Genomic DNA, 288,358 nt, shown 5'->3' on the forward strand with positions numbered 1-288,358 from the left:
ATGATGTCAGATGAAATTAATCTAAGATGCTCTATATTTAATGATTTGGATTAAATGAAATCATTAAAATGAAACAAAGAATGATCCCTTCTACTGAATACGGATTATATTAATTTTTAACTTGATAAATACGATACCAAAACAGCATGGGCTTAAAGGAATCTAAAACCAAATCATTAAATAATTTAAATATTATGAGTAATCATTCGTTGAAATTAGGTATGCGTTTTCTTACCAAATTATTAATTAACAAACAATTTATTCATAAATTAATTTTTAATGACTTGAGCCGTTTCGTAGGTCCAGATACTGTTAATCGATTTGAATTGTTTCAGTACCAAATTCGCCACTTTTATTCAACTTTATATTAATTTGATGTCGAAGTAATTTACATCTTACTTGCGTTATATGTTCTTGCAATTTGAGTTGTGTTTCTAGAGCTAAATCAATTGGAATATTTTTCAATTGTATTGCAACACATTTGCCAAATATATCAAATTCATCCAGCTCTGGATTCATTTCTTTCCAATTTTCTATTTTTAAATTTTATTAAATATACGATTTTTTTATTTTCAATTTCTTTCGTCAGCTGTCAAAATTTTTGTTAATTTGTCATTATGATAAATAATTTTTATACAGAGTGTCAGCTTTTAAGTAATTTTTGAGATATAATTTCGAGATATTATAGGTAATAATGGTTCATCGTTCCTAATTGTTTTTTTCGATTAGATAATATGGCGACTAATATACCGTGTTGATCTTTTGTGACATCACTTTATTTCCAAAACTTCCGTAGCCAATCGAAAAGTTCGGATTTTAAAGTATAATTTTGGTTAACCATTTTTCCCTTTTATTTAATTTTTAATTGAAGATTAAAAAGCAAATTTAATTTACTAACGCTTTTCCTTGCTCTTTTAAATTACAATTTCCATTGTATTTGTAATTCTCAGTTAAAAGAAATTATATTTTCCTTGTTGTGTTATTTTGAGCTAATAGGTTCTTACACTTGCGCAAATGGCATTTACTGTTTTATCTTTTTTGTGTGCTAAGGCTAGATGATCCGCTCCCGTTCGCAGTTTTCTAGATTTTAATTATTCGAATAAATGTTGTTATAACAGGGAAAATTCATGAAATTTAAATTTGGTTCAAATATTTTTCTTCCGTAACTTTAATGACTGGACATTTCAACTAAACCATTATTTTAGTAATTAATATCTTTTTAATTACTTAAAATTAATTAATAAAAGTACAAATTCAGTGAGGGCATTTAAAAATTTCTTAAACGGAAATTCAAATTTTTATACGGACGTGACATCATAGTACGGGCTTGTCAAATTTGTTGACATACTGTATGATATTAATTACTTGATTTTATATGGTATTTTATTAAATTATACTATTCTACGGCTTTTTATTAGAAAACCTAATAATAACGAGTGTAAATTCTATGTTGTAAATTCATTTTTTTAAAGTGTAAATTATACATTGAACTGTCAAAAATTGACAGATCACGTATTTATACGTCATCAACAGAGAGCGCCAAAAAACTGCGTTTAAATATGTCAAAATTATAATTTATTTTAAATATTTTTTTACATTTAAATACAGCAATTTTAAGCAGTATTTATATTTTTTACTTTGTTATAACGGTGTAAACAATGAATTAAAAATATAAAAAAAATACATGAATATTCCCTATTTTGTATTGTCATAAATAAAGTCCAACATCTGTTGAACTTTATCTCAATCGGAAATTTGAAAATGGTTAAAAATCAAACATATACAAATTATTATTTTTTTACTGGAATTCAATATACATTTGAAATCAAATAAAAACTTTTAAAACAAAATTCATATGAAGACTACCACTTAGTAAACAATATTCTCTCCTCTTATGCAACTCAAACTACGCTCCTGCAACATGATCAAAACAACAGGTGATTTTCAACCTCGAATTTATCAAAATTAGGTTGAGTTTACGTTAACTCATAGAAATCAAATATTCGAATAAATCGATTACCATAATTACTATTTATAATTTAATTTTTGAAAACTTCTATCCACTGTTATTTTTTTAAAATTATTTTTATCAAATATTTATTTTTGTACTAATGAGTCATCGGTGATATTGATTCGTAAAAATTACATGTTTATGCGAAATTATACATTCTAATAAATAAGTTTTAAAAATGTTTAATTTTTTTTCAAAACCTGATCCAAAAGGTCTGTATATTATTTTGTTTAATAAGTATTGCGATTTATTTAATGTTAATTTTACAATTCTAGAACAACAACGACAAGCTGATCGAGCTCTTCGGAAAGCTGGTCGTGACATCGAACGAGATCAACAAAAATTAGAAAATGAAGAGAAAAAGTTGGTAAGCATTAAAAAAAAAGCACTAAAGTAAAATTTTTAAGTTTTAACAACGATAATAGATTTTTCTTTTGCTAGGAATTAGAAATAAAAAGAGCTGCTAAAGAAGGAAACAATGATGCATGTCGAATATTAGCAAAACAATTAATTGAATTACGTAAACAAAAAAATAGAAACCTTGCAGCACGAGGTAAAATCCAAAGTGTTGGTGTACAGAATAAAAATATGGTAGCAAATGCTAAACTAGCTAATATAATGGGAACGACATCAAAAACTATGGGCGACATGAATAAGATAATGAATCCAGAAAAAATTGGTAGAGATTTAAGTACGTTCTCAAGAGAAGCAATGAAAATGGATATGACTGAAGAAATGAGTAAGTGTTTTAGAAATTAAATTAATCAAAATACTTCTCATGAGATAAGAATCTAAACTCTAGTTTATAGGCTACAAAATAGGTCTATAAACTACAAAAATACCACTTAGATTATAATTAAAGTAGGAAGTTTGAAGCGAAAATTATAAAAATAATAAAGACAGATATTTCGGATTAAAGTCTGAGATCCTCCATGTGTAAAAACACTTAATAAGTTTACAGAAATATGTTTCGAACAAAAATTGTACACCCCGTATATATTAAATATATATCAAGGTATACTAATTTGAGTCCCAAGTTTGTAACGCTTAAAAATATTGATGCTACGAACAAAATTTTGGTATAGGTGCTCATAAAATCAACTAATTAGCCCATTCTCGTTTGTCCGTTAGTCCGTAGACACGATAACTCAAAAACGAAAAGAGCTATCAAGTTTAAATTTTTATAGCTTACTCAGGACGTAAAATGTGAGTTTGAGCTCGTAAATGAAATATAGCTATTAATTGGATCTTGGGTCCGTAGGACCCATCTTGTAAACCGTTAGAGGCTGAACAAAAGTTTAAATGTAAAAAATGTTCCTTACAAACAAATAAACAACTTTTGCTTGAAACATTTTTTCGTAAAAATGATTGTTTACCCGTGAGAGCGCAAATTATGACAAAACTTCGGTATTAGGACAAAACTTTGGTGTCTATTTTCTTCAAAACCATAAAAGATAGGAAGTTAAAAATTTGCAGGTAGCTTCAACTAGTGGTCTTGTGAAATATTCTTAAAAAAACAAAACAAATGTTCCTCTTATAAAGACCTGCACAATGAGCCAATTTAAAATAATTTTGAGTGAAATTTTAGTTCAATATTATTTGTTAGTCCATGTTGAAACTGTCTTATATGACAAAATTTTCCCGGTTATTCAAATTTATTTAGATCTATAGAATATATAAATACAATGACTTAAAAAGTTAATTTTTTATTTTTAGTTAATGATACTTTAGATGATATGTTAACCGAATCTGGAGACGAAGAAGAAAGTACTAACATTGTTAGTCAAGTTTTAGATGAAATTGGAATTGAAATTAGTGGAAAGGTAATTATACAAACCATTTTAAACGATAGATTGGTTAATTTTTGTTCTAAAAACTGGGCCAAATTCGCTACCCGGTGAAAGAATGAGATTGAATAGCACGATGGGACGCGGCTTTTGGCCCACATAGTATATTATTCAGATTTGATTGTTTATTTTTAAAAAAAAGACGAAGATTAATGAAAGACGTTTGTAATAAAAGGTCTAAAAAGTATTTTAGGTTCCTTGGAAAATTATCAGTGATAACACAATTACAAACATGTGTCTTCTTCCGACTTATAGCTAGCAATCGCCATTTTTAAATACTTATTAGAGCAATTTTATCTATTAAATACGACTATTAGTGCAATATTATTATTAATATGTAATTTTTTTATAGATGAAAGATGCACCTACGCCAAGTGGTAAAATTGGTGCAACAGATTCACAAATCGAAGCGCAGCTTGCTAAATTAAAAATGCCAGAATAGCGAATATATTTTTTAAACGTATATTAATATATTTTGTATAGATTATATTTTTTCTTTATTCAATTTCATAATCATTTTATTTATTTAATATACCTAATAGAATTCCATTCCTGTTTTAATTCAATTAATTTTATAAGCATTACGAATTTAAGAAAAATAATAGGTGTATATGAATAGCACTAAATGAGAAATGACACCCTTCCTGTTAGAATTGGTAAGTATCAGTTGGAAAATAGGTAAGTTAAATTTCACTTGGATGAGTAATCGCTTGGGAAAATTGTCCCAAAACGTTGTCCTTCAAAACGTCATACCGAAAAAAATTTTGATATCACGTTCATCTCCCTCTCCCACATACTTAGTCATTAATTTCGGTTTTAACACTGCTTTATTGCTAACATTTTACAATAAATTGTTTTCGTTTTTAACCCCCGGCCAAAAAAGGGGTGTTATAAGTTTGACCGCTATGTGTGTGTCTGTCTGTCTGTCTGTCTGTGGCCTCGTAGCGCCTAAACGGATGAACCGATTTTGATTTTTTTTTGTTTCGTTTGAAAGGTAATTTAATGGAGAGTGTTCCTACATACGTTTCAAGTGCATTTGTCGGAGGTTTTATAAATTTGGTAAATTTCATTTGTGTAAGGAAATTTTTAGTTTTTGTTATACAATAACTTAAAAGAGTTTATTGCGCTTTATGTTTGAATTTTTGGTTTATGCTTGAAATTATCAGCTGATAAAAGATATACCATAAGTATTGCCGATTGTTTAGAATTCCCGGCCACAGACTTTATCCATTAAATTTGTTACAAAACACGTAATATGCAATTATTTTTCTCCAATATAATTCCAAACATGTTTATTAAAGTTAAATCATTATTTGAAATTAGCTTAGTACAGAATTATTATCTTTTACGATTAATTGTTGTTCGGTATAATAATGAGCATTCCTTTTTTTCGAACTCCAAAAAAAAAAATCGTTGCCGTGTTCTATTAATTTTCCATCCGTTATATACTCTTCCTATAATTAGTAAAAGAGATATTAATAATAAATATAATCACCTAAGAGCACCTAATAAAATAAGCACCTAAAAGAAAAACATATTCGTTCTAAAATCATATCAAATCATATGTAATAATTATCGGATGTGCAAGGTGCAACATACGCACATATATATTTTTTTTGTCTCAGTGCCGTACACTGAGTGTGAGTATAAAAGGATGGTGCCTTAAGCCTTTACAGTATAATAATACTGTCCTTTTTTACTTACACTTAACATAAATAGTGTATTCAGTATAGTACAAAAAAATATACATTTTTGTATTTACACTTTACACGAAACGTTCAAAAATACACGCTAGCTCATGACCAGCTTTATTTGATCATAAGCGTAGTTTAAGGGGGCTTACAAAGTTATTCAAATTTTAAAAACGTAATAATTCTATTTTTTCAACTTTTATCAATTGTTGTCTCGAAAATTAAGAAAATTACAAAACTACTTTTTTGTTTAAAATTGATCAGAAAATACAAAAATTTAAATCATTTAGCAAAATTGGGTGCAATTGTTGAGTATTTTTTGAGTTTTTCGTTCACAACAATTATAATGAAACTAGAACAAATTTCTATCCCAAAAATTCTCGTTCAGGTTGAAATATGTATATGCAGTTTCTTTTACTAAGTCACTCGTAGTATCTTGTATATTTTAAATTGAGCACCTCAAACAACTACGATAGCCATGTAAAAGTGTCTCGGGAATAAAATTATATACCACTTTAAAGTACATTCGCTAATAAAAGTAATATAATATCCCCTAAAAAGAATTTTGTATGAAAAATTTTATTATATTCTCTATTTCGTATAATCTCCCATCAACTTTTAAGAAATTTAGTTCCTCTTCTCTGTAATATACGCCTGTGAAATTAATGACAATGAATTTAGTTATGAATAAAGCATGGAAATACAATAAAAGAAAATAAACTTTTATTTATTTTGTTTCAACATAAAACGCTTTTAAGAATGTAATCAGATTTACAATAAACATTTTATTTGTACACTTTTCTTTGCTGTATGTTTGAAACTTTCAAAATAACACTTTTTGTTTTTTATTCTAGAATATTTCCATAGTAATTATTGCTACATTCAAGCAATTACCAGAAAGTTCTTCGTCATTCACCGTTGTATTATGCGAATGACCGAAGTTCACCGAAGTTAATACGTCTTTTAATCGGATCAGTTTGTCTTCAACTCTTCAAGCAACTCTACAAATCATATATCCTGTGCTATAACCGCATTGCGCGATTCAATTGATACTAATAAAGCGATTTTTAAATAAAACTATTGATTATTCTAGATAAAAAAAACGTGGTTATATTTAATAATTTTGTGTGAAAATGGCTGCTATGTCTGTGATTGGAATTGATTTTGGTAATGAATCTTGCTATGTTGCGGTCGCCAAATCCGGCGGTATCGAAACTATTGCTAACGATTATAGTTTACGAGCAACACCGTAAGTACATGATTTGTTCAATGTTTTTATTAAAATTTAATCAATATATTATTTCCTTAGTCATTAGGCCAATATATTTCAAAAAATATTTTTATCGTAAAAGTACATAACCTTTTAGTTATTACACCCACTAATGAATTGATGTATCAAATCTAACTTTACCTTATTCGGTAATATAATGATGTAATTTTATTATTTACTATAATGCCGAATTACCTAATTAGCCAATTTTAATTCATATTTGATCTAAATTCTTTCGCAGTTAACCAATTGTCTCACAATACAGCTCCACTACACATGTAACATTAGTTATATTTACGAAACTATTGGCATGTGACTTCGAAGGCTTGGATTTTTTAACTAATCAAATAAGTTTGTGGATTAACTAATGCTTAAGTGAAACATTTTTGGGTTACCCATTTTTGTGAGACAATGAGTTTTTCTAGATGTAATACACCCGCCTCTATAAAATACGTATAAACGATTTTTTTTTTCGAAACTAATTTTCTACCAACTTTATCTAAAATTGATCTGTTCTGCGAAAAATTAAAAGAAATAATCCTTTGAATGACTTGCATAACGATTTGCATCTATAATTGAAGTTCTCTTGCTTGTGGTAGACATAAAGCGCCAAAGATGAAAGTTACATATTTTTTCTTTTTATTTATCTAATACAATTATGTAAATATTATGAAAAAATAAAGATTATTGATCCCTCTAAGCCAAATTAAAATCGTTATAACAGGAGCTTAATGTACGAGCAAAAATTTTACGAATGACCAAAACGATATTTGTGTCTGTTATACTCCATCTGTTCCTATTTATTACCATCAATTACTGTCTAAACTATTCGGCTTGCAAAAAAATGTTTTAAACAAAAATGTTTGCCAGTTATGAATCAAAATTAGGTTTTAATTGAAAACCGGAAAACTTAGATTGAATTTAATGTCCGTATATGATAAGTACCTTTGAAATTAACATTTTTCGTTTGAATCATTTTCCTCGCTTAAACTTTTTTTTTTCTAGTTTCGCATATATGTCAAGTTTAAAAAGACACTCTGTATTTTAGAGTATGTAATAAGTTTAGTATTAAGTTTGTAATTCTTAGAAATAATTGAAAGTAGAAATAAAATTTTGGTACAGGTGTGCATCAAATGATCTTATTAGTTTATTTTCACATATTCGCTTGGTGGCCCGTGTGCGGGATAACTCAAAAAGACAAGAGATAGGGTGCTAAATTTTCTACAGGCCTTTCGCACCCCCACAAGCATTAGGAACTCATTCTTAAATTGCATTATCATGGTGGCCACTGTTTTTTCAAAATGATATTCCCTGACTTTTCTATGTTTCAAATTGCCCTGATCAAATTAATACTTTTACATTGCTATGAAAGAAAGTGGAACGAGAATTTTATAAAACACGAGGATGAAAAATTTACCACGGGAACTAAAATTAATGCTTGCCGGTTTTCAATTAACTTCATTTAGGTACTGACAACATGCTCAAATAGTTTTAGCAGTTTCGGAGCACCAAGTGCAGACCGTGCACCAAATTAGCAACGAGTGACGTACACAATAAGAGTAATTACGATTAGCTAATTCATACTGATGATGACTACTTGATAGTCGAAATACGTATTTATATAATACAAAAATTGATCTAGGAAATTGGCGCAAAAATCGAAAGTTATTTAACATTCAGTATCTTTAAACAATTATTCTAGCTGTACTTGGCCACCACTAGTTATGTCTCATGGTGAATTCACATAGGGACGAGCGACACGCGATTAACAACTGCACTACATGAAATTATTGTTAAGCATTGAATCAAAAGTCGAAAAATTCTGTTTCTAATCGTGTGTCGATCATAGCCCGTCGTCTTATTGCTTAAAAAGCACCAATCAGCAAAACTAACGTTTCCCTATTTAATTTATAGCTTCTTCAGGCGCTATACAAAAAATATACGTATAAATTATTGAAAACACTAATTATTGTTTTTTTGAATTAGTGCTTTTAATAATTTATATGTATATTTTTGTACAGAGCCTGAAGAAGCTATATATTAAATATGGAAACGTTGTAATTAAAGGTTTGCCGATTGGTGCTTATTCTTTGATCCAGAATATCTCTTATTCTGATAGAAGTATTTAAGATTATTGTGGAACATTTTCATGCAACACATTGTATTTCCCGAACACACCCGTCTATTCTATGAAGTTTGACATAAAATTGAAATTACTAATTTGAGCTTTCTTTAAATTTCCAGAACATATGTTGCGTTCGCTCAAAAAAATCGTATACTTGGTGTGGCTGCCAAAAATCAACAAGTTACAAATATGAAAAACACCGTATATAATTTCAAACGGTTATTAGGTCGTTTCTACAATGATCCAGATGCTCAGCGAGAGTTAAAACTGTTACCTTATCGATCAGTACAAACAGATAATGGAAAAATTGGTATCAAGGTAAGATTTTTTAAGTTCATTTTTTCTCAAAATGGATTATTCTTCTAAGAGCCGGTATAAGGTCGATCTTCATTCACCTGATAACCAAATGAGACCCATTTTTTATGAAGTTTTATCTATCGAAAAACAAGTTCTTGATTATTTTTAATTAAATTAATTTTAATCAATTTTACCATGAACGGTTTTTTTCAGGCTAACATTTCGATTGGATCTACGCCGATTTGTTAATCAATCGAAATTGGTATCACAAGAAACATAATTTAATTACGAAAGTAACGATATAGGCTTGCCAGCAAAAAATCGTTCATGGAAAAAATTGATTAAAATTAATTTGATTACAAAATAGCCATGAATACTTTTCGATAGCGTAATCGGAAAAAATGAAACAGAAAATTTTATAGATCCGGAGTATTGTTGTAAGTACGAGTTGAGTTTGTCGACTATAGAGGAATTGGTTCAATTCTGAAGTTTTTAACCCTTGCGTTCAAAAATGGGATACTATTACAGAAATTTTTTTCGGTCCATTTTTTCTTAAATCCGGATCATAGGCGTGTTTATAAATCAATAAAATTTCATTAAAATATGTTTCATTTGGTTATAAGATGGGTGAAATTCGACCATATTACATTTCCTGTACTATGCATTTAAAATTTTCTAAAATCATTATTATTTTTTTTAACTCGATGTATTTTATTAAGAAAATAAGTTTGGGGATACCGTAAACTCGATAGGTTGAGTTGTTAAATAATATTTTTTGTAACAACAACCGTAATAATTTTACTAAAAATAAATTTAAAAGGTCACATCAATTTTATTGAGAAATTGGTTTATAAGTGTTTCGTAACCTTTTCGGTTCGCATATATGCTTAGAATATATATATATACAGAGCGTACAATAAGTATCAGATTGATTTCTCGATAGGGACCAGGAATAAAAAAATTCCCTCTACAAAAATTAGATAATAAAAGAGTTAATAACTAAAAAGATAATTTATTTTTCTGTTAATTAAAAAAACTGAACATATTTAAAAAATTCATATAGGGGAGGAATTTTTACTCTTCCATAGAGATTTTGTAGTTAAGTGATAAAATAATAAACAAACGAAAATCAATAACCTTAAAAAATTCCAGATCAAGATAAAGTAGTTTAACAAAATCGAAAATTCAATACAAAAACCATTGCCTCCATGAATTCCGGTTTCAAACCCCGCTTGAGTCGAATTCTTTTTCCAATATTATTTTTCTTTTAGTAGAAACGAAGTGTCTCGTTGTGTACAATTAGCTTTTTATTTTATTTTAAACAAGTGAGCGGTAGAAATTTCTTTTTTAATAAAATAAGATTTTGAAAAAAAGTAGCTTTATTTTTGAAGCTTTATTAAGGCAAATTCTAATAATATTTATTAGTACTGAAGAAAACATGAATAAGATTTTCAGTAAAAACAAAATTCTTAGGAATTATATAACTTTTTTTTTTTTTTATATAATTGTTAAAATATTGATTATACTCATGTATGTAAATGGAAAGTGGCCATAAAAAATTATTCTCATTATCGTTACCTGAGAACGTCGATTATCTAACTAGATTCAAAGTCAGCCTGGGCATGAAAACTGATTAGTCAGGATAATAATAACTGATAATATATCAAGGTATACTTTTAGTTTATATATATATTGTATATTAAGTTTTGTCTCAAGTTTGTAACGCTTAAAAATATTGATGCCTACGAACAAAATAGGTTTTCATTATGACTGTACAAAATTTCAAATCAATATTCCTTATAAATAACGAAAATATGAGATTTTGAGGAGGGCTTTTTTACTTTTTTTAGGATTTTATTGTAACCCTTATTGTACACCGTAGGAAACTACTTTACTAGTTTCTATTTTATAGCTTCTTTACTATGCACTCACTTATCGTTTTACCTGAATAAAGTCGACTACTAAGTTCTCGCATAATTACTATAACCGTGTGAACTTACCTTTATAGTTATTGATATGATAGTTTTTTATTGGCCTCCAATAACCTTCAATAATGTATATTTTATAGTATTTATTAAAATTATTATATTGTTTATATTACCTATACAACCGATAACTTTACGTTTGTGGAAATTAACGAGTAACGAACATTTTTATTATTAGAACACTAAACAACCTGTTGTAGCGTTTTATTAGAAAAACAATAGAGCAACAATAAACGCTAAGTCCACTTTGTATACTATGTGGTGGATTTAGGAGTTATACTGCTCTAAGCTGATATGATAGCTATGTAGTTCTAGAAACACAAATATTTTCTAAAAAGGTTTCTAATTCTTTGAAAGTTTTTAATATTATACAAAACTGACCAAATTTTTAAAGTCTTCTCCGTTCACTGTCCTTATTCAATACCACTTAATCTTTTTCGACCTCTTTTCTAGGTCAAAAATTTGTAAATCATGCCATTTCCTCGGTTTATTATTCAAACAACATGGACTATGCTCATTAATTATATAATTTTGATTACTAATAATAAGGGTGAAATGTGATTCTTTAGACGACAGGAGACTGTTGGCTTAAACAATCAAAAAATTTATTAAACAGTTCGAAAAATTTAATTGAAAATTTTTAATTAATAGGTTATTTTAGATTATGTGTAATTTTCCGCATAATCTAAATAGCTCACTTAACCTATGTCTAAATCCGCCACTGCGTGTATTTAACGTGAGAATAATTTTCATTTCATATTGATTATTCACAAATATAAAACATTAATTAGCAAATCTTGTAGCGATAAATAAAAATGTGAATCATTTACATTCGACAAAAAATTTTTTATCTATCGACCTTGAGATAAATATTATACAATCATTTTAGGGTGAATGAATCTGATTCAGGATTTAATTCATTTGCTTGTATTATTTAAAATTAAATTGAATCAGTATTTCAATTCTAATTCTTTTTATACCAGATATCCCAAAACATTTACAAACTTTTCTTTAAGATAAGTATTTCGTTTAATATAAAATTTAGTAAATTGTAGTAAACTGCCGATCAGATCGGAAGCTAAAAACTTATCCTATCGATTAAGTATTGTGAACCATTATCGAATAAGAGATTTAAAAATTTCTTTTTGTATGAAATATGTTAAATTTTAGAGGTGTTCGAGTTACTGGACAGTTTCTTTCTTTGACCTAGAAAAATCATAATTCGATAGTACTAATCGATCTTGTGTAGAATTGTGATAGCAATAATTTTTATAGAAAATTGGTCCTGTTTTTGAAATGCCAAAATATCTAAACATATATCTTTCACCATCTTACTTAATCTTTTCAGGTGAATTACCTTGGTGAAGAGCATACATTCTCGCCAGAACAGTGTACAGCAATGTTATTAACAAAATTAAAAGATGTATCGGCGACTGCATTACAAACTCAAGTAAACGATTGTGTCATTTCTGTACCATCATACTTCACAAATGCCGAGCGTAAAGCATTACTGGATGCTGCGTCAATTGCTGGTAAGTTTTTGAAAATAATTATTTTTTTCTTTTATGTCTAACAAACCGTGAATCCTCTTCTGAAGTATCTTATTTCAATGTTTTATATTATTTTATTTTAATCAGTGATAATATTTGCATCTATAGAATTATTCTAGTAGGGTATCTTGTAACCGCAGACGGATGTCTAGTCCCCAAAAAGGTCATTGACTACGACTTATATGCCAACCAAATCAAATTTCTCTTCTCTTCAAACCGCAATTTCTTTTAACCTAAGAGAAGAGATCGTGTTATGTTTGACTGGGGGGTCTAAGCCATACGTTGTATCGGGTTTAAATTATATGTTATATCATACTTTTCATCTAAGCGGCGAAGAGCTTTCGGGATGCGCTTTTGTCTATACTATGCAAATACACAAGTGCGAAGATATAAAAACATTCTATTAATCCCCGTTTTTTTTAAAGATAGTTTCAACAATATACAATACGATGGGGATTCATAATATTAAAAAGTTTTCTCGTCAAAGATGCAATCCTGGCGGAAGAAAATTATCTACCGTTCGTAATTTTGTACAGACCACTGAACCCTAAGATTATGTATATAAGACGTGGACTTTCCCCATTTTTCTAAAAAAACGCTCATTAAAATGTTTTGAATTTGTGCCACTTTACATCCTATGAATGTCATTGAGAGGAAACGCGAATTAAATTATGCTAAAAGACCAGTAGAACTGAAGACTTATCGCCTTTTTGATAACTATTTAATAATAAAATGTCCTTTTGCAGGCCTAAACGTACTTCGTTTAATGAACGAAACAACAGCAACAGCGCTAGCATACGGTATTTATAAACAAGATTTGCCAGTACCAGAAGAGAAACCACGTAATGTAATATTTGTGGATTGTGGACATTCATCATTACAAGTATCAGCATGTGCATTCCATCGTGGTAAATTACGTATGCTTGCATCAGCTGCTGATCCAAATTTTGGTGGCCGTGATATAGATTTATATTTAGCTAATTACTTTTGTCAAGATTTTCAACAACGATATAAAATTGATGCAAAATCAAATCCAAGAGCGTTTGTACGTTTATTAGCTGAAGTTGAAAAATTAAAAAAACAAATGTCTGCTAATTCAACAGTATTACCACTAAATATTGAATGCTTTATGGAGGATAAAGATGTTCATGGTGAAATGAAACGGGCAGACATGGAAGCAATGTGTGCTGGTCTGTTTGAGCGTGCTGAACAAACATTAGTACAATGTTTACAACAATCAAGTAAGTTCAACTAATAAATTTTCTTAAACAAAGTGAGTGACCAGGAAATTAAATGTATAATGAGACTTGCTCATCTAAAGTTGAGCTAGCCTCCATCCGAAAGTAAATTTGTAAATCTAAAAGAAAAAAAATTGTATAACAATAATTATGATCTAATTAGATCTAAAGTGATTTCCGAACTCAACATACCTATTCTTTCATAAAAATATTAGCAAAAAAGATTTTATTTATATAATAATTAATGCTAAATTGATGCTATATTTTGAAATTTTGTAATAGTTCGACAGGAAATTTTATTTAAACTGAGCTTAGCATCTCTCCCAAAATTTGTAAAACATAAATGAAAAACTGGGTACATCAAAAATCAAGTGCTCTTAAAAATTGCTGAATGTAAATATTGTGTCATAAAAATTCACACTTAAACGCTGCTTGCGCTATCTTACGTAAGCGAATACTTTAAAGCGCAGTAGAAATAAATTTAGGCGTTAACGTATTATTTTTAATGTAATAAATGCGTTAGTAACGATAACGAAAAGTCAATTAACTAATCATGATTTTTCTTATTTTTAGAATTACGGCCTGATGATATTCATTCCGTGGAAATAGTTGGTGGTTCAACAAGAATTCCAGCATTAAAACAATTAATTGAAAAAGTATTTGGACGAACACCAAGTACAACTTTAAATCAAGATGAAGCTGTTTCACGTGGTTGTGCATTACAATGTGCTATGCTATCGCCAGCTGTACGTGTTCGTGACTTTAGTGTAACTGATGTACAACCATATCCAATTAAATTAAGTTGGGATGCAAGTATGGGTGAAGATGCAGAAGGTGAAATGGAAGTATTTCCAGCTAATCATCCAACACCATTTTCAAAGTTACTCACGTTTTATAGACGTGAGCCATTTGCAATTCGTGCATCTTATTCTGAAAACGTTCCGTATCCAGTACCTGAAATTGGTAAGTAACTACAATTAAAATTTAAAATAAAAAGGATTAGCCGAGCTCTAAAACTTGGAGCGTATTTATTTCCTTTCATTTTTTTTTCTTATTCACCTGAATAATGAATGTAACACTTTCTTGTTTACTTGAGAATTTTCTCACGGGATGGGATAAAAATGTTAAGTCCTCCAAAAAAGCATCATCAATTCGATTAGCCCACTCAAAACATTAAAAACCTCACAAAACTTTAGCGAGATCATAGTGGTGCAAACACGTAAGGTTGATAGGTGTCCTTAAACTTTTAATGATCATAGGAATTCGAAGTCTATAATTTTAGGCGAGCATATTCGATTTTACTTTATAACTATTTTCTTGAGTCAAAAATCAATTGAATCTAATGACTTTTTGGCTTACTGATGTTTAAAATGTTTCTTATCGTCAAACAAATTTTGTTTGTAATTATCTTAATTCCTAAGATATCATTTGGATTAAAATGGATTAAATTAATAGAAAATGTGCCAAACTTCCAAATAGGCAATTCATTTCTAAGAGAGCGTTTCTTCAGAAATGCGAATTTGCATATTATTTCAATCTTTTAAAAGAGTTGAAAAGACTAAAATATTTTTGTTTTTTTCATTTAAAGGTGAATGGATTATAAAAGATGTAAAACCAACATCTGAGGGTGATTCACAAAAAGTTAAAGTAAAAGTTCGTATTAATATTCATGGAATTTTAAGTATCTCAAGTGCATCATTGATGGAACGTAAAGAAACAGAAGAAGCTGATAACGCAGAACAACAGAATCAAAAACAAGATGGTCAACAGCAAAACCAAGAAAACAATGTAGAAAATGGTGAAGTAAATAATGCCGGTGGGAATCAAGATAGTCAAAATATGGAAAATCCCACTGAGGTAGGTGGTGGATCAGGAACGAGTTGGACGCAAAGGATAACCACCTGGTTTAGTAAGCCGGTAGGTGGTTACCCCGAGCGAAAATTACTATACCAAGTAAATCTATAATTAATCATTTTTTATGTTTTAGAATGAAACAACTGATAAAAAGAAACGAAAGCAGATTGTTAAAACAATTGATTTACCAATTGAAGCCCGTACGCATGGCTTCAGTTCTCATGAGTTGAACAACTTAGTTGAGCAAGAATGCAAAATGATTTCAGCTGATCGACAAGAAAAGGAACGGGCCGATGCACGTAACGCCTTAGAAGAATATGTATACGAACTACGTGGAAAATTATCGTCTGATGGAGAATTAAGTGCATTTGTTACAGAAAGTGATCGTGTCAATCTTGTGAATCAATTAGATGCCATGGAAAATTGGTTATACGAAGAAGAAGGTGAAGATTGTAATCGTCAAATATACCATGATAAATTACAATCGTTAAAAACACAAGGTGAACCCATACAAGTACGTCGTTTGGAATATGATTTACGACCTCAAGTAATTGAACAATTAGCTGCATCATTACAAATTTCATCAAAAGCCTTGAACCAAATACGTGCACGTGATCCAAAGTATGCACATTTAAATGACGATGATGTCAATAAAATAGCACAAGCTATCGAAAAAACACATAATTGGCTAGAGGATGTACGTAGCAAATTATCAAATGCACCCAAACATTTACCACCGCCAGTGTATGTCAGTGAAATACGTCAAGAGAAGCAATCATTAGAGAGCACAATCAGTCCTATATTAAATAAACCACCACCAAAACCAGCAACTCCACCAAAGGATGACAAAGAAGGTGGTGATAACAACCAATCAGCGGATCAACAAGCAAATCAAGATCATACGAATAGTCAGAATAATGCAGATGAAAAAATGGATGTAGAATAAGTATCGAGATTTATTTAATAGATCCTATTTTTTATAATTACTTATTATTATATTAAAACTAAACAATTTACTTCTCCTTTTCTCCTGTTATCCCCCTTGCTCACCACACTTATCCTTATTTACCACACCGGAGATAATCCCTTCGAAACTCGCAATTAATGTGATTTTTTGTTTTGTGGTTTTTTTGTTTTTCGATAAATTTCTAGAACGGTTTACAGAACACCAAATATGTGCTGGTACATCAGTGTGTTATTTAAAAATTTGTACAAATTATTTTTTGTTTTTTTTTTTTTCATTTATATTTTGTTTTTATATAAAAGTCGGTATTTTTTTTTTCTTATTTGCTTTTAAAATTTAATTATTAATACTCGTAATAAGCGCCATCAAAATAATGTTTTTACATAAAAAAAAAAGTATATATATATATTGCAATTATATATTAAAAGCTAATTATTGAGATGTATATGAAAAGCCTTGAATTTTTTGTGTCAATCATTTTCGATTTTCAGGAATGTATTGAACAAAATATTAAATATGGATTGTGATAATGAATTTTCTTTCTATTAAAGGATTGTAATATTCGTTGAACGTGATGATGTATATTTTGTGTGTGTGTATGTATATGGGGACATAATTATGCGTATAATACTTGGATTTTTAAAAATTTTATTGAAAATATATTCAACAGATTCATGCGAAATTTGGACGCATTCAGAAGATACTTTGGATGAGCGTATGAACATTCATTATTTTTGAATTAATTTGACACGTTTTTACTATTTTGTCATATTATTTTCGGCTTAGTTTGACGCTTAGATCATCAAGTTTTGACAATATTTGAGATTATAAAACACGATCATTGATTTTATGAACCATTTAGAAGAAAATCATAATTAATTGATCTCGTCTTCCGAATGCACCTTTTGTAATAGTCATAATTGTTACCTAATATTTTTATCGTAATAATGACCAATTGATCAATTAATAACGGATGTAGTACACTGCACTGTAAAAAAATATCGGAAATTATGTGGTAATCACACAATTTATGTTCAGTCATTAATATTAATTATATCGCCATCAAAGTGTTTTCGTGACGGTATTTTTTCCTTTCCCAATCACCTTTTAACATTTTTGTCCCATTTTTTAGCACAACCCATTTTTTGTTAAAAATCGTGACGCACTAAGATAAGACGATTTAGTAGCCAATATAAACAAAATAATTTGCATATCAGGGTGAATTCTTTCTTAGTAATTAAAATCATTGTTATAACTATCAAAATTAATAATTTTCGATATTTTTTTTTTTGTCAGATGATACCTACAAAAAGTTGCACAAGTTCGAAGTTAATTCGCATTAGTCTGTGGAAGTCTCAAAACAAAAGTAGTCGATTAATCAAATTGAAAATGTATAATCTTTAACATAGTTAATTAAATTATCCAGATAAAGACAAGAGAAATAGGAGTTACTCCAGAGTACGATTTATTTGGATAGTAGATGATTATTTATGATTCATTTACAATTTCATAGTGGTGATCATCTTTTGGCTCAATATGTAAATGTTATTTTTAAGATCAAACATATATCATTCTATTCTAGTTCTTATTCGGAGAAACTTCTAGTAGAGAAAAAAAATATTAAAAAATGGCGCATCTTTACCAAATTTTCCGTATTATTATAAATGAATTTCCTTAACATACTTTGATAAACAATATTACTGAGCATTTAATTTAGTTTTCTAAATAAAATTTTGCGAATCAAATCCATCAAGTATTCTCTAGTACTTAAGAATATTTAATTTTTTATAAATTATTTTATGTAGCCTAACGTCACCGTTATTAATTTTTCGTAAGCAAATATTTGCCACAAATCAATCAAACCTATCATGGTGGTTTTTCACTGACAAATTAAAGGAAATTACTACTGTATAATTAATAATATATCCATGTATTGTATCAAAATGGATTTAATATTTCATTATGTCGTCATAATTAGTTAAATTTTTTAATTCTTTTTTATATTCAAATTTTTAGAAAACTACTTTGAATGATTTTTTCTTTATTGAATGTGGCTGTCTACGAAAAATAAAATTTTACATCATAATTGATTTTAGAATTTTTAATTTGTATTTAAGAAGAAAATAAGAGTTAATAAATTAATTTTTACATTATTTTGCAATCATTCTTCAATTTTGCTTATCTAATGACGTAGCGTTGATTTACAATGCTCAGTTTCACAAAAGACTGTTATAACTAAAGTTAATTATTTTTACTCTAACTAATGAGGAACGCAGTAGTGTTTTATATTACTATGCTTGGTTAAAAAGATAAAGAAAATCATATTGAAATAGTCCCGTATTATCAAATCAGAAATTACATTCATAGTTGCTCACTTTCCATTTTTTCAAATATATCCCCATGAAGATAGTGTTAATCGTAATTATTTGCTGCTAATATAAATTTGAAAAATAAATGAATTTTGACAACATAATAAAATTGAGGGTTTAACTAGGGTTCTTTTAACATTAACTTTAGTTGATGAAATTCATTGTTAAAATAAAATGTAAAATGATTTTAATGGATTACATGCTATATAACTAATGTCACCGACGTTATATTTTAGAGGGTTTAAAAAAATTACATTTCTCGTTATTATCTCTTTAATTTATAAAATTCGTAGACTCCAGGGGGTGTATTCAATAAATAATATATGTTGTACTTGTAAAAAATTAAAACACATACGAATTAGAATATACATTATCGCTTGAACTTTTATATCAAGGTTTAATGAATAATTTATTTCTGTTTTAAATACAATTAAAATTCAAATGTATTGTTTTTTTTTTTTTAAAGAAGAGAATGCTATTTTTGTAAAGTACAACATATTAGACTAAGAGGCGGATGTGAAAAAATGGAGCGAATGAAAGTAGGATAGATAGTATTTTTTATGATTATTAAAATTTGTCATAATGACTAAGAAATTGTCTAGGATAGTCAATTCTAATTTTTAAATTGATGTCTTTAATGAAAACAAAAGCTTTTTGCTTCATTTTTTTACCTATTTTCTGGCTCTTAGTCCAAATTGTTAAATAAAAAATTGACTTTAGATGCGCAGGGTGTTTAAATAAATTAATTAAAATTTAGTATATTTTCAATTTACGATATTTCCATCGCATTGATCATGTGTATAAGGTATTATCGTAGCTTAATAAATAACCTTTAAAAGGCTAGTAAAAATCGAGACCGTATCCACAAAGTAAGAGCTGTCAGGGGATATAAAGATTGGCTTACGGTCTACATGTAAATTATTTCCAATTAGCATTGCTCAAAGTAGTTAAGGAAGTATATCGATATGTTATCGGTAAATTTTTTCTAAGAATAAATGCAATTAGAACACAGACTTAAAATAAAGTCAGCGATTAAACATAATTATTGATAATGATAAAATGAAGTTAGTCATTACAGAGTGAAACAGTTCTTACAATATACATTATATGTATGTTATGTCTTTCAAATTCCTTAAATAGTTTCGAGCAGTGTTTTAAAAAAGAACGCTTTGTCTATTTACACGTAAGTATTTAAATAACGTTTTGTTTCTTTCATGCAAATATAGTGTTTTATATAACAGTACATGCTTCAAATTTAAAATGGGAACTGTGTAGTTTTCGCCGAATTAAATCCGCCGAACGCAGAGATTGATTGGATGAAGTGTTGCCAACTTTCAATTCTCAAGCCTACTAAACAGAAGATAGAAAACTACTAAAGGTATCACTAGAAAGCAGTGTTATCAGAATATTTTCCGATTTTTGTCACAAACCTTTTAATAATTATAAAAGCATAAATGATATTAAAATATTAACTTAGCCCACTAAAAATTTAATATTTTAATAAAGGAAAAGTGAAACCTACTAGTTTTAGTAGTATAATTGTTGGCAACACTGATTGGATTTACTTTTACTTAATGCGTTTGAAAAGGTATACTTTAACACAGCTATTAAGCTGGTTGTGCTGTGGCGCTAGGTTTTTCAAAAATTTCAGTTTCGTAATAGTTGAATCTATCCAATGAAATATCGACAATTTGCATGCTCCTCATATCAATCAAAATAGTTAATTACTTTTCAAAATAAAATTCTTGATTTCTGGAATAGTTTCGTAATAAAACTTCCAATCTAAGTTTTATTTTCAAAATATAATTTGCCTAAGGGAAAAGTAAATAATTAGAACGCTAGCATGTAATTAGACAAAGTGTAAAAAAGGTAAACTAATTTATTTTCATTTAATATTCACATTGCTTTTGAAATGTGCACAACATCTCCAAGACATAATTAATTGAAATTTTTGAATATTTATTATAAATAGTTTAATTTCTTTTAAGTTATTGTTTTTTTTTTTTTTTAATTTTACATTTGAGTTTTTTTTTTTGTAATACAACTCTGCTTATATCTCATTCCAATCAGTTGAAAAAAATAAAATTAAAATTTTTTGCTATTCTCATAATTAATTTTTATGTAAATATTCGTTATTTTTTAAAATAATTAATTACAATACAATATGCATTTCACTATTATTGCTGTGTGAATACTACTAGTACATAATAAATGCATTTCCAATAATTACAAATTTGTTGTTTTTTTTTCCTTTTTTGATTTTTTTTGGAAGGGAACAATAATGTATAATCATTCTAAAGTCGACATATTTCATTCACCGAAATAACTTTTCATTGATAATTATTTGTCCAGGCGAAGTTATTAGGTTGTTCAACAATACTAAACAAGGGCGATGTTGAGAGAGCTGCACTACTTGTTTTATTGATTAAAATACCAAAACTTTTGTTCTACAAACTTTTTTAAAGACCCAATGGATTCAATCACCAAGAATATAAAATTGAAGTAAAATTGAGTTCACATGGATTCTCCTGACTCTTTAAAATTCATTTCAAATTCAACACTTAGTCATTTAAAGCACGTTCAGCTTTGTATGGATATAGATTACAAACATGTTTTTAAAAGCTCGAAGAAATTCCGTGAATGAAAATTTTTCGAGTAGTTTAAAATTGTCGAAGGAATCTAAATAATTTATTATTATAGTGATATTCGGAATTTCGACCTGCTTTTCGGGCTAGATACCGGTCTATTATTAGTCTATAAATTTTGATTTTGATTAAAATAATTTACAATTTAAAAAGAATAATAAAATTCAATTGATTCTTTTATTCGACGAAAGAATCAATAAATATACAGAGTGTTTCAGAAAAATTTCGCAAATGTTTTAATTGGTAAGGTTCTTCATATGAACAGTCAGATTTACGTTATTGTTCAATTTTATTATTCTGAAAGAAAATTTATACTAGATGCTTTTGTACGATTTGAGAAAAAAAAGCCTAGAGATTGCTCTAAATCCAAAAATTGTTTCGAAAAACAAGTATATTATTAAGAGCATGGCAAAAAATTTGAAAAAATTAAAAATGTTATTTACAGGTAAGTTTACTTAACACAGGACAAGAAAATCAACTTTAATCTGTATTATTAAAAACTATCTGTGCTGTTAAAAATAAAAGCTTGAGACGACCAGGTTTAAAACGTTCAGGAAATATGTTTTTCTTATATGTGGAAAAACATTATATGGAAATATGTTAAACTAAGTTATTTTAGTAGGAAAAGTAGGATTTATTAAGATGTCCTTATAACAAACAATGTTAAAGTTGAAAAAAAATTTTAATAACTACCTAACTCAATACATATTATGTACTTAAAGCAACTCATTTATTCAAGGCTATATTTACACAACTAAACTACTACCTATAATTATTTAGATTTAATTATTCTTAATTAATTATATCAATGATATAAAAAATTTTTAAGGTATTATTCTTATCCAAGGGCGTATATAACTTATGCCTTAAGAGGGGGAAATTAAGGTACCTGCCCACACTTCTCCCCCCTTGATACACTCATTGTTATTATTTAAAACAAAAAAATAAAAGCCACCCGTGGGACCCGATCTAGCTATTTTGCCGCTTCGGGCAAATATAATGTTCGCCGCCCGCCCTGAACACTCAAATTTTTAGGGGGCTTACATGTACCGCGCACAACGGACGCCATGGTGCCTAAAATTACCTCTACATATAGCAGCATCTATTTCAACATCCATGAGGATCATTTTACCCGAAAAATTTTAGCATGGATTTGTAGTCTATAAGCAAGGTAATTTTAATATTTTCCCTCCAAGAGATAAGACAAAACTTCGTGGGATTGCTCGGCGCTCTCAATTTGCCATTCTGGGTCTATTTGCTCAGCTACACCCCCCTCCCCCTTAGATCAGGTCCTGGATATAGCTCTATTATATATATTGTTAAAAAATCGAAAATTGTGAAAAAGAAGAAAAAAATCAGATCAGTTTATTATTTTAGACATTTTGCCAAGGCTCGTACTCTATGAAATACCAAAATTTTTTTAGTAATTTGCCAAAAACATTTTGATATTCTCTGACATCCATGAATAAGGGATATTTTTATTAATGTATTGTTGTCAGCTGATAAAATTCAAACGCGCGATGGTGTGGCGTGCATGGTGGGGGTCGATCATCAGACAATATTGCAAATGGTGGAGAATACGGATCCACGTTTGACATATCGACGTGAAAGTACACAAATAGTTTAGTTATGTGATAGAAATATTCAAGTAAATAAAAAATAAGTAGTTATTGAAAGAATTATAAAAATAATATTTTTATTAAATTAATTTCCATGTTTAATTTACAAACAGTTCAGTTTAAGAAATGCAGTTATATAAGGAACGTTTGCTAAGTGGTGTTCAATTGAAACGCTTAGCCGATCATAAATATTCTTGTAATTCGCATAGTTTATTAGATCCATTATTACAACCATGGTGGTGTTGGCTGTTATCTAAATTACCATTATGGCTCGCACCGAATCTAATTACCATTATAGGATTAATTATAAATATTGCAACCACTTTGCTTTTAGTGTGGTAAGTATGTTATTTTTTTAGGTTAAGATCCATATATTTTTATATACAAATCGAAATACAAATCATTTTGCTAAAGTTTCATTGAAATATTTGATCAAAAATCATAAATTTTAATTAGCATATTATTCTTGTTGCAAAACTTGTTTACGTTTGCATATTTAAATTTTGGACATTAGAATTTTAGTGAAAGTAGCACCTATCACAGTGAAAGGTTTGAGAAAGTATGTTGCCAAAAATCTGCGGGTTTAATTTTATTTTATAACCTAGATTCATAGTTTTGGGTCCAATTTATTTTGCCTAAGAACGAAAAATGTTCAAAAAAGCCGTTAAATTTTGTAAATTACGTTTGATCGTTCATTCATCTGTATTTGCATATTAAACTAATGTTTATTATTAAATTAATGAATTGTAAATTAAAAATTTTGATATGAAGTCTTTCAAAGTTGAAATAATGTTTACCAACCATTAAAGCTCATAATACACTTGGGGTTGGTATAACAAACAATCTAAAAAATATGTTAGGAGAACGGAAGGGTTAGTTAGGAGTTAATTAATATTTAAAATTGGGAAAAGTGTGATCCCTTTTTAAGAAATGCATAATATGACAGTTATAAATAGGATTTAGTAGTAAGCATTACTGCATCGAAAAAATTACCGTTACCCTTTAGGCTTCGATTCGTATGTTCTTAAAGTGCATTTTTGCAATGCATTGTGTTATTTAGAACTGTTCGCACGAACGTTAATTTTAATGCACGTTACAGCTCTATCTAGAAGTCCATATAATTATAACGAACGTTCGTAAGATACACGTCTATATTGCCGCTCGTGCGAGTAATGCCTTAGCCAGTCGTTTTTTTCTTCAACTAGTATTATGAACATTATTATGCAAATTTTTAGAATAGACCAATTGCTTTTTTAAAATTAGGGCATCTGCTCTTAGAGCGACCATGGGCCACTCAAATGTCAAATTCTGATCATAAGTTGTGTAACGCACCAAAAGTAGACGAAATATTAAAATATTTACTATTATTATTATTATATTTGGATAACGATTCTAAAATCAACTTGAGCCAAATAAGGATTAAAAAATTTTACAGGCAAGTAATACGACTAATTTCACAGATGCCTTAAAAACATGATTATGTGGTATAGAAGAGGGGTGGAAGTGCTGGGATATTAACACCTCCAAAAAGCACATCTTGACGCTAACCCAAAAGTATTACGTAATCAATACAATTTTCGTGTAGGCGCTCATAATATCTAGAATAATTAAATTGTAGGGAATAAAAAGTAAAGTAAAATTCTTATATATGTTATTCAAATAGTGAACTAGTAATTATTTTATATGCTAATATACCTATGATTTAAAAACTAGTATTCAAAATTTGTTCATCATATTAAATGACTGTTAATGTATTATTAAATTATAAATATTTCTTCGTGGTTACGCCAATAGTGGTTAGTGTTTATATAGAAGAGGTTTAATGTGAAGTTCAACCGCGTTAATTCAAAGTTTAGATAAATATCATGTTAATTATAATCAATTATTTTTATTTTGCAGGTTTTCTCCTGATGCTCGAATTGAACCTCCGCGATGGGGTTGTGCTCTTTGCGCTTTAGGATTATTTATTTACCAAAGTTTAGACGCTATAGATGGAAAGCAAGCGCGTCGGACTGGTACATCATCGCCCCTAGGTGAATTATTTGATCATGGATGTGATTCGCTGAGTACAATATTCGTTGCAATTTCAGCATGTATTTCAGTACAATTAGGATATCACCCAACGTGGATGTTTTTCCAGGTTTCTATTTGACTACAGTTTCGAAAGCGGTTAATCTCCAAATAGTCTCAAATTTTGTATATGCATTCTATACTCTGTTAGTAATTTTTTAAAAAGATTTTTAGAGAGTGATCAATTTTCGTGATTTAGTACTATGAAATTTTGAAAAATATGTCTACATGTGGTGTCTGACGCCATATATTATTGACTGTGTTGTTTGAAAAATACAGGGTGGTCTAATTTATAACAGCAGGATTTCATCAAATTCTAATTTTAAAATAATGAAAAATTTCTGAATATACCAAAAACCGGGAAAGCGTCTTTTTCTAAATACAGAGTGTTGAAATTTGGAAGAAAATGGATACTTTTATGAATATTGCCAACGCCTACTTTGGAAAATTAACAATATGAGCTAAGAATTGTGTTGTGCAATTCTTGGGTTTTTGTTTTTCAATTTTTTTAAGCAGCCGTTTTAGTAATATTCACAATAATATCTTTTTTTTCTATAATTTCAACACCCCGAATCTAGAAAAGAATGCTTTTTGTTCTGTTGTTATAACTTGGATCGCCCTGCATATTCCACAGAGTAACATTTTATCTTTATAAAACTTGTCTATATACGATCTGCTAAACGAGAGTGATTCAGAGCAACCGAAACTTTCAACTGATAAAGTAATATGTTCTTCAAAACTTTATTAAAGGATGTTCAAAGATTATTTTAGGATTCTGGTAAGCTTAGAAATTTAATTTTTGTGCATAAGCCACCTTTTTTTTTACGTAAAAATCAAAAGTAGCTTTATTTGGTTCAATAAATTTACATTTGACTGTTTCGAGCTCGAGACGAAAGAGGCGCTCTGCAAACCATCGGAAATATGGATTTCTTCATTCTTTGGGGTCTCTGGAATAAGTATCCAGGCACAAGAAACATTACTGAAATTTTTCATTCGAAAGTCCTTCTAACACCTGTTTTAAGTGCTAGAAGAAGTTTTCAATGTAACATCATAATATAGAAAACAAATACAAAATTGTACACCAATCAGAGATTCACCGCTTTCCAAACTGCAATTATACATTTATTTAAAAAAAAAAAATTAATTAAAAATCTTTTGTTTTAGTGTTTTTCAGCTTTAACATTATTCTATTGTGCCCACTGGCAGGCTTACGTGTCTGGGTCATTGCGTTTCGGACGAGTTGATGTTACCGAAGCTCAATTTACAATAATTGCTATACAATTGATTTCAGCATTTTGTGGACCTTCGATTTGGACTACAAAGGTAGCTAACAATAATATTAAATTATTAAGGAGAAATTAAATTTTTATGGGATCAGAAATTATAAAAGACATAATTTTTTTTAAATGGATAGATTTATTAATATTTTATTTCAGATTATAAATTTTATACAAAATATTTCAATTTTAAAATTAGGTTCTTTTTTTGTCAATTTTCAAATTCTCATTTAGCTCATATACTCATATTGCATCAAATTTTTAGAATTTCGAATCCTTTTTCTTTTACTGTGATTAGAAATTGATCCTTCAAATTTTTCAATATCATAAATTTTTTCTAAATAAGTCAAAAATATTAATTTAGAATAGTATGAAATTGAAAATTTCCACTTCAATATCAAATTGCAGAGAATTATTTTATTTATTGTTATTTAAAATAGTTTTAAATTCTGTAAATATAATCAAATTTCAAATTGTTAAATAAATTGCCAACCTTGTCTTTTATTCGAAGTCGGGTATGTGTAAAATATTCCAGTGGCCTGCTAACTTTTCCCTTCCGCGGCCAATTTATTTTGTTTAAAACTGTATTGCGACTCGTAAAAACCTTATTTTTTTATAAATTTAGTGATTCAAAAAGATCATTGGAAAATATTGTTTATTTAATCGCCCATATCTTTAAATTTTATTGTAAAAAAGAACTGGTTCTTTCTGGAAGTCCGTGGGCTCGTCTGTTAGGACTTTGCCGATTGCTTAATTCTAGGCCTGTGTCTAGGTCTAGGTGAGCTTTTTTCACCGTGTTATATTAAGTATGATTTCTTTTGTTCTGAGTGCTGAGTCACCGACGTCAGTACAGTGTGAGAAATGATTCTGTTCCCGACCGAGACATAATTTTACGTTGTGTTGGGTTAATAATCTTTGGCTCAGTAATGAATCTGTATCTCGGATGAGTACAGAGACATATCGATTGATAATGAATTTTCGGAGAACCTGACGTTTTATCGATGTTACTAACTCGAACAACAAAGTTACTACGAAAAAAAATCGAATCAACAATACTCGAATATATGCTAATGCATCGCCTAATAATCATAGAAACTCCTGGATGTTACTGAAAAATAAATGCTTGCAGTTAAAAAATGTGTTGCAACAAAACTCAGATACCTCTCATTTCTAATAACTGAATACTTTGCGATAAAAAACACTTGATTTTTATACCCCAGCCTGTATTAATGTTACTAAAATTTTTCTAATTTATTATCGATTCAATTGATATTCATTAAATAACGAAACGTTTACACAGAATTTAAAATATTTTAATTACCAATCTGGAATAATTTTCTTTCGATTTAAAATTCATTATATTTATTTTATTTTATTTTTTTATTATTATTATTATTTATTATCTATCTCATTTCATTTCTGTATTGGCCCAAAAATGTGTATAACCTATACACAGATAGCTGGCGATATAAATGTATGTCATTTGATGCCGATTGCTTCTACTGTATGCGGTTCCGTAGCACTCTACAACATGTTCACAGTTATTTTCACGGGGGGTGTAGGAAAAAATGGCTCAACTGTTGCCGTAAGTTCTTCAAAAACAAATCGAAATAATAATTTAATCACTTGTATTAATTAATTAATATAATAATTCCTGTTTTGGATGAAAAGTATATTTTTATTTATTTTTTTTTTTGATATTAACAGACTTATATTAAAAATAATAATGTCGAATTTATTTTAAAATGAAACCAATTTAAAAAAATAATAAATTGCATGCAATTTTCTATTTACACACAATTTTCTTCGCTAATTGTTGCATGCTTTTATGCGTTTTATATATATCAAAGTATATATCATTTATATTGAAAAGTGGGTGGGTGGGAAAGTATTGTATTGTTGTTATGTATATGTTACGAAAAATTTTGGAACAAAAACATGAAACTATTACTTTGGGGGACGTATTCCTTACTGTAATAGTCCAGTAAATCTGATATTGTAATGCGCGACGAGCATGCTAACGCCCACAATTATATTTTTTAATCTTTGGACTTTTTGGACACTTTTTTGCTCTACTTAAATTTTCTGAACATACATTTTTTGAGTAAAAATTCGCCCAATTTCCATTTGATAGTTACAAATGATAAACTTGTAAAAAACTCATAACTCTTTTGTAAAATGAAAACTTTGTTTTATAATATTTACCCCAGTTTTTATTTTTGTGGACAAATAAAATTTTTAAGAATTGAATAACTTAATTACACTGGAATATCTTTTGTACACACAGAACTGTGTTTGAAGAAATCGCAATAGTACTTTTTGTTTAACCTTAGAGAATACAAAATTACTTTTTATTTTTCCCCATCAATTCTTGTAGTTGGGGGGGGGGGTTGTCTTTTGAAGGCCCGTAAAGAATATGAATTAATTTTAAGCTTCTAATTCAATTTAGAATTCCAACAATAGTTTCTCAACTTTTTTCTTTTGTTTTAATGAATTGCGAAAATCTATATTGGTCCTAGAGCTAATAAAATTAAAATATTCCTCTAATTAAAAACCTCCACAGTTTTTCCATTTATTTTTAACCCTTATTTTTAAATAATCAAATTTTGCTCGCGAATTACCAATTTTATTTTATTAAATTTACTGGTCTATAATGCGGGATGTGTGACTGTTAAGTTATAATGTCTTTGTTCTATAATGTCTTAAGTATCTTGTGTTTTATGTTACCAAGGAATGCGTTCTTCATAAATATAACTGATACATCGTGTTTTGATTTATTTTTTCCCAAAACTTGAAAATAATCAGGGTTTACCATATTTGATTACATAAATATTGTTGAATTTGTCAATTTTAATAAAATGGTGAAGGTGGAATTTACGTAGATGGATTATCTCTTTTTAGGTTGGTACCTAAATATCTAGTTTTTATCATCTTATAGGTCTTATAGATTGCTTAAATATTTGCTTCATGATCTTAAATTTTCTTCTTTTCAATCATTTCCAATATTTCTATGAATCGTTTGAAACGCTACGAGTTTTTAGGGTAACAGATTTAGGACGAAATCCGAAACGAAAAACTTAAAAGTTGAGCCATAAAAAATTCTAACATGTTTCCCCGATCATGTAAAACGCAGAATGAAAAAAGAAAAAGAAAAAAAAAATTGATTTTTGTCGACATAATACAAGGCGAAATATGATATGCGTTCGGACAGTTACCTTTGGAAATGCTGCCTAAAATTCGATTATTGTCTACTAGAGATGTTTTTCTGTCAATGGCAAAATTTGTATACAGGGTGGACCATTTTAATGTATAATGGCTAATAGCTCGTTTTGTAATTAACCAATCAAAAATTATAGATTATTACAAATAATGACGTAAATGTTTGGTCGAGACAAACCGTGACTTTTGACGGTTCGAAAAACGTATATAGTCTTGATTTATGTCATAAATGGCTTGGAAGATTTAGTTACTATGGTTTAGAGTTTAGCATCTAATAAAATAGTACTTCTGTTATTGTTTCAACGAAAAGGCATCGGCTCGACTCCTTTATTCGCGAGCTGACTCAATTACTGACCATTTTATTTGAACGCGCAATACAAAAAACTTTTTTGGAAAGGTTAATCGAATTGAAATAGTCAAATCCAATATGATTGATTTTGATTGATCCAATATTATGTCGACAGAAATTAACTCTTTTCAAGAATCTTGATTACAATTCATTTATAAATATCACGCCTCCGGTTAATTGCAAAGCTGTTTCCTTTAATTTCTATGTTCAAATCATTCGCATTTAAAACTCAGCTTTCACTTATTTTAAAAGCGATCGCAATTTACATTTTTTTTAATCATTTTTTTCACTTATTATTCTTTTTATTAATTTATTTTTTAAACTACCGATATAAAAATTGAAATTAAAAAAAAAAAATCATAAAAATTCATCATATTAACAGGTACCTGGTTTGGAGAAGTATACGCTAAGTAATGCGACTTGCGCGTTATTCTACTCGGGTTATATTCAATCATTTATAACGTTCTGTCGAGCGTTCTATCGTGGCGGATGCGGCAAAAACGGTTCAACAGTTGCCGTAAGAAAATATACCACCATTTAGTTCATAACTTTGCTCTGTGCTGCACTCTCATGCAATAATATTTAAATAGATAGCGTCCCGTTACTTTTTTCATTGATTATTTATTTTTTATTTTAAATGTATTGCTTTGTGTTATTAATTTTTTGTAAATATGTACAAATTGTGAGACTTATATAGATTTTGATTGTTTTAATTGTAGTTCAGAAACTAAGAATAGTACGAGAGCCAACTCTGGCTATTACAGGGTGCTGGAAACATTTCCCCAATCATTTGTGATAGACATTTTTCAAATGCACAGAATATTAGAGTCATTTTACTGAGGCGTTAATGAAAATTGCGAGTCTAAGATATCGGTTAACGTAGTCTAAAGATGATCGCGTGAAAATATTGTCACTTGTAATCTTCTGGCATAATTAAATTGATAATTCGAATTATTAACTCGTATTAGATCACAGATATAAGTGAAAAACTGGGCTGAATAACCCACTCTTGACATTCCAGACTGGCCGTGTGCAAAAACTTATAATATGTTAATATGTAGAAGTACGTTTTGAATCAAAATTCAGCTTTGGTCATGATTTTGGGGCCATTAACTTTTTGAGATTTTCAGTAATTGGTGAAAATATTTTCTCCCCTGAGTGCTTAATCGCTAATGTTTTGACGCGATTAGTTTCAAATTTTAGCATACGAGTAATTGCTGAAAATATTTTCTCCCCTAAGTGCTTAGTTGCTAATGTTTTGACGCGATTAGTTTCAAGTTTTAGCATGTGATATATCAAGCTAGCAACCAAATATTATGTTATCCAATGATATATCATGGTTATATTTTCTTAATTTGTCATATAATTAAATTTTTACTTTTAAAAATGATCAAAACTATATAAGTTTTAACATCGTAGAAATTTCCTTTTTGAAAAAATTAAAATAATCAATGAAATGAGCTCAAAAATTATCTGCTTTTTATTCAGTTGTATCAAATGCAAGTTTGCAGCAAGAGGCACGGTGGGTTTGAAAACAACATAATTTTAATTTTTTTTTTATATAGATTTCAATGAAAAAATTCTATTCTAGTCCCCATAAAAATAATTTCTAGCTCTCCACAATTAATATTTTTGCTTTTGAAAGTATTCCTTTTTATTATTTCTTTTTGTTTTCTCTTTTGTTCTTGTAAGCTTCCTGGCATTAATTTGGAATTGAAATTTATTATGCAATTTGTTGCATTGACAATGTCAATATTGCAAGCAAATATCAACATAAAAGTAATTGTCTCTGGGAGGGGAGTCGGAAAAAATGGTTCAACCATTGCTGTAAGACTTTTTTTTCTACATTTAAATTTTATAAATATTTGGTCAAGTTGGTGACATATGTTTTGTGAATTTGGTATTTTTTTCATGTTTCAATGTTTTTATTTATGCATATTTATGCATTCTTTATTATCTGCATTTTATTAAGGGTTTTGTTTCAAGGGTTTTTGGATTTTTCAATACCATGTTCACATGTTTACAAATTCCGTTTGAGATTGAGGTCGAAAATTATAATTATTTAAATTATTCATTCACATTTTGATTTTGGGATTATTATAATCCAAATAAGCAAATATTAGATAAAAAGAACAGTTAGTAATAGATCTAATTCGACCTCTATTTCAATTTCGAAGAATATATATTTTTATTGCATTCACATTACTTAATTCAGAGTATGATTTCATTTTGCGGCATAATCGTGATTTACTCTATTTTGGTGCACCAATAACTCCCATTCATTAAAAGCCTGTGGGCTGAGCGCGTTAATCATGACTGAAAGTGGTTAAGAAAGAGTTTCATGTACTTGACTGTAATCAAATATCAAAGTAAAAAAACATCGTTTAACTTTTCAATTGAAGTCTTATTTGGTACAAAGATTTAAGTTTGGTAACCCTAAATTCCAAGAATAACAAGACCAGTAACTTAATAAACGTCAATTTTATTGTTATCAAAACATTATATAGCAAAACATTTTTTACATTTGTAATATTTTATCATATTTTCAAAATTTGAAAAATACAAAAATAGCCAACTCACACTCTTTTATTGTTTTTTTTTAAGATAATCATTCAACTAGATAATGCTGGGAGTTAATTGTCACGATTGTGTTATTGAATGAAATTTTACCTTAAATCTTGAACAATTGTTTTAATTTCCAATTCGACGCATTAGTTTTAAGGAAGTTTCAGCGTTTTTTTCAGACGAAAATTATTTTGTTTATTAAGTCTCTTCATAAATATCGGTTTTCAAAGCAACTTCAAAAAAGTACCAGATTGTAAAACCATGTTTTTTCAGTACAAAAAAGTGTCTAAATTTAAATCTGCATTTTTGCCTGTAGAATAAATGCTCTTTCTTTAGTTGATTTCGTTGCCTACTGACATTGGACCTTTCTCGAAAAAAAGAAATCTGATGATATCATCGTTTGAATAAGGTGTTTGGTGAATTCTCAGAAACACTCGTCCAATCGTCCAAAAGGAAATAATTTTTATTCAAATTGGACAAATTCCTCAATTTTTTGCCGGGTACGCTTTTTCTACGTGTGTATGCCTATCTATTCTGATAGGCATATCTAGTTGAAAATTTATATCTAGCAGTTTCAATCAATCTAGACTTACATAAAGATTTTTATGGAAATCGAAAGAAGTAAAAAAAAAAAAAAATCATACATCTATAGGAAATCGAACTTAGGGTTCAGTATTACCTAGACATATTCGTTTCCTAACTAAGTACACAAAATTTAATGGTATATTTTGATAAAATTGACATTGAATTGCGGACATATGTCCGCAAACGCTTAGTTCAGTTCTTAATTCTTAGTTCAGTTCTTAGTTCTTAATTTCAGGAAACATTCTGTATTATAAATTGCCATACAAAGACCATTTTTGGAACTTAATACAGCTTTTAAATTAATTATGAAAAGTGTAAAACAGTTTTCAATAAACAAACTGACACGGTGCAACTTCCTTAAAAGCATGAATATGTTCAATATATGAAAAGAATAATAAAAATTCAAAACAATTAAGTAATGGTATAAAATAATTTAGGAGAGACTATTAAGTAATTTTGGGAGTTTATATGTAAAATTGATACGTGTAATGTTGCATCAAAATATTTATGTTGTTGAAACAGTTTTATCTATGATCGCTTGTGCATTTATTACGATGCTTATTAAAATATACAACTTACACACAAATACACACACTTCAAAAACACTAACCGCTTTTAAACATAAATTTTATTTCGATTGTTTGATACTGAAACTGAATAGTAAGGAGTAATTTTTTGATTGTTCAATAATTGTATTTTTTTTTGTTAATATCAAAAAAATTGCTTCTTATATCTTGGTGAAATTTTTATACTAACTCGATGTACAATTAACTTAAGCACTTCTACTCAAATAACCTACTAACTAACTTAAAGCATGTTGAATTTCACCAAGATTTAAAAAATATTTTGAAAAGTATACGTAAGCTGTAAAACTATGTAATTGCTGTATAACTTACAATGGGGAAACGGGAGGACATTATGTGGAAAATTGATTTTGGAATGGGATTGATTGTCATACCCTGTAAGAGTAGTCGATAATATTAAATTCAAAGCGTATTCAGCCTATGGTCTAGAAGCAAGCAAATCAGGAGTTTTTGAGCCTAAGCCTGGGCAAAGTTTTATAAATATCAGAGCATATGCACATAATTAAGTAACTAAATGTATGGGAGTTCAGATTCAGAGTTAGGGAAGCTGCCTGCCCTCAGAAGGACCATGATTAGATAAATAACTCGATCTTAGGGGAAATATTTCCCATAACTTCCTCTTTTAAAATGTACTGGGAGATATAAACGAACTATAACGGTTTCGTTTTAACCATTTGGCAATGACACTAAAAAGTGGAATATATCATTTACTTGCCAAATTTTATGAAAAATATTTTTGTACATGAAATGTATTATTGTGAATTCATGATTAATGAATTCATCTTTTACATTGAGCGTACATTTTACTTGATATTCTCCAGCAAAAGTAATAGTAGTTATCAGTGTTAGAAAGGTCTTGTACATTGCTAGCTCCAAGTAGAATAAATAAATTTAAGCTCCAGGAAGAGTAAACAAATGAGAAGAGCCTAGGGTATAGCTTTGTAAACAAATATTTCAAAATACTTGATATTTTTGTTTTTCTTTACTTAAAAAGAATGGAATATTTCCTGGCAAGCTGTTTGTATGCAGGTATAACCAGTAAAAATGACACTTACTTTAAATTCACTAACTCATAACAGTATGAACTTCAACTTCGAGAACCAAGTTCAATCTATTTAAATAGTTTACAGCTTATGCATATCTTTATTTATTACATACTACAATTTTTATTGTAAACATTTTACTTTGAATGTTTGCATTGTTGAATTTTAATTCTCAGAGCTTCTACTTTTGATATTCAAATAGAGCCCAAATTATTTTAATAAATATATTAAAAGGGATTTAAATTAGTGCAAAAGTATGGAGAATATAATTGAACGTTACTAAATCGCATAATACTATCTAAAAAATATACATTGATTCATTTGTTCTTTTACTTTTAATCATCCCCTTAACCAGCTATACTTTTAAGTTCAAATAAACTGAAATTCGGTTTGTAGAGTTGTTTACTAGGCGGGTCGATTATATAGAAGCAGGGGCTGATTACTTCAGCAATTTGGAAGAAATTCAGAAAAAAACGGCTTTTTCGACGTTTTTAGTCCTTTGAACGTCAGTACAGCTTCCCCAAATCGATAGAGGGTTGAAATCGGTATACATTTGGGTTAGTGTTAAGTAATAATGTGCGTCCTCTTAATTTTTATGTCCATATTTCGTACTTTAACTCAAGAAAGTTGCTAAATATAAAAAAAAAAAACGTACCGAGACTTTTTTTCAAGGATACTTTCATTATCTTTCAATTAAAAATTCCAAAGTTTGGAATTAAGGTTATGAATACGCAATTTGGAGACACTATACTAAGTTTTTACGTGTTCGTAAATATCCCAACTAAGGATAAAAAAGAAATTGCGATTGAAACGTTTTACGAGTGCATCATCTCGAACTTCTCTAAGAATGAAATTGCATTTTATTTATTTCCGAAGATGGAATGAAGTGATATAATAGAACGTTCAATTATTTTCTCACATATAATTATTAATCTTACCAGTTATAATATTAGCATCTAAATTTCATTTTTCAAAATGATTTTCGATGTTGTGCTAACATAACTGATAAGATTTAGTCAATATCATGTTATATAATTATTTTCCGATAATTTAGGGTACAAGTGTGTTGTCTCCAGTGATACCATTTTCCTTGGTAATTGTGCCAGCATTTATAATATGTCGGAAATCCGTTGACCATGTTTACGAGCAAAATCCTGTTTTGTATATATTAGCATTTGGAATGGTTGCTGCAAAAGTGACAAATCGTCTTGTGGTATGAATTTTAATGCACTTATTTAAGTGGTATAATTTTTTTAAATGAATATTTCCTTGTTTAAGGTTGCTCACATGACAAAGAGTGAGATGGAATATATGGATTGGTCAATGTTGGGTCCAGCAATGTTATTTTTAAATCAATATTTTAATACGTTCATTCCTGAATATATTGTGTTATGGCTTTGCTTGGTATGTCAATTTACGAATTTTAGTTAATTTTTTTAACCTTTAAAGATTTATGATAAAATAAAACCATTAGAATATTTTCCGTTATTTTTTTGAAATTAAGAAATACATATAGGTCATAGTAGATTAATTGTGCAAATCCTTATTCAGGAATCTCAGATCCCGTATGTTTTTATGCGTTTAAATATTTTAGTGAAATTCAAATTTTTCAATGTCTAATTCCATTGTCTTTTAATTTGTTGAAAAGATCTCGATACTTTATTTCAGACCGTCGAACCGCAATCCCCTATATTAGTTGTTAATTGTAACGCTTTCAATACAGTAACTTTAACTTCAATACAGTTTCCTGTGAAAATACAAACTAAATGCGTCTTATAATTTTCCTGCTTTTTCAGTATAATATTCTGAAATCATCCTTTTATGATTCGACCAAACAGCGGCGAGTCTATTAGCTCTTTTCTAACTCCTTGTCTTGCCAGTCTGTTGTTTTCACATACATTTTCGTTAACACGATCCTAGCTACCTCAAAAATATATATCTTATTAGTTGTTTTTATAAAATGCACTTTTGCGTAATAATTTAAGAATTAATTAAGTTAAGAATTTTTATTATTGGGAATATTATTCAGTTTCATCACCCGTCCATTAAAAAATTTAATTAATTATGCTATATGTTTTTTTTTTAGGCATGGGTAACGTTTGATTTATTAAGATACAGTGCTCAAATTTGTCGAGAAATATGTGATCATCTTCGAATAAATTTATTTACAATACCTTATGGTGGATATACAAGTAGCAGTACAAATGACACGTCTGGCGGTACGAGTATAGTCACAAATATAACAAGTACAGAACGGAACGGTACGCACTCCAGGCATCATCCCACAAAAATGCGTCCTCGAAAGCACCATTAATAAAACAAACGTCCTATTATTTTTAGACAAAATTTATTAATTATTATTGGTAGTTATAATACCAAATTTCTTATTTTTTTTATAAATATGTACCTTATTTCTTCTCTAGTTCTCTCTGCTTAATTTATTCTTTCTCTTTCTTTTAAAATTTTGCTTATTTCTTTTCAATATTAATGGGGAATTTGCATGAATTCTATTCTTTCAAATATGCCATAATTCTTGTTCTTAATTATATAATTGTTACATTTAACTTGAATGTTTGCATTTTGAAAATTTTTGTATTGTTTATAATTTCAAAATAGGAAACCACAAGCTTAATAATTGAAAACAGGTCGTTTGTATTTAAATATTCCCCCTATTTCCCTATGATATGATTACTCCCCCACGAAACACGCACCCAGTTCATCAACCACAACTGTATTTTCTTTTGAAGATAAACATTCCTAGAAATTTTCATGAAAATTCTCCATTAGTATTGATTTTCAAAATTCAATGTTTTCTGTCTTCAATTCAAGGATTTAAAACAAAACACTGCACAGATAACACTTAAAATATTATAAATTATTTTTTGATAATTTATTATTTATATACAGTGAAAATGTCCAATTATTAAAAATTTTCTTTTATTTATTTTATTTTATCTTGAAGAAATACATATTTTTATTTATTTAATGTTTTTGTTTTTCTTTTATTGAAATTTGAAACAATGGCGATTTGATATAATAGTTTCAATAAAAAATATATATGTAATCTGTGAACGTCCTAAGTCTATTTATTATATAATTAAATTCGTACACGCAATATTAAACGCCAATCGAATACATACGATTTTATTTGTAAAGTAAATAGGGTTTAGAAAAACTAAGAAATATTATAAATTAACATTATTAGTGGTGTTAGTAAATGCTTACTAATATTTGTGCATATTTCTTACTGTGAAAAATTAGTACTTTATTACTGTTGTTCTGTCATCTCAAATAAAACCTCATATTATTAATTCCTTCAAACTAGTTGCCGATATAATGCCGTGTAATCTAAACTTCGAATACATTTTGATACTTAATTTGCGGTATGATCTTGAGAACATTCTTAACAAAACCTACGAAATTTTGTTGTACCGTATCAAACATATATAAGCCTCGAGGAATGACAACTTACAAATTTCTGAGAGGGCATTATAATCATGAAACATTAAATTATTAAAATATATTTTCGAAGTGTTTCCTACTAATTTTTTTTTGAGAAATTAAAGTCTGCCACAGCCAGACTGGCTATTAATAATATGGAAAAATTAAACATGTACGCTGCGCCTATACGTAGCAAATTTAAATGAAGTTGCTCGGATTATTGTAGGTCTCTAGCACCCACAAGGGGGCGTTATCGCCCATTTTGAGAAACACTAATTCTTGCACATTTTAACTAATTTAATGTATATTCGAATATCTTGCTAATTTGAATTTCAAACAATGTAATATTTTTTGAATATAAATATCCCAAGAATGCGACCATAAATGTACAAATATATATCAAAATTTTAAGGTTTGCTTCACACCATGTTATTTAAAATTGAAACGTTATGGTTACGGTTAGCTGATAATACCAGAGGCAAATTTAACGACGATTTTTGAAGGAAAAAATTAAATATGGATATATGAGGTGTTAAATGATTGGAGAAAGCGTCGTTGCTTCAATCACTTGTATCACCAAACCATGATCAATATCTTTGATTGTTCACAGATTACTTATTAAAATATTGAGAACCGTCATTGAAGATCAAACTGTGCAGTAGCAAAAAAAAAAAAACACGACAATTTTGACAAATATTAACAATTATTCTATTAATAGTATTCGGATAGTTTTTTAATAATAATATTTATAATTTTGTTATGAATTAAAAATGAGCCACGTTTCGTTATGTTTTATAAATGTTGTGTATTTTTATTTAATAAAAACAAAGTGTTATCGTCGGTATAATAATTTAACTAATGAAATTAATGATATCATTTGGTGCTGGTTATTAGAAAAAATTAACTCGGATTGAAAAATTAAGAAAAATTCAACAGGGTAATTTTTTAACTGAATAAACTTCAATAACTATTAAAACCTCATAATTTTTACAACACAATACTTTCGGTTTAAAAATAGTCAATTGGATGTAAACATTATGCAAAAAAAAAAATTAATTAAATTTATGCGTTATTTAATTTTTCACAAAAATGACCTTGAAATTGATTTAACAGCATGAACAAGTTGATATATTTTCTATAAGCATCTCTGTAAGGCAAGCGCTCGGACAGCGTCCGTGGTTCGAGTCCCGATTAAATGTTTTTTTTTATACTAAATTAAAAATCATTTGATATGATTGTCTAAATAAGCAATCAAAACTGTTATTACAGAATATTAATTCATATTTAATTACCTAATTGCATAATACCATCCCTCTTCCAATGAAAAAAGTAAATAATTTTTTTATTTGTAAAATTTTGAATGTGGAGATTTTCTTTTCCATAATTATTCTAACTAAATAGATTAAAACGTAATTTTAGTTGCATTTTTTCGAGAATAACCAATTGTAATGCTATGAAAATGACGCGTAGGTTGGTTTTACATTGATGATTAATAAAGATTTTGTATTTGTAATCTTAAGCATTGGTTTTTACTCCTCTACTCTGGGGAATCGAGCATTCGACCAGTTAAAAAATGTATTTAAAATATGTCCATAGTATAAAATATATAGGATTAATACAGTTCCATTGTTTTATACTGTGTCCTTTATTATGACATTACACCCGCTTTATTCGTTAATGTAAAACCTGCCAAAAGTGTGTATTATTGGAATGTTCCAAATTTAATAAGACATTTAAAAATTCCAAAATTTAGATTTAATGATAAACGTGATTCTTAGAATAAATTGGGAGGCAATAGTACTAATTCGTGTTTTATTTTTAAAATCAACAAGAAGTAATTGAAAATTATTTATCAGATCTCGAATTTTTGTTATTTTTGGACCACATAGTATACTCAATAATTTCAAATGGAATACTTGGAATTGAATATTAAAATGAATACATGAAGCTATACTGTTATACTATTGAATACATAAATGTTATATTCGCAATTATTTTCGGAGATAGTGCGTAATTCATTGCATGAATCATTATCCTTAGCCGTCAGGTAAATAAGCGTTTAAGCCGTTCTGAAGCATTCTTTTTCTAATCGTATGCATACGGTTGAATGGGAGTATTTTAATTAGACGGTGGGAGGTGAAAAAGAAAAATTATGTAACCGTTGGGAGTCAATGATATCTCGGCCGTATATGTTCGATTGTAAAAAAATCAACCACAAATTTATTTATAAGACAGTAGATGATAAAGATGCATGCGTTATTGAATGTCGTACTATCTCCTAGGATAAATCTATCAGTGCCAAATTGAACGTATTATAATTAGCATATCAAGTGTAGATGTATAATGACCCCAGCGAACGTTAAGATAACTTTCGTTTACAGTAATTGTTTAATTAGTTGATTTGATTAAAATGGAATCTATTTATGTTATTAATTCCCAATTGTATTTTGTTGTAGTATTTTTTTCATTTTTTTTCAATTGTATATATAGGGGTGGTCTTAAATAAAGTTGTAATTTTTAATTAATAGTTTAGTTCTTGAGTCAATCAATATTGATGAAATAAATACTCCTTACGAAGGGAAGCATAACTCAAGTTTTTACGGAAACTAGCACAACAATTTAACGATTTCTATGAAGCCAATACCTGGAAATATTCTCCAAATTGACATCAATACTTGAAAAAAAAAAAAACCTCCAAAAATTTTTTACTTAAATTTTATGTTTTAAAGTACTGTACGATTCTCAAAATATACGACGAACTCGTAAGAAAGTGAAAATTATGTTTAGATAGAAGAAAAGAAATTAAAAAATTGTAAATCCATGAAAACATTTAAGAAGTCTTCTAGTCTTCATAAGACAATTATGAGCTGTGTCAATCTTATAATAAAATCACGAGTCGTGGTACTCTTTGTAAGGACTTACGAGTTTAGAAACTCAAAGTGAACAGTGGGCGAAATAAGTGTAAAATCCGGTGAGCTAATTCATGCTGATAATGATCACTTTGTCGATAAAATACGTAATTATAATAAAAATTTAGTCTAGCCATTGGATCAGATTTGGAATTTTGCGGTAATTATATGACGAAAGTGAATTTTTTTTCTTAGACTTAATCAAATCAAAGCATGTTATAAAATTTTACTAAAAATGTAGAGGCTCGAACTTTGCAAGGTTAGGTGGAGGTATCAGAAAAAAAACTATATAACGATTTAATTTTAAAATGTATGAAGACTGCTCCTGTATTAACAATAACTATGAAAGACTTAATTAACATTATACTACGCACAGGAAACAACATTATTTTTAAATCTTAGTTGCAAATAAGCTTGTTAGGTGAATGTTTTGTATCAAAGAAAATATATTTTCATAATTCCCCATTAAAAAAGGCATTAAAAATAAATTGTAAATTTCCGCTATTTTGTCTATTGCAATCCTACTAATTTTCAATGTGGAGTCATTTTTTTGTAAGCTATTAAGTGTGAAATTTAGACTGTAACAAAAAAATTGTTATTTGTTGTACAAAAAATAATCTTGTTTATTTTGAACTTCATAAAATTAGGTTTACAAAATTTAAATGAATATTTTTATTAGTACATTTTATAAAGATAGTTCACTTAGTCTATACCCTCACTTCATTTTTTTGATTCATGAAAATGCATATGAATTCGATTCAATTTTAAAAGCAGAAATCGAACGTAGAAAATTACGGAATAAATATTACTGAAATTTTAAACAAAATGTATCTGATATATAGATTGTGTTGCAATTTTATTGTCCACAAGATACATGTAGGTTTATCAACAAAATTCATCAAGTAGAATCTGAAACTGATTGATACTTGATAAATCCTTTCCATCATCTGCCAAAGCATTGTAAAATTTAATTCTACTGCATAATGAATCAATTTCGAGAAGTTATAAATTATGTTTAGGAATTTGAACATTTTCTGAAACTTATGCGTGCGATAACTATTCAGGTCTCCTTTTTTTAAGTTTAATATATTTTACATATATCGAAACACTCGCAAATATAATCTGTTTTAATTAAGTGAGGCATTTTTTGAAAGGATGCAGAAAGAAAATGGCTGACTCGATTGAAATGGGTCATCCTTTATATGCCAGGGAGCGCACAAATTTTGAATTTCAAATATGTTCTCGGCAAGATTTCAACAATAACGATTTCATGTTACTTCGCATGCACTATACATGGCCTTATTAATTTTTTTTCGACTTTGTGATGAGTTTTCTGTTAAATTGTATCGAAATCATGTGACACTTAAAATTTTTTTATTTTGAACCAATTTGTGGAGTAACTTCTTATTCGCCTTAATGGTATATGATTCGTGCAAAAAATATTTACAGACCTTTTAACCTTGCGTTTCTTCGGCTTTTTAATTAATTTATAACTTAATAGTTTTAATGGTGGAGGCAAAGTGATTGTTTTGAGTAAGAATTGTAATTTAATGTAGTTTAAGTACATTGCGCTTTTACTACATAAATATTTTCATAAAGTACAAATTTTTGCTGCTTTGTCGCTAATTAGTTCAGCAAATCTATTATGTTGAGATTTTATGAAAGTTGGTCGAAGTGACAATTTTTTTAATTAAAACAATTCTCAATATTTTTGCACGAGCCTATACGTTAAAAATCCTTGAAAAAATTGCTTAAAAAAAGTAGGTAATAGATTTTATACAGGTGGGATGATTTAAGTATAAATTTTCTTTAATTAGCTTTAACTTAAGAACATTACAATCTGTAATTTGTTCTTAATGAATTAAACTTTATTTTTTCTTGTTTTGTATTTGTTGTCCAATTTGAATTAGAAGCATGGAAAACCCGCATGCTATTAGTGTTTTGTTTTTGCAGTTGTCGATAAGTCATCGTCACAAGAAGATTCTCATTCTGAGCATGAAGATTGCGATCATCTACTTCCAAAAGATGTTCACGATATTTAACATCAATTACAAGCTACTAGGTATCTAACTATCATAATATTGTTTAAGTATTAAATAACAAATTTGAGACATATATGACAGCATGACACTTATACCGAAATTGACAAACAAAGGAATACAAATTATATAAATTTCGGTTTTCCAAATATTAGTCGAAAAATTTTCAAAAATAAAACCCATGAATCTAATTTAGGAACATTTTTACAAATTTTTGTAATATAAATTGAATAATTGAATATTTCTAAAAATAGGATAGTGGGTAGTAAAAGGTTAATAACGATAATAAACGAAAACCTAACTCTAAAGATGCGGCAGATCGAAAAACTTTAGGAGAGCTTTTCGTCTCAGAATTCCATTTAATATTCACTATTTTTTCTGTTGTTCATTATTTTTGGGACATATAAAGATAATAAAAATATGTATATAGCTAAAAGTAAACCGAACTGCCACAGTAATTCGAAAATTTTATTAATTACAAAATTTGTAGGATTAAAAAAGAAAGATATTGTATTGACCACAAATTCTGAGAAATTTATTCAACTTTTTTAAGCAACAACTTTTTTTAAAGTGTTATTATCTTGAATTCGAGTTGAGTTAAATGATCCTGAAAGTTGAGCTCAAATATAAGGACATTTAGCAACTGTGTAAATAACTTTTTTTTTCAAAAATCATTTGTTTCAATTTTTCTGAGATCCAGTCTTTTACAAAATCCCGAAGAATAACAACGAGTTAGTTGCGAATATAAAAAGAATAGCAGTGTCATATATGACTCGGACTTGTTAAAATTCTGTGTACCGTAGGAAAGCCTTGTTAATCAAAAATTAAAATATTTTGAAAGCCTTAAATGAAAATTTTAGCTAGTGCATGATGAATTAAATAACCAGGGTCGGAATTAGAGCGGGACAACAAAAAATCAGAAGATTTTCTATTTTTTTGGTTTGTTCACTTTCTAATTCGACAGAAACAAAATTTTTGAACCAAAAGATTCCATGGCGTGGGTTTTATCTTACATAGAATTGCAAAAATGAAAAAAACTCTAAGAATAATTGCATGTTGTCCAGCTTAAGCTTGTTTATACCTAAATAGTTTAAGGGGCCTCCATCAAATGTTGGCTCCAGAACCTCCGAATTCTAAATTGGACCCAGTTTTACATTCCAAACATAACATCAATTTTTTTTTTTAGGGAACGTGTACTCTTCAGGCCATTAGCGTCCAAGGAAATCGACCAAAGGAATCCAGAATCTAGCTGTTTATCGAAATCTTGGAATTTTCAAAAGCATTGGACTGGATCGCTAATGGGCTGAATTGCCTAAGCGTTCCTTAAATATTTCAATTGGTTCCTGTCAAAATCTGCCTTCGTTAAAGCCATTAGAAGTATAACATGCCTAGAATAGCTTTTCGAATAAAATATGCATTTAATAATTGAACAAATCAACATTCGAATTAAAATATGAAATATATATTTTTACATACAGAAATTTTATAACAGTATTAATTGCATTTGTATTTTTATAATTAGAAATCTTAACATCACAACTTAAGGATGTAAGAGGGAGGTAAAAGTATGTGAAATTTTAATTTGATGAATAATTTCCATCATGTTATAAAAACTAACAAATGTCTCCTTTTTTTTTGAAATTCCATTCAAATTAATTTTAGCTCGCACACCCAAAATAAATTTTAATATACATTTATGAATTTTATATACTCCATGCAATTTTCGCAGATTTAATGGTTTTCTTTTTAAAATTTAAAAGAAAAAACTTGACTCCTTGTATTTTTACAAGGCAACTTCAAATAACTGTAACCATATAAACAATAATTAAAAGCGGCGTATAATGCCATAAGAAATTATTGGTGTTGGTAATTTTATTGTTGAACAGAAACGACTACAATTCGAATATTGTTGGTTAAAGTTAGATAACTAAATTAATAAAGTTTTAAACAACACTCACACAATATATATTGGATGAGAAATAATTGAGTGATACATTAGAGTTAAAAATAACACATTATTTCATCACAATCTTACCGTCCATATAGCCCAAAACATTTTTAAAATGTTGTAGAGAAAAAAACACTTAATCTTGCATTTATATATAATTTTCGGAAGACAGAGTTTGACCACTTTTTCAATTCCCCCTATCTTTTCATGACTTCGCCTCCTATATCTAAAATAACATCTACATGTTTGAAATATCCTAGAGTAAATCGATCGAAATCAAAGAAATATATCCGTTACTTGTTTATTTTTATACCATTATCAAAAAAAAAATATTTATTCTAAAATTGCATAGCTTAACTTTTACCTCCGTTGTAATTACCGTAGATCCTTAATTTAAAAAAACTAGGGTGTGTTAGATTTAAAGAAGCTAAGAAAAAATAAATGTTATTTGTCGCAAGTTTGATGAAAAATTTCAGTAGTGCATGTATGTGTTTTTATTTTTTTAATATAAATTTTTGAGTTTTAATATTAAAATAGCTTCGGCTAGCTTTTAATAAAGTTTAATTTCCATCGAACCTTTATCGAATTTTAATATTTTAAAAGTAAGAAGGATATTGAGATGAGGAAGCAGCTATTTAAAAAATTTGATGGAAATTATGCTTAAAAAGTATTTGTTAATGTATTTTTATAAATTACTGTAAAATTTAAAAATATTAAAAGAAATGGAAAACTGAATAAGTGTTAAACTTAATATCTTACGAAAATGAGGAAGCCCCATAAGAAAAATTACATAGGAATCCTTTCAGTAAAACCGTGCTGAAATTTATTCAGTTTCGATATATTTTCATTAGCCATATAGCAAGAGTAGCAAATGCTACAAAAAGGCCCCCCGCAAAGGCGACCATAAACGACAAAAGGGTGACTGTAGATTCAAAACTACTACCACAAAAAAAGGCTTCATGTTGGTAGAATTTAATACAGTCCCTTCGCTGGCTTAACCCGGCACTGCATATTTTCCGTATTTATATTCAAATGATGATTGTCTAATCATAACGAACGTTGAAAGTTGACAAAAGCAGCTTGTTATCATCCAGAAACTGCACTGGGTCAAAAATGAGGTATTATAGGTCGAAAATAAGGAAATAGAATTTATAAGAAAAATCTTCGGATAGGGTGTGCAATAACAGACTCTTTCAGCACGAATCCAGAAAATTTTTATTTTTATTCTAGAGATATCTTGAAATAAGCTCACATAATCGTACATGAGATGAATTTTTAAGTTTTTGGGGTCCTCCGAGAGAATTGCGCCGGAATATCGCCCTATTTGGATTAGATATCAATACGGAACATTAAACCAATGGATGAAGTTGATGATACCAAAGATAAGTAAGAAACACTATTGTTTTTCTTTAATTTAAATATTAATTAATTCATTAAAAAATTCAATATAATATTTTTAATATATTTTAATAATATATTCTCAAAAAGTATATACGATTCGAATTTTTAAACATCCCACTATTGTTATAAACATGCGCAGAATATATAAAACAAAAGTTTACGCTACACTGTTCTTAACGGTTCCGTTCAATAGAAGTGAGCATACTGGAATTATAAGTTTTTTTTTTAAAACTTAGAACGAAATTTAGAATGTTTTTTATGTTCTAAAAATAATTATAATACATATTTGTAATTTCTTTATTAGCCCAGTCATTAAGTACTAGGGTTTTTATTTTCACTTTAATGTAAATGCCTTAAACAGTTGGAATATTAGAAAGCGGATTTTCAGATAATTCTAAAAAATTGTGTATTTTCTCAGCTCTGGTTGATGTTGAATATTGGAAAATATAGTATCCTTGTCATAAGAGATCTTAACTATAATGTATCCCTAAAATGATATAGATTTGCACCCCTCAATTTTTATTGATAAAAACCAAAGAGTGCCAAAATGCTTTTCGGGTGAATGAAATTATGAATTGAGCAAGTTTGAATGTATAGTTTTTGAGATATACTTTGAAATTTGAAGGATTTGTTGGGGCACCCAATGTTATTCTAAAAAGATGTTTTTACACGATGAAGGATACTTATTTTTGTGATGCTAAAGCTCTGATATAGGTATTCCATCATTAATTGATTCCTTCACATTTGTTGATAATTCATAAAAATTTATTAAGAGACTTATTTTAATTATTTTGAACTAAGAAATTGTATCTGATCCAATGAATAATCAAAACGAGATATTTATTTTGATAAAGAGTTAATTTTTTTTACAGTGTACTTGCGCGTACACTATTCAACATACAAGTTGCCTATAAACATTTGTATTTGCTAGCCGCATTTTGTTTATATATTTGAACGAGTTAAGGTTGATTTGTAAACGTTCCGGAAATATAAACGAATTTTGACATATAAATAAGACTGATTGTGCGATATTATCAATTAAAACGTAATCTTAAATAAATAATAACAAAATAAAAAAACAAACAAATACCTCAGTATAAAAAAAAATTGATTTTGATTATTAAAAGTGTTTTTAATAAAGTGAGGTTATCTTAAATTTAGATAAAGGGTCATTTTTGTTTTATCAGTTTAAAAATTAACAAAAATAGTTTAGTAAAGAATTGAATGAGATAGTAAATGGACATTAAATGCAGTTTTTTGTTAATGATTTTTATAAAAATGTAACAATTGTTTTTAAGTGATTTTACAGAAGTGATTTGTTTTTGTTTTGAATATGTTTAAAGCGACGACGGTGAGATAGATGCAATGTTTATTTCGTTGCAACGAACTCAAAACTCAAAAAGTGTTTGTTTGAATTATTTAAGTGTATTTAATATTTATTCGTTAACAACTTTATCATGGATTGTTTTAAGCAGCTTTATTATTTTATTCCTTCAAATCACGACAGGTGAATACATTTTTTTTTTATATTATCCTTTACCTGCAAATTTTAAAATTGGGACATACGAACATTTAAAAATTACTGATGTATGAGTAACTTAGAACGTCAAATCATTTTCTTCACAATTTTGAACTCAGACTACAACCCGGAAAACTTACTGGTATATCTACATGCCGATAATTTTTTTTATTTTTGACCGAGTCGGAATACTAGGTAGTGAAAATTAATTTGTCTCAAAATAATTGATTATCAGCTGCAGATTTATTGAGAAAATGCATACAAAAATCCAGAAAAATGACTAAATTATAATTAGAAATTAACTTAAACCGGATAAAACTTATTATGAACTTTTGGGTAACATTTACTCGAAAAAGAATTAAAATAAAGTAACATTGTAATTAAGAAAAAAAGGTTAATTCGAATATAAAATAGAAATAATAGTTATTGGGTTGGTCTTTTCAGCAGAGGGTAAATAAAATAGGTGAATATTAAGAAACCATAGTAATTTACAACAATACAGTCTAAATGTCTGGCTCAATAAACAATAACCCATTCTTTTAAAGGCGTGATCATTTCATAGGCGACTACTCTTTTTTATAGATTTAAGTCTGCTATGACTATGACTGAAAATACTTCTCTAACAGGTTATCTTGAGCGCTGGTCACGAATTTTTGAGCCATTTTGCTGCCCGAGGTGTGGAAAAAAAGATATGGTCATTTTAAAGCGCGAAATTTGAATTGAACATGGAAATTTTGGTTTTCTTGAGTCTAGCTTTGAACAGAGGAGTCAGATCAAAGAAGCTTTCAGACAAAAGTTGTAGCTAGAGTACATACGCACAATTTTCCGCCAACTAAAAGTCATTTAAATGTCATGGGGTTCAGATGCTCCTTTGTATATTACACAGTCAATATTATATAAAACTTAAATATTAAAGTTTAAAAATCATTTATATTATTAATTGAAGATTGTAGCCAATCTTGAACAAAATTTCTTAGAGCTTTTAAACTTTCAGCTACGGCTTCGGCCGTAGATAGTGGCGACAGCCCATTAATCCGCTTCGACGTAGTTGGTATATTTACATGGCTTTTTTTCTCAAACATTTGATTTCAATTAACTTTTAACATTTGTTTAAATAATATAACCCTTTTCATTTTGTTAAAATATAAATTCGATAATTAGATGTTCAGGTCTTCAATGTTAAATGAATTCATTAGTTGCAGAGTAGGTTAATGTAGGTTTGCCAAAAATAATGTAAAACAGCTGTATTTAATGAAAACCGCGCCTGTTCATCATCTTTGTGTCTGTCACTCGCTATATTGAAACAATACAGCTCTAAAAAGATGCAAATAAAGATTTGTTTATAGGGTTTTAATCTTTGATCAAAAACAAACTTGAATTTTAGGTTTTTCTCAAAGTTACATTATGTTAAAATATATTTTTCGGCGGCTTTTTTGAATTTTTTATAATAATTAAAACATAACTATGAAAATTCTGTTCATTTGCCAATTGGGGAAATAATTTTTTTGAACTTCTTGAACTCATATTGAGAAATCGCTTTTCCTATAGAATTGTTGACTATATCTCAAAAATTTGGAGCTATATCTCATAAAGACTAACTATATCACATATCCAATCATAAAATGAGTACGATTTGTGTATTTTTTGGGTCAAATTTAACTTATTTATTCAATTTTTAACCCCATAAGTAAAAAGGGATGTTAAGTTTGACCGCTATGTATGTGTGTGTGTGTGTGTGTGTGTGTGTGTGTTTGCCTGTCTGTGGCATCGTAGTGCTAAACGGATGAACCGATTTTAACTTTTTTGGTTTCATTTGAAAGGTAATTTAACGGAGAGAGTTTTTAGTTATGTTTCAAGTGCGAGCTAAGTGTTCCGTATCGGAAAAAACAAAAAAATTGGCGATGATCTTCAAAATCGATTCCGCTTGGAAAGGCATGAGATATAATTTTAGTATATAATTACTATGGAAATGAATGGTCAAATAAACCTGGCTCAATTCATTTCGAAAAGTGAAATGATAAAATAATGAAGTAATTCAATTAAAATATTTCCAAAAATTTGTCCTAAAAAATGATAGCTCTCTAAGTATCCTTTTTATCTCATCTGATTTCCTTGACCATCAATTTGATATTGATTTAAGAAGGAGCGTTATAAGTTTAAAGTGTTTATCTTTGCGTCGGTGTGTTTCTCAGTGGTCTCGCAGCCCCTAAACGGTCGAACCGACTCGATTGAGAACATTTTATAGCTAAGTTTCCAAAATTCGATTTACAAGGAATAAACGTATATGTCGGAGATTTTTTAAATTACCCAATTTGACAAAATCGAAAAAATTAATCTTTTCGAAATTTGATAAACTATGTATAAAGAGAAGTCTTGGGCCAAAAATCAGGTTCATTAGACGATTGGCTATCGCCCAAACATCTATATTAATATTAAGTCCTATTTTGGATAGTAGATCTAATCAACTTAATCTATTACATATTTATGGTTAAATATGATTTATTGAAAGCCATCTATCTTAGTGTCCAGTACGACTGTGTAATATAATTGATAAATAAGAACACTGCATTTATTTACTTTGTTTTCGCATGCGTTTGCTAGTATTTAAAAAAAAAAACTAAACACAAATCATTTTTAAAAACTTTTTGAATATCTTCTATTGAGAAAATTAAAATATATAAATAAATTTCTACACACAAAACTATGTCGCTTATTATTATTTTTTATGAATAAATATATTTTATTCTCAATTGTTATTCTCTTATAATCTATACAAATTATAAGACAAAGAAGCCGCTTATTTGATTCAATACAAGTTTTTTTTTAAATTTTAATAATTGTTTTTAAAATGTCAGATTTAATTAAAACGAAAGCGGAATAGCCAAATGAATTTTAAAAGAAAATACACACATTATGTTTTATAAGAAATAAGTAAAGTTCTAAAATAAAAAACTTGAAAAGATATTGAGAATACTTTTTTTTTATTTATTATTTTTTTATATAAAATAAAAATAGCATAAAGATATTATTTTGTGCATGCAAATTTGACACCTGCTTTAGTTCATGCTTAACACCTTTTGATATATACAAAATAAAAATAAAAAAACAAGTCAAAGCGTTCGTTGTATACGACGTATGTAAGATTTGTCAAAGAAGTTGAATTTATTTCTCCCCTATTTATGATTGCTTTTGTATATTTACTGTATGGTATCAAAAAACGTTGCGTCGCATTTATTAAAATTTTAATATGAAGAGTCCCATTTTAATCTCACCAGCTACATCTCCAACAAAGCGTTTCTGAAAATATAATAGTTTAAAAAAACACGCTTTTGTAACTAGCTGAACTAAAAGGTAGAAAATAATTTCTTTAAATTCAAAAAAATCATTTTATCGTAAAAAATGCGTGGGGTGCTAAATTTCAACTATTGCAAATATTTTATAGACAGATATTGGTAAAAGTAAAGTCATTATAAAATATCTTAAAAAGCACTCCACGATTTTTTAAGATAAAATAATTTTTTTGAATTTAAAGAAATTATTTTCTACCTTTAACTTCAGCTAGTTATAAAAGTGTGTTTTTTAATTTTTTAAAATTATTATTTATTTTGTGTTTTTTAGTTTTGTAAACTATTACTTATTTATTTGTCAAAAATTCTGTATAAATATGGTGGGAGCGCAAATAAATGTACATATTTTCAGATATGGAAATCGTTATTCCTGAAAATCCTTAAATCAGGATAATCAAATAAACTGATTTAATTATTAATTAAATTCTTGTATTATCATCAGTTCTTGATAAGTATGCCAAATTTCGAGTTAATTCGCCGTTTTGAAGGGGTTCAAGATCATGTTCAAAGTTTCCTTTACATACGTATGAAGCTAATAAAAGCGTGTTAAAAATAAAAATTTCTTAATAATTTTTTAGAAGGGTATCCTTAACATGATCTTTTTATTGTAAAACAAAACGAGACATCGTTAACATTTTGGCTGGCGTAAAAAGTTTGCCTACTACATACTGTCAAAATTAGTAGAAGCCTTTTCCTTCGTCTACTACACACACTCCAATATGTATCGTATAAAACGAGACAATTGTGTGTCCCGAAGTTTTCCTGGGGACCACGAGAAGGAGTATCGTAAAAAAGGACAGGCTAAATAAAAGGTATGGATCTTGAATTACCCTTCTTATTAAAAATTCATGAAAATTTTCATCCGCCAAGACGGATTGAATCAAAAGACGATTAGTTCGATTTCTTGTGATGCTATCTAAAACACACAGAATACAATTTTTTAATTCTGTTTAAAAAAATTAGTGTAAAAAAATTGTTCTGTACTGCCCGTATTGACGACGTATGTAGTGACGACGTATTTATTACGAAACACATAGTATTTAGTTATATAAATAAAAAAGAATTTTTAAAGTAAAGCTGCCAAATGAGCTCTCAATTTTTATTTATTTATTATTTGTGGATATTTATTGTAATTAAATATTTTGTATGCATTCACACGGTTTTAAAAGGATTTATTTTCAACTGTCAACTCAAATAAAATATTCTTTTCTTTTTATTCAATTTCGTTTATTTTCTTTTCAACAAAAAATCTAAAGTTTTTAATTTCAAAAATAGATTTTTTTCTTACCTTTATGATTTGCCTTCTCTGATGTCTAAATTTGATATCTAAAAATGATTTTTCCAAATTTTATGTGTTATACTTATACCGGGTGTATCAGAATAAACGGTCAATAATCTAGAGGATGTTAGGAGTATATCAAGATAAAAGTTTAAATGCATGGGACATATGCACGGAATCGCTTCCCTTCAGAGCTACAAGCGTTAGAAATTTGCATTAGAAAAGTTTCGAACTTCTGTCGAATTTGTTGGGTTTTCGAAAAATTTACATCTAGAACTAATTTTGCTATTTCTTTAACAATATTTCTGTATCTCTCACCACAATCTGTTAAAAATAAAGCAAAATTTTATTTGTCAAAAATATTTTTTGTAAACACAACAACAATTTTTCGAAAATCGAACGGATTCGGCAAAAGTTGATGCAAAGTTTCCAATCTCTATCTCTATATATTATAAATGCGAAAGTAAGCATGTTTGTTTGTTTGTTACGCTTTCACGCTAGAACTAGCGAATGGATTTTAATGAAACTGTACAGCAATATAGCTCATACTTCAGAAAAACACATGAGATATAATTTATAACGATATATTAATAAAAAAAAAATTAACTTAATTTGACATTACCATAAATTACAGATTTCTGTAAAAGTAGTCATTTGACAATACCATAAATTACAGATTTCTGTAAAAATAGTCAATATAAAATAATTCACGGCCATTTTTTCTGATATGCTCAATGAATAATTACGACTATTATACATTTAAAAAATAGAAAACCATACATATATTTTACCTGTCTAAAAAAATCCTTACCATTATTTCGAGTGTTGTAGAACGAGGATAAGCAAGAGCAATCTTTACTTTTAAACCCCAGCGAAGTGAGTGGGTGTCACTTTAGTGTCTGTATAATTCCGAAGGCGTGCTTTTCTGGATGTCTGTTCCTGATACCAAAATTTTTGCTCTGTTGCACCTTATCACTTGATAGATTATTGAGAATTTATTCTGATACACCCTGTTTAAAGAACTAGCCCAAAGGTAGGGTATGCTCATTGATTTTCAACGTAAGTTGTTAATCATATGTATTTTAAAAGTTTGTTTATGCTCAGAATGCTTTTTGTGCGATAATATGGGTCGTTGAATAAAATAACAAATATCATGCTTTGATTTAGTTTAATTGGAAAAGGAAATCCGATGGTTATATGAAACATGCAACGGAATCCTAAGTTTATTGCTTGTAAGCCACACTATTTGGTCCAATTTTGCTTAAAATTTCAAACTGGCACCCGAAAATACATTGGAAACATTTAACTAGTGTTTATATTTGTTTTGAGTACTTTGAAATATATTATCAGATCGAAAAAAGGGTTTAATTATTTAGCCAAAATTTTAAATAAATATGTTATACATTAAAAAAAATCAATTAAAATCATGAATGCATTTTTAGATGCCCCAAAATATAAATACGAAGAAAAAAAATTAATCACAAAAAAAAAAAACGAATAGAGATCCATCTTTCTTTTTATTTAAATAATAAACAGGGAACATTGGAGGATGCTGCATAGCTGGAAACATGCATGTTGTCTCCAATAAAATAAAAAAAAATACTCAAATTGTCTGAACATAAACATAACAGAACAACAAATGTTTTTTTTAAAGGAGTTAAATATATAATGCCCTAACAATCTTTCTATGAGTCAACCCAACTGCTTTCTTGCTGTGTATATCATTTAATTCAAGGGTGTACAATATACATTATTATAAGAGAGTAGTAAGAATTACCATAACTCTTTAAAGTGGGTTTTAGGGGTCTAATCACGTTTTTCGTGAATGTTTCCACTTTCTTTGTTGGTCGTAATAATTAGATGAGGTTCCCAATTTTTTGGATTAAAAAAAACTTTTTACAAAAAGAAAACCGGCTTCAAAAGAAAAACTTTTCCAAACAAATTAATATACACCAGGAAGTAAAAAAAAAAAAAAAAAAAATATATAGTCGGTAGTCGGTGTCAGCCAAGGAAACAAACAACTCTGAAAGAACAGTTTGCTACGTTAGCTCGGTTAACACCGACTCTAAAGTTTTTCTTTTGAAGTCGGTTTTCTTTTTGTTAAAAGTTTATTTTGTGATTTTTAGTGAATCTAAAGTACACTAACTAATTTTTCACTAAAAAAAGAATTATCGAAATTGGTTGGCGTAATATTGAGTTATTCGTTCTCTTGCCGTGCATACTTAATGAAAATTTAAGACTTTTATGGTTTTCTAATGGATGCTGTTGTCAGAACTAAACAAAATGAAATAGGACCACACGGGAAGCACCAGCTTTCAAATAGATAAAGAATCATCAAAATCGGTACAGCCAATCGAAAGTTCTGAGGTAACACACATTAAAAAAAAAGTACAGTCGAATTGATAACCATCTCCTTTTTTGTATGAAGTCGGTTAAATATGTTATAACGAAATAGCTATCTTTTTTTTTCGAATCACCAGTAAGAACTACTAGAGGCTTACTATTATAACGAATACTCTAGTCTCCCGGCTAGAGAAGTGATTTTTAAATAAGCCCCTATTTTCAACGGGACATTTTCACCTCAAGTTTTGGCCCCTGCCAACATACGCTATACAAAATTTTGGTCCGTAAATGTAGACAGGTGCAAATTGCAGTATTTGTTACAAAAACGTGGCGGGCCTATTTAAAAAATGGCATATTGGCAAAAAATGGCAAAAATCTGAAATTCGTTTTAATAATAAAACTTTAATTTGACTGGCAAATTACAGTTTGTCAAATTACTATATGTTGCGAAATATATGGCAAAATATATAACCAAAATTTATGTCCATCTATTAAAAAAAAATGCTCTTCCGTGACAATGCTTACACATTGCCGTGACCAGGATTCGAACCTGGGTTACTACGGCCACAACGTAGGGTCCTAACCACTAGACGATCACGGCTAACAAGAGCTGTGCATGATCATACTTTTTATTTATATTTAGATTACTTTCCAATAATTACTCTTTACATGCTTGAGGGATTATTTGAAAGTAATATTAATATAAATAAAAGAGTTATAATCAACAGCTCTTGATAGCCGTGATCGTCTAGTGGTTAGGACCCTACGTTGTGGCCGTAGTAACCCAGGTTCGAATCCTGGTCACGGCAATGTGTAAACATTGTCACGGAAAGAGCTTTTTTTTTTTTAAATTTTCTTCAAAAAGTATCTAATTATTACAGACTGTTTGTAACCCCCCCAACTTAAAAAAAAGAGTGTTATAAATTTTTTATTTACAATTACATTGCTTTCAAATATTTAGCGTATAAAGAGTAATTATTTGAAAGTAATCTGGTAAGAGTAATTATTTGAAAGTAATCAGCTTGAATTTAATCAAAGAATCGAAAAGAATCAAATCTTTTTTCGTGTTTGAGTTATCGTGTGCAGAAGACAAAAATGGATTAGTTAGATGATTCTATGAACACTTATACCAAAATTTTTTTCGTAGCTACAATTTTTTTAAGCGTAACAAAATTGGGACTAAACTTAACATACTATGTATATTTCATATATACATGGTATAAAAACTGAAAATTCCGCTTCACAAGGTTGAAATTCAAATTAATGAATGAAGTACAAAGGATTTTGGACACTCACCAAAATCAAAAGGCACAAAGATATGATAAACTATATATTTAACAAGTATTTGCTGTGTGCTTGGTGGGATATCATCAGATAGTGAATCTTTTTTTTTATGTGGTTGGTAACTTAAATTTATTGTATTCGTATGTTAATTATTTTCTATTTCATTCATGTACAAATCATTCTAATATACATTTATCTTCCTTTATTTTTATGGTTTGTAATGTTGATAATCATGTTCACCCCATGAACTATCCTTTCCTAAGTAATAAGAATATCTCACATCTGTCCGTCTCTATTTAAAAGTTTCACTTAATTCATTGGAGACCATTGAGACCTTGTTAGGATTCCGTTTCTTTATACAAGTTTTGTGCTTTTTTACACTTGTTCAAGGTGTTTGCTGATTTCGTTAATTCTAAGTTGATTGGCAACTAGATTTTGGATATAAATTCAATCGGGCAGAATATAGAAAATGAATGCATAGAAAATTTTCAGCTGGTCGTTGGTACATAAATAACCCTTAAATTTCATCTTCTTTTACATTTTTCAATCCCAAACACTATAAACGAGACTAATTTTGTTACATAAACACGCGATATATAAATAATTACGAAAAGTAAATAATGAATAGTAAAATACCCTAGGACAATATTGTATTCTACGATGTTTGGAAAAAGTACTACAAAATGTTGATTTTCCTAATAAAAATCCACAAAAAAATATATTTCGGCAAAATAAACACGCTTTCTTGCCATAAAATTAAATTAAATTTTAAACCTTTTTTATTCTAGCAAAAACGCTGTCAGCCATTTTGATGACGTAATATTGGTAAAACCAACAGTCGATTATGTAATTATTATATGTATACCTAATTAAAGTTGATGGTAACATAACCTACAATTACTGTGAAAGCCATCAACAAATTAGTAATTAATGCATATTATTTTAGCCTATATGGTGTTATATTATGGTGGCTCGTGTTTTAGTAACATGACGTTACGACATACGAATTACGACTTTTAATTTTAATATAATAAAACAATAATGTGCTTTTATGATTCAAAATCAGAATATTAAAGTATATTTCTACGTAAATTTAAATTTTTATGAAATTTCATAATTTATTTTTCACTACTGGAAATTCCCTATTGTCACATGTTGTGGAGAAGAATGTGCGTTTGCCAGTGTACGAGTGCGAAACACGTTATCTGCAATATTCCGATTTCACCGGACCTCTCTTTCTGCTAATCATAAAATAGCAGTATTATTCAGAATGGACCATTTTAATCTATTATGCTTATAGCTTAATTATAGTTAATCAGTCAAAAAATAGCTTAAAACATCATGTTCTGACATCAGATTCGACCTACTCCGGGTTGTTTTAATAGCCAATTTAGATCCTAAAAATTAAGAAATAGATTAACTTTTTAAATTAGAAAGTTGATCCTCATAAAAAAAACTAACATTTTTTCGAAAATCGGAGGAAATGCGACTTAAAAATATGAACAATGCGACATTACAAGCGTTTTAGAAATATTTTAGAAGTTTTCTGCCAGTTTACCATAAAGTTAGTTAGTTACCATAAAATTTGTGAGCAAGAAATGAAAAATATGCAACAAATTTTTCGATATGTTTTAACCACTTGCAAATTCCCCTCCAAGGTAGGGCGATCTTACAGTTTATTGTTGCAAACGTGATAGGTAAGACTCTCAAATGGGAGGATACCCAGTGTAAAACAATAGAATCGTTTGAATGTATTTATGAATCGATCTCATACTTGACCAATTTTTTATTATACACCATTTATCGTTTTGAATTTTGTAAGTAACTGTCTCTCTCTGTTTACGTTTTAGTTTAGATGAATAACATACGATTGTAGAAGAACGAACACTACTATACTGTAAAGTTTTTTTTTTTTTTGTTTAAAAAATGTTGTGTATTGGACCCTTCGGGTGGTCAAATACTTCATTATTTACAAGAAAATAATATAAAAAATTTTTTGTGAAATTTTAATCATTGTTTATATTGGAACAGTTATCTAATAGACATTTAATTACATTAAACGGTTTATTAGAACATTCAATGATAGAAACTCGGAAGCTTTTAAAGCCGTTCCTAAAAAAATGAATGTATGGAAATATTAGAGACTTACGTTTCAAATTTTGAAGGTGAATTCTTCAAGAACTTGTGAATAGACGAAATCTAAGAGAAAATTTTTTTCGAAATATACTAAATTATATCCAAATATAAATATTGTCAAGATTTAATAAAAAAAATAAAAAAAGCTCTTTCCGTGACAATGTTTACACATTGCCGTGACCAGGATTCGAACCTGGGTTACTACGGCCACAACGTAGGGTCCTAACCACTAGACGATCACGGCTAACAAGAGCTGTTGATCGTCTATCATTTGTTTAAGATTATAATACTTTCAAATATTTAGTGGAGCATAAAATACAAGTATAGTTATACTTTTTTATTTATTTATAAACTTATACTGGACGTTACCCAACTACTTCGCTCCGAAATTGAAACAAATAAAAACACATTATTCGCTTCAGTACTGGCCACGCTCGGTGTAATATTGTGTGGTAATTTTTATTGTATTGAAATATTGTTTTTTATGGAGAAGAAATCCTTCGGCCTAACTTTGGCCTTGCTGATACTCCAATAATTAATCAGTATACTTCAAACAATATAAAACTTAAAGGGCATACGTGAATATGTCCATGGTGGCCAAACTACTGGGAAATCTGGAAAATCAGGAAATTTCAGGGAATTAAAATTTTCCACAAGAAAAGTTAGGATTTCATGGAATTCCGTGAAAAAAGAGAAAAAATTTGGGGAATTCTATTATTTTCGCAAATTTCTAAAACTATACCACCGTCGTGAAGTTGGCCCCCGCATTTTTTGTTCCAGAATATAAACCATATGGTTCGATTGTACTCGCATTAAGATGGATTGTTCCAGAATTTCACCCTTTTGTACCACCCCATTCTCGAGATATTCAATTATATATGCGCGGGGGCCAACTTCACGCTAGCCCCCGCATTTTTTGTACTGAAATTTTAATGCTACCTTTCGGAAGAACAATCAAATTAAAGGATTGTTCCAGAATATAAAGGGAAAAAAATCAAAAATACGGGGTGGGGAGCCAAAAATATACCAACCCACTAATACTAGTTAACAAGTTACCAATTCAGTAGAATAACGCTATAAACATAGATTTCTTACAAAAGACTATAAAATTGATACTATTGTTCATTTTGAGAAATGTATACTGAAAACGGCAGCCATGGGGAGGATATTTATAAGGGTGCAATTACATGATGATGGAAAATTATGTAAATGCTACTTCTTGAGACGTTAGTAATGAGCTACTGTATGTGCCAATTGATAGATATACGTTAAAAAAGGATTTTTCCAGAATATTTAATCAATACAACTTCAAATGGGGCGTGAGGGAGCAAAAATTCACCCCCGATACAAGAGTAAACACATAACGCATTCGTTTGTACTGGGCTATGAATGAAATTTTTAGAAAGAATACATATAGAATAACTTAGTTTTCCATTTTCACCATTTTTAAACTTCGAACGTAGCCACAGGGAGGTGATATATATTCGGGGGAGACCTAACCCTCGCTGTGCTGCTTTCTATGACGTTTGTACTGGGTTACTGTATACGCCAATCGATAGATATACATTAGTAGAGGATTGTTCCAGAATATTAAATCAATTCAACTTCAAATGGGGCATAGGGGAGGAAAATCAACCCCCGATACAAGAGTAAACACATAGCGCATTCGTTTGTACTGGTCTATGAATAGAATTTTTGGAAAGAATACATATAGAATAACTTATTTTTCCATTTTCACCCTTTTTAAACCAGGAACGTAGCCACAGGGAGGTTAGATATATGCGGGGGAAACCTAACCCTCGCTGTGCTGCTTCCTGTGACGTTTGTACTGGGATACTGTATACGCCAGTCTATAGATATACATTAGTAGAGGATTGTTCCAGAATATTAAATCAATACAACTTCAAATGGGGCGTGGGGGAGGAAAATTTACCCCCGATACAAGAGTAAGCACATAGCGCATTCGTTTGTACTGGTTTATGAATAGAATTTTTGGAAAGACCACTTATAGAATAACTTAGTTTTCAATTTTCACTACTTTTAAACCAAGAACGTAGCCACAGGGAGGTGATATATATTCGGGGGAAACCTAACCCTCGCTGTGCTACTTCCTGTGAAATTTGTACTGAGATACTGTATATGCCAATCGATAGATATACATTAGTAGAGGATTGTTCCAGAATATTAAATCAATACAACTTCAAATGGGGCGTGGGGGAGAAAAATTTACCCCCGATACTAGAGTAAACACATAGCGCATTCGTTTGTACTGGTATATGAATGGAATTTTTAGAAAGCCAACTTATAGAATAACTTAGTTTTCAATTTTCACTATTTTTAAACCACGAACGTAGCCACAGGGAGGTTAGATATATGCGGGGGAAACCTAACCCTCGCTGTGCTGCTTCCTGTGACGTTTGTACTGGGATACTGTATACGCCAGTCTATAGATATACATTAGTAGAGGATTGTTCCAGAATATTAAATCAATACAACTTCAAATGGGGCGTGGGGGAGGAAAATTTACCCCCGATACAAGAGTAAGCACATAGCGCATTCGTTTGTACTGGTTTATGAATAGAATTTTTGGAAAGACCACTTATAGAATAACTTAGTTTTCAATTTTCACTACTTTTAAACCAAGAACGTAGCCACAGGGAGGTGATATATATTCGGGGGAAACCTAACCCTCGCTGTGCTACTTCCTGTGAAATTTGTACTGAGATACTGTATATGCCAATCGATAGATATACATTAGTAGAGGATTGTTCCAGAATATTAAATCAATACAACTTCAAATGGGGCGTGGGGGAGAAAAATTTACCCCCGATACTAGAGTAAACACATAGCGCATTCGTTTGTACTGGTATATGAATGGAATTTTTAGAAAGCCAACTTATAGAATAACTTAGTTTTCAATTTTCACTATTTTTAAACCACGAACGTAGCCACAGGGAGGTTAGATATATGCGGGGGAAACCTAACCCTCGCTGTGCTGCTTCCTGTGACGTTTGTACTGGGATACTGTATACGCCAGTCTATAGATATACATTAGTAGAGGATTGTTCCAGAATATTAAATCAATACAACTTCAAATGGGGCGTGGGGGAGGAAAATTTACCCCCGATACAAGAGTAAGCACATAGCGCATTCGTTTGTACTGGTTTATGAATAGAATTTTTGGAAAGACCACTTATAGAATAACTTAGTTTTCAATTTTCACTACTTTTAAACCAAGAACGTAGCCACAGGGAGGTGATATATATTCGGGGGAAACCTAACCCTCGCTGTGCTACTTCCTGTGAAATTTGTACTGAGATACTGTATATGCCAATCGATAGATATACATTAGTAGAGGATTGTTCCAGAATATTAAATCAATACAACTTCAAATGGGGCGTAGGGGAGGAAAATTTACCCCCGATACAAGAGTAAACACATAGCGCATTCGTTTGTACTGGTATATGAATGGAATTTTTAGAAAGCCAACTTATAGAATAACTTAGTTTTCAATTTTCACTATTTTTAAACCACGAACGTAGCCACAGGGAGGTTAGATATATGCGGGGGAAACCTAACCCTCGCTGTGCTGCTTCCTGTGACGTTTGTACTGGGATACTGTATACGCCAGTCTATAGATATACATTAGTAGAGGATTGTTCCAGAATATTAAATCAATACAACTTCAAATGGGGCGTGGGGGAGGAAAATTTACCCCCGATACAAGAGTAAGCACATAGCGCATTCGTTTGTACTGGTTTATGAATAGAATTTTTGGAAAGACCACTTATAGAATAACTTAGTTTTCAATTTTCACTACTTTTAAACCAAGAACGTAGCCACAGGGAGGTGATATATATTCGGGGGAAACCTAACCCTCGCTGTGCTACTTCCTGTGAAATTTGTACTGAGATACTGTATATGCCAATCGATAGATATACATTAGTAGAGGATTGTTCCAGAATATTAAATCAATACAACTTCAAATGGGGCGTGGGGGAGAAAAATTTACCCCCGATACTAGAGTAAACACATAGCGCATTCGTTTGTACTGGTATATGAATGGAATTTTTAGAAAGCCAACTTATAGAATAACTTAGTTTTCAATTTTCACTATTTTTAAACCACGAACGTAGCCACAGGGAGGTTAGATATATGCGGGGGAAACCTAACCCTCGCTGTGCTACTTCCTGTGACGTTTGTACTGGGATACTGTATACGCCAATCGATAGATATACATTAGTAGAGGATTGTTCCAGAATATTAAATCAATACAACTTCAAATGGGGCGTAGGGGAGGAAAATTAACCCCCGATACAAGAGTTAACACATAACGCATTCGTTTGTACTGGGCTATGAATGAAATTTTTGGAAAGAATACTTATAGAATAACTTAGTTTTCCATTTTCACTATTTTTAAACCACTTTTTGTGTTTAGTTTTTGAAAGGAACATTTTTTACATTTAAACTTTTGCTCTATCTCTAAAGGGTTAGAAGATGGGTCCTTCGGACCCAAAACCCAATTGACCTATGTTGCTCATTTACGAACTTGACCTCAAGTTCAAAATAAGCAACATAGGTCAAAAATAAAAGAAAAATAAACAAACAAAAAAATATTTCAATTTATTTTAAATATTTTTTTATGCACAAAAAATAATACATTTTTTGCCAAAAAATGATAAATTTCCCGTTTTTTGCAAAAACATGGATCAAGGAGCCAGTTTACGGGCATGCAACTTATTATAAAATCGATAGTTAATACTAAAACCTACAATTTAAATAAAAATTTAACTTTCTAGAACCCAATGGCTTAAAATGGCAGCCGTTCTGAAAAGATCATTTCTAAAAAGTGATAAATTTTCTGTTTTTTGCAAAAATATGGGTCAAGAAATCATTTTACGGACATGCAACTTCTTATAAAATCGAAAGATAATAAAAAATGCTACAATTTAAAAAAAAATTAACACTCTAGGACCAAATGGCATAAAATGGCAGCCATTTTAAAAAAATCATAAAATTTAAAATTTTGGCCGAATTATTCGGCGAATTTAGTTAAAATTTTAACTGAAAGTTGTACGTGTTATAACCTAGTTTTGGTATAAATTTCATTAAAATCGGTCAAATATTTTTCAAGTTACAGTCAAATGAACTCATTTATCATATACATGTATAATATATATATATGTATAACTTGGGGAGGGAGGTAACAAAAACCCCCCCAAAAAAAATGTGGTGTAGTTTATAACCATTACTACAAACTTACCAAATTTAGATATGCTCCGATATCTCCTCTTTAAAATAAAAAATAAAAAAGATAAAATTTCTGAAAAAAATACCATTTTTGACGCCATTTTGTTTTTTTGACCTGTTGCACCACTCCGAGAAAGTAAAAAATTTCAAAAAATACTTATTTTTAAGTAAAAAGCAAAACCCCAAAGTTTCGTTGCCCGAACTTTTAATCCATACATAAAGCCTATTTTTATTCTACTAATACATGAGTGAGTGAGTTACAGTTGTAGTAGTTACAGTTGTAGTCATTTGAAACAATATGATTAACTTGTAGTTAATTCGCGTAGTGCTTTCCATATGGTACTTTGACTTATTAGGTATACAAAGAATTTTATTTGGATAATTCAACATATAGATTGGTATCTTTCCGTTTAATATAACTTCGAAAATATTATTCTATCGTCGATTTTTATTGTGTCAATTTTTTTGCTTTTTTTCATTTATTATCATTTTTACAATTTTTTGCTTTTATAAGCTTTATTTTTCCTTCATATTTTTGGTGTTTTGATTTATTCGCCGAAAAATAAAATAATTTTTTTTAAATTTTTGATTAATTTTGTTTTTATTATATACATGTATAAATGTATGTATTTTTCGATTTTTGAGTTTTTTTTTTTGGTTTATAATTTTGTTTTATTGTTTGTGCTTTTTTTTTTTTGTTCACTTATTTTTTCGTGTCGGAGTTTATTTTTAATTATTTCGATTTATTTTTGGAATTATTATTTTTTTTAAATTGAACTTGTTTTTGATTTTTTTTAAATTTAAATTTGTTTTATTACAAATTTAAAATGCCGAGAACTTTGAAACTACTCCCGACTGAAATTTTGGATGAGGCTCTTGATTTTAATCTTTATGATGAAATTGGTAAACTCATACCTCCGTCCAGTGGTATATGGAGAGAAATTAGTAAACGCCTTAGTAATCAAATTACTCCAAAACATTTATGGGTAATGTTTCATGGAAATCGATATAAGTTGAAAAATTTGTATTTCGAAGCTAAAGGACTCTTCATTCAAGAAGAAATTATTGAACCGAAGGAAACCGAAATAAACACTGGTAGTGATATAAATAATACGTCTACAGAATCCGTTGCTTGTTCTGATTTATCTTATTCCATCATAGAAAAGAAAGATGTCAAAAGCAAAAACTTTCCTCTTTTGCATACTATTCTTACAATATCTGCGGCTCTTTGGTCTAAAATAATACCTTCCTCTTTAAACTACCAGGATAAACGTGATCACACTCGTGGATATTCTGTTTTAAGAAAAGGGTGGACTGATATAATTTATAATGCAATATGGGAGCAATTACGAATTCCATGTGCGTTTGTCTTTAAACGAGGAATCATATCTGAAAGCCCAGGTTGTCCCTATTTAAAAATATCGGCCTTGTGCCATGAATGCCATTCAAATTTAAGTGCACATTTATTATTTAAGCCAAAAAAGACAGATGAAAATATTATTTTACAAGTCACGGCTTCTGACACCCGAGGTCATGCGCATATTAAAAAACGTCGCCTGGCTGGGCAATCCCGCCGCGAAATCGGAAAGGAATTAACTAGCACACAAGCAGCAAATTGGAGACGTGAAAACGCAAACCGCTGCATGCTATACGGCGAACCACAACCCGCAAATCTTTATAGTCTTGAAGTATTAAGAAAAGCAAAACAGGAGATTCGCGATGAGATTTTGATTGGAGGGAAATGTACCGATTTAGTAGAATCATTTCATAATCTTAATGAGTCTGTCGAATTTGCAGATATTATAAAGGAATTGTGCTTAAATAAATTTCACCTCATATACTGGACCATAAATCAAGCGACAATTTACAAAGAAATGAGCCACCGTGAGAGAATAAGCATTTCTATAGATGCAACTGGATCACTTGTGCAACAGGTACACAAAGGGAACGACTATTCCGGCAGTATTTTCTTATATCAATGTGTAGTTTCCTCAAAAAGTGCAGTGGTTCCAATTGTACAAATGCTATCGGAAAAACATAACGCAAACATGATAGCATATTGGCTTCGCGAATGGCTACGAACAAGACTCCCCATACCTTTTGAAGTTATCACGGATTTTTCACTGGCTTTGATGAATGCTGTTTCTTTGGCATTTAATGGAATGGAGCTATCCAACTATATTGACCTGTGTTTGCAAATTTTAAAAGATGCAAAAGATGACAATGTGCATTTACCCCGAACATTTTTACGCATTGATATAGCCCATCTTATTAATTTGGTATGCCGTTGGAAGTGTTTCCATAGTACACAATTTAAAGTGAAAGATTTCTACGTCCGTTGTGTTGGTATCCTGTCGCAGTGTACTACTTTGGAAGATTTTAGGGAAATTTTGCTTTCCGTTCTAGTCGTTTCACAAAGTAAAAGAAGCGGTCGAGTAAAGGATATGGATTTTTTAACGCCTTGTGAAAATCGGGAGGTCTTTCTCATGAATAGAATTAAAAGCTATAAAATAGAACAATTCGTTAATAAAACAACTAAAACAATTGAAGGGGATACTTTTGTAGACGATGTTGATAAGTACGAAGAGGAAATTTTAGCGGAGGCTTTCGTAAAAGATGCTACTAAGAATAAATTGACAGAGATACAAAAAATTCAAGCAGAAGCACTTCAAGAATGTGGTGTCCAAGGAAGTCGCCTTAATGCATATTACTTACCAAATTTTGCTCAAGATTTGTTAAGAATATGTAAACACTTCGTAATGTGGACAGGAGTTTTATCTTCGAAGTATATGGCGACTGTAACTGCATCGTCATCGTATGTGGAAAGTTACTTCAACGATTTGAAGAATTCTGTTCTCAAGAACGAGAACTTACCTATTCGAGCTGACAAGTTCTTTGTTCACCACGTACGATCTATTGAAGGTACAGTGAAATTGGTTAAATCAACTCTTTTACTGTCAAAGGAGCAACTAAAATTTAAACCAGCACAAAATGTCAATTCTATTTTCATTGATAAAAGTGAAAATATCAGTCAAAATCTTGAAATATGTAATAATAATTTAGGGACCGATCTTGATCATTTAAACGAAGTTGAAAATTGGAAGGGAAAAGCAGCGCAAAAAATCAAAACGAATAAATATTTACAAAAATGTCCTGGAATGACATCAATTGAAGGCAAACCAATAACAATTAGTTCAAAAAAATTGTTATTAAGAAATGGGAGTATTCTACCTTCTTTAGTAATAAATGGCATGAAAATACAGGTAACATATACCTGTCCTTTTGATACTTTGGCCCAAGCATTTTCTGCCGCCTATGTCGATATAAATTCATATAATACATTCGTTGACAAAAGCGGCATTCAGTTTTTTGAATTAGTAAAAAATTTTGTAATGCAAGGGCCTAAGTCTTCTATTTATAAACAAAGGGCCGACCTCTTATTGAAATGGCGTGGGAATTCCCTGAAAAATAATGTATTAGATTGTTCTGGAAACGTAATAGAGCTGGCAGAATATCTCTTTAAAAATGAGCCCAGTGTCATAAATATCCGGAAATGTAAAAAATGTAATTCCGCACGTTCATCTTCTGTTGTTGCATTATGCTTAACTCCCCAATATTTTTATGAAACTGGTTTTGCTGGTGTCGAAGAAAATATAAAAAAATCTCTACGAATCGCTTTAAATCAACAATGCAAATCATGTAAGGAGGATATGGAAACTTCTACTGTTATTGGGAATCATTTAATAATTGACGTAGAATTTACAAACTTTCCGAAACACAATGATCCAGATTGGTCTGGCCAAATAAAATTATCAGATTTGCCTGTAGAGATAAATATTTTCAATGACAATTTTAAGCTTGTCGCTGCCATTACAAATTTACCTCCAAAGGTGGAGAATAGTATTGGGCACTATGTAGCATACTGCCTTCGTGCTTCAAGTAAATGGCAGCTACACGACGGCTTAAAGTCCGAAATAATAACGGTCAATCCAAATAGAATTAAAACAACGGTGTGCGTTTTAATTTTTGTTAGAAAGTAAATAATTTGCACAACACTTACCTAAACAATATTCCTCCCCTTCCTCTAGTACAACATATACAGACTTCATTTACACAAACTTCTCTCATATATATAAACTATATGTAAAATTCTATCACAAGCTGTTTGGACTCGGCGTCAACATATCAATCGGCACATTGTCTTTGTCCCCTCCACATAAATTCCCCCAACCTTCTGATAACAGCCCAGTAAAAACATTTTGCAAATATATTAGCTAAAAACGAGAAAGATATTTGTTGATTGTTGTATCGGTGGGATATAATACCGTTTACGTCCCCAACCTTTGCAGTTTGATTAATTTAATATCATGAAAAATCCTATTCTAAAGTATATCTGTCAATTGCCGTATACAGTATCCCAGTACAAATGTCACAGGAAGTAGCACAGCGAGGGTTAGGTTTCCCCCGAATATATATCACCTCCCTGTGGCTACGTTCTTGGTTTAAAAATAGTGAAAATTGAAAACTAAGTTATTCTATAAGTGGTCTTTCCAAAAATTCTATTCATAAACCAGTACAAACGAATGTGCTATGTGTTTACTCTTGTATCGGGGGTTAATTTTCCTCCCCTACGCCCCATTTGAAGTTGTATTGATTTAATATTCTGGAACAATCCTCTACTAATGTATATCTATCGATTGGCGTATACAGTATCCCAGTACAAACGTCACAGGAAGTAGCACAGCGAGGGTTAGGTTTCCCCCGCATATATCTAACCTCCCTGTGGCTACGTTCGTGGTTTAAAAATAGTGAAAATTGAAAACTAAGTTATTCTATAAGTTGGCTTTCTAAAAATTCCATTCATATACCAGTACAAACGAATGCGCTATGTGTTTACTCTAGTATCGGGGGTAAATTTTTCTCCCCCACGCCCCATTTGAAGTTGTATTGATTTAATATTCTGGAACAATCCTCTACTAATGTATATCTATCGATTGGCATATACAGTATCTCAGTACAAATTTCACAGGAAGTAGCACAGCGAGGGTTAGGTTTCCCCCGAATATATATCACCTCCCTGTGGCTACGTTCTTGGTTTAAAAGTAGTGAAAATTGAAAACTAAGTTATTCTATAAGTGGTCTTTCCAAAAATTCTATTCATAAACCAGTACAAACGAATGCGCTATGTGCTTACTCTTGTATCGGGGGTAAATTTTCCTCCCCCACGCCCCATTTGAAGTTGTATTGATTTAATATTCTGGAACAATCCTCTACTAATGTATATCTATAGACTGGCGTATACAGTATCCCAGTACAAACGTCACAGGAAGCAGCACAGCGAGGGTTAGGTTTCCCCCGCATATATCTAACCTCCCTGTGGCTACGTTCCTGGTTTAAAAAGGGTGAAAATGGAAAAATAAGTTATTCTATATGTATTCTTTCCAAAAATTCTATTCATAGACCAGTACAAACGAATGCGCTATGTGTTTACTCTTGTATCGGGGGTTGATTTTCCTCCCCTATGCCCCATTTGAAGTTGAATTGATTTAATATTCTGGAACAATCCTCTACTAATGTATATCTATCGATTGGCGTATACAGTAACCCAGTACAAACGTCATAGAAAGCAGCACAGCGAGGGTTAGGTCTCCCCCGAATATATATCACCTCCCTGTGGCTACGTTCGAAGTTTAAAAATGGTGAAAATGGAAAACTAAGTTATTCTATATGTATTCTTTCTAAAAATTTCATTCATAGCCCAGTACAAACGAATGCGTTATGTGTTTACTCTTGTATCGGGGGTGAATTTTTGCTCCCTCACGCCCCATTTGAAGTTGTATTGATTAAATATTCTGGAAAAATCCTTTTTTAACGTATATCTATCAATTGGCACATACAGTAGCTCATTACTAACGTCTCAAGAAGTAGCATTTACATAATTTTCCATCATCATGTAATTGCACCCTTATAAATATCCTCCCCATGGCTGCCGTTTTCAGTATACATTTCTCAAAATGAACAATAGTATCAATTTTATAGTCTTTTGTAAGAAATCTATGTTTATAGCGTTATTCTACTGAATTGGTAACTTGTTAACTAGTATTAGTGGGTTGGTATATTTTTGGCTCCCCACCCCGTATTTTTGATTTTTTTCCCTTTATATTCTGGAACAATCCTTTAATTTGATTGTTCTTCCGAAAGGTAGCATTAAAATTTCAGTACAAAAAATGCGGGGGCTAGCGTGAAGTTGGCCCCCGCGCATATATAATTGAATATCTCGAGAATGGGGTGGTACAAAAGGGTGAAATTCTGGAACAATCCATCTTAATGCGAGTACAATCGAACCATATGGTTTATATTCTGGAACAAAAAATGCGGGGGCCAACTTCACGACGGTAACTATACCTTATGATTCAAGTCCAATAATCAATATAACTTAAGATGGTTAATCGTTATTTGGACAAAATTCAACAAATTAACTTATTGTAAAATCTTGCGACGCGACGTTTCGTATTGTTTTAAATACATCATCAGACAACTGAATTAATTACAAAGGTCATTATTAATAATAATAACATACTATTGTAATTATTTCAGTTGCCTGATGATGTATTAATAAAAATACGAACCATCTTAAGATAGTTGAGTTATTTAAGCAAAATCTTAAGAAATCTTCAAAACTTTTAATATAAGTAATTAAAATTAATTTATTTACCGCGACTAAAATGAGATAATTGCAATTAAAATGGAAATCTTTTTAGTTTTTTCCATTCAAGGAGAGTTACCGTTTTGACAAAAAAAAAAAAAAAATAAAATTATTCATCGTTTAGTTTCCTCCAAATATTAAATTAAATATTATATTTATTATAGTATTGTTTTAAAGGAGGGATGTATGTGTGTATTAATAGTATTGTATTTGATTTTATAAGTGTACACTACAGTAAGCAGTAAAAAACTTAGTTGTATGCAGTGTAGTTAAATAGCTATGTATATAAGTATAGAATGGGTAATAAGCTAATAATTTTATATCGGATAGTATGAAAAGAAACACCTTAAGTTCTAAAAGAATTTTTATAATTGTATTTTTCTATTCAAACCTTGAGCCACTTTCTTTCAAAGCAATTTAAAAGCACTAATTTGGTTTGGGAATTTTGAATTATTCAAGTGGAAAAGTCAGGGAATTTCATTTTGGAAAAACAGAGTCCACCTCGGTTTGTCTTAAAAATCTGGTACTGTCAGTATGTTAACAAACAAATATCGATTCTATTGAAGTTGATTCTATTGAACCTAATAAATTAAAAGTGTTTATTCTTGACTAATTAAATCATGCATGCATACACATCAGATTAATCTTATTAAAATTTATAAAGACGACGAATGCTTTATCTAATACCTACAGTACATAATACACATACATTACACATTACACGGTGTGTGTGTAATGTAATTATGTGTTAGTTAATGTGTTTGTTGTGATGTGTGTATAAATAACACAAAATTGATCAAGAAAATCAAAGTGTACGGACAGAGAATGGAATAGATGAAACATCTGTGTTTTATTTTTTATTTTAAAAATTTAATTTTTTTTATTTTTATTCAATTTAAATATTTTATTATTTTATTTTAAGTTGAAAATTCTAAATTAATACTGAATTTGTTTAGCTTAAATTGTGTATTATGGTTGTTGTAATAGGTTCCATAGACGATCAAACAATTTGCGTAACATCATGTTAGCAGAATAATCTATATATATAAAACAAAGTCGTGTTAGTGACACTACTTATAACTAAAGAACGGCTGAACCGATTTAGCTGAAAATTGGCAGGGAGGTAGTTTAGAGCCACGAGAATAACATAGGATACTTTTTATCCCGTTCGACAGCATTCCTGTGGGACTTCATAACTGCACATATATCATTTATTTATTAAACAAGGATAGTTCAAACCTACTTACATTTAAATCTTATATGTCGATCTTTATTTATTAAATGTTATCTGTACTGTATATATCTATTTAATATATGTTTAGAGCTATCTTTGTTTAGAATATTCATTTTATAATTTAGTGTTCTCTTACAATAAATTCTAAATGTTTATTGTATCTACTATCTTTTTTTGATAATTTTTTATTAAACAAGGATAGTTCAAACCTACTTACATTTAAATCTTATATGTCGATCTTTATTTATTAAATGTTATCTGTACTGTATATATCTATTTAATATATGCTTAGAGCTATCTTTGTTTAGAATATTCATTTTATAATTTAGTGTTCTCTTACAATAAATTCTAAATGTTTGTTAAAAAACTAATGTAATAAAATGAATAACAAATATCTTGGGTCTTTGTCCAACTTATTACTGTGTGTCCGAAACAGTAATGAATCGTAATTGAAATGAAAAGGACAATTTCGAAATAATTAGATTCAATGCGGAATAATTTCAGAGACAGAACGGAATGAAAATGTTGGCTCTACAGTCAGATTCATAAAATATATCGAAAATTGCTCATTTAATGGTCAAATAAACACGATTTTTGTAATTTTCGGGTCAAAATTACCTTATAAACTTAGTTTTATCGAAATTGGAAACAAAAAATTTTTTTACACTTTTGCAATTTGTAAAAATAGAAAAAATCATAAAAAATTAAAAAAAAAAAAATTTTTTGTAATTTTTGGTTGGGTTGGGTTAGGTTGGGTTAGGTTGAGTTAGGTTGGGTTAGGCTGGGTTAGGCTGGGTTAGGCTGGGTTAGGTTGGGTTGGGTTGGGATGAGTGTGGGTGTGGGTTGAGTTGGGTTTTTTTTTCAATTTTATTGATCTGTATATATAAAAATAAATTGCTGTGCGTTAGTCTCGCTAAAACTCAAAAACGGCTGGACCGATTTTCAAAATTAAACTAAACTAAATTAAAAAAAACCCAAAAATTAAACTAAAGAAATCAAAATTTATTAATTTTGTATCGGAATCGCTATTGTTACGCTTGATCCTCAAGGTTGCAAGAGTGTTCCAAAATTGTTCAATATATAGAAAGATACGTACAAGTGTACTGCGAAGTTATACTATTTATTTATATTCAGTTTGTAAAACTTAACCAAAAATTTCAAGAAGAAACTCAAGAAGAATGTTTGTCATTACTTTTGTTTTATTTGTGTTTATTCTCATATTGTTTATATTGTGTATGTTTATTAACATACCCGTGCGCATGGCCTTTGCGATGATCATAAACAAATCGCAAAGCCAGTCGTTGGAAGTTTGCGGGATTAATTTAGAATTTCCATGCTTCTCGCATGGACAACTATATGTCGCGTGTTCACGTGTAGGAAAGCCATCGTCTTTATATATTTATGCTCCGAAAAACCAAACTAAAAACGTAGTTTATCAAAAAGCTTTAAATTGAATAGATATATTTATTATGTTTTGTTATGTATTGATTATATTTTGTTGTGTTAATAAAACACATAAAACATGTTAAAATGACCAACAAGTTTCATTTAATAACCTAATACCATTTTAACCGTAGATAATACAACCAGTGTTAATTTTTGACAAAAATAAATTAGAGTCTAAAGGTTGACATAATCACGAACCAAAAGTTGTAAAAAAAAAAGTTGCAGGTGATACGAAGTTCACCGGGTCAGCTAGTAATCTTATATTTTATCTTATCTTATTTCTATTCCTATATCTTATAAATGTGAAAGTAAGGATGTTTGTTTGTTTGTGACGCTTTCACGCAAAAAATACCGAATGGATTTTCATGAAACTGTACAAAATGTCAAAAATAAAGCTCATATATCAGAATAACACATGAGCTATAATTTATAAAGATATTTTTATAAAAAATTAAATTTAATCTGACATTATACTGCTTAATCGATGATCATCATTTTGAACCATAAATTAAAAATTTCTGCAAAAATTTAAAATAATAAATGAATTTAAATAAATGCATGGCCATCTTTCTAATATACTCAATGAATTATGACTATTTTACACTTTAAAAAATTGAAAACTGTGCGTATATTAGATAGAGCAGTAAAATGTCAGCTTAAATTTAATTTTTTTATAAATATATCGTTATAAATTATAGCTCATGTGTTATTCTGATGTATGAACTATATTGTTGTACAGTTTCATTCAAATCCATTCACTAGTTTTTGCGTGAAAGCGTAACAAACAAACATTTATAGGGAAACATATAAAATATATATTGATAGCAATTGGTTCGGATGATTGAAACAACCCGTTAAATTATGTATAGAGGCAATCATAGCCAGTATATAATCGGAATTTTAAGAAAATGGTTCAGAATTTAAAGAAAAAATAGCCGAATTATTGTAACTCTCGAATGTGGCATGTCCTGTATGTCTAAAATATATACCTATGGTTAGCAGTTATAATTAGTTTGATACATTCATTCATCTTCACCAAATTTCACATTTATAACATATCAGCATCAGCATGAGCGACAGATACAAAAATTTAAAAAAAATCAATGAAACAATAAGAACCTATATTTTATGCCTTAGTTGTCTTCTCAAAAAATTCGAATTATATATTTGATCCGATATGATTTGGAATTAATTTTCTGATCCATGGGCTTGACTAAGTTACACACGCGTGTTATACATCTTAAAATGGTATGCATTAACAAAATTGTGGTACAAATTGTTTGATCGTGTATGGGGGATTTAAGATGGTTTAGTTTATCTTAACTTCGTTCGTTCATTGGTAATGCGTAATGCTTTGTATTTGAATGGTGATAATAAACATTAAACAGCTGCATCATTTTTACACAATTTATTATAAACGAACCATGATTATTATATTAAAAAATATTTTTTTAAGTTAATGTTATTGTTTCATTTTATTCATGTAAAATGTTTAAAATTTGTTGAATTTTTTTAAAAGTTATTGGTAATTTTATTGGGTGTGTCAGAATAATGTTTCTCTTATCAGTACAGAATGTTTCTACAAAAATGTCGCCTTAATATGTAGTTCACATTAAATGCACATTCGTTGGCTAGTAAATGGTTCGAATCATCCATCCAATAGTAGTGAAAAATAAAGTATGCAATTTGATAAAAACTAAAATTTATGTAGAAATATACTTTAAATATTCTGATTTTGAGTCATAAAATCACATTATTGTTTTATTATATTAAAATTAAAAGTTGTAATTTTTAATCTGTATATCATGTGACCTAAAACACGAGCCGCCATAATGAGACATCGTATAGGGATAAATAATATGCATTAATTACTTATTTGTGTATGGCTTTCATAGTAATTATAGGTTATGTTACCATCAACTGTTTTTACCAATATTACGTCACCAAAATGGTTGACAACGTTTTTGCGATAATAAAAAAGGTTTAAAATTTAATTTAATTTTATGGCAAGAAAGTGTGCTTTTTTTGCCGAAATATAATTTTTTGTGGTTTTTTATTAGGAAAATCAACATTTTTAAGTACTTTTTCAAACATAGTAGAATACCCTATTGAGTTGCAAGATTCCACCAGAACATTTAAATATATATACCAAATGTGGTGGAAGCTATGAAGTCTTCTCTAGAACCTTCTTCTGAAAGATGAATTACGCGCAAATAATAAATCAAACTTCAAAGTTAAAATTTATTAATCGATCTTTATACAAATTATGTTGTTATGGTAAATGCAAAAATGTAAACTTAACGTGTATGCAAAATTTTAGCTTAATCGATTGACGATTACTATTCAAAATTGAGTTGCAAGATTTACCCGAACAAACATACATATATTGCAAAGTAAATAAAAGCTTGCAAAAAGCCCAATACTTTCAAATTATATTACTTTCCGTTTTTGTGAAAAATTAAATTGTATTTGATTATCGCACTTTTTATACATTTTTTAATTAGAATCCTAAGTAATGTCTTTGGTAGATGTATTTTTAAAGTGAATTATTTCATGCCGTAGATAATGAAACACTACGCCTTTTGTGATAAATGATCAAATTAAATTTATTTCGTAATTGGAAGACACAATTCACACCTCAAATGTCAAAGTTACATCCAACACCTAATAACTAAATTTATAACGAACAAATATTTCAATTCGAACAAAAATAAATCGTATATGTTTCTATAAATAACTATAAATCCATGGAATGATGGAAATCTTTTTAAAATAAGTCTTTGTAATGACATTTCTATACAATTAAAATAAAATAAGTCCTGTTGTAGAATATGTATGACTTGACTCGCCTCGCGTGACTTATTAGTTAGATAGAAGTCTCTGTTGTACATTTGTAATTGTTTGATAGCAACAGGACCGAAGCTAGAGTCTTTGGATGCTAGACCTTCTGGCTTTTTTCAATTTTTTTGGAACATTCTTCGACTTTCGCCTACATATTATGTATATTAAATTTTGTTACATGCTTCTCAATCCGTTTTAATTTTCTTTATTTTCGAAAAACACCGTTTTTATACCATGTATAATAGAAATATATCAAGGTATACTAAGGTTAGTTCCAATTTTGTAACGCTTAAAAATAATCGGTAAAAATATCGGTGTTCATAAAATCACCTAATCAGTTCATTTCCGGTTGTCTGCTTGTCTGCCCGTCTGTTAACACGAGAACTCAAAAAAGAAAAGACATATCCAGAAATTTTTATAGCATGCTCAGGACGTATAAAGTGAGGTCAAGTGTGTAAATGAGTAACCTAGGTCAATTGAGTCTTGAGTCCGTAGGACCCATCTTGTAAACCGTTAGAGATAGAACAATAGTTTAATTGTAAAAAATGTGCCTTATAAAAAAATAAAGATCTTTTGTTTGAAACATTTTTTCGGTAACATCACTCTTTACCCGTGAGCACCCAAATTGGGTGCAAATTATATAGTATGTATTATATGTGTAGTTATGTAAGAGTGGCTATCTTTCTTTCCTTACATGACGTAAAAGTACAAACGATTGTGTAATCAACACTTTCTATACATGGTATTTCAACAATTAACTCAGCCAAATGTTTGTTTCCACTTGTTCATCATAATTTTTAATTTATTAAGATCCATAAATTTTCATAGTTTTGCAAAACTAGTAGAAATTACGTGCCTTTTTATTTATGTTCCAATGTATCCCACAGTTTATTTTTATCCTGCACTATTTTAACAATTTTTAGCCGTAAAGTGAGTTACCGAAAATGAAAGTAAATTGAAGTAAAGGAAAGCAAAAGTTTTTTTTTCTTGCGGCAAAAACAAGAATTAGCGACAAAAAATATGTAGTTCCACTTAAAATAACAAAGTTACCCCTTTTTGCTCACGAAGATGCCCCCGTATAAAAAAACTACTGTATTTTCATTTTAATGAACCGGTACATATTTTCGCTTTTTTTTTTTTGGTATAGTGTGAAGTTGCTAAACTTGCTAGCTATGGCATCATCATTTATAAATGTTTTGACAGGTGAGTATTTGAAAAATTTTGAAACTTTTGACCAAACTGATAGAAGGATTTATGTTGGGGGTAGGGCCCCACACTTCCGTTGACACCGTTGCTTAATCCGGTGCTGCATATCAACTAAAAATAAATTATTCAGGAGCTACTTAAAAAAATATAGAAGAAACAGTGAAGTATCATTCTCTTATTATTGGATTATTTTATACAATGTCTGTGTAATATTAGACCGAGAAAATTAAGAATTTATTTTGTTAAATGTTGAAACGAGCAGATTCTCATCATAAATTGTAGGTTTTTAATTTTTAAGTAGGATTTTTGGGACTGACAGTTGTGAAAGTTTTAGAATTTTGATGTACATATATCTTAAGTAACGAATACAGACTTAAATTATGGAAAAAAAATACATATATGTAGTTTTAGTTAAAGTATTAAAGTATTACTACTAGAAATTACAACTAGAAATTTTGTATACACAAGAATTTTAAGCGACTTAAAAAATGGAGGAGGTTATCAATTCGTCGGTACATATTTTTATCATTTTCTTTTCATAATATATTTTTGTTTTCGATGTTTAAGATATATGGAAATCGTAAAAATTCAGCGAAAATCAAGTCATATATGTCCTGTCGCAGGTGTCAGGTTCAAAAAAATTAAAAATCTACAACTTGACGTACGCTGAGAAACTTTTCTTTTCAGAATTTAACGAAAATCAACTAATAATAAATAACTAATTTGCTCGGTCTATATTTTATGTTATGAAATAAAACATTGTTCTCCATAGCCATAGACACTCCACCATATACTCGTGAGTCGTGTGTCGACTCGAGTATGTGTTACTTAAAACTTTTTTTTAAATATTTAATGAAAATTTGTCACACAATATAATGTGAAATCTTTTACAATAATTTACAGTTTAATTTTGATGAGACATTTTATAATTAGCTTCTACATTCGACAGCCAGAAATAACTAATTATTTTACTTTAAAGTAATCATTCTAATATAATTGTCTTGAATGTCCGTTGTATATTATACTTTGGTAGATGGGGCACTGCACATTTTTCCTTCATGTGGTCCCTAACCGAATCTTTAATTTACGGAAACCTTTCATTTCGTCAATCGAGCCAATCTTTAAACTACGGGGACTTTTTTTAGGCCCATATTTGTTTCACAAAATTTTTTTTACACTCAATCTTCGAATAGGCGGATGGAAGATCCCTTCAGACCACTTCGAAAAAATACAAAATTTATTTTTTTTATATGTAACAAGAAATTGATTTGGAAGGAACATATTTAGTTTACGTTTAATTTCTACCATTTTCACTCTGTTTCTTGGTTGTTTTTTTAGTCGATTATTTTGTACATATACATAAAAGAAAAGTTTTATTAAGATAAATGTGCATGTTTTGTTTTCAATTTTTTTGTTAAAATAATTTGAACATATTTTAATCGTTTAGTTCTTTTAAATTGTGTTAATGAAATGAAACAAATTGTAATTTTTACACACAATTAAACAACTCCCATAATATTATTTTATTATTATTAATGATTCAAAAATTATTTTCATGAAGTGTATACAGTTTGGCAACCATCTCGTTAGCCATTTAAAATATATGTAGTAAGAAGAGTTTATATGGACGTTCTAACTGACGTAACTCTCCCACTTTCTATCTTCACTAACTTATACCTCCCTCTCAACTTGATCACACTTTTCGTAATAAGCTTGATCTCTTTTTATCTTCACTAATTTATATCGTCCTCTCAACTTGATCACACTTTTCGTAACAAGCTTAATCACACATTTGCGTAACATTCGGATCATACATTCTTCAGTTTACTTCTCCAAGTCATGCGTGGCTAAAGAAGTTTGCAAGCATGCTGGTCTGTTTTTAAAATATGATTTAAGTAAAACTGTTCCATGCATACTACATTTCTTTGAGATTAATCTTACGTGGCTATTTACCACAGCAACGACTTAAAGGTCATTTTCCTCACTCAGACGTCTGAAAACCTATCTATGGAGTAAAATGGGAGAGGATAGGCAAGCAGTATTGGCTTTGATGGTTATTGAAAGACAAAAGACAGCTGAGGTGATGTCAGATTTAGGACTCGATATGTTGGTCGAAAAATTTGCTATGCATGTTAGAAGAATTGGTTTACATTAAGATGGGAAGATTTTTTATTATTGTTATTGTTATAATTTAAAAAAGGCTGTATTTTTTTATTCTTCTTATTAATATTATAATTTTAATGAAAGACTAATTTTTTAAAGAAAAGGCTGTTTTTTATAATTTTTGTTACAAAACGATCCTTTTTACCTACTGTTGGTGCCCTCCGAATAATTTGATCCTAGGAACGCCTATGACCGTGCATATACTCCAAAACATTTTTACAATATTATAAAGCGACGATAGACTTGATCTCAATGGCTATCCAAAATGAACACAGACTGTATACTATTATAACTAACTCCCATTAAATCATTGAATGTATGGAACCCTCGAGACACATACGTCCGAATTTATTTGACTCGACTACAAAATGTTTGTTATTTAAATGTCGCCAGACATACTTAGTTGTAGAATACTTGTACACATGTTTACAAAAAAAAACAAAACAAAAAGTCATATATTATTATTTATTAATTTAATGTTTATACTAAAACACAATAGACTTGTATTTTTATATTACGTTTAAAAAAATGTTATTATTTTTTTTTTAAATATTGATTTTATCTATGAAAAAATTATTATTTAGAAATAATAATTTCAGTGTCTTTAAGGTCATTTATCATCGTATTACAACCAACCACTTTTGGAAACTAGTTTTTCTTATTTTTGTATTTTATCTGATATGATATTCATTTTAAGAAACCTTCGTTATAAAACAAATTTAAATACATACAAAGATTTAATATTCATAAAATTTTGTTTAGTGTTTATGAAATCTTTCTGTAACGAGTAAAAAAAATTGTATTTTCATTATAATATTTCCCCTCTGATTTATTCGCACCGTGCGTGAGTTTTTTTGGAGGCGTTTCCATAGTAACGATTCACTACCTTAATTGTAGAATTGTATGGATGCATATATAATTGTATGGATTGCATTTATTACTTACATTAAAAATTTAATATTATTGTATCACAAATTTAAATAAATAATAATTATGATAATTTACATTTGAAAAATAATATTTGTGCAATTTGATTTCTTATTTGTGTAATTTGATTTCACAATTTTTAATGCATTAAGTTTAATTAATTAGTGTTTTTCAATAAATTTAATTTGACATATTCTATAACATTAACATGTAAAGAATTGCAAATTAGTCATAACAGCCTCCTTTAACGCTAAAATTTTTCACTGGAAGCGCTGGTATTTATTTTATTGTCCCCACCATGACTACGCACACAACGAATACGCTGTAAATATCAAATATATATCAATGTATTCTAATTTAAGTCTCAAGTTTATAACGCTTAGAAATATTGATAATACGAACATGGAGTATCTAGATTTCACAAAAACAATAGGGAACAATTCTGATGTCGAATTGGCCATATTACCCATAAAAATGTAAAACAAGATTTGCTACTATCAAAGGTTGCCCATCTCCTTTTAGCAAAACAAAGTTTTATATGTAATCTCTATGACGATACCTACTTATGACGTCACTAGTGGTTATCTTCCTCTTTGTTTAATTAGGAATTTTAAACGTTCATATCTTGCATACTAGTAAAGATTTTTAAAAACCAACTTCACTTTTCTGCACGTCCAGTCAAAATTCCGATCCCCTATTACACAAAATAGCAACTTTGATACGAAAAAACAATTTTAGGTAAAACTTTTCAGTTCGTTTTTGCCTAAACTGCACGGTTTGCGGAAAATGGTTTCGAATAAAAATTGTTACTTTTTTAATCAAAACTTTTAAATTGAAAGCGTTCATCTATCTATTATCAGTTATGGAGTAAAGTGAGCTTTTATTTGAGCCTGAAAACCTAGGTACAGTTTAATGCCAGCGTAAGATGTTCGTCCAGACATCCAACATTTTTTTCTTGAAGCTATTTTTATCGATAACACTTATTTTTTTAGTTTCTTGCATATGTCAACTAAAAAATAAACAGCCGGTATATCTATTTAGTGCATTTTTTCACAATTCAAAATAGAAAATCTGGTCATCTAGGAATGGTTGAAAATAAAACGCAATATCTAAAGAAAAAATTATTCTTAATTTAAGTTATAGGTAGTGTCCGATCGTAGGTCGATTTCCGACCGAAGACGAAGCCGATTAATCGTCTATCGCCACAACGAATGCCGAAGTTTTCCTCTTCGGTTGGACACTAGTTACAGATAAGTTTGTTTTACTGAAGTGCGACGTAACCTTTAAATTTTAAACCAAGTTTATCGTTCCAGAAATATTCAAGTTCCCCTCGAAATTCTCCAGATGGCATATTATCCGGTATTGGAGGTATATAATCGAAAAATGTATAATCTCCCTGCAAAACACAGATAAAACAATCAATAGAACAAGTAAAAAATGATACTATGAAGTTTACAATCTTTTTTCCCAATTTTTAAGAATAAATTTAAGCATTGTGAAAAATGTTTTCAATGCTAGTGAACTGGACTGCAATGAAAATCAAGCAAAATTATATTTTATTATTTGAACTTCATTACTTACCGGTAAATGATTGCAATTATTCGGTAGGTTAGAATGGTTGAACAGGTCTTCAAAATATGATTTTTGCATTACAGTATTATTTAAAATTTCACAATAGTCATTTTTCCTTAGGTCCAGCAAAGACATTGGAATATATCCATTTCCTAATTTTTTAGCTATTCTGAAGTTGACCTAAGAGTAATAAAAATCAATAATACAAATAAATATATATAAACATTTAATTATTATTTAATACTAGTCGATATCCTCGATTTCGCATTTTTTTACTTTTGTCGTGGTTAACAGACTTTACTGCTTACTTTCCGAGGTTTTATTTTAATAAATTAAGAATTCTAAATAAATGAATTATTACAAAGGCTATAAAAAAACGCCAACCTAATAGCTTTAACCACTTTCCAGTGATGTGCTTAGATAGTAAAAAAAGCTGTATATGATTTTATATAATAATAAAGCTTAAGGTATAATGCGAACTATAGTTTCATCATCTGTGAGTGAATTAAACAAAGCTATTTGAATGAACATCTATGAAATCTTAGTCGAATTAAATCAAAATAATTATTTTATTTACAATAAGATAGTTTTTTGAAAAAAGATTTTAATTTTTTCTTTATGATAAAAGCAAAACAGTTTTGAAATTATTCCATTTAGTAGTTATGTAAGATTAAAAAGGACTCAACTATTTTCACATTAATTTTTAGGAAGCCCAAACGCAAAATTGTTTTTTCCTTTGAGGCATGTATATTAAATATCATTCTTGAAAATGCCGTGAAAAACTTATAAAATTTATTTCTAATGCAATATATCTTAATATAACGGTATCAATTTTTCCAAACGAAAAGAAGTTTAGAGAGTTTAGTAATTATTTTATTTTTTCCAGTTTGGCTGTGTTCATTAATTTTTAGAACGACAGATTATCTCATTGTTCGACCAAATATTCAGACTTTTGTTGTTATCAAAGTATCTTTCAAATGAAGGGGCCACAATCGTGGCAATAAGCTTAAATTATAGGACATTTCCATGCAGTGGCATATTTTTAACATGTTACAAGTGAAATTTACACAATTTAAAAAACCCCCGAAAAATTTTCGAGTACGGAACCTTAAACTCGCATTTGAAACATATAAGAACACTCTCCATTAAATTGCCTTTATCCTTAAAACCTTTTCCAAACTGAACGATGATCTTCCCGATTCGAAAAATCATCGCTAAATTTTAGTTTTTTCGGGTACAGAATTCTGAATTTGAACTTGAAACATAACTAAGAACACTTTCCATTAAATTACCCTTCAAACAAAACAAAAACAAAAAAAATTGGTTCATCCGTTTAGCCGCTACGATGCCACAGACAGACAGATACACACACACATAGTGGTCATACCATTAAAGTAACTCTTCTGTTAATTTCATAACCAGTTCTAGTAAATAAAAATTACCTTCACATTTATAAATGGTTTGAAAATCTTGAATTTTCCAGACAAAACGAATGATGTTTTATTGTATTTAGTTAATTTTATTCCACTAAAATTTGCGTATTCCATCAGACTCTCATCTTGTTCCAAAGGTTTTATTTTTGCTTTTAAACTCACAACCTTCAAGCAATTATTCAAATTTAAAATAGCAATGTTTGAAAATCATTTCACAAAAAAGCATCTCAAAAACATTGTAAGGAATAAAAGTTATTAATATAGGCTTTAGAATTCAAGAAAAGAGAAAACAAACAATTGACAGAGTTAATTGTTGAAATACCATGTATAGACAGTGTTGATTACTCTTATCACATTACACATACATACATGTCACACATACATAACTGATAATCCCATATTAATACATACTATAAAATTTGCATTTATTGTGTGCCCTCGTCAGTAAACAGTAATGTTTACAAAAAAATGTGTCAAGACCCAATTGACCTGTGTTGCTCATTTATGAACTCGACCTCACTTTTAACGTCCTGAGTACGTTGTAAAAATTTCAGCTTGATATTTTTTTTTCGTTATCGAGTTGACAGACGGACGGATGAACGGACAACAGAAAATGGACTAATAAGATGATTCTATGAACACAAATACCAAAAATTTTTTCGTGGCATCAATATTTTTAAGCGTTACAAACTTGGGACTAAACTTAATATACTATCTTACCTTATCTTATATATTTAAACGAGCAATTCTTTTATATATATATATATATATATATATATATATATATATATATATATATATATATCAACGATCTTGGAAATGGCTCCAACGATTTTCATGAAAATGAGTATGTAGGGGTTTTTTGGGGCGATAAGTCGATCTAGCTAGGTTTCATTTATCAGAAATGTCGTTTTATCCGTCTTTTCATGAAAAATTCATCAGACATCTATTGGTGTATAACGTAGTTAATGAAATACAATGCAAATTATAACATAACAAAAAGGAGGCGTTTGAGTAGTCTAAAGTGAAAAATATGACTCTTGCTGACATCTATTGGCGAATAACCGAGCGAAGCTCGGTCATCCAGATATTGTATATTTTATATATACATGGTATACAAATTTTTCGCATGCTGTTATGTTAGTAGCTTTGATAGATAGAAAAACATGGATAGAATTTAAAAGTGAGTCTAAAAAAATAATGTAAAAATAGAAATATGATCCTACGACTTATAGAATTCTAAATATAATTCGATTAAGTTATTTTTTCTAACCAAATAATGTTTTTGAAATTATTTTCTTGAATATTTTGACCGCTTCGTTTGAACGAATGTGCGCCATTCTAAATCACTTACACAAATATTTTGATTTATCAAATAATATACACTTATTAATATTAAAATGCACTTCATTCTAAAAATTTATTCAACAATTAATAGATGATATAAATGATCATTGATACAAATGATTTCCCATGCTTGGATGTTCGCGTGCCGATAACATTTGTTAGAATGCCGATTTCCTGGATTGGATTTCCTAGATTTATGAAGTTCACAGGAAATGTTTTTTTGGTGGTTATTGAAAAATTATCACTATATTAGTCACGCTATGTAAAATCTGAAAAGCTTGGCTGGCTATACCCCGTGATTTAAATAACGGTATCATTTTTTCTAAAATTATATTCACTTTTGGGATGGAGAAGAAGTTAATTAAGAAACAACTGAGATAGTTTTGGGATGGAGAAAAAGCACTGAACTCGCGTGAACGTCACCTTAAACGTTCGAAAATAAACGCTAAAAATTTAGATATTAACCTGCATGGTGGATCAGGGGTATCGTTGCTGAACTGTCATTTAAAAACCATCGCTCGAAGCCCAACCTAGTTCAAATATTTTTTATTTCAATTATAATAATAATCAACGTTAATAACTTCAATTTATAATTTATGAAATTTTAATTATTCGTACTATAAATGATACAGCTACACCAAAATTTTAAGTTTTCACTTCTGTCGACAGTTAAACAAAGTTTCTATTATAAACAAAAACCGATAATTTTTGAAATTTTCACGGGTCATCTCGTAAATATAGCGTTCAATTTTGGCCTTGAATGCTAGGGTGGTTGTGTTGATGGTTTTATTGTCGTATGCCTGTTATTTCAGAAAATGTCACAGGAAAAGCAGTAAGAGTGAAATTACAATAATCAATCCATGTTTGATTGGCTTTTATGTATAGAAAAAATACAATCCTAATAATTAATGGATCCTTTCGGTTCATCCTAAGTGTTAACAAAATAGACAATAAGATAATATAGAAGTCTCTTATTTAAGATCATTATGGCACCCAATGCCTTTTTAATTAGTAGCAACATACATGTCTGTGTTTATTAACTATTTGCTGTTAAAAAAATTTCTCATTTAAATAATTTTTTATTTTTAAATTAGGCTTTATATAACACTAAATGGAAAAATAAGAATATGTGTAAAAATATCTGTTCAATTAAAAGTTTATTAAGCTTTATCCGATTTTGACCTCTCTCACACCATGGACTTCTTGGATATCCATTGTCTATGTCCTTCACCCCAAAATTTGAACTTGAATAACTAATAAAAGTAAAACTTATTTGAAATTTTTAGCTATAGTTATTATTTTTTATGTTTAATTAAATTTAATTATAAATTTCCTGATTCAATGTTTAATATCCTCTTTTTTAAGAGCACAAATATGAAATTTTTTAATTGGTCTATTAAATGACGCCATAAAAAATGTTAATTTAAAATAATTTTTGTCACAATAATTTCTGTTGATATAAAAAAAATGTTAAAGGAGGAATAATTGAAGCATTATTATGCTTTTTGAACTTTGAGTACTCTTTACAAAAGAATTTTTTTCTCTTAAAATGCTAAAACTCGGAATAGAGTTTCTCATTGCAGTAAACCGAAATCTGGATTTAAAAATTCTAAAATTTCATCACATGATGGTCAAATTTTTGAAAATTACAAGTTATTACAGTTACAACAAGTTAAAGCAATCAGTGGACAATACTTTGTCAACTGTCATGCCCTTACGGGATTTCAATGCTTTCTTGTGTATTTTTCAGAGCTTGAAGTATTGATAACTGGGAGTTGCAACCCCACTGGCGATACTTATTCGTACTAATTAAAACAGGAAGTGGACCCATTATCATTAGTTCCAATTTAAACTTCCAGGCGGCAATACTTGCACTTTTAAAGGCCAATAAAAATATTCAAATTCAAATTAGATAATCTTCGCCAACTGGCGATAATAATTCGTACCGATTAAAAAAGGAAGTGGATCCGTTTTCAGTAGTTTCAGTTTAGCCTGCCAGGTTGCTTACTATTTGTCAAGTTACGCGTGAGTACCATCGGGAGCTAAGCAAGCGTTTGTGATGCAATTTTAATTCAGCTGAGATTTATTAAAATGCACATTTTAAAAAAAATGCAATTGAAAAAACATCTATGGAAGAAGACGTATGTAGGTATCAGGTAAAGACTGTCAAAATTTCCTTATCTGTTTTTATTCATCTTACACAATTAAATTTTATATCAATATGGGAGGTTTTTTATTTACGAAAAAATAATAACAAAAAAAATATAAAATTATAAAATAATTTGAATATTACAGAAAAAAATAAAATAATTTTAAGTATGTTTGCTTAAACAATTTTTTAAACTTGTTTTGTTACGGTGTGATTTGGGCTATGTAACAAGGTCTGTTATCCATCGTTGGTTGATGTTTGGAGAAAAGCACAGGTGGTCAATGGTATATATTATATTTTATGTATAAAGTATATACCTGCTCTCTTATGACTCACACAAAACAGTGCCAGATATACAATCCGCGTGCTCCACCAAGTCATATATAATAACTTTAAATAGGTAGGTAGTAGAATAGAATACTTATACTATGTAACGAGCCATCAAAGCAGCAACCACTAGCACATGGGTTCTCTGGTTTCCAATCATCCAGACAAAGGTTAAGTGTAAATAATGTTAGTCCTTTTACTGACTTATTGCAATACTCCATTCAGAAAATAACATTGAAGCTGAAGGTATGATTAAGGGGTTTAGGGATGCAACGTATATCATGTCATCTTATTTTAAAAATAATTGACTTTCACTTCCGTTTTTATACCATGTATGTAATATGATATATTATATCAAGGTATACTAAGTTTAGGCTTAAGTTTGTAACGCTTAAAAATATTGATGCTACGAACAAAATTTTGGTATAGGTGTTCATAAAATCACCTAATTAGTCCATTTCCAGTTGTCCGTCCGTTCGTCTGTGGACACGATAACTCAAAAACGAAAAAATATATCAAGCTGAAATTTTTACAGCGTACTCAGGACGCATTGGTCAACATAAGTCAATTGGGTCTTTGTCCGTAGGATTCATCTTGTAAACCGTTAGAGATAGAATAAAAGTTTAAACGTAAAAAATATACCTTATAAAAAAATAAACAACTTTTGTTTGAAACATTTTTTCGTAAACATCACTGTTTATCCGTGAGGGCACAAATTAGGCGCAAATTGTAGTATGTATTATATGGGAATATCAGTTATGTATGTGTGACATGTATAAATGTGTAATGTGACAGTGTAATCAACACTATCTATGTATGGTATTTCAACAATTAATTCAGTCAATTGTTTGTTTTCACTTATTTATGAAACAAACATGGTACACGTCATTGTTTTTACCCGACTGCCGAGAAGTGGTTATGTTTTTTGCCCGTATGTCAATTTATTACCTCGTATTTTTTAAACGGCTCAATGAATTTCGAGGGTTAAAGTACCGTTATATTCGTCTTAATAACCCAAAGGTGTAAAAAGGTTTTTGGAAATGGCGGATATTTGGTGCGAAATAGTAATACGTTAATTTAAAAAAATTAACCAAACTTATCGAGTATGGTACCAAAATAAAGGAAATTAAAAGGGGGATTACAAAAATATTAATAAGTTATATGTTTACATTTAATTAGGAATATTAAATTAATTTTAAAGTTTTAATATAGTATAATTAGAGATTTTTTTAGTGCCGGGACACTAAAAAGTCTAAAATAAAATAAATAAATAAATAAAAACCCCGATTGAAATTAAATATTGCACTAAAAAGACCGATACAAGATTTTGAATAAAAAACAAAATTAAAATAAACTATAAACAAAGTAAACTCTACTTCGGTTTAACTGTGCTGAAAGTTAAATATCCGCATTAAGTTTAGTAGCGGGATTCGTTAATTTGCTTTCGGTATATAATTTGCAATTGGGTCCCGTCAGCTACTAAACTGAAAAAAATAATTTGACGTTTCTAAAAACGCGATAAAGTAGAATTCAAAAATACAAAAAAAATTCTAACATTGTAAATGATATGATATGATATGTCAAAAGCAAATTAAAAAGGCTTCAAACTGGTGCATTTCATGATAGCCCGATCCCTCGCCTTTGTCGCAGCGATAGGCAGAGATGCCTTTGTAATTTATTTTTCGTTTTATGATTGCCTTATTTTACAGTTTTTGGTACAATTTGACTGTAGTATAATATTGTACTTTTATCAAACAATAGAAAAAATATATATCTACAAAAAAATATACATCTTAAGTTTGTTGTAAGGTGCAGGAGAAGACGAAGGTACATTATTATGCATTAGAAGAACTTAAATAACGAGTGAGGAAGGATACATAAGATATGTGTATGGAAGATAAAGATATAATATTTTCATATAGAAACCTTAAAACTGAATCGTGGTTATATTCAACAATACTTCAATTATCTTCCAATTAACCAGAAGCTGATGATTTTTAAATTATTATTCTCATTTTTTATATTTTCTGTCTTTTAGTATATTTAACTAGCCTTAATCATTACTTCCACATGTTATAAATATATATAAATATATATATTTTTTTTGGAAGAAAAAATATTTGTTGAACTCATTGGGAATGTCTTTTTGTTTAAGGTAGTTTACTTGTTATACTCAAGCCCATAAAAATATGCTCTTATATTCGCTCATTTTCTTCGGAAATTTGCTAATAAAGTAATTTTTTGATTAAACTCGACTAAGATTTTTAATAACTTCGCTTAATTCACTCACAGGTGGTTGAACTATAGTTCGCAATATACCTTAAGCTATATTGTTATACTAGCCTGATACCCGCCCCTTTCACTGGGGTTAAAAGTAAACACCGCTTTATAGCCTCCACCTATCTTGATGAGCACAGTTTTCAATTTTGTTAAATGTAAAATAGTCATAATTCATTGAGTATATCAGAAAAGTTGGCCATGAATGGTTTGACATTTACTATTTTAATTTTTTTACAGAATACTTCAACTTATGGTTCAAAATAATCATCATTTTGAACCATAGATTACAGATTTCTGTAAAAATTTAAAATAGTAAATGTCTGATTAAATTTTTTTTTTAAATTTATCTTTATAAATTATAGCTCATGTGTTATTCTGAAGTATGAGCTATATTGCTGTACAGCTTCATTAAAAACCATTCGCTAGTTTTAGCGTGAAAGCGTAACAAACAAACATCCTTACTTGCGCATTTATAATATATAGAGATAAAATCATATTTTTTTACTATGTAAGCACATCACTGGAAAGTGGCTATTAGGTTGGCGTTTTTTTTTATGGTCTTTGTAATAATTCATTGATTTAAAATTCTTAATTTATTAAAATAAAACCTCGGAAAGTAAGCAGTAAAGTCTGTTAATCGCGACAAAAGTAAAAAATTTCCTACTTTTTTATTAAATTCAGAATACTTTTGTTAATCTTATATTTCAATTTTATTGAATTCGTAAGAAAAGCCATTTTATGATTGAACTTCCTTAAAAAACTAAAAATAATATTTTGAAGTACAATTAAATATTTAAAAAGAAATTATTGCTCTTTTATATTTAAAAGAAATTCCAACATCTTTATTTTTTTTAAAGAATAATTAAGGAAGATTGTACAAACTACAATTTTAAGAGCGGCAACCAAACTTCCTGTTCAGTGCAGTAACCATATTTAGGAATTAAGTTATACAAAGAGCCAAGTCTACCAAATTTTGATGTGCGTTGGACGTCTTCAATTTGTACTTAACTGCAAACAATGACTTTGACAGTTATGTCATCCTTCATATAATCAAAGCCAATCGTTTCAAGAATTTCTTGACTGTTTTATTTATCCAGTTTTCTTGAACTCTGAATTTTTATATTATTGAAGGAAACTAATGAAATTAGAATCCCAAGAATTTCATAACTGGTAGAAAACAAACATAATTTTAAACTATTATAAAATTCTTCTTCGGAAGAATATCATTTAAATATTGTAAGAATAATATTTTTTACGTTATTTATTTTTTTGTTTTAGGTACGCATATTCCAGTATATTCACGGTGTAGATTTTCGGTTCTGTGAGTAAAATATGTGAGTTTGATTTTAACATGTTTTTGGTGATTTTCCTGTTTTAAAACCCACTGCCACCAAAAGCAGAATCCTATTTATTCTCATATCTCTATTAGACTCTATTATACCGTCAGATCTGTATTAGCCAAGGTAATAGTACTAGAGAAGGTATAAGATAGAACTTTGATTTTTAAATATTCCAATCATAGCTTTTCTATCGAAAAGTGTTCATGGCTATTTTTAATAAAATTTTAATCATTTTTTTCCAATAGCGGTTCTTTGCACGCAAGCCTATACCATTATTTTCGTAATTAAATTATCTTTCTTCTGATACCAATTTCAATTGGTTAACAGATCGGTGTAGATCTGTTCAGACCATATGAACAATCAAGTCAATATAGGTAACTACACTAATCTGTAAACTAACCGAAAATGGTATCAGAAGAAATATAATTTAATTGCGAAAATGAAGGTATAGGTTTGCCTGGAAAAACCTTTCAATTGAATTAAAAATAGTAATAAAAATTTTTTGATAGAAAAACTAGGATAGGAGTATTTAAAAATAAAAATTTCATAAAAAAAATGGCTCATCTGATTATCAAATGGGTAAAGTTCGGTTTTATATCGTTTCTTACACCATTAGTTTATTACTTAAGAAAAACGAATTATCATTCGTGGCTCCTGTGTTGAATTTATATTAATCAAAATTTTTATTTTCTTGCTTTCAATTTCAATTTGCACACTTTGACTTTTTTTGTCTGTTGTTTATGGCAAAAATTTCATTAACAACATAATAGGTGCAAACAAATTGCAGGAAGTTTAAAACTCGAAAAATTGTAATTCATTTTTCAAACTCTTCCGAAATTTTGCCATTTGTTTCTGCGTATTGTGAAATCAATGACTTATATATAATATTATTAAGACACGCATACAAATTGATTGAATCATTGACAAAAATCGAAACTTCATTTAATTAAATTTCCATTTTTCTGTTATTATCAACAAATTTTCCATTATCAATCCTCCAAATTTCAGATAAAAAGAAGCATAGAAGTGTTAATTCATTATGAGTTTATGGTCAATAATGTACGATTGAATACTGACGTTTAATGGAAGTAAATCTGATTTTTTTTGCGCATTATAAGTAAAAAAACTCAAGCTTGGATCAAAATATTTTCCCATAATAATAAATAAACTTCTGGTAATAATTTTATTCTAAAATGACGAATGATCTTTGAATGTTTTATTTGAATATTTGATAGAACATGGAATAATATAATACTTATGTGATTATTTAATTTTTATTACTATTGGACTAATAAAAAGTTTATTTTATAATCCTAAATTAAATGAATTATTTTATTTAAAGATAATTAAATTTTTTATTAAACCGTGCATGGAATTAATTTTGAAAGATCATTTGATCTCTATTCACTGTTTGTTGTAAAAAGCACGTTCACATTACTATCGAAATTATGAAGGGTGCGTCCACACAATTAATATTTTCTTTTAGGATGGTTTTTATGGAATCATGCGTAAGAGATATTGAAATGTTATATTTTTTTAAGCAGGCAGTAATCTTTCAGTAAATATATAGAAGCGAATAACAAAGAAAATTTGTAAATGGTATTAAAACTTCATCCCATACAAATTCTACTGAATTTAGAAGAATTTTTCGAATATTATTTACAGTCTCACCATATAGCGGCAGAGGCTTGATAGGAGTCTTACAATTAAGTTAATGTTTAGGAAGTGCCTTTTGGTAATGTTGGTTAACGGCCTTGCCGTCTGTTTTCAAAAGTTCAAAAATATGAAAAAACAAAAATCTATTATATATTTTTTTATCTTCGTTGGTCGTCATAGCTTATTATATTATACCTATTATTATTTTCTTTAGTTCGGACTTCGCTACAATTTTCTCTTTTCCGTTTAAATTTTGTATCAGAGTTATATTTCATCCTGGTTTTATCCCGGATCTACAGAGACAAACAGTTTATACATGATCTAGATCTTGGATTCTGTGAGTAAAATATATGACTTTGATCTTGACTTGTTTTTGGTGATTTTCCTGTTTTAAAACTTGCCACCAAAAGCAGAATCCCATTTATTATTAGATTTTCATTAAGCCGTGATAGACAAGGTTAGTTAAATGTTAAATTTCTCTTTCCCGTTTAAACTTTTTATCAAAGTTATATTTCATCCTGGTTTCATCCCGGATCTACAGAGACAAACGTTTCAGTTTAGAAAGCATCCATAAACGACATGGTCCGGCCAAAAAGAGGAGATTACTTTAAAAGCTACGTCACAGGAGGGTGGAAATGAAGTTATGGTGCGTGAGTTTCTTGATTTTTTTTTTCGGTAAATGCGGACTTTGGAATTTAAGTTTCGGTTTATGGAATTTCAAACATTGAGTATTTTTACATTTTATGAACGCCATATTCTTACAATGCCAGTACTTCATGATTTTTATTTGAATAAAAAGTACAAAATGTCTTCTTGACTCTTGATAATAGAATAATTTTACGTTCCATTCGAGGAAAGTTTCGTAGAAAAGGCTTCGGTAGGCTATCTGAAAGGAGGAGGAGTTCCAAAGAGGCTGAAATTGAGCCGTTGTTTAAAGACGCTCCCTTACCCCATCACATCGTGGCTACGTGGGCTTGTCTCTTTCCCACACACTTTCGACACATTTATTGTATCCCATAAACTTTTTATGTTTCTGATTCAATTTTATTGAAAATTTGAGTAAAAATGAATTAAATTATTTTGTTATATAATATTTGCAGAACGTTTTACGCCATTTATGTATGTAGTGTAGTCGAGTTTTTTTCAATATTTATGTAGCGCATAATAAAATAAAATGTGTGATTTACGAGAATGAATGTAATAAATTTCAATATACTTGATTGCATTTTAACAAAGTTAATGCTTTTCTTGTCTCGATAGAATTTATTCCTCGTATTGATGCATACAGAAAGAATTTTAACTTGTTCAATATTTATAAGTTTGTTCTAAATGTCTTAATACGCCATTAAAGCGATAATTTCACCTTGAACTTAGACTGACTTAACATTAAGTACAAGTCAGAGTACTTTCTCATTTTAATTATAAGTTCTATTTGTGGCTAAACAAACTTATACTCGAAGAAATGACTTCACTACTTTGGTACATTAATTGACATTTAATATGAAATGGAATTTCCGAAGTGACATTATAACGAAATAATCAGTGTTACCAAAAATCACTCAATTTTGTTTAACAACCCACTGACTTTTTCTCTAGTTAATTTAATCTAGCTAAAATTAATTTAATTAATGGTTGTGCTGGGTTGGTGTAGTGCATGCAAGATGTAGGTGCATTCAGCCTCTCAAAATATTTGAGAATCTACTAAGTAAAATTAAGGACAGAAACATTTTGCCAGTTACTCTGATTTCTCTCATTAGGCCGTACTAGTCTCTTGTTCTTATTTATTATTTTTTAGTTCTCAAAAGTCACATTTTCTTATAAACTACGACAATAACGTTCAATTCGTCTTAAGACTTACGTATTGCAAGATATTACGGGGTCAAAAGACGTGCCAATTTATCATCAAAGGCTTATATTTTTCTGGAATTAGTTCTTGAATTGAGCCCTTGTTTTGCTTTTAATTTTATGGAAAGTATGGACTGGTTCTAAGTACAAAGTACCTACCTTATTAACTTTATTTTACAAGCTTTTATTTCACTTGCAATATTTGTTCAAATCGTGTCAAATTTTGAATTTTAAAGCAGTTTTCGTTAGACGATTGAGCTGAAATTTTACATACACGTTTAGTTTGGATGACAATGCATGTTTAACTAAGTGACATAATTTTAAATCCAATATGACGGGCTAGTTATTTTTTTAACTCCCGTGATATAGGTATCAAATGAAAGGGTTTGCTGGGAAGAGCACGACTAACATATGTTAATTGGATGACAATGAATTTTTATTCGTTGTGTGCGTAGTCATGGTAAGGACAATAAAATCGATGCCAGCGCTTTAGGTGAAAAATTTTGGAGTTAAAAGGGGCTGTTATGACTAATTTGCAATTCTTTACATGTTAATGTAATAGAAATGTCAAATTAAAATTATTGAAAAACACGAATTAATTAAACTTAATGCATTAAAAATTGTGAAAATAAGAAATTAAATTGAACAAATATTATTTTTCAAATGTAAATTATCATAATTATTTATTTAAATTTGTGAGACAAGAATATTAAATTTTAAATGTAAGTCTTAAATGCAATCCATACAATTATATATGCATCCATACAATTCTATAATTAAAGTAGTGTATCGTTACCATGGAAACGAAACTTACGCACGGAGCGGATACTAAAAAATAAAACATAATTATTTCTGTGAGTCACTCATACATGATTATTTTTAAAAGCCTGTGGTGCTTAAAATCATCCTTGATATTTTAAAATTTAGATTTTACAAATAGTCATGTATGACACATTTTAGTACAATAAAATCTTGTCTTCTAATAAAATGTAGAGTTCGAACAAAACAAAGTGGCACTGAACAAGAGAGAGTGTAGATACGAGTGCACATACATATACATCATACACTCTCTCTTGCTCGGTACCACTTTGTTTTGTACGAACTCTAATTTTAAAGACATTTCACCATCCAATACAACCATTCGTTAAAAGTGGAATAGAACAAACTTAAATTTAAGAAATAAGTGAATGTTAACGATATATTATTTGTTGTCAACTATAACTAACTTTGTATTAAATACAAAAGCAAACAAAACGAATGAACAACAACAACAACAACGCTGTTTCGAATATATAATTACTGGTTTTTTTTTATGATTCTCAATCGTTCGTTGGTTGTCGTAAAATAATTTTGTTTTATTTTTTATCACAATTTTATTTTCTTTTTATACTCACTCACATGTATAGAGTTATAAAAACAAAATTTATGTTCCTTATATTATTATTTAAATGAATAAAAAAAAAACGTTTTTGTTTGATGACAAAACTGGGTGTGAATCTTAATAAAAATGAAGACGGAACACGCATGGTGTAGAATTTTGATTGAAATCAAGACAGTTGTATTGGTTGTTATAACTAGTTCGAAAAATATTAAATAACAAGTCATAAAGTGGTTTGGCCGTAAGCTCACTTTTCTTAAGAATTTGATGAAATCAAAATGGAATGTTAATCTAGTAAGGTGAATTTATTTTGTAAATGAAAATGCAATTTTTCAATTGATTGTGAATCGAAATTTTTATAATTAAAGTGTACATAATTAATATACAACTGATAAAGTATGTAAAACGATGTAGTTTCGCGTATATCGTTTAAACGACAAAATCGTTAAAAACCGTTTTAAGATATACACGCAAATTTAGAAATGAATTTTTTTTTTAATCGATTCAATTTTTTGAAAAACGTTTGCTTTCGGAGGAGTGTGACTTAAAACTTTGTTATATTTGCATTTAATCGAAAGAAAATACTTAAAGTTTATCGATAATTGTAGGTCAAAGTTATTAACACAGGCGAATGTCCTTTCTTGTCTTTGACAACTTTTGGCTAAAGCATTTTTCCGTAGCTAACGTGTTTTTTTCGATTATATTCAATAATGACATATTTTTATGTCGCATTTCCTCCGAAAGCTGACGATTTTCGAAAAAATGATTTGAATGGAAAATGTTAGTTTTTTTATTAGAATCATCTTTCTAATTTAAAGTGTGATTCTATCTCTTTCCGTTTAGTATCTAAATAAGATATTAAGGAAATCAGAAGAACCAAGTCCAATCTGATGTTAGAACATAATGTTCCCCCTCCAATTGATTGGTTAGCTACAAAACGAAATATTTTTGTGTGTATATTAAAACGGTCCACTTTATTTTCTATGACTAATGTTCGGCCGACCGATCTACCTTCATCAATCTCAACAATAAAAATTTTTGATCGATTTATTGTATTTTTCAATTTTTTTTGTCTTCGATTTGAGTGAAAATAACGATCGAACTAAAAACTTATTCGAGGGTTGATTCACTCGATATCTTAGAAACTGCTCGCATCGCAAACCCAACCAAATTTGGTATTTTATTGAAGTAAACCAGCATAAAGAAATGAAAATATAATTTCAGCTTTCTTCAAAAGCGTTGCCACTCGCAACGTTACAAGTGATGAGGCTCTAAGGTAAAATAAGAATCGCCGTAGTTTTACCACTAAAAATAATTTTAAATATTTTTGCAACATTTCGATTAATTGAAACTGTAATAAAATAAATAATAAAAACAATAAAAATTAACAACATATGTGAGAAATTAAATATGCATAGTGAAAAAAAAATTTAAATTATTATATACCATATCATAAATTAATTAAATAAATTACAATAAAAACATTTTTGATGAAATAAATAAAATTAAAAAAAAAGAATTAAATAAAATTTATATGCTGACTACACGCTTGATTTACATCAAATATTCGATAATTGGCATCGAAGTATAATTGTAAATACCGCCACCTTATTATTTATGTGTTATTTATATGGCTATAACATATCTTCATGTGTATGTGTATGGTATATGTGTATGACTATTAGCACAGGCAATAAAGATTTCGAGTCCAAAATTTGGTTATACGTACCTTAAAAGTTGTAAAATGATCATTTTAATTACCCTGTATCATGGAAAGTCGGAAAAATTTGAAAATTAAAATTTGTTATATGCGAAACCACAAAATTTCATAGATTTTCGCGAAAAACTCAAGCAAACCGTGCAATCAAGAAGAAAAAAAAAGAAAATATCGAACCACTGACGTCTACTACAGTTCATTTTTATTTCCTTCCTGTTTAAGAACTATAAAAAAGGTTAATGTGCTTTTGCCATGCATAAAATTCAATTTTTCATTTATTAAAACGTTGAATGATTCGACTTGAGTTGTCAAGGCATCCAATGTGATATTTAATGAGCCATATTTCGAAAACTATTATTTTTACGGAATCGAAGCCTGTTAATCGAATCTCTTTGATCTTTTATCAGCTTTATAGTGATATCACACTTTTTTCGATTGAATATAAACTAAAGTTAAATGTTGTTGTTGAAATATGTATTTATAAAATATATCAAGGTATATTAAGTTTCGTCCCAAATTTGTAACGTTTAAAAATATTGATGCTACCAACAAAATTTTGGTATAGGTGTTCATAAAATCACCTAATTAGTCCATTTTCAGTTGGCTGCCCATCTGTCTGTCAACAGGATAACTTAAAAATCAAAAACAATATATCGAGCCGAAATTTTTATAGCGTGCTCAGGACCTAAAAAGTGAGTTTGAGTTTGAGTTCTTCAATGCGCAACATAGGTCAATAGGGTCTTGGGTCCGTAGGGTCCATCTTGTAAACCGATAGAGATAGAACTAAAGTTTAATGTCCTTATCAGAAATAAACAACTTTCGTTTGAAACATTTTTTCGTAAACATAACTGTCTCAGTCAATTTTTCCGGTACACTATGATACTGAGTCATAGAAATTATTATTTAACATCTTATCAGCTATCTTATAATCAAATGTTCTTGTTCTTAAATCTTAATTTTAGAACTCATGGTACATATTTGACTCTATTGTCTGTACTATGTGTACTGTATAGTGCTTAATTTAAATAATAACAACAAATTTCAATTTACATTTTTTATATTTTTTATATTACAGAATGTACAAGGGATATTAACACATATCTGAATTAAACTTAAAATATAAACTATTAACACTAATGAATATCTGGTTAAACTATCTAGTCTTGCGAGATTAAAATTAACTCGAATGTTTGTACTGCTTAGAATTAACAAGCAAAATAAATTTTTTCAATGTTGAGGGATGATATCTCGAAAAAAGTTTAATTTAAGAAAATTCCTTCTCAGAAATCAGATTAAAAATGGTGTTTTTGCAACTTCCAAAAAGGGGCGTGAAAATCTTGACGATGAAAATAATCGAAATTTCTTGTCAACTCCTACTGGGCCACAGAATCCTTGCTAGCGATTGTAGTAATATACTAGAAAACAAAAAATTGATATAACCATAAATTAATAAAATTAAATAACGAAAATACAATACGAATCTCTTTATTCATTTGGTGTGACCAAAATGAGATAGATGAAAAATACATCACTCTATACATATAAGGGAGAGTGTCGTACCTAGAAACTCAAATGGGCATTAACATGTTTTCGTAAAATAATAATGGAAATACTCAATTCTCATAGCACCATTATTACTAACCATTACGTATTTTCTTTGGAAATTTAAATATTAATCATATTTAGATAAAAACAATATTGATATTATACTAGCAGATATCCGCCTGCTTCTCTAAGCAGTTTTAACTTAGAAAACAAAGACTATCACGTTATAATAATCAATTATTCTCCCTTTTGTTCACAATTTTATGGTTGAAATAATTTTTAAAATCGCTTAAGTAGTTAATTCAAAAATGATAAATTTTCATACACCATTCTCTCTCCCTTTTCACCACCAAAACGACAGATTTTCAAACAAATTTTCATCTCCTAATTTACACCCTTAAAAATGAATTTTTTTAAAAAGTGATAAATTAACTGTTGTCTCAAATCATGAGCTCATATATCAATTTTTACACCTGTGATTTCAAAAATGATAAAGTTCTTTCTATCCTTTTTTAACTCCTTTAGTCGATGAGTTTCAATAAGATACGAAACTTCTCTTTCATCATATATGTTAAAAAGTGTTTAGACAAAATTTGAAGTAGATTGGACCAAGGAATCACGCTTTCCCCTACATACTTTTCCCCACTTTTCATCACCTTAGGAGTAGAATTTCGGAAAATCCTTTTTTATCGGATGCCTCTATCGCCTGTGCGTTGATCAATCAGTCAGTCAGTCAGGATATTGCATTTTATATGTATAGATGAATATGTGATTAATGGTATACAATTGTAATGTACCATTAACCAAACTCCACTGTACCTTGATTTCCTCCTCTGTTTATCCTTTTACAGTTCACTAGGGAAATCAACATAGAAATTAGTCTTTTTATGGTTGCTGTCTCAGAGATAGCAATGTTCTTAAAGAAACTGGACAGTTATAGCTGGTAGTCGCCGAGGTATTACAGTTTATCCTATAGTTAAATAAACAACCATATCCATAGCATAACGAACGTTATGAGCATCGCAACGTAGTGAATATTCAAACATCTTATTATTAATAAATAAATTAGCTTATAACAAGAAACTGGTTTCAACAGAACAGACCAGAAAGTATCATCTAAGTACTTCGTACTTCGCGTCTATAATATATTAAACATTATAATATAAGTGTACTGAATACTCACTCAGTTCATATGTAATATTTTATTAGCTTTACTTTAATTTATTAAGTATATGGCTCTATGGCTGCTGTGTTATTATTGTAGAGTGTAGACGAACAGTCAAACATTGGACTTCATGTAATTTAATAATCATTGTTGTATGTATGAAATTGTAATGCTTAAATATTTAAATGGGGATAATTGAGATGGTAGCGAATTTATTGCTAATGATTCAGTCACAGTATTGACCTATCTACATAGTCATTGAAACTTGGACTTGGTATTCTGAGATTATGCAAAAGTTTCAATTAATTGACAGTTAATTTTATTTAGTTTTTACCAAGAAAATGGTTGTATAGAAAAATATATTGTCAGCAATTTTAGATTTTTTGCTTCAAAACTGAAATTCTTGGTGAATTATATAAATTTTTATACAATTTGTAAACCATATCATTAGCCATTTATATTATTTGAAGTAAGAAGAGTTCTTACGGACGGTCTTATGTATAAAACAAAGAGGCTGTGCTCATGTATACACATATACTTATTGTATATGTGTATACATGAACACAGCCTAGCCGGTCAGGATCATCATTTGAAGTTGTACACATACGATATCAATCACACACACTACACACCCTCTCTTAGTTTTATACATAAGAACGTCCATAAAAATTTTTCTTACTTCATATTTTTTATATGGCTAAGGAAAAAGCTTTCAATCGGTATATCTTTTTACGAAGGTATTCGAAAAATTGAATTCACAGCCACCTGTGGAAATCGTAGCTTCTATATTCTTTTTTCAATATTTATGTTATCTCTATATACCTATTATTTCTCGAAGGTTTTTTTTTCTGCTCCCATAATTTATCAATTATTAACACAGTTTCATTTTTAAGATAATTTTCACTACTACAAAAGAAAAATATTAGAAAATTCGAAAATTATCCAAGGAAAATGTTAAGGTATTACGAGGCAAGTTTAGCCTTGTGGTTGAAATAATTTGTACCTTATTTTCAACTTTGATTATGAATTTTGTTATAACTTCATTAATGTAGACGAAATGAATGTTGCTTTGATTTTTGACATATCGAAAGCTAAATAATTAAACAAAATTTTCAATTTTCGATATTTTGAAAATTACCTCAGATATCGAAAAATTGTATTCTTACTTTTCGTCTTATATTGTCAAGTTATAACATAATTCAACAAAATTGAAAAAATATATATATTTTAAATTGGTGCCCACACTACCGTGCTCATACTTCCTTAATTAGTCGGGCACAACGAGTTTTTTTAGTTTTCAATAATTTATTCAGGTTTTAACTTTTTTTTAATTTCCACCCATAACCAGTGTTAAATATGCCTACTTTTGAAGTCATTTATTTATTGAAATAATTGGGCAACCCTCCTAAAAAAATTTTCAGAATTGATTTAAACTTATTCCAACTTCATATAAAAAGAATCAAGCCTTTTATATAAAATTGCCCTGGCGTCCGTACAGTATACGTACAGTATAAATAGCTACAATAATTAGCGTTATTACCATAGTTAAGAAACTTAAAATTTTGCTGTTCATGCGATTAGTATAAGAGCGAATACCAAAAGCAAACAATGTAAAGTTTTATCCAAAATTTATGAAATAGCCATTGCCTCCTTTATAATGTTTGATGTGTATGTATTTACGCTTTGAGTTTCCTCTGTAGCACCATTTGTATGTTGGTAACAACACCTCCCTCTTGGCTATAAAGCACGCAACACTTTTTTCATTTGTTGTTTTTTTTCTTTTCAATATGTCATGTCGATAATATCACCACAAATGTTGTAGTTATTTAATGAGTTATGTGCTATAATGTTTGTTATTTTTTACTTTCATGTGTTATATTTCTCGTTTGAGAACGTCTAATGGTCAAAGAAATAAAGCCAGAGCAATACCCACCATAAATACAAGCTAAAAATATTTGCAGGGTATCTTACAACACAAAATTGTCTACGTGCCTTATTTTTGGAATAAACACTTCAAGTGTATAAAACCTTTAAAAAGTAATATGAAAATGTTTGAAACTCGTGAGCTTGAATGCCATACATTTTCCACCATGTGATTGTTTGAGACGTGAATTGTATTATAAAAGAATCTCTAATAAAACGCCATAATTTTTGTACATGTCGTTTTTAGTAAAATTGTCTAGTGTGAACCTTTATGTATAAACGTGGCATTTTTTCTAAAGAATGTTTAATGATACCTTTGACATGACAATTATATGACAATTTTGTCAACGAAATTGACTAATATGTTATGCGTAAACAAACTATGCGTCATTAGAAGTCCACGAAATAACTCAAATTTAGAAACGCGCGTTCGAAGGATCACTCGCGTTTCGTAATATAATTACTTCATGGTGAACTTTGTTATTGATGGCGAGCCCAAAATATTGTATCGCATGCCATCAATGGTGCACGTGTCATTTGTTCGCCATACCTGGGTTAGTGCGAAAAATTCGAAAAAAGCTTAAAAAGCAGCAGATCAAGAATCCTAAGTTTTCCACGCACCGGTTTACTGGCCAAATTTGTTAGAAATGAGCCCTAGTATTACCTCCTTCAACGAATGCATTTTTATTTGTCAAAAGTTTATATGAATCCTTTTGATTTAGATTTATCTTAGTATACCAAAATATAATTTTTGAAAATATAATAGAAGATTAGGACCCATCTATCTTAAATTGAGATTATGATATCTTACATTTTACGCCATAGCATTTTGTCGTAGTCCATAAAAGTATATTATTATCTGAAGACTTGATATCCAAATGAAAATTATACCCAAATGCACCTGTAAAACATTTTTTCCGCAGACAAATTCTCACTACATAATCTAATCTACAGTAAAAATACAAACTCGGATCATATTTAAAAATGACAGTCAAAAACAGTCATTTTAAACTGGGGGAGAGTTGCAAATATAAAACCAGTAAGTAAACTGTCAATGCGACCTTTTAGGTTAAACCATTAGCAAAAAATCTGAATAATTGTTTAGAATAAAATGAAAAATGCTATACATTCCGAAAATATTTTCATGATATGAAGTTTAACATGAGAATTGGTGTAGTCTCATGTTCATTTTCTTTCATCGAGACACACCTCTTAAAATTCTACGAAATAAATATAAACACGATTTTGATTTGCTTTATTTGTTTGTCCATTAAGTTAATTTTTTCTTTAGAACATTACAAAAATCCTTTTATAGATAACTTTAAACGTGAGAATTAAATGTAGATCATAGAATTAGATAAAGTTTTCTATATACATAACAAAACGTAATTGTTTTTTAGTTTGTTATTTTTTTGTAATTGTTCAAATGTAATTTATTTAATTAAAAATTCCAATCGATATTAATTATTATTATTATTACTCAAGTACTAGCCAGCTAGTAAAGTCTACTTGTCTTATATTTAACTTTCTGATAGAAAAGAAATGTTTTCATCTCAAAAATTTTACTCGAAAACTGTATGAAGTTGATTTTAACACGGCTATTTCTTTTCTTATTGAAATTAGATGGAAGTAAGGTTGCGTTTATCAGTACACATTCATTTTAAAGCCACTTTAAGAAAATTTAAAAAAATTATTTTTCATGTCTTTTTTGGTATTCAAATTATAATTGCCCTTACAGTTTTGCCGTTGTTAATACCGCGCCAGATTTTTCAATTCGCTTTAATTAAGATGGCTTTGATCAATTTATTTATCTTTATAGTTACGCCATTGTATCATAAAAAAGACATCAATCGAAAGACTTTGAAGTTTAAAATTTGTATATAAAATTTAGTAATTATAAATAATAAATAAATAAGTTAATGTTGACGAACAAAACAAAGAAAAAATTCGAGTTGAAAAACTACACATTGTGCCTAGTGCACGTAAGGCCCAATTAGTTAAGGCGCTTGTGTATATTTATATACCCTGTATATATGAAATATATGCCAAAGTATATACTAATTTTAATCTCAAGTTTGTAACGCTTAGGAATATTGATGATACGAACAAAATTTTGGTATAAGTGTTCATAAAATCACCATCATAAATTCGATCACCTAAAAACAAAAGAAGATATAAAAAGTGAGTTTGAGTTGAGTTAAGGTGCTCAGAACATAAAAAGTGAGTACATTAGCAACATATGTTAATTGAGTCTTGGGTCCCTTGAACCCATCTATAAACCGTTAGAGATAGAACAAAATTTTAAATGTAAAAAGTCTTCCTTTAAAAAAATAACCAAATTATGTGTTGCTTCATTTAATAGTTTTGTGCATTTTCGAGAAACCAAAAAATTTCTAGAAAATACTTTCGAAATAAATGGCGACCAAAAGGCTGCCGTAATTGTTTTGCTTTTTCAAAGTCTGAGCAAGAGTCAAGCACTGACACTCAACACTTTCTATACAGGGTATTTCAACAATTAACTCAGTCAATTGTTTGTTTTATTTTCTTGTTTTCTATTCTCTGTAATTAAGAAAAAAACGTTTTAAAACCATTAATGTTCCAAAACAAATTGATGTAAAAGTCATATCCACCACGATTTGTTAAATTACAAGAACCATTATTATAGTGATTACTGTCTCGTTATAGGTTTTGATGTAAAAGACTTCTTTAGAATGAGACAGTAAGTTCGTTTAAAATCATGTTCAAATAATAAATATTATGATTAAAAAATAATTCTTTTATATAATTTCATTGTTTGATGATGAATTGATTGATTTTCAATTATATTTTTATTTATATAGATAATGGAAATAGCTATTATTCTATTAAAAATTTTATATTATGTTTGTAATTGTAAAAAGTTTAATTTTATATTTAAAAGTATGTATTCGTTTTTATTTCCAATACTTCGAAGATTTCCAAGTTTTTTTCTTACCTCTATATATTATATTTAATCACCTTTAAGTATAGAGCTTGATTGAAAATGCTAACACTCACTGGAAGAGCACAGGACCATTATATTTCTCACGTATTAGAAAACACATGTGAACCTTCCCTAAATTCACGCCTTGAGGCATTTTCAGCTTTTAGCGAAGCTCATTATTTTCTAGATGTCCATTTCAGTAATGTTATATGCTTAGCTTCTTAGTTATTAAGTTCTTAGTCTTCTAGAAGTATTAGAATAATAAAAAATATAAACTATAGATCAAAATCACTCCAAAATCGTCAAATTTGTTTAGACATTTTAGCCTAAAAAAGCGATTTTAGGTGAAAAGCCATAAGACCAAATTTTTTTTTAAATGTCCAAAATATAAGATCCAATTGATTTGGAATCAAATATTTCATCAAAACCACACAATAATCAAAATTTTTATGTTTAATCAATATAAAATTTTCATTAAATATATATCAAGGTATACTAAGTTTAGTCCCAAAATTGTAACGCTTAAATATATTGATGCTACGAATAAAATTTTGGTATAGGTGTTCATAAAATCACCTAATTAGTCCATTTTCGGTTTCTACCCGTCCGCCCGTCCGTCTGTGAACACGATTACTCAAAAACGAAAAGAGATATCAAGCTGAAATTTTCAGAGAGTGCTCAGGACGTAAAAATGAGGATCCATCTTGTAAACGGTCAGATATAGAACAAAAGTTAAAAGTAAAAAATGTTCCCTATAAAAAAATAAACAACTTTTGTTTGAAACATTTTTTCGTAAACATCATTGTTTACCCGCAAGGGCGCAAATTAGCTTAGAAACATTGTATAGTATGTGTTATGCACAGGCTTTTTTAGTTACATGAAAAACAAAAGAATGCGTAATCATCAATGTCTATACATGGCATTTCAACAATTAACTCAGTCAATTGTTTATTTTCACTTGTTTTTTTCTATTTTTATTATTTTTCAGGACGATTGGCTATTACGTACGCTTACAAGGTGCTCACGTGTGTAAATTTAAAGGCCACAATTTCTGATCTTTTTTCTCTACATTCATACGAACAATTTTCGCTGGGGTTGGTAAAAATCGGATTTGTATACTTAAATTCCCATCTTTCAATAATTTGTCGGTTTTATTACCTAGATTAATTTCATTTTTATTTAATTAAAACTATACCAATCTTTTTTTTTTTTTTTTGAACATTTTATATTTAATAATCTTATTGCTATACATTTTGAAGCTAAACATTACCAACATGATATAACAATAAACAGCTTAGCCCATTTTATAATTCAAATATATAAAAAAATTATATAAAAATATTTAATCATTTACACAGAGGTCAGGTGAGTGCCTGCCATCAGTTTTTTAATTAAAAGTAGAAGATACTTGAAAATACTATAAAAAATGTTGATTTTATTAATTAAAATAACAATTAGTAAGCTCTTTTTTGGGTATACAATTTTTTTTTTTGTTAGTTCATGTTACCGACTTTTTGTGAACTGAAGTCTGCAACCTCTCAAACATAAATAAACTGTTTTTGTACATTCAACGTTAAAAACTTGAATCCAGTATTTACAAAAATATAGTAAGTAAGTGTACATTACAGATAAATAAAATTGAAACCCTTATAACAATATTTGACAGAGTACAAATTGTTTGAAAAAAATCGTTGAAACTCAAAAATCGAAAACTGTAGATCGAAAATGTTGATTTCTATCGGTATAAGTAATTGATACTAGCTTGTTTTGTCGAAATAGTTGTTTATATTAGTATTTAGTAGGAAAAGCAATACAAAATAGTATAAAAACAATTTTTTTAACCACCGAATTAAAAAAAAGGGTATTATAAGTTTCACCGCTGTGTGTGTGTGTCTGTGGCATTGTAGCGCCTGAACGGATGAACCGATTTTAATTTTTTTGATTTCATTTGAAAGGTAATTTAACGGGGAGTGTTCAAGTGCGAGCTTAGGTTTCCGTACCCGAAAAAATTAAAAAATTGGCGATGATCTTCAAAATCGATTCAGTTTGGAAAAGGCATGACATATAAATAATTACTATGAAAATGAATGGTCAAATAAAATGGTTCAATTCATTTCGAAAAGACAAATGGTAAAATAATTAGGTAATTTAAAACAATAATTCAAAAGAACAAAGTCAACTCAAATATTTCAATTTCAATTGAAATATTTCCAAAATTTTGTCCCAAAAATGATAGCTCTTTAAGTATCATTTCCATCTTATCTGATGTCCTTGACCATCACTTTGATATCGATTTCAGGAGTGTTATAAGTTTAAAGTGTTTATCTGTGCGTCTGTGTGTTTCTCAGTGGCATCGTAGTCCCTAAACGGTGAACCGACTCGATTGAGAGCATTTTAAAGCAAAGTTTCAAAAATCGGTTTACAAGGAATCAATCGCATTTGTCGGGGGTTTTCTAAATTTTGTAAATTTCACTTGTTAAATCTACCAAAGTTTGTTTTATCAATCCTCAAAAAAACAAACGAAAAGAATAATGGAAATTTATTATAAGCTCACGATATCGTCTGTCTAGAGGAAATACCTAATGCCATAATAAAATGGCATCGAGTGATCGAATGAGTTATCGAGAGAAAATTTTTGTAATATTTGATTAATTTTTAGCATGATTTTTACGTAACGGATGTTTTAAGTCTTTGTGTAAATTATTGAATTATTTATGTATGTATAGCATCGATTAAATAAAATCCGGTCTTTAGTTTGTTACATAAAACAATATTTTTATATTCCATGTGCAATATTCTTAGAATTAATCTGTAATTTATTTCATTTAACATCGCAAGTTATTTATTGTGTATTGCATTTTAATTAAACTAATGATAATTATTTATTGTTGTATATCAATTTGTTTTTGTATTGAACTGAGCGTATCATGTTTTTTAAGGAGTTTCATGACCTTTAATTCATGTTTTATTTTATTACTGTAAATTGGCAGCTGGTAAATCTACTAATCGAATTTTAATACCAATCGAACCACGTAAATCTATCGAAATTTGGATTATTTGAAAAGTATTGATTGATGAATGATTGGCTGTATATTATTGTATCCTTGGAAAATTGAAAGTACCTTTGGAATTTTCGGTACCAATTTGGTAAGTTCAAGGGTACTTTCGGTAGTGAAACATAAATTATTAAATTTGATAAAAATTAAAATTTATACAGAAATATAATTAAATATTCTGATTTTGAGTCATAAAAGCACATAATTATTTTATTATATTAAAATTAAAAGTAGTTATTTTTAATTTGTATATCAGGCTACCTAAAACGCGAGGCGCCGTGATGACATCATATAGGTAAAAATAATATGCATTAATTACTAATTTGTGGATGGTTTTCATAGTAATTAGACCAGAATTTTCGAATAAAGTGGAATTAGTATGTCATGAGACAGAGCAATAAAAGTAAAGTCGAATTTAAAGTAATACCGATACAAATTTGAACATTTTGTATAGTATGTAAGGCACATTTCGACTTAAATTTGTCAAAATAATACGTTCTTAAACCATGGCCATCCAGTCTCGGTACACTCTGTATATTGTAGTAAGTTCTTATTATAGCGTTCCTTGCACAAAATATCACCAATATTGGTTCTAATGGTTTGTACGTAGGTGTTTAAATGCGATCATAAAAATTAATATTGTATTGGATTTTTTTTTAAATTTCATTTTGTTCAATAGATTTTGTTTCATACACTCCTTATTTATTTGACCTCCTAGTAAGTTGAATAGATTAGCATGATAAAGCTAAGTGCATACGCCATACATAATGTAATACTTTGACAGATATGTATATTTGATATATAATCAATCAACATAATTTATATGCAGTCTTTATTAAACATTAACGATATATATCTTACAGTAAATTATTGAATGGTTGGTCGTACTCTTAGCCATATGAAAAAATTATGTTTATGAATATATTTTAAGGACATTATTTTATGTATTTATAAGATAATAAATGTAGTTAGTTTGAAAAGTTACATTTATTATGTATGCAGGGTTGACCAAGAGTTTAGAAACCTATCTTGAGTTGTGTAATATTAAAATTAAGAAACGAGGAAAAAGTATTCAATATTCCAAGAAAAATTGTTTGTAATAAACAAAGTCAGTTACATGTATTATCTCTTAAAAATTACTGAACCAATTTTGATGAAACAATTGTGGGACAACCTGGAGAGTATACCCTTTTAAACAAAGAAAAATTTTCTAAATCGGTCAACTTACATAAGATCGGTTTACAGATGAAAAGTTATTTTATTTATTCCCTATTTTTTTACCCTTAGGGACGAATATTGTACAAATTTTGAATTTTATCCTATTGAATTATCGAAATCGGATTACGTGTTGAATTGAGAACCTTCCTCCTTTTTTGTCTGTTAAAAAAGTGTGTTTTTAACCCTAGGAAAAATTTAAAAGGAAAGCCCAGCCTTAGCCCAACTGAAAAGGGTTTAACGTTGACCTTTTTAATTGGAGAATCTTGATTTTCTACAAGAATGTTTTTCAATCGGGAAAATTTTCGAAGACTTGGTAAAAAAAATCTGAAAGATCGAAAGTCGATTTGCACATGCTACTAAGATGTTTTCATGTTTCCATATTTTAGTCAAACCCTGTACATATTTTGTATACAGAAACATTGCTGCTATAAAATTTTCATGAAAACAACATGATTTGAATATTAACATTTGAATATTTCTTTACCATATTCATATCATTATAATATCTGTTCTCAGTGGCGTATCTTAAAAATAGTAAAAATATTTTTATACCATGTATATATGAAATATACATAGTATTATAAGTTTTTATACCATGTATATATGAAATATACATAGTATTATAAGTTTAGTCCCAAGTTTGTAACGCCTAAAAATATTGATGCTACGAAAAAAAATTGGTACTTATAGGTGTTCATAAAATCACCTAATTAATCCATTTCCGGTTGTCCGTCCGTCCGTCCGTCTGTGGTCACGATTACTCAAAAACGAAAAGAGAAATCAAGCTGAAATTTTTACAGCGTGCTTAGGACGTAAAAAGTGAGGTCAAGTTCGTAAATGAGCAACATGGGTCAATTGGGTCATGGGTCCGTAGTACCCATCTTGTAAACCGTAAGAGATAGAACAAAAGTTTAAATGTAAAAAATGTTCCTTATCAAAAATTAAACAACTTTAGTTTGAAACATTTTTTCGTATACATCACTGTTTACCCGTGAGGGCGACAATTAGGGCGGAAATTTTATAATATGTACTATACTTGATTATCAGTTATGTATGTGTCACATGTTGGTATATGTAATGTGATAAAGAAATCAACACTGACTATACATGGTATTTCAACAATTAACTCAGTCAATTGTTTGTTTTCACTTGTTAAAGATAGAATTAAAAATTACATGCGATAGTTTATTAAGGGCACAGAATGAATAAAAAAATGACTGTTTGTTTAACCAAGCGATATAGTACAACTAACATAATTAATGATTTTGTTACCCTTTTTATTTAAATATATTGAACTTATCAAGTTTTAAACTAAATTTATTTTTGAAAATCAAATCTCCTAAAGAATCAATTTGATTAAAAAATCGATTCTTGTGGTGACGTTGATCTTTGTTTGATCTGTCCAGTAGAATGTATAAAGTAAAATCTCAGTAATCCGAACATTCAGTAGTTTATCACGACCAGTAATCACCCTCTGTCTTAATTTTTACATTTTGAGCTTATTATAAATAATTTATTTTCTTGTATATAGAAATTTGAAATTAATCTTGTGTTTACTTTGTTTCAGGTAAAAAAACAACTTCATTATGAAAAGTAACCCGAAAATCATTTTTCAACATACAAAAGTTTGTTAGTAAGTCATAGATATAAAGACCACGCAGATAGCGTTCAAAAAAGTAATTTTTGGAATCTGGGTATCTTAAAACGTAAAGGTCCGTTGAAAAATCACCGTCAATATTTGAGGTGGGAAACATTACCTACATAAATAGTAAAGTTAAACATTGACTTGTACCGCACATGAATGAAAAATTATTATTCAATTAGTTACTTGTTATTCAACGTTCTAAACTTTATAGTTCATTTTAAAATATGTGAAAAAGTTAGATAATGTTTAAGGTTTATGGTAAAATGAACAAATTGTAGAACGTACACTAAATGCTCGTAGATTATTTGGAGTGAATTGTTTTTCGCGCGCATCTCGCATGTATATATATTTGTAAAACCTCGTATATTTCAAACAACTCAATGTACTTCAACATTTAATCGTATATTTCAAACGACTCAATGGACTTCAAATCCCAAATGTTCTTAGATGGGTGTTTGAAAAAATAAAACAAAATGGCGAATTTTTGGAGCGAAATAGTAATACTATAATAAAAAAAATTAACAAAACCTATCGAGTAGGGTATAAAATCTGAAAAGAAAGAAGCAAGTTAAGAAGTTTACATAAACTAGTTTTACATTTAACACAGTCGGATTTTATATTTTGTTAATTATTTATTTTATAAATTTAAATAAAACTCCTTCAAATTTTCAGATAGTTCTATCCAATCGAGAAATAATATTTTAAAATAATACAATTCTCAGACGTCATTACCAACACGATTCTAAGATGTATGTACATAGACACCCTTTTATCCCATTATGCTTGTTCTACAGTTACGAAAGACAGTTGCAAAAGAGAAGGATCAAATCCCCAAATAATTACACCTTTTACAATCTATAACCTTATCATAAACTATGGATAAATTCAAAAATAGTTTCCAATACGTCGATGCGTCAATCAAACAGTTTTCTTCCAAGTACATAAATTTTACAGAGACACATAAGACATGAAATCTACAATGATTAGTTTGTGTCAAAAACAAGTATTCAAAGCAGGTGGTTAAAAAAGAAAATGTATGTACTTTGTGTTACGTTGTTGTTATCAGTGCAATTGTTTCTTTTTTTAGTAGTGTTTAGTCTGGTTTTTGCATCTTTTTTTTTATGTATTTGCATATGAACACAATATTATTATTGCATAAAAGATTACAAAACTTCATATACAGTTTTATAAATGAATGTATTCAAAATTTTTATAGAAACAATGGATTTGTTTTGAATGGAAAAAAAGAGTTGTCAAGTGTTTATTTCGAATAACGATTGGTTCGATATCAAAGTCATCTTATTTCATTGCACTTTCATTTGTTTCATTTTTATGTACAGTTATTCTAATCCAATCAAATAACCTTACAGAAACTGAGAAGATTATTGTGTGAATCTCAATGGCTCAAAAACAAATAAATTTGTCTTATAGACTATTAAAAATATTATTAGGAGCTTTCCGTTCTAAAATTACTTCAACTATTTTTTTCATTGAATTATTCTAGATTATTGTAAATCATTCGACAACAAAATAAATGTGGAAAATCCATTATATAAATAAAAATGGACGTCTACTTCCTTATAATTCAATTTAAACTATAAAACACAGAGCAATTGTGATTGCGAGTGGTTGTTGCCTTTTTGGTATTACCTAACAGAAATTCAATTGTTTGCACTTTTTAAATTATAGCATATTCCGGAAAATGAAGAAAAACTGAAAAATTAGTCTTTTCTATCTTGATATATGCACATAACTTCTTGAACTTGAAACTTTGAACTTGTGATCTGCTGACACTAAACCCGTTATTACGAAGTAGTTCTTCCGTTCCAGGATGTGTACTTTGCAAGTTCAAAAGGTTGATATGATGAACGACAAGATATCGGCATAATTACGATGGGCACATGCAAAGTAAAGGGGAATTATATCTCCTAAACATGCCAAGTGTAAGTCCTAGTAATTTTCTTTTGTTGCTCACTGGAATCTTAGAACCAATACCACTTTCTCCACGTAACCAATTCAAAATTATATGCTGTAATTCGCAAGTCGCAAACACCTAAAATATTAAAGTACATGTAGATCAAATATTTTTGATTCAACTTGTTATATTACAATTTTTTATTCTCTCCTCTATTGACTGGACTGAACCATCTATGCTGTTGTTCATTGATACTGCTGTTCTTGGAGATTCATACTATTCTTGTACTTGTATTGATGGATGCAAAATAAATACCCCTTTTAACGACGGAACCCTAAAAATGTATACATTATTGAGTGAGTTTTGTTTGTTACTCTAGTTCATTTGCTTATTATAAATATGTACACAAAGTTACAACTTCTACAATTCAAATGTGAATCCATGATGATGCAACCAAACATGTATTTAAATATATCAAAATATTGTTTTTATTTTAATATTATAATAATATTCTTTTGTAAATATTAAACCGGCAGGCATGCCATGGCATGGCAGCATGGCATACATGCACCACGGATCAGGGGCGTAGCTACCGCCGTATTTGCCGTATCAATTATACGGGGCCCCCGGGCCACGGGGGCCCCCAAAGTGTGTAAGGAAAAAGAATAAAAACTTTCTAATTTATTTTATTTTACAAATGACAAAATTCTATAAAGCAATTCCTTTTTTTCCCGCCTTAAGCGTGCGTTCAAAAGTTGGCAACACTACATCGTTATGGCGGGCTGCGGGACTTCCCCGTTTTACTTACTTCATCTTCAACTCAGCGGGAAATCCCCGGGAATCCTTCATCGATATCGCGATGTACGTGTACGTTGTTGTACTTTGCATTGGATGTTAAACCACGGATAGGAGTGCAGTGCACTGTTTATTTACGCGCTTTATATAAATGTGCATTACATTGTAATTCAGTACAAACAATATTGTTCTTCTGGTTTAGCAGTATTAGTAACGATTTGTAAAAGAAATGAGTGAAAGGAAAAGAGATTATCCCAGCGGCGCTGAGAAAAGAAAAATTAAACAGAAAAGGGACGAGGTTATAAAAAAAGTGCCCAAAATTTCTTCATTTTTTCAGAGACAAGATACTGTGAGTGATTTAGATTGGAAAGGTAAGTACTGCACTACTACCCAACCCATTTATTAGGGGCCCGTAGTGATAAACAAGGAAATCTTTTAATTTCGGTCTGTCCATCTGTCCGTCACAAAAAGTTGTCTCCCCCCTCGATTTTCACAATTATACTGTTTTTAGGGTTCCGTGCCTTGATTAAAAAAAACAAAATTCTAACTTATCTATAGGATCGATTTACTTCTCACAATATTTTTTTTCTTTTGTGAAAAATCTTTACCTCCATATAAGGGCCTCCAAAAAAATTTTTATACGGGGCCCCGACAAGGCACGCTACGCCACTGCCACGGATACATTTGTATCTGTATCTGTATCTACTACCTCAGTAGTACAGTCACAGACAATATACATAATATTATTTATTTATCTACCAAAATGAATATATTTATTATAGTACGGGAGCTGGTCGTGAAAATTATCTTGTCTTGGTTTTTTCCAGCCACTATTAAAAGGTGATGTAACATGTATTTACCATCCATGTTTACGACATCATAGTGTAATCTTTCACGCCCATCAGTAAGACTAGACAAGCCGATAATTATCAATTAATAATTATACGATTAAAAATTAATCGATCAATAATTTTTTATCAGGAATTATGAAATTAATATCAATAATAATAATAATGTATTAACGACTATTGTGTTGATCATGGAACAAACTCAAATAATGGAAATTAAAAGGGGATTTCAAAAACTAACATAAGTTGTATGTTTCAATTTAATTAGGAATAAAAAATTGGTTTCAAAGTTTTAATATAGTATAATAAGAGGGTTTTTTTTAGTGCTAGGACACTAAAAAGTCTAAAATAAAATAAATTATTAAAAAAACAAGAAAACCGTCTGCGTTTAATAAAATCTGAAAAGGAAGAAACAAATTCAGAAATTTACATAGCGACTGTAACAGTCGGGTCCCATTTAAATCGAAACCGATCAAAATTCGCCCAATAATGGGCCTCGACTGTTAAAGTCGCTATGTAAACTTCTAAGCTTGTTTCTTTCTTTTCAGATTTTATTTAACGCAGTGGGGTTTTTATTTTTTTAATTATTTATTTTTTTAGCAGTAATCAATTAATTATAAAATTTAAAGTGTTCGTGTAAAGATTTGAAAAAAGATCGATCAGAAACTTCGCTAAAATTCGAATAGTTAGTTAAAACACACCCACACTGTATTCAAGGTATTGACTGTTATTTCTTATATATTTTAGTATATATACGAATTTAAAATGATGTTTTTTGCGAATCGTGTACATATTTGTGTATTCATCGTGCCACCGATCAAAATCTACATTTTAACTTCGTGTCTTGATTTTGCTTTATTTTTTTTTTCTATTTTCTTTTTTAACTTTTATAAGTCTATACATTTTATGTGGAAAGATATTAGATGATGGTGGACAAAAAAAAATTGCAACGCTAAAATTAGCGCTCAAGGCAAAAAAAAGTTAATACATCTTATTTTTATGAAATTTGAAAGCAAACATTAGGAAATTTTTCGCGTTTTTTTATCGAGTGCATATCATTGATAATGTTAAGGATATATGAGCATGGCAACAATAATTGAAAAAAGATTGATCAGAATTTAAAAGCTCAAAATTTTTTTATGGGTAGACTTTTACTCAAAGAATATTTTTAAGAAAAATATCATTGAAAATCGATACAAAATACATTGCTTTTATGGAAAAATCTCAAAGAACGACATATTTTGAAAATTTTTAATAATTTTCACTCGAAACGAATGAAAACAAATTTAAAAAAAATTTTTTAATAGAAAGTAAACGCATTAGCGATGACATAGAAAAAAAAAACAAGTGTCTCCATCCATATAAGGGATGTACGAGCAGGGTAGATTTAGGGTTGAAATTATTTTTATCTTATTTTCAACTTTGATGATGAATTTTAGTACATCTTTATGAATGTAGACGAAAAATAAGAAAAAAAATTTTCGATACCTGCCTTGATTTAAAATTAAACAAAATTTTCGATATTTTGAAAATTACGCGAGTTATCGAAAAATTTTATTTTTCGTCTTATATCGTCAAATTATAATATAATTTATACTCAAAATTGAAATAATATATTTTTTTTAATTTGTGGCCCCACTACCGTGCTCATACATCCTTAACAAATTCACTAAAAGAACAAACACGACATATAAAATAATTTATTTTATACATTACAAGAAATGTGAGAAATACTTGATGATTAATTTCAAACATAATCAGATAAAATAAATAATATTCGTAAATGTTAATTTACTGTAGTAATTCATGTTGTTGGTGTAAGTAAGTAATTCATTTGTATATAATTTTTTTTTTTTTTTTTCAAAAACTGTCAACAAATTGTAAGGTGTTTAATAATGTTAATGTTGAATGTTTGTTTGTTGAATGAATGACTAGTGTCAGTATCGTATCGTGTATAAAGTATAAAATGTTGAGGTGAATATTATTGACATGCAAACATACTCTTTTCCGCTTCGTTTATTACACAATGGCTTTTATTATTTTTTTATACATATCTAGAATTTATTGTGCACGTGTGGACGTATGCATGTCATGTTAATCAACAACAACAACAACCATAATGTCGTGATATTATTATTATTATTTAAATGTTAAGTATGTTCTTTTATTGGTTGCAAGAGGACTATCATTTTTGTAGGGTCAATCGTGAGAAAGTCATCAAATGACATGATCTAGGCGCCCGGCCAGTTTTCGATTTTCCGTGGCCGGTAGAAATTCAAAAGTACACTGAATAAGTTTTCATTTGTATGCCTACATAATAGTAAAATTCTTTGAATTACTCATTCAATCACCAAAATTAATCAGCTTTCTCGAAATGCTACAATCCTCCAAATATTATTTCTTCGTGATTCCATAAGTGTTTCTTTATAGATCATTGCCATGAAACAGGTAATACAATTTAACCTTCCTTGGCATTTCAAAAGCCGTAGAATCAAAAAAAATGTTCAAGAAAATCATCTCAAGTCGTAGGTACGCTTGTAATTGGTTGTGGCATCGATTTCTTAATGAATGGCACCCATATATTTTCGTTATTTATAGGAATATCGATTTGAAATTTTGCACAATCATTTAAGCGTGATGGCTTACATTTTTTAAGATACTTAACCGAAATCCGAATTTTAAACTCAGCCTACTACAAATTGACAAATAGGGTCGATTTTTTAAATTTTGTTTAGCGTCGGAGATGGTTAGATATATCGAAAAAAACTATTTGAAAAAGTTACTTAGAATATTTGTTAATACTCGTTTACCCGTTTATTGAAATATTTCAATAAATAACACTAAAATTTATCAATTTGTCCAGTTTTTACATTCCATAACGTATGAGTTTTATTTTTTAATTTTATAACTAATGTGTTATGGAATGTAAAAACTGGACAAATTGATAATTTAATAAGTGGTATGCATTCAAATATACTAATAAGTCTTTTTCAATATCTATAACCAACTGTGACGTTAGACAAAACCTTACGAATCCTAACGAATCCTATTTCTCAAATTGTAATATGCTAAATTTAAAATTCTGTTTTCGCTTAACTATTTTAAAAATTGTGACCTATCACCTTGTATGACTTGTGTAAAATTGCATGTCTTCATCTTAAATGCGACACACTATATGATAATTTCAAAACCACCACAAAGTACTAAACAAATTTATGTACTCTGAGACCTCAAACTTTCCGAGAAAATCGATAGAAAAGTATTGTTTTCAACATTTTTGAGAATTCCAGAATTTTTTTTTCGAAACTATAAAAGATTGCAAATGTATCGCTTTGAGTTGCTACTTTATTTAATCTTATATCAAATTAATCTAATTCGATAATAGAAAAAGAGTGAAACGGGGTTTTCTAGATAAGATTTTTGGAATGATATTGTGTAGGCTAAAATATATAAACCCAATAATTTGTGTTTAATTGGGGAAGGGTTGGGTGTGTCACATCAGGCAGATAATTTATATAATTTAACGTTATTCAGACACAACCTAAATTTCGAATTTTTCAGTATACCTACCGAAAGCTCAGACAAATTGAACAAAGAAACAAATCGATAAAATGTGATATATATCTGAATTAAGAGCATTTAAAGATTTTCAATAATTCATTGTATGGAAAGTATTCATTGGTCGTAACTGTATTTAATTCTAGTGGTTTAACAAAAGAAGAATAGAAGAGGGTTTCAATGAGGATTGTCGTTGTCGCCTATAGCTCTTCTTCTCTACATAATAGAAGCGAAATAATAAAACATGATGAGAAAAAATACACTTTGTTTATAAAAAATAGAAACTAAAAGACTGTTTTTACTTCAAAATCGTAGTCAGATTTTATTTAGAATTGACATTGAAAATTTTATTTGTTTTTTCAGTTAAGAGATACTCTATATTTACCATTTTTAATAAGAGCCCACATCGCCATCGCTCCGTATTAGGACCACTTGCAGGACTCAAACTTTGCACCACCACATAGTGACAGCTTTTTAAACTCCCCCCTGGGGCGAATATTCGATGTTGAAATTCGCGGATCCTTACAGGGTGACTTGGAGCATTACCTACTATCATATTAAAGGCTTTGCAGACAGTAAACAGGACCATCAGAAAATCATATGGACAGCTCTCTAACTATTAATCCAAGAAATCAAAATGCCTGTTTTTAAAAGTTTTGTTTTGATTTGTGACAATATGGCGCTGAAATCTTAATAGAAAAACCCAAAAACTTTAAATATATTTACTTCATAAACTAGCTCCAACAATATATGATGTCATTGAAAATACTCCTCAATAAATTCAATAAACGCCCTGATATATTTGATGCACACAAGTACCATCACAAACGGCACCGAAAAGTCGGTGCTCTAATTAATGGTATTTTACCTCATCTTATATCGGCCGGATTCCTTTTATCGTCATTGTTTAGTTTTGCTTGATGTGTCAATAGAACTGTCTAAAAGATCCACTTCGCCACGAGCTATAATGATTCTTATAGTTTAGATATTTCAGATTGAAATCGCACGATGCATTATGTCAAATAGGGCTATAAATTGAGTTGAAATTTACATCCATGTGAAACCGTCTTCTGCTTAACCCAAAATATTGCTCTAAACATTAAAGTTGCATAAATATACGTTACGTAAATATCAAAACTCTTGCATTTACATACAAGATCAAATATCTTGCATTAAGCTTAGTCTAAGGCAAGAGTAGGTGTAGGTAGCTGGATCAAATCGTCGAATCTAGGTCTTCATCTTGCCAATATCTCATCACGCCAATCGATCATGATTCAATAAATATATAACTGATACGTTTAATACCAGAGCTGGCAAAGTTTTCGAGAGTTTATTTTAAGGCGGTTGAATTCCAGATATTTCTTTCTTTATTGAACTTACGTAGAGACGAAGTAGGTCTTACTTCTGAAAGCGGTTGCGTTAATTAACGTGGGATGTGGGTTTGTGAAGCAACCGAATTCCTGTCTAAAAAACTAAAATTACATTGAAAGTGAAATGACTTACATACGTTTTTTTTAATTATTAGAATAATATCACCGAAGTTTGAAATTTTTGAACAAGGTAAAACATACCGTTTTATATAGGGTGTCGTGCACGTCAGGTTGGTTGGGGATAAAACACTACAAGTTAAGAGGAAAGGGTGTGGTACTATGATGTTGATTACAAGCTTCCATATTATACTTATATACATACATATGAATGTAATACATAGTAATATAGCATATTGTTTGTTGCTTTTTACTTCCTTGCTACTACCACAGTACCACGAGACAAGAAGTAGGTACGGCCATATAATACCATCATCATATCTATTTTTTTTTCTTTAGTTATTATTCACATAATGAAAAGGGTATGTTGAATATGCTGATGAAGAAAAATAAATTGTCCTTTCAGCTTCAAGCAATACTACCCACACATACGGTAATGTGTAGTAGCACGGCTTATTAGTGTCTTGAATAATTCTTAGTTTCTTGAAAAACATTCCTATCTACGAGGTAGGAACTGTATGAAGACAAAGTTTACTTATCCAAAGCCACTCTACTAAAAATAGGAAAAACAGTTTTTTATGTTCCAAAAGGAACAGGTCGATTATGTTCTGTAGTTTAAATCACATTCTACGTAAATCACTGATTGTTGATCAGCTTTAAACATAATGTAAAATGCTATGGAAATAAACTTTGAAAAGACGCCGTGACATGTACCTTAAATCAAATAACATAATGTACCAATGATAAATGGTATAGACGTACTAAATTTTAAAAATATTTTCTCTCGTTTAAATACAATCAGTGTGGGAATTCTTGGTACATTATGTTGTCATCCGCGGTATATTATATTTTATAAATAGCGGTTTTTGTAATTAGCGGTTCTTTCCTAGCACTTCAGTCAAAAATTATTGGCTGATTATCCTTGCTATACGTATATACACAACTGAAGGTCACAATCAATTTTTTTTGCAACTTACTGTAGAGGTACTACTCCTAATGAATACAAAACAAGTAAGAAATCTACATATATAGTAGGATGAATACTTACATACACATTGCACTTTTAATTAATTGGTAAAATGCCTTTATAATAATTCTCAAAAAATACATGGTGTATAGGAATAGAAGTGCTATAAATAGTGATTGAATTTCATATGTTATATTTAAAAAAATGGCTTTAGAAAAACACATACTTTGTTCCCTGGTACTTCATTCTCTCTTATAATGTACTGCACTCTCCAGAAATAGTAATAAAAATAATATATTTACATGCTTTACAGTTTACATGATGTGATGGTGATGTCTACTATTTAAAATTAAAAATCTCTAATGTAAATACGGTTTTTTAATCAGTTTTCCCAAATGTAATGTTACCTGAATGAATCTGCATACAAATTAATTTCTGATTGTAATTGGTAAAGTATAGGGTTATTCATTAAAACTGTTGTTTTCAAGCGCGGATCCAGCCCTCAAAAAAGGTGATGGGCACTTCACAGCACCCGAAAATAGACCAAATGTGAATCGGAGTATGAACTCACTCATGATCGATATAGTGCATTCCTACAAAGAAAATGTTTACAAAATATATGACGCTCTGACCAAAATTTTGTACAGTGTATTTGTAAATAAATAAACCTGTTAAATGTTAGTTTGTTCGCTCACAAAAATTACAAAAGTAAATGTGCGTTTGCTTACACATTGTCACAATTAAACTCTTAAGCTACTGAACCAATTTTGATGAAATTTTTACAATTTCAAATTTAATTAAACGTCAGCATACACTTACATTACGACGCTCATACAGCAGCGAAGGAAATGGTTTGGTCCGGCCATAGTCGAACCAGAAGAAATTAGGAAACTCAGCGCTAGGCAGATCCTGGGTTTCAGTACATCAGTTGGTTATAATAGCCACTGAAAAGCGTAGCGGGGATAGAGTACAAGGGTCTATTTGGCTAGGTGCTCTGAACCATTGTTATTTAAGTTCTTTACTTAAATAACTAATTAAGCCTTCGTTTTTTTTTCGCGAAAGCATTGATAAAAGAAGCAAGCCTGAATAATATTTCCTGTCCCATTGACGCCCGCAACCAAGATTTTACCCCGTGAAGCGCAGAATACGATCTCTGTACGGTAGCTACGTTGGCGAATCATTTTCACATTCTGTTTTCCATTTGGCCATCCAAAGTCGGTAATCATTTATAACAGTTGATTCATTATCATTAATGAATCGCCGGTACACTTTTTTTCAATGCCTGGATATCGATATTCAAGTATTTGACACCAACAATTGGTTTATTGATAACGGAATCTAATATAGGGGTATGTAAATTGATTTCCAAAAGTACTCTTCTACCAATTTAGCTAGGATTTTATTTCAATTTTTGGAATCTACATGCTTTGAAATGAATTATTAAACCAAAAGAAATCTTTCCCCCAAAAATTATCAGAGGAGTTTTTTAATTTTTTTTTAAATCACAATTCTATTTAGGTGACCGACATGCCCATCATGACCTTATGGGTGGATCCGCCACTGCTTGTTTTCAGTTTAACACGGTGTCATTGTGGCGACTAAACAGAACATAGCCGTTATGGTATAACTTACCCGCACGCTTATAATATTTTAAATTTTCATTTTTTCTTCAAATTTGTCTCTTATCATTCGATTATTATAGAAACAATTTTCATTTTGAAATTGCATGATCTATAATTTTGGTCTGATCTATTTTTATGATAAAATTTATCGTAAGGGGGCAATCATAAGCTAGTACCCTTTAGCGCAGGTTGAAGGAATCTGCTTATGAAGGTTAAAAGTTAATACGGTAATACAGTAATACCCGTATGTCAAAGGTATGCCTTGAGTTAAGAATCGTATTCTGTCTGCTAGTTGTTACAAGTTATTATGGTTTTAAGTTATAAAATCGATATTAGTAATTTACTTTTTTCGTAGACAATGCTTTAAGCATACATAAGATTGAATATTATATACGTTTCGAATAACAATATTTTACTTAAAGATTATAATAAAAATGAGACGACTAGAATTTAGAAGCATTATTTGTTATTTTATTTATAGTACGTATAAAAAGGATATATACAACCAACTCTATAATCTTCTCGTAATATTAAATGAAAATATATATTCGTTTGATGTACTTCTTGTTATATAATATTGTGAAAATTATATTTCAAGTCGTTTTAAACAAAATATTCAACTATGAGTATGATTTAATAATTTGGGATATTCTTGATTGGATAAGAATATCATAAGATTATCACCAGGCCTTTTTAAAGGCGAATGATGTACTAGACCCGATATGAAGTTTCACATAACATTCGTGTGTGTAAACTGAATTTCCCCTTTATAAAAAAGCAACTTTCGCATTAAAATAACTATCGAATTTTCAATCTCAAACGCCGAGCATAAAATTGTAAGGAATTAAAAAAATAGCGAAATTTTATTGTCTTAATTTTGTTAACGCAGTCGGTTCTGGTTTGTAATTGTAGGAAATTTAATTTACTTTTGAAGTTATAATCGAAAACTATTCCTTTAAAGTTAAAGTTAAAAACAAAAACTGGAGAAAGGTAAAAAAATCCGAGTTTTTAAATTTATTTTAGACAAAGTACGCATCTTAGTCCTTAAATTTATAACTTGGATTATTTATTAAACCAAAAATGGAAGAGATAATTTTTTGACGGGAAAACCTACGGTGATCTTGGATTTGACCTTGAGCCTAACCTCAAAGCTACAGCGAACCGAAACTCGATTTTTCAAATGGGAACCCCTAATTTTTATTGCGGATTTGGAAAGAGCAAAATTATTATAACTTACGTCCAAATGACTTTGGCCATGACCTGCAAGATCATTCCAAGGTCAAAGACCTTATTTCATAGGAAATTCTAAGGCAAGAGGGACAATCCATTTTATATCGCTAATTCTACGAGAGCTTCCTTTCTATAGAGGGGTTTCCATAATTTTTGGACCCGCCGTATACAAACTATATAGAATTTGAACATAATATATGCTTGTCAATGCTATTTTCTCCTGCTACCATTCGCTTAGGGAAATAAAGCTTGTGAGGAGGGATCTTCCAAAGTTTCTAAATAAATGTTTCATGGTTTAAACATTTCAAAGGGTCCTTGTAGACAAACCACAGAATGATGACCTATTTTAAAAAGTTTTTCTAAGAAACACAAAAGACAATTTTAATTAAAAATGACCACCATTCTTGATTTGCAACTTAAAGAAAAGGATTTGTGCCAAATACTAAAAGAAAATTATGAGGCATAGTGTTGGAACCTGGATTTGTTAACAGAGGGGCACACTCAGGGCCCAAAATTCAGAACAGCGCATTTTAAGTATATTTAATCTGTAATCACTGTATCTTTGTAGGAACTTAGTGACAATTTAAATTGAAGAAGTAAAATGATAACATGTCGCGTCGTGCTAAAAATAAAAACCTTTTCCAACAACATTCAATATATTTTCAAAGCAATCATTTCGAATGTACATTTAATAATATAGAGACAATGTTTCTATGTCTTCTAGTCTATGTGTGTAATCATATACTAGAAAACACACACAAAGTGGGTAGTAGGAGAGACATAACATACGACCAGTCGATGGATAACATGAATGGATGGTGTATCGTTCGCTTTGTGAATATCTCATTTACTATTCGATTTTGATATATTATGTCAAAATTCAGATCAAAGACATCATGCAATTTATTATATACCTCTTCGTTATCGTTATGTATGTTTGTTGTTCGAGTGAAATAAACCATTTTCTGACAAAGAAAAAACATAATGATCGTTTTTATTATGTTGTGCATATCGAAAAAGAAAAAGGGAAACACGCTAAATGCGATTTGAATACATTTATTTGCGAACGATTATATAAATGGTGATTTGTAGCTTTCTTTCTAATGGGTGTAATCAGGCATGTATTATTTTATAATAATGGAAAAAATAAAAGAAACAAATCCGAAAGACTTTTTTGGAGTAAAACGTGGAAAGGGATAGGGTAAACCATGACCTTCATGTTTGCGGTTTATTGTATTTTACAACGAAACAGAACCCTAACGGTTTCGTAATGTCTGCCTTTTATATTTATTTGATTTTGATCAAATTAAATTGTTTCACAATGTTTACTCTAACAAATTAACCCTGCGATTATCAATCCATACAAAATGACACTTTTAAGTTATCTAGAAAATAAAACCGAAAAAAACAGTCTGACCCAGGAATGGTAGCGCCAGTAGATTTTTATAGTAGCCGGTGGATACACGTTATCTGAGTGTATTCAGCAAAATCATATTCGTGTGAATTGAAGTTTTTTCGACTTACGCCCATAAAGTGGGACAGAAGTACCCAATTTTAGAACAACACATTTTTTATTTATTTAACATTTACAAAAAACTAGATTTGATTTTTGATATTTCGGTATTTTACGATTCTAAGCATTTTTTGATTCTTGACATTTTTTGTCTTACCGTTTTCGAAATATAAGCACTTGTTTTTGACGAAAATAAAAATTATTTTATGGTTTTGGTTTTTATTTCATTTTATTCATAAGCGTTTTAGAAAAATTCCTTTTTTTGCCGAATCCAATAGTTTTTTAAATGTTCAATTCAAAAAATGTGTCCGGAAATAGGGTTATGGGATTTCTGCCCCACTATATGGGAGTAAATCGAAAAAACTTAAATTCGCATGAATAAGATTTTATACACTAAGACAAATTTTTTCCATTGGCTCCCATAAAAATAAAGATATATTAAACGAAAATGATGAATACGATATGTTAATTGATGGGGCAGATACGCACACTAAAAACGGCCCAAAAAATTTGTATTTTCACGAATCATTGTATCGATTGTCTTTGGAAAATCTTTTCAAAGCAAAGAAAAGAAGTCTGATGAATATTTGACGTAATTTAAAAGTCTGGGTCTGTTTTTGTCGTTTGGACCCAAATCCTAACAAGTATTAGCAACATTTATTTTTATTAGCAGAAATATCGATTTTTAAGAACAACTGAGGTTGTATATCAGCAAAAACGCAGTAAATATTGACAACCAAACCTATATGTCATGTTTTTTATTGACGTACAGCCATTGGACGCATGAAGTGTTTTTTCTAATAATAAAATTCAAATCGGGAACTAAATCGATAATGTTTACAAAAACAAATACAATCGTCTTATTAATCACCATTTATATATTTAATATAAAAATTTTTAATACAGAGAATATTTGATTAATTTCAAGAGAAAACTTTACAGCTTATTATTATACATGCAGTATACAGAATTATAAATAGGTTTTATTTATTTTTATATTTTCTTAATTAAAAGATTATGAAAATTATAATTATAGAAATGTAGTTCTTTGAATGTTAAGAAGTTACAAAGTGTTGTTTATTTTAATACAGTTTTTTTTTTTTAAGTTATTTATTTAGGTATTTTCAAAACCTTTTTCATTCGTGCAATTATTTTTTCCACTTAATAATTTGTTGCAATTTTTTTAATTAATGACAAAAAGCAAATAATTTTAAAGAAATTTTCTTGTAATATATGTGGAAAAAAGTCGAGAGTTAAACTCCTGACATATTATGAGTATTTCAATTTTATTTCAAATTTAACTTGCTGTGTTCACGGGCGGTTTTTCGCAAATAAGTAAGTAGAACTAATTTTCATTAATTTTCATTTTTTATGCATTAATTTTCATCTAAAACCTTAACTAAATTTGTTAATGATATTAAAAAAAGCATCGATTTAGAACATTCGAATAAAAATTAATCAGAATCAGGCCTTTGTGTAAACAATTAACATATCAAAACGCTTTAAGTATCTATATAAAGCAATTATTTCGAAAGTATGAATCTTGCCAGTGTTTTTAGAACTCAACTGATTACATTTACGACGCGAATTCTTCGGCTGGTTGCTGACTAAACACCACGATAAAATAAAGGCAACATTTCTTAAATACTGATAATTCGCTTGTTTTACATTGTACAGGATCGTGATATAAAACCCTAAAGATAAATTCTGGGAAGAAATATCCCTAATCCTATTATATTATAAATATGAAAGTAAGGTTGTTTGTTTTTTAGTTTGTGACGCTTTCACGCAAAAACTACTGAATGGATTTGATTAAACTCTACAGTAATATAGCTTATAGATTAGACTAACACATGAGCTACAATTTATAAAGAAAAATTCTAAAAAAATTATTTGAATCTGCAATTTTACTGCGCCATTTATATGCACCATTTGGAACCATAAATTAACGACTTCTGAAAAAATAGAAACGAAATACAATTCATGTCAATTCAAAAATTTCTAAACTGTACAAATATTTTACCTGTGTGAAACAAACCCAACCCCTATTTCGAGAGTTATGGAAAGAGGATAAGTGAAAGCAAGGGAGATGTAGGCTATAACGCGATGTTCTTTACCAGTCTTTACTTTTAAAACAAAGGAAGTGGCCGGCTGTCTGTTTTCAATATATTTTTGAGAAAATGAGATAATAATATGTCTCTTAGACACTACATTACACTTTTGACTAAATTTTGTGAATGATCGAATATTAAATATATGCAAGGCGAGTACCAAATAAAAGGGCATGATGAGTACATTAAAAAATTATAAGTTACATGAAAATCAGTGCAGCTGTTGAAAAGTTGTGAACTCTTTTCTCGGGTGTTTATCAAATTTCATAAAATTTACTTGATACTTTTCATCTAATTTCATGTAACCATAATGTCCCACAGCGAAATATGACGGAGTACTAGCTAGTTTTTTAATAAAAATATGATTCAATAGAAAAATAGGAAAATCATGTCTGTTTTAAAATAATAATGTCGATCTATTTACAGAAATTGTAAACAAATTATCTAAGTAAACATAATTTTGTTGAATGAATATTTAAATTTCGATTAAATTCTAAGAATTGTTGCCACCAGACCATGGATAAATAATAAAGATAAATGATAAAGCTGACGACGATAATAATGATGATGAAGAACATGTATAATAAATATGTAATATTATTACGAGTTTACTTACTTACAGGACTCTCTAGTCTCTAAAGAGTAGAGTGTGCTATGCTTGTACTGTGCTAGCTAGCTAGTCATTATGATATTTCTTATTGCTGCTTGGATGAACTACCATTTGCTACACGATAATAACGACTGTATGTTTACAGTACGGCTTTGAAAAATTAAGCTACTTATTTTTTGTTCGGAAAGTTCTAAATGTGTATATTACTCTATTTTTTATTGTAATTTTCTCGTAATAATAACTTTAATTCACGGGGACAACGAGGATACCAAAACTACGGGCACCAGGTACCTCGAAGACCGATATTCGTGTTTAGCGACCCCCAAGAACTCCCGAGTAACGAGTTTTCACCGAACTTCATTGCTTCATTTCTGCGACTATCTTGAAAAGAATGGCTGATAAATCTACTACAAAGTTTAAAAAAAGTTAAAAATTAAGACTTAACCTCGCAAAAGTTTCAAACGGGAATAAAATTGTATCAAAGGTCAATGGAATAATTATATGAAAAAGGTTTTAAAAGTAATTATAAATTTATATCATTTTATGGTCCGAGAGATGCACGGGAAATAGATCCAAATTATTATACCAGTCAAAGATACCGTTCTATCTGCCGTTTTTCAATGGGACCTTTCTGGAATTATTTCAATTTTGAAGGTTAATATCGCTCTTCTGACTGGGGTTACGATATCGAATCTTGGTGGCGATACTCGTATCTCTGTGCTGATATCTCTAGCTGATATTTAAAGCTCGTCGCAGCTACTTCGTACAGCTTTTTCCCTTTTATGGCCCGAATCGTTATCCATATGGTAATATTGGTAGTTCGATGTAAAATATATGTTCTGTGCATAATTTTTTATTGACTACATTTACAAACGTTTTTTCCTTAAAGGAAGCATGCACGGCCTCGTGCAAGGTTGAATGTCACGTGATCGGTTACTTACGTATATGCAATCGTTTGCCATGATACGTTATCATTTTGTAAATTGAAATGAAGTATACTGTCCCTGATATGAGTACAGCCAATCGTTTTATTTACAAAAATATTTCTTCATAGTAATCATCCTAAAAGATTATGCGGCATTCTTACTTCTTATTGACAGGAAAGTGTGGCATCTCGTGATGTGCTCACGCATACACGCTTTCTTTTAGGCTTGGAACGTCGTTTAGAAAAGAACGCTAGTATATAGGGACCCATTATAAAAGAACGCTAGTGTAAAGGGTCCTAAATAAAATTAACAAATACGACACAAAACCTTTGATTTGATTTACAGTCCTAGAAAAGCTTTGTCTCATTTTGATTTCATTGATATCGAGCAATCGTAATATGGGCGAGCCTCCTTTGTTGTTTTCTGAAAAACACGATTCAAAAATGTTTCTCTTGTACTTTAAGTGAATTGCCTCGTTATAAAATTAAATTAATACGAGAACGTTATTTTTAACCAGTGGGTATTTAATTGAGTAACACAGAAGCTCTTAATAATAATTTATAACTAAAAGTTGAATTAATATACATATGTTGATACTCATTATTATTTGTATTTATTACATTTATTTTATTAATAATTATATCTAATTGTTGTTCACTAACCCATAAAATTATTGTTTTATTGTTGTTAAGAACGAACCTAAGAACTTTTTAACTGAATAAATAGTAAATTAATTGTATATAAAAATTGCAAAGTTTCGCAATAAATTGAGTTCTGTGCCGATCTACTTTTATAAACCAGTTGTCCTCAAACTTATTTTCGTTTCGACCCACTACCTTTAAAAGTTGAATTTTTCAAATCATCAACTTTAAACTCTTGATTTTTGTATGAGTTATAAAGCCACAAAAGTGCCCCAATAATACTCCGTATGTTACATATGACTTTAACCACTGATATTATATTTGGATCAATTTGGGTTCCGTTGGTCTAAAATATGCACTCTGAGTGGGGGGCAATGACCAAAATTGATATAACTTGTTATTAAGATTTTATTTTTTAACAATCAAAATTGTTTTTGGATGTGAATTAATGTTAGTATTAAAACTTGATTAGCTTTCAAAATCTTAAACTCGACTGTATTGAAAAATTCCCTCTGCGAACATTATGCAAAATTTTAAATCGGATTTTCTGATAGTTTTATCGATGTTATAGATGTTTTCTGTGCAACATTTCTCAGAGCAAGTCTTGACTAAGTTTTAAAGAATGAATAACATTTTTCACTTTAAAGATACTTGCAAACGAATTATATATTAGCAGCAAAATGAATTATACAGCTATTCCTAATGCCTTTCATAATTTAAATCTAGCATATTATTTTTAATATGGAAGCATTCACTTGAGTAAAACAAAAGCTATAAACAACTTTTGTTTAAAAAATACAATAAATTCATAACAATCATAAAAAGTATTAAAATTTAAACTGTGTTCTCAGTGAAACAATACAATTCATGGCGTACAATATTGAATGTGACAAAGTTTATTGATTTGCAATTTCGCACATCAATAGTAATTTGTAGAATAGAATTAAATTATCCATAAAAATTCTTTTTTTTCTAGAAATATGAATTTTATATACCATGTTTATATGAAATATATGAAGGTATACTAAGTTTAGTCCCAAGTTTGTAAGGCTTAAAAATATTGATGCTACAAACAAAATTTTGGTATAGGTGTTCATAAAATCACCAAATAAGTCCTTTTTCGCTTGTCTGTTCGTCCGTCTGTCTGTCGACACGATAACTCAAAAACGAAAAAAGATCTCAAGCTGAAATTTATTTGTGTGCTTAGGACGTAAAAAGTGAGGTCAGGTTCGTAAATGAGTCACATAAGTCAATTGGGTCTTGGGTAACCCATCTTGTAAACCTTTAGAGATGTAAAAAATATTTCTGATAAAAAAATAAACAACTTTTGTTTGAAACATTTTTTCGTAAACATCACTGTTTACACGTAAAGGCGAAAATTAATAGTATGTATTATATGGGAATATCAATTATATGTGTATGGCATCTATTTATGTGTGGCTACCTAAGAGTGACTATCTCTCTTTCCTTACATGACGTAAAAGAAACCAATTGCGTAATCAACACTGTCTATACATGGTATTTCAACAATTAACTCAGTCAATTGTTTGTTTTCACATCTTTTTTAGCGGTCAAGAGTTCAGTTATTGCACTTCCTATGTTTTTACACCTCTAAGAACTTAATGCGACGAATATTCGCGAATGTACAAAATACCACTTACTAATTTGATTAATCTTAATTTAACAAAAAAAAAAAAGCAATCTCATCACTAATTTGAGCAATATAATATAATACCCACACTAAATCGGGCCTGTTATTGAGGATTCCCGAGTAAAAAAATTCATTGATGCGACTAAAAGTTTGTATTGTATATTTTGCTAGTATTATACAAGAGGGATAAGTGAGGGTAAAGACTAGAGGGTAGGTAGGCTTTGTTTTTAAAGTTGAAGTGGATCAGCGAATCGACGAATAACTGTTAGTACAGACATAAATCTTAAAACCATAAAAAATAAACATAAAATTCATATAATTAAGTAACTATTATGCTACGGTCATTGACAACTTAAAGATATATAATTTTGTTTTTAATTTAAAGTTTATAGAACTTCTTACCTAAGTTAGTATATTTTATTGAAGAGGTAAAAATCATAAGCAAGAAATTTTTAAAAAAATCCAAATTAAATGAAAATTATGAAATAATACAATTACTGTGTAATAAAGTATTTAATTAATTGCCTAGTCAAAACGATTAATAAATAATATTAATCTTGGATTAATTTTAATATACAGTAAATCTTTCTCATTTAATAAAGTTGTTTGGCGAAGAATAATAACAAAGTCTTTTGTGATGAACAAGTGGGTGAAAAAAGACGCTGTACATGAAGGGACCCTTTGCTTTGGATCCCTGATCAATGGATTAAAATGGTGTATTCCGATAGCTTAGAGGTATTATAGTACATCAAAGGTAACTTTTCGAACTAATGCCCTCCCTCCCGGATAGTTAGGGTATAGTGAATCAATCATCAACGACGTTATTTTGCTTATGTCCCGTTTAAAGTCAAAACAAAAATGACAACGTTTATAAAGCTGCCACTCCGAAATACCCAAAAATATGGTGAGATTTTTAAAATTAGACAAAGGTTTAATTAATTATAAACGACTAGCTTAATACCCGCCCGCTTCACTGGGCTTAAAAGTAAAACCCAGTGCAGTGCTTCATGGCCTTCACCTCTTTTGATCTCACGTATTCCCTTTTCATAGCACTTGAAGGGATTTTTTTTACGCAGATAAAAGCTATGCACAGTTTTCAGTTTTTTAATTTTAAAATAGTCAGTATATCAGAAAAGGTGGCCATGAAAATTGTTTAACATTTGCTATTTTTATTTTTTACAGAAATCTTTAAAATAGTAAATGTCAGATTAAATTTAATTTTTTTTTTAAATATATCTTTATAATTTATAGCTTCTGTGTTATTCTGATGTATGGGCCATATTGCTGTAAACAAACAAACAAACATCCTTACTTTCACATTTATAATATATAGGGATTATTCTTGGAGTTAAAAGGTATCTAGAACATAAAAGCACTTCAAAATGTTGGGGTCTAATAAAAATATAATAATTATGAACATCCAACATCGATTTCTAAAACATAATACACGGGATAGTGGGATACGTAGAGAGAATGGAGAATACTAAATATCGAAAAATCGAGCTCAGTAATAATTTAATCAAATGTGAAAAGAGATCACTGAAAAATATTATTTATGATTATTTTAATGATTTTTAGAAATTTTAAATTAATCTTACATTTTCTTTGTTTCAGGTAAAAGAAACTGCTTTACGAATAAAATAAACAAGAAAAATGAAACTGTAATCTCGAAATACTACTCGGAAAAGTAGTTTCGTCAGTAAGTCATAGATATATTCGTGCAGCGTTATGATTCGATAATATAATTAGATTAATTTCGATATCTCCCAACATTCGGATTTATCTTCCGCCTTTCCAGAACTTTAAAGTGGAAAGTGGAAATCCCAGTTGCGGGTCTCTTATAAGACAGATTATTTACTATCGCATCAGTTCTACTACTGATAAATAAATAGTTTACTTTGTATATAGAGGTTGTATCTTAGTATGGCGTTCAATTTTTAATTAAATAATATAAATAATATACTTTATTTATGTTTATTTATATTAAAATGGGTTCCACTGTAATAAAAATTCTTAACATTAATAATAATATATTTTTAAATATATGTACTTAAAGATTAAATATTGTATGTTTATACGAAATAAAAAAAGCCTACAAAGATGAGTAGGCAAAGATATCAAATAATTTTCAAAGGAATCAGCAGCCGAAGCCGATTATATAAAGAGTTAAGTAATATTATAGTAACATAAAAGCTAGGAGACAAATATCAAAAAATTAAATACAAAAAAAAAACTTTTTAATTAATTTATTTTATCAAATTCGTTTGTAGTTGTTAAATGTCGCCGACTTTTTGAATGTTATGTGCGATACTGAAGTGCGCTGCTTTATTATCGATTCTCGGTACTTTTTAATTGAATAAAATCCATAGAGCTAAAAATATATTTTTATTAGATGTTTTAATTTATAGTATAAAAGAACTAATGTCTGATGTTTTTAAAATAATATTAATACAAGATTTTTTCTGAAGTATTTTAAAGAGTAAGGCTAATCTGGAAGGTTAACCTGTTAAATTAATCACCTAATGGAATGTAGCATTTCTATCCCGTACTTTTAGGTCTTTATAGAGCAATCATATGAGCAGTATCGTATGTTCGTAGATAATCGGTTGTTAGAATGCAATGAATTTTTCTTGTGTATCTCCCAATTAATAAGAAACATCATTTCTGACTATGTATGATACTGTAAACTCAAAAATTTGCGTTTTCTATAACAATGACCCCAGTTTCAGAGGTACAGCATTTTTACAAAATTCAAGATTTTGTGTTCTGTATTACACAATTTATTCCCCCCTGCCCCGTACCTATATTACTATATAATTGGATACCTCCCACATCTAACTGTCTATTGGTGAATTATTTTTTTGTTTTCTTTATAAATAATAAGAACAAAATATTTTTTTTAGTATTCACTACCCAATTAAATCAATTTACAATCAATTATTGTTTTATGATAGTCTCCTCTATATTCTAAAGTGACATCTACTAATTTAATAAATTTGATAGTTCTGTGAATTCATAAATCTTTCTATTTTCCAATAGTCACATCTCCCGAATTAGGCCTCAGATCGAAATTTGGTAAAGAGTTTTTTTGTTCGTCTTTATGAGCTTATTCTGTAGGCCAACGATCTGCAGTTAATAACAGAACGCCTTGTATATTCATAAGTGCAACTTGAATTGACCTTTTTAAAAGAATCAAGAGTTAGTTAAACAAACAGTTTTAAAAAAAAAATTACAGTTAACTGTATTACGTATTGAACAAATACAAAAAATTCACACTCAGCTTTGTATTCAATATAAACTTCAAAGGACTTTTTTTCTTGTACACGATAAGCAAACTAATAAAAAATAAACGAAAGATAACCAAACCAAAGAGTCATTACTACTTTTACAAACTACCACTATGTACTATGTAGTTGTAGTATGTACTACTGTTGATGCTAATGTTGTCGTTATTTTTTTAAGTTACTTTATGAGTAAGTGTTGTTGTTATGTTAATATTTACCTTAAAAAAAGTCAAGAAAACATACATAAAATACGTAAATATTGTTTAACAACACCCAAGATTACTAGGTACATACATTTAAATAATATGCACTTCGTTTCTTCATTCTACAATGCATAAGGCCTACAATACACACGCTACCATGGCGTAAAGTAAACGTGGTGAACCGGGCCACAATAGGGTATTCTACTATATTTGAAAAAGTACTTCAAAATGTTGATTTGGCTAATAAAAAGCCACCAAAAATTTATTTCGGTAAAATACATACACTTGCTTGCCAAAAACTTAAATTAAATTTTAAACCTTTTTTAAACTGTCAAAAACGCGGGCATCCAATTTGGTGACGTAATATCGGTATCATTATACGAAATAACACAGATAATTTTGACAGATATATTCATAGACATCTGCAGATTATAATAAATATAAATACTTATCTTATTATCTATGTATATATTATACCCAGCTGTCTACACTGAACTAACTGATGGTCTATGGTTCATACCGATATGACATCACATCAGGGCTTGCCCACGTTTTAGGTTACGTGATATACAGTTTAAAAATTACGATTTTTAATTTTAATATTTTAAAAGAAAAATGTGCTTTTATGAATCGAAATCAGAATATTTAAGTATATTTTTACATAAATTTTATTTTTTTTCAAATTTCATTATTTATTTTTCACTACCGAAAGTATCCTATTAAGCGTCGTACACATTCAACTTAGTTGACAATATGTAATATTTACAACTAAGTAATGTTAAAATATTCAAAACATAATTCATGAAGTGGAACATAATACAGGTTATATAGAAGCTAGTTACTCTTGTCCATAATGCATTAAATTACAGGAGTTATTTTATTATTTAAATAGATTCAGTATCACGTACTGAAAGTAAATTCACAAAATCCTTACATAAATAGGCGGGGAAATTGTCTCCATTTTAAGGAAAACCGTTTTAGGCTATATCTCCATAACCGTGCACTTTTGACAAAAATTAAACGTGTTATAACTTAATAAAAATAAATTTTAGAAAAAAAATTTTAAAGCATAAGTTTTAGGAAATTTGTAGATTTAAAAGTTAAGTTATTATCATTTTCTTGTTTAAACAAATATTAGAAGACATATCGGTCAAATAGCCAATAAGTAAATCGTCAAAGTTGTATAAGTCATAAACGGTTAGTGATACAAAAAGAAATTAGTTTACAAAGTGCGTGATATTGAACCTATTTAAATAAAAAATAACTCCTGTAATGTAACGCAGAAAAAAATTATCTGTAATCTGAAGTATTGATTTATGTTTTAACCAGTCCCAAAAATAATCTCTAATGTTTCCAAATAATGCCATTAAAATATATTTCGCAATACCCATAATGTTAATTGTTTGGCAAGTAGTGTTATCTCCTCAAAATTGGGAAAAGTCCGTTAAATCCGCTCACAAGCCCACCTCCTAACCCCTACTTTTACTACAACCCCCTACTTTAAGAGGCGTGAGATTGCCCCCAATGAAAATCAAAAATATTTTAATTTAATTAAATTCAATAAATTTTGATTATTGAAATAGAAGTTCATTTATGAAAAAATGGTAAATCACTAAATATTGACATATAACCTTTTTGAGTTGTGGCTAACGATATCATTATCTCGCCAATATTTTCAACATTCCGTCAATATTTATTGCACCTTACACGATCAATAAAACTTACCAATACCTAGAGTAAGAAAAAATTATATTTTATAACTACAGAACAATTTCAATTTTATGTGGTTTATTCAAGCAAACGTATTATTTATTTAATAAGGGCGACTGAAAAAATCTGAACAATAAAATAATATTTATTGAGCTGGATACAAAGTAAACTGTTTACAATATTTTATTTAGAATAGACAAGCAAAAAAAAATCAAAATAAATAAACCTAAAAATTGATATGATATTAAATTGTCTATCCAATTCAATAATAAACAGAAACAAAAAATATGCTTAACATTATTATTTGTCTACAGTTCAATGAGTCAAATAATAAACCAATCATAATTATATTATTAACTACCAAGTGTTCCATAAATTAGATCTGATATCCAATTTTAACTATTATCGTTTTTGCAAAATAGATTACACTGGATAGATTACAATAACAGAAGTTATTTTAGTCGAGCCAAGAAAAAAATTTTAAATTTCAAAAACATTTCTCAATTTTTGGGGTTTAACGTTTCAAAGTACCTCTGTGTCACAAAAAATGCACAGATCTTATGTATAACAAGTGAAAACAAACAATTGACTGAGTTGAAACTGTTGAACTGTTGAAATACCATGTATAGACAGTACTCTATCACATACATGTCACACATACATAACTGATATTCCTATATAATACATACTATACAATTTGCGCCTCCACGGGTAAACAGCGACTTATACGAAAAAATGTTTCAATCAAAAGTTGTTTATTTTATGATAAGGTATATTTTTTACATTTAAACTTAGGTTCTATATCTAACGGTTTACAAGATGGGTCCTGCGGACCCAAGACCCAAATGACCTATGTTGCTCATTTACGAACTCAACCTGACTTTTTACGGCCTGAGTACGTTGTAAAACTTATTTCGTTTTTTAGTTATCGTGTTGACAGACGGACAGGCGGATGGACAGACAACCGAAAATGGACTAATTCGAAGATTCTATGAACACCTATACCAAAATTTTTCTCGTCAATCAATGTTTTTAAGCGTTACAAATTTGGGATTAAACTTAATACACTATAAATATATTAAGAGGATAAAATGGGGTAATTTTAGCAATTTAATTTTTAGTGGTAGGTTTATAATAATAAAACCATACTCCAATATGCTAGTTTTAAAGAGAGTGAAAAGGGGTGCTTAAATTTATTTTGAGAAAAAAAATTGCTTATATTAAAATTCGTTATAGAAAATTTCGCTTTAAAACGAATTTCGGCATGTACCTAGGTTTTGAGTTAAACCGAAAAATTGTTTTTTAAATAATTTTTACATATATAAGACATTTAAGTTCAAAATTTGATCGTTAAACCTTTAGCTTAGACCAAATAAACGAGGATAGTTTGTCATTTGCAGTGTTTTAAGAACTAATTATTTTCTAAATATCTACAGCTAACTAGTTTAGCAAAATTTACCAATATTTATATTTTAAAAGATAAAATCGTGTAAGGTTTCGTAGGTGCTATGTATTTTGTTGACATCTTAAAAGTATCTATGTTGAACTAAATATTAAAGTAATTCCATCCAGTTTTCAAACATATATATCACAATGATCTGTTACACACCCAGTAAAAGTACTTATTGTTAGTATATTGCCTCCAAACATAAAATATTATAAGTAATATTTAACTAAAGAATTTATGCTCGACTGAATATTTGAAAGTAATGTAATTGTAAATATAAGATCAAATATCAACAGCTCTTGATAGCCGTGATCGTCTAGTGGTTAGGACCCTACGTTGTGGCCGTAGTAACCCAGGTTCGAATCCTGGTCACGGCAATGTGAAAACATTGTTACGGAAAGAGCTTTGTTTTTTATTTTGTTAAAGTAAATTTGGGAAATCCATTGGACTTTATTTTGAAAATTAGTCCACTAGTCTGTTAATTCACCCTGTTTTGATCATCTTAACTGTGAAAATTGTTGATTGAAATCGCTTAGCCAAATATAAATCGCTCGGTTATTAATTTTCATATACAAATGTTCATAAAAAAAGTTTCCTCTTGGAGCCACAGAGCATACTACCAAAGGCTCAATAGATAAGTCCAGGGGTATCTTTAGCGAATGAAATATTTCACTCAAATAAGTGATTATATTTGACATCCGCGTACTATTGATATAATTTGTAAATAAATTTAATATTTTTTATTTGAACCCTGTTTTTTAAAGAGGGTCTAACTAACATAAGAAATCAAATAGTTTATACATAAATAATTTATTAATACAAATGTTATAATTATATAACTCTTGGAACAGACAAACAGACTCTCAAATTATCACACTTTTTTTTGTACTTTTACAAACAATAATATTTTTTATACAAATTTATTATAAGGTGTTAATTCCGTCACCGAAAATTCCGGTGAACAGCCAAGAAACCTCCATATACAGACTCCTCCCATATACGAAATACGAATAAAATGTTTGTCTTGAGTTGTTCCAAAATTAGTGTTTTACCGCTATACCCAATCATTATTTGGGCTGCTTTGGAGAAGTTTTTTAACTTTACACATAAAATTTTCTTTCTATAAGTTAAATTGTTCAATGTAAAGCTAATGGAAGAAGTTTTCAGATCGAATTAAGCACTTGTTGCAAATGCTTCCTCAAAAAATTTTGGTCTCAAAACAAGAAATGTAATTTCTGGGAGAGGGGGTGTATCCTTTTATTATCGCATTATCAATATTAGTGGAAGTATTTATAAATATTAACAGTAAATTGTGTAATGTGCAATATTTATTGAATGATTTGCCTGAAGACTCAAACAATGTGTGGGGTACAGAAGAAGAAGCTGCGTTAGCTTAGCGAATTCTGTCAGAGATTGGAAAAATAACACATTTTTCTTAAAATCGAATATTGAATTTTGAATTTATATTTCGAAAACTAATCGTCTTGAGAAAAAATCACAAGAATACTTTTTTGCTTAAAACTGATCCAAGAATACAAAGAATGTTTTGATTTTGAAAAAATACAAAATTTTGTACTTTGTTCCATGTCCTTCGGAAATTCGATAAAAATTGATGTTATCATTTGGCTCGAATTCGTTTTTTAAATTCTCATTAAAAAATGTTGGTTGATTTTACTCAGTAGCTAAAAATTTACCGACAGCTATTCTAGTTTCAATATGGAGGGAAAAGTGTCAATAAATCAAAAAGAAATGAAGGTGTGATTTGTGAATTAATTATTATGTTTTTAATAATATTTGTTTTAAACATTTTGTAATTACAGTCATAAAATAATATTTGACAAAAGTCAAGGTTTCCTTAAAGATGTAATTTTTATCTTTTTACACAGTTTAATTTAAAGTAATTGACATTAATATTAGAAAAGGAACTGCCAAAATTGAAGCAGTTATTAAACTTCAAGAAAATTCACACTTGTGTGATTGACAGTATCTGTACGCGTCTGTCATGATAGATATATTTATAAATACAACATAACACTTGAAATAAATTTATTTTTATTTGAAGATGTAATCGCAGATGTTGTAATGACATTACATTGTATCGATTGTAGTTTACGTAAAATTAGAAAAGGATAAAATATTATTTTAATACAACCTATTCATATAATATATTCACACCATAGATAGGAAATATTTGTGAGAGGTCTTTATTCAATACAAAAAAATATTCCCAACACAAACCAATTGATGATGATCTCAGTGCCTAATTTAGATCTGTGAATGGCATTATATTTTGAATTCGATTTATTTGTATTCGCACCGTGCGTGAGTTTTATTGGAGGCATTTCCATGGTAACGATACACTACTTTAATTGTAGAATTGCATGGATGCATAAATAATTGTATGGATTGCATTTATGACTTACATTGAAAATTTAATATTCTTGTCTCACAAATTTAAATAAATAATTATGATATATTACATTTGAAAAATAATATTTGTGCAATTTTGATTTCTTATTTTCACAATTTTTAATGCATTAAGTTTAATTAATTAGTGTTCAATAATTTCAATTTAACATTTTCTATAACATTAACATGTAAATAATTGCAAATTAGTCATAACAGCCTCCTTTAGTTTATTTAGTTCAGGAGTTATGGGCACTATTAAATTTAACCAATAAAGACATTTTTGAGTGAAGTAGTTATTATTTGGAAAAATTCAATAGTGACCATAATTTCTTAACTATTGGGCATTGGAAAAATTTCTAAAAAGCACTTTCGAGTTAAAATTGTTCAGAGAATATATTCTTAAGCTATGACCATCGAGTCATGAGTACCCCGTATATTACTGTACCAATAAGTTATTGATAAATAATAATAATATTTCGAAAATTATTGAGATCCTGTCAAAACAAACTCGATATAATATCCCAAATTTATATTCCTCTCTATATGATTTATTATGTGGTTTTACAGAACTTCTCAAATGAAACTTTATAAGCACGTACTCAAACCAATATGTATACATTAAAAAAAATGCCGATTGATAAGTTGTAGTAATAATAATTTATGTAGATAATGATTTTGATTGAAAATTGGAAATATGTTTTTTTTTCATGTTGATTACATTTTTATGTATATATAGTTTGTCTATTTCACAGTCTCCTCCTTCGTTAGCTCTCTAGAAATACTTTGTGATATGAGAATGATGATGAACAATTCATCGACCACAATCTGTTTTATGGTTCGATGAATTTTATTTGTATTTAGTATTATACATGGATGGGGTTTATATATAAGATTTTTCTTTATTCTATGGCTTACACAAAGTGGTCAAAATTAATTGCACATTGGTCGTGGTTAGAAAATATTCCCCTGCATTAGCACTTTTATAAAAGCGAATGTTCTCTCTATAAAGTTAGCCATCAATTTTTTTAGTCGCTTAAACGAAACACTAAAAACAGTTAAAATTCGATAAATTTGAACATAAGAGGGATTTGAATGCGGTTTACTGCCCCCTAGAGTTTTCGGAAATTCGTTATATAATCGGTCCAAACTCGCGACTCCAAAAACCCCCGAGTTTAGCAACTCCAAAAACCCACGATATACGAGTTTGGACTGATTATATAATGAATTTCCCGAATAATCCATAAGACGACGGGGATACCGTTGACCCTGGGCCCCAGGTAATTTGGAGACCAATTTTGACGATATTAATGTTCAGCAACCTCAAAAACCTCCGGGTAACAAGGAATCATTTTCATCACTATTAAGGACGTTCATGCGTCAACGATATTAGTAGAGAAATTAAAAACACTATGATAAAGCGATGGTTTAAATGATTTTCTTTGATTTAAACCAGGAAAAATATCCTGTTATCGAATTAATTTCATTAAATTTTAAGTTTAAAAAGTGACTAAAAGTAAGGTTTAACATGAGACTAAATGGAAAATATAAATCGATATTTTTCAAAAATTATATCGATAACCATACTTGAAACTTTTACCAGTTAACTATTATTTAAACTTTTAATAGAATTTCAAAAAAATTTCTATTTTCTACTAATTTAAAATTCTTTAAAATTTACATACTGTTTCCCTATGAACGCACATAGCAAAACAGGTACACGCATGAACGTCCTTAACCGAATTGTGAATTTAGTATATTTACGGTTAATTTAAAATACAATTATAAATTGCATATTATCTATGCTTTATGCAAATTGCATATTTTAAATTTCTTATAAATCAATTTAGGTCACAAAATTTCCTGACGTTCTAACGAATCGAATGCAGAAAACCGCATTCAAATCTGTCTTACTGTTTTCGAACTTCAGTGCTTCGTTTCCGCGACTATTTTCCAAATTCCTAATCTAAACTATTTACTTTGAATAGTCTCAAGAAATCCAATCTATAAGCTTCTTGTCAAGCCGTTCATAATTAACTAATTTGCATTCATAATTATGATTTAATTATAATTTTGTTTATAAAGAAATAATTGTTATTTAATAATACATATATTCATATTTATTATATCGATAGCAATAATAGTTTGATTTTATGTAAACATAATAATTGCAGTAGTTACGGCTTAAGAAAGTTCAATCGTGAAATGGCTTTTGAATATAAGAGCATGCTTTATGGACTTGACAATAACGATTTTACTAATACTGAAGTGATCAAATCAGCAATATTGAATTGATTATTTTATGCATTTTTTTTATCATAAAAATAATAAACAAATCATTTTATCCACACTTTTATTTGCTCATAATATTAATATTTAATTAATTCTTACTAATTTTGATAGTAACAATTTTATATATTTTTGAAAGATAAGTATTTCCGTTACATAAAAATTTTATAAATAAAAAACAAAATTATATAATGCTTGAATTCAATGTATAAATATACAGTAAAATCGATAACAAGTATGGATAATCTTTATCCAAAGATAAAAACTACTGCTTATATTATATTTTTTTCAACATAAAATAAAATTAAAAAAACACAAATCGCAGCTGTTGGTGATATAATCAAGTTTGTTCTAATTTAGTTTATTTTGTACTTGAATTATAGCTAGTTTAACACCAATAAATAAAATTCTTTCTACAGAATCAAGAAATATGGTCTTTTTACATGAACGACAAAGATGATTACCAAATTTCTATCTGATGCTTATTTTCCGAGATATTTCATAAAATCATTTAATAAAAAATCAATAAATTTATCCAATAACATAGCACTTATACAGTAAATGTACATCGTATATTAGTATTAGCATTATGATAGTAGTTGGAGGAGTGACTTACTACCAAAAAAACTGTATTTAAATCAAATAAAATAAAAATATTTTTGTCTTTATCGTCACATTTAATTATCAAATTATTTCACTTTCTTTCATTATTATTACTTAAATAAGCCATTCCTTTAACTTTAATAGATCAGGAGCGGAAGAGTTTGCAAAATGTGGGGACCGCATTTTGTCAATTGATTCTTGTACAGAAAAGCTTTTAAATTAATATTCCGGGTGTTGAATTTTTGAGCTTATCATGGGATTTTGATAAGTTCAAAATTAAATTTTTGAGCTTATCAAAATCCTAAAATGATCTTTGAACATATTTTATAAAGTTCATCTTGTGTGCATCCTCGACTTTAAAACCCGAAATACTGTTGTATTTTTATAATTTTGTCCCTTCTTAAGCCTAGAGTTCCTGATTTCGCCCGAACTTAAGTAACAAAATTTCTTATTTGTGCCTTCTTAGTCTAAAATCTTGTATGCCCGTGATTCAACATTATATTTTTTTTCTTATTTCGAAAGGATTTCTCTACACAGTTGGTAAAATAGTATTTTACAACCTCCTACAATTTTTACAACGGAAAACAATAAAAACGAACAATCTCCGCTGTTTTTGCGAAACAAACACAATACTCTTTATAGAGGGAAGAGTGAATTTTTCCAGATTCTGTGTCCCCTCGTTTTTTTGCAATGTGAGATCGCATATGGCTACATTATCATATTTATTGTGTATTTTATAAAAAAAGAACATACTTTGTTTTAACGATAATAATAATTTTCTGAGAAGATTTTTTTGAGGAGTACCTATAATATGTATGTGATGTTATTATTATGATTAGAGTAGTAAATTCTGTTTCGAACAACTGACCGGTTTATGCGTTGATTTTGAATAATACACAAATCTTAAAAATTAATTGAATAAAATATAAATAAAACAATATACTTGTATAATATAATCTTTAAGTCATATTCCTAAATATGACTTCACCAACTCACTCCAACATTATTCATTCCCACTTTAATCGACCCAAACATTATCATCAAAAATCTATTTTAATTCGACCGAGTAATGTTGGATAAAAAACTGTGACATATACATTAAAGTAATCTAAGAAAAATGTTTGCCGCGCTATTTATTACTGACAAAACTTTCCATTTACAGTTAAGCCACAAAATTTTTGGCAGAACAAAGTACCGTTGCGAGAAAAATTTGGCCTCCCGGCATCCATTTTTTTGGTTTTCTAATTAACTGAATATTATCGAATGGTTGGAATCAATGAACTCCCTATTTGAGGCTATCTAAGAATTTTCAGTTCCCTATCTTTTATGATTTTGGAGAAAATGGAAACTAAAGTTTTGCTCTAATTTGCACCTTAAATGTTTAAAACAAAACTTATTTTTGTATTTTAACTTTTTTTCATTTACATTTAACAAAATGGTCGAACTGGCCTATCTGGCTCATTTACGATAACTCGAAAGTCTTTTTTTATGCCTTGAATACACTATACAAATTTCAGCATGATATTTCTTTTCGTTTTTAAGTAATCGTAGCGATAGGCAAACAGAAAAACGGAAATAGGCTAATTAGGCGGTTTTTTGAGCATTTATACCAAAATGTTTCAGCATCAATATTTTTAAGTGTTACAAAATTGTGATTAAACATATTCTCCTGATATATTTCATATATATAGGGTATACAAACAATCCATAATTTTGGAAGCTTGTGTATCTGGTATACACATCTCCTTTGAAATTATTATTGTGGTTAATGATTGACCGTGGTTTGTTCTCTTGTGTATGAGTTATGTATTATTATTATTATTTGAAATTGTTGTTAGCAGGTCGTTATTTTTATAACAACACTATAATTTGAATAAGATTTTTAACAACGAACAAAAAAAAAAAAAAAATTCAAACCAATTTTATATATGTTGGCTTGTTGCTTACATGTACCTATAGTATAAATTATAAATTATAATTGAATTTCTACCTCTATCTACACATGTACTTATCTCGTAATGTAGATTTAAACTAATGTTTTTTACTCGAAAATTAGATAAGTTTTCAACAAAGCTTTGCGTTTTAAAGTTCACTAATTATAATAAAAAATTTTAATAAAAACTCTTTGAAGGACACTCTATTATACTAAAAAACAGAAAATAATTTTTCCTATGAGTCACTCATACGCGACTATTTGTAAAAGCTTGAGACGCTCAATTTAGAATATCAAAAATGAATCGGAGCGCCACATCCACTTCATATACCTACTTCATAGTAATAATGGGGTTTAACCTCCGTTCCTCTGACATATACGCCTATAACAGAGACCGCCCACATCAATAGTTGTTAATCTTTATTTATTTATCTACATACATATTTACAATTACACTTTGATGTGGGTGGAGTCGGTTACTTCCAAACGACGACAATGTTATCAATGCTACCGCAACCATTAATTATAATTGTTTCAATTTTCGACCTTTCTTTTCAAAGTCTGCATACTCTGAAATGTAAATCTCATTCTCTTTTCTTCGTCATCTTCAAATTATATTTTTGCCCGTTTCGACATCCAACCTTTATACAGTAGAATCTCGATAACTTAAACCTCGGTAACATAAAAACCTCTGTTACTTCAAAAAAATACTATGTTCCCTTCCCATCAGAGCCCAAAACCTCTATAACTTGAAATACGGAACCTCTATAACTTAAATAAATAATCTCTGTATTGGCCCCCAGTAACTACATAGAAACATGTACATACCTCTATATTAACTAGGGTACATAGAAACATGTACATACCTCTATATTAACCTTTACCTAACATAGACACTTGATAACTTAAAACCTCTATAACTTAAAATATTTTGTGTTTCCCTTGGACTTTAACTTATCGAGATTCTACTGTATTATCAGCATTGGCTGGCAAATTGGACATGGAAATGTAGGAAAAAGTAATACAAATGTGTATTACAGTGAAAAGCAACCGCCTGCAGTGAGAGTTAGTAAGAAAGATCGAAAAGACAATTAGCATTATAAATTCCCATATGGCATACGTTATCTCTACATGGAGGTTTTGTAGCACCGTTCGCACAATTTTAATTTTTTTTTTTTTTTTTTTGTTATATTCTTTTGGTTGTTCAATAAATTATTGAGTTATTATTAATATTGACATATTGTATTTTATTTGTTTATTAGAAATTATTTATTCGTTATATTTATATAAAAAATGCCGATAGGGTTTTCCCAAAACAACAAACAAACAACATGTTGACCGCTGATAAAATATTGACTGTGATTTGAAATCACTTCTTTATTAAATTTTTCAAAATTAATATTTGAAAATAAAAAAATTTAGTGTGAATAGCCACTCGATCTTTATACTGGGTGGACATTTTAATAAATCTATAGGAATTACTCTCCATTTAACTTATTGATAAATGGCGTATAGGTTGGTTTACTTTGTTTTAAATTTAAAAGAAATTTAAGGTTGAAACTTGTCTCGCTATGGGCATAGTGTCAGAAAATTCACGATAAGCTTTAAAATAAGGTGTAAACGATGGAATTTTATTAAAAAATAAGCGGAATTTTATAAAAGAATAAGCAATAAGATCTTGCGAACCGACAGAAAAATAGCCTGTAGAAATAATATATAAGATTACCTTAAAATTTGTAGTCGATTGAGAGAGGTTCTGTTTTTAACAAGTTTTTTAATTCTAGGAAAAAAAACTAACTGCCAGAAATGTTCAAAAAACTAATTGAACATTGGTGATTCGTGTATTTGTTTTGAGTTATACAAGTGAAATTTCCAAAATTAAAAAAACACCCGACAAATGTTTTGGGTACGGAACCCTAAACTCGCACTTAAATAGCTAAGAACAGTCTTCGTTAAATTACCTTTAAAACGAAACCAAAAAAATTGAAATCGGTTCATCCGTTTAGGCGCTACGATGCCACAGACACACACATAGCGGTCAAACTTATAACACCCCTTTTTTTAGTTCGGGGGTTAAAAACGAAAAACCAAAATTTATTAATAACGAAAAGTTAATCAATTTTATTATGGAACAGAAACGACTATAGTTAGATTATGTTGTGGATGACTAGAGGTATATATATTAACAAAATTTTTTAACAATTCTTTGTACACTTGAAATGGTAATTTTGTTTTATAAACACGGACATTTTGTTTTATAAAGAGTAAAAATGAAAATGATACCAAAATTTTTAAATTTTATTTATTAATTAATCGCCCTTTTATACGTTTTTGAGAAAAATTCATATCGAATTTCTGTACGGTTCATTTTGATAGTTGTTAATTTCTCATAAATACAGAGAATCGATATGAATTTTTCACAAAAGGCGAATAAAAGGGCTGATCACCATTGATAAATAAAATTTGTTGGATCTTTTTCTTTTTTACGGAATCGAAATACCATAAATGATAATATTTCCTCCGAAATAATTAAAAATTCAAGCGTAGCACTAAACACAGTAATTAAACCACATTTTTGATAATTTCTGAAATAAATTTCACATACAGAATAATATTTACTTTGAATTGTCTAGATGTATTTGATTTGTCATACTCAAAATAAATAAATACAAAAAATAAGAATATATTGAATTAAATAATTATTTTTATAAATTTAATTTAAAATTTTATTTTGATTATCATCATCAGTTTCAGTAAATTCGACAGTTTCGTGAGAATTTTTTCATTTCTAAAGTAAATATATAATTTTTTACGGAACGAATTCATTATATGATTTATCACGCTTTAATTGGTTATAAATTGATGTACATTAACATCATTAAAATAGAGTCTGCGCTACTCGATTTCTTAGAAATAGATGCGATAATTTATAGATCAATTTTTTTTTCAAGGAAGTAACGTATAAATTTTTAGAAATATCATAACAAAGGTCATCCATCCAAGAACAAATTTAAGTGGATCAAATGTACAGACCTATTTTCATCACTCAATCCATTCTTGCTATTTTAATTCACGCTTTTTTTGTCTACGCGCTCCTACATTATTGAGGCATAATTTGAAGCATACATTTATTTATTTTTAAGTGTCTAAAATACTCATTGGATTTTTTTAATTTTCCAGATGCTGCAGGGATCAAATCACCACCACTAATAATAGCATTACGTTCAGAGATAAGACTGGTAAATGCATCCAGGAAAACCACATTAGTCAAAAATTTATTAGAAACTACCGCACTCGACATCGACTATGTACGACAGCGCCTTTGTTGGGCTGATCATAGTGCTGAAGCCATTCAGTGTGTTCATTTTAATGGTACACAAGTTTCTGGTAAGTAATTTATTTCTGAGTAAAATGAAAAATTATTAAAAATTATTATTACATGCCGATTTTTAAATTCAAACAAGTGAAAATAAACAATTGACTGAGTTATTAGTTATTAGAAATACTCTGTATAGTCAGTGTAGAATACCTAATTTTGTATTGTTTTATAAATTAAATAAATTTTGATAATGGCTTCCTTCTGTCCACACTCTTCGAAATTTCGAAAAATTTTCTATTTTCCCTCTTCATATTATCCAACAGGTTTAGTAGGAAATTAGAATAAATAGACTCACTATTTAAAGCTACCTACAAATTTTCAACTTTCTATCTCGTATGGTTTTGCAGAAAATAGAAAATTTTGTTCTATCTCTTACGGTTTACAAGATGGGTCCTACGCACTTAGCACGCTATAAATATCTCAGCTCAATATCTTGTTTCGTTTTTGAGTTATCGTGCTGATAGATGGACAGACGGACAGAGAGGCGGAAATGGACTAATTTGGATTTTTTCCAAAACTACTACTACCTATGCCAAAATTGGAATTTTATGATCACCTATACGAATATTTTGTTTATATCATCAATATTTCTACTATGATATATATTTCAAATTATTTAACTAATTATTAAACTAATTATTTCAACCGTTTCATAATAAAAACAATTAAAAATCATTTTATTAATTTATAATCTTTTTTAATAGGTCATATACAAAATATTAGTGCCAGAGCAGGACCAATATCTGCAGAAGGTCTTGCTATCGATTGGTATACGGGTAATTTATATTGGACAGATGGTGAATCCGATACTATTGAAGTAGCAAATTCAAATGGATCATATCGTAAAGTTTTATATTGGACAGATATTGATCAACCGCGTGCCATAGTCCTAGTTCCTATGAAAAGGTATTTATTTATTTTTACAATTACTTTATAAGTTAAATTTACAAAATTTAAAAATTCCCGACAAATTTTTCGGGAAGGGAACCCTAAACTCGCACTTGAAACAAAGCTAAGAAGGTTCTCCATTAAATTTTCCAAAAAAAACCTTTCAAAAAAATCAAAAGAAATCTAAATCCATTGATCTGTTTAGAAGCCATGATGTCACAGTCAGAGACACAAACATAGCAAATTCTTTTGAAGAAAATTTAAAAAAAAAAAGAAGCTCTTTCCATGACAATGTTTACACATTGCCGTGACCAGGATTCGAACCTGGGTTACTACGGCCACAACGTAGGGTCCTAACCACTAGACGATCACGGCTATCAAGAGCTGTTGATTATAACTCTTTTATTTATATTAATATTACTTTCAAATAATCCCTCAAGCATGTAAAGAGTAATTATTGGAAAGTAATCTAAATATAAATAAAAAGTATGATCATTCACAGCTCTTGTTAGCCGTGATCGTCTAGTGGTTAGGACCCTACGTTGTGGCCGTAGTAACCCAGGTTCGAATCCTGGTCACGGCAATGTGAAAACATTGTCACGGAAAGAGCTTTTTTTTATCTTTTTGTTTCTTAAATTAAAAACAAAAGCAAACAATTTTTTTTGAAAATTATACAACGGACGAAAAATGTACAAAAATGTGAAAAATAATTTTAATTAAGTACCGACTCAAATCAATAATTTCTTTGTGAGCAATTATGTTTTGAAGTCGACGCTAACTATATCTTTAGCTAAAAATTGATTCATTCGCGTAGACTTCAAAACGTAATTGCTCACAAGGAAATTATTGATCTGAGTTGGTACTTTATTAAAATTATTTTTTTCACTTTTTTGTACATTTTTCGTCTTTTAATTTTTTGCAAAAAATTTTTGTAATACAAAACTCAGCATTAAAATCTGTGAGAAATGGGATCAACTTCGAAATATGCCTTAATCCAATAAATAAAAATTATCAAAACCGGACTACTTTGAAAAAAGTTATGGGTGGTCATACATAAAAAAAAAACTCGTCGACTTGAGAAACTTTTCCGTTTTGTTTTTTGTCGGTTAATTATTTTATCATATATTTTCTTATAAAAGTGCAATAACTAATTTCAAAATATTTTCAGTTTATTATTTTGGACGGATTGGGGTGAAGTACCAAAAATAGAACGTGCCTCAATGAATGGTAATCAAACAACACGACAAGTAATTGTTTCCGAAAATATTTACTGGCCAAATGGTATGACAGTTGATTACGAAACAGAACAAATTTATTGGTTAGATGGTAAATATCGTTTTATTGCCGTTATGGATTACGATGGTAAAAATCGAAAAACATTGATTAGTGATAAAATATTTTATCCATTTGGTGTAACATACTACGATAATTCTGTATATTGGACCGACTGGTCATCATGGTCTGTACATATCGTACAAAATGTATCAAATCCTGTGGGTCGTGAAGTGTTTCACTGTGATAATGCTCCAATGGCAATACATGTATGGTCACAGCGAGGACAACCTAAAGGATCTTCTCCTTGTCAAACGAATAATGGAGGGTGCTCACATTTATGTTTACTATCAGCTGAGCCACCATATTATAATTGTGCATGCCCTACTGGGATTTTGTTAAAAGATCAATACACTTGTTACGAAGAAGCTCAAAATATACTATTATTTGCTCAACGAACATTTAATAGTCGAATATCCTTGGATACTCCCGATTATACGGCATTTGTAATACCGTTGAAAGAAACCAAACATACGATTGCCTTAGACTTTGATCCAGTTGATAATTTTTTATATTGGACGGATGATGAATTGAAGGCTATTCGTCGAGCAAAATTGGACGGAAGCGAAGAGCAAGATATTGTAATTACGGAAGTAAATCATCCAGATGGCATTGCAGTTGATTGGATCGCTCGAAATATTTATTGGACTGATAGTGGATATGATCGAATTGAAGTGGCAAGATTAAATGGATCTTCCAGAAAAGTTATTATTAACGAAGCACTTTCTGAACCACGTGCAATTGTTGTTGCACCAGTTCATGGTTGGCTATTTTGGACAGATTGGGCAGAGAAAAATCCAAAAATTGAACGATCTTCTTTGGATGGTTCTGAGCGAATTGTTATTGTGTCTACAGATTTGGGTTGGCCAAATGGGTTAGCATTAGATTTAGTTAGTTCAAAAGTATATTGGGGAGATGCGAATAAAGACAAAATCGAAGTTGTAAATATGGATGGAACAGATCGAAGAGTTGTAACAAATGATAATTTACCTCATATGTTTGGACTAAGTTTATTAGGCGATTATTTATATTGGACAGATTGGCAACGAAGAAGTATAGATCGTGTACACAAAGTTACTGGAAAAGATCGTGAAGTAATTTCAGAGCCATTACCAAATATTATGGGCGTAAAAGCTGTACATTTAGGAAAACCAAATGGAACAAATCCTTGTGCCAAAAATAATGGAGGTTGCTCGCATTTATGTTTGAATCGGCCTCATGATTACACATGTGCATGTCAAATTGGTCATGAACTGGGCAAGGATAATAAAACATGCGTTATACCCGAGGTTTTTTTATTATTCGCTCGGAAAGAAAACATAGGACGAATTAGTATTGAAAATGGAAATACGGATATTATACCGGTGACAGGAGTGAAAAATCCAAAGTAAGTTAATTTGATTTGAAAAAGTTTCAATGGTGTTTTAACGACATTATTTTTTGCAGATCACTTGATTTTGATATCGAAAATAATCGAATTTATTGGACTGATATCAAGTCACATTCGATTTCACGTGCGTATTTAAATGGCTCAGATGTTCAAAAAGTTTTAGAATTAGGTGTTGGATCTCCAGAAGGTATGGCCGTCGATTGGGTTGCCCATAACGTTTATTGGACCAATGCCGAAGCGAGACGGATAGAAGTTGCAAGATTAGATGGATCAAGTCGCCGAACTTTAGTTTGGAAAGATTTAGACACACCGACGACCATTGTTGTGGATCCAGGCAGAGGGTTAGTATTTTCAAATAAATCTATAATCCGAAAAATTAGAATGAAAAGTTAGAACGTTTAGTATTAATGTTGAAAATGTTCAATAGAAATTCCTAATCGATACCTTTAAAGTAAGACGCGATTAATTCGAAATCAAAGGAAAATTGAAATAACTAGAACATAGTGCCACAGCCTTAATAATTAAAAAATAAAATAAAATTTAGAAGTAGTCATTTTTTTTTCTTGTAAATGAAGTTCCAAACTATAAAAAAAATTTATAATTTTTTTACAGATTCATTTATTGGTCAGAACAAGGTGAAGCAAATCGAATAACTCGAGCTTCAATGGACGGAACACAACGTAAAATAATAATTCATCAAGCAGGCAACGTCCAAGGCATGGCTTTAGATTATGAATCAGAAAGAATTTTTTGGGGTGATCGTACATCACAATCCATTAAAAGTTCAGATTTCATGGGACGTGATGAGCGTACAATTGTATCACAGGATGTTCTTGATCCATTTGGCTTAACATTGTATAAAGAGAAAATTTTTTGGTCAGATCGAATCACGAAAGATGTAGAAGGTGCAAATAAGTATGATGGAACGAATCGAAGTAAAATTGTAAATCATATCGAACGTGTTGATGATTTATTAATATACCATTCGTCACGACAAACCCAATGGAATACATGTGCAGTAAATAACGGGGATTGTAAGCATTTGTGTTTTGCGGTACCATCTGGAGCGGGAAAACCTAGTTTGAAACATGAATGTGGATGTCCTACACATTATAAAATTGATCCAAATAATAATTCTTGCATAGGTAATAATAAAATATTGATAATAAAATTTGCAGTTATCTGAAATTGGAAAAAATAAGACAATTAAATCAAAATAACTTGCACTTTTGGCATTCACGATGAAAAAAGGAATTATTTCAATATTACACATTATCCCTTAATTTTATTATTAGTACCACTAAATGCAACCCAAACGCGTACGATCGTGACTTTTCGTATTTTGGAAACATCTATAAAAATAAAAATGAAACTAACTTTTTCAATGACTTTTCTCCTAGCGTGAATATTTTCCGAAAATTTGCACTCAAAGATGTAAATATTTTGTCCCCTTTCTAGCATTTCAACCATGAGATAACTCACAAAATCCCAACAGGGCAAGTTTTTTGGATTTATTTATTCATTTTATAGAACGTTTTTCAGGTAATTCAATGTAATGAATATTTTTAATAAAATAATGTTGTATTTTTTAGCTCCTGAAGAATATTTGATATTCAGCCAAAAAAATATGATGAGTCGATTATTACCAGATACTTTGGATTGTCCAGATGCTGTATTACCATTTCAAGCTAAATTAATTACCGCTATTGAATATGATCCTGTAACTCAGTTTTTCTATTGGGTGTGTATTAATTAAAATGATTATTGTGCAACAATCTAAAATGAATTCAATTCCCCCTAAAATTTTCAGATTTGATTTAGACTTAGTACAACTTTATGTAAAAAAAATCAAGCTTTTTAATTCAAATTGCCTTGGTGTTCGTACATCCTTAAGATTGAAAAATATTTAATTTCTTTTAAAATATTTCAAAGTTGTAAGATATTAAATAAATTTTGTTTTATAGATTGAAGGGAAATTTAAAACAATTCGACGTACATTAGACGATGGAACGCATGCTTCCACAGTAGTACGTGATGGGCTTCAACCTTTCGATTTAGCATTGGATCCAATTGGTCGACTACTATTTTGGTCTGATGAAAAAGACGACTTGATAAATGTGACTCGATTAAATAATGGCTCGGCCGTTGGCGTTGTGGTGAAAGCAAATGGTGTGAAGCCTAGACATATTGCTGTGCATCCAACAAAACGTTTATTATTTTGGATAGATGTTGGTGAATTAGAACAAGTTTGTCGTGCACGAATTGATGGTTCTGAGCAACGTGCATTAGCGAAAGGATTAGTTGGACCAACTGCATTAACTGTGGATCCAGTTTCAGATCGAGTATATTGGTCATTGGATAAAATGATTTATATTTCAGGTAATTCATACAATTATACATTAGTTTCACGTCTTAGTCATGACGCCAGAAAAGTCTAGTACTGTCCAAAGCTGATTTTTGGCACAATGCTTCTTTCTGCGTCTTAAAACTCGGACAATCTAGGAAATCTATAGGCTTTTGTTTTCTATCATTAAAACTTTTTTTTTATCAAGTAACATTTTAAAAATTACTGTCCCTTTACGAAAAATTCGAGCTCCTGCAACTTAACCAGATTAAATTGCATATTTCGTCATTAAAATACAAGTAACAGAAAAATTTTCAAACTGGAACAAATCAATCAATTCTTTACAAAAATCGATTTACTAATTCAATTTTCCCAATGCATATTATAAGCAAAAGTTAATATATGTTCAGTTATTTCGGAAAATTCACAAGCATTATACGTCATTATTCAGTGAGTTATTAAAACCATTAAATTATAAAATAATCCTCAATATTTTTTTAGATTTAAATGGAACCAATATTCGAAAATTATATTCATCACCAAAAATTCAAATTACTGGATTAGCTGTTCTTGGAAGCTATATTTATTGGATCGATTCAGAAAAACAACAAATTGAACGTGCTGATAAATTATCTGGACAATATTTAGGCTCGATTCTTTCACAAAAATCACAACATTTAACCGATTTAATTGCTGTTCGTCCAGTATCTCGTGAAGTTTATGAAAATCATACATGCTCAATAAAAAATGCGAATGGAAAATGCTCTCACTTGTGTATTTGGAGTCCCGATAATCGAGAAGAAGTTTGTGCATGTCCACCACCTTTAATTTTACATGTAAACAAACAGACATGTTTAGCAAAACATGATTGTGGAGCAGAATACTTTACGTGTGCTGGTCCGCAACCGTCAAGTAAAGAATGTATACCAGCCACTTGGCGCTGTGATGGCCAAAGTGATTGTCCTGACGATTCTGACGAACATGGTTGTCCAGATTGTGAGGAAAATCAATTTAAATGCCAATCTGGGCAGTGTATTGACAAGATGTGGGTTTGTGATGGTACAACTCATTGCCCTGATGGTAACGACGAAGCGCGATGTTGTGATAAAGTAAGCGATTTTCAATGTCCATCAAATGGTGTCTGTATTTCAGTGAATAAATTATGTGATGGTTGGGAGAACTGTGCGGATGGAGCTGACGAATCAGAAGCTTTATGTTCAAATCATGATTATCGAAAGACAGAAAGTATTTCTAATTCGGGTAACAATGTTGTATATATAATTGCGATAATCGTTGGAATTGTATCGTTAAGTTTATTAATGTTGTTAATTTATCATTGCCATATAAAATTATCAAAACCACATCAACTACCTTACGATCAAGCAATGGACCCTTTGAGTCCACCGGGTCATTCAGTATCCAAAACTGATATTCATTCAAGTAAAAAAAGTCGTCAAACTACACAAACATCAAGTGGTGTACGCATGTCAATGTTAAGTGGAAGTTTAACCTCGAATTATGATCGAAGTCATATTACAGGCGCATCAAGTAGTACAAATGGTTCCGGGTGCTATCCACGGGAAACATTAAATCCGCCTCCTAGTCCTGCAACCACAGCTGTATCCACGCGTGCTGATAGTTCTGTATCGCGATATCGTCCTTATAGACATTATCGTACAATTAATCAACCTCCTCCGCCGACACCTTGTTCTACGGATGTTTGTGATGAAAGTGATTCAAATTATCATATTCGTGGAAGATATGAACCATTTCCTCCACCTCCAACTCCTAGATCACATTGTCATACAGAGAGTTGTCCACCCTCACCTAGTTCTAGATCATCTACTAATTTTAGTCCATTTCCTCCACCTCCTTCACCTGTACCTTCGCCGCCTAGGGGCTACGATTCATAGTAAATTTTATTTTAATACATTGATTCATACGATATACGAGGTGTCAAAATCAAATGGGGTCACGTTCTTATGAATCAATGTATTTAGTGCAATCATTCAGAGAATTAAGATTGATTTAAGCTTAACGAAACGTCAACGTCAGGAGAGCAATATAGAAACTGTATCATTAATGTTGCAAAAAAATTAATTTAAGATTCCTTGCACAAAATTAAGAAAAAAAACTTTATGTAAGCATAATTTTCTTTATGATATATAACCATAAACTTTTTTTCTTATTTTTGTGAAAAGACATCTCAAATTAAATTTAAATTATTTCACCACATTTTTATTTAAGTTAACCATGCGTACATTTCTTTGCTGTTGATGGTTCGCGAAGTTTGAACCGACCTTTAAGTAGTTTATTTTAGTGAACAATTTTTTTAGAGTTGAAATCAATTTTTAATCGTTTTATGTGTTCAAAGATTTTGGCATTTTTTATTTACCAAACCTTGCAATATTATAACAGTAAGTTTTTAGTTTTAAATCGTGTGCGATAAATATTATTTTATATTTTTAATACAATGATCAATTAAAATGATGACAAACTAACTTACCAGGGTCGAAAAACAAGACTATATATTTATGATTTTACAGAAAATGGTGTAACAACAAATTACTTAACTGTTAATTTTTGGATTCAATGTATCACACGAAAAATATAGAGTATTATGGTTTTATGTTTTGCTCCTAATACCGTATTTACCTATTAGGGTTTTTTTTTTGAAAAATTCCGTACCTCAAGAGTAATTTGAGACAACATGGTGGCATTTGATACTTAATACTATCTCTGAGTGATCATTTTGTCGTGATTTACCGGTATAAATATGTATTATTGAACGTTAAAATTTTTTATTATCGTTAATCAACGTTATTGTACAATTCGAGATATGTGATCGTAAAGGAAAGTTTGAACATGGTCATTCTCAGAATTTTTCTGCTTTATGTTTAGAATCCAAAAATTAAAAATAATCATATTTGTTGTTACAACCTGTAATTTATAAAATGAACAAATTTTAATTTCAAAATCGCATCTTCTTTTATTTAATGTATCTTTTTCGTTGTTTTTTATTCTCTGACAAATAATTTAGTGACATTTTTAATTAAAAATGTCGAATTTAATGAATCCGAATATTCCTTTTTGTTTGCCATAACGCATTTATAATTTACATTAAAAATATAATTTATTTTGAAATTGAATTTATTCACGATTCTTTTACATTTTAAGATTGTACAATCTAGATTACAGATTACATTTTCAATAGTTAATTGCTTAAGAATTTTCGGAAGCTAGAGGTTATTGTAGTAACTTTTGAAAAATTTTGTGAAGAAAATAATAGTTTTGAGAAACTCCTAAAAATATTTGTTGATTATTGTTGACTTCCCAGTGTCTCTAAGAATTCAAATATTTAAAATATTTATGATTTCAAAAAACAAGTGTCTTAAAATAACGTCAGATTAATATTTCATAAACTTTTGTCCCCATATTGTACACGTCCCTTTAAATTTCAGTGATTATTAAATAACTGGAGATTTATATCTAGGTACTTTTTATTTTAAACATATGTTCGTGTCCGGATGTTTCTAAAGTATTCAGTAATTATAGTAACAACTGATTACAAAATTGAATTAAGTTGCACCAGGTGAATCTTATGGCGTAATAATAAATTGTTGATGATATTTTAAAATTTAATAACTTACTGTAAAAATCCCCGATAATACTATACCCCTAACTGATTAAAGTAACTGAATATTTAGTGAATTTATTCATATCGACATCTTAAATTCTTAAATTATAAATCATCGATATCAGTTTCTAGATATGTACATTATTTAATTGTCATAAACCGGAATTATTAATAGTTAAACTTGTCCTTTTAAAATAATTGTGAATAAATTCAATGTATTGTTAATTTAATGAAGTATGTTGCCAGTTTTGAATTTTAATATTAGGAAAAAATATCACAATGTGCCTAAATAATTTTTTTGCAAGTTAAAATTTTTATTTTTTTTTCTTCAGAATTAAATGTGATTTTTTTGCATAAATTATTATTGCTATTTTTATTTTAGATTAAAAAAAATTACTTGCAAAAAAATTTTATTTTTAGCCTTTTAAAGTGTAAATAGTATACAAAAAAAATATATTAATAATTTTTTATACAAATTAAAATCTGTTGTAAATAAATTTTCTATTCAAAATTTGAATTTATAAAAATATATGTAGAATATTATGTTTTTTTTTTCTAAATTTTGTTACATAATATGAATATTGTAGTAAAAATACGAATATTATTCGAAAAAGTCATTCACCAGTCGAGACCTCGAGAAAAAAAGATTTTTTGACAAAATTAAGTATTTAGTGTTTACTGACAGATTTAGGTTTCCAAAATTGGGTGTTATCCCCAACTTTATTGGCATAAAGAATTTTTCATTAATTTTCTGGTAATAAAAATACTTTTTTCTGAAGGTCTTGTCTTTATACGAATTTTTTCGAATTATAATGCCTTTAAATCGATCTTTACTGTTCTAGAATATTTGTTTTTGTAATAATAATATGTTCAAATATTATTTTTCTGATGGAATTGAAGACAAATTATATTATCGTTTGAAATTAAATATTCTCAAAACCTACGGCAAGCTAAATTATAGAATTATTTAGAGAGAATTGTTTTGATTTCCATGATAAATTGTTAAATTATTAAATTTTTTTTTTTTTGGAAAATAATGCAAAATGTATTGCAATATTTTTATAAAAATCAATAAATGTACATTTTTAATATAATGTTTTTTATTGTTATTTTTTTAATGTTACATCCTAATTTTTCTGAAGAAGTGGAGGAAGAATATAATGGGCTATTAAGAATTGGGAATTAACATCATTACTAGTTCAGAAGATTCATTCAAAAGATTAAATATTTATATTTATACTCTTACTCGAAGACGTCTGGTTTCGGAAGACAAGTTCTCAAGGAGAGCACAGAGGACTCCTTGGTCTAGGTGCTAGGAACACCGGTATCCCTCTTATGTTTTTTTATTCATATAATATATTCAACAGTTTCCGAGTAAGCTCTGAAAAAATTGAAAATTTTCATTATTACCACAAGGTTTTTAATAATTTCACCATTATTCAATTAAGTTATTGCCTTATTGGTATTTTATGTATTCAAATTAAGGTAGTTCTATCCCAGCAACCCAGTCAAGATTTCTTAAGATTTTGCTTGCGTGGCCCAACATGGCCACAACTACCTTAAACCTTCTTAGCTTTCTAATTTTTACTCTATATGGTCTAGTTAAATTACACGACAAATTAAAGAGATTTAAAAATGCTTCTTTTTTTTTTGGAAAGATATAGTATAACAGCTCGAGGTTGATGAGCTATTTAAAAGTTTTCGTTGTTTATATCTCGGTAACCATCAATATTACAGAAAATCTAATTCTATACAAAATTAAAGAAGATAAAAGTTCACAAAAAGCTCATATTTTATTTTTATCCTAGGAGTGATATTTTCAGAGTTTAAGGGTAGAATAGAATTTCTTAGTACTCCTGTTTATTGGCCTTCCGGTTCAAATATTGTATTAGAAAATTTCCGATGAGAAACAGGGGTGAAAATCTTAGGTCACATCTAAATCTGATCAATGATGATAGTTACTTAGTTATTACTACTTTCTAATAACAAAGAATAGTAACATAGAGGAAGCGTTTTAAAACCAAATTAAACATTCAAACATTGGAAAGATTAATTAGAAACAGTATCTGGCTGGACTGTTTAATATATTTTTTCTATGATAAGATAATGGGGGTGCTAACTTCATGGAGAATTGGTTCGCTTTTAAAAAACGCATGTATGACAGGAATATTTTTTGACCAGGACCATTGTAAGGCATATTCATATTGTTGATAACTTTCTTGCGAAAGTTCAAGTTCAATTTCTTGCGAATATAGCTTTATAAGAGTGCAGATCAGTCTGGAACGCATAAAATTTATTACTGATAACAATATAAGATATAATTGCATAACGAAATTTTGAGTAGGTAGGTACGGTACCTCTCATTCAGTAAACCACGAAACTATTTAAAATAATTAAAAAAATATGGAAAAAATTTTTTTCCCAATTTTTTGTTCGGTTTATCATTAAAGAGATAAACGTACTATAAATTTTAATCTTAAAAATCAATGTTTACCGTATGGTGAGTAAATAAATATTTAGCATCCAATATCTTTTGTCTGCGATTATAATAAAAACGAATAATAATTTTTTTTTTTTTTTGATTATTTAATTTTTTTTTTGTAAATATTAAAATAATTACTTAGATTAGACAGAAAGATAATATATGATTAGATAAAACAGATAAATTAATTTATTTGCTATAGAACAATCACAGTTGAGTTAGAATTAGTTACCGAAAATAATTCATTAATTTTTGTTTTTGTGTAAGGCTCAAAAGTTAGGAAACACAATATGGATGCTAACGATAACCCATTGCAAAACGCCTAAAAAACTTTAAAGCTTTATCTTTCTATATTTGTTTTGTGTCCATTTAAAAATAATTTTTGGATTTTTTTCGGTGTTCTATTGAGTTTCGTAAATCACTTCAACTCAGTTTGGATTAAACCACCTAAAAGTAACAATTTTTTATCAAGGTAAGTTTAGCTAAATCGATTTATTTTGGGCTGCCTGCAATAGACCGTTGTACAGGTCTGTATATAAAAACAGTATATATCAAACTTGTCTATATGCTACTTTCAAGGTCAACCTTATATAATTAGACCCAACATAACTCGATATAACATGTGGGTTAAATTATGTTGGGTTTATTTTTCTTGGTAGTACCTATCTATATTGATTGGTTACATTAAGTAATTGCAAACTTTTAATTACTTTTTTAATGGCGGTGAGTTCATAAAAAAGTAATGTAGGTTGTAGGGAGTGTAGACCAGTGACAACGGTTTCAAACCTTCAAATCTTACGAGGGTTGAGTGATGAATAATTTCAACAGGAATGTATTCTAATCAACCTTTTATGCAATCCACCATAATAGGAGTTTTGGGAAGTAAAGTGGGCATTACTACATTTGGTATTTTCGCTAATACCTAATAATTCTAACGTTTATTAAAATGAGTTGTTAACATTAAAATTGCCATCTTTAAGTTGATATTTGTACTATCTATTCGTTGTGTGCGTAGTCATGGTAGGGATCATGAAGTATGTAGAACAGGAGAAAGATCGCTATGTACTAAAGCATTAGCGTACCTGTCCCTAAAAATTTGTAGAATTTATAGTTCATTTTTCAGCCACCAGTCGCGCTGTCAACAAGAAGTAGTATCTGTGAAGTTAGCATAATGTACAAATTGATATATCATTTGAAATTAGCGCACAACAGCCCGCTTTTATTGATACTACATATTGATCGCAGCGCCTCACTTATTTTATACATATTTTGGGGACAATATTTTCTATAGCGATCGTTCTCCTGTTCTACATACTTCATGGTAGGGATAATAAAATCGATGCCAGCGCTTTAAGTGAAAAATTTTGGAGATAAAGTGGGCTGTTATGACTAATTTGCAATTATTTACATGTTAATGATATAGAAACTGTCAAATTAAAATGATTGAAAAACACTAATTAATTAAACTTAATGCATTAAAAATTGTGAAAATAAGAAATCAAATTGTACAAATATTATTTTTCAAATGTTAATTATCGTAATTATTTATTTAAATTTGTGAAACAAGAATATTAAATTTTAAATGTAAGTTTTCAATGCAATCCACACAATTATATATGCATCCATTAATTCTATAATTAAAGTAGTGTATCGTTGTCATGGAAACGAAATTCACGCTCGGAGCGAATAAGCGGCCATATTGTTTCCGGGCACGGCCGCCGTATTTTATTTCATCAAGTGTCTAAAATGGTCGATGCTGCCGTTTTTCTAAATTCAAAATATGATACTTTGAACTGTCAACTGTCTATTACTTTGTTTCTATGGAATTTTGGATTCAGTGGAAGCAAAAAGGATAGGCCTTTCTATACACTATTTACGGACTTAGGATTTAAGTTCCCATTTTTCGTTAAAAAATTTCAAGTATTCTTTAACTTCATTTCTTTTTCATCGAACCCTACTGTAAAATATTGTATGATTTTTTTTTTCAAATATTCGTTATCACGAACGCTCTCTGCCGTTTGTGTGTCCAATACCAAACTACCAAAACAAAGTCATGTTGTGGAGACTTTTAAATTTAAAGTCATTTAAATAAAGTGGCAATTGAATTAATTACATTATAAAATATTAATAATATGTACATTTAATATTCATTGTATGCAGTTTTGTCGCGTGTTAAACATGCAAATGTTAGAATAAGAATAAAAAGTTTTTTACAATAATGTACTAGAGTTTGTTTTTTAGAATGTAAACAAAAAGGCTATGTATCCCACCAAGCTGGTTCATTGATTTTTAAACGCTCATACCCACAGTGTCGAATAAAAATGCTTCTTGACAAGGTGTGGCGTTTATGTTAGTTAAAAAAAAAAACAACAATGTTGTGCCAAATTTTATAATCATTAAAAAAAAAATGTTTAATATTTTATTAAAAAAAATTTTTATTTAAAAAAAAAAGTATGTGAAAAATGTGTTTTGTTTTGTAAATAATAAATTTATTATTTTGTATTTAAATGTGAAAGTTGGGTTATGGTTCGATGAATAACATTCAGTTTTGAATTGCTCCTCTCGATTGTCGTCGGTTGGGCAAACAATTTTTAAAAATAATTTTATTTGTGAATCGAAGTACCTAAATTATTAGGATACTTCCAGCTGGTTGATCAGGGAAATGACCAGTTGGGCTGCAAGAATGCATAGGCGAGCGGCCACATTTAGTAATGTTGTTACAAGTTGTGGACATCCTTCAGGACCATATCCAAGACGTTTGGAGAAAGTGAAATTTGGTGTACCGTTAGAAGAAGTTTGTAAAAATGATATTCCGGGGCCACTTTTGGTATGTCATTCAAATATTGTTTTTTAATTTTGATAGTTCTTTCAAGTAAAAAACTCTGTGGGAGTCATTTTAACTTACCCTTTAAATTTAAATGTTTTGTAAATAATTTTGGGGCTAATGCAAGGGTATTTAAGAAAACATTCATTCACAAATTTTCTAATTTAATTATCAATTAAATTCAAATAAATTCAATAAAAGCTGTTTAGCGATGAAACATTAAACTTAGTGTGCGGCTATTCAAACAGAAAATAGGTTTCACCCGGAAAGATTTTAGATGGGTGACAGTTTATTTTCCTTAGGTTTATCTGTTACACATGTTTTTTTCCAAAATGATAATGGCGATTTTACCCCATAACGTATTTGGGCGTATTGTTGAGCTAAAACGGTTGGCTTATAAATCTAATTGTTAATAAATTCTTGACCCCCACTTCTTAATTTTATTTTCAAACCGTTAACGAAATTTCAAATAACAAGACTAACAATGACTATTAATTAAACTGTTTTTACAAAATATTATTGAGTCTCAACGGAAATCTAATCCTAGACATTTTGTACATGAAAGGCTTTTCAATTTTAAAGTTTTATATTTTTATATTTGTTTGTGATCCCTAATTCGAATAAATTGTTCTTAAGACTTAATAAGGTGTCTTACTGATGAATCATTTTAAAAAAATTGTATAATTTGCGATGAAAATAAAATCACCTTTAAAATAAAAATTCGTCACTTATATTAACTTTTATCTAACGTAAAATTTAAAGAGGTCTATCTGATAACCGGAATAAAATATTGGCTGATGGCGTTGAGGCACCAAAACCAATGGCCCAATTGTTCCAACTGTAAAAATTATTTCGATTTGATTCATTCATGTGGTTTCTTAAGCTAATGAATCCCTCAAATATTTGCGATTTTTGGAGTGCAAAGCGCGTACGTTCTGTGACTCAAATTTTTTGACAGTCAAATTGATTTTTGGATTTTATATTCAATTATTTTATTGTTGTAATAATATAAAACATCGCTTTTTTTCTTTACAAGTCTTTGACCATTCTTTATTAGAGTTAAGAAAATGGTTGCGATCTTATACTCCTGTATACGAGAAGAAATAGAGACGAAATCTCTTAATTTTGACCTATAGCACCGATTTTGATTTAAATTTGGGATTAAGCTTATTTCATTCTATAGATTAAAGGTTATATAGATGGTGTCGAGTGGTGCTTTTGACTAAGGGGGTAGTAATAATCTCTTCTAGGGAGGTGGTTACTACCCCTATTACGAAACCTAAGAAGAGTGGCTACCACCTCTTGGCCAAAAGCACCACTCGGCAATGCATAACTTTTGTATTTTGGGGTCTAGATAGTAGTGTGCTCTCACTAATTTGGAACTGCAAGCTCTCTTTGAATTATCGCGACTGTTTGTTAGAATATAAATTTAATTTTTGGATGTATTAATAAGATCTAAATTGGCTTTACATCGCAAGTCGCAGGGCGATTGTATCGAGCTGCATTAGGTGCATTTTGTTAACCCAAAAACCGAGACCCTACGTCCGGGTGCCATGCACTCTTTGCACCTCCGGGTAGAGACGATTCTGCCTACTTCACTCTTCCACCTAAGTTCAATAAAGAAATAATTATCCGAAATTAAGCCGTCATAATATAAAATCTCGAAAACGTTGCGAAGTCTTGTCATCATCATATATTTTAACCCTGATATCAAATACGTTAAATACTGTGTTCATTTAAAAAGTTAGGTTAAAGTTCATTGACACTTTTGATCAGAATGTTAAGAATAAGAAAGGACTTTTACTAAATCAACTAATTATGACAGAATGGTCTTTCCCATTTAATCTGTGCAGGCTCCTTTTATTTAAAAATTACAATCAATTAACATTAAAAATATAGATTACTTAATTAATGCCATTCATGTAAATTAGATATTTTAAAAAACCAAATTTCCGTAGTTTATGTTTTAATTAATTAGTGGCTGCATATATTGTGAATTTCCACAAATTTTTACTTTCAAAAAATTTAAAACATATTCTAATAGGATCCACTTTCAAAAAAAAAAAATGTTTGATTAATAGAGATGACAATGTTTGAGATGGTTTATTCTTCTTTTCACTTATGGTTTCGTTTTATTAGAGAAATTAAATTTAAAAAAAATAAAAATATAATTCTCATATGTTTTATACCTGACTGTTTTGACCCGCTTTATTGATTTTGCATTTACCCATATAACTTGTTTTTAGAAAAAAAACACATGGTGACAATTTGTGTATATTTCAAAAATTTGTTTTTTAAGTCATTAATTTATTTGAAAAAATTTCTTTTCGTACAGAAATTAGCAAAATTTTTAATTTTATAATATAGTCGAGGAATTGAGAAATTTTGATTCCGTAAAAATTCTCCAAGTTAAAGCTAAATATAAACTCGTGTTGAATGCAAAATTTGAAATAATTGACCTTACAAATTTGTCCCGATGGACCTAAGTTTAACTTTCGACCTTCATGCAGAATTTGAAAATTTATAAAGAGCTAAAGCAATAAAGATTTTGAGCTCATTTCTTTCGGTGGATGTTGCTGTTATGTGGAAAGTTGAAAAATAGAAAATCAAAAATTAATTTCATACAAACAGCTTGAAAACTACATGTGTTAACTGTAAAAAGTTAAATACTGCAAAAATTGTAGAATTGTAGACAACTGGCTAGAGCCCCGCATTTCACAGGACCCCATGCTAGCTGGCAGTCTTCCATGTACCAAAAAAAAGTAACCGCAGATCAAACTTGGGGTTGACTAAAAAAATGTCCGTGGATTAATGTTTCCACAAAATTGTTTGACAAGTGGTAAAATGCAGCCCTGAGCATATGTAACAAATTCTGCACATTTTAGTTTTTTGTTCGACTTATCAGGGGGCTATCGCCTATTGTAAATAGCCGTAATAGCTCATTTCGGGTGAGGGTTTTACAAAGCATTATATGGGAATACCAACTATATCTGTGTGACATATGTATGTGGGGCTATCTAAGAGTGGCTATCTTTTTTTACTTAGATGACGTAAGAAAACGGACGATTGCGTAAGCAACACTATCTATACATAGTATCTCAACAATTAACTCGGTCAATTGTTTGTTTTCACTTGTTATTAATATAAAAAGTATTCGAACTACTATAAGTAAGCAAAATATAATAAAAATTTATTAATGCACTTCTATGAAATTTTTTTGTCAATTTATGTTTTTTATTAATTTACAGGTATTGATATTAAAATTAAACAAAGAGGCACCCGTAAGGAAAGATGTGTTTCGTGCGCCTGGACATCAAGGTGCTATGAAGAAATTAATACATTTTCTTCAAACCGGACGTCTTGTAAATATGGACAATTTTAGTGTGTACACAATAGCAAGTGTTTTAAAAAAGTTTTTAAGAAAAATACCAGGTGGTGTGTTTGGTCATGAAGTGGAAATGCAATTATTTCAAACTGTTGAAATGACGGATATTGTGGAACAACGTAAAGAAATTAACAGGTTAGTTAATTATTTTTTTATTTTAAAACATTTTTATTTTATACTCGAAACGTGTTAAGAACTAATGTGTTAATTTTCGGTAACTTATTTTCCAAAGAAATTGCTTCATTTTCACTTTTTTAAATTTAATAGGGTATTATCGTTAGTCAAAAATAAATCATGAAATTTGAAAAAAGTTAAAATTTATGTAAAAATATACTTAAATATTCTGATTTCAAGTCATAAACGCACATTTTTCTTTTAAAATATTAAAATTAAAAATCGTAATTTTTAAACTATATATCACGTGACCTAAAACGCGGGTAAGCCCTGCTGTGATGTCATAGCGGTATGAGTCATAGACCATCAGTTAGTTCAGTGTAGACAGCTGGATATAATATATACATACACAGTAAGTATTTATATTTATTATAATCAGATGTCTATGAATATATCTGTCAAACTTATTTGTGTTATTTCGTATAGTGATACCCATATTACGTCATCAAATGGGATGCCCGCGTTTTTGATAGTTTAAAATTTAATTTAAGTTTTTGGCAAGAAAACGTGTGTATTTTTCCGAAATAAATTTTTGGTGGCTTTTTATTAGCAAAATCAACATTTTGAAGTACTCTTTCAAAAATAGTGGAATACCCTATTGTCAACATGTTTAATAACAATTTGTCAAAATTTTATGTGGTTTTTTTTTGTGCGCCCCAACAACCTTAATTAAAATTATAAACGATTTTTGTTAATCATTTTTAAAAACAATAATTAATATTTAACATAAACAAATATGACTGTCAACAAAAATGATAAAAAAAATTGTTTTAGAGAGAATAATTACATGACTAATCAATAAATACCTAAAATAAATATAAAATTTGAATATATTCAAATTTTAATGAACAGATTGTATTTTCTAGAACTGCATATAGAAAAAACTCTAGTCATATTTCTTGCTCATATACAATTTATTAAATTTTCGAAATACTCGTAGTCGTTAGTGATTATAGAGAATTTCTTAGGAATTCATTTCAAATTCTTTACTTATCAAAATCGAAAATTGCGTTTTTCTATTTACTTAATTGTTCCATAATTACTCATTAAAATACTACTTTTGAGTCGTTTTAAATACCAGCAAAAATTTTAGAATGTATAGAAATTACTACCTTCTATGAAATATACGTGTAAACCTGATTCCCTGAAACGGGGTAGCGAGGAATTTGTAAAATTGGAAAATTCCATTGAATTTTAAGATTCTAATAAAGGAATTTTGCAGAATATACTGGCGTGAATTTAATAATTATGAAATGGAAAATCAAACTAAATACAATTTTTTGGGTATGGAACCCTAAACTCGCATTTAAACATATCTAAGAACACTCTCCATTAAATTTCCTTTCTCCTTAAAGCTTTTTCCAAACTGAGTCGATTTGTAAGATCTTCGCCAATTTTTAAATTTGCAGGTACGAAACCTTAAATTCGCACTTGAAACATAGTTTAGTACACTCTCCATTAAATTACCTTTTAAACAAAATCAAAAAAATCAAAATCGGTATAGGCGCTATGATGCCACAGACAGACAGGCAGACACACACACATACATAGCGGTCAAATTTATAACACCTTTTTTTTAGGTCGGGGTTAACAAAAGAGTGGTGCCAATTCAAAGATGTGAGCCTTTTAAAAAACATTTTAATCCTTAAATCCTTATATATATTATAAATGAGAAGGATGTTTGTTTGTTTGTTACACTTTCATGCAAAAACTACTCAATGGATTTGTATGAAACTGGACAATAATATAGCAAAGCACAAATTAATTTTTTTGTAAGAAGTATGTCTAATAACTTTGAACAGATGTCCATAAATTGTATCTCCATCCCCCTGTTTATTTTAAAGTATTTTATTTACTTTTTAATGATCTTTGTCAGTTATTAGAGGATAAAAATCCACATACCTTTTTTTTTTAAAGAAAGCAAATAGCTTAATCAAAATCAACCGAAAAAATTTGATTCGGATATCATGTGACTAAATTAAAATCATGAATTACGTACAATATAGGACTTGCTTGTGTATTTTGTAGCATAATAATAACTGATAATAAATCACATTGTAATTTGATGTGTTGGAATCAAATTTAAAAAAACAAATTAGGAGTACAATAATTTTGATTGTTTGTATAATAATATGTATGTATCGTCCGTCTGTCTGTGTCTGCGTTTGTTTGTGCGTTATTTATTCAGGAAATTCAATTGAAATGAATCACATTTTTTAACTTAATAATTGTAGAAAAAAAATGTGATTTGTATTAAATATAGTCTGGGTGCCCATCAACATACATTGTCATTGATAAATGTATACTCCTTTAGAAATCCTCTAGAAATCAAGAATTTATGAAAATTCTTATAAGGGAAGCACTGTTTCTAATTACTCCTGTGGGCTTAAATTTGACAGACATTCACTCTTTTGTTAATTCATTAGGAAGAGATAATTGAGTATCAAATGCAAAATTCAGATGGGAAGATTCAAACAGGAGGAACTCTACCTTGTTATTGTAGGTAAAATATAGGCCACAACCATTTTAGATTTAAAAAAATCATGCAATGATTCATATAATAATAATTGAAATTAAAAAATTAATTAAAGTGATTACTAGTATTGTAGTCAGTTATTTTTAAAATACAAATTAGGATTTATAACTTAAAAATATTCACTAACTAAAATATACAGTGTGTCAACGGATAGAGGTAACTACACTTGTAAATTTTCTTATTTTGCATTTTTTTTAAAAACTCATTCTTTACAAAAAATTTGGCTTATTCTGAAAAGTATGTAGGAATATTTTAAACTTCTAAATAATGTACAGGGTAGCAAAAAATTTAGAATCACTATCTTTCTTTTTGGTAAACTGCCGTTCCTTTTTATAAGTCGACAAAATGTTACTAAGAAAAGTTGTTCGCAATTAACAATTATGACTCTATACAAAATATCAAGAAGATCCGTGTACTATAATTAAAAGATTATTTTTATTTTGAACAAAAGTTGTAAATACTAAAAAACGTAACAAAGAAAATAACTTAAACATGAATGCTTTTTTAACCAATCTTAACTTCAATCGAGAGACGAATCCGAAAACCAACTAAAAAATTACCTTAAAGCCGTATACCAGCTGCTAATTTACTGAAGACTTAGATTTATCTTTACTTAATCTTAGATTTATCCGTTGCTTCCAGTAAATTTTCTTTGAATTGTCAGGTCTGACCAAGCATCGCCAGATTTTCTACCATGTAGTTATTTTGAAAACGATCAAATGAGATACCGTCCTTGCAGCTTAGCTACAAAGTTATCGCTTCGGGTATCAGGAGTACTAAAATTTGTTTGATATATTTTTAAGCTACAAAAAGTTCGAGTACTGCACAAAAAGTATTTCAATTTTTCTTTAGTCTTCGTCAAAGATTTTTTTTTGCATCGAATCCAATAATGAGATACTCGGTGGTTACCCGAATTTTTTTTTTTGATCCCTTTCATAAAATAATATTATATATAAGTAAGATACAATACCAATCCGAAAGGGGTCTCGAAAAATACGCAAAATTTGTAACTTTTCAAATATCATCTGTAAATATCGAAAATTCTGAGAAAAATTTAACAGAAAAAAAGCTTCAAGCGTAAATATGTCAAAAAATTTAAAAATTTGGTTTATTTAAAAATATCAAAATCCCGTACTCTGGTTTTTATGGTCCTTTTTACCGTTCGTAAGATACGTTATACTGATTTTACGATTACGAAACTGCTTCACTATATATCTACCGCTAACCATCTGTAATTTACTTAATTAAACCGTAGAGCGCGATCGTGTTGCAGCGACTCAATAATAATGAAGCAAAAATTAAAAGATTGTAGACAGTTTAAATAAAACACCGCATAAAAAATGATTAAATAATAATTATTTAAAAAAAATAAAATAAAATAAAATGAAAGTATAAATTTAATTATAATTATTATTAAAACATTACTAATTACAAAACTAATAAGTAAATATTATTATGGTCTTATTTTGAGTATTATTTTAGTGTATTATGAGGTTATGTATGTAGTCAATGCCATTTACTTAATAAAGTGTAATAATAATAAGTAAGCGCGGATCTTAAGGATGGCAGTCGATTCAAGTGCCCTCTTCACAATTAAGGAAATAAACTATTTTGAGATATTATTGTTAGGGTATTCTACTATTTTTGAAAAAGTACTTCAAAATGTTGATTTTGCTAATAAAAAGCCCCCAAAAATTTATTTCGGAATAATACACACGCTTTCTTGCCAAAAACTTAAATTAAATTTTAAACCTTTTTTAAACTGTCAAAAACGCGGGCATCCAATTTGATGACGTAATATAGGTATCACTATACGAAATAACAAAAATAAGTTTGTCAGATATACTCATAGACATCTGATTATAATAAATATAAATACTTATTATCTATGGATATATTATACTCAGCTGTCTACACTGAACTAACTTATGGACTATGACTCATACTGATATGACATCACAGCAGAGGTTGCCCGCGTTTTAGGTCACGTGATATACAATTTAAAAATTACGATTTTTAATTTTAATATTTTCAAAGAAAAATGTGCTTTTTTGACTCGAAATCAGAATATTTAAGTATATTTTTACATAAATTTTAACTTTTTTCAAATTTCATAATTTGTTTTTGACTAACGATAATACCCTATTTGCAAATAACTTGCAGCATTGCGAAACATAAACTTTTTTCGATTTGTTTAAACCACTTAAAAATACGTAAAAAAATTTGGACAGTTTTTTTTGCCTCCGAATTAGACAAAAATCATTTTTAGAGTAATTTTGGCCGAGAAAATATAAAAATGGAGTTTATTAGATCGTTGAACATGTAGTTTCCGAGATGTATGCCAAAATTGCATATGATCAGCGATATCCCGAAGCTGTTTTATCTAATATCTCGGAAACTTGTCGTTCAAGTTCAAAAATAACTATTCAGGTTTTTTGAAAGTACAACGAATCTCCAGGGTCAGTAGTCAACTAAAATTAAGTATGAAACTTCCAGTGGCGGATTTAAGAAAGGCTAAGGAGCAATTGCCCACTGGGCTATCGAAGTAGCGCATCGCAAGGGGACCCGAAGTGCATTTACGAAGACAAAAAGGGGGGGGGCAATGGGGTACTAAGTTCATTAAGAAAGACTTAAAAAGGAATAAATTGGCTAATTTGTTTGAAAGAGCATCAAGAAGGTTATAGATTTTTCCCACTGGACCTTTTTCCTTAAATTCGCCGCTGGAAACTTTATCTCAAGTTCATATTGTGATAAGCACCCTCCAAAAAGTTTTCTACATCCGCGCTTGAAGTATATAATAGTAATAATAATAAATAAATAAATAAAGTAGAATAATACCATTGACTTGTATGTGTATATAAAATGTATACTACACACTATTTTGCAATGATTTGAGAATCCTACCCACTTGCTGTATTAAATTCTTTGTGAACACAAGTAGTATTGATATTATGTAGTAATAATAATAATGTTAAAATATGTAATTATTGTCGTATTCAAGGATATTTTTATAAGCGTGAGATCTTTGAAAAATTATTATTTTCATCGTTCATTCATACATATAACTTGTTTAAAATTCAATGTAAACTTGAGTAAAATATTCATCATGCGAGATCTGAAAATCGAATAAATTTTTGTTGAAGATTCTTAAAGTATAGGGGCGGGGAGAGAAAGTATTTTCTTTTTGATCTTTCTGGAGAAAATATATGGGTAAATATTTTTTTTTTAATTTACAAAATTTTCAAAACTGCAACGGAAGTTTAGACAGCTTCGAGTTGTATTTTCATTGATACTGCTTGGGATAAAATTTAACCTGCGTATGAGGTTAAGCAGGTTAAGATGCCTGCTCCTCATGCGGAGGGTCGTTAGATCAAAAGCCATCCACGTTAATAGGTTTTTTTTATTCTTTTTTTGTTATCTAAAGAGTACACAATCTTTAATTTAGCAAGAGTAAACAATAAGAAAGTAAATTAGTTTAAACAAGTAAAAACCAACAATTGACTGAATTAATTATTGAAAATTCTAGAAAATTCGATAGAAATCCATAGAACATTCCAGAATGTTCGAGAAAATTCTAGAAAATTCGACAGAAACCCATGGAACATTCCAGATTGTTCGAGAAAGTTTGATAAAATTCAATAAAAATCCATACAACATTCGAGAATATTCGAGAAAGTTCTAGAAAATTCGATAGAAATCCATAGAACATTCCAGAATGTTCGAGAAAAATCGAAAGACATTTGCGCCAGTAGCGCCATCTAGTGAAAATTGTACTATTGACAGTGGCGCCATCTATTGAAAATTATTAGAAATAAAAAATCGAAAGACATTTGCGCCAGTAGCGCCATCTAGTGAAAATTGTACTATTGACAGTGGCGCCATCTATTGAAAATTATTAGAACTATTTTTTAAATCTATTTTCTATGAATTCCTAGATCATTTTAATTCCACCCCCACCAAACTCCCTTATTCACAATGGGAGCCTAAGGGCTACCCAATGACATAATCCCCTACCGAAGGTCAATGGTTAGTTTTAGGGAAAATCGGGGACATACAAACAAACACTCTTTTTATATATATAGATTAAAGTTATTTCTCATTTTTTAGTGCAATAAAATGTTTTTTTTTTTTTTTTTTTTTTTTTAAAACTATAATTTATTATTCAATTTCTTCAACTGAATAATTTATTCTTCATCAATTTGAAGTTTGATGACTCGCAGTTGAAAATTTTCCAGGGTCTCTGAAAGAGAAATCTCCGGGTGTGATAATTTTCAAAGACGAAAGAGTTGCTACGCAATCTTAACAACGGTCTCTCAATTTTCAGTCGTTCTGAAATGACTGTCGAATACTACAGTCCTTAGACATATGATGATTCAAGTAAAAATAATTTAATTATATTATTTAGATATTGAGGCCTCTTCATTAAAATAATCACTATTTAAAAATCAAATAATAATAATAATAATCAGTGCTCGTAACGTGCTTTGTTTATTAAATTTCATTATTAATATGAATCAAAACATAAAAAATTCGTAAAAATTTTAATATGCAAATAATTTAATTATGTGATAATTGTCACGTATTATAAGCCAACTGAACGGTTTATTAAATCAAATTTAATAAAAATTGTATACATAGTTAATGCGTAACGTCTGTTTATTAGCTTTTAAGAGATTTACGTAACGTATTTTGGAGAAATTCACACGTCTTAATTTGACATTTATTCTAGAAATTTCTAGTTTGTGTAATGATACAAGAGCTGACAACATGTTATCGAGAGTGTATTTTAAGACGACGATTTCGGATATTGCTTTGCTTGTCGAAATTAGAATAACATCAGACGCGGAGTTAAAAAAAACGGTTTTAAAAAAATTGCTGTGATGTAATAGCGGTATGAGTCATAGACCATCAGTTAGTTCAGTGTAGACAGCTGGGTATAATATATCCATAGATAATAAGTATTTATATTTATTATAATCAGATGTCTATGAATATATCTGTCAAACTTATTTGTGTTATTTCGTATAATGATACCCATATTACGTCATCAAATTGGATGCCCGTATTTTTGACAGTTTAAAAAAGTTTTAAAATTTAATTTAAGTTTTTGGCAAGAAAGCGTGTGTATTTTTCCGAAATAAATTTTTGGTGGCTTTTTATTAGCAAAATCAACATTTTGAAGTACTTTTTCAAAAATAGTGGAATACCCTATTCTTAGAAGTTTTTATTCGAAAAATTAAATGAAGCTAAAAATAGAGCTTGTAAAGTAAACATGACTAGACCCTCTTGATATTGCAAATTGCATGATTTTTTCTATCACTATAAGCACTGGTAAAATAAAATGGTATTACTCATAACGACGCGCGACATAGTGCGGCGTCACTATATTCGATGTACACAACACATTAATACAAGACATAACAGAATATTACAGTCGAGACTGTTATATTATTATTATACGCCTTTTTGTTATATTTTAGTCGCGGATGTAATGATTAATACATTTACTCTTGTTTACTTGTTATGGACCTTATCGAACTGATAATGATTTCAGATTCACAATATCTGGTTATATTTCTAGAATACTCATATCACATAATTTTATTACATATGTATATCGTCACAAAAATTTGATTTTAAGACGACTGATTATAGAATTTAAGTAGGGGTGAAGTACGTTTGGGCACATGAGAGCGATTGAGTTAAACGATGCAAATTGCTGATTTTAAAGACAATTTAAAACAATTTTAAAGATAACTTTATCCCCTAGCTGAAAGTACGGTCATCCCGGGCGCATTTAACTCCAGAAAGAGCAAGTATTATTGAAGTAATTTTTTCTAAAAGCCTTTCGTTAAAATTTGTTTCAAAACATATAATTTCCAAAAATCATATACAGAAAAATAAATTTTTCTCAAAAAAATTTTCTATACTTATTACTTATTAAATTTCGATCTCCGTTTTAATTCGTCGTTAATAGTAACATTTTTAGTAGCAGAAACGATGTATTGAAGTGCGAAAAATTTGAACAGTAAGTCACATTTGAATGCGCTAGAACGTCAGGAAGTTTTGTCATCTAAATTGGTTTATAAGAAATTATAAATATGCAATTTTTAATTTCTCACAATTCGGTTAATAGTGATGAAAATGATTCCAAACTTGTTACTCGGGGGGTTTTGCTTGCTGCTCATGGTAAACAAGAGGTACCTGGTACTCGGGATACCTCGTAGATCAATTTTGTCGCAATATTCGTGTTCAGCGACCCAAAAAACCCCCGAGTAACGAGTTTGGACCGATTATATAACGAAAGGATACCGTTGATACAGGACATCGGATACCTCGAAGGCCAATTCTGACGCGATATTAGTGTTCAGCGACCCCAAAAATCCCTGTGTAACAAGTTTGGAATCGTTTTCATGACTATTAACCGAATTGTGAATTTAGTATATTTATGGTTAATTAGTGTTTTGTTTCTCCGACTACTTCGGAATTAATTCGGATATTATGAAATTGACCATGATATCAATTTCAACAAATTTTACTTTTCATTGTACGAAGCTACTTAGAATCGATAAAATTAATTCGCCAATTACAAAGTTTCCGATTTCAACAATTAATATTATAAAATTAACAAACAAAAAAAAAACCTTAAACTCAATCCAATTTATGAAATTTCCGATGTTTGATGATTAATTATCTATTTCAATTACGTAGTAATTATTATACGAACAAAATATTTTTTTATGATGAATGTTTATTTTTATTTACATACTTTTCATATGAAATCTAAACCTCGTGCAAGCATGTAACAACATATGATGTTCTCAGAACGAACGAAACATCCGCGTTGTACAAATATTCCTGTATAAATAAACCACAAACAGTGACTAACAAATCAGGAATGAATATATCAGATGGTTGGTAGTAACACTTTTACATTAATTAATATTACAAATAAAATAATTACTCTCACTTTATATTATTTATTAATTATTATATCGATCATTTCCTATTTCCGATAATACATAATACTTTGTGTACTTTTCATATAAATTGAATGAATATACAGTGTATTTAAAAATATCGAGTCCATAACTTTTGGAATTTAATCTTCATAACAAAACATTAAAAAGTTCATATGAACATCAAACCGTCAAAAATAACCTGTTAGGTTTGTATGGCACGCCATTTTACTATTTAATGTCCGAAAAAAAAATGATCGTAATAATAATACATTATTATTATGTTATCATCATAATAATAATCATTTTCATTATGTACATAATTTTAATTCAATCATTTTTATTATGTACATAATTTTAATTCATATTAAATAGTAAAACGGCGTGCCATATATTTCCATTATGTACATAATTTTAATTCAATCATTTTTATTATGTACATAATTTTAATTCTCTATTTCCATTATGTACATAATTTTAATTCAATCATTTTTTTTTAATCTAATTCAAATAAAATTAATTGATTTATTATTATGTATCATCATAATAATAATACATTATGCATAATGTATTATTATTTGTGGTAAATAATAATGTATTATTATTATGATGATACATAATAATAATACATTATTATTATGATGATACATAATAATAATACATTTTTATTATGTTATCATCATAATTTTAATTCTCATCTCTCTTTTCTCATCTTATCTTATATCAATCTCTCTTTTACTAAGATTTATTTTACAAAATATAAAATAAAAAATATAAAATTTCTGATTGAAAAAAAATGATTAATTAATTTTTTTCTCGATAAAAATCAGCCTATTAAATAGTAAAATGGCGTGCCATAGGTTTGCGTAGAAATGTTTCAAACAAAATATGTTTTATTTATTGAAAAGCCTTCTCAATTTTCTCAAGTTGGTGTTTCTATGGCTTACAATAGCGATTTCAAGGTGACAAAAATATGCTCACTAAATAAATTATTTTGATCACTGAAACTTGAAAAATTAAAAAAAAAAGGTTTGTCTGGCAAAAAAAAAAATTAGGAACTCGTTTAAGAACCTGGTTATTTTTTAGCACCCTATATACGTAATACTCAGGCCCGGATTTAGAAGTTTCCCCCCACTAGGCAGTTGTGAAAATTGTCGCTGCCTTTCCCCTTAAAATTACGAAATACGAAAATAGGCAATGAAAATACAACAAAATGTCACGAGTGGGCTTTGAAAACTTTACCATGTTGTTTTCTCGTTACCTAACCTCACTTTTTTCACAAATTTTTTTCAAATTTGCCGCCTTTCAATTCTTGTTACCCTAGGCACGCGCTAGTTCCTCTACCTGATCGTAAATCCGAGTTCCAACTATCTTCTATCTTCTACTTCTACCTGTTAGTGTTGAATCGACAACGACAATGAAAAATAAAATTTTTGTTTTTCTTTTTATTGCTCAATGATTGTCTTTTTGAGTCAATCATCTTTGAATTAATATTTCGAAATTTCTATTCAGTGTATACAAGGTGTCTATAATAATTGACAGCAGAACTCTTGACTTCCTAAAAATAAGACGAAAGAAAAAGTTCTTTACCAAATTTCGATCGGAGGCGTAATTTCGGAGATAATTAACCAAACCAATTAATAAATTTATCCAATAACATAGCCCGTAAAAAGTGAACTAAATAATAATTTGCTTACTGCAGTTGTAGGACAGAAATACCAGTAATGCAGCCACATTTTTGAAAAAAATTTAGGTACATGCGCCCTTCCATTTCGATCTACAGATCTTATTTTATTCCAACTATATGAAATATACTACTATTCAAAAAATTTATATTTTAATATTAATTATTATTTTAATCAATGGTATTTCTTTTAATTATCATTATTCGTCTTTGTATTATATAAACTATAATGTTAGCACAGCACAGAGTGGCGTATGAGTACGGAAATTTGTGTACGAAAGTTTTGGGGTTTTGAAAAATTGTAAAGTTTTTATCTAGAATTAACAAGTAAAAACTCGTTTTTTAAACTGTAGGAACCGAAATTTCGGAAATGGGTAGATTTAGGCAATAACTCTTCTTTTAAACTTCTGGAGCCGTAAAAAAATGTTTGAAATAAACACTCAACTTTTCTAAATTGGCAGCACGGATACGAAAACACCAGCAAAAATATTGTTAACAATTTTTCTGGATTCGAATGCTGCCGCTTCGTGCTACACTACCTCAAACGCTCATACCGTGCTGTAATCATAAAAAAAGATTACGTTATATTTTATTATTTAAAAAAAAAATTGTACGGGTACGAAGTTATTTTTAAATTACAAAAAATAGATAATATTTTTTTTGCAAATTAATTGTTTTTTAATTACTATTATAATTTTTATTTATTTATTTTGTGAAAGGGCGAAGATTATTCATTTGTGGTTTTTGATATTATTTTTTGTGTGGTAAAAATATTTATCTGCGTCATTAAAAAATATAATTTTATGCAACCATAATAATAATAATAATAATAATAATAATAGTGCATAGTTACTTATTTAGTGTATATTGACCTCACAAATAATAACAATAATAATTTTATTATTATGCTGACACCTTTTTTAATGCATTTATGAGATAAATAAACAAATTAACAATAGTACAGTAAAATTTTATTTATTAAACTTAACGTTAAATCGAAATCCGGCTAAATTATAAAAGTAGGAAATTCCTACATAACACTTTACTCCTTCAATTCTTAAAAAAGTGTGGACGTTTAGGATGTACACTCAGTGTCACAAAAAATGCGCACGGATTACATTATGTAATCCGTTCATTTTTTGTGACATTGAGCTACGTGCTTCAGGGCAATTTTGGATAAAAAACTAGATTTTTTTATATGAAGTTGGACTAAGTCTAAATCAATTCTTAAAAATTTTAGAGGGGGTACCCGATTATTAAAATAAATAAATGACTTCAAAAGTAGGCATATTAAACATTGGTTTTACGGGAAACCGGTAGGTGGATGATATTTTTTCATTCATTTCCCCAAAACTAGTCGGTGGAAATTAAAAAAAAACTATTTAAAGTTAAAACCTTAATAAAGTATTGAAAAAAAAACGCCTTTTGCTCGACTAATTAAGAATGTATATAAAAACGGTACCAGCGACACAAATTTAAAAAATTATATTTTCAATTTTGATGGTGAATTCTGTTCTAACTTGACAATATAGGACGAAAAATAAGAATAGAATTTTTCGATATCTGGAGTTATTATCAAAATATCGAAAATTGAAAATTTTGTTTAATTATTAAGCTTTCGATATATCGAAAATCAAGGCAGATTTCGAAAAATTGCATTCTTATTTTTCGTCTATATTCATCAAAGTTGAAAATAAGGTACAAATAATTTCAACCACAAGTCTAAACTTGCCAATAGTACAGTAAAATCATGTATCAAGCTTATCGAAATCCGGCAAAATTTAAAAAGTAGAAAATTCATTCAGAACACTTCAGCTATGACTTGAGCTTCACTCCTTAAATTCTTAAAAAAAGTATGGTCGTTATATTGAATTCTAGGAGAAGCGTGTTCGCACCGTGTGTGAGTTTTATTGGAGGCGTTTCCATGTTTACAGTACACTACTTTAATTATAGAATTGTATGGATGCATATATAATTGTATGGATTGCATTTATGACCTTACATTGAAAATTTAATATTATTGTCTCACAAATTTAAATAAATAATTATGATAATTTACATTTGAAAAATAATATTTGTGCAATTTGATTTCTTATTTTAACAATTTTTAATGCATTAAGTTTAATTAATTAGTGTTTTTCAATAATTTTAATTTAACATTCACTGTAACATTTACATGTAAAGAATTGCAAATTAGTCATAACAGCCTCCTTTAACGCCAAAATTTTTCACTCGAAGCGCTGGCATCCTTTTTTTGTCCCTACCATGACTACGCACACAACGAATAAACATATATTTATTCTTTATAATGTATCAAAAAATTCCAGCAAATATATAAAATAAAGTTTGAATAAAAATAGTGACGGAAATAATAAGGAAATAAATTTCTTTTGATTTGAGCATGTTTTTTGATTTGTCGGATGTCAATTTGGTAACGAGATAAAAATTCTTTGTACACAGGATATGTATATTTTGTAAATTAAAACAAATATTAATTTTTTTTTCCTGCTGTGGAGCAGATCACCACTTACTCAAACATATTATAATTTTGTTGTTTGTTCGATGTGCAATGGTTTGTCATAAATCAAATCTATATGCTGTGAAACACATAATTTTTGGTTGAAACACATTACACATATACCTACCTATACATGTCACACATACATAACTGATAATCTCATATTAATACATACTATAAAATTTGGATCTAATGTGTGCCCTCGTGAGTAAATAGTGATGTTTAGAAACAAATGTTTCAAACAATAGTTGTTTATTTTTTGATAAGGAACATTTTTTACATTTAAACTTTTGTTCTATCTCTAATGGTTTACAAGATGAACCCAATTAACTTATGTTGCTCATTTACGAACTCAACCTCACTTTTTACGTCCTGAGTGCGCTGTCCTGATTTCAGCTTAATATCTTTCTTGGTTTTTGAGTTATCGTGTTTACAGACGGACGGATGGACGGACAACCGAAAATGGACTAATTAGATGATTCTATGAACACCTAATATACTATGTATATTTCATATATACATGGTATAAGAAGTCCGAAATTAAATCGTTCATTCTTTTTTCTTTTTCAATGAAAACCATATCCAATTCATAGATTTATAGATCCATCCATACAATTATATTAATTAAATAATGTGTCGTTTATATGGTAAATGCTTGAAATGAAACTCATTCACGGAGCGAATAATTTGCAAAAGCATATTATTAACGTACGCATGCGAAGTACATTAATAATGCGAAGTACACTAATTTAAATGCGAGATTACGCGTGTATTGTATTAAACTTTATCGATGCCTCTAGAATGTGAAAATAATAATTGAGAAAACTAGAACATTAAAAAAAGTTTCTATAACTTGCTATTACTTTAGATTTTGAAAGTAATTTGGCTAATTTTGATTGGTTGAAAATGCGTCAGGTAATGGACTATTCCACGCAAAATTATTGGAATAAGTAGTTCTTATCTCACTGGCGTAGATAAAATATATCATCAACTATCTATATTGAAATGAGAATGAAATATTGCTTCATTAGTGTGGATAAAATGCGTATTCATTCCAAAACTGTTCATACTTTTCTTTGTGCTCATTGATGCATTTATTCAGAAAGCTTAAATCAACATATCAAAAATTCACACAATTTAGTAGGGAAGCCACTTCTCATAAAGTTTCTTTCTTTATCGAATCTTTTTTGATCGAAAATTTGGTTCCAACTTCCAAAAAATTCTATAGAGCAAAAGTGTAAATAAACATGTGGAAATGAAAGTTTTTGTGGAACGAATCGTTGATTTTTTAACTGGTTTCTTGTCGTCTCGTATAATATATTTTTATTAATCAATAAATAAATAAAAATTATCATTTTACGTTCGTAGTTGAAGTATATAAATCGTTTGACGCGGCAGCTGTGTGTGAATTTTCAAAAGAAAATAAACAAATACAAACAATTTAATTCACTCACTATGCTATTCTTCACCTATTATAAATTAAAAACTCTTAAAAAAAGGAAATCTTAGGGTTCTGTAACTAAAAGACGAATATATTGATTGTGAGATATCAATATATAATCGAAATATTTTATTGTAGTTGTCGAATGATTTGAATTGTTTTATACATTTGCAATTTCGTATACGTAGATATTTCGTACGTCATTATTTCATGGTGTCTGGAAAATTTATAATTTAGTGACTAGCTTAAAATTAACGAACATCCGTTTTTTTCTGGAAGTTAATATTATTAATAAATAAACAACAAAATCACCTTTTAATCGGATGTTTAACCATTAAATTCAAAATTTTACCCTTTTTAGTTTTTATATCGAAAGTATAAGTATATTTTATTTTCGAATATCACGTATCAACTACAGTAGTGAGATGGTCATTTTCCGCGTTTACCCAAAGGCAACAATTATGGAGGCGTATCAGTTTGTTTTTAATCGGTATCTGATCCGTGGAATTTAAAACTCTGTCTTCGAGTTTTTTAACACAAATCATACGGCCTACAAGTTATCAATATGTTTGAAGAATACGGTCAGGACCGAAAGTAGAACTGAAAAATCCCCATTACAAAACCAAATTTGGCGGTCCCATCCAAAAGTCATTTGTTATAATAAATAAATAATAATAGTATTTTGTAGATAAAAAAATTTCTCAAATTATAGCAGGAAAAAGTCATTCCAATTTTACCCATTGAATTTAAAACTACTAGGTACCTTGTTTTTCCATGCTATTCGTTACGGAGGTTTTCGATAATCACTCATTCATTTTTTTGGATACTTTTGTACTAGAATTATTATTGAAGTTAAACTTTCTTATGTGCTTAGATTTAGATATATATTTGACGTATATCAATTGAATTGAAGTTTGAAGTAATTGATTTAGCAAACGCTTAATCTACAGTATCAACAGCAAATATTTTTGTGCCACAATATAAAAAAATTTTTTAAAATTATTTTAAATTTTTTTTCCCAAATTCCTTTACTAGGAGCTTCCGAGTCGCTGCCCCAGTCGACCTCTTGTAATTTCGGTCTTGATTATAGTAGATGTTTCTTTTTCAATCAACTCTTAGCCACGTATTTGCAATGTATGCAGTAATTTGCGTAGATGATATTTTCCTTTCAGAGTTGAATTTGACAGATAAATAAAATGCAAAACTATGTGAAACTTAATTTTGCGTTTGGTTAACAAACGTAACTGAATGCGAAGATGCGTGTAACCGATTGTGTGCAATATTTTTAATAATATAATATTATGAATCAAGCGTTATAAAAATGTGTTTTGCCTTTTAAAAACAAATCTCATCTCTTCTCTATATTGTAACATATAAAAAATGATAGATGCATATTTAACGTACGGTACGCCCACATTGATATTGTGCGTGTAAAGTGTAATAATAAAGACTATTCGTCGTCAATCATAAATACGATATACGAATCATAATAACAAACAGACAATAAAAATAAAATATTTAATAAATTGATGTGGTCTAGTTTTTTTTTCATATAAACTGGACGTTTTTAAATAAATTTATCACAAATTTATAGTAGCTATAAACTAAATCAAGTGTGACGTCACGATCAGAGATTATATTTCCGGTCTGAATATCTATTTTCAGAAATACATTAATTCATCGGCATTATTTAGAGAGCATAATAAGGTGCATTTTTTGGCCTGTTTGAATTTAATAGGTTCATTAATGACATCTTTACTATATAAATATCTTTTATTCACTCTGGTGGAGTATTTTAATCGAATCCTACGAAAATATTATTCGTTATGTGTGTAGTCATGGTAGGGACAATAAAATCGATGATTTTCTCGATTAGGGGAGGCTGTTATGACTAATTTGCAATTCTTTACATGTGATGTTATAGAAAATGTCAAATTAAAATTATTGAAAAACACTAATTAATTAAACTTAATGCATTAAAAATTGTGAAAATAAGAAATCAAATTGCACAAATATTATTTTTCAAATGTAAATTATCATAATTATTTATTTAAATTTGTGAGACAATAATATTAAATTTTCAATGTAAGTCATAAATGCCATCCATACAATTATATATGCATCCATACAATTCTATAATAATTAAAGTAGTGTATCGTTACCATGGAAAAAGGCCTCCAAGAAAACTCACGCACGGTGCGAATAGGTTAACTAAAAAAAAGTTCCTGGACCAAAAATGGCATGCTCAAGGGGTAGGCTTACTGATAACAGATGGAAAAACACATTAGAAAGTTTCTCTTCATAAAAAAAATATCTTTTCAGCAAAATTTTTAGTTTTTAAGGTAGTACCAGCATGAAATCACTTTTCGACAGATTTGGCCGAATTTTTTTTCTCGGGTTTATAATAGCTTTATTTATGAATTCCTAAAATTTCATAATTTTTGACCGTTTAGATCGCGAGATATTTAAAGACAAAGTTCGCGATTTTGAGGGTCATGTCCCATTTAAAGCATGTAAAATGTCCGGTCTCTCCAACTATTTTTTATGATATTATTATATATTGAAGAAAAAGTAGAAAAAAATGTTTATACAATACAATTCTAAAAAAAAAATTTAGAAATTAATTTTCACTTTCGAGATATTAATTTTGACGTAAATTGATCGAAATTGGGACGTTGGCATAATTATTTCCCATTTTAAACGGTCAAAATTTCTGAAACTTTGGGAATTAATAGTAAGCATTATTAAATTCTTAAATTTAATTTTTCGTTAAATTCTGTCGAAAAAAAAGTTGTACCATTGCTTTAACATAGAAACTGCAAATACCATGCTGGAACATCGTTAAATTTTAATAAGCGAGCAAATGGTTCCAACTTATTTTGTTAGGTTCTTATTAACACCCCCAGTTAAAGCTTTCTCCTATATCTTATTAGTATCAGAAATTGAGTACCAAAATTAGCCTATCGGTTGGATTTTTGAAAAAATGATTCCAATATCAATTGATAATTATTTTTATAAGGAGCAACTCTAATTAAAAGTGTTCTTCTATCTCTTATCAGTAACAAGTCCAAGGTGAATTTCATTCATGGTGCCTAAAAGATGCCCACGTTTGAGCCGAAAAATTATCTTATGTCTTAGTTCCTCTACACAATTTTTATTTTTTCCCGATTCAAATAATTCAACTTTAAAAATTTTGAATTTGAGAATTAAAAAAATTTTTTTTTTTAAAGAATACTTATTTTGTATTGATTTTAATTAGAAACTTTATTTAATTGAACTCGAAATGAAATCATTTAATTAAACGTCGATATTTAAAATTATATTAGAAATTTTTATTTTTTCCCTCATTAAACAGAAGTAATAATGATTATTGAATTTCACAAATAAATGATATTTTGTTTTTACTGTTCATCGTAACTAACAATATTTACGCTTTCATACCAAGAATTAACATAAATTAATTAGAAGTTAATGATTAAAAAAAATAAAATTAATATATATCTACGTATTTCAAATATACTATAATTATCGTCTATTTAATATTTTTAACTAATAGTAAACTTGGAGCTGGTGAAGTTTTGTGTAAATTTGTAAAACATAAAAAAAAAACTTTTAACAAAAAGAAAACCGACTTCAAAAGAAAAACTTTTCCAAAAAAAATTAAAATGCACTAAAAAGTAAAAAAATAACGATAATATAATGTAGTTAAAATTATTGTTAATTTTGGAGTCGGTGTTAGCCAAGGAAACAACTCTGACAGAGCAGTTTGCTACATTAGCTTGGCTGACACCGACTCCAAAAATAACAATAATTTTAACTAAATTATATTATCGTTATTTTTTTACTTTTTAGTGCATTTTAATTTGTTTTGAAAAAGTTTTTCTTTTGAAGTCGGTTTTCTTTTTGTTAAAAGTTTTTTTTTTTTTTGTGATTTTTAGTGATCCTGAAGTGCACTAACTAATTTATCACTAAAAAAAGAATCATGGAAATCGGTTGGCGTGATATTGAGTTATTCGGCCTCTTGTCGTGCATACTTAATGCAAATTTAAGACTTTTATGATTTTCACATGGATACCGTTATCAGAACTCGACCAAAATGAAATGGGACCACACGGGAAGTACTAGCTTTCAAATAGAATTATCAAAATCGGTTCACCCCGTCGAAAGTTCTGAGGTAAGAAACATTAAAAAAAAAAATACAGTCGAATTGATAACCTCCTCCTTTTTTGTTTGAAGTCGGTTAAAAATGCCACCATCTAGGAGTATTCTCTACCACCTGTACTCCCTCTTTTTATACTTTGTAAATATGTAATATATGTCAAGGTATACTAAGTTTAGTCCCAAGTTTGTAACGCCTAAAAATATTGATGTTACGAACAAAATTTTGGTATAGATTTTCATAAAATTACCTAATTAGTTCATTTCCGGTTGTCCGTCTGTCTGGTCTGTGGACACGATAACTCAAGTTAAAATTTTTACAGCGTGCCCAGGACGTAAAAAGTGACGCTAAGTTCGTAAATGAGCAACATAGGTCAATTGGGTCTTGCAAATCGTTAGAGATCGAACAAACGCTTAAATGCAAAAAATGTGTGAGCCCGCAAATTAGGACAAAACTTTGGTGTCTATTTTCTCCAAAACTATAAGAGATAGAGAGTTGAAAATTTGCAGGTAGCTTCAATTAGTGGTCTTACGAAACATTAAACGAAAAAAAAGTATAGAAAATATTTTCGAAATTTTCTTTAGAGAACGTTTTTTTGGGGAGGATAAAAAGTCTTAGAAATCAGCATCGATTTGAACAAAAGAGAGTGCTAAATTTTCTTTTTCCCCACAATTTTACCAGCTCTTGGTGTATATCACACGATTTAGCATTTTTAATTGCACAGCAACAATTTTTGTCTTCTGTTTTACATCAAAATTCTATAAAAATATATTCTATTACACAACATACGGCGGAAGATGTTAAGGTTAGTTATGATACGGACGGACGGTGGTGAACGGATATAAGTAATATTCAGGTTTGCACATAATTTAAATATCTTTTTCATTTTAATTCAATTATTATGGAGTTTACCTTAATTTTTATTGTAATGTATATCCGTTGTTCAAAATTTTGATTGACTTCGTGATTTATGTTAATTTACACTCTTTTTGAATAATTTGAAAGGGAAATCTTGAAAAAGTATTTCTAATTAAGAAACAGAAAAAATCCTGATTTCATTCTATAGTTTTAACTCGAAAAATCCTGGGTAGAACCTTTCATAGGAAAAGTTGGGAAACATCGATTTTAAGAACATTCTTCCAAGGGACATCGGATTCGTAATCAGCGGCCAAAAATACATTCAAGAGCAAAGTTTGGATGATAAATACTTAGTTTGCTGTTTTTGTGTCAAAATGACAAAAATACCTACTAGTGATGACAATTTTAAGCTCAAAATAAGCATTCCAAAAAAAAAATTTGGTCTACATATGCTATGCCCCTCGTTGGAAACCTATGCCACCTTTTTTTTGAAAAGTATGTCTCTTAAAAGACTCTGTATTTTCTAATTTTTCTTTCTCTGAACTTATCATTGTATGTCTCGAAAACGAGAAGTCTTGCACTTTTCTGTCGGTGATGTCAAAAATGATTTTGCACGCAACAAATAGACACGGTACACAGATTCTCTTGTGTAATTTTTTTTTTTTTTTAATATTAATGATACAACACTATGCATGACGGTATGCATCAGTCTGGGTTATTCCTTAAATTTTAGATACGATTAATTATTACAATGAAAAATCAGATTGTAGAAAACATGAAATTCTATCAAAAAAGATTTATTTAACCCACAATCGTCGTTCATTGACTCGTCTTTAAAGATATACTTTTTGTAACGTAATCATTTAGATATATTTGCATCAGTCTGGACTATACACTAAAATAAACAAAAAGAGACACTTTTTTTTGGTAAAAATACACAAGCTTTGTAACATTATTATTCTGAGCCTTTCTGTGATCTACCAGGGGTTTTAAGCATAAAGAAGTAGAAGGTTGAATATTCGGTACTCCAAAATGCTCAAAGACTCGTTTTAAGTTTTAATCTGCGCAATGGATTACGAAATTGCGATCAGAAAACAACAAATACGGTGTTTTAGAAGAAAACAAGCCATGAAAACATAGTGTTTTATGTTTACGGCTAATCAATGGCTAAGTTTACCTAAAAAGTTCGCAAAATAAAAAAAAGTTTTTTTTTTTTTTTGCGATAAAAAAACAGCTGACGTAAAATGAAAAAAAATTTGTTGGGCAAGTTATAGATCTTAAAAAAACTGTCGATTTGTTGTCTGGTAAATCCGATTTGGAAGCGTAGGTGCCGAGAAATCTTGAAAAATGAGCGAAAATAGATAATTTGGTGAAGATATGGGTAATAGGTTTACAATCCATTAGTTTTTTAGCAAAAAAATTTGAAAATTTTTCGAAAAAAAAATATCTTTCCTTTTGGTCGAGGGATTACACCGCTACACCATGGTTTTCCGGGCTTACTCTCTTCGTCTAGACTTCTATCATGATATTTTAGCAGCAAGTGAAATTTTTAATTTTTTATTCTGGAAATCGGGCCTTGTAGTTTTAAAAGTAGTTGATTAAAAATGGATTCATTTATCAGATTATAGAAAATAAGAAAACTATTTATTTGAAACAAATTGTTGAGTTGATTTAAACGATAAAAATGTCATACAACGACACATATGTGGATGTTTTCGAATACATATACATACGACAAACACACATATGGGTCTCTTTTACGAGATAGATTTGTTTATAAAAATATATATTTAAAAAAATTATATTTAAATATTTAGAAAGTTATTGTTAAAATTATAATAATATGCACCGGTTCATTCGCATATAACATATACAACAACTACAACACATTTAAACGGACACGGATGACGGATATGCCCTTTTGTAAAAGGTTAGGGTGTGGTATATTCACCTTTTGTTTTTTTTAATTTCAGTGAATATGCTTTAAAATTAATATTATATTATAAAAGGTGGCATAAATACAGCATTAATTTTTGCCAGAATGATTTTTGACTCTAAGGTTAGGTTAGGTTATATTGGCTGTCCACGAAGGACACACTTAGGTTATAGAGCCCATTGTGATACCATGTATGTGTTTTACTCTACCTTTCCGCTGATAATTTCTTTTGTCAGCTCCTCAATTTCAGAGGCTGACTACACTCCTTCATGCATACACCATGCACTACACCAGCCCATCACAACTATTAATTAAATTAATTTTGTTGCGACTGCAGGAATGGAAGCCGCTACTCTAAGCATACCGTGGACGGAATTGGTTACGCCTTAATCAACTGAGCTAATTTTTTATTCCAAAATTCAATGCTTGAGGTGGTCGATATCTGTCAAGAAGAGTCAAATTAAAATTATTATCCACTTTTTAGTCTAATAAAGCGTGTTTTTTCAGTTTTTTAAAGTATAATTTATTTTAAATAGGTTCTTCAGAAATGACTACATTCGGTTTATTATTAATCATATTTTGATTTTTGGTCATCTGGTGGTTGCTTTATTGAATTTTCATTACTGCCATATCTTCAGTAGCACTCGCAAGGTTAAGACAAATCCACATTTGAACAGGCATATATAGACTAATCAACACATTGCCACTCCTTTACTCGAGTGCTTTTCAGTCGGGTAATAACAAATAGAAAAATAATTTAGTCCGATATTTTACAAAACGGGTGTGTTTCGTTCGATCAGAAAATTTCTGTCATTGGTAAAATTAAAATTTAAAGCTTATTTTTATAAGTTTTTTTTAAATACAAATGCTTTAGGTTTTCTAGACTAGGACTATTTTTCCCAAGCGACATTTCCTTTTGATATTATTTCAAATTAATTCTTTTATTCCTTTTAATAAAAATAGTAACATTTTATTTGGATCTTTCTGTATACGCGATTTATTCATTCATTCAATCAAAGAGTTAATAAAGTTTTGGCTTGATAGAGACAGTTGTACATTTATTGAGTGCCTGCCTCCAGCTGCATGCTTGTTGGTTGGGTGATTGTCTACTGCTGATTGCAGCTGATAGTCAGATACTTCGTATAATATGGATAGCTTTGGGGTACAATAATCTTGTTTAAATTAGTAAACCACATTTTAATCATATATGTAATACGATTAGTCATTCTTTTTTAAAAGAAAGTGACATTAAAATTTCACTTTAAATTTTATTTTCTTTTGTTTCTTTCATATCATTATCTTTCTTCTAAAATTATTATTTAATATTTTTTGTCTTCAAAATTCATTAAAAAAAAAATTCATCTCTGTCACGCAAGGGCTGCGTAATTTTAGTTTTCTAAATTTTTTTTAGTAAGAAAAATTAAATTATATATTATCAACAAACTCGGAAATGCCTCCAACGATTTTCATGAAATTTATTGTTCAGGGAATTGCGGGGGGCGAAAAATCGATCTAGCTAGGTTTCATTTTTAGAAAACGTCGTTTTATCCGTGTTTTCAGGAAAAGCTGATACATCAACTGCAGAATATAATTCTTCCTGACAATATTGGCGAGTAAGTATATACATTGTACATGGTTCGCTTCGTATGTATTGTATAGTGTGAAGTTCGTATGGCTTTGTCAGTTTTGGTTGATAAATAGTAGTTGTGATATATACGTATATCTTAGTTTATGAAATAAATAATTACATTACCGGGACATTCAAATCGTTATTTGTGTGGAGACATTTTAAACGGTTCTTATATTATTGATAAAATTTATGTCTTTTTAAGCAAAAAATATTAATAAGTAATGTCAATGTAACTCCTAAAGTCCAACAAAATTTTGTTGTTTCATTTATTTAACGCCAAAAGCAATTTCGGCTACCTATTTTTCCAAAAATAAAAATATTACTATATGATCAGTTATGTTTGTAGAAGACCCAATATTTTGTTGTCAAAAGGCATTATTATTTTAGGCTATGGAGTGTCTTTACTTGAGAAAGCATACATTGGAACAATATATTATTATAGTTGATTAATTAATCACTATTTTTGCTGATTAAAAGGTAAAATAAAAAATTGTCCAATACGCATATTTTGATAATAAACATAATAAAAAGTAATTGGCAATGACCTTCAGCGATTTATTATGTATATGACTTTTATTTAAATAAAACTTTCACGTACCAAAACAAAATACAGCTGATCGTAATTTTATTTTTCTTATACCAGCTACATATCCAGGGTTGCAAGATTTCACGTTTTTTACTAATTCATGCTGCCCCTTTTTCTTAGCTATAAATAATGTGCGAAAAATGGAAAATTTTTTTGAGTTTATTTAAACAAAAAAGCTATTTTCTATCAAAGTATAAACTATCTGATTGACATATCAACGCACAGCCCAAACTCCTAGTGTAGGATCGTGAAAATTTACATGTGGGTTCATTTGAAACTGTAGGCGATTACTAATGAAAGATTTTTGGAAATTTGAAACCTAAAAAAGGGGATACAAGTTTGTATGAAAATACGGCATCAACTTTTTGGGTGCCAAAATCGTAAAGGATTATTTTGGTAAACCGAAATCAGGCAAAATTCAGAACAAAACGTGTTTTAAATCATTAATTTTAATTCTAAAATATGCGTGACATGATATCTACTGTTATGCAATAAATCACATTATAAAATAGTTAAATAAGTAAAATTATCACTATTATTTTAACTATTTTTATAAATAATAGGTATAAATTTTTTAAATTATAATAAATAATTCCAAGTAATGAAACAAAATTGTTTAAACAAAGTAAAATTTAATAAACAGAGTCCAGTATTAAAAGGCACCTGTTATCTCAAAACTCTCATATGGAAAATTTTTTACGGATTAGAAAGTAGAAGTTTGAGCCCTAATTTAAAAGTAAATGGTGGTAACATGGGCGGGTAGCCGGGGTATAATCGCAGCGTGAAAATTCTTATTAATGTTATCAAGTGGTCATAGTGTCCGACAAATTTTCTGCTATGTTTTTCAACTATAACTCAAATATACAACCTTTTCGAAAAAAAATCGTAGAGGATATTTTTTTCGTCAAAAGGAAACCACTCACGAAGCTTCAAGTATGTATTTATCAGTTAAAAAACTCGTGATGCCCCATAATTATTTCATTAATAGTCCGGTAAATTTATTGTTTTTTAATTTTTTGTAATCATTAACTAATGTACCAAGTTTTAAATAACTTGAGCTATTCCACGTGAATTTTCTGAAGATAGCTCCGTTTTATACTGGACCATAAAATATACTTAATTTTACAAGATATATTTACTGTAACTACTTATGTGAATAGTAAGTTACCAAGTACAATATACTTAATTAATCATTTTCAAGGGAACATATGTACATATTACATACATATATACAACAAATATGACATGTTTATTATAAATATAATTATTTTTAAAATAATCTCATAAAAATTATTTACATTACTTAAAGCTATTTTTTTATTTTTACTATTTTATTTGTTATATGAAAAGTAAGTAGGTACCATTGTTCATAAAAATATTTGACAATACTATTTTAACATAATATTAAAATAGAATTAGGTTTTATTTTATTTTAAATCAGTTGCTGCTCGTAGATTCGATCTCGTGAATCTGTATACGCAATTCTTCATTTATATTCTTAGTGAGTGCTTAAAATGCTCTATTTTCGAATTTGACGTCTCTAATTTTACTCAGAATGAACACTTAAAAACGTATTGAGTAAGTCGAATGCGTCGATTTAAGAACTGTTTACGACTTCAAAGTCAGAAAAAAACATTCTTAAAAAGCTCATTATGTCAGAAAAAAATCAGAAAAAATATTTCTTGAAGAGCTCATATTTCTGACTTCTGAAGCCAGAGAAAAGATTTCTTAATTGAGAGCCCTTAAAATTTGCTGACTGGAACAGGTCAGGCGTCAGAATGGAAAATGCTAAAAGTATAACAATTTTGAAAGTTTGAGGGATTTATGACCGGCTAACAAATCGAAATTTGGGCTTCGTCATGGTTACTGAGCCGGTTAAGAAGTCGGTAAGAGTAGTTAATACTTTAACAGCCTGATAGGCTTGTGATGTCGAGATGGTAATTTTTCACGATTTTGAAATTTTTACCAATCAAAACTGTGAAAATGGGTATCGTGAGTTTCACTAATTTTCATAAGATCAGCGAATTACAAGTAAGATTAAGGTCATAGAAATGCTCTTTCTTAGGTGATGGTACAGAGAAAAGGCAAAGGATTATACAAAAAATTGCGTCTTTTATTTGGGGTGGTATATTCGATGACTTATAGTGAAAGATATATAAAATATATAAAATAGAGACCTAATATTCTTCAATTTTTTCACCATGCACCATATACTTTACCTCGAAATTGATGTGGAAAGAGACGATTTCGATAAAATCGAAAAAGAAATGCTTTTGTATGAAATTTTATAAGATAGAAAATTGGTCTCTGTTTCTGAGCAAAAGTGACTGTTATGGCACATGAACCGATTGTGGACATTTCATAAAAGATCGGAATAGCAGAAGAATTGTATGAAAATCCCACTCATCCAGAATGTTTCCCATTTTCATTATAACTCTTAGCCCCCCACCTTCCTCTAGCTACGTGCTTGGTAGTCGTTCCATTTAATTTTAAATATCCAGAACCAGACGTCACATGCTTCCAAGGCTTTAAACTTTCATTGATGATCGAGCTTTCATATCCGTACAACAACACCGATAGCACGATTCTATATTTTTATTTTTAAACTTATGTTGTTGTTGCACAGTACTTTAATTAGCCTTTGAGATTGATATCCGTCTTTTAGTTTTTTTCACGTACTTTCCATTATCAGTTATTAAGGAGTCAAGGTACTGATGTTTTTCCACGCTTTTTATAAGTTTAACTTTGATATAAAAGCGAATTTGCAGAAAAGATTATTAAGATTGTAGTTTTTTCATTCCAAGGACTATGAAGTATACCTTCTTATTTAATGAGAATGACAAAAAGTGCACAACCTATTCGCTTGGGAATTTTTTTTTTCATCGAAAGAACAAAATAAAGAAATTAGAAATCATGAAAATCGTGCCGTTTTTCTCAACCGGTTATTTAATGATCATAAAAACAATACTGGTATTTAAATAGAAAATGGATAAAATACTATTTTAAATATAAATTATTATGGTATTAAAAAAATTTAAGTATAATGAGTGAGTGAATAAATAATGATACATATTGTGATATTAAAAAGAACCTTGACTTAATTTCATGACTTTACTTCACTGAACAATAACTCAAATTCAAATAAAAAAAAATTACTCAAAAGAAAATGCATTATTTAACATTTTATTCGAATACAGGTTGTATCTTCTCATTTTCCATTTTCTTATAAATAATAGAATATTTTACCGTGGGACACCTAGGTTTTTTTAAAATGATAAATACATACTTGAAACTTCGTGAGTGGCTTCCTTTTGATGAGTCTATCAAAACTTTCCTCTACGATTTTTTTTTTCGAAAGGCTGCGTTTTAAAATGAGCATGATGGCGTCATATTTGAGTTATCGTTTTGAAAAAATGCTGCAGGGAATTTGCCGTACACTATCACCATTTGATATCATTAATATAATTATTAAACAATTCAGAAAAAGTGAACCATGTACGTATTCAAAAACAAAAATTGGTGCAGTATTTTTGTCGGACAAAATATTTTATTTTTTAATAATTATTAATATTATCAAGTGATCATAGTGTCCGACAAATTCCCTGCTGCGTTTTTTTCAGAACGATAACTCAAATAGTCTTTTCGAAAAAAATCGTATAGGAAAGCTTGGTAAACTCGTCAAAAGAGAGCCACTCATGAAGCTTTGAGTACGTATTCATCATTTCAAAAAAACCTAGATCTCTCACGGTCTATATATGATTTGTGTTACATTGGCCATGATTAGAAAATATAATAATTTTTGAAACTGCCTACGGGACGCAAAACTTCTTAATCCGCCTCTGAACTTGATGTTTGGTCGACGTAACCAGAATAATTTGAATAGGTCTATAACTCAAAATTTCCTCAAGAGGAAAATAATGTAATCACTTGTGTTTAACTTTGGTGGTACATCCGGTAAATAGATTATTGATTAATTATTATAAAAATTATTAATAAAAAATATTAAATAACTGCAATACCAAAAATGGAAAATGACATTTTATATACATTATTAAGAAAATTTATTTCACATTATTGTTTGATTTTAAAAATATAAATAGTGTGTACATGTGTGCATGCGCCACCGTGAACAATATATGGTCTTATTGGCGCCTATATCAAATGTTATCTTACTGAAAAATATAACTTTTTTTGCTTTTATATTCAAACCTCTATGTTTATACGTGTTTAAGTTTTCCCAAAAAACTAAATGGTTGAACTTTTAAATGATCCCGTACATTTAACTTTAGGTTTGCCACTTTTAAATTTGGATTTGGGTTGAAATTGACTTGAAAATTTAGATACAGGATGATATTGTCGCCCTGATCCCCTCTGAATTTTATAAAATAATAATTGAAATCGCTCGTACCATGAAGGTCAAAATAAAGTCGATTTTTAAAAGATGAGATCGTATATTTGTTACCACGAAAATCGATACGTAACCCGGCCAGTAATGACATGAAGCTAGTGAAAACGCATCACGTGGTTCTCCAGAACATAAGTTTGATAAGCAAACTCACTTTCGCATTTATAATATATAGGGATAGGGATTAGGGGAGCCGTAAATCAAGCCTAATAATTTAAACTTGAATATAAAAGTGTTTATATAGAGGTTACGTGGCTGTTTGTACCATATTTTTTAATTTTATGTTTTTTATTTGAAATACATTCATTAATGAGCAATTCTTAGAAAAGTGTTTATAATTATTAACGAATGTGAAAGTGTTTTAAGATTACAAAATTCCCTGTGTAAAGTATTTTTTTGTAATTCCATTGGGGTAACAAAATATTTTTCTGGTATTATCAGGAAAGGGCATAACATAGGGAAAGAGAAATTATTAAGAAATTTATTTATCCCTAATAATCCTTAACAATTATGTCGAGAAGAAGAAATGCAATTAACAAATAAAGACCTCGTATGCGTATTCATTTTTTCGCAGAGGTTTTTAATTTAAAATGTTTAAATTAAAAATAATAACTGTTCTTTCGATCGTTGATACGACCTCAACGGCGGTGGTAACGTTCAATCGTTTAAATAAATCTAGAAGGTTGGTTTCAATAAGACTTAACAATCGTTACAGGATCTATTGGACCATACCCACTTCTTTATTTAATGCTCTATAACTCTAAAAGTTTTAATTTGCGACGTTGCTAGTTCCAGTACCGCCATTATATAAAAAGGGACGCGAATGCTTTTTACGCTATATCGTACAAAATAATCTTCGCGCAGAAAATTTGTAAAAAATTATTGTTGCAAATTTAATTCTCTACAAATTTTCTTTTAGTCGTTATAACTTTTTTTCTAGATATTTTACAAATAAATGACATCTCAGTCTCAATTTTCATTCCTATTTTATTTTTAAATATTATTTACTTAAACGGCGGCCGCGGGGCAAAGGTTGCTGTACGCTAACTTTACCGTAACTTTACGCTAACCACCTCTTGACAACCAAAAAATAAAATTGCGTTCTCTAACTTTCGCAACCCTAAATATATACAACTTTTTCAGTGGACAATTAATATTATAATACATCGAATATCGCACATCGAACAAACAACAAAATTTCACATCTCATTTATTTGAATGTAATAATTTAAACAATAGAATTAAAAAAAAATTATCATCTTTCAAAATATACCTATTTTCCAAGAAAATGATAATTACATTTTGAAACAATAGCCCAAAATTTTTTTCATAGTTTCTTTTTTTTACATTAAATTTGGTAATATTTTTTACAGGTGATTATGCACACACAATCCTGTAACCGGAAATACAACTTCACGCTTTCAATTTTTTTCAAAAATTATTTTCTCTTTATTAAAAAATACCAATTGCAAATGTTAGTTTCGTGTAATGTTTAGATTGTTTAAATATCAAGAAATGATTGCGGAAATTAAAATTTTGTAGAGAAATTATATTATATATCTGTCTAAAAATTATACTAAATATTATTAACAAAAAATAAGTGAACACAGGAAGATTTAATCAACATAATTTTTTGGCTGCTTCTCTGTTATCTATCAATTATTATTTAAAATAATTACATACTTAAGTGAATGATAGAAAACCTTGATGATCTAATTTGGTTTAATATTTTGGAATTGTTTATTATAAAACTTTTAGAATTTTTTAATTATAACAAGCTGTGTTCATCATGTGCTCAAATTTTTATAGCGTGCTAAGGAAGTAAAAAGTGAGTTTGAAATCGTAAAGAGCAATATAGATCAGTTGGGTCTTAGGTTCGATATTAAAATAATATTAAAATTTCAAAATTGCTTGGACGGCGAATATCTTGATTTAAAAAGCACATACAGGAACTTTTTTAAGCTCATTTTCAAGAAAAATAAACAAATTTGTCTAGGCTTTTACATTTCTTACCTTTTCTGCCTGCCGTACAAAGCGGCAAGGGATGATAACAATTTTTGAGCAATAGATTCCAAAACTAGAAAGTGCAAGTTTTCTAATGAGCATGATAAGTGTTACATAACGCCTTTTTTGTTATAAAATAACGGCCAGGTAAAAAAGCGCCTAAAATATGCCAGGGCTTAAAAGAAGGTAGTTTTCGAACGATATGAAAAAAAATTTTAAATGATGGAAGGATTTTAAATTCCATCATTTTAAATTCTGAAGTGTCAATTTGGCTTGGGAAGCAAATATCTTTGTCCAAAAAGCTCGTACGGGAATTTTTATCTTCAAGAAAAATAAGCTAAGCTTTCCAATGGTTTAAACAAATTTATTGTAAAATTTAGGTACGCTTCTAAGCTTTATATAAAATTTAGGAAACATTTATCACACTTTCAACCCTCCGTACAAAGCGGCAAGGGATAAAAAAATTTCAGTAGACGCCAAAACTAGAAAATAAAAGTTTTCAAATGAGCTATTGAGGTTCCAAATTCGATGATTTTTCGCGGAGATACAGCTGTTTGAAATTTAGCAAAATTTTGTGTAAAAATTTTGTTCCCTTAATAAATTGGCGCAGTATATTTATGTAATTATAAACGATAAACAAAAAAAGGGGAAAATTTAATCTTGTAAATATATCGAAACGTACCAGGAAATGTTAGATAGCCTTAGATTCCTATCTAGCACGCCAAGAAACATAAGGAACGATAATAAAATCGATTTTAATGTAAAACAAATTAATGCTTTGAAACGTTTTTTTTCTCTATGGAGAAAAAAAATTAAAATATAATAATTCTATTGTTCTAGATTGCTAACATCTTTACCATTGTATACTCAACGATTATTGGTGCTTTTATTTGGTACTTTTCGTGTGATTGCTTCGAATAGTGAACGATGTTCAACTGGTATGTCAAGTGAAGCTCTTGGCGTTAGTGTGGCACCATCATTTTTTCAATCATGTGTGAGTGATGGCAAAACTGCACGAATGGAAGATGTTTTGCGATTTAAGGTATAAACTTTTCATTTAATTTTTGATTTTTGTTTTTTTTTTAATTTTTACCAAAGTTAAAAAAAATTCCATTTTTTATCAATCATAATTTTGATTGTTAATTTTTTAAGTAATTTTTTTTTGTATAAAGGTTCGTTCACAATTTATTTATTTCTATTGATACCAAATCACGTAAACCTTTTTTCTCTGCTGCATGATGTATAAATCAAACGTAATGGCCTTAATTTTTTTGATCAATTTTAAATTACCCCAAAATTTTTATTATATTGTTCAGAGAATGTTTTTTTATTAAATGATTATATTTTGAAATTTGAATGCATTTCCGCTTTTATTTACCAAAGAATCGTTTTTACCATCTTAAATTTTTTAATCTTAATAATCTTTTTAACGCCTAGAAACACAAAACCGTGCTAAAATTGACGCAAGAATCATAACTATTGAAATTTAACCTCAGGCATATCGGTTTGAACCATAACTAAATTTTTCTTATCAGAATTCAAGATAAACCACTTTTGGAACCTTTTGTAATTTTTCCAAAGTGATACTTCAGATTAAATTTCAGAGCGAAAATTTTATTTAAAATTTTCATCATTGCACTCCATAGAATTCTTGTGAAAAATTAAGCTCATACTTTTCGATATATTTTACCGCAAAATTGAGAAAAACACGATTATTGTATTAAATGAATAAGAAGTAAGTTCAGAGTTGTTAAATAAGATGTTACCAAGTAAAAAAGAGATATTTTGTCCAAATAATGTTACCACTTAAATAGGAGAGAAATATTGCCCAAAAAGATGTTACCACTTAAAGGGATATTTTAAAAACATAATATAAAAGTATTATCTATTCTTCTGTACATATAAAATGCTTGGTCCTGAATGACTTGACTGACGGATCAATCCACAGCCTAAAACACTGATCATAGAGACCTGAAACTTGGAGTGATTCTTTGGTCCAATCTACTTAAAATTTTACATAAACATTCTTTAACAGAATTGATTGAAGTATTTGTATGTATTTAAAATTTAAGTTATCCAACGAAGCGGGTGGATAACGGCTAGTTTTATAATAAAATAACTTTGAAATAATATATTACTTTTATTTATCTTTTTTGAAAATATCTCTCTTTTAACTGGTAACAATGTAACATCTTTTCTTACAAAATGTCTCTCATTTACTACTCAGTGATATCTTATTGAACATCCCTGTACATTACATGTTTTTCTTAAACTTTAGGTAAAATATCTCGAAAACTATGATCTTTGAGTTTTTTTTTTGTTATATTCTTTAAGAACTAATTTTTCCCAAATTCGAGGGTCATTTTCATAAAGATTATTGTGCTGAATATTTTCGAACCAAGACCGCTTGGTCAAATTTTTATGAAAGTCCATCAATATAACCTTATTCCCCGTATTTTTTTAATATTTTTAATTTTCTTAATACATTTTATCATCATAAATTAGTGATTTTAATTTATTCCAAAAGTATGACATTAATTTCGAAAAATACGAATTATTCGGTCATCATAGATCTTAAAATGCATTTGAGTTTCAAATATCGTACAAACAAATGCATGCAGTAATCGAAAAATTACAAAACTATAGAATTTTTATTCGAATTTTTGAAATTAGTGAATTGTGAATGGCCTCCAAACAAAGTATTTTTCTAAGTAGAAAATAAAAAAAAAATAAATAAATAAATTCTAATTAAAATGCTGTATATAGCTTTTTTTTCTCTTTTTGTTGCTTCAACTGCAACAGGAAGAAGTTAATGTAAGTAAAAATATTTTCGGTTTTTGAATTTTGTATACAGTTATATTTTTCCTGCATGATTTTTTATTACAAACGATTGAAGTTTCTTCAAATTGGAACCGAAATTTCACTGATCTGTTCATAATTATTTTTAGTCAAAATTATTTTATATACCCTGTATAATTTTCATCTTTAAAGTGCTCTTTCAAGCAGAATTTATTTAAGTTTAATTTTAAAATAGACAAGTGAAAACAAACAATTGACTGAGTTAATTGTTGAAATACCATGTATAGACAGGGTTGATTACTCTGTCACATTACACATACATACATGTCACACTGGTAAACAGTGCATAGCTTGCGCTCTCACGGGTAAACAGTGAAGTTTACGAAAAAATGTTTCATACAAAAGTTGTTTACTTTTTTATAAGGAACATTTTTTACATTTAAACTTTTGATCTATCTCCAACGATTTACAAAACAAGTCCTACGGACCCAGGATCCAATTGACCTATATTGCTCATCTACGAACTCGATCTCACTATTTACCTCCTAAGCATGCTATAAAAATTTCAGCATTAATATCACTTTTCGTTTTTAAGCTATCTTGATGACAGGCGGACAGACGACAGACAGACAGACAACCGGAAATGGACTAATTAGGTGATTTTATGAACACCAATACCAAAGCTTTGTTCATAGTATCAATATTTTTAAGCGTTACAAACTTGAGACTAAACTTAATATACCTTGGTATATTTCATATACATGGTATAACTAGGATATCTGAAGTTGTAGTGACAAAACCTTTCTATAAACTTAAGTTTATTGATTGGAGATTAATGGCCTATCTACAGATCAATCACTTCTTGTGAGGCAATATTTACACACTTCATACTTTACCATTTCAATTCTACAATTAACCATTGTTAATTGTTTTGCAAAAACTCCCATATTTATAAAATATTTGTTGATTTACGATTGATTCATTCTTGGAAATATTGAATTCTATATTTGTAAATCGATATTATCGATTAGATATCGTTTTATACAGCGTGTCCCCGGGATAGAGTTAACTATATTTGTGAATTTTTTTTTATTTTTCATTTAAAGAAAAAAAGTCATTATTTATAAGAAATTTTGCTTATTCTGACAAGAATGTAGGAATATTTAAAACTTCTAAATATTGATATCACTATTTTTTTTTTTGGTAAACTACCCATCTTTTTTATTAGTTGGCAAAATGTTACTAAGAAAAGTTACTCGCAATTAACAATTATGACTCTATACAAAATATCAAGAAGATCCGTGTACTTTAATTATAGCATCATTTTTTATTTGAACAAAAGTTGTAATTATAAAAAAAAACGTAACAAAGAAAATAATAATAAATCAATTAACTTGTACTATTCGAAAGTGTATGTTTTTGTGGACTAGGTTAGAAAATTAAAATTTATTTTCTCGGATAAACATTCACTAAGAATTGAATTGTCAAAGTTGGAAAGATCTTCTTGAAATTCAACATTTTATCAACTAATAAAAAAGTTGGGTAGTTCACGAAAAATAAAAATAGTGATACCAAATTTTTGGCTACCCTGTACATTATTTAGAAGTTTTAAATATTCCCACATACTTTTCAGAATAAGCACAATTTTTTATAAAGAATGACTTTTTTTCTTAAAATGCAAAATAAGAAAATTTACAAGTATAGCTACCTCTATTCGGGGACACACTGTATATTTGTTCCGTCTATAATCAGTTGTTTTGATTGTTCACTAATGTGTTTTATTCATATGAAAAATATTTAAAATTCCGAATTAAGTTATCATTTTCCAAGTAGCCAAGTTAATGTATGATTTTATTTCTTGCGCCTCAAGAACCGTTCCGATTATAATTGTATGTTTTTATGTATTATTTAAGGAAAAAACATAATTGGGCTCAGAAAATTTAGTATTCTTATCCAGGAAAAATTAAGTTGAAAATATTTTCGAAGTTAAAAAAAAATTTTTTAATCAATTAGAAGAGCATTTTCTAAAAACAAAATTCCAATAAAAAGAAATTTTACAAAACGGGAAGGCAGGCCAATTTTTGGATACTAAGGCGTTTCGATACCAAAACGAAAGTATTACCAAAAAAACTGATATTTGTGTGTCAATTAATGAGTAATTAATACGCCTTTTGTATAAATTTCAAGTCGATAACATTAACTTTCAATTTTATGAGAAAAATTGGAAATTTCTGTTTTCCAATACCAATAAAGATTTTCAAAAATAAAATTTTTCTCATTTGCCAAGGGAATCCGAAAAATTGATTTTAGGTTTCTTGTTAGGAAGCTTTTTTTTATACAGCTTTTCATAGAAATAGGATACGAAAATAAGTATATTGGTTTATTTAAAAATAAACAGGGTATAAAAATAATTTGAACTCTATAATAATAATAATTTATGTCTTCATTTCATGACCAAGGTTACATAAAAAATATTAATAAAATTATAATTTACAAATAGGTTGCAACTCGAATAATGAAACATTTGATTGATGAATTTTCGGCAGCAGATTTATTTGGCCGTCACAATTATGAATGGTATGCTAGGGTCACAGGTCGTGTTCTACGTGTACAGGGTCAATGGATATGCTCTTTTAATATGCCTCCAGAACTACCACATGAATTATTTTATTCAAGTAAGAAATGATTAATAATTTTTTTTTGAATGTATATTCTTAGATATTTAAATTCATTTATGAATAATTTAATATTTTATAAACATTTTTTTGATGAATTTATTTAAATTTAAGATTTACTTTCTTTTTTTAGTTATTTATATTTTTAGTATTTATAATCAATTTTATTTTTTCAGAACATTTGGCTCTTGAAACGGAAAAAACTTGGTTGCAATGCCAATGTGAACGATGGACTATGGGTTATAATTTAGAAGGTATGTTATCTATAAATTACCTAAACGTAATAGAGTGAAATCTTGATTAACCCGTCAGAACTCGTGCCCACCGTTCGGTAATCTCTTTTTAAACTTTTAAATAGGTTGAAAAAATCTGAAAAGTAAGATAAAAAAAAACTTTCAACCGCATATACCATTTGAAAAATAAAAGTTATTTAAGTTTTAAATCGAGCGTGAGTAAAATGCTCATACCGCGATTGCTGATGAATTAAAAAAATAAATTTACCTCGTCATTATCTCTCCATCCAACCGTCCTCTCTTCCTCCTATCTTAAGACGATGCAGTTGACATTTTCCTCAAAGGAATTTCAGTTGATATAGCAAATAATTTAATTTAAAATAATCCACAACTTGCCTTTAAAGCCAACAAGAAATAAAAAGTTGTTTTAGTGCTACTAACAAAAGTTGTTTTAATTCAAAAAATACAAACTGACTGGCAAACAATACTTAGGATTCGAATAGCTTTTAATTTATTGTTTATACAGATTTTCAAAAAGTATAGAAACCCTGCGTCCTGCAAAGCGAGCGAGTAATTGCTATCTTTGTTTTGTGTTTTATTTTGACGTATGAGCTACATTATTGTAAATTTTCATGAAAGTCCATTCAGTAATTTTCGAAATCGTCTAGCGAAGCGGTGGGTAACTGCTAGCGCGCAACGAAGCAATTTTATTTCGTAATATAATACTTCATAGTGAACTTTATGATCAGTGGCGAGCCCAAAATATTCCTGGCCTGTAGCCTTCCTCGATGAATTGGCTATCCAACACTAAAATAATTTTTTCGAAGTTGCTAGGTTAATTTAGTGTTTTTTCTCTGATTATGGGCAGTGGTTGGGAAGGAATGCCTCCTTATTATTTTGAAATAAAATTCAGTGATGGTGCTTGTTTAAAAGGATAACTTATAAATACTTAACGATATGGTAATAATTTTTATTTCTGTTTTTAGCGTTATCACAACCAGATGAATGCCAATCCATGCCAACATTAATGCAAACAGGTCCATCACAACAAACATCCAGTTCCACATCACTGGGTATCATCCCCGAACATACATTACTCGAATCATGTACACGTTTATCTGTTTCCCTGGAGGAGAATGGATTATTCAAGGTACGAATTGAAATATTAGATAACGATAATTGTGAAACGATGAACAAATGAACAATGCCATTTTTTTAGGCTGGCCAATCATCAAGGTCATCCAGTCAATCATCACGTAATAGTCATTCTGGTCCTAGAATGACATTAGATGAGTTAAGAGCGGTGAATCGTTATGCTGAAAGCACAAAAAGTTTAACTTATCTCCCTCAGGTATTAGCTCATTAAAAAGATAATCTCAATATATTAATTATAAATATTTTTTCTAAATATTTCTCACCTAAAAAGTATTATTTTTTATATGATCATTTTTGTTTTTCTTTATGTAAATAAAAAAACGATTTTGTTGTTTCGTTAATTTTATACATAACTAGCAGAATATTGCATTTATAATTATTCTAGTGTTCATATCGAATTAGATTATATAAAAAACAAGTAAGCACATTATTTAAACTGTTTTTCATTACAAGGGAAATATATTTTCAATACAAAAAACAAGACCTAAATCATAACTATAAGTCAATGTCAAAGGTTAGAAAAAGCACATCGGAAACATGAAATAAATTAAATAAACCCAGTCTTGATTTACAAAAACAAAATAACGACTTTTTTTTTTTGTTATAACGGTGTAAACAATGAATTAAAAATATAAAAAAAATACATGAATATTCCCTATTGATCTTTTTCGAAACAATATTTTTATCTTGAAACATCACAAATGTTAATAATATAGCGATGGAAGATGTTCAAAATGGTTAATCATTTTAACATGGACATTTAATATCTAAAAAATTAGTACTAGTATCGAAACCGTTTAGCTCAATAAACTCTATATACACCTGTTCTCGGTCCTTAAAATGTGGAAAATTTATGATTTGATTCGCATTTATAATTAATAATATGAAGGATTTTGAAAAATTGACGGAAATGATTTTATAATAACCTATATGATTCACTTTTGTATTTATGATTTTGTGCACATATTTTACTGATTAAATTATTTCAAAGAAAAGCAAATTATTTTATTATCAGACGTGATTTATTTCGAAAAATTAATTAAGAAGGTGCAAATTAACTAAATTGTACTTAAATCTTTTATATTAGAGTAAATGGACTCTATCGTCAGATAGTCATTGTTTTTTTATTTTACTTCCATGACTTTTTATAATTAGAAAAAAAGAATATGAATTGTTTTAGTTAGATTTTAATATACAGTAAATTCCCGATGATTTACGAAGAATTGGGTGGTACAAATTCGGCGGTAATCCACAAAAACAACCAAAGGAGGAGGGTGTAAATTTAGGTCACCAAATACAGAGCTCCAACAATTTACCCGATTTACATTCAAATGGCACTTTGATAAAGTTTTATATTAACCTATATTATTAGTTCGGTACCCGTTCGTATATTTTATCAATTATTGGACTTTTTGATGTCCCCAATAATTGATAATAAAAAATTTATTAACTTTTAACAGCTATCTCACAAGACAAGTGGTGACGAAGAATATTCTAACACACTCATAAATTTTAACGATCGATAACCTTTGTGATTGGTAATTTGTAATTAAAAAACTGTTGGTGAGTTCGATTTTTATCAACTTCAGTTAACAAAATACCTAATAGGGGACTTGTTTATAAGCTTGAATTTTAGTCTTTTTACTTTCGTCTTGATTTCCTTTTTGTTATTACTATAATAATAATAGACCTTTTTCACGTTATTTTTCTTTTTTTTAAATGAAAGTAAATGTCTTGAAATGGACTAATTTTTTTCCCCGATTTTTTTGGAGCCATATGACCGAGAAAACAATGAAAATCATTAAAATTCAAATTGGCGAAAACGATCCGGAAACACACGATGTTACACGAAGGTTTGTTTGACGTCATTTAAACTTGATAATAATGATATATTAATACTGTTGACACTGTTTTATTGTCATTGCTTGTCGGATTGACATCACACAGATCACGTGTGCGATGGAGCAAAAAAAAATCGTTTCAAATATTGTGACTTTTTTACAATTTTTTTCATAGTGTTTTTATTGTTAAAAATGCGTAATTTTCGAGTTACAGGCTCTACTCGACCTATATTTTCATAAAAAATTATCAAAAAGCATTTCTGTTTTTCATGAAAAAGGTCTATCCCGAACTTTAAAAATATAATAAAAGAAGAAATAAATCTCAAAACTAATTATCAGTTCAAAAATAATCAGAGTTTACTGTATATTCAAAAATTTAATTAAAAAAAAAAAATCAAAATCCCACTTTTCTATGTCAATGAAATTAAAATTTGTCCTGAAAAGACTGAATCAAGGTTTTAAAAGCATTATTTTTATTTACTTTTTAATAATTTCCTGTTTATGTATCTTACACAGCAAAATAAAAATTTTAAACATTGTGACCAAAATGTTATGATTATTTTTTTAAATATTTACAAAATAATAATTCGCACATATTGTCATATTTTTTTTAAAAATTAACAAGTTAATTTTAATGTTATTATTGTTTTTGTACATTACTTTAAAATATTATGTATTAAATTTTGTCATTGGAAATAATAGTTATCATAATGATTGATGCCCATATTTTTATTTTTAATGGCTAATGTGCTAATATTTTTTTTATACTACAAACTATGCGTTAAATGCATTTAATCTTTTATTTTTGAAGACGAAAAATGTTTAAATAAATTTTATATTATTTTTTATTGTGTTTTTTTATTTATTAATTTTTAACAATTATTTTTGAGGTTATCTTCACCATTTTGTGAATATTTTAAATTATGTCCATAGTTTTGTTATTAATTTAAAAACTTTCGAAGCTCATAAATTCCAGGAACACTGTTTATCATAATCAATTTAGTTTTTCTGAAAAAAAATTTAGTTAATCGGTTAGACGCTCTGAAAGTCTTAATGTAAATGCTTCTAAAAATTTTAATATTGGTAGCTTTAGTAATTATCCTGATTAAAAATTAAAAGGCGGTTTATTGCTTATTTTTGCGTACAAAAATAAATTTGGCACACGCAATGGACAATTCCACGAACACTGGAATTCCTGGAACCTATTTGTCATAGTATTTAAAAAATAATAGATAAATAAATACCTAGGTAATAGATTCGCGAGATGCTATATTTTTTTTTATTAAAATTTGAATTGAAGGGAAAAGCGTTGTCAAAAGGAATGCTTTCCACTTTATACACAAATTTTGGCTAATTAATATAACCATTGTCACAAGGCGACAGTTTATATAGTCTTGCTACCAATCGTGTGATAAAATGCTTCACCCGTCTCAAATATGGATATAACAGAGTAGTATGATTGATTTAAACAGTATCATCTTAAAAATGGGCTTTCAGAATAGTTTGCATGGAAATTTTTCACTAGAATATCACATTTATTGAGAATGTGTGATAAATAAACCATTATTATACCATTTTTGAATAAGTATTAAAGTTGAGTTTTCGAATTTAATCGAAATATAAACAATTAAATAACCATTTGATTAAAGACAATGGTATTCATAAAAACGTTGAAGATAATCTCAGATTGATTGTATATAAAACTATACAACATGAATACCACTTATATTATTGTAAATATTGTTTGGTAAAGGTACATGAACGTCAGACCAAACGCATGTTGACTCGTTCTGAATGGTTTCTTACGCCAGTTGCTGTTGAATGTGCTGGGTGTGGTGGTTCTTTGGAGCTCGCTCATGAAACTCTAACCGGATCTGATGGTTCTCCACTATCAGCAACATCTAATCTTCTGAAACGATCGTCTTCTGGCAACATAGGTATTAATTAAAAAAACATTTTATTTGGCAAAAAAAATTATTTTTGCTCGAGCTAGTACTGATTTCATTTTTATTTTCGCTTCTTTTATGTTTTCTTTTTCCATTCTGTTACTGTTTTGTTTGTTTGCGATATTATTCTTTAAATATTCCTACCTCGTTGGTTTCATTTTTTTTTTTTTTTGTTATCCTTCACAACCCCCTTTTCATTTTGCACATTAGTATTGTTGCTGCATGGAAAGCTTTTTAGTTTTGTGCTCTTTAGTTTATATTTCAAGTGGAAAATTTCTTAGTAGAAATATCTGTTTTTTTTTCAAGGTTTTATTCTTTTCCTAAGTTTCATTCCAATAAAAATTACGTCGAATACAAAAATATGCTTATATTTCTGCAGGTTTATCCAATAAAAAAATTTATTAAGGATGTAATAAATCAAGGTTTAGGTTCGTTAAAGAAACGTTATTTGCGTGTTCAAAATTTTAGTGAAATCTAAGAAAGGTTTTTCTGTACTTTGGAGATGATAATACGTCTGAGAAACAGGTAACGAATATTGAGTGATTGAATGTATCTGCTATTGCTTGAAAAACTTTTAAAATTTTGTTGGTACGGAACTAAGGAAAGATACCTTTTTTGTGGTTGTTTTTTTAATTATTTTGCTGCTAACTTTGCCAAATGGATTGGATTTGAATTTCTATTTGATTCTTTTTTTAATAAATTGTTGTTTATTCTCAAGTGGCTGGAGTTGTTTTATCGGCAAGTGCCGAATCTGTTCAAAAACGACCAAGTGTACGTCGTACAAATAGTCGAGACAAACGACATTATTTACATCGCTCAAGTAGTCGCCGTAACAAAGAAAATGGCTCGCGTTCAAGTAGTTTTAAAACAAAAACAGAAGCATTATCAAGATCGAATAGTCATAAAGCGGATGGTTTATCACGCTCAAATAGCAATAAAGGTAGGTGCCTGTGTCGATCAAATAGTAAAAAAACCGCTACCACGCCAGATAGTAGCAACTCTGTTCCAATGGATGTAGAAGGAAAAAATTTGAATGATCGTGATTTACAAATGGAACTACAAACAATACATGTCACATTGACATACAAGCCGCGAATTTAATCAGCATAAATATTTTTTTAAATCGATACCTTTTTTTTATTACGCTTGAAACACTTTGAATAAAGATTATAGTCCCAATTTTTATATAAATTTTAAGGTTTTAAGGGTATAGATAAGTATGCTATATAAAAAGCAATAAATATTTATATAAAGGGATTTTTCAAATAAAATAATTATTTTGTAAATGTCTTTTTTGACAATTACACGAAAAACTTATAAAGCGTTTCAAGTTATGCACATCGTCGAATGAATTTTATTTAAATGTTCAAATAAACAAATACCCTTTTTAGTTAAAAATTTGTAAGAAATTGAAAGAGGCTGGTTTATTTATACCATAACTGTTGAAGAATTCCAATCTAAAAAATCAATACAAAATAACAAATCATGATCCAAATGATAGATACTATCTGATAGTAGGAGGTAGGCAGCAATTCCTTAATTAAACAAAAGTTTATAAATGTCTCAAAATTAAGTGGATAGGTTGTTCCATTTCAAACTCTCTAGACCATGAAAATCAAGCAAATCTATTCATTCGATTTTAAGGCAATTCTAAACTATCATTGTTTGTGGGATTGTCTTTTGGAAAAGATCACATTCTTGTTAATGTTTCCGGCATGTTAAAATAAATTCCGATTGTAATTACCTAAATTAAAATTTGATAGTTTCTTAATCTATGAAATTAATTAGAAAAACATTAAAGCGGTTTTCCACTTAACAGACTGAGACAGTTGAGTTTATGCTTTCTAGAACCTGAAAATAAAATTGAAAGTAAACCAAAATAATAATTTAAAAAATCCATATTGTGCATCCAAAAAATTCATGCCAGTTTTCAAAAAGTTTGCGAAAAGTTAAGTTATTATTTGAGTTTTTGTTTTGTTTTTGTCCATTTGGTGAAAAACCGACATTAAAAGGAGGTTTGGAATTCTAAACTTATCAAAAAAATAAACTGTAATAGTTACTTCATCCATTGAGTTTATAAAAGCATAATTTTGTTATGTTTTTTAAATAAAAATGATGGTAGTTAATAATATTTACACGAATCGTAAAATATTTGCTAAAGCTACAATATCGCTAAATATATATAATGACATTAGCTGATATATGAAAGGTTTCTATTATCGACCCTTCACCATTACTGAAGTTTCATCGTCTTAAACTATAATTGGTACAGTATCCATGGTTCATGGCGTAATAGTCCAATTTTACCCATAATAACAGTTGCCAAATAAAATGCAGCATTAGGCTACGTTTTTTTTTTTTTTTTTTAACACAATAAGCGCTTTAAGCAATAAAGAAGAAAGCTAATGAAAAGAGCTTGTTTTGTGTTTGTAATTTCTCTCAAATTTATTGAATAGGCTTTTGTCCTAAATTGGAAAAAAGCGCATACTTTATACTGATCTAATAACACATTTTTACGAAGAATTGAATGTATTTGTAAGAGTTTACAAATCCAAAACAAACTCTTTTTGTTACGATTATAAACGTTCGAAACTATCAATATGAGACGCAGTCGCCGACAATTAAATTTTAATATAAGCCTATTATTAGCCCTTTATTATTCACTTTGGAAAATGGCTTAATATAAAAGGTTTAAAATTTAATTTGTTTGAAATAATTTGCTTTAAAAGCTTTATCTTACGTTTTATGATTCGCGTAAAAACAAGAAAGGTGGTTTATTTTGATAAAAAAATTTGAATTTTTATAAAATTCATAATAAGTTATACAAAAAAAGACCAAAAGTTTTGAGATGTTCAAATTGAAAAATATGAATATTATAATCAAAGAGCAGAATGTAATCTAATTTTTTATTCAAGCATTCCAAATATCTGGCATTTTTAATAAAAAACCCATAATATTTAAATAAGTCATTAATTAATCAGGTTATTTCACGAAAAAATGGTATCACTTTTTGAAATCACGTAAACGTACGTAACTCATGATGAATTTTCTTCACACATTTCTTTGGTGTACTTTATTTATCACCGGATGTGGAAGAATCACTACCTTCTGGATGAAATTTGTGTGAAACAGACCTAGATTTAAAAAAAAAACTATACATAATTGTAACCATCTAATGTATTTGAATTTCTTTTTGTATTATACCTAATTATTACTAAAAACAATTTATTGTAGGCATTTTTTTTAAATAGCCAAAAATTGAAAAAAAAAAAGGAAAATGTGTTAGAAATTTTCAATATTTGAATACCTTCAGCGATGTATATGTTAAGTATTCTTAGAGTTCCAGAACAGATTTATTTTCAACAACTTAGCTTTCGATATTTCGAAGACCAAGGCAGATATCGAAAATTTTTATTCTTATTATAAGGTACAAATAATTTCAATTCTAAATCTAAAATTGTCTTGATGATCGTACTACCTTAATTGCCTGTGGAATGTATCATACGATGGAAAAGAGGAAAGAGCACAGTCCAGCGATTAGATAAAGGAGAGAAATTTCGAAAAACCTCTATAATTATAAAAAGTATAAATACCGAAAGCTAGAAGTCTTAGGAATATTATTGAAACTGTTTTTTCTTTGAAAGTGAGGTCTTGATAGAGTAGTTATTAATATTATAAATGATTAATTAGAATCAGGAACTTGGAAAAAAATAATGCGAATGTTGAGTTGTCAAATGTTACGACGTTTCGTTATATTTCATAACTTCATCAGGTAAACTACATAAAGAAAACAAAATGTTATTGACATAAATACACCAGATCAATCAAATTAGTTATTAATCTTACGGTTTTATTTTAAACCGTTTATTTTTATAAACCGTTTTTATTTAAAACCGTTTATACACAATACCTCAAAACCATGTTTAAAGTTAAATTGAATTTGAACGAGTAATGTGCTCTAGGTAAAGTCATATTATGTTCTCTGAATTAAATTTTGATCTAAACTGATCAAGTTACCTAAGTAGGAAGAATTTCAATTAGCCTTTTTCCTGGGAAGATTAAAAAAGATCCGCTAGATGGCAACACTAGGGGGGGGGGGTACAAATATATCCTGCCATCTAGAAGATCTTTTTTTAATCTTCCCAGGAAAAAGGCTTATTTAGGAAGAATTGTTCTAGAATTAACCTGTATTACTACCTAAAAAATTAAGTAACGTTATTTTACTGAAGGTATTCAAGTATTAATGCAAACTATTTGCAATATCGTTTATTTAATAAATCAAAGACAAAATGGTACCAATTACATCAGTATTGATTCTGAAATATTTATTCTATGTGATAAATAAATATTTCAATAATTACGTAATCATAAATTGTATTTAATTTTTAGCATTACGGATTGAAATGTTAGCATTTAAAAAAAATTAAGTAAAAAAACTATTTGGGATCATGCAAATTTGAAAAGTTTTAAATATACAGTAGTTTCGATAATCTTTTTTCGATAATTATTTACTCAATTAAAACCAAAGCTGTTCGGATTATTGGATTTGCTAATTGTGGTAATTAGTTTTGGAAAAAATTCCTTTTTCAGATAAAATATCTTCTTTTTTCATCTCTATAAAACCTGTATTAGAACATACGTGGCTGCTGGACAGATGTCTGCCGCAAACATATTGAGACAAAGCGCATATTGATTGAAATTTTAAAAAAATCTTAAGAAATTGTTTCATTTCATAATTTATATTTAATTTCTGTCTATATTGTCTCATTTAATTGAAAACTAGCAGTTACCCACCTGTTTCGCTGGGCATTTACAACTTTAGAAACAAAGACTATCCCGTTTTAGCCTTCAATTCCCTTGCTCTGTTCTCAATTTCATGGGTTTTAATTTTTTGGTACAGAACCTCAAATTTTTTGAAAATTAAAATTCAGCCTCTGTTACTCGCTGATAAAGTAGTTTTTTTTAGGTGAAAGAATTTTAAAATCGGTTAAGTAATTTTTGGGTATAGCTATTATAATGACTATAAACAAACAAACTTTTTATTGGATGCCTCCGTCATACAAAGACCACACTCTTCAAGTTTCGGGTCTCTGCGATCAGCGATTTAGGCTATGCGTTGTTCCGTCAGTCAGTCAGTCATTCAGGACAAAGCATTTTATATTTATATAAAATGTAAAATAATCGGAAAAAATATGAGGGTTTTCGAATTCAATAGAGCTGGAAACGTTGGTGAACTTCTAATCTTCTGGTTTATTTTTTGATTTGAGTTAATTACGTTAATCCTCCAACAATCACATTATTGTTTTAATCACAATTTGTTCCGAAAAATTAGTGTAATTTTTTTGGGGCTCTAATCATAAAAAATGTACTACAAATAAGCAAGCAAAATTGGTACGATCACTAAATACTAATCTGCATGATTCCAAATGTATTCAATAACTTATTTCCATCAGTATCATACGATATATCTTTACTAGCGGTAGCAATAACTAAATTGTATTTTATCGATATGTAAATACATATTCCTCCGGTCAAAGTTGATGCGGTGTTCCTTTCTGTTAACTAGTTAATATACTTTTGTTAACTAGTTGACTTAATTTCGTTAATAATTGTCGGGTTTAATTAATAAACGACCGCATGGATTAATTGACATTTTCTTATATATTCAAACACTTCTAACCTCATTCTCCATCCAATCACACTGCATAATATCTATTATTATGCCTGACCTACACTTGTACATAAATCACATTTATGCCTGATATACACTCATGCCTGACATCCTCCTCTTTAACACAAATTAGTTACAAAATTATAAAAAACATAAAACATAATTCTTAGCACAAATTATTGTTAAAAAAAACATACACTTAAATTATCATGAATTTATGATTTTAAAATTCACAAATCTAACCTCCTAGGAGGTTTAATCAATCTTCCACTAGCCGTTCTATGGCTTGGTAACTTTGTTGGTAAGGTTTCTTCCGCACTTACTCTTTGTTGATCGCCTTGATTGTTAAGATCTTGCATATTTAATTCTTGACTACTTGCATTATCTGTAGCTGGTACATTTGGACTGGTATGATTTTGTCTAAGAAAGCCTTGATTGTTAAGATCTTGCGTATTTAATTCTTGACTACTTGCATTATCTGTAGCTGGTACATTTGAACTGGTGTGATTTTGTCTAAGAAACCACGAGTTTCTACGATATCTAATTCCTTCCGGGGTTTGGATAATGTAAGAATTCGATACAGGATGTTTGTCTATCACTTCGGCCGGAGTCCAATCCCGTGGAGCTCTTCTCCACAAAACTTTTTGCCCCACCTCGAATATTTGATTTGGTGTTTTACCTTTATCAGCCGTAGCTTTATGTTCAGTCTGCCATTTATTTAAAGCTTTTGAAACTTCAGCCGGATCTATTATTTTTGGCTGAAGACCGTGAGGTGGGCACGGTAACAGAGATTTAGTTTTTCTTCCCATTAATCTTTGAGCGGGAGAGCCGATGTTTCCTCTCGGTGTATTACGATTATTTAATAGAGCCAGATATATGTCAGAGTTTTCTTTTATACATTTTTTAAGTAAAATTTTTCCTTCTTGAACGTATCGTTCTGCGAGTCCATTGGATCTTGCAAAGTGAGGGCTAGATATTCTGTGCTTAATATTCCATTGATTCATGAATATCTGGAACTCTTGACTTGTAAACTGTGGACCTCCATCTGAGTTTAATTGATCTGGGATTCCAAACGTAGCAAACCATCTTTTTATAGCATTAATGGCCATCGACGTAGTTGTTGATTTTAGACAGACGAAGTCGAAAAATCCCGAATAGCTATCTGCTATTACAAGATAATCTTTTTGATTCAAAGAAAACAAATCGGTTGCCACAATTTGCCATGGTCTATTAGGAACTGGTTCTACTGTGAGGATTTCCATTGGTTTATCTTTTTGTATTGCTTGACAAATGGAACAAGCTTTTACATAATTACTGATATCTTGGCTAATCTTGGGCCAGAAGACATTTTCCCTAGCTATGCGGAGACAACTTTCCACTCCTTTGTGACTCCTATGTATTTCTCTGAGTATTATTGATTGGAAGCTCTTGGGAATGACTAGTTGTCCTCCTTTTACTACCAAACCTTCATAATAACCTAACTCTTCTTTAAAACTAAAATATGCTTGAACGTCTAAAGGAAGTTCTTCTTTGCTGTTGGGCCAACCTTCTTGAATAAGTTTTATAACCTTGGGCAACGTTGGATCTTCTTGAATTTCTTCTTTCAACTGCTCTAATCTGGATTTTGATAACGGCACATTTACATGGATTGTGATGTTTGATCCGTTTTCATTTTCTGTTTGATCTATTTCAGAATAAGCGTCACGGCTAAAAATATCAGCTAAAACCATATCTGTCCCTCTTTTATATTTAATTTTCGGACAATATGGCATTATTTCAAAAAGTATACGCTGAAGCCGAGCTGGGGCACAATGTAGCGGTTTCTTAGCGATTGCTTCTAGCGGTTTATGATCCGTCTCTATAGTCAAATTTGGGTTCCCCCAGATATATGAATGATATTTTTTACAGCCAACTAGAATGGCCGTAGCCTCTTTTTCAATTTGGCTATAATTCAGTTGACTTGTGGTCAACGCTTTGGAGCTAAAAGCAACTGGTCGATCTCCTTGCAACAAAACAGCTCCTACTGAATGTTTACTGGCATCAACAGACAGAGTAATACTTTCATTTGGATTATAATGTTTTAATATGGGGGCTGTTTTAATAGCATCTTTGATTTTATTAACAGCTTGTGTATGCTCTGCTTCCCAACACCACTCCACGTCTTTAATTAGAAGTTTTCTTAAAGGCGCTGTCAATTCTGATAAATTGTTGATAAATTTTGACAGATATGTAACCATCCCAATATACCTCTGCAGCTCCTTGACATTCTGTGGAATTTTTAGATTGTCGATTGCTTTCATTTTATTTTCATCAATTCCTAGGCCATGTTTTGATACGATATGTCCTAGAAATTTAACAACAGGAACGTTAAAAATGCATTTGTCCGGATTTAATTTTAGCCCAGCCTTTTTGATTCTATCTAGCACTGTTTTCGTGATCGTTTCCATTTCCGCTTCACACGACGCATGTATTAATATATCATCTATGGCTACTTCCACTCCCTCTAAATCGCCCAGTAACGAAGACATCCAACACTGAAACACTTCGGGAGCTGATGCTAATCCAAATGGTAGCCGTAAACTACAATATCTACCCCACGGAGTGGCTATCCCCAAGTATTTCGAAGTTCGATCAGTAACTGGGATTTGCCAAAACCCTTTCGCACAATCTAATTTCGTAAATATTGATGAATTGTGTAGTTTTACCGCCACTTCCTCTATTGTTTTAAGCGGAAATTGTCTACGTCTGACATTTTTGTTTACGTCAGTTAAATCGATACAAATTCTGGGTTTATTGTTTTTCCAAACTACCACCATCGGGGAAACTGCTTGTGCTGGTTCCGTCATTGGAGCTATTATTTTATTTTTTACCATTTTTTCCAACTCTTCTTTGACTGCATTTCTTATTGAAAATGGAATTTTCCTTGGCGGAAAGATTTTAAACGATGGATTATCTATAAGATCAATATCATAAACATAACTGGTAGCACAACCAATTCCGGTGAATAAATCCCTGTCGTATTTAATGGTTTCCACTCTTTTCACTAGCCCCAAAGTTTCACATGTATTTTTCCCAATAATGCACTGGTGTCCCGAGGCTACAACTAAGAATTTTAATATAACTTTTTGTCCTCTTTTTGTACGTATTTCCACGCTTGTTTCCCCAATTACTGGCGTTCTATTGTTACTATATGATATGAGTGATTTAACTTTAGATTTTATCAATATTAACTTAGATTTTTTTACTTCGTCCATTGTTAAAATATCGGCTTGAGCACCCGTATCCAGTTTAAAATTTACTGTTTTGTTTTTCGGAAGTATCAATTTTTCTATCCAATCATTTTTGTCACAACTATTACTTTGAATGGACCCCACATAAATATTATCTTCCTCAGAACTTGAACGTATTGAAGAATTTTGATTCTCATTATCTTCACTAACCGTATTTACCTTTCGTAGTCGCGTACGGCAGGTTTCTTTAAAGTGCCCCGGAACTCCGCATTTTTGGCACTTCTTACCATACGCAGGACATGCGCGTTTTCCATGTTTGGAATTACATCTTCTACAAAAAAAATTGTCGTTCGATTTTTCCGTAGTATGATCAGAACTAGAACGAATATTATTTTTCCTAATTTCATTGACTGGTAGTGTTTGTAGTTGTTCTGAAATTTTCATTTCTGAAAGATGCTTTTCGGCTAATTCTGCCGCTCTGCATATAGAAACTGCTTTATCGTACTTTAGTTCATCTTCAGATAATAATTTTTTACGAACTTCATCGTTTATAATACCCACTACAATTTTATCACACAAAAGTTCATCTTTTAATGCGCCAAATTGGCATTTATTCACTTGATTTATAATCAGAGTCAAAAATTCATCAAATGTTTGTTGCTGCGATTGCATCATTTTATTAAAAAGCAATCTTTCATATGTTTTGTTTTGTTTTGGTATAAAATATTTTTCAAATTTTTCAATAATTACTATTAAATCCTTTTTTTCCGCATCCGAAAGTTCCAACGAATCGTAAATTTCTAAAGCTTCAGGTCCAATAACTGTCATAAATGTCGCAACTTGTTTTTTGGCACTTTTTTTTGATAAATTCGTTGCTTCTGCGTACCATTCGAAAGAATTTTTCCACTGTTTCCATATTTGGCAGATATTTTTGGTTTTATTTGAAATTTGCAAAGGCGGCGGAGGCCGCAAGTTTACTCCAGAATCAGGATCAGACATATTTTCGAATAACACTTTTAACATAGAATTTATAAGTTTTGTTATAATAATTTATTTATCCAACCATTATTTTCTAATTTACTGGTTATAACCACTATTTCGGCACCATGTTAACTAGTTAATATACTTTTGTTAACTAGTTGACTTAATTTCGTTAATAATTGTCGGGTTTAATTAATAAACGACCGCATGGATTAATTGACATTTTCTTATATATTCAAACACTTCTAACCTCATTCTCCATCCAATCACACTGCATAATATCTATTATTATGCCTGACCTACACTTGTACATAAATCACATTTATGCCTGATATACACTCATGCCTGACACTTTCCAAGGGTCAGATATTTGAATAATGGAATAACGAAAGAATAACGTTTTTGGCTAAAAAGTCAGGCGTATTACCAATTGAACAATTTATAAATTCAGATATGTCGTATGGTAGAACTTTCGATTATTATATTGCTTCGTTTTTGATATCTAGACAATTGTTGAATACCATTTAAAAAGTATTAAAAAAATACCTAACGTAAAAAATTATGAATTTGTTAATTTTTGACGAATAGAATTAATCGTAACATTTGACGTTTATAGAAAATATTATATTATTAAAACAAGAATATATATTATAATATTTATATATTAATTGTATACAGTTACCCGTAATTTTTTAAATCATTTTTTCGGAAACAAAGTATATCTATCATATCTTAAAAAATATTTTTAATGTAATAAATTTAAGAAAAAAATGAATACGCTTCATGTTTTATGTAATCATTTTACAAAATTTGAATTTTTATACATTGTTAAAAAATATTGTATACATAGTTAAACAAGTGAAAACAAACAATTGACTGAGTTAATTGTTGAAATACCATGTATAGACAGTGTTGATTACTCTGTCACATTACACATACATACATGTCACATATATATATATAACTGATATAGCCATAACATACATACTATACAATTTGCGCATAATTTGCGCTCTCACGGGTAAACGGTGATGTTTAAGAAAAAATGTTTCAAACAGAAGTTGTTTAATTTTTTATAAGAAACATTTTTTACATTTAAACTTTTGTTCTATCTCTAACGGTATACAAGATGGGTCCTTTAAGAACTTGACCTCACTTTTTACGTCCTGAGTGCCTGTAAAAATTTCAACTTGATTTCTCTTTTAGTTTTTGAGTAATCGTGTTGACAGACAGACGGACAGACAACCGGAAATGGACTAATTAGGTGATTCTATGAACACCTATGCAAAAAATTTTTTCGTAGCATCAATATTTTTAAGCGTTACAAACTTAGGACTAAACTTAATATACTATGTATATTTCTTATATACATGGTATAAAAATGCAAGCTTCCATTTGATGGAAGTTAAATCTTCATTTTATTGGACTAATTGGGAAACTGTACAGAATACCACACCGATGGAATTAAAAAGTGGAAATTGACATTGAGGGTTCATTATTCATGTGAGATATTTGCGAAAAAAAAATATCCTAGGCAAGTTTGCCCCACGTAGTCCTCACATAAATTAAAATAGGAAAGAGTCAGGCAACATCTGTTTAATCAAAAATAGGTTATAAAGACTATAAAATCGCATAGCCTACCTGCTGTTCCTTTGAAGGAGGTATAAGCCTGATTTTGTAGAGATACAAGCCATAAACTTTTCAATAGTTTAATTATTAAGTGGAAACATGAACCTACATAAAACCAATTCATGAGTTTAATAATCATGGGCATAAAAATTTAAATTTTGTAAATGATTACGTTCAAAACAAAAAATTTATTTGTAAGTCATTAGTAGTAAGTAAATTGTAATTATTTTTGTGTTGGACTCTTTATTGACAACACAAAATAAAAAAATGAACACCAAATAGTATGTATTAGAATAAGAGCCGACTGTGAGGCTGCTGTATCCTATCCTTACGGGATAAAACGAGTGTGTTATATGTTAATATGAAGGTAGTTCCTACTTGTAGTAAGGATGGTTAGAGAGATGTACATATGATTTACTGATGGTCATGGTAACCGTCTGCTGAGCCTTAAATATGATAGTAGGTAATGTTGCAAGTCGCCCTGTAAGGTTCCTCGAATTTCTATGTGTCATTCGCTTTAAGTTTGGATAATTCTGGGATTACCCTTGCATATCACTCTCATTTTATCAAATACGGATATTTTATAACATTTTTCCAGTCGGCTCTTGGACCATTATGTATATTAAATAAGATTAATAACATAAATGTATCTAAGAAATTTTTAGTTTGACTTGTCACAAGTTATTTTTTGGTTTTTTAATTATTTTATAAGAAGATACCTATTTTTAATTTTTTGTAAAGAGGGAAAAACTCATTTCATAACATTCCAATTTATTTAAGAAAAGAAAATATTGAACCTATATATATATTTTTAATTATTATATGCTTGCATTTATTAATCTATTTTTGTGTTGGGTTTTGGAAAATGTGTTTGAATAACAAACAAAAAAAAAAGAAGGAAAACTATAAAAAAAATTTATATTGTATACAATTTTTCATGTTTATAATATTTTTTAAAGTAATAATATTATATGGTAGCTATTTATAGTAAACATTTTTTAATATTTTACAATTTATTAAGTTTTTTGTACATGGACTAATAAAGACTGGATTTGTATTGATTAATATGTTTGTTTGGGACAATTATGGTAAATTATTTTTAATTAACAATTAATTTAGATGAAGTTTTTAGTCAGAGGAATAAAAACTGTTTGAGAAAGTAAATCGATTTCTGATCATTCCATAAAATATACAAAAATTATTTAGCCAGGTCCGTGTTCAGGAATCATCCAAGGGAGGGGAAAGGGTATGTCAAACTTTTGTTCATCATGTTAGGTCAATAAAAACAAGAAATTTTTTTGGTATAAGAGAACATTTTATTAAGTTAATATGTGATATTCAGTCATTATTTTTCAATAAGTTAATTTTGCCAGGTTAACCCTTCAGACATTGTCGATTTAAGTCTAGATTGTTTAGACAACAACAGATGCAGAGTTTTTGTATTTGAACAAATTGAAAGAAACGAAAAAATTACACAGAAATCGAGACTCAAACTCGGGTCCTCTAGATATCCGGTATATAGCCTAGACTTAAATTATATGTTAGCTCTTCGTGTCTTTATTCTATTTGTCGCTCTGGGCCAAAACCCCACCCCTCCCTCTTTGGATCGGGCCGTAATTAGACCATTGAGATTTGATTACAAACAAGTCCAGTGTATTTATTAAAACCATTACCTAATTGAAACAGAAATTAGAATTTATCTAATATTTAAAGTTTAAATGTATTAATTCAACCTGGAAATGTAACTTGGAAAATGATACATGGTGGATGTTTTAATTTAAAAAAACGGATTTTTTTTAGTAAGCATTTGAAATTGTTTATTTCGTATTCTATCAAATCTGTGCCAATAATTTAAAAAAGTCTTAGTAAGGTGTAAGAATCACTATTCACTTTTTCTGCTGCCTACAACTTTTGGGTAAACTGCTTCTGAATAGTTCAAAATTATTACAAAATCTTACATAACATAATTTTAACTAAGATTTACTCGTCTTACAATTCGATTTTATTTACACACCTAAGATTTACACATTTTTATGTGTGTTACAATTACATAGGCTCTAGGCTTGTATAGCAGAATTTTGCGGTTTAATGAGCATTCGTTTGTATGCGGACGCACAAAAATTCTTTAAAAGCTTGTGTTTTTTTTCTGCTTCAACATCAAGATATAACAATAAACTAATTGGCCTAACCTATTGTTTTGGCACAGAGAAAACATAAATTGAAATATAAAACTCAAATAAAAATATAATTTTCTCTAGTCAAAAATTTGAATTTTGAATGCAGTTTACAGCAGATTATTAAAATAGAAAATTCGAACTTCATAAAATTTTATTTTTTCTGCAATGAATAAATACAACGACTTATTATATTCATATCTTTAGTTTATTCCGTCCCATTTATTGGTTTACTGCATTTGAAATTGTCCAAGTATTTTTGTTCCATTACATAAACAGCTATTTAATTTTTAGTGCTATTTTAAAACACGTCCAATCATGAAAAAAATGTGCTAAAACGAATTTTAAGTACAATTTTACAGATTTTTTAATTTCTTTTCTATTTCGTTCGTTTAAGATAAATATAATTAAGATACTTTTATATTGTGTTCAATTTAGGCCAAAGAATTTTTGAACCAAATTATGTTACCAAAAAAAAATTAGTAAAAATAAAAATGCTCACTTTATATACACAATAGGAAAACAAAATCATTTTGTAAAACACTTTTGTTATTCGTAATTAGGATGATTTATATTTTTTATTAATTGAATTATTTCAACAGATTTTTATTAAATGCAGACGGATAATAGACCTTTTTTATGAAAAACTGAAATGCTTTTTGATAATTTTTTATGAAAATATAGGTCGAGTAGAGCCTGTAACCCAAAAATTACGCATTTTTAACAATAAAAACACAATGAAAAAAATTGTTTTGAAATATTTGAAAATATTTGAAATATTTTAAAACGATTTTTTTTTGGCTCCGTGGCACGTGATCTTTGATGCCAATTCGACAAGCAATGACAATAAAACAGTGTCAACAGTCCTATTAATATATCATTATTATCAAATTTAAATGACGTCAAACCAACCTTCGTGTAACATCGTGTGTTTCCGGATCGATTTCGCCAATTTGAATTTTAATGATTTTCATTGTCTGTGTTTGCTCGATTATATGGCTTCAAAAAAATCGGGGAAAAAAATTAGCCCATTTATCAAGACATTTACTTTCATTTTAAAAAAAAAAAGAAAAAAAATGTGAAAAAGGTCTATACATTATAAGTTAAAGAACAAATAAATAGGATTATTCAGTTCATAAAGTATAGAAGGGTTTTTGTTATCGGTCTATATTTAATATTAAGTCTATGATTAATTTCGAATTAAAAGTACAAACAAGATTTACTGAATTAAGATTTTTATACTTATGATGTAAAATTATATTATATTTGTAAACTAATTTTAAGTTACATGAAAAACAAATTGTTTAAAAGAAAATTCTTTAAAAAGTTTTATTCAAATTAATTACATTTATTATTTGTAAATTATTCGTTTCATGTTAATGATGATAATAGTACACATGCGATTATGTGTGCTATAGTTTGCAAGTTTTAAAAAATTATTTGCAAAAAATATATAATAATTTATAAAACATTCATAATTATATTTTTAAGACGCACAATTATTATTACAATACAAATTTATAACAAATAGTTATCTTTATTCAAAAATACTTGCATTTTACTACTGTACATTCGGATTGCTAATAATAAAGTTAAGCTATTTGTACATGGAAATACTCGATTATCAAGTAGAACGCTTCATGAGTTTAGTTAGTTTTTCATCACTTATATATTGTTAAACTATAAAAGTCTTGCGAAATGTTGATACGCTTATGAAGGAACTTTTTCAAATCCTAGACAGATTCGAATATTCGGATTTTCTAGATATAAAAACAGTGTATACACGAGAAAAGAATTTTTAGGTAATTAATTTATCAGATAATTGCCAATACTCAGAAAACACAGTGTTTTCATGTACAAAGAGCTTAATGAAGTAAAATATGTGGACTAAGATATCAATTTTTTCCAAATGATGCATATTTTACTAAAAAAAGGCAAATTGGTTCACTTTAGAGAAGGCTCTAAGGAAAAAAGTAATATGATGGAGAGTGTTTTTAGATACGTTTCAAGTACTAGTTTAGGGTTCCGTACTCGAAAAATGTCTTTTTAAATTTTGTAAATTTTACTTGTTTTCCTATTCATAATGTCGAATGTGTTTCAATCGAAATGAATAGGAAATCAAAAATTATTTTTTTCCGTTTCACAATTTTGAAAGGGGCTTAATCGAATTGAATCCAAAATTCGATCGTTAATTTTTTTCTATCAAAAATTATGAATAGGTTTTATCTAGATTGATCGGAACTGAATCTCTGATTAATTCCACTGACTGGTTCTCAATTTATGCAAATAGCAAATTTATGTTATGAATAGAAATGTTTGTAAAAAATTATAAAAATGTGGAAGCGCATGGAAGAATGAAGAATTGTTAATATACCAACGCTTCTACATTCTCAAAAATTATTTCAATTTGGCGTATTTTACAGTAACGTTTTTTACATTGATTCTAATGTCATTCAAAAAACATGTACATTTCGAAAAAACTGTTTTCTAGGTGCCACATATTAAACAGCACATTTTTTTATCGTTAAACAAAATAATAAACATATTTTAATTTTAAAAGGAATAAAATAAGATGTAAACGATATTACATTCATAAAATAATATTTCACTGTTTCTAATAATTTGTTTCATTTCATTTCATAAAAAAAATATGATTAAACCAATTTTCATGTTTATATTTTTTTAAATATTTAAAATGTATGAAGACAGACATACAAGGTCGAAGAAATATTATAATGTTATTATATATTGAATCGATTTTCAATTTTTTTTAAGGCTATTGAAAGGCTTTAACAAAATATACCTTTTGTTATCATTTATTATGTGTGTATTATTAATAATAATATGATTGTTTTATTATAGTCCAACTCAAAACGGTGCACGAGTTCGGAAAATTTTGAACTCCAATTTTTCCAATAAATTTTGTTTTCATGGATCAAGGAACTGTATGAAAGTGTTGTCGGTTTGAAAAGTGATCAAGCTACTACCTTTACTTTTTTGGGGGTGTGAAAACATTTTGCGTTTGATCGATTTGTATACACTTATAATTTTTTGTTACTAATGTCAGGGCATAAAAAGAATAGTACTTTTTAATTTTTAAATAGTCATATTCCAATATATTTCTACTTTTTAAGATTATACTCTAATTAAAATATATTCGTAAATAATTCTACTTAACAAAAAACATACTTTAATATTTTTATACTTCAAAATGATTCTACTATTAAACAATTAATTATATTTTAAAATATATCTGCTTTCAAATATTTATGTTCAGAAAAATTTCTACTTTTAAAGAAGACTTACTCCTGTTAAATTCAATCCTACTATGTGCCACAAAAAATTATAGAAACTGTTCAAATATTTTCGCCGGAATCGGATATTAATTTCCCTTTATTTTATAAGTCTTCCACTAATTTCCCAATTCAATTCAAAATTTTTTGGGCTAAAATGTTCAAAATATCCCTTCCTAAATCGAATATTTTAGCAACTTTGGTTTTTTGTGGCATCTTAACATATATACACGGAAATATATGATAAAATATCGAAATTTGGAAATAGAGTTTTTTAAAACTAGATTCATTTGAAAGCAGAAATATTTAAAAGTATGAACCCTTGAAAGCAGTAGTATAGAAGTATACTTTTTATTAAATATAATTATTAACGAGTAAAATTCAATTCTATTCTAAGTAGAAATATATAGGATTAGAAATATTTTAAAGTAGAACTATTTAAAAGTAGTCTTATTTAAAATGGGAACTTTCTAGATTATTGGAAAAGGGAACGTTTGTCAGTTAAATCTAAGCAAAACAAACTTTGAAATGATATGAAACAAGGTAGTCTTATATTATACCTACCAAAGCAATTGCAAAGTTTAATCGATATTTCAAGAAGATATAGAATACAGATGGTACTGACCTGGTTTCATTTCACTTTCAAGATTTAACTGCATAGATTCAATAGAAAAAGGCAATTTTTTTTTTGGAAATTTGGGGGTGAAATATCTCGAAAACGGATCAATTTTGTCAAAAATCCTTCTAGAATCTCTTTACCTTAGAAATAAAGATTGTGTATATAATTTCAGCGAAATAAAATTGATGGAGGTAACTTGCTTACTTTTCGAATTTTGCGATCACGGTTGTTGTATATCTCATTGATATCTTAAGAAAACCGAATGGGAAACATTCCCCTACCGTGTGCCGTTCCATGCTGTACCGTCATAACCAATTCAATGTTATTCAAATAGTGAAATGTTATTTTATATTTAATTCTGTTGCGCTGCTAATTATTATTATTATTCTTATTATATCAAATTTATTCAATTATAAACATAATAACATACACACAAAAACACAATTTTTTTGAAAGAAGTCATTAAAAAATTTTTTTTTCCGTTTTTTTTTTTTTTATATTGTATATACTTATATTCAAATATGTTTGTATTTCAAAAAATAAGTTTAAATAAAATTTACAATTCTCATAAAAGTGGTTTTATTTTCGTTAAAAGTGATTTTAACGCTTCCAAATACATTTAAAACGTGTTTTAAAGAACGTATTATATTTACCCATATAAGAAACTAGCTAAACTAAAAAAGATTATAATTAATTATTACGAAAATAAATTTTTGTGGGGGCCAAATTACGTTAGAATTATATCCATGATTTTTTTTGTATATATGCATTAGGAAAACAGGATATGTTTAACAAAATCGAAAATAAAACTTAACAAGGAACTGATAAAAAAAATTTAATGATAAAATTGTTGAAAATTTAGAAAAAATGAAAACGATATCCCGAAAAATGATTTTATAGTGAATAAAATAACCATTATTCATTCATATTTATTTCAGGTGAAATATGTATAAGTACAAGTATATTATATAATAAAATAAAATATCGTTTTTATCAATTTTTCTGTTTTAATTATTATTCAATATTATACCTATTTTTATCTTTTATCCTTTACACCGATTTCAGGAATATCACAATTATTCATTTATAGGTAAGTATTGAAAAAGGTAAGTAAAAAGAAATACATAATGGTTTAATAAAAAAAGGTCAGTAAAAGAAAAATAAATACTAAGATTAAGAAAACAAATTTATTGAAAAAAGATGAGTAAAAGGTATGTATGTTGTATATTACTTTTTTGATACGTATAATATGAAAAAGGTGGAGTAGTGGCTAGCCCAGTCGCTTCCGGTTACTGAGTACCTCGGTTCGTATCTAGCATAGTCCACTAATTTATTAATAAAATAAACTATTATCCCGAGAAAATGACATTTTTTTAGATAATTGTTACGAGAACCAAAAACGATAAGTAAATGCGAGGTATATTTTATGTTATTTTAATTCCCACCCCCTGACATAACAGTGATTTATGACATAAGTAGGAAGTGGGACTAACATAATTAATTTTTTTTGGTGAAATAACATGTTCTCCTATTACAAAAACTTATAAAATTTCATTTAACAAGAAAGCTCCGCGATCTTAGCACCTCATGTGCGGAATTTCGATTGACCAATTATACCATCTGAAAGGTCAGAAATTGGTCATAAAAGGTCAGTTGGTCTCATTAATTGGTCAGCATCAGAAAATTTTTTATTAAAGATTGAAAAAACTCCACCTATGCGCGATCGGGAAGCATTCGCTGATAATTGGTCAGCTAATTTAAATAATTGGTCAGTTTAATTTTATATTCAAAAAATAATATAGGTAATTTCGAAAAAATTTTCAATTTTTTCAACATTTGTACTAGGAGAACATAAGTGGGAATTAGTAGTTCCTGATAAGGAGAAATGTGAGTAAGTGTTTTCACCCCGAAAGTCTAAAATTTTATTTTGGCAGAAAGTTATTGGTCTGCCCACTAGAGGTCACACTCACCAAACACGGGTGTGCAGACCACTAACTGTCTGACTTACGAGGTGACAACAATTACCTTGCTATCAGGTACTACTTATTCCGTCCGTCCTTGATGTTCTCCTAGTAGAAATGTGAAAAAAATTGAAGTTTTTGAACGAAAAAAACTAATTTTTTCATCATTTACTAGGCAAACATGCTGTGGTGGAAATTTGAAAAAAAATGAAAATAAAAATCAGATTTTGCTTAAAAGATTAAATGAACTTTTTTTTAATATATGTGCTCACCTAGTTTCGAACCAAGGGACTATTTATTCGAAGTAAGATACGCTAACCATTATACCATTAGGGCTCTGTTATTCGTATTAATAAATAATTATATTCATATTTTCGACTTTCTTAAATTATAACAAAAAGTAAAACTCATTTTCGGAAAATTTTGAGTAGTATTATTACAAAAAAAAATGGCAAACGAAGTTTGAAATACTTACCTATCGTGAAGTTCGAAATACTTACCTATTTTTAACTGAAATAATATTGTATAGCTACAGAGAGATGGGGAAAAATAAAATAAAAACAGGGTTTGAGTTTTCAACTTTATTTAAATGAAATCAAAATACATAAAAACTATTTACGAATTACTTGCACATAATTCCATATAATTAATTTCATCTTAAAAAAATTTTTTTGCATCAACTTTTTTCTTACAAACCAAATACCACACAAAAATAAAATGAAAATCCAAAAAGAATATTACGTATTTACAATCCAACTTCTTTATCTCACCTATATTTTATAAGAATTTGTTTGTACCTTTACTAAAAAAAAATTAATTAGTTAATAAATAATTTTGTTCTGAAAGGAAAAATGGGATAGAATAAAATAAAACAAAATTTAAAATATATAACGATATTTATTTATTTATATTAATTTGAAAACGTTATCCCGAAAATTGATTTTTTACTATATAAAATAACCATTATTATTATTCATTCAAATTTTTTATTGGTGACATATGTACAAATATATATAATACAAGTGAAAACAAACAATTGACTGAGTTAATTGTTGAAATACCATGCATAGTCAGTGTTGATTTATTTATCACATTACACATACAAACATGTGACACATACATAACTGATAATCAAGTATAGTACCTATTATAAAATTTCCGCCTAATTGGCGCCCTCACGAGTAAACAGTGATGTTTATGAAAAAAAATTTTACATTTAAACTTTTGTTCTATCTCTAACGGTTTACAAGATGGGTCCTACGAACCCAAGACCCAATTCACCTATGATGCTCATTTACGAACTTGACCTCACTTTTTACGTCCTGAGTACGCTGTAAAAATTTCAGCTCGATATCTTTTTTCGTTTTTGAGTTATCGTGTCCACAGACGGACGGATGGACGGACAGACAACCGGAAATGGACTAATTAGGTGATATTACGAACACCTATGACAAAATTTTTATACTAACATCATTATTTTTAAGCGTTACAAACTTGGGACTAAACTTAATATACTATGTATATTTCATATATACATGGTATAAAAAGAGTGAAAAATTTAAATAAAAGGAAAAATTCATTTTTTTAACAGTAAAAAATTATAAAAAAAATATTTCCCCTACTCCGTCTAGTTTATAGTGAAGAGCTGTGCGTAAGTACTCACTGCCCTGATAAAACCATCCGGCTCAAAGCATGCGCGTTACGACAGAGACAACTTTTTTAATTTTTTTAAATATTAAATTAAACTGACCAATTATTTATATTAGCTGACCAATTATCAGCGAATGCTTCCCGATCGCGCATAGGTGGAGTTTTTTATTTTTTCTGCGAATGAGGTGCTAAACTTATTAATTGACCTTGAAAAACTTTAATCTTTAATAAAAAATTTTCTGATGCTGACCAATTAATGAGACCAACTGACCTTTTATGACCAATTTCTGACCTTTCAGATGGTATAATTGGTCAATCGAAATTCCGCACATGAGGTGCTAAGATCGCGGAGCTTAACAAGAAATAATTTTAGCATGTACAGCAAGCAAAATAAGTATTTATTTTATATTTTGTAATAGGCGAATATGTTATAAAAAAATGGGATAAAATGTAACCATGTTCTCCTATCACAAAATTTCAAACTTTATTCGCAACGAGCTACTATTTTTATTTTAGAATTACAAAATTTAATGTTTTGTAATAGGAGAATATGAGTGAGATAACTATATGACATGTTCTCCTATTAAAAAGTTTAAAATTTTAGCATAACCAAGCCATTTGTACTTTTTTTTAATATTTTGTAGCAGGAGAACATGATTTTAAAGAGAGAGATTTATGATAATTTAAATTCCCACTTCCCGACAGAATAGTGATTTATGACTATGACTATGACATATTCCCACCTCCTGACAGAATAGTGATTTATGACTATGACTATGACATATTCCCAACTCCTGACATAATAGTGATTTATGACTATTACTATGACATATTCCCGCCTTCTGACAGAATAGTGATTTATGACTATGACATATTCCCACCTCCTGACATAATAGTGATTTATGACTATTAGGTACTATGACATATTCCCGCCTTCTGACAGAAGAGTGATTTATGACTGACGTTATTTATAACAAGCGGGTGGGTTATATATATAATTCAAACTATAAAAAGAGTGGGAAATTTTTAACATCAGGAAAAATTCATTTAATTTAAAAGTAAAAATGTTATCTCCACCAGGGTACGAACCATCATACCTTGGTTTCATAGGCAAGTGCTATACCCACACAGCTACCTGGATTATATATGATGTTATAATTAAATTAATACTTACCTTTACTAAATAATTAATTAGTTAATAATTAAGTTCTGAAAGGAAAAATGGGATAAAAAACAATCAAACAAAATTTAAAATATATAACAATTTTTATTTATTTATATAAATTTTTATTAATTTAGATAAAATGAAAAAGTTGTTATTAGGAATAATAATTCATTTAATATAAAAGTAAAAATGTTAACTCCACCAGAATACGAACTAGCCTACCTTGGTCTCATTGTCTGGAACTATACCCACTCAGCTACTCGGGTTATTTATAATCATATAATTAACGTAATACTTACCTTTACTAAATAACTAATTAATTCATAATTTTGATAGAAAATTAAAAAAATATAACAAAATTTAAAATATATAACGATATTTATTTATTTATTAATTTTAAAAGTAACCCTTCGAAAGAATTTTTCAAAAATATTAATTAAAGCAAAAGCTATTAAAAAATTTCGGGAGAAAACGAGAAAAATTGCGCTTTTTTTTAGACATTTTCGTGTATATTTCAGATTCTAATAAAAATAGGAAACTGCGATATCTCATTAACAAGATAAAGGCCTAAAAATTTACATTTAAGTGCCAATACCCAAATATTCCTTAATAGAAAGCTACTCAAAATACGTCGAAAACAATAGGTTGTTTTCGTGGACCTTAATCGGTTATGAAAATTCACTCAGCGGCCCTGTTAATGAATTTTACTAAACAAACAGCATTTTAACAATTACTATATGTTTAGCTTTTCTTCAAAAGGCAAATTACTTTTCTTCAAAAGTTTTTTTTTTTTTTTGTATACTTTGTAATTCATATACGAAAAATTAGTTTTTTAATCGTGACCAAACTAATTAATTATTCATTACTCTTTTATTCAAATATATATGAAAAAATGTAGGTACACATGCAGAGTAGCTAGATTCCTAATTTTAATTATTTAAGTGTAATTTGCATATGACTACTCTATGTACCAAAATTTACGTTTTTGTTCTACGTCATAGGTACTATTATGAGTAATAATTATACACAAGAGATAATTTGTTTTTTTAATTATATTAAATATTTAATAAACAATTTTTGTAGCAAAAAATAGAACACACTAAAAAAATGTACTAAAAAAAAGTACAAAATTGTTTTATTTTAAAAATTCGACGTTAAAGAATTCTCTTTCTTTATAAGAAAAATGTTTATTTTATTTTTACTTCTTAGTAAATTCTTTTAAGATTAATTTAAGTAAAAAAAAGTATTAACCCACGACGCAAAAATTGGATTGTTATAAGTTTTACCGCTACCAAGAAGGTCTTAACAGATTAGAAGATAATCTGAAAAACCAACAATTAAAGGCATGGACCAGCTACGAGGGAGGGCGAATCGCCAAAAGCCTGTTGGGTGAAGAAAACTCGCTCGGTAACAGAGCCGAGGAGATCTTGAAACTAAACAGAGCTGATATTAGAGTCATCGTAGAATTACTCACAGGGCATGATAACCTGAACAAGTTCCAACATCAGATTGGAAAAAGACAATCTCTCGCGTGTGACAGATGCGTAAATTCAGAAGAAACATCGATCCACTTTCTCTGTTACTGCCCGGCGCTCATACAGCAGCGAAGGAAATGGTTTGGTCCGGCCATAGTCGAACCAGCGAAGAAATTAGGAAACTCAGCGCTAGGCAGATCCTGGGTTTCAGTACATCAGTTGGTTATAATAGCCACTGAAAAGCGTAGCGGGGATAGAGTACAAGGGTCTATTTGGCTAAGTGCTCTGAACCATTGCTTCGAGGCCCGATGCTCGAGCATAGCCCGCTAACCTCCATACTCATACTCATACTCAAGTTTTACCGCTGTGTGCGTGTCTGTCTGTGACATCGTAGTTCCTAAATAGATGAATCGATTTTTGTTCGTTTGAATGTAATTTAATGGAGAGTGTTCTTAGCTATGTTTCAAACTAATAACAGGTTAAAAAGAATTGAAAAAAATACACTCGAACCAGGACTCGAACCCGGACTTCTTGGATTTATGTCAAGCGCCCTACCAATTAGGCCATTCGAGTTCTAGACACAGAGTGAAATTTAATTAAGATTACTAGACAAGATATTAGTCAATATTTAGTTTACGCTGTGTGTATTATATTAAAAATCATCAATTATAATCGAGAGACCATAAATTTAAATTATTTTTACCGGCTATTTTCACATTTTAGAGGCATGGATAAAGTTTTGCCTGTTATGGATTTGTCGTAAATAACTATTTCGATTTCGCAGCTTTTTAAATCACAGGTTTGTATGAAATATGAATTTTTAAAGGACTGCCAAGTAAGCTGAAATCGAAAAATAAGCTTCTAAACATTATTTTACTAATTTTATTTGTATAATCCATAACGGCATAGTCCGCTACGTATAATTTTTGTAACAATTGTAATATAAATATAACAATTTATAACCTCCTGTTTCTTTGTAGTCGGTTAAAAATTACATCGGTGTTCATATATATTTTATTAATTATTTATTATCTATTTTTGTAACTATCTATGTCTATTTTCATTCCTTATCAGTTGTCTATCTAACACTTGTTATAAATAATAACTATGTCAGAAAAATAATATTTACATAAACATATTTTTAATTGAATTTGTTATTAGTTTTTTTTTATAGCCACACTTCATCAAAATTGGGGTTTACTGACACAAGCAGTCAAGTCACTATATGTAAAATTGACCCCAGCAAGTTCAATTTGCAATAAAAAATTGTACAACCAATGAAAATGATTATAAACAAGTGAAAACAAACAAACAATTGAATGAATTAATTGTTGAAATACCATGTATTGACAGTGTTGATTATTCTGTCACATTACATATGCATACATGTAACACATATATAACTGATATCCCCATATAATACATACTATACAATTTGCGCTCTTACGGGTAAACAGATATGTTTACCATAAAATGTTCCAAACAAAAGTTGTTTATTTTTTTATCAGACACATTTTTTATGCTTAAACTTGTTCTATCTCTAACGGTTTATAAGATGGGTCCTACGAACTCAAGATCCAATGGACCTATGTTGCCCATTTACCAATTCGACCTCACTTTTTACGTCCTGAGTTCGCTGTAAACATTTCAGCTTCATATATTTGTTCGTTTTTGAGTTATCGTGTTGACAGACGAACGGACGGACTGACAGACAACCAGAAATGGTCTAATTAGGTGATTTTATGAACACCTATACCAAAATTTTCTTGGTAGCATCAATATTTTTAAACGTTACAAACTTGGGACTAAACTTAGTATACCTTGATATATTTCATATCTATGGTATACAAAGTTAATTTATTAAACATAGATACATTACTTCCTTTATTAGAATATTAAATTGTAAAAAAGCCGGAATGTAAGCGTATGAAAAAAATTAGCTTAATGTATAATTCATCAACGGACTTCTCCATGATACCATGATACCTGTATGATAATTAGTAGTTGTATAGATGTTTTTCGGGAATTTTTAAACAGTAGCGACTTTCATGTAGCGTTTTGATACCAAAAAAACTGTTTTTCTGGCATTTTAAATAGTTACTTTTCAGGCAATGTACGGGAAAGTAAATTCAGTACGAGAAAATTTACTTTCCCGCACTGTTATTTAGAGCATTCCCGGTAACCATTTAAAATAACAGGCAGGTTTTCCAAATGCTACCTCAAAGTCGCTATTGTTTAATAATTTCAGAAAAACATTTATTCATCTATACTACTTATTATATATCACGATTTCATGCGCAGAAGTTCGTTAACGAATTATAAATTAAACTAAAGCTAATTTTAGCGATTAAAGTAGTTCACTCTGTATATTATACGAAATAGTGCATAGTTTACAATGATGAATTGTATGAAATATTGGTGGTAAACGAAATTACTTTTTTTTCATCTTTAATTTTTATATCTTCTGGCACTGTTTTCTAGACATCCTTCCAAAGCCAACGAGCTATTACACGTATTTTGCGACCAATTTTCCTATATTTCACCAATTTCAACTTGTTGACTATAATGATTTACTGATTTTGTTCATCGAACATTCGAAGCGTCTATATTTACTTGCTAATTCTATGACAGTATTGTCATAGTAATTTAAATTTCAAAAAAAAGTGTTTTTTTTTTTCATAATTATTACCATTTATTTAAATTATTAAACTTTATTTAAAAATTTATAATATTCAGAATTTTAGTGTAAGATAAATTATCTGCTACTATTTTAAAAATACCGATAAGAGTTATATATATTGAATTTTAAATACTTAATAATGTTTTCAATGTCAAACAAAACGAACAAAGGTAAAAATGGTAAGCATTTTTCAAGCGTCAAAAAGAGGAATAAAAAAAAACAAGATATCAAAAATAAAAGAAGAAAAGCCAAAAAACGTGTTAGATTTGCTTCTAAACCTGTAATAATGTTTACTGAAACAGCTGTGGCTAAAGGTACTATTAGTATATTATAGTAGTAGACTTGATTTATTTTATGTTGGACCTTACAAACAAAGAGAGTAAATAATATTATACATGTATACTAGCGGCCCCGACGGACGTTGTCCCGTAAAAACGTAACTCCAATTCATGAATACCTATACTACGTTTAGCCTGTCCGCTAAACCCATCCCGCTAAACCCCAATTTAACTCCTATTTATTGGAGTGGCCTGACCTTCGACCTTTGGCCTGACCTTTGATAGTAGAGCTCGCTGCGCTCGCATATGGCTCTAATAAATGCCTATTGACAATACCTGAATACTATTAAAAATACATAGTACACATAGTATACATAATGTGATATGATTTATATGCGCTCCCACCATTTAATGAAATTTCATTTTTTTGGTACGGAGCCCTCAAAAACAGTTGTACTGGACCAAATTGTAAATCTAAACCATTCTCGAATCTCCACGAACACACACAAAAAATTTCATCAAAATCGGTCCAGCCGTCTAGGAGGAGTTCAATTACATACACACGCACACAAGAAATATATATATTAAGATATGTATTTTTATTTTTTCTCTTTGTTTGTAAGGTCCAACATAAAATAAACCAACCCTACAAGAATAAGATTAAGAATAGGGGGGAAAAATCACATACAAAATATTATTACAGATTTTCCATATTATAAGCATATAACCAATCATCAGATGAGCTTAATTTTTGCATAGTGTAACAAAGAGGTCATGTTCTCCACCTAAAATTCGATGAATTTTTTCGTTTTCCGAAGGGACTTGATGACAAAGTAGTCATCAATAAAACCAAATGGCGTTCTAAGGGAAATGGAGAATGATTTTAGTTATGTAACAATTTTCTGACAGGATTAATATTAAAACTAATAATCTTTAATGCAATATACTCGCCATAAAAAAATATAACCCTTTTAAAAAAATTTAAATATTTGCGAAATTTTTAACATCTGTGTCATCCAGAAAAAGGACCTTGTCGGAATTGTTTCTAACTCATGCTTTTAGTTTGTATAGTTCTTGAATACTAAGGCAAACATTTTTTATTTCCTTCCACCACTTTGTGTGGGGGATTGAAAGATAATGAGAAACTTTTAATTTTCTAAGACCTATAGAAAGATTAGATACACGGGATGCAAAAATTATTTTGGAAAAAATTCAATATACGCATTCCAAAGCTAATGAGTTATCTGTTGAAAGTTTTTGTACGCATTCTCGAACGAGCTTCTTAGACCAAGTTACGCACTATCGAATCAAATTTTACACTATCGAATTTAAACTACTTTTTAAATGTTTTAATAAAAACTTAATGTTTTCGTAACAAACACTGTTTAAAATGCACTTTTATAGATTCTCGTACAATATTTTTTAAGTTACACGATGTGAAAGTAAATTCGATACTTTCGAATTTCCTTAAACACCACCTAATTTACATAACCTTTACAGATAAGCCGTTCGGGAATACGTTCAATAAAGAGGATATGATTGGTACAATACAATGGGAAGATGTTATATTAAATTATTTAAATCGTTTAAAAGGATTGTGCAGTAATAATATATGGGATGGAAATAATAGCTCCGAAGAAAAACAATGTAATATTAAAACAATACATCCAAATAATATAAATATATATGATACCAAAAATTATAATTTTTTTAAACCAACTGCAAATGTGGATGAAATTAGTATTAATGATGATTCTAGTACAATTCCATATTTAAATTCTAGTGATTTTCATTGTTCTCATGCTATTTGCCATCATTCAAATAGTGTAAGTGATGGTAAGTTTAGTACAATTAGGTATTAATCTTGAAAAAGCGCTAATATTTAATATAAGATAATGTAGAACTTGCAATATGACCGGAAACGCGGAATGCATTAAAGTTGTATTTTTTTTAAATGGAACATTCTGTTTATTATTTCATTTTGAGATTCTACAGAGTGTTCTATTTAAAAGAATACAATTTTGATGCATTCCGCGTTTCCGGTCATCCTGTTTTTACTAAAATAATTTTAAAATGTAGTCAATAACCCTCCATCTAGCCTTGAAAGAAAATTTTGATTAAATAAGGCCGTTTAGCTATAATTTCCCCTGTCGTATAGCGTGATCAATTCGGCATACCATGTGTGCTTGTACCATCTAGGCATATACATATCTATAGTATGACAGAATACATCCGTTTAGTAATACATCTAAGCGAGAGGTATTATATACATGTATTGAACATTAGTTGGAAGACGCTTGGAGAGTGGGAGTTTTTTAGTTACAGATAACTAGTAAGTATGGAACAAAGCTCCCACTCTCTGCATGCATACAACAGAAGGTCTGTCGTATGGTATCTGTAGTCTTACAATACATGTATATAATACCTCTCGCTTAGATGCATTACTAAACGGATGTATTCAGTCATACTACAGATATGTATATGCCTAGATGGTACAAACACACATGGTATATTGTACCATAGTATATTGTATCATATATTGTATACCATTTGAAAATAAAAATTATTTATATTTCGAGAGTAAAATGCTCATAACAAGAGTGCTGATGGGTTAATATTTGATTTTGAAGGCATAATAAAATGAGAAAAAACTCATTCATTTGGATTACGTTCCAAAGTTTGATATTTTTACGTGTATTTATTTATCTCTTCAATTTACTAGGTATTGAGAGTATTACTATTAACGATTTTTCACAACAACATCCATTATCAAAAACACATTCAGACACTGAACTTGAAATTGGCAAAGAACATGCTATAGAAATAGTAAAATCCGTTATTGATTATGGCATAGCAAATGGGGTATTAGAACAAAATGGCATTGATTTTTCATTCAGCAATGAAGTAAAAGATTATTTTGATGAACATTCAATATCGTTGGTAACACTTGGTAATGGTAAAACAAAAGGTAGTTTTTCACAGAAAAAACCATTCACAAAAAGTTATAAATTAACACGAACAGAACATAATAAACCATTATCAAAAAATTATAAATTAGCACGAGCATTACATCCAAAATGTGTTCAAAAACACTTGAAAAAAAATACCTCAATGAAAGATAATATTGGGCAACCTAAGAAGACTCATTCAAATATTTATTAGTATTAATGGTTACAGCATACAAGATTTGTTATATATATTTTAGAATTATTTATTTATAAAATATTAAAAATTATTTGCATATTGTTGATTTTATTTGTATTAATTTAACTCAGTAATCGCTGCAGTCAAAAAAGGGGTCAATCCAGGAATAAGCTGAATATTTGTACAAACTCATATTTTGATAGTACAAATGCTGCCTCAAAAGTCACAAGGTAAAAGGTCGCAAAATCAGTTTGTGTTTCAATCGTACCCATTAACAATTATTATAAAAGTTGTAGAAGATAACATTATCCAAAAATTTAGCTGAAAATTCTTTTGAAATAGGGCAGTTTGAAAAACCGCCCAACATATAAAAAAAGGTTTCATACGAAATTTGTAGTGGCATTTATCCTCTACAATTTTTATAATAAATGTAAATACAATTGAAGACAAAGGAAATGAGATATTCTCAAAAAACAAATTTTTGCAACTGGCGCGTGACCATATGTGACTTTTGAGACAACATTTTTCTGTCAAAATAACGGTTTGTACAAGTATTCAGCTTATTCCGTCAGATTCTGAGTTGAAACCTTACAATGATTGAACTCTAGGCTTTTCTAGCTTTGTGAAATGTTTATTATTGCAAATTCTTCATTGCTTTCTGCAATGTTCTGGCTTAGATTAGGTTTTAGTGAACGTCGAATGAATATATTGAGTAATTTCCAAAATATCGAAATATTGTATTCTTATTTTTCGTCTAAATTCATGAAGTTATAACAAAGTACAAATAACTTCAAGAAGTCTAAACTTGCCTTGGCGCTCATATTACCGTAACACCTTTGATTTAGTCATTTTAGATATTATGTACTTAAGTACTGACTTCATGTAAATTATGTGTTTTTTTTATTTATTAGTCAATCTTGTCTATCGATAAGATTTCGTAGAAAGCGCCTTAAAAATGAATTGACGAGCTTCTCAACTGCAGAATCGATAATGCCACAAACCTTTGCCTGTTATCAGTATCACTTCGTGCTTTAAGTACCCACTAATAAGTAAATAAAGAATAAATACAAACAATAGTAATATATGAAATTATAATTATTATCCGTAATAGGTAATAATGCTTAGGTAAATATTTAATGTACATATGCCATGTTATTCAAAGCGGCTAGTCACATGTTAAATGATGTGGTATTATAATACCTTCTATTAGGTGTAATAATGCTGGGCACTTTTTAAAAAAATTTCCTGAAACAAGTACTGCATCTTTAACAGACAAAAATAATAATAACTTAACAAAGAATCGTTTAGATTCATTATAAGGAAACTATACTTGATAAAAAATAGTGCAAGTATTTGTTGCGCAAAGAAGAGTTTAGCGCCATGGACAGCAAATTTAATAAGTTAAAATTGTAAACTTTTTATAAAATAGTATTGAAAATATTCTAAAAACTAAATGTAGTGGAAGTTTGTATAGTAATCAAAAGTTTTAAACACAGAGGCACCATCCTGCCAAGTCAGATGGGTGCGGGTAATAAGAATAAAGAAAGAAAGAATCCAAAGTTGTAAAAACTTACGAAATTATGTAGATTAAGCATTAAAATTGCGATGTATCAAAGGCAGGCGATTTGTGTGGGAAAAATATGTGGCAGGCTGGTAACTTGAAGGTGAAAATTAACGAAAAATTAAAAACTAGGTATATTCATAAAAATGTTACCAAAAGGTAGGAACAGCCTAAAAACGTGAAAAATCTAACAGATTGGCTTTTTTGTCTTCGTGTACTTTTAGTCTATTCAAGAATATGGTGTGTTCACCCAAAAAAAAGTTTATAATCTAACTGCCTAATTCTTGCAGTAACCGTGTTTTTAGTTTCCTTGAAGTGGTATCCTTTTTTAGTACCTAGCCTTATAGCAATCGCATACTTTCGGAAGAGATGTCAATTTCATACAGTGTATTGCTGTTATGTTAATGTATTGCTCAGTTTACAAACGGGATTAATAGATTTATAAGTTAAAGCAATATCAATCACCTAGGTTTGTTCATAAATTACATGTATTTTCAATCAACCGAAGTTTAATTAAATGCTATTTATAATTATTGGAAATTCAAAATTCATTTGGTTTGGAAAACTTCCAAACAAACTCAATAACTGTTTCAACCACAGTTAATACGAAAACCGTGAGCTGTAGTTGCTTTAAGGTAGTACGAGCGCTAAGGCAATTTTAGACTAAATACAATTGCAACAGTTTCTATTAAATACACGAAGTGTCCAAAAAATTATTTTGCTGCACCAGTGTGTGTTGCCTTTATTAACGTAATGGTGGAAGCGATGGGAAGTCGTATTACAAAGGAAATACTTGTTAAATTAATCAGCAAAACAAAACAAAACAAAGGTAATTCCTTACATTTGAATTTTTCTGAATATCTTTTTGTAAGTGAAATTAGGTCGTTTTCCTTTTGAGCGAACTTTAATGAGCAGCTATATAAATTTGCATTGGCCATAATAGATAGTCAGGTCCCTAAAGATGTGTAAATAATTAGGATCTGGTTGCATATATCGCTTAAAAAACAGTTTTAACAGTAGGATTTCATCAGACGGTAGCTAATGTTTAAAATATAATTGATAATTTAGTACATGATTTTACATCTTTTTTTGGAACGTATTACCACGTAAAAATTAGTTACCCAAAGATAATAAAATTTGGCATGAACAATCTTAATATGCATACCATTTATTCAAACATTTGAATAACAGGGTTGTTACTATGGACGTTTCATTTGAATTGAAGATTCATCTTAATATATTGTTATCTTATAAAGAAAAATTTTGAATCATATTCAGAAAATACCGGAAAAATTTTCAAGTTTTTAATAAAAACTTAACATTTCATACCATACTCGTTGATTCTCCATCCTTAAAAATGCTATTAACACCTGTATTCTTATTTAGCTGTTAGTAGCATTAAATTTAACAAATATATCTATCTAATGATATCATTGAAAATAGATATTGTTTTCAAACATATTTGAAAATTAAATATATCTTATAAAAATATCTTGACATTACTATTTTCTACGTTATTCGTTATATAAGTAAATTGCCTGACACATTATCTTCTTTTATATACTATCAAATATCGCCATCAAATTGTAAATGTATCTCACTTTAATATCTATACATATATGACGTATTTTTATAACATGTGCTACATTTCTCCATTCTAAAAACGTTTACGGATTAAAGGAATAATCTAATAGATCACTCCATTTTAAAAAGTTATACTTTTTTCGTAAAAAACTTAGAAGGGAGGAGATGCCATATAATTGAAAAGAAAAATACCTAAAATAGATAAGTGTGTAAAAATGCAAAGACCAGGAGTAGAACTCGAGTCTCTTGGATGCATGCGAAGCGCCTTAACCAATTGTGTTCTAGGCACAATGTACAATTCTCTCAACCCCTACGAATTTTTATATGTTTTGTTTGTCAACCTTAACTCATTTATATATATTCAATGTGTTGAGATTTACTTTGTGGAATTCCATAATGAGAATAAAACAACAAATGTAATATTTGTATATATAAATTTATTTGCATAATCCACTTTTTTTTAAAAATTTTTCAAAGAAAAATTAAATTGTTGTGTATACATTCGATCACTTGGATCATCTTCAGAACATATAGGATATGTTCTGAAGATGATCCAAGTGATCGAATGTATACACAACAATTTAATTTTTCTTTGAAAAATTTTTAAAAAAAAGTGGATTATGCAAATAAATTTATATATACAAATATTACATTTGTTGTTTTATTCTCATTTATATATTATTTATGTTTGTTTACTAAATTTTGTATACATATTTTAAACGTCAAAGTCTTTCGATTATAATGGACGTTTTTTGTAATACAATCGTGTAAACTATAAAGACAAATAACTTGTCGAGTCAATCTTAAGTAAAGAGGATTTTTTAACGGTTTCTGTTTGGCTAAGAAAATATTTGTTGTCTTTACTTGTATAGATTTTGGATAACTGCCTGAAACAAAAGCAAATCTGTAAAAAAGTCTATATTTTTAACCCATGAAAAAAAAGGATGTTATAATTTAGACCGCTATGTGTGTGTGTCTGCCTGTCTGTGGCATTGTAGCGCCTAAACGGATGAACCGATTTTGCTTTTTTTTGTTTCGTTTGAAAGGTAATTTAATGTAGATTGTTATTAGCTATTTCAAGTGCAAGTTTGGGGTTTTCGTACCCAGAACAACTAAAAAAAGGCCATGATCTTCAAAATCGTTTCAGTTTGAAAAAAGTAATTTAATGGAGAGTGTTTTATGTATAATCAATGTTATTCTATTTTGTTCTTCTCCGAAAAAAAAGTTATAAAGATAACTTGGCAGCTTGATTAAATCGAATTTTTTCGAATTTGTTAAGATCTGTTGTATGAATCAAATTGTATAAGTGTATATACACCTTAAAACTGTCACAGGCGGGAAAGTATGGCGTATTAATAATAAATGTCCAATAAAAATTTTTTTATGGGATCGTAAAAAACATAAAATTTATTTAAATTTATTTTTCTTCAAAATTTAATTTAATTTTCATGAAATAAAAATTTTCTATACAATTTTTTTCATGTTAAAAAATATCCTTATAAAAAAATTTCACACTAAGACGTAGTCGTAATATTAAAACATCTAAAATAAACAATATTCTAATATTTTTTGTTATAACCGTTTGAAAGCCAAATTTTCTTTAACTCACGAGGAATATTTCTTCGTTCCAATAAGTAAAATACTCCCCTTCCCTTTTCAACGCTTTTTCTTCACTTGCCAACCACCAGTCATTTTAAATGAAAAAAGTGATTAAAAAATTCGATAAAATTTTAACGAGGGTTTTTTTAATGACTTTTTTTTCGTGCGTGATTGTGTGATTGCGCATATCGCACAGCATTATAACTTTAAGTATTATAAGCAGGTCTTTACAAGTGAAATATACAAATTTTAAAAAAAGTCCCGACAAATTTTTCGGGTACGGAACTCTAAACTCGCATAACTAAGAGGACTTTCCATTAAAGTATCCTTTTCTTAAAGCGTTTTCCAAACTGAGTCGATTTTGAAGGTCATCAACAATTTTTTAGTTTTTGCAATTGAAACATAGCTAAGAACAATCTCTATTAAATTACCTTTCGAAAAAACTTTAAACGAAACATAAAAATCAAAATCTGTTCATGCGTTTAGACGTTACGATGCCACAGGCCGACAGACACACACATACTAACACACACATAGCGGTCAAACTTATAATACTCCTATTTTTTAGTTCGGGGGTTAAAAACAGGAGAAAATAACGCAACTCTGTGGAGCACTTACGCTTTTTTTTTCGTATATTTTCGATTTTTTATTGAGCTAATCACTTTTGAAAGACTCTGTATATACTCTACATAAAAGCTTTGTATTCAAAAGCTCACTCAGTTCATTCAATATCAACGACTCCCTGTCTGTATTAAATTGATATGTTTGAAAATGATTAATGATTTCAATTTCCACTGAAATTAGTTTAAATTGTTTGATAATGAATTTGATATTATTAATAATATTATAATTTTTCCCGCATTTTATTAAATTTCTATAAGATAATTGGTTTTATTTTTTGTATTATCATGATATTTATATGCGTCATTCAAATACGTTATTTATTAGACAAATTTACTAATTAAATTCTATCTATTATCTATATATTTTAGGATTAATTAATAAAATTTTGAAATAATTTACAAATTGTATAGGGGTTTGGGGAAAAATTAATTTTTTAAATTATTACTCAAGTTTAAAAAAAAATACATTTAGTTCACTTTGCTACAATTTACATTTTTTATTACAAAGTTAACAGTAGTTGCTATAGAGGGAATTTTTATGTCTTGATTTTTTAAGATTATTTTTAATTTATTATAATTACAGTATAGCCGAACGTAAGATAAGCGAAACGTGGCGCAAAGTGAAGCTACAATATTCGTATCTTATTCCAAGCTAGGCTGTTTTAATTCAAATGCAATTTTTGTTTGATGAGTCCATTGCTCAGTTATGCTGTAAATATTGCTTTTTTTATTATGAAATTGGTCAGTTTAATAAATATGGTGGACGCGCAGATAAATGAATCATATATAGTAAGAACTGATATACTGTATATTTTAAATGCACTTCTACCATTTCTTTCTTTGCTTTCATTTCAACTTTTTAATTTATTATCCTTACAGTTTTTAAAAACAGTTCTTAAAGTACCTAAGAATGTTTGTATTAACTAACATTGGATTAAAAACGGAGTAGGTTATCAATTCGACTGTATTTTTTTTATGTTTGTTACCTCAGAACTTTTGACTGGGTGAACCGATTTTGATAATTCTTAAACTGTTTGACAGCTGGCGATTCCCGTGTGGCCCCATTTCATTTTGGTACAGTTCTGACAGCGGCATCCATGAAAAAATCATAAAAGTCTTAGATTTGCAGCAAGTATGCACGACAAGAGGACGAATAACTCAATATCAAGCCAATGGATTTCGATGATTCTTTTTTTAGTGACTAAAAATCACTAAAAATTCACTAAAAATCACAAAATAAAAAAACTTTTAACAAAAAGAAAACTGACTTCAAAAGAAAAATTTTTCCAAAACAAATTAATATGCTCTAAAAAGTAAAAAAAAATATTATATAAATTATTGTTATTTTTGGAGTCAGTGTCAGCCAAGGAAACAACTCTGACGGAACAGTTTGCTACATTAGATTGGTTGACACCGACTCCAAAAATAACAATAATTTTAACTACATTATATTATCGTTATTTTTTTTACTTTTTAGAGCATATTAATTTATTTTGGAAAAATTTTCTTTTGAAGTCGGTTTTCTTTTTGTTTAAAGTTTTTTTATTAATAGTAAAAGTAAATCATATTAAAATTAAAGCTACTGTAAAATGATTTAAAAATTCATTTATTAATTAGAAGTCTGGCAATTACAATTCAAATTGGTAAAAAGAAATGAAAAATGATATTAAAAAATTGTCTTAAAATGGTTTAAGGTAGTACGAGCATTAAAGAAACTTTAGACTTATATTTGTTGCTTATTTTCAACCTTTATGATGAATTTTGTTATAACTTCATGAATATAGACGAAAAATAAGAATCAAAATTTTTCGATATCTGCCTTGAATTCGAAATAACGAAAGCTGATTAATTAAACAAAATTTTCGATATTTTGTAAATTACTCCAGATATCGAAAAATTGTATTCTTACTTTTCGTCTTATATTGTCAAGTTATAATATAATTCACCATCAAAATTGAAAACATGTATATATTTTAATTTGTGTCCTCATTACCATGCTCATACATCCTTAGTCATGCACAAGGGATTTTTTTTTTTTCAATAATTTATTAAGCTTTTAACTTTAATTTAAATATTTTTATTTTATTTTTATTTTCACCAACTAGTTTTGGAGAAATCTATGAAAACATATCATCCTTCTACCGTTTTCCCATAAGACTAATGTTAAATATGGGCAATACCCCCTAAAATCGGGCAATACCCCCTAAAATTTTCAGAATTGATTTAGAATTCATAGACTTCATTTATACCTACTTCACATTAAAAAATAATCAAACCTTTTATCCGAAACTGTCCTGGCATTCGTACATCCTTAAAAATAAGCAATTTACTCAAAATTTAGGATAATGCGCTCTCAGGTAATTCATCCTTATCTAATTTTAATTAAGAAAGAAATATAATTATACCAGCCATCTTGAAAACAACTCTTTCGTGACGTTGCTAGCTCTTGCCCTTATATCAGATGACAAATAAATCGATTGTGTAAATAAATGGTAAAACGATAAATATATATGCACTTAAAATGCAGTATTTCATTTCTAAATGTATAGAATAAAACGAATAAAAAACATATATATATTATATAATGACATCATATATATGATGTCATCTTGAAGATATCACAAACATTATAAGGACATTGGTGTTCAAGTAAAATGAAGAAAAAGGATATTGTCCGGAAGAGAAGAGTAAGTTTTTTTTACTGATACGGATAGATTTTCATGTCATATTGAATTTATCATGGTTAGTTTAAACGAGAAATGTATTTTTGCCTCTTCTTATGTATCAATTGGTAATTTATTTCGATATTTGAAAAAAAGATAAAATACAATTTTTCGTTATTTTATTAAATGGCCTACTTTTTATTTCAAAATTTTGAAAAAAATGTATGCTTATTTATTACTGATTCTACGAACTAACTGGCAACTGACGAATAGGCTTATTGGATGTTTTATATTTAAAACAATATATTAAACATAAAAAACTGGTGAGCAGAGCTTTCTTACTAAAATCATATTTATTCCTTCATTTAATATTTTATACTGTAGAATACTTTTTATCGAAATGAAATTTTGTCAACCAAAAGATACTTTCTTAATATGAACTCTTAATATGACAAATTTTAATATAATTTATAGACTGTAAAGCCCATACTAAAATTTTTCGAGTGAAATGACCCACCAGGAACCCTGTGGGAAAATATGCTCCTATATGTAAAATTAAGTTTAAGTTGATACCATGGCGTCAGTTTTGCACGGTACAGGTAAGTAAAGGTGAGAACATGAATGTCACACATTTGGTGTCTGCATCAGCAAATATTTACGGCTTTGTTGGATGCTACCTCTGCATAAATATTCGAAGCAAATTGTATAAATGCCGTTATTTCTATGAGGCATATATGTAATTCGCTTCGAGGACTTATGCAGAGCTAGTATCGAGAAACGCCGTACATATTTGTTGGTGCAGAGGTGAGTCATCAATGGATGTGACATTCATATTTTCACCGTAAGTACCTGTACCGCGCAAAACTGACGCCATGGTGCTTAAATATGTTTTTAAATATTGCAGCATCTTCATTAATATGATTTCTAGTGGGTCATTTCTTCCGAAAAATTTTAACATGGACTTGTAGTCTTTTAGAAAGAGTGTAGAGGTGTACAATACGATAAAAATTACAAAAACATGATTTTTTGGTATACAAACGGGAGAATGGAAGCTAATTTCATTTATTTCATTTCGATTTTCAAATCAACTAGTTGCAAATTTGTTTTCAGCAAAAAGTTCCATGTAAGCTCTCATTATACTCATATGTTCCCTTCATTACTGTTTTTTTTTGAAAATATTTTATAGAAATTGACCAGTTACCTACATTATATTTATTTATATCATATATTATTGCTATCTTTAACTTTTTTATTTTATTTTGCGTAAAGTTAGGCCAGAAATAATCACTCAGTAACAAAAAATGGCTTACATATTTCAATTTATCTATGATATATTAAGTTTATATTTTGAATCTGTACGAATGAGCTAAATTCAAACCAGTGAATAGAAATGGGAGTATTTTACATGCAACTTATATTATATGCCTATGTAATGATCAGGAGCGTATTCAAAATAGAGTATTCCACTATTTTTGAAAAAGTACCTCAAAGTGTTGATTTTGCTAAAATAAAGCCACCAAAAATTTATTTCGGAAAAATACACACGCTTTCTTGCCAAAAACTTAAATTAAATTTTAACCTTTTTTAAACTGTCAAAAACGCGGGCATCCAATTTGATGACGTAATATCGGTATCATTATACGAAATAACACAAATAAGTTTGACAGATATATTCATAGACATCTGATTATAAAAAATATAAGTAATTATTATCTATGGATATATTATACCCAGCTGTCTACACTGAACTGACTGAAGATCTATGGCTCATACCGATATGACATCACGTGATATACAGTTTAAAAATTACGATTTTTAATTTTAATATTTTAAAAGAAAAATATGCTTTTATGACTCGAAATCAGAATATTTAAGTTTATTTTAATATAAATTTTCAAATTTCATAATTTATTTTTGACTAACGATAATACCCTATTATACATTGCCGAATGGAAATTAATAAAATGGACTTTTATTTATTGTGTATTACAATAACTTGCTATACCTACGGAAAAATTAAACATGATTGTGTTTTAAGGTTTTAGGTAGACGGGCAACATTCATAAATTTTTTTGCAAAATTCATGCAATTTTTATTCGGAAGAGGGCATAATCAATCTAATATGTTCTTTCCATTGGACTTGGGTTTCAATGCGGCGAAAACCGCTACTGGTTATAATAAATATTACGTTATAATGTAAAACTAAAATATGAGACATTATATTCTAGTTTCTACAACAAAATACAAATACAATGATATATATTTTGTACAAAATATTTATACGGAGAAATAAACATATAACGTAATCACATATTGTGTAATTTTCAAGAATATTCGATGTCTGATCAAAAGTATGCATACTAGTTATGACGTAACATGAGAAATATTACACTAGAGTAATGGATGTGAATACTTTAGGTGTATAAAAATAACTATAGAAACTTGAAATATACAGTAAAAATAAATTGTTTTTTGTTATTAATCTACCGGAAATTAATTTTTCTGGAGTGTTATCGTTTCGTTTTTGTTCACTCGCTTCACGAAACTTACTTTTGATAACGATTAATGACGCCGCAAGAACAACGAGATGATATGAGACTAAAAGGCAAAAGGATAGTAATAATCCTGTTTTTTTCAGAATATCCTAAAGAAAATCTTAAAAAATGTAGGTATTTTTGATAAAATGGCAAATCTATCTTTAATTTGCTATTATAGCAGTTTCACTTACACTTTTATACCTTGTATATATGAAATACATATCAAGGTATACTAATTTAATTCACAAGTTCGTAACGCTTAGAAATATTGACGACATGAACAAAATTTTGGTATAATTTCTGTCTGTCCGCCCGTTAACACGATAACTCAAAAACGAAAAGAGATATGAAGCTGAAATTTTTATAATGTGCTCAGGATGTAAAGTTAGTTTCAGTTCGTAAATGAGCCGCGTAGGTCAATTGGGATCTTGTAAACCGCTAGAGATAGATCAAAAGTTGAAATCTAAAAACAGTTGAAAAATAAACAACTTTTGTTTGAAAATTTTTTTTGTAAAAATCAATATTTATACCCGTGAAATTAGGACAAGATATTGATGTTCATTTTCTCCAAAACTACAAAAGATAGACATTTGAAAATTTGCAGGTAGCTTCAACTTGTGGTCATGTCAAAGATGAAGACTTGAAAAACGAAAAAAACTTCTAGAAATAATTTTCCAAAATTTTTGAAATTTTCCAATACCATTTGCCGTCATAATTGTGTTGGTTTTTTAATCTTTTCTAATTTGTGTAAAATAATGCAAGCACTGACATTCAACACTTTCTATACAGGGTATTTCAACAATTAATTCAGTCAATTGTTTGTTTTCCGTTGTTTATCAATCACTTCGATCGACCAGGGAAATAAATATTTTTTACATAAGATTATTTTTGTACTGTTGTTTTCTTCCAAGAAAACTTTGAACTGTTGAAATGAGACTTTGCGAGGAGGTAGAAAACTTTAAAATGCAAAAACAAGACAATACAAAATAATAGAAATCTTTTACAAGGTGGGAAAATGCAAGAAGCATGCTTCTCTTGTCTCATCTGGCGGTAAGTGATGGTCTTCTATTCTCTCTAAAAGTTGTGTTTCACATCCTGCTTGTTTCCCAAATTCAATGTTGGTTTCCATTTGCTTAAGCTGATGGTTCATATAGTGCGACAGTCGTGAGTCATACAATCGTTTAGATATCCGGTATAAATTAGAAGTTTAGATTTAAATATAGAAAGAACACGGAAATGTACCATTGATTTTTCAACAGTTTAATATTTGTATTATCATAATATATAAAAGTCGACTTTAACCAACATTATTTTAAAGCTTATATGATTTATATTACAGGCTAGTTATAGACAAGACATATGTAAACAAAACATAAACTTTACATGCATACCATAGGCTGCCCATGCCATTCATGCTATTCTATGCTAAAATAACAAGTCAAGCTACACATAATCATAAACACACATGAGTCAGTCAGTGTTACTTTCACATACAAACATAGTGGAGGTCATGTATATTATTATTACAGTTCACTCTTTGGCTAACACAGTGAAGAGCTCCTAAAAAGACCTAAAAGCTATTCATGAGGTTGCGCTCTGTTGTTATGTATTAGCATTGAATATATCAAGATAATTAAATGAAAGAATATTTTACTTATTTTAAGAACTTTAACAAAATTAATTATCTTTCTATCCCCTAGCTTGGAACAAAGCTAGAAAAATCTTTAACTGGGGTTTAAACAAATTAAGGGGTTATATCCAGTTAGAATTTCTAAAGAATCGATTTTGCATTTCCGGAATTTACATATACTTACGTATATTCTCTGAAAATTTCGAGTTGATCCGAGAAATATTCACGAAGCTAAACGCATAAAAAAAAAGAATTTTAGCTGAGTGTTAACGTCTTTTGAAATTTTTAAACTAACGTCGTGTTCGACCAATCGGTTTCTAATTTTTACAAAATCTTCTTAGATATTTTTCCCAGGTATTAATCGAAGGAATTAGATTTCTGAAAATTATTTCGATACTTTAAACCTCTTTGAAGTTTTTTGAAGAATTTTGATTTTTTTTTTTTTTTTTTGGAAGCTGTCATTTTGTCAAAAATTATATTTTTGACTATTTCTTCGACTATTACCTGTACTTTTCTATCGATTAAAGAAATTTTCTGGATTTTTTCATTTTAAATCATCCAAACCAGAGATATGGTGCTCCAGGAGATCGCCTACAGGAACATAGTACTGTTCCTGTCATTGTCTACCATAATGGAAATTTATCATAAAGACGACAAATTATAATTTTATAATGTAGGCATAAATAATGTATTATTAACTAAATATGAGATACCTGTGTATAGAGACGTTACTAGAAGTTTGGTTCATTTATTAATTTATTGTTTATAATAACATTGTGTCCGTGCTTCTATAGATAATTATTATTATCGATCAGTTTTATGTAATTACTGTTAATTAGTGTATGTATAATTACAATGGTTTATCGTTTAAATGTTGATGCGACAACTTATTTTAATATCCTAGTAGTATTATTAAAAACACCTGTTAGGTGAGGTAAGGTTGGTAAAAATGTGCATTTTTATTATACATTAACTGTGTATACCGCATGGATGTTCTAATGAATGTCTATTTTTAATTATTATAATTAGACCGTAAACACATTATAAAGTGAAATTTTCATGAATATTTTTGTCTATCTTTATGGCGATGAATAAATATAAGTTTGGTAAACAAGAAATTAAAAAATTTTAATCGTGGCTCAAGCGTCGAAATTACGAAAAATAGGTTTTCTAATTTTCATGTTTTTTGAGGAAATGGAAAAAATTGCAGGAAAGGATTCTAATGGATTAGATCCTCTTCGACAGTTTCAAACTTTCTGCTATTTTTTCCATTCGTATTGGAGGAATGAAAATACAATATACAATTTTTGTGCACGGCAACGTGTTCATAGTCAATCAGGAATGTTTCAAAAAAAAAGTTTTTTCCAGACCGTTTTCAAAATATAATCGTAGACAAAAAATGTCTTCCTTCTACAACGATTGATATCATTCGTGAGCTTTATATGAGCTTTTTTGACCAGTAAATCAGCGCATCTATACCAAATTTGATTTAAATTACAATTATATGCATAGAAGTAATAACATAGACCGGTAATGTGGCCATCAAACGGTTGAACGTTATAGAGAGAGACCTAAAAAAAGTACGCGTGTACGTGTTTATATAATTCAAAATATTAATATTCGCGCTTTGATAGGCTCCGAGACAAAGAGGGAAGACGGTCCCTTTTTTAGGTCTCTTTTTTAATGGTCAATAATTCACTTATTGCGTTTCGTATGCTTTTAAGACTCTATGATATATATAACCTCTTTGATTATATGTCCGTTTAGCTTTCAAACAAAACCATTTACGTTATATAGCTTTGCTTCAACCTTATAAGTAATGGGCTAATTAAAAACGAACAAGTTGTTTATATAAATTAAGTATTTTATTATATCAAAGATATTTAGTTTCGAGGCTAAACACGGGTTTTCTATGAAAAAATTCTGCTATAGCATTGGTTTTGATAATCATTAAACTTAAACAAAAACAAAATTTTTAAGACAGATATTCTACCTTTTACTTAATCCCTACTCGATGACTCCTGTACAGTCAAAAATTTAAATAAACGGAAAAATGTGTGAAAATTCACCATGTCACCATGTTACTCCTATATTACGGGAACATACATATTTATAATGCAAATTGTGAAAAATTAATAAGTACTCATTGTATATACAAGTACATATTAATATTTCAGTTTGCAAGGCCACATATTGTACTGATTAATATTTAATTTAACAATTTTAAAATATTTATACAATTCTAATTAGACACTTTATAGTTTATAATTGTATTTTCTTACATAAATTATTAATAGAGCAGGCGCTGGATGGGGTTGAGTGTGTAAAATATGAGTACCGCATTTTGTCAATTGATCCTTGTTTAGAAAAGCTTATAGATTAATATTCTGGATCTTGGCAGAAATCTTATTGGTCCAATTTTTGCATACCCTCTCTCCGTCCACAGAAACAGTTAAATACATTTTTTGAACCAAGAAGTTCGCATCTTGAGCATGCTCTAAAAACTTCAGCTTGATATCTCTTTTCGTTTTTGAGTTATCGTGTCCACAGGCAGAAATTAGGTAATTTTATGAACACCTATATTAAAATTTTGTTTGTAGCATCAATATTTTTAGGCCTTACAAACTTGAGACTAAACTTAGTATACCTTGTATACCTATATACATAAACTATACACAGGGTATAAAAATGTACTGACAATGAAGTTGCTTATTTAAATTATGTTACAAATAATTTATTTTAAATTGATATTATTGCAATAGAAATTAACCATAAAAGCTACCTTTATCTACAATAATTGCTTGCCATTATTTTATAATATGAATTTTATTTACATTTTACAAGTGTGACGACAATTATATGTAAAACTATACAATGACAAACATTGTGAAGTCTCTTCTATATAAGAAAAACCGACAAACTAAGTAAATGTTCTTATAGTATACTCTCTTTTAGAGTGGGAAATGTTAAAAGTAAATAAATACATACAGGTGGAGCAGAGAAGTGTATGATTTTGAAGTAACCGTAAATTAAAATTCTACCAATTTTCCTAAATATTTTTCTACCAACTTAAATGACATTAATTGTATTTTCAAGTAGGCTATTCGCACCGTGCGTGAATTTTATTGGAGGCGTTTCCATGGTAACGATGCATTACTTTAATTTAGAATTGTATGAATGCATATATAATTGTATGAATTGCGGAAAGTTGGCGGTGAGTTATTCTGATACCCTTTCGATTTTCCGATTTCAAAATCGGACACTTTTCTACCACACCCTGTATGTGTAGTTACATACATACAAACATATCTACGTATATCTTTTTAAAGTGAACTCAAGTGAATAAAATGAAATCTTTCTGTATCGTATTTGTCAAGTACTTTCGTACACTTTACAAATTATTTCAAATGAAATGTAAAAAAAATTGAATGTACGCATGATATGACTTCCTTGTAGCGAAAATAGATTCGGGCATAGGCAAAATTATTAACGGTCATGAGATTATGAGATATATGAGATATACACTAAAATATGTGATGCCTGTCTACAATTCATTCCACAGAGTTTTGTTTGAAAGGTATACATTTAAAGCACTCTTACAAAGTTTCAGTTAAATAATAAGAAAGCTGTATATTTTTTAATAGGGAATATTCATGAAATTTAAATTTGGTTCAAATATTTTTCTTCCGTAACTTTAATGACTGGACATTTCAACTAAACCATTATTTTAGTAATTAATACCTTTTTAATTACTTAAAATTAATTAATAAAAGTACAAATTCAGTGAGGGCATTTAAAAATTTCTAAAACGGAAATTCAAATTTTTACACGGACGGACGTGACATCAACGTACGGGCTTGTCAAATTTGTTGACATACTGTATGATATTAATTACTTACATTTTATATGATATTTCATTAAATTATACTATTCTATGACTTTTTATTAGAAAACTAAATAATAACGAGTGTAAATTCTGTGTTGTAAATTCATTTTTTTAAAGTGTAAATTATACATTGAACAGTCACCAATTGACAGATCACATACTTATACGTCATCAACAGAGAGCGCCAATTTCTGCGTTTAAATATCTCAAAATTATAATGTATTATAAATATTTTTTTACACTTAAATACAGCATTTTTAAGCAGTATTTATATTTTTTACTTTGTTACAGCGGTGTAAACAATGAATTAAAAATTTAAAAAAAAATACATGAAAATTCCCTATTGTATTTTTTTCGAAGATTTACCTAAAATTACTCAAAAAAAAAATTATTAACAAAAAAATTGATTTTTCATGTTGAATTGAAAATGGTTTTTCTAAACTGTAATTATTCAAACGCTAGTGACGTCAATATACCGCTTTAGTAATACCACCGCACAGTAAAATGATAAGATGACATGCATAATGATAAATTGTTTGTCTCTTAACTTGCTTTCACTATAATATTTTCACGCAATTTTCAATAGAAACAAGCCGAAAAATGTGAATTTAGCGTTATTCTGAATGGTTTACAGCCACAATCTAATAATTAATAAAATAATGGAATTATTATTATAAAAAATTACTTAAATATACTTTAGTTTAGATGGATTATTCTTTCATTTACTAATGTGTTTGTGGTAAAAAAAAAAATTCAACTCTATTTTACTTTTTTCCTTCTCTATGTCATCTAATTTCTAAGCAGCGCTACGTTCAATTCAGTTGTGTACTCTACCAATTTTGCTTTGCTTATATTGAATACCTACTTATACTAATAGTACAAGGAAGTAAAAATACTTCCTTAGTCAATTTGAAAAAAAATGATATATATTTTGGTTTGTTTTTATTCTATCAGCAAATTGTATTCAATTTAAAAGTGTCTTGGTATATAGATCTCACTCTCCAACGAATCTGTAAGATTAATATTTAGAGATATTTACGATTTTTTTATGTCGAATTCAAAATTTTGAAATCCTTAGTTAAAAATAAAAAATTTGCATTCATTCTAGAAAAATTAATTAATTTAATTAACTTTAAAACAAATTTATTATCCCATAGTGTGTAATATCATAAAAGATATTTTGATATTCTAAAAAAAATTTTAATTCTTTTTAGGGACAAGCTTTTATTATACTAAAAATTAGTAAATAACTTTTTTATGAGTCAATCAAACATGATTTTTTGTAAAAGCTGGGCGCTCAATTTAAGATATCCAGAATGATTACGAATGCCTGAAGCTTACACAAAAAGTCATGTATGATTAACATGAAAAATTATTTTCTTCGTTTTATTACAAGCTGATCCCTAAAAAAGTATTTTTAATTTAAAACAAAAAACGTATGTATATCAAACATGGTGGAAGCGACAGGAAATCTAGTTAAACTTATCATAACAAGTGAAATTTACAAAATTTAAAAAAACCCCGACAAATGCGATTTATTCTTTGTAAACCGATTTATGGAAACTTAGCTATAAAAAGTTCTCAATCAAGTCGGTTCGACAGTTTAAGGGTTCCGATGTCACTGAGAAACACACTGACGCACAGATAAACACTTTAAAGTTATAACACCCCTTCTTTAATCAACATCAAAGTGATGGTCAAGGACATCAGATGAGATGAAAAGGATACTGAGAGAGCTATAATTTTTTGGGACAAATTTTTGGAAATATTTTTGTTGAAATTGAAATATTTGAATTGACTTTGTTCTTTTGAATTATTCTTTTGAATTACCTAATTATTTTACCATTTCACTTTTCGGAATGAATTGAGTCAGGTTTATTTGACTATTCATTTCCATAGTAATTATTTATATGTTAAAATGTCATGCCTTTTCCAAACTGAGTCGATTTTGAAGATTATCGCCAAATTTTTAGTTTTTTCGGGTACAAAACTCTAAGCTCGCACATGAAACATAGCTAAGAATACTCTCTGTTAAATCACCATTTAAAATGAAATTTAAAAAATTAAAATCGGTTCATCCGTTTAGGCGCTACGATGCGACACACAGATACACACAGACCCACACACATAGCGGTCAAACTTATAGCACTCCTTTTTTTAGTTCGGGGGTTAAAAATGGTCATTCGATTTACATCTTCTTCAAGTAACAACTTTATCTTTGCCTCATAAGTCTCTTTATCTTGTTTTCCAGTATTAAGCTTTAAATCGAAACAATCTATATGCACAATGATTTTCTAGCACCAAGGGTGTGAAAAACTAAGGATATATAAGTAAAGACAAAAATATTTCAATTTTTAATCAAAATTTATTTTTATTAACACTTTATAGTTGATCCTTTTGTTTTATGATCACTATTCGCTTAAAAATCTAAAGCCCCGTACACAACTATACTCATTGTCAGTTTTGAGTATAATAAATAATACAACTGTGTTAAAAATAGCTTGATCGGATTGTTTTCGTTAAAATTATTTACTTTTTTGCGCGAAAATTAAGATTTTTCCCACATTCTTTAACAATTCAATAAAATTTTACACTAGAAGATATTAAATTAAAATACATCGTAAAATATCTTATTCTAAAGTATATCGTTTAAAATACACAGTCAAAATTGGATATAGCGGCAATGAAGGGATCAACAATTTTGGTCGTTAGTAGCTCCGCATTTTTAACCGTGACAGGAAGTTGATAATGACGGTCCCTATTTCAAGCGTTTGAGATAAATTGTTAAAACAAACTCACAAATTTAATTATAGGTAGTATTTTTTGGATGATAATAAAAACCTTTTAATAAATTCGCACTTTTTAATATCTTTTTAACCCCCGAACTAAAAAAAAACGGGTGATATAAGTTTGATCGCTATGTGTGTGTTTCTGCCTGTCTGTCTGTGGCATCGTAGCGCCTAAACGGGTGATCCTTTGATTTGATTTTTAGCTTTCGTTTGATAGGTAATTTAATGGAGAGAGTTCTTAGCTATGTGTCAAGTGCTAGTTTAAGATGCCGTACCCGAAAAAACAAAAAATTGGCGATGATCTTTAAAATCGGTTCAGTTTCGAAAAGGCTTTAAGGATCAAGTTAATTTAATACACAGTGTTATAAGATATGTTTCAATTGCGAGTTTCGGGTTCCGAGCCCGAAAAATTTGTCGGTGCGGTAAGGTACGAACGTGACGCTTCGTTTAGTGTTGGACAAAAGTCTACCGTGTTCGAGGGTTGATTGGTTGATTATTTTCCTCCTAAACTAAGAAAGAATTGAAATATTAATCAAATATAAGTTAAAAAATAATTCCAAAAAATGTACACTAGCTTTATAACTATAATGTAAGTGTAGTCATACCTTAATCGAGTTAACTTAAAGAAGATTGAAACAGATGGGTCCAGATTTAATCTGTGCTTATAAAACTTACTGAAATAAATAAAAAAAGATTAAATTTTTTTTCTATTTCACACAATGAATGAAAATAAAATTTAATGTTATAAATGTTTAAAAAAAAATCCATACAATAGATCTTAATGTACCGAATAAACTATGCTGCTAAAAAAAGGCGAGCTTTAATAAAAACAATTGACTGAGTTATTTGTTGAAATATCATGTATAGACTGTGTTGATTACATTGCCACATAACACATACATACATGCCACAAATACATAAATGATGTTCCCATATAATACATACTATATACTTTGCGCCTAATTTACGCTCTCACGGGCAAACACTGATGTTTACTAAAAAATGTTTCAAGCAAAAGTTGTTTATTTTTTTATAAGGAACATTTTTAACATTTAAATTTTTGTTCTATCTCTAACGGTTTACAAGATGGGTCCTACCGACCCAAGGCCCAACTGACCTATGTTGCTTATTTACGAACTCGACCTCACTCTTAACGTCCTCAGCACACTAATTTCAGGTTGATATCTCTTTTCGTTTTTGAGTAATCGTGATGACAGGCAGACGACAGACAGACGAATGACAGACGAGTGACTGACGGCAGACAGACGACAGACAAATGACTGGCAGACAACAGACAAATGACTGACAGACAACAGACAGACGATAGACAGTCGACAGACAGACAGACAACTGGAAATGGACTCATTAGTTGATTTTATGAACACCCTACTATACCCAAATTTTGTTCATAGTATCAATATTTTAAGCGTTACAAACTTGTAACTAAACTTAGTATACCTTTTGTATATTACATATATACATGGTATAAAAAATGTAAGTAAACCACACGTTCCTAAAAAAAAAACCAAACGCTAACAATATATTTAATAATCTGTTCAAAAGCTTTGTTGGAATAGCGTCATATACGTATATATAACACACACACACATATTTTCATTTCACCATCAGACTCATTTTCCTAGTGACTTGCGTCCTAACAACCATTTTACACTATGTAGTTGAAGTTGAGAAACATAAACATACAACATAATATCACTCGCGTGGTTGGTAAACGAGTTGCTTTACCTTTATATAGAATAGAATTTCAACATTCAACTAAAACAACCCCACATGTCGAGAAATATTGTGTGTTCGTCGTACGTGTATAGATGATAGTAATGTCCTTCATTACACAGAAAAACGTAGTTAGAAACGTGGTTTCTATTTTTCGAGACAATAATATTACAAGCACAACACATGGACAAATATAGTAAAACAATTTAAAAAAAAATTTATATATAAAAAAGTGTGTTTATTGTTATTTGAATAGTTTTTGAAAAATTATTTGTTTGAAACTTTTGATTAAAAGTATAGTTTTAAACAAGTTTTTGTTCGTTTGTTTGTAATAATTGTTTTGAATTGGTTGAAGTGGTGTTTGAATATTTAACACGAGTGTGTGGAGTTTTTTTTTAAAAGGTTTCTCACTCGTTTTAAAATAATTTATAAGCAAGCGTGATTAGTGGGATTGTATTTTGTTTTGTTTAACTACTTTAGAAGGAAAATTGGTAAGTTTTTCTTTTTTGAGAACATGTGTATCTAAAGAGTGTTACCAGTAAGAACGCTCGTTTTGAGTTTTAAACAAAACATATATATTTGTGATATAAGTTTGAAACATTTATTGAATAATGAAGTTACACGTTATGAGGTTATGAATGGAAAAACGCATCCGACAAATGACCGCCTAGACTTTGTTGGCACAGACGTACTTTTTTCATTTTCAAGTACGTGTCGCATAAATTTTGCGGTATTTCAATGATACAGCGTTGAATTTTCCTTTTTAAGGTTTCAATCGTTATGGCCTTAAAAAAACCCAAAGAAAACAAGTGAAAACAAACAATTGACTGAATTAATTGTTGAATACCATGCGTAGACAGTGTTGATGACTCTATCACATTGCACATACATACATGTCACGCATACATAACTGATATTCCCATAATTACATACTATACAATTTACGCCTAATTTGCGCCCTCACGGGTAAACAGTGATGTTAACGAAAAAATGTTTGAAACAAAAGTTGGCTATTTTTTTATGAGGAATATTTTTTACATTTAAATTTTTGTTCTGTCTGTAACGGTTTACAAGATGACCTATGACCTATGTTGCTCATTTACGAACTTGATATCACTTTTTACGTCCTCAGTACGCTATAAAAATTTCAGCTTGATCTCTTTTTTTTGAATAATCGTGATGACAGACAACAGAAAAGAAGACAGACGACAGACAACAGGAAATGGACTAATTAGGTGATTTTATGAACACCTATACCAAAATTTTTTGCTTAGCATCAATATTTTCAAGCGTTACAAATTTGGGATTAAACTTAATATACCTTGCATATTAAATATATGCATGGTATAAAAATCTAAAGCTGTTAATTGTATGATCTGGGTAGGCAATGCCGATTTTCAAAACTAGAAATAGTACGATCAGGAAATGACTCATGCAGTAATTTAACAGTTTCTCTAGCTGTATGGCATTTTTCACTGTCTTGTTGAAATCAAATGCTGGTCTTTCAATATTTTGTTAAGATTCGATTCATAGTGGTTGTGGAAACACCAATTTCCTGAGCTCTATGTCGAATTTTTGTGGTTGGACTTTCCTCAACAATTGCTCGCACTGCTGCGATATTTGACACTAATCTGGTGACATTGAGTATGTGTTTAATAAATATTCATTAATCTTGAATACCTTCCAATAAATGGCTTATAAAACATACATTGTGTGTCAAATTTTATATGTCAAATATACAATTCCCCTACTAATATAAATTATTATTTGTAACTGATAAGCTAATCAGAGGTTTATAATCTGTGGTATATCAAACCAAATTTTTCTTTTTTGAAAATTAGGTTTGAATTTAACATAATTTTGCTTTTAAATATTATGGTACGATTGCATATACAGTATGTTTCAGGTAAGTCTGAGACGCAAAATTTTTAAAGGACTCTGCTAGATTAGGCAGGCAATTGACTTTCTTCGAAGCTTTTTCAAAATTCCCCCAAAATGTTCTTCGGCTCGTTCTGATCAAAAGTCCTAACGGCCACAAAATTTTTAGCTGTTGGGTTTTGAGCTACAGGAAATCAAAGCTACACATATATTATAGCTATGTGGTAGTCATATACTATAACTCTAATATATGTGTATTTTTAATCACTCGTAGGTCGAAAAGTACACCTTAAAAATTTGCTTGTTCGTGAGAACTTATGATCAGAACGACCCGAAGAACATTTTGGGGGCGGTTCCTAATTGTGCGGTGTCCTTTTGGATCCAATTTTGAGTTTTGAGGAAGTTTCAGACAAAAAGCTTATTAACATTCAAAAGAGCACCCCCAAAATCTTTATTTCATGTCCAAACAGAGTTTCAAAATAACAAGGCACTTTCACACATGGATAGATTCTTACATTCAACTCCTGCCGAATATGGTTTCGAAAAGTGGTTTTCAAACAAAATATATTTATTTTTTACGAGAAATTTTTTTATTTAAAGCGGTGTTCTATCTATTCCTAGTAACGAAAATATGTTGACATTTATTGTGACCTTGATGGTCTAATTGAAGGTGTTTAGGAGATGCCGCTCTGATACGAACAAGTTTTCCTTGAAATATTTTTCTATTTCTGACTCGCCTGAAAAAAATTCTTCCATAAAGGGTGGCTAAAAACTTCTTAGGACATACTGTAAATCTATTTGTTATATGAAAATTTTATTACTATTATCCATAATTTAATAATATCATTTTCCATTCCACTTTTCATGTGAAATTTTATTACAACTGTTTTTTCATAATAATGATAACTAATTTAACCTATTTTTAAAAATGAGGTATGATTAGCTAGAAAGGTGTACAGTATAACTTCTACAATAACTTCCTTGATTCAATGTATAGCTTTCACTCCTATGTAACGTTCACAATTCGATTTATGTATGCAAATTTTTACAAATGAATTGAATCGCCGGATATCGTTTACATCATCAAGCAGTTTGTGAAGGTATGGTTCCCATAATATAGTTCAGTAAAATTCCGGAGAAATCCCTCAGGAAATTGCTAATAGTTGTCATAACTAGGGTTATAACAAAATTAGATAAAAAAATTGAAAAAAATCAATTGACTGTCATGTAAGTAAAGAAAGATAGACACTCTTACACACAAAGTAATATATATCTGTATACATACTATAATTATGTGTGATGTTTACAAATGTTTTAGACAAAAGTTGTTAATTTTTTCATAAGAAACTTTTTTTACATTTAAAATTTTGATCTATCTCTAACAGTTTACAAGATGGGTCCTATGAAACCATGAGCCGCTACATTATCAGTAAGTAACGTTGGCTATATTTAATTTTCAATTTCGAATTTCGAAAAATCCTTTTTTTGTGACACCTACAGCATAAATCAAGATCCTCTCGAAATTCCAAACTTCTATCATTCAGGTTTTGCGTCAATCAGTCGCGAACATACTTATTCCCCTTCCAGATTATTTCCCCCATCTGAAATGTTTCTGATTTTAAATAATATACAAAAAGAATCATTTTGAAAAAAAAAAATCAAAATCGGAGCTGTTATTGTGGACTTCCGACTAAAAACATTCATTGATGCGACTATATGTACAAAATAAAAGCTATCTTTTATTTAGATAATTACTCCTTGATAAAATTCAAGTTCTTGTTTCATGTTTTTAGATAATTTCACAAATAATGGTTGTTCTAACTTCTTTAATTAAATAATAATACGAAATTGCAAATTATATGATTACGAATTTCTATTATATTACCAGTATTATTATTATTATGTGTAATTTAGTTCTTATCAAAAACTTATTATCAAGGTTAGTGTTTATATTTCAAGAAAATCAGATAAATACTGTAAAATGTAATTATGGAGGTATTATCCACTATAATGGAAGAGAAGGCCAAAAAAAAAAATCGTTGAATTTACTAAAGCTGATAATTTGAGGTTTAGGTTATATACAGACTGCGGTCAGTAAAGCGAATTATAGAACAGGGGTCACATTTATGCTATCGAAACTGAAAATTGTTATACAGATTGGATACAAAAAGGTATGGTAGAGATTCTGGAAAATTCTGGAAAATCAGTCATAAAAAGTAATTCTTAGATACTATTTGAATGCAACATTTATTTTTAACGCTGTCCCAATTGGGCAAAGATGTATAGATGAGCAAAGCTTTTAGAAAGTTGAAAAAAGCCGTTTTTTCAGTGTTAATCATTTTTGATTGGATAGATTTTCATGAATCATAGCTAAGAATTGATTTGTTAAGAGTGTAAATCACAAAAAACGTACATTTAAAAAAAAAAAAAACAAAAAACATAATAAAAATCGGATTATCAATTTGGGAGCTGTATCTAGGCCCTTACTTGTTACACTGTTTTGTTATGGTGACCAGATCTTTGAGCAATTGAACTAAGTTTTACTGTACTACGACAAAACTGACATGACTGGATTATTAAGATTATAATAAAGTTATCATGGATTCGGAGAATGTAATTATGCAGTCGTGATAGTTAAATAACAATACAAATTTCGAGTGCCTACTATTTTTAGTCATACTTCGAAAATACAGACTTATGCACTTTATCGAAGGTCAATGGAGAAAAGAGGGTGTGTGTTATAAATTTGTTTCAAGTTTTTCAGCAACCCTTATTAATTATTAGATGAAATCCGGTCGAGTTTTTTACTAGGCAGAAAGGCAATTTATTTCAGCAGTTTGGAAAGAATTACCACGCAAAAAAGCCATTCTTTCAACGATTTTAGAGCTTTTCTCAATTGTACAGCCCGTTCATATTGAACTAGGGAATGTCAAGCTCTCAGCAAGTCCACTCGTTTTTGTGGAGGTACTGATGTGGTATATGTTTCATAGATTTCTCCAAAACTATTCGGTGGAAATTAAAAAAGAAAACTATTTAAATTAAAGTTTAAACCTAAATAAATTATTGAAAACAAAAAAAACCCATTGCGTCCGACTAATTAAGGATGTATGAGCATCGTAGTGATGACACAAATTTAAAAAAATATATATTTTCAATTTTGATGGTGAATTGTGTTTTAACTTAACAATATAAGATGAAAAGTAAGAATAAAATTTTTCGATATCGAGTAATTTTCAAAATATCAAAAATTGAAAATCTTGTTTAATTATTTAGCTTTCGATATTTCGAAAACCAAGGCCGATATCGAAAAATTGTATCCTTATTTTTCGTCTACATTCATTAAGTTATAATAAAATTCGTTATCAAATAATTTCAACGACAAGTCTGAACTTGCCTTGGCGCTTGTACTACCTTAAATAATACGAGGCATTTAATGAGGGAGAAATATGAGTGATGGAGTTCTGCTGCTCACGAGTTTTATTTTAATATAAATTAGCATAATATTCAAACTGAGTATGGTTTAATTTTTACATCACATCGAAAACGAGAGTTTATTTATACAAATATAATATATATTTAATTTATGAGGTCACGATGAATATACACGTTTATCATTGTTTGTTTTCTCGAGACGAGGGTTTGAAAAACAGGTGTTTCACAAATGAAGTATTTAGGACAACTTAATCAATAATGTTTGTAAAAATACTTATTATTAAGGAAAGTAATTTTTTGTTCAAAAGAGAATTCAATTAAGGAATTGAAATTTAGCGTGAGTTTAACAAATTATATATCTATATAGGAAATTTTGTAAATTTAATTAGAAAATTGAATACGGTAGTCATAAATTTATTGAATAATTTGAAAATAAGATTACTAATATTAATAGTTGAATAACAACAATTTAAAATAAATACAAATAATTAATCTATGTGATAATTTCTAGTAGGGATTGCCATTCAGCTTCGAATTTGCTGAGTTGGTACAGATACTGCGGAATTTCATATGATTTTAAAAGATATTAGAAAATATGCAGGATTGTCGACTCAATGCGACACAGAAGATTATGGCTAAACGGCTTGATTTTTACAAAGTTTTCTTTCAAAGATAGATAGAGGATTACTGGCTGTTTCTTGCATTTTCATGTATTTCATGTATTCGGTGTACTTCACGTTTGAAAGTGGCTAAGGACTAATAGGACGACACACTGTTCATTAATATTTTTTTTAAACTGAAGTTGTTATTGAGTGTTTGTTTCATGAAATCATTCAAAAAAACGAAATATTATTATTAAATATAGAATTATTTTCAAATTCATTGATCTAAAAGAATTTATAATGTTAAAAAAGTATATACCGTGTACCATTTTAATCTATAATGAGAACAATTTTGTAAAAGAACTGAAATACAGAAAATCTAAGCCAAACGATCTGCGGGGTGATTTGCAAATCATTTCGAGCCTTTTAGTGATGGTAGAAAAACGCTGTAAATTAGATAGTTGTTTTTTATAATAAAAAAAAACTTTTAACAAAAAGAAAAACCGCCTTCAAAAGAATAACTTTTCCAAAACCAGTTAATATGCACTAAAAAGTAAAATAAATAACGATAATATAATGTAGTTATAATTATTGTTATTTTTGGAGTCGGTGTCAGCCAAGGAGACAATTCGGACAGAACAGTTTGCTACATTATCTTGGCTGACACCGACTCCAAAAATAACAATAATTTTAACTACATTATATTATCGTTATTTTTTTACATTTTAGTGCATATTAATTTGTTTTTTAAAAGTTTTTCTTTTGAAGTCGGTTTTCTTTATTTAAAGTTTTTTTTTATTTTTTTATTTTGTGATTTTTAGTGAATCTGAAGTACACACTAACTAATTTGTCACTAAAAAAAGAATCATCGAAATCGATTGGCGTGATATTGAGTTATTCACCCTCTTGTCGTGCACACTTTTGCCAGACCAAAATGAAATGGAACCACACGGGAAACACCAGCTTTCAAATAGATAAAGATCAAAATCGGTTCACCTAGTCCTAAGTTCTGAGGTAAAACATATTAAAAAATAATAATACTGTCGAATTGATAACCTCCTCCTTTTTTGTTTTGAAGTCGTTTAAAAACAAACATAAGACAGTTAAACTTTACGATTATCAAATAGTTTGAGTAGGAAGTAACTGCGAAAACTTACTTCCAACAAGCTTTTTTGGTAACTTTTTAAAGTGATCTTGTATATCTTATCAGAGACGAGTTGGAGGTAAAGATTGAGGTCAAATTCAAGATATCTAAAAAATGTCTTCCTTTGAATCCAACTCTTTTTTTCGAAAATTTTTTTCATAATCGATTAAAATGGTCCACCCTTTATAATTATTTTATTTTATTTTTTTATCAACAAGATGTATACTCCAATAATTTTGTTGATTTGTGTATAAATGTGTTGGAATTGAAATAAAGTAGGTATGTTAAACATAAGGTTTGAGTTTTATAATTGAATTATTTACAATATTATGTAAATTTTAACAGATTGTGCGCATTCGTTAAGGTAGTTGTTGTCACGTTTTAAATTGTTTTTACTCTTATAACAGTGAGATGAAAATGAGAACTGAGGGTGATAACGCATAAAACGTTCATTAAATTTATGGTAGCAACGTAATAAACCACTTCAAATATCTAGGAAAATACCCCCATTGTTTTTTTTGTGTTAGTTGGGGAATGATCTACCAAATTCGAGGCAAGGCAAAACTCCTCGTCGGTTTAGTAGAGTTCCTATCCTAGGATCTCAAGTTCTAGTTAAAATGAAAGTTGCTGTAGCGCATAACTGAGAAGTATGGTCGAAGACTTGAATACTTGTTTTCAAAAAGTTTTTTTTTTCAATTTAAAAAGTTTTGTTTATCATTTATAACAACCTTAAATTGATATTATTAAGTATCATGTGAACTTCTAGTAAAAAATGGCAACATAAAAACTTTTCCTTATAATTTCAAATATATAATTAATTGATGAAATATTATTGACTATTAAAAAAAATTACAATTCGATTTTTTATTTTCATTTACTGGGTGTTCCGGAAATGCTGCTGCAACGTTATAAAAATACAAATGAGATTTTAAATTAGGAGAATTGATTTGTGTACCTTATATTCTGATTATGGAATTACCTAATATTTTGATCATTCAAGTTGTATACCTAATATTTTGATTATGGAATTGTATGATATATAAAGTAAAGCTATTGAAATAATATCCAGAGATGGAACACATTTAATATGAAGATTAAAAAAATGATAAACCCTTAAATTATGTATTATTGCCATCAGTCTTAAATAAATATCAGTATTTTACAAGCGCATGCTGAAATTTTTCGGGTGAAATGACCTACCAGAAATCATGTTGAAAATGATGCTCCTATATGTAAAAGTAAGTTTAGGCACCATGGTGTCATTTTTGCGCGGTACAGGTGAGTACCGGTGAGAATATGCATATCTCACACCTTGCTGTCGAACCTTTACACCATCAAATGTGTACAGCTTTGCTGGATACTAACTCTGCATAAGTATTCGAAGCAAATAAAATAAATGCCGTATAGAAATAAATCTGTTAACTTAGGTACCATGTAAAAAATTTTTGTTTAATCTCCCTCCAATTTTCGAAGCTAGGTGATTATTTCTGTACGGCATTTATGTAATTCACTTCGAATAGTTATGCAGAGCTAGTATTCAGCAGCACCGCATATATTTGATGGTACAGAAATGATAGACCAAGGGGTTCTTCATATTCTCACCTGCACTCACCTGTATCACGCATAACTGACGCTATGGTGCTTAAACTATCTTTTACATATAGGAGCATCTTTTTCAACATGACTCCTGGTGGTCATTTTATTCGAAAAATTTCAGCATGGGCCTGTGCTCTAAAAATTAGTCTGAAAACTGACAATCATTTAAATAAAGCCAAAGAATGCGTAGGACAAATTTACCGTAGACATTGACTCCGTACTGTCCATCCGCATTTGGTAGGTACACATGTTCTCCAGTTCTCATAGTTCATTTAAAGAATTGAACCGGCGGATCGCCTGTCCATTTAGAGAAGTGAAGAAGGCGTTGGTTGTCTAACAATTAGTTTTTCAAAAATAGCTTGAAAACTAAGTGTGTTTTGTCCATTTTCTTATTTCATGCGAATTTGTAGCATAAAAACATATGTTAATCAGTGAATTTCCAAGAATATAAATACTGAAGAATTCACCTAGTTACCAACGCAGTTTGATTGATACCTACTCAATTCTGTTAGTAGCTCTCTGTTTATTAATATAAGAATTTCTCTCTCTAGACCATACACATAAAATGTAGGAAACTTTAAATTTAGTTCATACAATTCTTCAATCAACTTTCTTAAGTACTTTCTTATATCCTGAAGATATTTTGAATTAATATGTAATGATAATTTTTGTTTTGGGGTTATATCCAGTTGCGAACGCAAAAGAATAAGTTTTTTATGAAATAGATTCTTTGAAAATTCTAATTGGATATAACCGCTTAATTTTGATACAGTCAAAAGCAGGATGATATTAACTACATTTTCCTGATTATAATTTTTAAAGATAACAAATTTTTTTTATGAAGAATGATATGAAAATTTTATTTGAAAACAAAAACATATTTTGTAAGTATAAACGAATATTCTGTACCCAAAATAGTTATGGTTGAATTCGACTTGTTCACAAAGGGCGTTGTATTGTGGACTATTGATATTTAATTCATATATCATGTATCAAGTACAATGGAGTACATGTTGGCGTATCTGTTGGGAAAAAATCTAATCTGATTTCCTTGCATAGTCACTTTTGAAAGATATTCCCTAATAAGTATGTAAGATTGTCAGGCCAATAGTTATTATTAACAGTTTGATGTTTGGAAAAACTTCAAAAAAGCCACCTTCAATGTAATGGTAAAAATTTAAATTTTTGAGTTTTCCAACGTCTTGAAATAGAGGAGTGTATTTACAGATTACTTTTCTCTAAAGCCTTGATTTTTCATGATTAAAAAGTAATCTTTATCAAAAGTAATTTTTAAAATTGTAATTTGAATAATTTGTTATCAGGATGAATCGTTTTAATCTATTATGGCTAATAGCTCGTTTTGCAGATATCCAATCAAAAAATAATAACTAAAGTTGCCGAGTTTGATGGGGGGCATCATATTCGGAAATTAGATTGGACTTAGTATCCGGGTTGCTCTAATAATTCGATCCTAAAATGTTAGAGATAGAATGACAAATTAAAAAAATAATCGGAAGAAAACACGCTAGCAAAAGAAGCATGTTTAATCAAAAACTTCTCAAGAGCAATAGAAGAAATTCGCCTGTGACTTTGATCTGAAATTCTAGTTTCAAGATCTTTTAATCTAAGACCTTCCCTTTTAATACCGATCAAAGACCTTTCTGGTCTTGACAACTTTTGTCTCAAAAAATTTTCTAAGGCTAGTATTTTTTTTATATTAAATGCAATAATAATATAATTTTGAGTCGCATTTCCTCCGAAAGTTAAAGATTTTTGAAAAATTATAAATTGTTAGTTTTTTATGAAGATAAACTTTCTTTTTTAAAGTGTTACTCTATCTCTTATCTTTTAGGATCTAAATTGAATATTAAAGCAACCCGGAGAACTAGGTCCAATCTGATGTCAGAATATAATGCCCCCTTCAAACTCTCTAGCTCCATTATTACATTTTTACATTCGGAAATCACCCTTTTTATAATTATAAATCAAGCCTTGAGATTATAAAAGTTTGCAATTAGGTACTCTTCGGGATTTCGGCTTAATAACTCGGAACGGATAAAAAAATTCAATCAAATTCATTTGGTTCAAGAAATGATTTGATAGGTTAGAAAGAAAAGTCATTAAAAGAAATTGGGACCATATTTGTGTTGTGCAAAACCGTCTATCAAAAGTGAATATGCAAAGAAATACAAGTTTTTCCCGACGGATACGTTCATATGTGCTCCACTACTATCATCAATTCAATATTAGTGTTTGATTTGCAACTACTGAGATAAGAAGAATAGGGATATAATCGATTATTTAACAAATAAAATGTATAAATAATGAATTATATAGGTATTATAAGTTTCTATATAAATCTAATTATTAATTCTCTCTTTTGTCTGAAATTTTACTGTTTAAATATTCAGTCAATCAATTCATTATTGATTAGAATAATACAAAAACTTTTTAGTTAAACTAAAATCAATTGGAAACTTTTTTAATATACAATGTATAAGTAAAAATGAATGAGGAGTATATAATTTTTATTTTTTATTGTATACATCAAAATCAATTAACTTAATTATTAATGAATCAATGATTTTTAGCCTTAAAAATTTTAGTTAATCATTATTATTGAGTCGCTTAATTGACTGGTAGACATTGATATAAAATTAGGAACCATTTTTAACAAGCTTTTATTAGCTTCATGCGTATGTTAGTATGTTAGTATGTAACGGAATTAAACATGATTTTAACCACATTCAAATCGTCGGATTAACAAGAAATTAGACTTACTTATCAAGGGCCGATGACAATGCAATAATTTAATGGTTTTGATTATTTATTTGATTATACTGATAAGGATTTTTATGAATAACGATTTACATATCAGAAAATATATACATTTATATGCGCTCCCACCATATGTATACTGAATTTGTGATAAATAAATAAAAAACTAAAAAACACAAAATAAATAATAGTTTAATAAAAATAAAAATTACGCTTTTGTAACTAGCTGAACTAAAAGATAGAAAATAATTTCATCAAAGTCAAAAAAAACATTTTATCGTAAAAAAGCGTGAGGTGCTTTTTAAGATGTTTTATAATGTTTTTACTTTTACCAATATCTGCCTATAAAATATTTACAATAATTGAAATTTAGTATCCCAGGCTTTTTTACAATAAAATGATTTTTTTGAATTTAAAGGAATTATTTTCTACCTTTTAGTTCAGCTAGTTACAAAAGTGTGTTTTTTTGTTTTTTAAACTTGCGTTCATATGTTGAATTACATAATTATTAGAAGAAAAAGATGGTAGCAGCGCTGTTCACCGAGACGTTATTTTATTTGTTAAAGGTAAATTTTTCATTTACTATCTATCATCCACGAAAATCACTTCCAAGATAAAATGTTCTTATGTTATGGAAGCAAGTAAATGTTTTCTCCGTTCAAGAAAAGTTTTAAGCAGTTAAATACATATTTCCTAAAATTACGCATTGAAATCCTTGGCTCAAGAAGTATTAACTTGTTATTAGAAATATCAACAGCCAAATTAAATTTCGACTTTTTCTCCAACTTCCTAAATCAATTTAGTATTATATAAATACGTATTTCGACTACTATGTAATCATCATTATTATGAATAGCTAATCGAAATTGCTCTTAAAAATAGTGTTTGTAATCTAGTCGTTGCTAATTTGGTTTAGACCTCTCACCAAATTAGCAATGATAACATATGCTATTTATTAGTAATTACGATTAGCTAATTGATCTAGAAAATTGGGAAAAATAGCAATTTAATGACATATAAGTCCTAAGGTTTTTATTTATTATCTTTGATAAAACTTATTTCAACAGCTAAGTAAATGCATTTACTGCAATCCAGTAATTCTTTAACTGTGTGTAGCTTAACGTTTTTGTGAATGGTAGAAGGAAAATGATTAGTAAAAAAAATTAACCTGTAACGAAAAAAATATCGCTAGTAATACAATTTTTAAACTGTCCTTCGACTACACCCTAATGATCAGCGCTGTGGCCATTATTTTTCTTTATATAATTTCCATATGCGACCTATTAACCCTGATGAATCAATGCGAGGTAAACTATCTCCGACTCACTCTCGATTCCATCTATACAGGTAATAATCTAAATTTATATCCTCTTTTACTTTTTAAAATCCACCCTTAAAACACGATTGTTAACCAATCCTGCACCACTTATACCTTTGGGAAAACATTTTCATTTGAAATTTGACATGACGTAAGTGGTTCATTATTATTCAAATGGGTTTATTGATACATGATCATTTTGTTACCATTTTGCTACCTATCTGATTTTTTAAATAATTAATGCAGTAAAAATCAAAATATGTATGATGCATTGAATATTTTATGTAACGAAAAATTGATTCGCTTATTATCTTTTTTTATAGAAAGCTATTGTATTGGTCCTGAAAATTAAAAAAGCAATGCTATAGTATACAGCAAATTCAGCAATACCTTTTTCAAAATAGCCTTTTTGCGGCTTCCGGGGTATTACACAATAAATATAAAAAAAAAAATTATCCAAAAAGACCGAAAAAAAACCGAACCTTTGGCTAGATTCTGATAAAATTGATATCGTTAGATTTTTACTTAAATTAAAGCATATCTCGTAAGAATTTTGTCTTCTCGCGTACTTTTCAAATACAGTAGAACCTCGATAACTTAAACCTCGGTAACATAAAAACCTCTGTTACTTCAAAAAATACTATGTTCCCTTCCCATCAGAGCCCAAAACCTCTATAACTTAAAATACGCAACCTCTACAACTTAAATAAATAATCTCTGTATAGGCCCTCAGTAACTACATAGAAACATGTACATACCTCTATATTAACTAGGGTACATAGAAACATGTACATACCTCTATATTAACCTTTACCTAACATAGACCCTTGATAACTTAAAACCTCTATAACTTAAAATATTTTGTGTTTCCCTTGGACTTTAACTTATCGAGGTTCTACTGTATATGCTATTCAAAACTCTGATAAAACTCATTAATTGTCTGAAATTTTATGAGTAAACAGTGTAAAGCGATGAAATCGTTAGTGTTTCCCTGTAAAATAAATGCAAAAGCAACGAATTTGCTTTACAAGGGGCCTTTAAAAGTTCTTTAATTTCCATTAAAGTTTTACATTGAAAACTAAAATGGTAAAATTTGAATTAGTCGAAGAAAATTTTATACATTCCTATCGTTGAAGAATTAATGTTTTAATTTTCGTAATAAGACAATTGTTGTTCGTATCTAACATGCTTGTAAGATCATATCTATCATGACTTGATTGGATAGATTCACGAGAATATTGATAAATGGAAAGTGATTTTGTGGAAAGTTTGAACTACTGATTAACGGGTTTACTTCCTGTTTTAATTAGTACGAATTTTTATCGCCAGTTGGTGGGATTTATCTGATTTGAATTTGAAATTTTTTGATTGGTCCTTAAAACTGGTAAGTAAAGGTATTGCCATTTGGTAATCTAAATTGAAAATACTGAAATCGGGGCCCACTTCTTATAATAATAATAATAATAATAATAATATTTTATTCGTTCTTTCGATATACAATGTATACATAGAATTCGTCAAAAAAAAAAAAAAAAAATTTATAATAATAATAATAATATTAAAAGATAATGCGGTGATGGCCGACTTTTCGTAGACTATCCCGGTATTCACCTTAAACATCGTGGAAAACCATCAAAAACTCACGAGTAGGATAGTTGACATCCTTAAAAAGTAAGAATGTCTAAAATAAATAAATATGAAATTTGTTTACCTAAAAACAAAAAATAATATATTAATTAAATTTCTTTTTCCGGTGATAAAAAAAAATCTACCGGAAAGTGTCAAATATTATAAAAAATAAATAAATATTGATACCGGTGTATAAAAATTTCCACGGTACATGTTATATAATAAAAAAGAAAAAAAATTGATTACCGGTGTATAAAAAATTTCCACGGTAAATGTCATTTAATTAAAAAAATATTGATACCGGTGTATAAAAATTTCCACGGTACATGTTATATAATAAAAAAGAAAAAAAAAAATTGATTACCGGTGTATAAAAAATTTCCACGGTAAATGTCATTTAATTAAAAAATAAATAAATAAATTAATAAATTAATATAAAATTATCGAATTCCGGTGATTAAGATCAACACGGAAAGTGTCAGAAATTAAAAATTATAAATACAATTACTTAATACATATATTAAGTTTAAAAATTACTTTTTAGTCCTTCCTCCAATGAATAGAAACACTGCTGTTGCAGGTACCTACGAACTGCATTGATCGGAGCCATTCTATTATCTCTCATAATGTCATTAACGGTTGACCCTTTACTGATTTTACCATAAAAAAGAATTGCAAGATACCTCGTATTTTTTTTTAAAAATGAATATTTACACCTGGGATTAACATATTCAGATGGATTTCGAATCATATAACGATTGCCCTGATTTATATTAATTTCGAACACATTTTTATTTTGGATAAAAAATTTGTAGATTTCAAAAATATAATGAGAGTGAAATGTCAGTATTCTGTTGTTCAGAAAGAATATTTTACAACTTTCAGTTCTTTTTAAGTTAAAAATAATTCTAATTGTTTTAATAAGTACGAATTATTATCGCCAGTTGGCGGGTTGCAACTCCCAGTTATCAATAATATTCTATGGAATTTAAATTTAGGTAGGCCTGGATATGCATATCTAATTTTTTGTCATGCAATTGTTGGTCATCAGATTTGGTAGCTCAATTTTTTAGTACAATATATTATGTTTAAAAGTATCATATTTCCTCTTTAAATGCAAAACTTCAGTAAAAATTTTTGATTAAAAAAAATCTGGTATGGACACTGAATTACTTGAACGCTTATAAATTACTTGAATGAATTCAGGGATAGCCAAAATAAAATTTTTTTTTGAAATTTGGAAAATAACAATTGCTGACAATGCCTGTACGTACAAAGAAATACACATTTAGAAGACCTTAATATATGAGGATCAGCTGCCGTACTTCTATTATGGTCGCTATCATACGTAATATTTTTTGATTTTTCGAGAATAAACCTATATTATAGTATCCGGATGTTCATTGCATTTATAAAATTTGTTGAAATTAGGCGTTTGGGCGCCACACTGGAACAAGGACAACATAAAAAGTATATGTTTTTAAAATCAGTTCGGGTGTGTTTGATGGTAAAACTAAACGTTAAGTCACAGATACATGAAACGTATATTCTCTGCTCCTCGAAAAAAACGAAGCAATTTACAAGCTTTGTATAATGGGACTATTGATGTGAAAATTTATGATTTGCACAAAGAAAGTTTATGTATAATATGAGACCGATTATTCTATGAGATGAATTATGCAGAAACGGATGAATTGTTTTTGTTTTTCTCCATTTTTGTACCATGTCTCTTTGTAATATGCAAGATATACTAAGTTTAGTCTCAAGTGTGTAATGCTTAAAAATATTGATGCTACGCACAAAATTTTGATATAGATGTTCATAAAATCACCTAATTAATCCATTTGCGGTTGTCCGTCCGTCCGTCTGTCAAATTGATAACTCAAAAACGAAAAAAGATATCAATCTGAAATTTTTACAGCGTACTCAGGACGGAAAAAGTGAGGTCAGGTTTGTAAATAAGCAACATGGGTCAATTGAGTCTTGGGTCCGTAGGACCCATCTTGTAAACAGTTAGAGATAGAACAAAAGTTTAAATGTAAAAAATATTTCTTATAAAAAAATAACCTACTTTTGTTTGAAACATTTTTTCGTAAACATCACTGTTTACCCGTGAGTGCGAAAATTAGTCGTAAATTGTATAGTATCTATTATATGGGAATATCAGTTATGTATGTGTTACATGTATGTATGTATAAGGTGATAGAGTAATCAACACTGTGTATGCATGGTATTTCAACAATTAACTCAGTCAATTGTTTGTTTTTACTTGTATCTTTTGTGTTAACTTGAAGATTTATTGTGTATTTATTTGAAGATTTATGTGTTAAAATATTTATTCGAATTTTAGAAAAAAGGTTTACCTTTTTCTAAATAATATATTTATTTATTGTAGGGTATATATCTTTCGTAGTCTATTGACATGTTAATGTATTAAATGTTGTCGATAGTTTTAAGAGAATTCGCATGGACTGAAAAACCACGTATTTTAGCTGTACGATAAATAACTTTACAATACTATACGGGGTGGGGTCAATTAAACCGACAAGAGGGAATATTTCTATAAAACAGGAAAACTTTTCAAACAAAAAATGTAAAACTTTAAGAGGAATATTTGTTGGAATTGAAACACCATTTTCTTAAATAAATAGATTAGGCAAAAATTAACTGTAAAAATAATTAATAAATTCATTTAAATACCACGGAAATCATAAATGAATCTGATTCATTTATTGTTCATAAATATGAGCTGACTGACCAGCCCTGTTATAACACCAAACTGACTGACAATCATAACTGTTATTTAAATGTATTATACAATCTGTATAACAATTTTCAAGTAAATTCATTAAACACGTAAAACTTAACCGTTTCGATAACATATATCTGACCTCTGTTCCATCGTTGGCTTGACTGATCGTAGTATGTGTGTATACACAACTACTATAACCAATCTTCAAATTATCATCTTTAGTAAATTCAACAAATTTTTTTGGCCTGGCTCTTAAGTACCTTTGATGTAAATAAATGCAGCCTTTCTGGGGAATTGGTCGTTGCGTACTTATTACTGCGCATCATGCTGTCTTTTGTTTTCAATTTTTTGTCTTTTATTTTCAATCAATTGAACAAATTCAATTGTTTTCTATCACTTAGACAGACTGCTGCGCAGTACAAAGTACGCAAGGATCGATGACTAGACCCCGCTAAATAAGGCGCCTGAAATTCAGCAACGGGCGTTTATAACTTGGCATAGGAGGTTTCAAGTCCTTAATATATATTTTCTTGCTGTAACTAATCTTCAGTCAAAACGACTCTTGAATGTTGAGTACATCTGAATAGACATCTACGCAAGCTCCCATTGGGTTTACAAAAGTATCAAAAGTTAATAACCACTTGTGTTTCTGACCTCATTGACACAAAGAATTTACAGTAAACAGTATTATAATACATATAGTTATAATAATACCCTTGATGATAATTATACAATAAACACTTTACGTAAAAACCAAAAAATAAAAATAAATATATAACAACTTTATTACATACGTCAGTATTTGTTCCGCGTAGAACCAAATTAAGCGCCACCTTACGATTTAAAATTTCCCAATTTATTTATTATATCAGAAAGGGAATTATGTCTAATCGGTATAGTGTATTATTTAAACAGGATTTGTAAAATATAAACTTTTTTCCAATGCGTACATAGTTAATTGTAATTATCACAAGTGAAAAATAATAATTGGAAAGATATTTAAATCCTTAAAATAATTTTATCTCTACTTAAAAAAAAATTTCTTTTATTTTTTGAAATGTAAAGTTGGTTAATTTGCTCCCTGTGGCGCTAGTTCCGTTCTGCACCCAGCGAATATTATTAAAAAATGTAAATTTTTCAAGTACTTCGACTAATTTAATACATACACATCATAAAATTTTCTTTTCACATAAAATTATCACGTATTTTAAAAATAACTGTTAAAATAACTCAATTTAAAACAACTGTTATTACCAAGAAAGTGAAATGTTTTTCAAGAGCAAATATTTTTCTTCTAAAGAATTCTATACACTATGGAAAACTTTTACACCAGTAAATGTCAAACATTGTCATTCTTTGCAATATAATGAATTAATTTTTGAGTAAATCATTAGTTTGGACAATCAATTTCACAAATATTTAGCCAATAGGTTATTTCTTTCTTTTTTCTGTTCAAACATTATAACTTACAAGCAAAAGAAATTAAGCATATATTACTCAATATTACCCTACACGGATTTTCTCTGACATCAGAAATTAAGGTAAAGATATGGAGGAACACATAATCATAAAAGCAACGTTAAAAGATCCTAATAAGAATAAACTAACGATATTTATTGGAAATATTTTTTTCTAAAATCTAATAGGTTCTGCAAAAATCGAACAGCAAAACTATTAAGGATGTATGAGCATGGTAGTGGGGGCACAAATTTAAAAATAGATATTTTCAATTTTGATGATAAATTTATATTATTACTTGACGATACAAGACGAAAAGTAAGAATAAAATTTTTCGATATCTGGTTTAATTTTCAAAATATCGAAAATTGAAAATTTTGTTTAATTATTTAGCTTTCGATATTTCGAGAACCAAGACACATATCGAAAAATTTTATTCTTATTTTTCGTCTACATTCATGAAGTTATAACTAAATTCATCATCAAAGTTGAAAATAAGATAAAAATAATTTCAACCCTTAATCTACCCTGCTCTTACATCCCTTATATGGACGGTGACACTTAGTTTTTTTCTTTTCTAATTCATTGCTAATATGTTTACTTTCTATTAAAAAGTTTTTTTTAAAATTTGTTTTCATTCATTCTAAATGAAAATTATCAAACACTTCCAAAATATGTCGTTTTTTGAGATTCCTCCATAAGAGCCAATGTATTTTATATCGATTTTTAATGACTTTTTTATTAAAAATTTGCACGGATACTTAAGCTGAAATTTTAACCACATATTCTTTGAGTAAAAGACTACCTACAAACAAATTTTGAGCCTTTAAATCAAACATTGTTGTCATGCTCATACATCCTTAAAGAAAGAAATTTTCACTGAATTTTCCTCGACTTTATTTAATTTTCAAAAAAATGCTTCAAACTAAAAACTATTAATTTTTTAAAAATAGATTTTCTTTCTAACATAAGTAAAGTTTTCTTTTATTTCTTATGAGTATTGAACTTAAGTATTGAAATTATAGTTAAAATATTTCTCCCTATTTCAGAGCGAAATAATTCGCTAGCCCCGAAAACATCTTATTCTTATTTCACATAGAAATATATGTACTTTGTTATACCGTAGAAATGATACGACGTGCCCTTCGACACGAAATATAGTTGGAGGTTTAAAGAGTTATATCGATCATTTGTTAACTTTAGATATTATTTATAAGCTGACATCTTTTCTGCATTTTCGCGTAACCTATATTTAGAATGATGTTGACTTTAAATGTCGTGTGAATGTACTACGAAATAATTATAGTAGCGTCTCGAGAATCGGAACACTCGAAAATTGGAAACGTCCAGTAATCGGAACACTTTTTATTCGCCCACACTTTTCACACTGTGGGCAGTGATCTCTCCCAATGACTCAAAAATGATATTGTTTGTTTGAATATACGTCTTATATGATTCATTGTTATGATTCTAAAAACACAATAGCATCACAATAACACGTGTTTTTTGTTGCGTGTACAGTCTCCTTTACAAATGCATACATTCAAATGGTGTTTTTGCAATGCTTAAGGAAGTACGAGCGCCCAGGCAAGTTTAGACTTGTGGTTGAAAATATTTGTACCTTATTTTTCAACTTTGATGACGAATTTTGTTATAACTTCATGAGAACGAACGAAATTTTTTTTATATTTGATCATCTCTCATCTCTCTATCGAAAAAATATCATTTATGTATCGTTTTCATGTAAGACCAATGTTAAATATGCCACATTTGATGTCATTTATTGATTGAAATAATCAGGCAACCCCCTCCCCCCCTAAAATTTTCAGAATTGATTTAGACCTGGTACAACATAATATTTAAAAAAAAAATCAAGCATTTTATCCAAGATTAAACTGTAGCTCGTATATCCTTACAATCCATAGAATCCCGATAATTGAAACGTGATGACTTCTGGCTTTTATGAAGTACTGGTTATATCGAGCCTCTACTATATTTAAATTATATGGTATAAAATTAACTCATTTACTTTTTCTAAATTATACAGTAATAAAAGTGAAAAATTAGTGTTGGGAAATGTCAAGGTTAAAATATTTTTTGTTTTTCTACTCATATTTCGGAAGGAAATTACCAAAAAAAAATTTATATGATCTAATATTACACCATAAATTATATAGTCTATTAAAAATCATCACATGAAATAGATGTATAATAAAATTTTATCGGATTCAGTAATGCCTTTTCCTTGATACTTTTTTGTGTTGATAGAAATTTACGATAGTAAAGAAAATTACCTGTCAGTTTGTTTTACATTTGGTATCAGATAATATACATCTATATGGAACGGAAGTGAAATTGTTGTAACAATAAATTTTAAATATGTTTTAAATAAAAACCGTATAGTTAAAAAAATCATGCCACAATTTTTACGGGACTACATTATTCATAAAATTATATGATTCATAAACATTATTTAATATTTATTCGAGTTTAACAACTTTTGCTTTGTCATTCTAAATAAAATTGCCGTTAAATGTGATGAATTAACAACAAGTTTCGTTCAATAAAAGTGAGCTATTACTCTGTTTCAACAAATTTTGTAATCACATAAATAAAGTCCTCACCAAAACCAGAATAGAGGGATAGTTTATTAAAGATCTAGGGAGCTCATGTTCATTGTCAAGTCATTTTAAGGATATACGAACTCCAGGACAAATTTAGATAAAAGACTTGATTTTTTTTATATGAAGTTGGATTAAGTATAAATCAATTTTCTAAATCTAAATTTTAGGGATTGCCGGATTATTTAAATAAATATATGACTCCAAAAGTAGGCATATTTAATATTGATCTTGTGGAAAAAACCTAGTTTGTGGAAATTAAACCCAAATTATTTAAATTAAAGTTAAAACCTTAATAAAGTACTGAAAACAAAAAAAAAAACCCGCTGTGTCCGACTAATTAGGGAAGTATGAGCACAGTAGTGGAGACACAAATTTAAAAAAAATTCAATTTTGATGGTGAATTATGTTATAACTTGACAACATAAGACGAAAAGTAAGAATAAAATTTTTCGATATCTGGAGTAATTTTCAAAATATCAAAAATTGGAAAGTTTGTTTAATTATTTAGCATTCGATATTTCGAAAACCACGGCAGATATCGAATACTTGTATTCATATTTTTCCTCTACATTCATGAAAATTATAACAAAATTGATTATCAAAGTTGAACTACAACTGTAAACTTGCCTTGGGGCTCGTACTTATTCTACCCATTTATTCTGCACTCTGCCGGCATTCGTTGATAAAGTTTCTGAAAGGTTACCGTAGAAAAATTTCCTAACATTTCCGGTTTTGTCGTTCTTATTTATATGACTACAGATTAATTAAAAGCCTTGTTAATCATAATTAGCAAACCAACTTCGGCATGATTTGATCTCTTATCTTTCAAGTAATTTTTTCTACTAAGACGTTTGGCGCCTAAAAACTCTCGCTTACTCAGTATTTCCGAATCAAATATGAAAATATTAGAGTTCAAGGTATGTGCCCTCTCATTTGAAGGTATGTGGCCTATTGGACTGCTCTGTATTGTAAAGAGTCATTAAGTTAGTAAGGCTTAATATTTTTCCCAAGCCCATTTTGCCTGACTTTTTCAAATCTTTTATCAATCATACAAGACCTAAAATTTTGTAATATCGCTTTGGTGTAACAAGCGATGACTAGAAGTTACTGAACTACTATACCGGTAGCAAAGTGTGCTATTCATTCATTTATCAACCACTAATTCCGAAATTCGGTCACTAACCAGCCACTAGTTTTGATGGTGGCATACCCACCTTGTGATTTATTAACCTTGAGTAGTGGTGAGATTAAAATCTTTGGCAGTATGATATCTTCTTGTACTCTGGTCTACTCAGTTGATTGCATTTATTATTATTTTTATATAGAATATAGAATCTTGTCAACAATTACATTTACAGAAATGGTGGACCGATAAAAAAAATATTTCGATATATTTTAAGTCACGACATGTTAAATTAACATCAGGATATAATGTTTATAAATATTTATGAAGCCTACATACATTGTTGTTGAGGTAGACGAGAGAGCTATGATGGATGTGAAAATGAATTGGTATATGGTATTATGGCATACATACAAAAAAAAAGTCATTCAAATTTATGTTGGTTTTATTATTATTACAATTTAGGTTAGGATTTTATTTTATTTGGTTTTAATGTAATTATTCACCTGGATATTTATTTATTATATTAAAAAATCTGGAGCGGGACTGCACTCCATTTTTTACCATACAAACATCTATTCATTGAAAAATTGAATATCAATAACTATTCTAAAAAAATGGAATATTTTTATTCTATGTATATAAAATATACCAAGGTATACTAAGTTTAGTCCCGAGTTTGTAATGCTTAAAAATATTGATACTAAGAACAAAATTTTGGTATAGGTGTTCATAAAATCACCTAATTAGTCCATTTCCGTCTGTCTGTCTGTCATCTGTCGTTTGTCGTCTGTCCGTCATCACGATTACTCAAAAACGAAAACATACATGAAGCTGAAATTTTTATAGCGTGCTGAGGACGTTAAAAGTGAGGTCGAGTTCGTAAATGAGCAACATAGGTCAATTGGGTCTTGGGTCCGTACTACCCATCTTGCAAACTGTTAGAGAAAGAACAAAAGTTTAAATGTAAAAAATGTTTTTTATAAAAATATAAACAACTTCTGTTTGAAGTTGTCTCCAAGATTTTTGAATGCGTACTTTTCATTCCGGAAAATGACACGGCGGATATTCCTTCATTTCTTTTTTCTCATACTATTTCCCGTGTAGAAATGATCATTTGCGATCCTTCATTTTTAACGGTGAATTTCGGCAGTACATTTTTTCTTATGATTCAGTAAAATCTTTGTTTCTTTCATATTTAAGTAAACTCCGAGAAGGCAAAAAAAAAAATGAATGAGGGTATATTGGGGTAAAAGATAATTTTTAGTTTTGCAATAATAAAATACTCTTTTGATTGTGGCTTATTTATGTATATGAAGTTGAAGTATTACCCAAAAGTTGAACCATTCTCAGTGATATTACTATAACAGTACATGTAATTCACATATAATATAACATAATAGTAAAACACGTGAATATTTTGTGACACAGAGTTTAGGATTAAAAATGAATAGATTTTTTTTGTGATAGCAATATAAAAACTGTTTTGTTCTGGTAGATACTTGTCAATCAGTTCAGAAAATTTTTTGGGGGTAAATAAAAAATATTATATATTATAAAAAAATTCACCATTAATAGATTTTATGTGAATAACAATATTGAATAAGGTAACATAAATATAAAAGGAATCAAGGGCTTGTGATATATAAAATAATTTGTAAACTGTCATTGGCAGTTTAGAAAATGTTTCAATAACTTTTTTAGTTTAGTGGAATACAATATACGAATATTCGAATGTAGGTTAGAATGATGCTGTATATTATATTTCGGTGAAAATTTCTGGTACAATTTGGCAAAGAAAAAAAAAACTTAAAGGTGTAATTAAACCACATTATACGAGATTAGTAATAATTTTCAGTAACTTATGATGCATTGAATAAATCAATTTTGTATATGTTGTAATAATTTGGTATTAACCCTTTTTTTATTATATGTTCTAAGAGACCATGATTCGGAATCATTAGTCAGTAGATGTGTAGAAATGTTTCTGGTATATCCTACCAAATTATTTTAAATCTAAAATACAGCTACATCAAAAAAATTGCACTCTGTGTCTAGAACTCGAATAGCCTAATTGGTAGGGTCTTGACATGAAAAGTCCGGGGTCGAGTCCTGGTTCGAGTGTATTTTTTTCAATTCTCTTTAATTATGATTACTAGACAAGATATTTGTCAATATTTAGTTTACGCCTGTATGTATCATATTAAAAACATCAATTATAATCGAGAGACCATGATGTAAATAAATATCGTTCGTATGCATGATAAAAAGTAAACAAAAACAAAAAAGTAGCAATAATAACACTTTCCGAGTAAATTTTGGTTCAATTTAATATCAATTCTCTATTAATTAAAATTTACTTGGATTTATTATTGTTAATCTTGATCGTATCAAATAGTGAGCATTTAAAAAAAACATTTCAAACGATTGTAAATGATCTACGGACACCGTAATAAAAATATAGTTGTATGAACACTAAGAAAATTGTATTCTTATCTTTATCGTTTAAGAAAACAAAATGTATGAAAAACTATGTGAAAAAGAATAACCTTTTCTGTTTATTTTTCGTTGAAACTTATAATAAATGCCAGATATAATATTTTGTTAATATTATGGGTTACATTTATACACACAAAACTTCTGATCCGTTCTATTGAAAGTAGGTAAGTACTATAAAAAAAGGGCACACTCGTCTCTTGTAAGGAAACTATGTTTAGACAAATATATATACAGTGTTTAAGATGAAGGCATCCTCATATTTTCGGTATTTATATTAATATCGATTTGAAATTTTGCACAGTCATACAGGGTGATTGGTTACCTTTTTTAAGATACTTAAGTGAAATCTGAACTTTAAACTCAGCCTACTACAAACTGCCAAATAGGGTTGATTCGTAATATTTTGTCTAGCGTCAGATTTTCATGACAAAATTCGCATTTTCGCAAAATTTTCATTGTTTTGGTCAAATTTATTACAAATATTTGAATAAATAACACTATCAATTTGCCCAGTTTTTTCATTCCATAGCATACTAGTTATAAAATTAATAAATAAATATTTGTAATTGCCTCAACTTGAGTAATTTTTCATCCAGGCAAAAGTTTTTTTCCTTGAATAACACTTTGAACTCTTCAATTTCGCATAAGTTTGATCACTATGGACCAAGTAAGTGTGTGAATTTTTGGATAAAAAACTCATTTTTTATTCAGGCAATCATTTGTTCCCTTGAACAACACTTAAATCAATCAGGGTGCTTATTCTTGGACCAATACATCTTATGACTAAAAAATTAATTTTTAGTATTTAAGATAGCTAGGGAAAGTTGTTTTCATTATTCGAGAAAGTTGATCTGTGGACCATAAGGGTTGAATTCACGTACACAGCGTGTTTTCTTCCATTTATTCCAGGCTAGCAGAATATAAATGTTAACATTACTTTAAATAATCATTTATTTACCTAACTAAATTTATTTACTAACTAAAAATTATTTTTTGCATTTTATACTAAAATATGTATTCATTCATATCTATTGTTTTCTTGTTATACTATGTATATATGAAATATACATAGTATATTATAAGCTTAGTCCCAAGTTTGTAACGCTTAAAAACATTGATGCTACGAAAACAATTTTGGTATAGGTGTTCAAAGAATCATCTAATTAGTCCATTTTCGGCTGTCCGCCCTTCCGTCTGTGAATACGATAACTCAAAAACGAAAAAAGATATCAAGCTGAATTTTTACAGCGCACTCAGGACGTAAAAAGTGAGGTTGAGTTCGTAAATGAGCAACATAGGTCAATTGGGTCTTGGGTCTTTACCCAACTTGTAAACCGTTAGAGATAGAACAAAAGATTGTACGTAAAAACTGTTCTTTATAAAAAAATAAACAACTTTTGTTTCAAACATTTTTTTTGTAAATCTTACTGTTAACTCTCGAGGACGCAAATTAGATGTAAATTTTATAGTATGTATTAATATGGGATTATCAGATATGTGAGACATGTGTAATCAACACCATCTACACATAGTATTTCAACAATTAACTCAGTCAATTGTTTGTTTTCACTTTTTTTTATATTAATAAACTAAACACTGTAAATAATAAAATTTTCCATAAAGTGAAAAAGAACAATTGGCTTGAGTAAATTATTTAAAATGTTTTTCTATTGTAGACTAACTATATCCTTAGCAGGGTATTTGTTGCATGGGCTAGCTGTTATTAGCATGCATAAGATACATTGTGGTTCTATGCAGTTAGTTGTATATAGAGTATTATAATTTATCCATAAAGCATATTATATTCATAATGCGAGAGAAATTTATGAATAAATTGTAAAACAGCACTAAAACTTACTCTTTATGCACTTTTTGTGAAAATTAAATATTCAATTCAAAAAGATCAACATCGTTAGTACAGTTCAACCTATACACAGTTCGATGGGAATATTTTTAAGAAATTATTATTTTAGTCCCACACATGTTAGCTGAAACTTAATGGTCTTCAGTTACTACCAAAAATTTTTAACACGGAAATTCTTCCACTGTCAATATTCAAATTTTCCGTGCTGTAATAGATACTTTTAAAAATGTAGCATTTTATCTAGATACTAACAATTTAAGTACCTTTAAAGATACTTTAAAATTTGGAAAATTAAAAACTTTTTATACTTTTCAGTGAATGATTTTAATTTTATAAATTTTTAATTCATACACAGTCATTCATGGTCATTTCAACATTGCTTCTCTGCATTATTTTACAATCATCCTGTTATTTTTTTGACAACCGGTATCAATTAAACATGTATTGATTATACCATGCATATATGTAATATGCAAGGTATACTAAGTTTAGTCCCAAGTTTGTAACGTTTAAAATATTGATACTAAGCAAAAAATTTTGGTATAGGCGTTCATAAAATCACCTAAGTAGTCCATTTCCGGTTGTCTGTCTGTCGTCTGTCTATCCGTCTGTCATCACGATTACTCAAAAACGAAAAGAGATATCAAGCTGAAAATTTTATAGCGTGCTTAGTTCGTAAATGAGCAACATAGGTCAATTGCGTCTTGGGTCCGTAGAACCCATCTTGTAAACCTTTAGAGATAGAACAAAAGTTTAAATGTAAAAAATATTTCTTATAAAAAAATAACCAACTTTTGTCTGAAACATTTTCTCGTAAATATCACTGTTTACCCGCGAGGGCTCAAATTAGGCGTAAATTGTATAGCATGTAACTATGGGAATATCAGTTATGTATGTGTGTGTAATGTGATAGAATCATCAACACTGTCTATGCATGGTATTTCAACAATTAACTCAGTCAATTGTTTGTTTTAACTTGTTTTAATAATATATTTTTCGGAAAAATTAAATATTTTTTCGAGGTAAAAAGTTGCTTATATTATTATTTAGGCCTTTAACTATTAGCGTGGGATCTAGTTATTATTAATTGTATTATTATAGTTAAACTATCATATTTTGAAATAACTTCACATACAGCACACCTGGAGACCATGTTTACGTTTATATACAGCATATTATCGAGTTCATGGAAATTTGCTAATCTCTAATTAGAATAATATCTATTAAAACAAGTTGGAAGTTAATGTTGTTATCAAGGAGATTTTAATACTGATAGTTCTGAAATAAATTGAGGTTGAAATTATTTGTACCTTATTTTCAACTTCATAAATGTAGACGAAAAATAAGAATCCAATTTTTCGATATCTGCCTTGGTTTTTGAAATATCGAAAATTTTCAATTTTCGATATTTAAAAAAATTAATCTATACCTATTGAAAAATTTTATACTTTCTTTTCGTCTTATATTGTCAAGTTATAATTCACCTAATTCACCATCAAAATTGAAAATTAATATTTTTTAAAATTTGTGTCCCCACCACCGTGCTTATACATCTTTAATTAGTCGGGCACAACGGTTTTTTTTTGTTTCCAATAATTGTTAAGGTTTTATCTTTAAATTAAATTGTTTCTTAAATTGTCTTGGTGCTCGTACATTCTTAATTATATCTCTAAATCTAATTTAAGATATGTCCATTGAAATTTGAACAGAATACGAGTGGTAATTTTGAATTTTTATTTTTTCGAATACCCCATTTTGATACCTTATTGCAGGATTTTTTGTTGCTCGTAAAACCGTTTCAAGTTTTTCTTAGTAGTTTCTACTGATTGAAATCTAAGATGAGACTTATCAACACTAAAATTAGACTTCCCTGGAATTAAATTTTAATGGCTCCCATTTGGATAATGGGACATTTATTGGTTCCTATTTCCAATGTGGGGTAATGGGATTGGGGTAATAGGTTTAAGGTTTGTTGTGATTTTCTGGAAATCGGATAAGTGGAGTTTACGTTCATAATTAATACAAATTTAAATTAAAGAAATTGTGAGAAATTATTAATATTCCCCCAAGCGAAGGAAAAGAAGTCTATGGGCATTGAACTATCTTCAAGTAACATATTATTGGACTCGCTATGAAACTTCGTTTTGACATAGAAGAAGCATAGACAAACTAAATAGATAGAATATAGACTTACATATAGATGAACAAAATTTTTCATTTATAATATTATTAAAATACATGCACTATAAGCAAACTTAAAAAAAATACATTTTAAAATCGTTTTACAGAGAACACCTGGAGCTTGTGTTGTTTATAGGGTAGGATAGAAATTATTCACGACAAATAACATTTATTAGGTTTCGGATACGAGGCTTTGTTTTCATCCCGAAAATAGAAATATGAGTGATCTTTTTATTTAAAACTTTACAGCGTGATTACTTTTGGAAAAATTTTGTCTGATCAATTTGGAATATTAACTGTTGACAAATCGAGAAATTTCTCATTTTATAAAATGTTCCAAGAGAAGTAGAAAGCTAATTTTTCTGTGAGATATTTTAATTTTATGATAGTACGCGAACCAGTAAGTACCTACGAGTGAATTATTTTCAACTTTGATGATGAATTTTATTATAACCTCATGAATGCAGAAATAAGGATACAATTTTTCGATATCTGTTTTGATTTTCGAAATATCGAAAGAATAATTCTTTGACTTAAATTATACGTTAAAAATAAGTTTTATCTTTGGTTCAATTGTACATTTAAAAATGTTTCGATCTCTACAGCCGGACCCTGCAACGTATACGGCTTGGAAGACCAATGGCTTACTCATGTATTAGGTCAGTACCATCGATAAAATGTGTTCTCAATCTTGCTCAAATTGTGCAAAAATTTCTGTCAGCTCCCCTACCATAGAATTATATATCCATTTATACAAATATATTGATTAGCTCAGTTGGTTAAGGCGTAACCAATTCCGTCCGCGGTATGCTTAGGGTAACGGGTTCGATTCCCGCCGTCG

The 288,358-nt window shown here is 29.0% G+C and overlaps 6 protein-coding genes and 6 non-coding genes across 23 annotated transcripts; 8 read left to right on the forward strand and 4 right to left on the reverse strand.

Annotated features, from left to right (window-relative positions):
* The first annotated feature begins 1,964 nt into the window (after positions 1-1,964).
* On the forward strand, positions 1,965-4,331 carry LOC123298185 (charged multivesicular body protein 2b). Its single transcript, XM_044880115.1, has 5 exons — positions 1,965-2,223; positions 2,287-2,378; positions 2,453-2,750; positions 3,728-3,834; positions 4,211-4,331. The coding sequence occupies exons 1-5, from the start codon at positions 2,190-2,192 to the stop codon at positions 4,298-4,300; spliced, it is 621 nt and encodes a 206-aa protein (XP_044736050.1). The 5' UTR covers positions 1,965-2,189; the 3' UTR covers positions 4,301-4,331.
* Positions 4,332-6,520: 2,189 nt separating this feature from the next.
* On the forward strand, positions 6,521-16,851 carry LOC123297724 (heat shock 70 kDa protein 4). Of its 4 annotated transcripts, none has more exons than XM_044879482.1 (7): positions 6,521-6,798; positions 9,064-9,262; positions 12,575-12,758; positions 13,523-14,017; positions 14,588-14,977; positions 15,603-15,931; positions 16,002-16,851. In XM_044879482.1, exons 1-7 carry the CDS (start codon positions 6,683-6,685, stop codon positions 16,812-16,814), a joined length of 2,526 nt encoding a protein of 841 aa, XP_044735417.1. In that variant the 5' UTR covers positions 6,521-6,682; the 3' UTR covers positions 16,815-16,851. The 4 variants fall into 4 exon arrangements, with proteins under 4 accessions (XP_044735417.1, XP_044735418.1, XP_044735420.1 ...); XM_044879483.1 differs by having other exon boundaries at positions 16,023-16,851; XM_044879485.1 differs by having other exon boundaries at positions 6,522-6,798; positions 15,603-15,817.
* Positions 16,852-23,368: 6,517 nt separating this feature from the next.
* On the forward strand, positions 23,369-45,132 carry LOC123299153 (cholinephosphotransferase 1). Of its 8 annotated transcripts, none has more exons than XM_044881410.1 (11): positions 23,369-23,494; positions 23,579-23,803; positions 25,365-25,605; positions 26,700-26,858; positions 28,269-28,397; positions 30,763-30,897; positions 36,212-36,370; positions 36,436-36,561; positions 37,244-37,418; positions 43,461-43,569; positions 44,733-45,131. In XM_044881410.1, the coding sequence occupies exons 2-10, from the start codon at positions 23,592-23,594 to the stop codon at positions 43,547-43,549; spliced, it is 1,425 nt and encodes a 474-aa protein (XP_044737345.1). In that variant the 5' UTR covers positions 23,369-23,494; positions 23,579-23,591; the 3' UTR covers positions 43,550-43,569; positions 44,733-45,131. The 8 variants fall into 8 exon arrangements, with proteins under 8 accessions (XP_044737345.1, XP_044737344.1, XP_044737346.1 ...); XM_044881409.1 differs by having other exon boundaries at positions 23,375-23,509; XM_044881411.1 differs by having other exon boundaries at positions 23,375-23,803; positions 37,244-37,376.
* A 3,080-nt stretch (positions 45,133-48,212) lies between these two features.
* LOC123297320 (low-density lipoprotein receptor-related protein 6) lies at positions 48,213-157,147 on the forward strand. Its single transcript, XM_044878931.1, has 9 exons — positions 48,213-48,402; positions 148,064-148,270; positions 148,967-149,168; positions 150,319-151,869; positions 151,929-152,213; positions 152,485-153,017; positions 153,465-153,613; positions 153,837-154,251; positions 154,718-157,147. Exons 1-9 carry the CDS (start codon positions 48,261-48,263, stop codon positions 156,127-156,129), a joined length of 4,896 nt encoding a protein of 1,631 aa, XP_044734866.1. The 5' UTR covers positions 48,213-48,260; the 3' UTR covers positions 156,130-157,147.
* On the reverse strand, positions 55,913-55,984 carry Trnah-gug. Its single transcript has one exon. It is a non-coding gene; the product is annotated as a tRNA-His (tRNA).
* Trnah-gug lies at positions 56,121-56,192 on the forward strand. The gene has a single exon. It is a non-coding gene; the product is annotated as a tRNA-His (tRNA).
* Positions 58,976-59,047, reverse strand: Trnah-gug. The gene has a single exon. It is a non-coding gene; the product is annotated as a tRNA-His (tRNA).
* Positions 137,958-138,029, forward strand: Trnah-gug. The gene has a single exon. It is a non-coding gene; the product is annotated as a tRNA-His (tRNA).
* Positions 149,454-149,525, reverse strand: Trnah-gug. The gene has a single exon. It is a non-coding gene; the product is annotated as a tRNA-His (tRNA).
* On the forward strand, positions 149,662-149,733 carry Trnah-gug. Its single transcript has one exon. It is a non-coding gene; the product is annotated as a tRNA-His (tRNA).
* A 5,651-nt stretch (positions 157,148-162,798) lies between the features above and the next one.
* Positions 162,799-209,184, forward strand: LOC123298796. The gene is made up of 9 exons (XM_044880892.1): positions 162,799-163,162; positions 166,408-166,679; positions 198,275-198,476; positions 202,734-202,908; positions 203,085-203,162; positions 204,128-204,291; positions 204,361-204,492; positions 207,891-208,074; positions 208,802-209,184. The coding sequence occupies exons 1-9, from the start codon at positions 162,998-163,000 to the stop codon at positions 209,182-209,184; spliced, it is 1,755 nt and encodes a 584-aa protein (XP_044736827.1). The 5' UTR covers positions 162,799-162,997.
* A 4,572-nt stretch (positions 209,185-213,756) lies between these two features.
* LOC123297446 (uncharacterized protein K02A2.6-like) lies at positions 213,757-218,181 on the reverse strand. 2 transcript variants are annotated; one of them, XM_044879110.1, is made up of 2 exons: positions 214,233-218,181; positions 213,757-214,139 (listed from the first exon to the last, which is right to left on the reverse strand). In XM_044879110.1, exons 1-2 carry the CDS (start codon positions 218,005-218,007, stop codon positions 213,985-213,987), a joined length of 3,930 nt encoding a protein of 1,309 aa, XP_044735045.1. In that variant the 5' UTR covers positions 218,008-218,181; the 3' UTR covers positions 213,757-213,984. The 2 variants fall into 2 exon arrangements, with proteins under 2 accessions (XP_044735045.1, XP_044735044.1); XM_044879109.1 differs by having other exon boundaries at positions 213,757-218,181.
* Positions 218,182-288,358: the final 70,177 nt, after the last annotated feature.

Source organism: Chrysoperla carnea, chromosome 4 (genome assembly GCF_905475395.1).
Source record: "Chrysoperla carnea chromosome 4, inChrCarn1.1, whole genome shotgun sequence".
NCBI lineage: Eukaryota > Metazoa > Arthropoda > Insecta > Neuroptera > Chrysopidae > Chrysoperla > Chrysoperla carnea.

Coding starts and splice junctions, on each gene's coding strand:
- LOC123298185 (XM_044880115.1), top strand. CDS start 2,190: ATGTTTAATTTTTTTTCAAAACCTGATCCAAAAG. Junction 2,379..2,452: donor AAAATGAAGAGAAAAAGTTG/GTAAGCATTAAA, acceptor TTCTTTTGCTAG/GAATTAGAAATAAAAAGAGC. Junction 2,751..3,727: donor GGATATGACTGAAGAAATGA/GTAAGTGTTTTA, acceptor TTTTATTTTTAG/TTAATGATACTTTAGATGAT.
- LOC123297724 (XM_044879482.1), top strand. CDS start 6,683: ATGGCTGCTATGTCTGTGATTGGAATTGATTTTGGTAATGAATCTTGC. Junction 6,799..9,063: donor TATAGTTTACGAGCAACACC/GTAAGTACATGA, acceptor TTAAATTTCCAG/AACATATGTTGCGTTCGCTC. Junction 14,978..15,602: donor GTATCCAGTACCTGAAATTG/GTAAGTAACTAC, acceptor TTTCATTTAAAG/GTGAATGGATTATAAAAGAT.
- LOC123299153 (XM_044881410.1), top strand. CDS start 23,592: ATGCAGTTATATAAGGAACGTTTGCTAAGTGGTGTTCAATTGAAACGC. Junction 25,606..26,699: donor CAACGTGGATGTTTTTCCAG/GTTTCTATTTGA, acceptor CTTTTGTTTTAG/TGTTTTTCAGCTTTAACATT. Junction 37,419..43,460: donor AACAAGTACAGAACGGAACG/GTACGCACTCCA, acceptor TTGTTTTTGCAG/TTGTCGATAAGTCATCGTCA.
- LOC123297320 (XM_044878931.1), top strand. CDS start 48,261: ATGTTTATTTCGTTGCAACGAACTCAAAACTCAAAAAGTGTTTGTTTG. Junction 151,870..151,928: donor ACAGGAGTGAAAAATCCAAA/GTAAGTTAATTT, acceptor TATTTTTTGCAG/ATCACTTGATTTTGATATCG. Junction 152,214..152,484: donor GTTGTGGATCCAGGCAGAGG/GTTAGTATTTTC, acceptor ATTTTTTTACAG/ATTCATTTATTGGTCAGAAC.
- LOC123298796 (XM_044880892.1), top strand. CDS start 162,998: ATGACCAGTTGGGCTGCAAGAATGCATAGGCGAGCGGCCACATTTAGT. Junction 204,292..204,360: donor AGGAGAATGGATTATTCAAG/GTACGAATTGAA, acceptor CCATTTTTTTAG/GCTGGCCAATCATCAAGGTC. Junction 208,075..208,801: donor ATCGTCTTCTGGCAACATAG/GTATTAATTAAA, acceptor TTTATTCTCAAG/TGGCTGGAGTTGTTTTATCG.
- LOC123297446 (XM_044879109.1), bottom strand. CDS start 218,007: ATGTTAAAAGTGTTATTCGAAAATATGTCTGATCCTGATTCTGGAGTA.